This window comes from Bufo bufo, chromosome 4 (assembly GCF_905171765.1).
Source record: "Bufo bufo chromosome 4, aBufBuf1.1, whole genome shotgun sequence".
In the NCBI taxonomy this organism is placed as follows: Eukaryota; Metazoa; Chordata; class Amphibia; order Anura; family Bufonidae; genus Bufo; species Bufo bufo.
In genome coordinates, this window is record NC_053392.1 from 56,322,374 (window position 1) to 56,610,731 (window position 288,358).

Sequence of the window (288,358 nt, forward strand, 5' to 3'; positions counted from 1 at the left end):
TGACTTTAAATAACATAAAATACGTAAAACTAAAAATAATAATCTTGATCTAGGAGGACGAGGTCCATATGGAGTAGGAGGTTGAGGAGGCGGTGGATGTGGCTGTGTAGGTGGAAGTGGCGGTGGAGGAGGAGGAGGTAGCCTACACTGGTCTTTGGTTTTAAATTTATTTTTTTAAATTAGGGTACACCCCAAAACATTGGGAAATATAACCTGTGATAACCCCCTCCAGTCGTGCTAAACACACGTTCAGACAATACACTGGCTGCAGGGCAGGCCAGCAACTCCAAGGCGTAAAGGGAAAGCTCAGGCCATGTGCTCAATTTGGAGACCCAGAAGTTGCAGGGGGCAGAACCTTCAGTCAGTTCATGTAGGCGTGTGCAAACATACTGCCCCACCATGTCGCACGTCCCCATGATGTTTACGATCCAATTGGATATCTGCTCTATCAACTTTCGATGTTCTTTTATGCGCCTTCCATGGTGATGATGGGTAACGGGGAATCAGGGTTCCAGGCCAGAGAGGGAGACTGAGAAAGGGATACCACATCCATGGGAGGTCAATGGATGAAATCTGATCGGGTGGAAATGTGGGACAAGTTATTCAAGCGGAAACATGCAAGGAAGGCAGCAGGTGCACTGCAATTACCCACTACCGTCTCGGGGAGGTAGTGACGATAAATAACAATACAGGACTCTTAAGATGCCCTGTTATTGGAATGATTAATAAAAAATTACAGGGAATGTCACTGAGGTATTTTGGATTAAACGTTAGACAGGAGAGGCCCTGCTGCCGCTTTGTTGACTCTAGATAACTTCTTCCCGATCACACGTTCCTGTGACGTCGACCATCCATTTGGATATCTTCTCTATCAACTTTCGATGTTCTATTCTGAGCCTACCATGTTGATCACGGTTATCGGCGAATCAGGGTTCTACATCAGAGAGGGAACGTGAGAAAGGGAGACCTCATCCAAAGGAAGGTCAATGGCTGCAATGGGATGAAGTGGAAATGTGGGAGAAATTATTAAAGCAGAAGGATCGAAGGAAAGGGCCAATTAAAGACGAATTTTAGAAATTTATGTCCCTGTCACCTATGCAGAGCAGAGATCGCTAGAAATGGGTTAATGTCACCCACCAATGGAACAGATTATTTTTAAAAATTTTGGTCCCTGTCACCTATGCAGACCAGGGGTTTATTCACGTCAAAAACTGTAAAATGTCAACCCAAAAATGTAAAAGAAAAATTTGTGAAATTTATTAAGCTGTCAACTAGGTAGAGCAGGGGTGTATCACAGCCAAAAATTTGTTAATTTCACCCGAAAATGTAACAGACAAATTAGTATTTTTTTTTTTACCTGTCTACTAGGTATAGGAGTAGTATATCACACCTAAAATTTGTTCAATTTCACCCAAAAATATAACAGACAAATTCGTGAATTTTTTTAACCTGTCTACTAGGTAGTGCAGTGATATATCACACCCAAAAATTGCTGAATTTCACCCTAAAATGTAACAGACAAATTAGTGAATTTTTTAAACCTGTCTACTAGGTATAGCAGTGGTATATCACACCCAAAAATTTGTGAATTTCACCCGAAAATGTAACAGACCAATTAGTGAAAGGACATAAGATAAAATAAAATACGTACAAATATTTTAAAAAACTTGATTTATGAGGTGGAGTTCCATATGGAGTAGGAGTTTGAGGAGGCGGTGTAGGTGGAAGTGGAGGTGGAGGAGGACAAGCTAGCAAACACTGGTTTTTGGTTTAATATTATTTTTTTTTATTAGGGTACACCCCAAAAGAGTGGGGAATATCAAAAATACAACAATGAGCAATTGCGCTGTAGTATAACAATAGCTGGGTAAGGCTGTTATACATGTCTATTCTGCACAAGGTACGGACAAGTCCTGTGGGATCCATGCCTGGTTCATTTTAATGAACGTGAGCTTGTCCACATTGGCTGTGGACAGAAGGCTGCGCCTGCCATGCTAAACACACGTTCAGATAATACACTGGCTGCAGGGCAGGCCAGCACCTCCAAGTCCCAGAAGTTGAAGGGGGCAGACCCGTCATTCAGTACGTGTAGGCGTGTGCACACCTACTGCTCCACCATGTTGCTGACAGTAATGGCCAGTTCGCAGTGTTCGCCAGTGAACACATGCGATCTGCCATCTTAACTGACAAGTCCGGGGAGGCACAGGTAAGTCCTTATCTGTGCCTGTGCGTGAGCCGGTCTGAAATGAAATGCGGTCTCCGGGAGCAGGCAGTTCCGAGAACGGCCCCAGGAGGCTGTTCTCGGAACTGCCTGCTCCCGGAGACCGCATTTCATTTCAGACCGGCTCGGGCATAGGCACAGGTAAGGACTTACCTGTGCCTCTCCGGACTTGTCAGTTAAGATGGCTGGCAGATCGCCTGTGTTCGCTGGCGAACACTGCGAACTGGCCATCACTGGTTGCTGAAATGCTGCCTCCTGCTAAGATGTTCCATATCAGCCAGTTTTGCTAGTTGTTGTGGCGTGCTGACAAAGCTTTTCCACATTTCAGCCATGCTAACCCTGCCTTCTGAGGTGTTGGCGGTGCCCCAGCTGCATTGGCAACCTCTTCCTCCTCTACCTTCACCTTGTGCTTCCACTGTGCACCCGCTGTCAGGTGGGAATGCCACCAGCAGCGCGTCTACCAGCGTGCGCTTGTACTCGCGCATCTTACGATCACACTCCAGTGAGTGAATTAAGGAAGGTACGTTGTCCTTGTAACAGGGATCCAGCAGCCTGGCCACCCAGTAATCAGCACAAGTTAGAATGTAAGCAACTCGGAGGTTGTTGTGGAGACACTGCAGCATGTAATCGCTCATGTGTGCCAAGCTGCCCAGAGGCAACAAAAAGCTGTCCTCTGTGGGAGGTGTATCATCTGTGTCCTCTGTATCCCCCCAGCCACGCACCAGTGATGGCCATGAGCTGGTCTGGGTGCCACCCTGCTGTGAACATGGTTCCTCCTCCTCCATCATCTCATCCTCCACCTCGTCATCCTCCAGAACTGTGCCCTGGCTGGACAATTGTGTACCTGGCGTTTGTGGGTGCAGAAACTCACCCTCGGAGCCACTTGTGAATAACTGTCCAGAAACCCTATGAAATGATCCCTCTTCCTCCTCCTCCTCCTCCTCCTGTGCCACACCCTGTTCTATCATCGCCAACAGCGTTTTTTCAAGGAGGCATAGAAGTGGGATAGTAATGCTGAGAACGGCGTTATCGCCACTGGCCATGTTGGTGGAGTACTCAAAACAGCGCAACAAGGAACACAGGTCTCGCATGGAGGCCCAGTCATTGGTGGTGAAGTGGTGCTGTTCCGCAGAGCGACTCACCCGTGTGTGCTGCAGCTGAAACTCCACTATCGCCTGCTGCTGCTCGCACAGTCTGGCCAGCATGTGCAAGGTGGAGTTCCACCTTGTGGGCACGTCGCATATGAGGCGGTGAGCGGGAAGGCCGAAGTTACGCTGCATCGCTGACAGGCGAGCAGCAGCAGAAAGCAGCAGCTGCAGCAGCTCTGACATATCGGGGTAATTTTAAAGAAATCTCTGCACCACCAAATTCAGCACATGCGCCAGGCAAGGGATGTGCGTCAAACAGGCTAGTCCCAGAGCTGCTACGAGATTTCGCCCATTATTGCACACCACCAGGCTGGACTTGAGGCTCATTGGCACCAACCACTCATCGGTCTGTTGTTCAAGGCCCATCCACAGCTCCTGCGTGGTGTGGGGTTTGTCCCCCAAACAGATAAGTTTTAAAACTGCCTGCTGTCGTTAACCCCTGGCTGTGCTGAAATTGGTGGTGAAGGTGTTATGCTGATGGGATAAGGAGCCGGTAGAGGATGAGGAAGCGGAGTAGGAGGAGGAAGCAGCAGGAGGCAAACTGAAGCGCCCTGCAATCCTTGGTGGTGGAAGGACATGCTGCAAACTGCTATCCGCCTCAGGCCCAGCCGCCACTGCATTTACCCAGTGTGCTGTTATGGAGATATAACGTCCCTGACCGTGCTTATTGGTCCACGTATCCGTAGTGAGGTACACCTTGCCACAGATGGCGTTGTGCAATGCACACCTGATTTTGTCCCCCCACTTGGTTGTGCAGGGAAGGCATGGCACGCCTGTAAAAATAGTGGCGGCCTGGCACGACATACTGTGGGACAGCCACCGCCATAAGGCTTTTAAAACTCCATCTCCACCAGACGGAATGACAGCATTTCAAAGGACAGTAATTTTTAAATGCTGGCATTCAGGGCCAGGGATCGCGGGTGGGTAGGGGGTACTTCCTCTTCCGCTCCAGTGTTTGGGAGATGGAGAGCTGAACGCTTCCATGGGACATTGTGGAGATGTTTGGTGACCCAGATGATGGTGTTGCTGGCATATCCTCTGTTTGCGGGGTGGCAGGAGGCACTGTCACTCCAGAGGTGGATGAAGAAGCCAAGACTGCAGCAGAAGAGGAAGCAGGAGGAGCCAGAGACCTTTCTTGGTTTTTGAGGTGTCTACTCCACTGCAGCTCGTGCTTTGCACTTAGATGCCTGGTCATGCAGGTTGTGCTCAGGTTGAGAACGTTTATGCCTCGCTTCAGGCTCTGATTGCACAGCGTGCAAACCACTCGTGTCTTGTCGTCAGCACATTGTCTGAAGTACTGCCACGTCAGGGAACTCCTTGCAGCTGGCTTTGGTGTGCTCGGTCCCTTGCTGCGGTGGGCAGTAGCAGGCATACTGTCTAGGGGACGGCCGCTCCGCTTTTGCACCCTGATCCCTCTTCTGCTGTGCTGGTGGATCTGTGCGACCACCGCCTCTTCCTCCGAACTACACAGGTCACTCGCATGACCTTGATTCTATGTGGGGTCGAGGACCTCATCTTCCACCCAGTCTTCACCCCTGCCCTCCTTGTCAGTCTGCACACTTTCGAAAGCCACAGTAGTTGGCACCTGTGTTTTGTCATCGTCCGAGACGTGCTTCGATGGTCCTTCCATGTATTCAACTTGAAACATAAGTCGTTGGGCATCGGTGCACTCAATCTCTTTCACTTCTGGGGCAGGGTTAGGTGGATGGTCCTGGGAAACCCTGCTAACAGTCATCCAAAAGCAGAAGAGACTGCTGCATGACTTGGGGCTCAGACTGCTTGGCTAATGGACATCGGCTGCAGGTGCCAACTCTGATCTTTCAGCAGGAGACTGGGTGGGAGACAATGTGAAGGAACTGGAGGCACTGTCAGCAACCCAATCTACTATCGCCTGTACTTCTTCTGGCCTCACCATTCGTAGAGCCGCATTAGGCCCGACCAAATACCGCTGCAGGTTCTGTCGCCTACTAGCACCTGAGGAAGCTGTTTCACTTGTGCATGTAGCTGGCACAGATTGACCACATCCTCTCCCTGCAACAGGAGCCCCACCAGCAGCACCACGACTGGGGCCACTTCCCTTATTTGACGCTCTCCTCATATTTCTCAAATTTAGGATCTTGCCCTAAATGGGTGTTTTTCTGATAGCAGAATAGAACCACAGTATCTAAAGGGTCTATCTCACAATGACATATGCAGACTAGGCCACAATTAAAGATTTTTGCGCAAAATGGGTGTTTTTCTAATAGCAGAATAGAGCCAAAGTATATAAAGGGTGTATCTCACACGTACAGATGAAGACTAGGCAGCAATTAAAGATTTTTGCCCAAAATGGGTGTTTTATTAATAGCAGAATAGAACCACAGTATCTAAAGGGTGTATCTCACAATGACATATGCAGCAAAGGCTGCAAAATTAAGTTTTTTGCCCAAAATGGGTGTTTAAATTTAAATTTTAATTCCCCCCCCATTTATTTCCATTATATAAGAAACATATACAAATTCAAATCATCAGAAAGTTCCTAATACATTAAACAGCAATACAATAGCATTTTTCCCCAAATACCCACCCACCACCCTTTGGAGAAAGAGAGAGAGAGAGAGAAAAAAAAAACACATCCGGCACTAGTACAGCCATTTTTTCCATATTTTATCAGTTTTTCCTAGTATCTCACTATATCTCTCAGACACCCGTTCCAGTTTGATCATATTAGTAACTGCTTCTTGCCACTGTCCCACTGTGGGGGGATCTCCATTTACCCACTTCCGAAGTATAAGGAGTCTGGCTTGAAATAATACTTGACCTAAAACCAATCGTATCTCTTTATTAAATTTAAGATGTTCTGTAGCTACTAATATACAAACTATTGGGTCTCCAAAAACTTGAACATCAAAAAATACTAATATAATTTCTGCGATCTCTTTCCAATACCTAAAATGTTTAGGGCATCTCCAAAAACAGTGTATTAGATCCGCCTTCTCTCCCTTACATTTTGGGCAGTTATCAGAAGTTCTTACCCCCATTTTCTTTAGGACCCGAGGGGATCGATGTAACCTATGAACTATAAAAAACTGAGAGATTTTATGAGGCCCTCTCCAACACCATAATATAGCTTCTAAGGGCATCCTTCCATTTTTCTTCTGTAAGAGATGGGAGCTCTTTTTCCCATTTTCCTCCTGCAAGTATTGTGATCCGTTTTGTTTTTTCCTCCATCAAAATCCCATATCTTTTTGCTGTTGTTCCTCTTTTTTCTCCTACATTAGTAAATGTATCTATTCTATCTGAATGTTCCTTTCTATATTTATCTAAATACATCGGTATCTTGATAGCATTTTTGAGCTGAAAATATTTATAAATATCCTGTTGGGGGATCCCAAACTCCCTTACCAAGGTGCCAAAATCCTTCAGTTTATCTTCCTCGAATACTTGACCTAGATATTTCACCCCCTTTTTTATCCCAGTCTATATAAGACCTAATCCTTTGCACTTCCTTTAAATTGGTATTTTTCCAAATAGGTGTATACGGCAAATAACCTTTAATATCTAATATTTTTTTAACTTCCACCCATATATATTCCATTGAATTCAATATTCTATTTACTGTGATATTTTTACCTAATGTTCCTGACTCCAAAACCTCTAAGTGATTCCTTTCCCCACTCCACCCGATTTTAATTAATTCCTCCCTCCCCACTAAGCCATTTAAACTTCCTTTTATCTGACTATATTGTGTTATAAAATAATTAAAAAAAAACAATTAGGAACTGCTAATCCACCCTCTCTTACTGGGAGCTGAAGCACTTCTCTCTTTAACCTAGGAATGGCCCCTTTCCAGATAAAATCCCCCATTAACCCATCTAGTAACCTAAATATTTTCTTCGGCAACCTCATTGGGGCATTTTGTAAAACATACAGTATTTTTGGGAGAAAAATCTTTTTTATTAAATTCACCCGACCCTGAATTGACAACAATAATCTCTTCCAGATATGTATTTTTGTTCTGAGTTCTTTTATTAAGGGGAGTACATTCTATTTTTAATATTCTTCTATATTTCTATAAATTTGTATCCCTAGATATTTAAAACTCTCGTGTTGCTCAAGCACATGCACCCTTGAGCCATTCTGTAATTGCCCATTCCCTAATAACATCATATGGGATTTCTCCCAATTAATATTTAAACCAGAAAAAAAAAAAATATCTATTATATCTATTACTCTATTAAACTCATCTCTAGTGTTGTCGTTTTCTTCTCCATATTGAAAACCTTTAATCTCGCTATCATTTCTTATCATACATGCCAGGGGTTCTATTGTGATAGCAAATAATAATGGGGACAGAGGGCATCCCTGTCTAGTGCCCCTATCGAGGGCAAAAGGCAGGGACAAGCTCGCATCCACCATCACTCTAGACCTCAGGTTGGAATATATAAGTTGTATCCATCTTATAAATCCCTCCCCTATACCAACCTTTTTCAAGACTGCCCATAACTTAAGTACTTCCACTCAATACAATCAAATGCCTTTTGGGCATCCAATGAAAGTATGGCTTTTTCACCAATTTCTGTTTTGTTAGCTTCAATATTAAGGTACAACCTTCTTATATTTGAATATATCGTTCTTCCTGGTATAAAACCTGTCTGATCTTCGTGAATTATACCTTTAATCACCTTAGAAAGCCTACCTGCCAAAACCTTTGCCAGAATTTTAACGTCCGTATTTAACAAAGATATTGGTCTATATGAGCTAGGGTCTAGTTGTTCTTTACCCTTTTTTGGAATCAATGTAATAATTGCTTCTTTCATTGAATCTGGTAAATCACCTATTTTTTGAGCCTCATAGAGTGTCGCTCTTAATTCTGGTATTAGCACCTGCGCGAAGGTCTTATATATTTCAAAAGGAAGTCCATCGCACCCTGGTGCTTTTAATGGTTTCACCGTACCCAAAACCTCTTCTATTTCTAAGACAGATATTTCTTTTTCCAGATATTCCTTTTGGGCTTTAGATATCTCAGTCAAGACAATCTGATCTAGGTATTGGTCCAAGTCTTTTTTTGTGTATTGTACCCTTGACTTATAAAATTCCTAAAAGTAATCCACGAAAACTTTTTTGATTCCTTCAGGTAAACTAACTATTTCCTCCCTGTTGTCTCTAATCGCCCCTATCCATGATTTCCCTCTCTGATTTTTTACTATACCTGCTAAGATTTTCCCCACCTTTTCTCCCTCTGAGGCTAACCGAAACCCTTGAAAGAACAATTCTTTCCTAGTTTTCTCCATATAATACATTTTTAACTTTTCATGTTCCTCCTCCCATTTCTGCTTGTTATTTCCAGTGGGATTCGTTATACATACTAATCTTGCTTCTTCTGAATTTTTTTCCAATAGATTCACCCTTTTAAACAAAGATCCTCTTAAATATGCCTTGGCGGTATCCCAAACTATCAATCTATTGGCAGAGTTGTTATTCTCCTGGAAGAAATTTTTTAACTCCAACAATATACTTTCTTTATCTGGAATTAACGATAACCAGTGAGGGTTGAACTTAAACATTAACAAATTTTGCGTTCTGTTCAAATACAATTCCATTACCACAGCATTATGATCGGATAGGGCCATAGGCAAGTACTTTATCTTAATCCTATTTTGGATCATTAAGTTTTTATTTCCCAAAACCATATCAATTCTTGACCACGTTTGATGTGATTTCGAATAACAGGAATACATGGTTTCTTCCGGGTTCAAATAACGCCAGACATCGATCCAATTAAACTCCAAGGCCAGTTTAAACAAATCTACATTTTGTGTTCTTCCCCCTCTACTAGATATTCTATCCCTGAGTGGATCCATTACAGCATTATAATCCTATCGCAATCATTATACATTCCTGTCTATTCAACATAAATCTATGCAACGCATACAACACATCTGGCTTATATGGTGTCGGAATATATATATTTGCGATTACCATTTTAACCCCTTCTATATTACATTGTAAGAAGAGGTACCTACCACAGTCGTCCGCCTCATATGTAACACACTCAAATTGAATCTTATCATGTACCAGTAGTATATACCGAGTGATACCCATCCACTATCCATCCCTTGTCCAACCACCTTAAGGATTCTTTATCTAAGTGTGTCTCTTGGAGGCAGACGATGGCTCGCAAAAACCGCTTCATCCACTCAAAGATAGCATATCTCTTTGTCCTCTCCCACAAACCTCTCACATTTAACTAGAGAATCTTAAACATCTAACAGAGGGAGAAGAAGAAAAAAAAAAAAAAATGAACAACCGCTCTCTCTCCCTCTCTCTCCTCCCCATAACACCACCCTCCCCTCCCTTTCCGAATAGCTCCCCCTCTGCTGGTCAGCAGTCGAGGCAGCTCCATTACTAGCATAGAGGCTCCCTATCCCCCCTCATGCCCCACCCCCTCATAAGCCCATCCTCTCCGCCCATTCGTTAGCTTCCATAGGAGTCTGAAAAATCTCAATCCTTCCTTTATATTCCACCCTTAACTTAGCAGGAAAAAGCAAGCTATAGTTCAGGCCTGCTTCCCTTAATCTCTTTTTTACACTTATAAACTCCTTCCTACGTGCATTCGTATCTGCTGAGTAATCTGGAAAAAGTCTTATCTTTACACCTTGTATCTGATATTTTTCAGAGGTTCTAGCATCAGACAATATTATATCTCGATCCTTAGAAAGTAAACATTTCACCAACATATGTCTAGGATAGTCCCTGGAACTCTCTTTTTTGTGGGGACCCTATGTGCTCTTTCAATAGCGAACAGAGTTACAGTTCTCCTTTAGGGCTCTTTCACACCTGTGTTCTTTTCTTCCGGCATAGAGTTCCGTCGTCGGGGCTCTATGCCGGAAGAATCCTGATCAGTTTTATCCTAATGCATTCTGAATGGAGAGAAATCCGTTCAGGATGCATCAGGATGTCTTCAGTTCCGGAACGGAACGTTTTTTGGCCGGAGAAAATACTGCAGCATGCTGCGCTTTTTGCTCCGGCCAAAAATCCTGAACACTTGCCGCAAGGCCGGATCCAGAATTAATGCCCATTGAAAGGCATTAATCCGGATCCGGCCTTGAGCTAAACGTCGTTTCGGCGCATTGCCGGATCCGACGTTTAGCTTTTTCTGAATGGTTACCATGGCTGCCAGGACGCTAAAGTCCTGGTTGCCATGGTAAAGTGTAGTGGGGAGCTGGGGAGCAGTATACTTGCCATCCGTGCGGCTCCCCGGGCGCTTCAGAGTGATGTCAGGGCGCCCCACGTGCATGGATGACGTGTCGCATGGATCACGTCATCCATGCGCATGGGGCGCTCTGACGTCATTCTGGAGCGCCCCGGGAGCCGCACGGACTGTAAGTATACTGCTCCCCACTACTACTACGGCAACCAGGACTTTAATAGCGTCCTGGCTGCCATAGTAACACTGAACGCATTTCGAAGACGGATCCGTCTTCAAATGCTTTCAGTTCACTTGCGTTTTTCCGGATCCGGCGGGCACCTCCGGCAAATGGAGTACACGCAGGATCCGGACAACGCAAGTGTGAAAGAGCCCTTATCCATCGCTCCATAAATTCTGTACAATTGTCCCCTTCTTCCTGTTCTGGAATCCCTACACATCTTATATTTGTTCTTCTCGATCTATCTTCTTGACTTATTATTTTTTGTTCCATCTTATTATTTATCTGTTTTAGAGATGCAACCTCCTTCTCTAATTTTTCAACAGAGTGCTCCAAAGACGGAATCCTTTTTTCCATCTCATGTAATCGCTGTCTTATTTTCTCCATCTCATCACGTATTACGCTAACGTCAGTTTGCACTGCCCCAATCTGTGTCACTATACTCCCCATTACATTTTCCATCCTAGAGACGGTATGAAATATGTCTTTCATCATCTTTGCATCCATTCCTGTGGCCTCCACAGGGGCTCCCTGTTCTCCCGCGGTACCCGCAGTCCTGCTCTCCTGTGTCAAAACATGTGTCTCAATATCCATAATTTTTTCTTTCTGTGAAGGACTGGAGACTGGGGAACTGGGAATCAGAAATTTATTTAGACTGTGCTGTTTCTGCCCACTCTCTAACCCCGTTACTGATCTCCTAGCGCTAGCACATGTAGGCCCACTCTGTTCCTCTTTTTTCTTTGGAGGCATTTTTATACTTTGCTTTTCCTTCCCTTTTCTTTTTCCTCCCCCCTTTCCGCTCTCTCTCCTTCCCTTCCCCTCTCCTCCTTTTTCTCCGCTTTCAGCTATCCCAACACTTACACAACACTAATCTCAAAGCAATAGTTATCTTAATCACAAACATTAAACCAGATATCTTCATATACTATTTGCAGTATGTTAATATATTGCCAGCAGATAATCAAGTTGAGCAGGGCCATGAACTACGCCCTAGTACTAATATGGTTGTTGTTAGAAGGGAGAAAAAATAAATAAAAATCTAGTGTGTATCTCAGACGTACAGATGCAGACTAGGCCACAATTAAAGATTTTTGCCCAAAATGGGTGTTTTTATTAATAGCAGAATAGAACCACAGTATGTAAAGTGTGTATCTCACTCATACATATGAAGACTAGGCAGCAATTAAAGATTTTTTCCCAAAATGGGTGTTTTTTTTAATAACAGAATAGAACAACAGTATGTAAAGGGTGTATCTCACAATGACGTATGCAGAAAAGGCTGCAAAATTAAGTTTTTTGACCAAAATGGGTGTTTTTTTAATAGCAGAATAGAACAACAGTATCTAAAGGGTGTATCTCACACGTACAGATGCAGACTTGGCAGCAATTAAAGTTTTTTGCCCAAAATGGGTGTTTTTTTAATAACAGAATAGAACCACAGTATCTAAAGGGTGTATCTCACAATGACATATGCAGCAAAGGCTGCAAAATTACGTTTTTTGCCCAAAATGGGTGTTTTATTAATAGCAGAATAGAAACACAGTATCTAAAGTGTGTCTCAGATGTACAGATGCAGACTAGGCCGCAATTAAAGATTTTTGCCCAAAATGGGTGTTTTTATTAATAGCAGAATAGAACCACAGTATGTAAAGGGTGTATCTCACACATACAGATGAAGACTAGGCAGCAATTAAAGATTTTTGCCAAAAATGGGTGTTTTATTAATAGCAGAATAGAACCACAGTATCTAAAGGGTGTATCTCACAATGATATATGCAGCAAAGGCTACAAAATATTTTTTTTTGCCCAAAATGGGTGTTTTTTTAAATAGCAGAATAGAACCACAGCATCTAAAGTGTGTATCTCACACGTACAGATGCAGCAAAGGCTGCAAAAAATTAGTTTTTTTGCCCAAAATTGGTGTTTTTCTAATAGCAGAATAGAACCACAGTATCTAAAGGGTGTATATCACAATGACATATGCAGCAAAGGCTGCAAAATAATTTTTTTTGCGCAAAATGGGTGTTTTTTTTACTAACAGAATATGACAGCAGTATATATTGCTTGAATTTCACACGTGCAGATGCAGCAAGGGCTGTAAAATTGTGTATTTTGCCCAAAATGGGTGTTTTTTTTTAACCCAGAAAATTATAGCTGTATTTCTAGCTTAAATTGCACACTGACTAATGCAGCAGAGGCCCAAGATGAAGGTTATTGCCAAAAATGGGTGTTTTTTCAAAGGCAGAAAATTATTGAAGTATTTCAAGTGTGTTTTTCACAATCACAGATGCAGCAAGGGCTGCAATATTAAGTATTTTGCCCAAAAAGGGTGTTTTTTTACTAACAGAATATGACAGGTGTATATAACGCTTGAATTTCATACGTGCAGATACAGCAACAGCGCCAGAGGCCCAAGATGAAGGTTATTGCTAAAAATTTGTGGTTTTTCAAAGCCAGAAAATTATTGAAGTAATCTTGCTCCACACAAGATTTCGGCCCAGATCTTTAAGCAAGATGGCAGCGGCCGGCCCGTAGCGAGCAAATGGAGGTGGTAAATTTGATTACATTTTTTTGTTTATTGTTAATTTTACACTCAGATGCCGCGATCAGGTATGAACGCAGCATCTGAGGGGTACAATGACAGGGAGCTGCGATAGCGCCGCCAGCGTCATTGCACCCCTCAGATGCCGCTACTTTCAAATAAATGTGCTTCATGGTGAATTTTTTGGTGAAATTCGTCGAATTAGCCAGATCGAACTTTTAAGAAATTTGATCATCTCCACTTATATCTGTTCTATATTATACTTTATATTTCTTTTTACAGAGCTGTGTTATGGCTTGACTTTTGTAAGATGAGCTCTAGTTTTTATTGTTACCATCCTGAGGTGTAGGGTTGTCCCGATACCACTTTTTTAGGACCGAGTACAAGTACCGATACTTTTTTTCAAGTAGTCACCGATACCGAATACCGATACTTTTTTTAAATGTCATGTGACCGTTTTGGGGGATCTGTGGATCTGTGGATGACGCACTGTCATGTGGGGGATCTGTGGATGGCACTGTTATGGGGGACCTGTGGATGGCACTGTTATGGGGGATCTGTGGATGGCACTGTTATGGGGGATCTGTGGATGGCACTGTTATGGGGATCTGTGGATGGCACTGTTATGGGGGATCTGTGGATGGCACTGTTATGGGGGATCTGTGGATGGCACTGTTATGGGGGATCTGTGGATGGCGCTGTTATGGGGATCTGTGGATGGTGCTGTTATGGGGGATCTGTGGATGGCACTGTTATGGGGATCTGTGGATGGCACTGTTATGGGGGATCTGTGGATGGCACTGTTATGGGGGATCTGTGGATGGCACTATGGGGATCTGTGGATGGTACTGCTATGGGGTGGGATATCTGTGGATGGCATTGTTATGGGGTGGGGGGATCTGAGGATGGCATTGTTATTTGGTGGGGGATCTGTGGATGGTGCTGTTATAGGGGATCTGTGGATGGAACTGTTATGGGGAGGATCTGTGGATGACACTGCTATATGTCATCCACAGATCCCCCTCATAACAGTGTCCCCCAATACACCGGGCCCCGCCGCTCACCGAAGTATTTATAAACGTGAATCCTTATCCTGTTATTAAGTTGAACTAACGCTGCCCTCTCCCATGTTCCCCTGTATCCCCCTGTATCCCCACAGCACTTACTTAAGCTTCCATAGCAGGCAGAGCAGACGGCACCAGTAACGTCACTCACTGACGTCGCGCGTCTGCTCCGCCTGCTTCACTCATAAAGTGGGCGGAGCAGGCGCTCTACGTCAGTGAGTGACGTTACTGCTGCCGTCTGCTCTGCCTGCTATGGAAGCTTAAGTAAGTGCTGTGGGGATACAGGGGGATACAGGGGAACATGGGAGAGGGCAGCGTTAGTTCAACTTAATAACAGGATAAGGATTCACGTTTATAAATACTTTGGTGAGCGGCGGGGCCCGGTGTAAGAGTACAGTGACTGCACTGGGCCCCGCCCATAGTTACGCCCATAGTATTCTATTTATGTATCGGGGCGGGGTATCGGCGGCTGAGTACCGCCGAGAAAACTCGGAATCGGTCCCGATACCGATACTAGTATCGGTATCGGGACAACCCTACTGAGGTACTAATGACTTTTTATGCAATTTGTGCAGAAAATAGTCAATTTGGTTAATATGATTTCTTTTTCTGTAATGGTAGTCAGAACACGGGATAAATACATTTATATTTTTATTGTTTGGACATTTTCAGACGTGTCCATACCAAGTATATTTATTTATATATATATTTTATATATGTAAAAAAAAAAAATTTTTGAATTTAAAGAAAATATTTTAATTTTTTTACGTTTTTTCAATTTTGCTCACCCAGTGAACTTTTTCCCCCCATTCCTCAAATGCCACAGTTGCAATTGACTGCAGCAACTGAGACATGATATTCACAGGATAGGGGATAAGTGTCTGATTGGTGGGCTCCAACAGCTGGGGGCCCTGCCGTTCACAAATCTGTGCTAATCCCTTTTAATGAAGTAGCAGATACACATTCAACTATAAGATATTGCCAGAGATAACCGAGTACAAGAGCTCAGTTATATATGGCAAATTCATGCATTTAGGTTTTTAATTTTGAAACACAAAATATATTTTTATTAATGTTTTGATACCTTTGCACAAATAAATTAACATTTTTGTTTTATATAAACATTTAATAGTTTTCTATTGAAAATTCAGTCACCATTGGTAAGCCACCTCTTCCCGTAGCAACCATAAGCACACTGAAATTGCGTTGTTTACTGGGGCCATTACTTTGACAATTGTCCTCCCCAACTGGAATTTTAGTTATTTCCAATGCTGACCATTGCAGCAGAAGACCAACTATGTACAGTCAGGTCCATAAATATTGGGACATCAACACAATTCTAACATTTTGGGCTCTATACACCACCACAATGGATTTGAAATGAAATTAACATTGAGATGTGCTTTAACGGCAGATTGTCAGCTTTAATTTGAGAGTATTTACATCCAAATCAGGTGAACGGTGTAGGAATTACAACAGTTTGCATATGTGCCTCCCACTTGTTAAGGTACCAAAAGTAATGGGACAATTGGCTTTCTAGCTGTTCCATGGCCAGGTATGTGTTATTCCCTCATTAGCCCAATTACAATAAGCAGATAAAAGGTTCAGAGTTCATTTCAAGTGTGCTATTTGCATTTGGAATCTGTCAACTCGCAATATGATATCCAAAGAGCTCTCACCATCAGTGAAGCAAGCCATCATTAGGCAGAAAAAACAAAATAAACCCATCAGAGAGATAGCAAAAACATTAGGCGTGGCTGGAACATTCTTAAAAAGAAGGAAGGCACTGGTGAGCTCAGCAACACCAAAAGACCCGGAAGACCACAAAAAACAACTGTGGTGCATGACTGAAGAATTCTTTCCCTGGTGAAGAAAACACTCTTCACAACAGTTGTCCAGATCAAGAACACTCTCCAGGAGGTAGGTGTATGTGTGTCAAAGTCAACAATCAAGAGAAGACTTCACCAGGGTGAATACAGAGGGTACACCACAAGATGTAAACCATTGGTGAGCCTAAAAAACAGGAAGGCCAGATTAGAGTTTGCCAAACGACATCTAAAAAAGCCTTCACAGTTCTGGAACAACATCCTATGGACAGATGAGACCAAGATCAACTTGTACCAGAGTGATGGAAAGAGAAGAGTATGGAGAAGGAAAGGAACTGCTCATGATCCTAAGCATACCACCTCATCAGTGAAGCATGGTGGTGGTAATGTCATGGCGTGGGCATGTATGGCTGCCAATGGAACTGGTTCTCTTGTATTTATTGATGATGTGACTGCTGACAAAAGCAGCAGGATGAATTCTGAAGTGTTTCGGGCAAGATTATCTGCTCATATTCAGCTAAATGCTTCAGAACTCATTGGACGGCGCTTCACAGTGCAGATGGACAATGACCCAAAGCATACTGCAAAAGCAACCAAAGAGTTTTTTAAGGGAAAGAAGTGGAATGTTATGCAATGGCCAAGTCAATCACCTGACCTGAATCCGATTGAGCATGCATTTCATTTGCTGAATACAAAACTGAAGGGAAAATGCCCCAAGAACAAGCAGGAACTGAAGACAGTTGCAGTAGAGGCCTGGCAGAGCATCACCAGGGATAAAACCCAGCGTCTGGTGATGTCTATGCGTTCCAGACTTCAGGCTGTAATTGACTGCAAAGGATTTGCAACAAAGTATTAGAAAGTGAAAGTTTTATTTATGATTATTATTCTGTCCCATTACTTTTGGTCCCTTAACAAGTGGGAGGCACATATGCAAACTGTTGTAATTCCTTCACCGTTCACCTGATTTGGATGTAAATATCCTCAAATTAAAGCTGACAGTCTGCAGTTAAAGCACATTTTGTTCGATTCATTTCAAATCCATTGTGGTGGTGTATAGAGCCAAAAATTTTAGAATTGTGTTGATGTCCCAATATTTATGGACCTGACTGTATATCAGGCAGCGATTACTGCAGTGGAGCAGACATAGCTAGTATGCCCCTGCCATCCCATGGATGCAACTATATGTATATTTGTGGGAACACCCCACACCTTTTTAAGGGTTTTTGTCTGGTATTACAGCTCAGCTCCAATGAAGTGTTGTGCATTTTCATACTTATACAATATTATCTAATGACATTATAATAAAAATGAATGCTCATCTCATTGCCTTTAAGAATAAGATCAGCCTGAACCAAAGTTATATTATATGGCTGAGGAAGCCAAGATGAGTTCATGGCAAGTTCAGTCTATATAAAAAAAAAAAAAAATTGCGGACATAAACGGACATTGTATTTAAAAGTTATTACTAAAGATATGAGACCATCTGTTAAGGAGTAAGTCAACTCCCTAAAACATGTCTGTCTGGAGAGAACAAGGTTACTTGATAAGGACTCATGTCCGTATCACACACCTGCTGCATGAGATTCAATTTATATATTCATAATTATATTATATATATCTCTGTATAATATATTTAGTTTATAACATATGTTAATCAATAATTCATATAATGTGTTATCTGTGTGTAACAATGTATCCATTTATATATATGTTATACCATGTATTTATCATTTAGAAGGTACAAAAACAAGTAAGTTTAGGTTAATTGGATTTCAAAATAATAGTTATTCATGGACGTAGATAAGTGAAATGTACAAGTTCCGATGCCAAGCATCAAAGCCGCTATATAAAACTTTCACCAAGTCAACCTATATTTCAAAAAGATAGGAGAAGACAGTCAACTCCAACAAGTCCAGGATATAGGTAATTAAAAGTGTCAGGAAAAGACCTTCCTCAATGATTTATAGTGAGAAAGGTCAACAAGGTCCTGTAAACATATTATTAGGTATTTAATTTTAATGCTTAAAAGTTGGGATGTTCACCTACAGTACCGCAGTGCCATCTGGAGGCAGATGGGCAACATTATATTATTTCAATATTTGCTCTATACCATATTAGGAGTTGAGAAAACGTCATGAGGTTATTAGCATGCGAATACACCCACCCTACCTGATTGGGAATCCATAATCTAAAGGGGATGATTCTTAGATAAGGGGGGGAATAATTACTCGTGTGCGGGGTAGCATGAAAAGTTAGGAAAGGAAAAAAAAAGAGCTAGAGAAAAAGATCCATATATCCATTGATCCATCCATTCATTCAATCAAAAAGGAAAACTTTACCAGAAGAAACTTGGATTATTCTTTTTGGATTACTAGGAAAGTTCTTCAGAACTGGTCCCATCTGAACTCTGTCTACCTTTGACCCGGTAACGTATATTTTGTCTACTACTCGTGATTTTAATAAGATATTTCTCTCGGTATATAGCCAAGAGTTCCCATATTGTGGGAATATATAGTGTTAGGTGCCTCCATAATGCTGATTATTCTGTTAGCAAAGATGCATATTGTTAATGGAAGATCTGACATTATTTGAAAAAGAGGACTAAAACCTTGGAAAGTTATTTTCCCTAGTCTGATTGCCGAGTTGAATATTTTATCATATTAATATCATATATTTTTTGATTGGTCATAGGAAAACAGAGTCAAGGGATAACAGTTAATTTTCCTGTAAATCCGTGTTTTATTGTTATAGCCTGTTTGATAACAGAAGATCCTAAGTTTCTCTTGGTATATGAGTCCGTTTGTTAAAAGTATGACACTGGTTGTCATGAATCAATAAATCATACTGTGCTGATCAGATAGGGGTGTATTAACACCACCGTGTGGTACATTTTGGATGTTATGTTATAACTTCATCATTTGTTTTGCAGTTGTATTGTTTTTATATTCTTTGTTTTTATAATAAACGATTATATATTTTTGCATACAATTGTTCCTTTGTTTCACTGCTTGCACAAATCAAATTAAGATACTTAATAAAAAGAACTTAAAGGCTTTTTTTATGTCCGCCTGAAGGATAAAATATTTTTATATTTTTTTATCCTCTCTTTTATATGAAGATTCTTTTCCATATAGAAGATATATGACAGAAGAGAATAAATATGTGTACACTGCAATGTACAAATAATCCAGTGTCGCCTCATTTCACCTCTGTGGACATTTTACTCTCTCAATCTCTTTTTATTTGTCTTGTCAGCATGTACAAAACACATAAAACATATTGCTCTATTTCAGGAGCAATTATGAACTTTTTGAGGAAATTATACCTATATTAGATAATTCAATGTCCAAAGATTTGAAGCTTCAGAAGATTTTTTTTTCTCATAATGTTTTTTCAATGGCTGTGTTATCTAAATGGATTTTCCACCATATACATTTATGGCATGTGAGTCGTAGATATAAGCGGCTCTCGATCTGTAATCTCCACAAGCTGTCAAAACATGTTGGTAGTTATAATTTAGCCATGACTGGAGAGCCAAAGGTTGTAGACCACTAGTATATGTATGTGATTGGTGGGGGGCAGAAGCACAACAAAGGGGCTAAACTCTACTTATCAATGCCACAAAGTATGTAGTGGAGAAATTCTTTGATTGTCCATATTGGATACTCTTTTTCTAGAATCATCCCTTAACTGTTTACAGTGTCATATTAATAGAGGAAATTTATCTACAGCACACCTACAGGGGAAATAAAGCATTACAATTGATATTAACATGGGGTCTTCCAGTGCAAGAAACCCTCTTTGTAGCTAATCTCCGCTTTCATTCTTACACGAGATTGCCCTCTATCAAATCTTATTTCCATAATCAAGATTTCCACATGTTTACAGAAACTGATATTGTAGACTCCATTTGCCACCGTTTGTCCAATGTAAAACCCGTTTGAAAAATAATTTACTATATGATTAAAAATACAAACTTCATACTGCAAAACAGCAAATACCATGATTTTGACAGATTCCAATGATTACGTGTCAGTAATATCTGACCACCGATCATGTACTGATCCTGTTTGGAAGTTGACTGAACCTTCACCTCTGCAATGTTTATGGGCTGAGTATGTGGCAGGATTAAAGGTCTCTAGTTACGTTTTCGGTGTTACGCAATGTGAATCACCATTGCTAAATGAAGCAGAAGAGCTGCACCCATCCTAGTGTACCTTAAGAATCTAAACATTATCGAGGACTAAGAAGAAACCCTTACTGTTACTACTGCAAGATTTAAGGTAAGAAACAATCAACCTCCAAATTAGAGGGGCAAAGGTTTTAAAGTAATATCAGGAAGCATTACTTTACTGAGAGAGTAGTGGATGCATGGAATAGCCTTCCTGCAGAAGTGGTAGCTGCAAATACAGTGAAGGAGTTTAAGCATGCATGGGATAGGCATAAGGCCATCCTTCATATAAGATAGGGGCAGGGGCTATCCATAGTATTTAGTATATTGGGCAGACTAGATGGGCCACATGGTTCTTATCTGCCGACACATTCTATGTTTCTATGATGTGAGAGGACAATATAAGGATGGTCCTGGAAATAAATCCTGATTGTGGATCCCTTCATAAATAGCTCAAGAACTCTGCAGCCTCCCGTGTAGCATATATTAGTGATTCTGTTACACCTGTGTGAATAGTTGCTCACACACTAGGGCTTTTCTCAAGCAAAGTGTTACATATGGTACATAGATAGATAGATAGATAGATAGATAGATAGATAGATAGATAGATAGATAGATAGATGTATAGATAGCTACAGAGCCTTGCAATATTATTTACCCCCTTGGTATGTTCCCTGTTGTGTTGCATTATAGCAACACAACAAGGTTGTACCATTTGATTTATACAACATGTCTACCTTTGAAGGTGCTACATATTTTTTACTGTGATACAAACAGTAATTAGGACAAATTATGTACGTTTAAGGTGTATAAGTATTCATCCCCTGAAAGCCAATACTTGTTGAGCCGTGGAGCCACTCTTCCATCAATTACAGATTCTAGTATCTTGGGGTACAGTATGTCTCCATTAGTTTAGTTCATCTAGACACTGAGATTTTTACCCATTCTTCCAGGCAAAACTGCTCCAACTTGTAGTGGTCTAGGTGCCCAGCAATCTTCAGGTCATGTCACAGATTCTCCATTTTTTTATGTCTGGGCTTTGAGTAGGTTATTCCAAGACATTTACATGTTTCCACTTACACCTCTCCAGTGTATGCTTTAGCAGTATGTTTAGGGTCATTGTCCTGCTGGAAGGTGAACCACTGAACCAGTCTCAAAACTCTGGAAGACTTAAAGGGCTTCTGTCACCCCACTAAACTCATTTTTTTTTTTTGTGTGTACTTATAATCCCTATCCTGCGATATATCTATACATTATGTTATTAATCATTTTCGTTCAGTAGATATGTCAAAAAACGTACTTTTATAATATGCTAATTACCTGTCTACCAGCAAGTAGGGCGTCTACTTGCTGGTAGCAGCCGCAAAAAACCGCCCCCTCCTCCTGTTGATTGACAGGGCCAGCCGCGATCTCCTCCTCCGACTGGCCCTGTCAGCATTTCAAAAATCGCGCGCCTGTGTTGATTCGGCGCAGGCGCTCTGAGAGAAGGAGGCTCGCCTCCTCAGCACTCCCTCAGTGCGCCTGCGCCGATGACATCACCGAAAGAAAAGACGTCATCGGCGCAGGCACACTGAGGGAGTGCTGAGTATGCGAGCCTCCTTCTCTCAGAGCGCCTGCGCCGAATCAACACAGGCGCGCGATTTTTGAAATGCCGACAGGGCCAGTCGGAGGAGGAGATCTCGGCTGGCCCTGTCAATCAACAGGAGGAGGGGGCGGTTATTTGCGGCTGCTACCAGCAAGTAGACGCCCTACTTGCTGGTAGACAGGTAATTAGCATGTTATAAAAGTACGTTTTTTGACATATCTACTGAACGAAAATGATTAATAACATAATGTATAGATATATCGCAGGATAGGGATTATAAGTACACAAAAAAAAATAATGAGCTTAGTGGGGTGACAGAAGCCCTTTAAATAGGTTTCTTCAAAATTGTTCTATATTCATTGCCCTCCATCTTTTACTCAAATTTGACCAGTTTTGCAGACCTTAACGATGAAAAGCATTCCAACAGTGCAATGCTGCCACCACCTCCCTGTGGGAAAAGGTGTTCTTGGAGTGATGGAAAGTGTTGAGTTGCACCATATATAATAACATTTCCCTTGATGGTCTCATCTGACCGGAGAACTTTCTTCCATGTGTTTGTTCAACATGTTATTTGGTGAACTCCAAATGTGTTTCTGATGCTTGTCTTTAAGCATTGTCTTTTTCTGACCATTCTTCCTTAAAGCCCCACTCTGTAGAGTGAACAGCTAATAGATGATCTATGGACAGATACTCCCATCTCCATGGTAGATCTTTGTTGAATATCTGATTAATACCCTCCTAATACCCGCCTATTCTATGAGTTTTGGTGTGTGGCTTTATCTTGTCAGATTTGTAGTTATGCCATATTCTTCCTATTTTGTTACAACAGATTTTATGGTCCTCTATCAGATGTTCAAAGTTTGGTATAATTTTTAAAACCTGATCTTTACTTCCCCACATCTCTGTTCTGAGCTGTTTGAAGGTTCCTTGGTATTCATGTTTCTTGCCTAGTAGTGTTACAGATGCAGGGTTCGATCACAACAGGTGAATTTATACTCAAATTATGTGACAGGTCATGTTTAGAGATCAGCAAATTGAATAAGAGTAAGTGGAATTCGATCCGAATTTCAGGAAAAATTCGATTCGCAACGAATGAGAATTTCCTTGCGCTTCATGGTAACGAATCACAATTTTTCCTAAAATGGCGGCTACACGTGTGAGGATTGAGGACATGGGGCAAGGAACTCTGGGAAGACGGGATCACCCAGATTGACATGCCTGCATGCAGCCAATCAGCAGCCAGCCAGCCCTGTGATGTCACAGCCCTATAAATATGGCAGCCATCTTAGAATCAGACATTTTTCAGCATTCTGAGTGCAGGGACAGACGTGGGAAGGCGCTAGGAACAGCAATAGGAAAAACCTCATTGTGTAAAAAAAAACTGAAAAATGTTAGAATTGTGTTGATGTCCCAATATTTATGGACCTGACTGTATATCAGGCAGCGATTACTGCAGTGGAGCAGACATAGCTAGTATGCCCCTGCCATCCCATGGATGCAACTATATGTATATTTGTGGGAACACCCCACACCTTTCTAAGGGTTTTTGTCTGGTATTACAGCTCAGCTCCAATGAAGAGAATAAATATGTGTACACTGCAATGTACAAATAATCCAGTGTCGCCTCATTTCACCTCTGTGGACATTTTACTCTCTCAATCTCTTTTTATTTGTCTTGTCAGCATGTACAAAACACATAAAACATATTGCTTTATTTCAGGAGCAATTATGAACTTTTTGAGGAAATTATACCTATATTAGATAATTCAATGCCCCAAGATTTGAAGCTTCAGAAGATTTTTTTTTTCTCATAATGTTTTTTCAATGGCTGTGTTATCTAAATGGATTTTCCAACATATACATTTATGGCATGTGAGTCGTAGATATAAGCGGCTCTCGATCTGTAATCTCCACAAACTGTCAAAACATGTTGGTAGTTATAATTTAGCCATGACTGGAGAGCCAAAGGTTGTAGACCACTAGTATATGTATGTGATTGGTGGGGGGCAGAAGCACAACAAAGGGGCTAAACTCTACTTATCAATGCCACAAAGTATGTAGTGGAGAAATTCTTTGATTGTCCATATTGGATACTCTTTTTCTAGAATCATCCCTTAACTGTTTACAGTGTCCTATTAATAGAGGAAATTTATCTACAGCACACCTACAGGGGAAATAAAGCATTACAATTGATATTAACATGGGGTCTTCCAGTGCAAGAAACCCTCTTTGTAGCTAATCTCCGCTTTAGTTCTTACACGAGATTGCCCTCTATCAAATCTTATTTCCATAATCAAGATTTCCATATTTTTACAGAAACTGATATTGTAGACTCCATTTGCCACCGTTTGTCCAATGTAAAACCTGTTTGAAAAATAATTTACTATATGATTAAAAATACAAACTTCATACTGCAAAACAGCAAATACCATGATTTTGACCGATTCCAATGATTACGTATCAGAAATTTCTGACCACCGATCATGTATTGATCCTGTTTGGAAGTTGACTGAACCCTCACCTCTGCAGTGTTTATGGGCTGAGTATGTAGCAGGATTAAAGGTCTCTAGTTACGTTTTCGGTGTTACGCAATGTGAATCAGCATTGCTAAATGAAGCAGAAGAGCTGCACCCAGCCTAGTGTACCTTAAGAATCTAAACATTATCGAGGACTAAGAAGAAACCCTTACTGTTACTACTGCAAGATTTAAGGTAAGATACAATCAACCTCCAAATTAGAGGGGCAAAGGTTTTAAAGTAATATCAGGAAGCATTACTTTACTGAGAGAGTAGTGGATGCATAGAATAGCCTTTCTGCAGAAGTGGTAGCTGCAAATACAGTGAATGAGTTTAAGCATGCATGGGATAGGCATAAGGCCATCCTTCATATAAGATAGGGCCAGGGGCTATCCATAGTACTCAGTATATTGGGCAGACTAGATGGGCCAAATGGTTCTTATCTGCCGACACATTCTATGTTTCTATGATGTGAGAGGACAATATCAGGTTGGCCATGGAAATAAATCCTGATTGTGGATCCCTTTATAAATAGCTCAAGAACTCTGCAGCCTCCCGTGTAGCATATATTAGTGATTCTGTTACACCTGTGTGAATAGTTGCTCACACACTAGGGCTTTTCTCAAGCAAAGTGTTACATATGGTACATAGATAGATAGATAGATAGATAGATAGATAGATAGATAGATAGATAGATAGATAGATAGATAGACAGGCAGAAAGATATATACAGTGGGATGCGAAAGTTTGGGCAACCTTGTTAATCATCATGATTTTCCTGTATAAATCGTTGGTTGTTACGATAAAAAATGTCAGTTAAATATATCATATAGGAGACACACACAGTGATATTTGAGAAGTGAAATGAACTTTATTGGATTTACAGAAAGTGTGCTATAATTGTTTAAACAAAATTAGGCAGGTGCATAAATGTGGGCACCACAAAAAAGAAATTAAATCAATATTTAGTAGATCCTCCTTTTGCAGAAATTACAGCCTCTAAACGCTTCCTGTAGGTTCCAATGAGAGTCTGGATTCTGGTTGAAGGTATTTTGGACCATTCCTCTTTACAAAACATCTTTAGTTCATTCAGGTTTAATGGCTTCCGAGCATGGACAGCTCTCTTTAAGTCACACCACAGATTTTCTATTATATTTAGGTCTGGGGACTGAGATGGCCATTCCAGAACGTTGTACTTGTTCCTCTGCATAAATGCCTTAGTGGATTTTGAGCAGTGTTTAGGGTCGTTGTCTTGTTGAAAGATCCGGCCCTGGCGCAGCTTCAGTTTTGTCACTGATTCCTGGACATTGGTCTCCAGAATCTGCTAATACTGAGTGGAATCCATGAGTCCCTCAACTTTGACAAGATTCCCAGTCCCTGCACTGGCCACACAGCCCCACAGCATGATGGAACCACCACCATATTTTACTGTAGGTAGCAGGTTTTTTTCTTGGAATGCTGTGTTCTTTTTCCTCCATGCATAAAGCCCCTTGTTATGGCCAAATAACTAAATTTTAGTTTCATCAGTCCACAGCACCTTATTCCAAAATGAAGCTGGCTTGTCCAAATGTGCTTTAGCCCACCTCAAGCGGAGAAAAGGCTTCCTCTGCATCACTCTCGCATACAGCATCTCCTTGTGTAAAGTGCGCCGAATGGTTGAACGATGCACAGTGACTCCATCTGCAGCAAGATGATGTTGTAGGTCTTTGGCGCTGGTCTGTGGGTTGACTCTGACTGTTCTCACCATTTGTCGCTTCTGTCTATCCGAGATTTTTCTTGGTCGGCCACTTCGAGCCTTAACTTGAACTGAGCCTGTGGTCTTCCATTTCCTCAATATATTCCTAACTGTGGAAACAGACAGCTGAAATCTCTGAGACAGCTTTCTGTATCCTTCCCCTAAACCATGATGGTGAACAATCCTTGTCTTCAGGTCATTTTGAGAGTTGTTTTGAGACCCCCATGTTGCTACTCTTCAGAGGAGGGAAACTTACAATTGACCCCCTTAAATACTCCTTCTCATAATTGGATTCACCTGTGTATGTAGGTCAGGGGTCACTGAGCTTACCAAGCCAATTTGAGTTCCAATAATTAGTTCTAAAGGTTTTGGAATCAATAAAATGACAACAGTGCCCAAATTTATGCACCTGCCTAATTTTGTTTAAACAATTATAGCACACTTTCTGTAAATCCAATAAAGTTCATTTCACTTCTCAAATATCACTGTGTGTGTCTCCTATATGATATATTTAACTGACATTTTTTATCGTAACAACCAACGATTTATACAGGAAAATCATGACGATTAACAAGGTTGCCCAAACTTTCGCATCCCACTGTAGATAGCTACAGAGCCTTGCAATATTATTTACCCTCTTGGTATGTTCCCTGTTGTGTTGCATTATAGCCTGAATTAAACATTGTTTTTGTTTTCTTTGGGGGGGGGGGGGGTTGTACCATTTGATTTTTACAACATGTCTACCTTTGAAGGTGCTTCATATTTTTTACTGTGATACAAACAGTAATTAGGACAAATTATGTACGTTTAAGGTGTATAAGCATTCACCCACTGAAAGCCAATACTTGTTGAGCCGTGGAGCCACCTTTCCATCAATTACAGATTCTAGTATCTTGGGGTACAGTATGTCTCCATTAGTTTAGTTCATCTAGACACTGGCATTTTTACCCATTCTTCCAGGCAAAACTGCTCCAACTTGTAGTGGTCTAGGTGCCCAGCCGTCTTCAGGTCATGTCACAGATTCTCCATGGGCTTTGAGTAGGTTATTCCAAGACATTTACATGTTTCCACTTACACCTCTCCAGTGTATGCTTTAGCAGTATGTTTAAGGTCATTGTCCTGCTGGAAGGTGAACCACTGAACCAGTCACAAAACTCTGGAAGACTTAAAGGGCTTCTGTCACCCCACTAAACTTTTTTTTTTTTATGTGTACTTATAATCCCTATCCTGCGATATATCTATACATTATGTTATTAATCATTTTCGTTCAGTAGATATGTCAAAAAACGTACTTTTATAATATGCTAATTACCTGTTACCATCTCCTCCTCCAACTGGCCCTGTCAGCATTTCAAAAATCGTGTGCCTGTGTTGATTCAGCGCAGGCTCTCTGGGAGAAGGAGGCGCAGGCGCACTGAGGGAGAGCTGAGGAGGCGAGCCTCCTTCTCTCAGAGCGCCTGCGCCGAATCAACACAGGCGCACGATTTTTGAAATGCTGACAGGGCCAGTCGGAGGAGGAGATCGCGGCTGGCCCTGTCAACAGGAGGAGGGGGCGGTTTTTTGCGGCTGCTACCAGCAAGTAGACGTCCTACTTGCTGGTAGACAGGTAATTAGCATATTATAAAAGTACGTTTTTTGACATATCTACTGAACGAAAATGATTAATAACATAATGTATAGATATATCGCAGGATAGGGATTCTAAGTACACAAAAAAAAAAGAGTTTAGTGGGGTGACAGAAGCCCTTTAAATAGGTTTCTTCAAAATTGTCCTATATTCATTGCCCTCCATCTTTTACTCAAACTTGACCAGTTTTGCAGACCTTAACGATGAAAAGCATTCCAACAGTGTGATGCTGCCACCACCTCCCTGTGGGAAAAGGTGTTCTTGGAGTGATGGAAAGTGTTGAGTTGCACCATATATAATAACATTTCCCTTGATGATGTCATCTGACCAGAGAACTTTCTTCCATGTGTTTGTTCAACATGTTATTTGGTGAACTCCAAATGTGTTTCTGATGCTTGTCTTTAAGCATTGTCTTTTTCTGACCATTCTTCCTTAAAGCCCCACTCTGTAGAATGAACAGCTAATAGATGATCTATGGACAGATACTCCCATCTCCATGGTAGATCTTTGTTGAATATCTGATTAATACCCTCCTAATACCCGCCTATTCTATGAGTTTTGGTGTGTGGCTTTATCTTGTCAGATTTGTAGTTATGCCATATTTTTCCTATTTTGTTACAACAGATTTTATGGTCCTCTATCAGATGTTCAAAGTTTGGTATAATTTTTAAAACCTGATCTTTACTTCCCCACATCTCTGTTCTGAGCTGTTTGAAGGTTCCTTGGTATTCATGTTTCTTGCCTAGTAGTGTTACAGATGCAGGGGTCGATCACAACAGGTAAATTTATACTCAAATTATGTGACAGGTCATGTTTAGAGATCAGCAAATTGAATAAGAGTAAGTGGAATTCGATCCGAATTTCAGGAAAAATTTGATTCGCAACAAATGGGAATTTCCTTGAGCTTCATGGTAACGAATCACAATTTTTCCTAAAATGGCGGCTACACGTGTGAGGACTGAGGACATGGGGCAAGGAACTCTGGGAAGACGGGATCACCCAGATTGACATGCCTGCATGCAGCCAATCAGCAGCCAGCCAGCCCTGTGATGTCACAGCCCTACAAATATGGCAGCCATCTTAGAATCAGAAATTTTTCAGCATTCTGAGTGCAGGGACAGATATGGGAAGGCGCTAGGGACAGCAATAGGAAAAACCTCATTGTGTAAAAAAAAACTGAAAAAAACATTTATAAGTGCAGGGAAAGGATAGGGAGGAATTATTTCACAGCATCTTAGTGCAGGGAGAGATGTCAGAAGGCGCTAGGGACAGTGCTAGAAATGCAATTTGCAAGTGAAGGGAAAGATTATAGCCATTATACAGCTCTGTCATTCCAGCAATTTGTTCTTGGGGTGCAAGTGCTACGTTGAAAAGCCTTTAGTGGCTTATATCTGTGGAAAAATATATATATACGCAGTTCACTTCTGCACTTAAATGTGGTGAAAGTGTCTAGTGGTGTATTTCAGTACAAAAAAAATATATATGCGCAGTTCACTGTTGCAGTTATTTTCTGTGAAAGCGTTTAGTGACGTATTTCAGTACTAAAAGAAAAATATATACACAGTTCACTGTTGCAGTTATTTGTGGTAAAAGCGTTTAGTGATGTATTTCCGTACTAAAAGAAAAATATATATGCACTTCACTTCACTACAAAAAGAAAAATATATTCTCAGTTCACTTCTGCAGTTATATGTGTTGAAAGCGTATAGTGGCCTATTTCAGTACAAAAAGAAAAATATATACGCACTTCACTGTTGCAGTTATTCGTGGTAAAAGCATTTAGTGGCCTATGTCAGTACAGAAAGAAAAATATATACGCACCTCACTGTTGCAGTTATTTGTGGCGAAAGCGTTTAGTGACCTATTTCTGTACAGAAAGAAAAATATATTCTCAGTTCACTTCTGCAGTTATATGTGTTGAAAGCGTTTAGTGGCCTATTTCAGTACAGAAAGAAAAATATATACGCACCTTACTGTTGCAGTTATTTGTGGAGAAAGCGTTTAGTGGCCTATTTCAGTACAGAAAAAAATATATGTTCTCAGTTCACTTCTGCAGTTATATGTGTTGAAAGCGTTTACTGGCCTATTTCAGTACAGAAAGAAAAATATATACGCACCTCACTGTTCCAGTTATTTGTGGCAAAAGCGTTTAGTGGCCTGTTTCAATACAGAAAGAAAAATATATTCTCAGTTCAATTCTGAAGTTATATATGTTGAAAGCGTTTAGTGGCCTATGTCAGTACAGAAATAAAAATATTTACGGACTTCACTGTTGCAGTTATTTGTGGCAAAAGCGTTTAGTGGCCTATTTCAGTACAAAAAGAAAAATATATTCCTAGTTCACTTCTGCAGTTATATGTGTTGAAAGCATTTAGTGGCCTATTTCAGTACAAAAAGAAAAATATATACGCACTTCACTGTTGCAGTTATTTGTGGTAAAAGCATTTAGTGGCCTATTTCAGTACAAAAAGAAAAATATATTCTTAGTTCACTTCTGCAGTTATATGTGTTGAAAGCATTTAGTGGCCTATTTCAGTACAGAAAAAAAAAATATATTCTCAGTTCACTTCTGCAATTATTTGTGTTGAAAGCGTTTAGTGGCCTACTTCAGTACAAAAATAAAAATATATACGCACTTCACTGTTGCAGTTATTTGTAGTAAAAGTGTTTAGTTGCCTATTTGAGTAAAAAAAGAAAAATATATTCTCAGTTCACTTCTGCAGTTATATGTGTTGAAAGCATATAGTGGCCTATTTCAGTACAAAAAGAAAAATATATACGCACTTCACTGTTGCAGTTATTTGTGGTAAAATCATTTAGTGGCCTATTTCAGTACAAAAATAAAAATTTATACGCACCACACTGTTTCAGTTATTTGTGGCCAAACCGTTTAGTGCCCTATTTCAGTACAGAAATAAAAATATATGTGCACTTCACTGGTGCAGTTATTTGTGGTAAAAGCGTTTAGTGGCCTATTTCAGTACAAAAAGAAAAATATATTCTCAGTTCACTTCTGCAGTTATATGTGTTGAAAGCGTTTAGTGGCCTATTTCAGTACAAAAAGAAAAATATATACGCACTTCACTGTTGCAGTTATTTGTGGTAAAAGCATTTAGTGGCCTATTTCAGTACAAAAAGAAAAATATATTCTCAGTTTAATTCTGAAGTTATATATGTTGAAAGCGTTTAGTGGCCTATGTCAGTACAGAAATAAAAATATTTACGGACTTCACTGTTGCAGTTATTTGTGATAAAAGCATTTAGTGGCCTATTTGAGCACAAAAAGAAAAATATATTCTCAGTTCACTTCTGCAATTATATGTGTTGAAAGCGTTTAGTGGCCTACCTAGGTACAAAAAGAAAAATATATACGCACTTCACTGTTGCAGTTATTTGTGGTAAAAGCATTTAGTGGCCTATTTCAGTACAAAAAGAAAAATATATTCATAGTTCACTTCTGCAATTAAATGTGTTGAAAGCATTTAGTGGCCTATTTCAGTACAGAAAAAAAATATATATTCTCAGTTCACTTCTGCAATTATTTGTGTTGAAAGCGTTTAGTGGCCTACTTCAGTACAAAAATAAAAATATATACGCACTTCACTGTTGCAGTTATTTGTAGTAAAAGTGTTTAGTTGCCTATTTGAGTAAAAAAAGAAAAATATATTCTCAGTTCACTTCTGCAGTTATATGTGTTTAAAGCGTATAGTGGCCTATTTCAGTACAAAAAGGAAAATATATACGCACTTCACTGTTGCAGTTATTTGTGGAAAAAGCATTTAATAGCCTATTTCAGTACAAAAATAAAAATTTATACGCACCACACTGTATCAGTTATTTGTGGCCAAACCGTTTAGTGGCCTAGTTCAGTACAGAAAGAAAAATTTAGACGTACTTCACTGTTGCAGTTATTTGTGGCGAAAACTTTTAGTGCCCTATTTCAGTACAGAAATAAAAAATATATGTGCATTTCACTGGTGCAGTTATTTGTGGTAAAAGCATTTAGTGGCCTACTTCAGTACAAAAAGAAAAATTTATACGCACCACACTGTTTCAGTTATTTGTGGCCAAACCGTTTAGTGGCCTATTTCAGTACAGAATGAAAAATTTAGACGTACTTCCCTGTTGCAGTTATTTGTGGCGAAAGCTTTTAGTGCCCTATTTCAGTACAGAAATAAAAATATATGTGCATTTCACTGGTGCAGTTATTTGTGGTAAAAGCATTTATTGGCCTATTTCAGTACAAAAAGAAAAATATATTCTTAGTTCACTTCTGCAGTTATATGTGTTGAAAGCATTTAGTGGCCTATTTCAGTACAGAAAAAAATATATATTCTCAGTTCACTTCTGCAATCATATGTGTTGAAAGCGTTTAGTGGCCTACTTCAGTACAAAAATAAAAATATATACGTACTTCACTGTTGCAGTTATTTGTAGTAAAAGTGTTTAGCTGCCTATTTGAGTAAAAAAAGAAAAATATATTCTCAGTTCACTTCTGCAGTTATATGTGTTGAAAGCATATAGTGGCCTATTTCAGTACAAAAAGAAAAATATATACGCACTTCACTGTTGCAGTTATTTGTGGTAAAAGCATTTAGTAGCCTATTTCAGTACAAAAATAAAAATTTATACGCACCACACTGTTTCAGTTATTTGTGGCCAAACCGTTTAGTGGCCTATTTCAGTACAGAAAGAAAAATTTAGACGTACTTCACTGTTGCAGTTATTTGTGGCGAAAGCTTTTAGTGCCCTATTTGAGTACAGAAATAAAAATATATGTGCACTTCACTGGTGCAGCTATTTGTGGTAAAAGCGTTTAGTGGCCTATTTCAGTACAAAAAGAAAAATATATTCTCAGTTCACTTCTGCAGTTATGAAAGCGTTTAGTGGCCTATTCCAGTACAAAAATAAAAATATATACGCACCTCACTGTTGCAGTTATTTGTGGTAAAAGCATTTAGTGGCCTATTTCAGTACAAAAAGAAAAATATATTCTCAGTTCACTTCTGCAATTATATGTGTTAAAAGCGTTTACTGGCCTATTTCAGTACAGAACGGAAAAAAAAATTCGCACCTCACTGTTCCAGTTATTTGTGGCAGAAGCGTTTAGTGGCCTGTTTCAATACAGAAAGAAAAATATATTCTCAGTTTAATTCTGAAGTTATATATGTTGAAAGCGTTTAGTGGCCTATGTCAGTACAGAAATAAAAATATTTACGGACTTCACTGTTGCAGTTATTTGTGATAAAAGCATTTAGTGGCCTATTTCAATACAAAAAGAAAAATATATTCTCAGTTCACTTCTGCAATTATATGTGTTGAAAGCGTTTAGTGGCCTACTTCAGTACAAAAATAAAAATATATGCGCACTTCACTGTTGCAGTTATTTGTGGTAAAAGCAATTAGTGGCCTATTTCAGTACAAAAAGAAAAATATATTCTTAGTTCACTTCTGCAGTTATATGTGTTGAAAGCATTTAGTGGCCTATTTCAGTACAGAAAAAAAAATATATTCTCAGTTCACTTCTGCAATTATTTGTGTTGAAAGCGTTTAGTGGCCTACTTCAGTACAAAAATAAAAATATATACGCACTTCATTGTTGCAGTTATTTGTAGTAAAAGTTTTTAGTTGCCTATTTGAGCAAAAAAAGAAAAATATATTCTCAGTTCACTTCTGCAGTTATATGTGTTGAAAGCGTATAGTGGCCTATTTTAGTACAAAAAGAAAAATATATAAGCACTTCACTGTTGCAGTTATTTGTGGTAAAAGCATTTAGTAGCCTATTTCAGTACAAAAATAAAAATTTATACGCACCACACTGTTTCAGTTATTTGTGGCCAAACCGTTTAGTGGCCTATTTCAGTACAGAAAGAAAAATTTAGACGTACTTCAATGTTGCAGTTATTTGTGGCGAAAGCTTTTAGTGCCCTATTTCAGTACAGAAATAAAAATATATGTGCACTTCACTGGTGCAGTTATTTGTGGTAAAAGCGTTTAGTGGCCTACTTCAGTACAAAAAGAAAAATTTATACGCATTACACTGTTTCAGTTATTTGTGGCCAAACCGTTTAGTGGCCTATTTCAGTACAGAAAGAAAAATTTAGACGTACTTCACTGTTGCAGTTATTTGTGGTAAAAGCTTTTAGTGCCCTATTTTAGTACAGAAATAAAAATATATGTGCATTTCACTGGTGCAGTTATTTGTGGTAAAAGCATTTAGTGGCCTATTTCAATACAAAAAGAAAAATATATTCTTAGTGCACTTCTGCAGTTATATGTGTTGAAAGCAATTAGTGGCCTATTTCAGTACAGAAAAAAATATATATTCTCAGTTCACTTCTGCAATTATATGTGTTGAAAGCGTTTAGTGGCCTACTTCAGTACAAAAATAAAAATATATACGTACTTCACTGTTGTAGTTATTTGTAGTAAAAGTGTTTAGTTGCCTATTTGAGTAAAACAAGAAAAAAATATTCTCAGTTCACTTCTGCAGTTATATGTGTTGAAAGCGTTTAGTGACCTATTTCAGTACAAAAAGAAAAATATATACGCACTTCACTGTTGCAGTTATTTGTGGTAAAAGCATTTAGTAGCCTATTTCAGTACAAAAATAAAAATTTATACGCACCACACTGTTTCAGTTATTTGTGGCCAAACCGTTTAGTGGCCTATTTCAGTACAGAAAGAAAAATTTAGACGTACTTCACTGTTGCAGTTATTTGTGGCGAAAGCTTTTAGTGCCCTATTTGAGTACAGAAATAAAAATATATGTGCACTTCACTGGTGCAGTTATTTGTGGTAAAAGCGTTTAGTGGCCTATTTCAGTACAAAACGAAAAATATATTCTCAGTTCACTTCTGCATTTATATGTGTTGAAAGCGTTTAGTGGCCTATTTCAGTACAAAAAGAAAAATATATTCTCAGTTCACTTCTGCAGTTATATGTGTTGAAAGCATATAGCGGCCTATTTCAGTACAAAAAGAATAATATATTCTCAGTTTAATTCTGCAGTTATATGTGTTGAAAGCGTTTAGTGGCCTATTTTAGAAAAATATATTCGGCGCTTTTAGGGGTGTTTTTCTAAAAGTATTTCCGACAGAGAAGTGCCAGGCCATGCACAGAGGAGTGGCAGAGGCCTAACTGTTTCTGGTGCAGGCAGAGGTTGCAGCAGAGTAAGGGGGCATGGCAGAAGGATTCGTAGCGAGAGGCCTGAGCTCCCGGTGTCATCTAGTGGTCGTGTCTTAACCAGCAACCCAGCAATTCTTGATTGGCTAACTCTGTCATCCACTTCATCCCAAGTGACATCAGACACCCCCAGCCAACAGTCGGTGGGTGCGTCAAACACAACCCTTATTTCCCATGGCCCGGGAGCAGGACCTGTGCCCTCACCTGTTCTCAACCTGCCTCTGTCCTTTTCTGTTCCCTAACCGCGAGAGGTATTATATGGTATAGGCTCAGCTCCACTTTTCAGCGAGGAAGAGCTGCTAGAGGGCGGTCAGCAGCTACTGCCTGGCCAAGATCTGGAGGAGACATCCGCCGCTTCCTCCACTAGACGGGCAAGTAGTGATGAGGATAGTGGCATGGGAGCTGGTGTTGCGACTGGTCAAGCCCCTGACCCAGAGACCGCTGAGGAGGACATCAATGATGTGCAGACAGTATTCGATGATGATGAAGCCGATCGCATTTGAGAGCTGGGTTAACAAGGGGCTTCGTCATCATCAGGAGAAGAGGGTGGCAGCTTGCCCGTGAGACAGCGCTGAGCCAGCAAGTCGCTAGTGTGGCCAGGAGTCAGCAGTGGGAGGTCTTGAGACAAAACAGGCAATGCTGGCACCACGGCCCTGCGTCAACATATGCAGCATCACCATAAAGTTGCCTGGGAGAACTGTGGCTCCGATGTGGTAGTCCAGCCTGCCACAGTAACCGCTGCATCACCCAGTGGAATGCCACACCCGATTTCAGGCAGTCAAGGCTCCACCACCTCAGCCGAAGGGAGCTGTCTGTCATTCCCATCGTCTGCTGTTCCTGATGCTCCTGCTCCCCCTACTCCTCATCAGTCATTCTATCAGCAATCGATCACCGAAGCAATTGCCAAGAGACAACAGTATGCATGCACGCATCCAACAGCGCAGAAGCTGAACATGCTCCTGTCCAAGTTGCTGTTGCTGCAGTCCCTCCATTTCCAAGTGGTGGACTCTGCACCTTTTAGAGAACTGATGACTTGTTCCGAGTCGAGGTGGAGAGTCCCAAGCTGACATTTCTTTGCCAAAAAGGCAGTACCAGCCCTGCACACACACATGTAGAATTGAAGGCGGGCCAGTCCTTGAGCCTGTTGGTGTCTACCAAAGTTCACGGCAGCTCCGAAGTGTGGAGCTGTAACTACGGTCAGGGACAATACATGTCCTTTACGGCCCACTGGGTTAATGTGGTTCCTGCACAGCCACACCAGCAACTTGGCCAGGTGACGCCGCTTTCACCTCCACGTTCTTACGTCGTTGTTCCAGTGAGAATGTCCGCCTCTGTCCCCTCATCCTCCACCATGTCCTCAGCCTCCACTGCAGGGAGAAGTCACAGTGCCCCTCCAGCATACCACATGTGCAGGGCACGGCGGTGTCACGCTGTTCTGCACCTCATTTGCCTGGGCGAACGGAGTCACACAGGGTAGGAACTGCTCCATGTCCTTCAGCAAGAAATCGAATCCTAGCATTCTCCGCGACAACTGAAAATCGGAACCATGGTGACAAACAACGGGAAGAACATTGTGTCAGCGCTGCATCAAGGAGGGCTGAGCCATGCGTATGTCAAGCGGATCCTGAAGTCTTCTACCCATCTGGAAGACATCCTTAAAATGGCCAGGAAACTTTGCATGCACTTCAGCCACTCGTACACCGCAAAGCCCACACCCCTTGAGCTGCAGCGGCAGAACGGCATCCTCCAACATAGGCTGATATGCAACGTTTCCACCCGTTGGAATTCCACCCTCCATATGTTGGACCGACTATACGAACAGAGAAAGGCCATCAATGATTTCTTGATGATGCAAGCTGATAGGAGTACTCGCCTGTGGCAGCTCATGCGTGACACCTGACGTTTGCTCAGGCCCTTTGAGGACGCCACGTTATTTATCATTCGCCAGGACTACAGGATGAACGACGTCATTCCATTGCCTTATGTCCTGGAACAGATGTTGGTAACAATAAAAAAAGAGACCTGTCTCTTCTGGCTACCTGCCTCAGCTATTACTCTAATGCTGCCACCCTCCTGATGCCACACATCTGATGCTAAGTGCTCCTTCTTTCACCCACCTTCATCAGCGGGTACTGGTATTGCCACCCACTGCCCTACTCTGACGCCGGATCACTTTGTAGTCTCCTGATACTGCTGTTCCCACCTCCACACTATGTAACTTTCACACTCTGTGGTCTCCTGATGCTGCCATCTCCACACTATGTCACTTTGCCACTCTGTGGTATCCTGATGCTGCTACTGCTGCTGCCATCTCCACACTATGTCACTTTGCCACTCTGTGGCATCCTCCTGATGCTGCTGCTGCCGCCACATCCACACTCTGTCATTGGGCCACTCTGTGGTCTCCTCATATTTCCGCCACCTCCAGACTCTGTCATTGTGCCACTCGGTGGCCTCCTCATGCTGCCGCCACCTCCAGACTCTGTCATTGTGTCATTCGGTGGCCTCCTCATACTGCTTCCACCTCCAGACTCTGTCATTGTGCCACTCGATGGCCTCCTCATACTGCTTCCACCTCCAGACCCTGTTATTGGGCCACTCTGTGGTCTCCTCTTGCTGCTTCCACCTCACCGCTATGTCATAGGTCCACTCTGTGGACTTCTCATGCTGTTCCCACCCTCCCCATTTCATGACTGGTCCACTGTTTTGGCTTTCGGCCTGGCTGACATCATCATTTATTTGACCTTTCTTCTGATCTGTTAGAAGGAAGGAAAAATGAGACGCACAACAGATCCTGTCTGTGTAGCAGCTGTAAGACCTGTATGATCCCATCAGAATTGGCTTAGGATTTGGTAGCCAAAATCAGGAGTGGGTACAAAACACAGAAGACATGCAAATATTCCATTCCATGATGCATGGAATAGCCTTCCTGCAGAAGTGGTAGCTGCAAATACAGTGAAGGAGTTTAAGAATGCATGGGATAGGCATAAGGCTATCCTTCATATAAGATAGGGCCAGGGACTATTAATAGGATTCAGATATATTGGGCAGACTAGATGGGCCAAATGGTTCTTATCTGCCGACACATTCTATGTTTCTATGTTTCTATGTTTCATCTCTGTTTTGGATCCACTCCTGTTTTATTTGGTATTAGCAATACTAATGGATTATTGAGCAAATGCTGACTAAGTGAAGGCATATGCTCCACAGACAGGATCCGTTTTTTGTGCTTTATTGTTCTGATGGATCAGAGGAAGGGCAAATTAATCGGTGACGTCAACACAGACTTACTGCTGACACCCTCTCCACTCTGTCAGGTGGACTCTACTTGTATAAGCGTTTAATAGAACAGGTTCTGTAGACATCTATGTGAAATCAGCTGACGAGGGTGTAAAAGGACCGCGCTTCTTCTTGACTCTAACATTGACCTGTAAGGCTGAGTTCACACTTGAGTTATTTGCTCAGTTTTGGCCCGGTGACTGCCCAAATAAGTAAAGTTTGCAGTGATTCTAAGAGCGACCCCTGTCATCTGCATATCATACGGACTCACAGTATTTTTTCACTACCAAAGCAGACTCCCTATGCGTGTTACTGCAAGGCACAGTGTTTTACAACCCTATAAAGGTGTCACGGATGGTGTACAGGAAACAAGATCATACAATACAAACAATGACTCACTGGACCCACAACTAAGGAACAAAAGGGGAACCCCTGCAATCGACCTGCAGCTCTCCCTTATTGCTCAGCCTATGCGACCACCCCAAAGGTGGATGGGCGCATATCCACGTACCTCGGCTATCTTAGACCTGAAGGCCCTACAATAGTGAGGGGACACGACCACCGGCTCCCTACACAGACACGGAGGGAGTCAGGGTCACCTGGATCCAGAAAACAGAAAATCATAAATACATAAACAGAACTTATCTTGCAGACGACTGTGGACAGGGAACTGGGAACTGGGAACTGGGACAGCATGCACACACACTCCAGGAAGTTGTATCAGCCGCACACTACTGCCTTATGGGGAGGAATTTAAAGGGAAGTAATCAGTCCGACTGCATGACAGCTGAGATAGACTAACGAGGTGAGGAACAGAAACCAAAACAAAGAAACTCAAGGAGGAGGATCTGGACGGCTCCTGTCAGAGCTTCTCAGCTGTCTGGTTGTGACAGTACCCCTCCCTCTAGGAGTGGACTCCGGACACTCAGGGCCCACCTTCTCAGGATGGGACCTATGGAAAGCCCTGATGAGACGAGAGGCCTTAATGTCCGTCACTGGGACCCACATCCTCTCCTCAGGACCATAACCCTCCCAATGAACGAGGTACTGGAGGGAACCGCGGACAAGACGAGAATCCACAATCCTAGAGACCTGAAATTCAAGATTTCCATCAACAATAATCGGAGGAGGAGGCAAAGGCGAGGGTACAATAGGTTGAACATAAGGTTTCAATAAGGACTTATGGAAAACATTATGGATCTTCCAAGTCTGAGGAAGATCAAGACGGTAGGCAACAGGATTGATGACAGACAGGATCTTGTAAGGCCCAATAAACCTAGGACCCAACTTCCAGGAGGGAACCTTCAATTTGATATTCTTGGTAGACAGCCACACCAAATCACCAACATTCAGGTCCGGACCAGGCACACGTCTCCTATCCGCCACACGCTTATATCTCTCACTCATGTTCTTTAGATTATCCTGAATCTTTTGCCAAATAGATGACAAAGACGAGGAGAATCTGTCCTCATCAGGCAAACCAGAAGAGCCCTCTCCAGAGAAAGTCCCAAACTGCGGATGAAACCCATATGCACCAAAAAATGGTGACTTATCAGAGGACTCCTGACGACGGTTATTTAAAGCAAACTCAGCAAGGGACAAAAAAGAACACCAATCCTCCTGATTCTCCGCCACAAAACAGCGCAGATATGTCTCCAGATTCTGATTGACACGCTCTGTCTGGCCATTCGACTGCGGATGGAAAGCAGAAGAGAATGACAAGCGAACCCCCAAGCGAGAACAGAAGGCCTTCCAGAATCTGGAAACAAACTGCGTGCCCCTATCAGAGACTATGTCTGAAGGAATCCCATGCAATTTGACAATGTGGTCAACAAATGCCTGCGCCAGCGTCTTAGCATTGGGCAAACCAGGAAAAGGGATAAAATGCACCATTTTGCTAAAACGGTCCACCACCACCAGAATCACAGACTTCCCCGAGGAACGAGGCAAGTCCGTTATGAAGTCCATGGACAGATGTGTCCAAGGACGGGAAGGAATGGGCAAAGGGAGGAGAGGACCTGATGGCCGTGAATGAGGGACCTTGGCACGAGCGCAAGTCTCGCAAGCTGCCACAAAACCCTCAACCGACTTACGAAGCGCAGGCCACCAGAATCTCCGGGCAATGAGATCCAGTGTGGCTCTTGTCCCCGGGTGCCCAGCAAGGACCGTATCGTGGTGTTCTTTAAAAATCTTGTGTCTCAAAGCGAGAGGCACAAACAACCTCCCAGGAGGACAAAGATCAGGAGCTTCTGACTGGGCTGCCTGCACCTCTGCCTCCAATTCAGGAAAAATAGCAGAGACCACCACACCTTCAGTCAAAATGGGACCCGGGTCTTCAAAATTCCCATCTCCCGGGAAACAACGTGATAGGGCATCTGCCTTCACATTCTTAACCCCAGGGCGGAACGTAACAACAAAATTAAACCTTGAAAAGAACAAAGACCATCTGGCCTGTCTCGGGTTCAGACGCTTGGCTGACTCCAAGTAGGCCAGATTTTTATGGTCAGTAAACACGGTAATAGGGTGTCTGGCTCCCTCTAGCCAATGGCGCCATTCCTCAAAAGCCAACTTGATGGCCAACAATTCCCTATTTCCCACATCATAATTTCTCTCTGCGGAGGAGAGCTTCTTTGAGAAAAAGGCACATGGTTGCCATTTGGCAGGAGAGGAACCCTGAGACAAGACCGCACCCACCCCTACCTCAGAAGCATCAACCTCAACTATGAAGGGTAACGAAACATCAGGTTGTACTAGGATGGGAGCGGAAGCAAAACTCTCCTTGATATTAGAAAAGGCCTTACGCGCCTCTACCGACCAGGAAGAAAAATCTACCCCCTTTCTGGTCATATCAGTGAGTGGTTTAACAACAGAGGAATAATTAAAAATAAATTTCCTGTAATAATTAGCAAAGCCCAAAAAACGCATCAGCGCCTTCTGATTCTCAGGAAGCTCCCACTCAAGCACAGCGCGAACCTTCTCGGAGTCCATGCGAAAACCAGAAGCGGAGACAAGAAACCCCAGAAATTGGATCTCTGGAACCGCAAACACACATTTTTCCAGTTTCGCGTATAATTTATTCTCCCGCAGGATGAGTAAGACCTGACATAAGTGTTCCTTATGAGTCTTGAAATCAGGAGAAAAAATCAAAATGTCATCCAAATACACTAATACAAATTTTCCCATTAAATGATAAAAAATGCTGTTGACGAAATGCTGAAAAACGGCTGGGGCATTCATCAAACCAAAAGGCATAACTAAATTCTCAAAATGGCCCTCAGGGGTATTGAAAGCCGTCTTCCATTCGTCTCCTTCTCTGACCCTAAGCAGGTTGTATGCCCCTCTTAGGTCTAATTTGGAAAAGACTTTCGCCCCAACAACCTGGTTAAACAAGTCCGGGATCAGAGGAAGCGGATAAGGATCACGAATAGTGATACTGTTCAGCTCCCTGAAATCCAGACAAGGTCTTAAGGAACCATCTTTTTTCTTAACAAAGAAAAAACCAGCGGCAACAGGTGACTTCGAGGGTCGTATGTGTCCTTTTCTCAGACTCTCAGAGATATAAGCACGCATAGCGACCCTCTCAGGTTGGGAAAGATTGTATAAACGAGATTTAGGCAGCTTGGCGCCTGGGATGAGATCAATAGGGCAATCATACTCCCTGTGCGGAGGTAAACCCTGAACTCCACTCTCAGAGAAGACATCCAAAAATTCAGAGAGGAAAGGTGGTACAGTTTTAGTAGAAACCTCAGAAATAGATGTTATGAGGCAATTCTCTCTGCAAAAGTTACTCCAACCATTTATTTGCCTCGCTTGCCAATCAATGGTGGGGTTATGTTTAGTGAGCCAGGGTAGCCCCAACACTAGAGGAGTAGGCAAACCGCTAAGGACGAAACATGACACATCCTCAACATGAGCATCACTCACAATTAAACGGATATTGTGAACTATGCCCTTTAATGATTTCTGAGAAAGTGGAGCTGAATCAATAGCAAAAACAGGAATATCTTTTCCCAAAGTGCATACCTGGAAACCATGAGTTATTGCAAATTGATTATCAATGAGGTTGACAGCTGCTCCACTATCCACAAAAATCTCACAAAAAATGCTCTTGCTCTCTAGCGCCACCCTAGCAGGCAGGACAAAACGGGAACTACAAGCAAAAGGAAAACCTTCAATTTCCGCCTCAACCCTGCCAATAGTAACAGACGGAACACTCTTAAAAGATTTCTTCCTTTTTGTCTCTTTATTACTCCCAGAAAACTGCCTGAATCTCCTAGAGGGACAAACATTTGCCAGATGATTTATACCTCCACAACAAAAGCAAACCCTCCCCTGCGGGCTGAATCTTCTATTGTCAGAGGCAATCAACCCCAGCTGCATGGGCTCCTGCTCAGAAGGGGCTGACAGCGACTGAGACCCCTGTGCACAGAATGAGACCGCTGCACTGTCCCGGGACTGAGTATGACAGGAAGGAGAGATCTCTCCTCTCTCTCTAAGACGCCTGTCAATACGAACAGCCTGAGACATAGCAGAATTCAAGGAGGTAGGTCTTTCATGAAAGGCAAATGCATCTCTCAATCCCTCTGAAAGACCATAGCAAAATTGACTTCAGAGTGCAGCATCATTCCAACCCGTATCTGCTGCCCATCTCCGAAATTCTGAGCAGTAAATCTCTGCGGATTGTTTACCCTGGCATAACAGACGTAGTTTAGACTCAGCCAGAGCAATACGATCCGGATCATCATATATCTGACCCAGAGCTAAAAAGAATTCATCCACTGAACAGAGGGGCCGTGCCCCCTCCGGCAGCGAAAGGGCCCAGGACTGAGCGTTACCCCTGAGCAGCGATATAATGATACCCACTCTTCGTTCTTCATCACCAGAAGAATGGGGAAGAAGGCGAAAATGGAGTTTGCAAGCCTCTCTAAAACGTACAAAATTCTCACTACCCCCGGAAAACGTATCCGGGAGCGAAATCTTAGGCTCAGCACAAACTCCATGAACGCAAGCTGAACCGGTCACTTGAAACTGAGAAAAAGTCTTACGGAGATCAGCTACCTCCAAAGCAAGACCCTGAAAGCGTTCAGCCAAAAGTGTAACCGGATCCATGCTTGAGACGGTTTTGGCGGCTGATAATGTCACGGATGGTGTACAGGAAACAAGATCATACAATACAAACAATGACTCACTGGACCCACAACTAAGGAACAAAAGGGGAACCCCTGCAATCGACCTGCCGCTCTCCCTTATTGCTCAGCCTATGCGACCACCCCAAAGGTGGATGGGCGCATATCCACGTACCTCGGCTATCTTAGACCTGAAGGCCCTACAATAGTGAGGGGACACGACCACCGGCTCCCTACACAGACACGGAGGGAGTCAGGGTCACCTGGATCCAGAAAACAGAAAATCATAAATACATAAACAGAACTTATCTTGCAGACGACTGTGGACAGGGAACTGGGAACTGGGAACTGGGACAGCATGCACACACACTCCAGGAAGTTGTATCAACCGCACACTACTGCCTTATGGGGAGGAATTTAAAGGGAAGTAATCAGTCCGACTGCATGACAGCTGAGATAGACTAACGAGGTGAGGAACAGAAACCAAAACAAAGAAACTCAAGGAGGAGGATCTGGACGGCTCCTGTCAGAGCTTCTCAGCTGTCTGGTTGTGACAAAAGGCTCTCTGCAGCCAGGAAATACATTTTTTTAACGTAATTTGCTGCAAATTTATTCAGATTGAAGCAAATAAAAATAAAAAATTTTGGCGAACTGGTGATTACATTTTTTTTTTATTTGCTCATCTATAGTCATGTGACATTTTGATTGCACTTGGGGGGGAGATTATTCAATGAATTATGTGACTTCTGTAGTTAATTGGTTGTACCAGACCTAATTTAGGGTTTCATTGCAAATAAAAAAAACATTGAAATTCGTGTCAGATTTGGCAACTTTTTTTTTTTTTATTTGATTTGGGCGCTTGTGTTATGCTTTTTGTGATGCATGATTTATGCTTTTTCATATTAGAAGGCTTCCAAAAAATTGCCCCTTCTCAGGTTAATATGTACTTAGATTAAAAATCCACACTTTCTATACTAATAAAATATATTTATTACACACTACAGGGTGGTCTTTTCCATTCAATTAATTAGAGATGAGCGAATTTTAAAAAAATTTGATTCGGTCGGTTTGCCGAATTTTCTGAAAAAGATTCGATCCAAATTTATTACTGGCAAATTGCATTAAAAATTAGCTATTTCCTGGCTGCAGAGAGCCTGTAAAGTGGTGTAGAACACTGTGCCTTGCAGTAACATGCCTAGGGAGTCTACTGTGGTAGTGAAACAATACTGTGAGTCAGTATAACACGCAGATGACAGGCGTCACTCTTAGAATCTCTTCACACTTCACTTATTTGGTCAATTATGGGGCCAAAACTGACCAAATAACTCAAGTGTGAACTCAGCCTTACAGGTTAATGTTAGTTCCAGGTATAAAAAACCATGCAGAGACCCAAGATCCTACTATAGAGTAAAAGAGCGCACTCCTTTTACACCGTCGTCAGCTGATTTCACATAGATGTCTACAGAACCTGTTCTATTAAACGCTTATACAAGTAGAACCCCCCTGACAGAGTGGAGAGGGTGTCAGCAGTAAGTTTGTGTTGACTTCACTGATTATTTTGCCTTTCCTCTGATCCATCAGAACAATACCCTCCAAAAAACGGATCCTGTCTATTGAGCATCCGCCTTCACTCAGTCAGCATTTGGTTAGTAATTGATCAGTATTGATAAAGCCCAAAAAAACGGAGTGGATCTAAAACAGAGATGACACATGAATGGAATATTTGGATGTCTTCTGTGTTTTGTACCCACTTCTGATTTTGGCTACCAAATCATAAGCCAATTCTGATGCAAAATAGGGACCATGTCATACAGGCCTTACAGCTGCTACATAGACAGTATCTGTTGTGCGTTTCATTTTTTTCTTCCTTCTGACAGATCAGAAAAAGGGTCAAATAAGTGATGATGTCAACCAGGCCAAAAAGGCAAAATATTGGCCCAGTCATGGAGTGGGGAGGGTGGGAACAGCATGAAAAATCCACAGAGTGGTCCAGTAACAGAGTGGTGAGGTATCAGCAGCATAAGGAGACCACAGAGTGGCCCTGTGACATAGTATTGAGGTGGCAGCAGCATGAGGAGACCATAGAGTGGACCAGTGACATAGTGTTGAGGTAGCAACAGCATGGGGAGACCACATGCCACTGCCCAGTGACATAGTGGTGAGGTGGCAGCAGCATGAGGAGACCACAGAGTGGCCCAGTGACATAGTGGGGAGGTGGGGGGGGGCAATAACAGTACCTGCTGAAGATGGTGAGTGGCTGTAGGAGCACCTGGTAGCAGGTGTGGCATCAGGCGGGTGGCAGCATCAGAATAGTATCTGAAGCAGGTAGGCAGAAGAAACAGGTCTCTTTTATCAAACTGTAGGTGTGGCACCATAGATGACCTAGTCTGATGCATCAGGCACTGGTGTTTGAAAATCCTGGCTGATCCACGCCTGACTTATCCTCACAAAGATTAGTGATGAGCGGCAGGTGCCATATTCGATTTCGACGAAATTCGCGAATATTCGATAGAATATTCGTTTTATATTCGTTGAAATCGAATATTCGTCATTATTCTTGTTATCGCGATTAATATGTGATTTAAATAATCGCGTATTGCGATTTTAACTTAAAGGCTACTCTCCTATTGAAATAGCAATGCGATTAATTCAAGTTATAATAATCGAATTTCGATTTTAACTTAGCACTGCTATATTCCATATTCGTTAATTCTAGCTTAATATGGAATATAGCAGTGCTAAGTTAAAATCGAAATTCGAATATTATAACTTGAATTTATTTTTTTTATTTTTTTATTGTTATATTTTTTTCTTTCCCACTTCCCTAAAGTTGTTCTTACCTGTCCTTTGGATTCCTGGCTGTTCCAGTCAGTGCCCGTTGCCGCTTCTGCCGACTTCCGTGCTCATGGAGCGTCCCCATCACCATGGGAACGTCTCCATATACTAGAATGTACTGTCGGATTTGAGAATTACGTGAAAAATCGCAATTCGATTATTTCAAGTTATAATAATCGAATTTAGATTTTAACTTAGCACTGCTATATTTAATTCTAGCCTAATAAGGAATATAGCAGTGCTAAGTTAAAATAGAAATTCGATTATTATAACTTGAATTAATCGAATTGCGATTTCAACTTGGACCTGGTTTACTATGGTTGGCTTGGTAGAATTAGCGAATATGACGAATGTATTCGTCATATTCCACAAAACTAATATAACGAATGTATTCGTCATATTCCACAAAACGAAGATAACGAAGTATTCTGCATCTTCGTTTTAGCTACCTATTCATCAACTTCGCTAATTCTAGCAATCATATAGGAAAGTTTACTATAGAGACAGCTAAGTTTAATTCGCTATGCGATTATATTACTTTGCTTTTTTTTATAAATAGAATAATTATAATAATTATCAGGTATTATAATTATTCTATTTATTTAAAAAAAAAAAGCAGTCATATAATCGCATAGCGAATTAAACTTAGTTGTCTCTATAGTAAACTTTCCTATATGATTGCTAGAATTAGCGTAGTTGACAAATAGGTAGCTAAAACGAAGATGCAGAATACTTCGTTATCTTCGTTTTGTGGAATATGACGAATACAATCGTTATATTCGTTTTGTGGAATATGACGAATACATTCGTCATATTCGCTAATTCTACCAAGCCAACCATAGTAAACCAGGTCCAAGTTGAAATCGCAATTCGATTAATTCAAGTTATAATAATCGAATTTCGATTTTAACTTAGCACTGCTATATTCCATATTAGGCTAGAATTAAATATAGCAGTGCTAAGTTAAAACCGAAATTCGATTATTATAACTTGAAATAATCGAATTGCGATTTTTCACGTAATTCTCAAATCCGACAGTACATTCTAGTATATGGAGACGTTCCCATGGTGATGGGGACGCTCCATGAGCACGGAAGTCGGCAGAAGCGGCAACGGGCACTGACTGGAGCAGCCAGGAAGCCAGGAATCCAAAGGACAGATAAGAACAACTTTAGGGAAGTGGGAAAGAAAAAAATATAACAATAAAAAAAAAAAATATTAAAGTTATAATAATCGAATTTCGATTTTAACTTAGCACTGCTATATTCCATATTAGGCTTGAATTAAATATAGCAGTGCTAAGTTAAAACCGAAATTCGATTATTATAACTTGAAATAATCGAATTGCGATTTTTCACGTAATTCTCAAATCCGACAGTACATTCTAGTATATGGAGACGTTCCCATGGTGATGGGGACGCTCCATGAGCACAGAAGTCGGCAGAAGCGGCAACGGGCACTGACTGGAGCAGCCAGGAAGCCAGAAATCCAAAGGACAGGTAAGAACAACTTTAGGGAAGTGGGAAAGAAAAAAAAAAAACAATAAAAATTAAAAAAAAAAACAAATATTAGAAATATCGAATTTATATCACTATATTTGAAATATTCGCGAATTAGCGAAGTGCCGATATTCGAGAAAAAAATTTGATATTCGAATATTCGCGCTCAACACTAACAAAGATCAGTTTCTCCACATTTTGGGTGGACAGGCGAGTTATCCTTGGGGTAACTATAGCCCCCGCTGCAGTAAACACCCGCTCTGATGCCACACTGTTGGCCGGGCAGGAAAGCTTGTCCAGGGCAAACTCGGCCAGTTGCAGCCACAAATCGAGTTTGGCTGCCCAATGGTCCAAGGGATCTTCGATGTGGGGCGGCAGGGTGCACTCCAAGTATGCCACAACCTGCTGGTTCAGGTTCTGCTCTATGTCTAGCTGCTGCTGGTGGTGAGTAGTTTCTTCAGTAGGCGAGTGAAAAAAAATGCTCATCATCGACTAGATTTAAGTTGCTGCTGATGGAGCTTGTAATGCTCCTCCCCCCCAACACCCCCCAGCAGCAATGGCAGTGGAACGTGAACACAGAGGGCCCCCCCGGTCAGACCTGTTTGAGGATGGGCGATGGCGCACATAGGCAGCTACCAACTGACTACATAGGATGTCTCCATAGTAGTTAAGGTTTTTCCCTCTCAGTGGGTGTGAAAAAAGGCCAACATTTTGGAAAGGTAGTGAGGGTCTAACATGGTGGAAAGCCAGTAGTCATCCCTCTGCTGCATGGGGACAATTCGGCTGTCACTACACAAGCAACTGAGCATGCATCGGGCCATTTGTGCAAGTGACTTGGAGGGAATCCCTGCCTCCATCTCTACTGCATACTGCCACGGTGTGTTTGGGTCATCTGCATCGCCCTATAGCTCCTCCGACTGCTTCTGCTCCTCCTCTCCTATCACCAGGACATGAATTAGTGGAATGACGTTGCTCATCCGTAGTCCTGGCAAATGACAAATAAAGTGGCCTCCTCAAAGGGCCCAAGCAAACAACAGGTGTCACGCATGAGCTGCCACTGGCTAACATCTAAGTTACACAGGGGAGTACCTCTGTCCACCTGTATCATCAAGAAATCGTTTATGGCCTTTCTGTGTTCATATAATAAGTCCAACATATGGAGGGTGGAAATGTTGCATATCAGCCTATGTGGGGGGATGCCATTTTGCTGCTGCAGCTCAATTAGGGTGTGCTTTGTGGGTTACAAGTGGCTAAAGTGCATGTAAAGTTTCCTGGCCATTTTTAGGATGTCTTGCAGATGGGGTAAAGACTTCAGGAACCACTTTACAACCATATTAAACACGGGCACCATGCAGGGCGCATGGCTCAGCCCTCCTTGATGCATATCCGACACCATGTTCTTCCCGTTGTCGGTCACCATCGTTACGATTTTGAGTTGTCGAGTAGAAATCCAGGATTCGATTCGCCCAGGCAAACTAGGTGCAGAACAGCGTGACACCGCCGTGCCCTGCACATGTGGTATGCTGGTTGGGCACTGTGAATTGTCCCTGCAGTGGAGGCTGAGGACATGGTGGAGCATGAGGAGGCAGAGGCGGACATTGTCGCAGGACCAATGCAGTGAGAACGTGGAGGTGGTAGCAGCGTCACCTGGACAACTTGCTGGTGTGGCTGTGCAGGAACCACATTTACCCAGTGGGCCGTAAAGGACATATATTGCCCTTGACCATAGTTACAGCTCCACACGTCGGTGCTGCCGTGCACTTTGGTAGACACCGACAGGCCCAAGGACTGGCCCACCTTCTGTTTTACATAGGTGTGCAGGGCTGGTACTGCCTTTTTGGCAAAGAAATGATGGCTTGGGATTCTGCTCCTTGGCTCGGCACAAACTATGAGTTCTCTGAAAGGTGCAGAGTCCACCACTTGGAAAGGGAGGGACTGCAGCACCAGCAACTTGGCCAGGAGCAAGTTCAGCTTTTGCGCCGTTGGATGAGTGTACGCATACTGTTGTCTCTTGGCAATTGCTTATGTGATTGATTACTGACGGTATGACTGACGAGTAGTGTTAAGCGAACTTGTGTTTTAAGTTCGGCGTCTAAAGTTCGGGTTCGGGTTAACCCCAACCCGAACTTTAGACGCCAAACTTAAAACACAAGTTCGCTCAACACTACTGACGAGGAGTAGGAGGAGGAGGAGCAGGAGCATCAGGACCAGCAGATGATGGGAAGGACAGACAGCTCCCTTCGGCTGAGGTGGTGGAGCCTTAACTGCATGAAATTGGGTGCGTGCCACTGGGTGATTAATGAACTCCTCCCCCCCAAAAAATTATCACAATTCACCGCAGAAGGTCAATTAAGACGTCTTCTTTTTTCTATAGCTACACCCAAAAATAGAAATATAACAACCACAATTCACAGCAGAACGGCTAACTGGACTTACGTATATTTCCTTTATATACACCACATAAATGGCTGTAGTACAATGGTACTTCACTGCTGAACGGCAATTAAGACATATATATTTTTTTTCTGATTAATTAACTCCCCTACCCCAAAAAAATACACCTAGAAGGTCAATTAAGACGTATTCTTTTTCCCATAACTACACCCCAAAAAAAGAAATATAACAATCACAATTCACCACAGATGGGATGCAAGTATATTTCCTTTATATACACCACGTAAATAGCTGTAGTACAATGTAACTTCACTGCTGAACGGCAATTAAGAGATGAGCGAATTTCCTGAAAATTCGATTCGGCTGCTTCGCCAAACTTTATAAAAAAATTTGCTTTCTGACGAATTGCTTCATCACGAAGCGCATTTTTTTGTGAGTAGCAGGTGCAATGACAGGGAGCTGCAATAGCGCCGCCCCCATCATTGTACCCGTCAGATGCCGCATTCATACATGATCGCGGCATCTGAGTGTAAAATTAAGAATAAAGAAAACATTAATTCAAACTTACCGCCTACATTTGCTCGCGATGGGCCGGCCGCCGCCATCTTGCTTGAACATCTCGGCCAAAATCCCGTTCGGTGCGAGATTCCATCATCACGCCAGTCAGCGTGATGTGGAATCTTGCGCCGCTCGGGATTTCGGCCGAGATCTTCAAGCAAGATGAAGGCTGCCAGGCCGTCGCGAGCAAATGGAGGCGGCAAGTTTGAATTTTTTTGATTTTTATGCAGGTTAAATCGATTCGCTGACATGAAGCACGAGGAAATTCGGCTTCTGGGCGAATCAAATTTATCCTGAAATTCGGATCGAATTCTACTTCAGGGGAATCGATTCGCTCATCTCTAATTAAGACATATATTTTTTTTTTTGGCAAATAATAAACCCCCCTCCACTTCAGCGCTGAACAGTAATTAAAACATTTTTTTTTTTTTCTAATTATGTATTCTTTTTCCTATTACTACACCCCAAACAAAGAAATATAACTATCACAATTCACCGTAGAACGGCTAATGGGACGTACAAATTTTTCCTTTTAATACACCCCTAAATGGCTGTAGTACAATGTAATTTCACAGCTGAAAGGCCATTATGACATATATTTTTCCCTTTTTTTTTTTTCTATTAATACACCCCTCCCCAAAAAAAAAAATATATATGTATAATCAATGCAGAACGGGTAATGGGACGTACGTATTTTTTCTATTAATACACCCGTAAATGGCTGTATCACACAGAACTTGCACCCCAATCACAAGCAAGGTTTGCTGGAATTAGTGATGTATCATATAGTGCAAACAACCTAAAAGCAGCAGTATAACACCAATTTGGATCCCCAATTATGCAGCAAGGTGTATTAGAATCACTCCTATTACCCAGGCTATACACTCTCCTATTGGACCCTGTTCTCCTTATATAGTGTAGATAATGCCTCCCTATCCTTTCCCTACACCTTGAATAATCTTTCCCTGAACTTGTAAATCTTTTTTTTCTGCATAATGTAGTCTTTCCTAGCACTGTCCCTAGCGCCTGCTGAAGTCTCTCCCTGCACTAAGCACACTGGAAAATGGCAGAATTTAAAATGGCTGAGGCTATTTATAGGGATGTGACATCACATGGGCTGGCTGGCTGCTGATTGGCTGCATGCATGGCATTGTGGGTGAGAGTTCTTTGCTTCATGTCCTAACACATGCAGCAGCCCTTTTAGGAAAAATGGGATTCTTTACCACGAAGCGGGAGGAAATTCGGAATCATATCCTGAGGTATGGTATATATATATATATATATATATGAGTACTGCTGTCTACACGCTACAAAACACTATAACCCACACCCTCTAAATATCACTCTATACAAATATCTAAACACACACACAGCAGCGGCCCCTCCCCCACCTAGCACTAACTGTCCCTACTGTTAAAGGGGGAAAACAGGGGTTTGGGCCACACAAGGTGCAGAGAATGGATAAATAGGAAATTTAGGAGCAATGCAGGGGTTGATGCTCCTGATATAGGGGTGAGGGAAGGGTTACATGGTAAGGTAAAATGGGTTTAGTAGGGTAAAGGTAAGATATTCTCTGCTTGTGATAGAGAGCTGGAGGATTGGTGATGTGGCTTCAGAGATGGTCTTCCAGTGAGCTCTGCAGTGTCTTGTCATTCTTCTGTTTGTGGTGATGAGCTTCCCTTCTAGTCCCAAATGCTGGACTATTTCTCTATCATAGGTAGGGGGAAGGTGTTGGGCTATGGGGCAGGAGTGGACATATCTCATGGTACAACAAACAGGTTTGGCACATCTCCAAGTATAACCAACATCTTGTTTGGGGTCTACACAAAAGGGGACTAGATACTGATCAGCTTAACAATGCAAGCCATGGTATTGGCCTCCTGTAGGCTATCAACACCAGTATTTCTGGACCCATGCACCTGTCTTAACCAGTAAAATAAAGAGTTGATATCACTTTATATTAAAAGGTGTAGGGAATTGAAACTAGGGACATTTATAGAATATTTCTTACACTTCCCATTAGAAGCTGCTACTGCCTGACCTTAAAATAATGTATGCTTCCTGTTGAGGAGAGAACAAAACGGAGATGCCCCAATGAACTCAGCAAAAAAGAGGCTGGCGTCTCCCGTGAGCTGTTGTAAGATGGTGCCTGAAGAAACTATGCTACATAGCAGCCACGAGGGAAGAGTCACATGATGAAGGCTTCCTACCTGTTTCTCATTTCTTTTTCACAAAAGCCCTGAAAAAGTGCATTCTCTAGTTATAAGAGACTTAGCAGATATCACGTCTTATGTAAAACACACTGGGCATAGGGTGGTGGCTCTGGAGGAAACCCAATCTGGCCTTATGCAACAAGGTTAAGCTATACAAAATGAGTTTCTCTCCTATCAGTATCATCTGAACAACGCCTTGCTGCATTTGGAGGATCAGGAGAATAGAAGCCAAAATAATAAGTTTCAGCTCTCATTATCATTTATTTTATGCTATTATGTGCTGTACACGAAGGACCATAAAAGCAGAGAGATTACATCAGAGGAGATACCCATTAAGTCTCTGTTGAGTGCTGCTAGGCAGATCATAAGCTTAACCTCCTTATAATAACAATCAATGGGTGTGGAACCACTGCATCAACCAAGTGGTTCGACTGTGGGCATGTTATCCTGGAAGTCCCCTGGTCTTCAACCTTTAACCCCTATAGAGTAGGCCGCTACCTCTTGGAGTAGTCCTGGGGTGGTTGACAGTGGTGCAAAGCACCTTGGAATCAGGCAAAACTCATAGTCAGCAACAGGCTGACCCAGGAAAGGAGTTCATGGAAATCCAATAATCAGTCCAAAGGTCAACTAAGCTCAGGGTCAGTAGGGTGTTCAGACATAGGTCAGGAAGCAGACAGTCAGGATCTGAGAAGCAGGCAGAGGTCGGTACACAGGAAGACAAGCAGATTATAGCACCTTAGTAGTTTTTAGCAACCTAGGGAAACCTATTGTCCAGGCAAAGGATGAAACAAACAGCATATACAGGTATAGCATAGCTGATTAGCAAAGTAACCATGCAACTGCACACAGAGCAAAAGGAGGGTTAACCCTTGCAGTACTGCAGGATGAGGTAAGTTTCAATAAATAATTTCTCTAAAAGTCACACAGGATATTGGTGACTGGGTCCACTGCTGGAAGACTGGATCTACTACAGACATAGAATCAGTGAAGCAGCTCCGGTGCCCATCTGGTATCGGAGCAGTTGGCATGAACCTGCAATGTAATAGTGGCTCAGAGGTTTGCTAGAAGAAATTATTAATGATTTGCTTGACTCCTAGTACCCTGGAAAAACGCTGCATGCTCAAGCCCCTCACGGAGGAGCTTAAAGCATACAAACTCCCTAACCACTGGCTATTTATTTTTAGGTTAGCGACTACCAAAGATGGCTGCCAGATAATAATAAGATCTCAGAATGATTTATCTAAAGTTTGGGAGGACTTAGGAATTCACCTATGGACAATTCCTTCCTGGTTATTGGTGACACCAGACGTGATTCTCCCTTGCCTTTCTAAGATCCTATCATGGCAAGTAGTGCAAAAGGTGAAGTCTCCTACCCCGGGACTCTTTGTTGTTTATTTTTTTTTTTTTTTTTTATAGAGGATATAGTTTCCCTCCAGGCTAATAATGGCTGCTCTTACCTTCCACACACACCAACATTCTTTTCATTCTTTTTGTCCCATCTTCTGTATCTATGTGAAGTTCCCCTCCAAGGATTCCATGGGGTAAATCCTTTCTCCCTGGTCTAGATGCTGGGATGATGAACGTTTACATGAACCTAATAACTCTGTTGCACGAGTTCACAAGAACATACACATTGGTGGCCTAAATGCAAACAATGGGGATACTCCATAATATGTATAAATCCAAATAACATGTACAAGATTTCACCTCTCTTGAGCAAAAGATAACAAAAAACCTGTTTAATATCAGGACTGTGAAATCCCTTCAGATGATAACGTATAAATATTACGCCCATGGTGATAAGGGTTCTAAAGAAAGTTTCAAAGAACTGGACTCTACTCGGAAAGTTATTAGCTCAATAACAGCTCCAAATGTTATTTTTTTATGGACCTTTGAAGCCTACTATGGTATCAGAGCCTGGGCCCACCAGGGGATCCTCTGGCACTCTGTTGGGCCATTCCAATGCCACACACCACTGACAGTGAAGGAATTTTATTAATTATATCCAGCTCTCTACAATCAAGATGATCACCCACAAAAGAAGGTTGTGACCTCTAGGTTATATTTAATAACATCATTCCTTCAGTCCATCCATGTCCTTGTCTTAGTCATGGAGAACAAGAATCCTTCCTATCCCATTTCACAATAGCTGAACTTGAAAAAGGTTTTAAACTCAATCCCTACAGGTAAAATCCTTGGCCCCTAATGGTCTACCTATCATTTATAACAAAAATGAGAGAGAATATGGCTGCACATTCTCTAAGGAGGAGATCACACACTTACTATCACATGCATGTGTAACACCCCAGAGTTGTGGCCCGAAACTCTTCTACCCCGCTACTACTGTATCTCCTAAGAGCCTCTACCTTGTCATCTAATATGGTTTTACATTATGTCATTCACAAATGTGCATAAACCATGTTAACCGCTTTACGTCCGCCCATAGGATATAAACGTCCTATGGGTGGACGTCTATTTCTGAACGGACGTTCCAGAACGTCCGTTCAGAAAGTGCAGCTGCACGCTAATCGTGCAGCTGCTGATCGGGTTGCCCGCTGTCAGTGACAGCAGGGCAACCCTAAGACAAGGCAGGGACAGTTCCCAGGTGTCCCTGCCTTCCGGATCGCTGCATACACAGCGCTCGGTGAGCGCTGTGTATGCAGAGAAGGAAGCATTATGCGCTTCCTGTTCCAGCCCGGCGGTCATGTGACCGCTGTGACCGGAGTGTGCAGGGGCTGTGTGAGGTCTCTCAGAGACCTCGATCAGCCCTGCTCTGAGGCTGTACAGCGCTGGATTGCTGCTGTACAGCCTCTCTAGGGGTGCATTTGTCCTGTAACTGGGGCTACTATGTCAGCCCCAGTTACAGGAGAAATCAACAGTGAAAAAAAAAAAAAAAAGTGAAGTAAATGTCCCCCAGAGTACTTGTATGACCTTATGGGGGACGAAAAGTGTAAAATAAAAAAAATAAAAATAAAAGGTTGAAAATAAAAAAATAAAAAAATAAAAAAAAGTTTCACATGTAAAAAAAAAAAGTCCCCAAGTAAGGAATGAAAAAAAAAAGTTCAAAATAGAAAAAATAAAAAAAGTATACATATTAGGTATTGCCGCGTCCGTAAAAACCAGCTCTATAAAAATATCACATGACCTAACCCCTCAGGTGAACACCGTAAAAAAAAAAAAAAAAACTGTGTCAAAACAAGCAATTTTTGTCACCTTGCATCACAAAAGGTGCAACACCAAGTGCTCAAAAACGCGTATGTCCTACAAAATAGTACCAATAAAACCGTCACCTCATCCTGCAAAAAATGAGCCCCTACATAAGAAAATCTCTCAAAAAATAAAAAAACTATAGCTCTTAGAACATGGAGACACTAAAACATCATTTTTTTGGTTTAAAAAATGCTATTATTGTGTTAAAGCGAAACAAATAAAAAAAAGTTTACATATTAGGTATTGCCGCGTCCGTAAAAACCAGCTCTATAAAAATATCACATGACCTAACCCCTCGGGTGAACACCGTAAAAAAAAAAAAAAAACTGTGTCAAAACAAGCAATTTTTGTCACCTTGCATCACAAAAGGTGCAACACCAAGTGCTCAAAAACGCGTATGTCCTACAAAATAGTACCAATAAAACCGTCACCTCATCCTGCAAAAAATGAGCCCCTACATAAGAAAATCTCTCAAAAAATAAAAAAACTATAGCTCTTAGAACATGGAGACACTAAAACATCATTTTTTTGGTTTAAAAATGCTATTATTGTGTAAAACTTTAATAAATGAGAAAAAGTATACATATTAGGTATCGCCACGTCCGTAACAATCTGCTCTATAAAAATGTCACTTGACTGAACCCCTCAGGTGAACGCTGTAAAAATAAATAAATAGAAACTGTGCTAAAACAACCAATTTTTGGTCACCTTGCCCCATAAAGTGTTATAATGAATGATCAAAAAATCATATGCACCCAAAAATAGTACTAATAAAACTGGCACCTTATCCCCTAGTTTCCAAAATGGGGTCACTTCTTGGGAGTTTCTACTGTAAGGGTGCATCAGGGGGCTTCAAATGGGACATGGCATCTAAAAACCATGTGGAGTTCCTTTTCTTCTGCGCCCTGCCGTGTGCCCATACAGCAGTTTATGACCACATGTGGGGTGTTTCTGTAAACCGCAGAATCTGGGTAATAAATATTGAGTTTTGTTTGGCTGTTAACCATCGATGTGTTAAAGAAAAAAATTGATTAAAATGGAAAATCTGCCAAAAAAGTGAAATTTGAAAATTTGATCTCCATTTTCCTTTAATTCTTGTGGAACGCCTAAAGGGTTAACAAAGTTTGTAAAATCGGTTTTGAATACCTTGAGGGGTGTAGTTTCTACAATGGGGTCATTTATGGGGGTATCCACTATGTAGGCCCCACAAAGTGACTTCAGACCTGAACTGGTCCTTAAAAAGTGGGTTTTGGCAATTTTCGTAAAAAATTTGAAGAATTGCTTCTAAACTTCTAAGCCTTCTAACGTCCTAAAAAAATAAAATGACATTTCCAAAATGATTCCAACATAAAGTAGACATATGGGGAATGTTAAATAATAAATATTTTATGAGGTATCACTTTCTGTTTTAAAAGTAGAGAAATTGAAATTTAGAAAATTGCAAATTTTTCAAATTTTTGGGTAAATTTGGGATTTTTTCATAAATAAAGGTGAAATATTTTGACTCAAATTTATGACTATCATGAAGTACAATGTGTCACGAGAAAACAATCTCTGAATGACTTGGATAAATAAAGGCGTTCCAAAGTTATTACCACATAAAGTGAGATATGTCAGTTTTGCAAAATTTGGCCTGGTCAGGAAGGGGGCAAATGGCCCAGATGGCAGGTGGTTAAATGTAAATTAATGTTATAATTTTCCATGTTCACCAGCAGGTGGCAGCAATGGCTTGGTAGGGACTTAGTTTCAGTTTAGTATTTATAAGCTGGAATAGTTCATTCCAGCTTAGCTCCCCCTCTGTGGAGATGTGGACTATTCCCACAGCCTACACCCTGGGTGGAAAAGGAAGTTAGTGAGGAGTGTAGCCCACCCCCTTCTAGGGGTAGGGTGTGTGTGTTAGGAGCTCCCGATATAGGGAACAAAGCCAGGACCAAGTCTCATGCAGAGACATTGATCAAATCCCCAGTCTGAGCCCTGCAGCCTCAGCTGGATCAAGCAAGCAGACAACCTCCAGTTCCAGGAAGAAAGCATTCCCTGAGAATACAACTGTGAGTAAAGTCCAGAGACCTTGGAGAAGCCATATTCCTCCTCAGCTAGTCAGTCCCCATAAAGCAGAAGATAGAAAGAAGTGCAGAAGCCAAATTCCTGCCACAGTAAAGAGCTAACAAGCAGATGTTCTTTCCTGCAAGCTCCAGGTTTATAGAGCAGAAGATAAATTCCTGCCAACCATTGCCAAAGCCTGCTGGGACCTAAGACTAAAGATGTACCTTGCTTGGATACAAGTTACCCTCAGTAAAGTCGAGTTTAAACTTTACCAAAGGTCTGGACATCAGTTTCTGCTGCAAAATCCCTCTATTACTCCTCCTATCACTACACTCAATTTATTGCAAGTGAGCCAGGAGCCAGGAGTCCAGCCGTATCCAGGTAGGAGCAGGGCCGGATTAACGTAGGGGCTGATGGAGCTGCAGCTCCAGGCCCCTACCATAAAATAGGCCCATCTGCCAGCCAAAAGGCCGTCGGGAGGGTTAAAAGTCCTCTGTTGTACACAGCGCAGCGTCACATAGCACACAGACACTGCAGAGACGCTCACCTCACGCTGGCAGCAGGGAGCCTGAGGGAGGGACTGGGGAGGAGCGTAATCTGATCCTAGAGTGGAAGCTGCTTCTGCCAGCCCCTCCCCTCCCCGCCCACCAACCAATCAGAGCTGAGGCAAGGCAAGCACTAGCAGCTCTGAGTCGTCTGAGTAGTACAGGGAGTCTTCACAGGTCCTGTAAGGGAACTGCACAGTGTAAAGTGTAGTTCCCAGGTTAGAACAGTGCATCTGCCAGGACCTGTGATGACATCATCTTCAACATCACAGGTCCTGCAGAATCTAGCAAAGGAACTGCACCAAAAATGGTGTAGTTCCTAGGTTTGAAAGGTACATCTGCCAGGACCTGTGATGACATCATCACAGGTCCTTCAACCCCTAACAGCAAGTATTAGAAGTTCACAATCAGCTCTGCATTGATCCATACAGACTGGAATGGAGTGGTAAGAGGAGGTCCTCCACTTTTCATCATTTACCCCCCCCCCCCCCCCCCCATGCCCTGTTTTTACTCATTGCTCACTCATGTATAATACTTCAGACAGGTAGTGACCACATCCTCATGTACTTCACACACACAGTGACCATAATGCATAACTGACCACATATTTCTATAAACACTGCATCTACAGTATTATACCTTGTATGCCTCACATCTATATATACACACTGCATATATTAAACAGTATTATAGATGCAATATGTACAGATATATAATATATATTGCAGTGTACTGATATGTGAGGTACAAGGTATAATAGATGCAGTGTGTATAGATATATTGTATATACAGCAGTGTACTGATATGTTAGGTACGAGGTATAATAGATGGTGTGTACAGGTATATTGTATATACAGTATTGGATTGATATGTGAGGTACGAGCTGTAATTTATACCTCATATATCAGTACACTGCTGTATATACTATATACCTGAACACACTGCATATATTATACCACGTTCCTCACATATCAGTACACTGCTATATACACTATACATCTGTACACACTGTATCTATTATTCCTCTTTTGTGTGCCAGGCCTGTTTTGTAATCCCAATCCGGCCCTGATGGCATAAATTATAAAACAGCAACGAACATACTTCATGGAACAAAGAGAGAGGCCTGGAATGGGTAGTGGGAGGGGCTATAAAAGGGGAATGGGGGCCCAATTTAGATTCTTGCTATGGGGCCCAGTGATTTCTATGTACGCCTTTGACAGGAGCAGAGAGATAAGAGAAGTGACAGATGACACAGAGTTTAGATTAGGGTACTTTCACACTTGCGTTGTTTGATTCCGGCAGGCAGTTCCGTTGCCTGAACTGACTGCCTGATCAGGCAAACTGTATGCAAACGGATGTAATTTTTTCTGACTGATCAGGCATTTTTCAGACTGATCAGGATCCTGATCAGTCAGAAAAATGCCTGATCAGTCAGAAAAATGCATTGCAATACCGGATCCGTTTTTTTTTTTTTTTTTCATTTTTAAAGGTCTGCGCATGCGCAGACCGGAAGGACGGATCCGGCACTAATACATTCCTATGGAAAAAAATGCCGGATCCGGCATTTAGGCAAGTCTTCAGTTTTTTTCGCCGGAGATAAAACCGTAGCATGCTACGGTTTTCTCTTTTGCCTGATCAGTCAAAACGACTGAACTGAAGACATCCTGATGCAAACTGAACGGATTACTCTCCATTCAGAGTGCATGGGGATATGCCTGATCAGTTATTTTCCGGTATAGAGCCCCTGTGACGGAACTCTATGCCGGAAAAGAAAAACGCAAGTGTGAAAGTAGCCTTACAGGTTGAATTAACCCTTTAGGATCAAATTGGCTTCTTAGGAGATATATATGTTAAAGGCATCTCATTCAGTAGCTATATAACTAAGGGTGGGTTCACATCTCCTTTATGGATTCCGTTAAGTGGGGACTATTTTATTATCAGCCAGTGACTGTGTTACTGTACTACTGTTATCAATTCAGCACATAGTTTTCCCTGTGCGTGCATTCACATTTCACTTCACTTGGTTGGTTGTACTACTGTCAGTGTCAGACTGTTGTCACTGTGGGTAACAATGCACAACAGACAACAATGCACACCACAGTGACAGCTTCTGACTCCTCCTGTCCGGCGTCAGCCTCAGCTTCCCTTCACTATCACTATAATCAATCACTCTTCCTGATCCTGACTTACTCATTAGAGAGCTGAAGAGCCGACTGAGTCAGCAGCAGCAAGTGAATCGAATGGATAGCATCTGCGCATGCGCACCGGCACCTAGAGTCTTCGGTTCACTTACGAGTCAGCTCAGCAGTCAGTGACTCAGCAAGTGAACCAAAGATCCGATTCATGAATCGGTTCATTTGAATGAGCTGATTCAAATGAACCGATTCATCTGAAAGATCCGAACTTCCTATCACCAGCCTTCCTATCCCAGCACCAGCTGCTCTGACGTCCTGCGCCTGATATACGTCACAGGATAACCGGCGGCAGGACGTCAGAGCAGCTGGTGCGGTTCCTGTAATGCCGGCCCGCCGGATATGACCTCAGTGCGCCCGCGGTTATCCCTCCTGCACGCTGCGCTGTGTACAACTTGCTCAGCAGTTTCGACCAGCACACGGCCCACAGCGCTCAGCCACACCAGCCCGTGAGACAGCAGGAGCTTCTGGAGCAGGGCAGGTATCAGATAAACTCATCCAGTTGGAAGGGAGGGCAATCATAGTGCTGTTATGATTTATGGACACAACTCTCAGCATGCTTAGCCAGCCTTCTATCTGGCTGTTTCTGAGCCTGTGGACTGTGACTCTCAAGAAGCACAGCCAGATAGAAGGCTGGCTAAGCATGCTGAGAGCTGGGTCCATAGATCATAACAGCACTATGAAAATTACTGACTGGCTAAGCATGCTGAGAGCTCAGTCTCTATAACATAACACATTAAAGAAATTACTGTTTCTAGCTGCTAGTCCACAGCAGCTAGAAACAGTAATTTCTTTAAAGGGATTCTGTCACCAGGTTTGACCCCTGTCAGCTAAAAATATGCTGATGTTCAGGGCGTCTTCACGATTCCTAATGTGGGCTTATAAATGTCATCTGTGGGCTTATTTAGCTAAAAAACAGCTATTACTAACCTGTCAGTCAAACAAATAAGGTGCCCAAGGGGATGTTAATGGGTGCAAGATGCCCGCCGCACCCACCGCCGTTCGTGCCCAGCGTCGCCTTTCCGGACTTCTGCACCGCCTCCTAATCCTCTGTGCCGCCTCTCGCTCTCCCACCGTCCCCCCTCCTTCTGCTGTAAGATCTAGCGCTTGCGCACAGGGCTCTGCCTGATGCGCCCGTGCAGACTTCTACATTTGGCTTCTTACAGCGAAGTGCGCATGCGCCGGCACTTCGCTCAACCCCTGTATGCGCGAGATCTTACAGCAGAAGGATGGGGGAGGGAGGGAGAGTGAGAGGCGGCTCAGAGGATTTGGAGGCGGCGCAGAAGTCCGGAAAGGCGGCGCTGGGCCCGAACGGCGGCGGGTGGTGCGGCCGACACCTTGCATCCATTAACATCCCCTTGGGCACCTTATTTGTTTGACTGACAGGTTAGTAAAAGCTATTTTTTAGCTAAATAAGCCCACAGATGACATTTATAAGCCCACATTAGGAATCGTGAAGACACCCTGAACATCAGCATATTTTTAGCTGACAGGGGTGAAACCTGGTGAAAGAATCCCTTTAATGTGTTATGTTATTTAGACACAGCTCTCAGCATGCTTAGCCAGCCTTCTATCCGACTGGCTAAGCATGCTGAGTGCTGTGTCCATAAATCATAACACAGCTCTATGAAAATTACTGTTTCTAGCTGCTGTTGTCCACAGTCCACAGTCCACAGTCCACAGCAGCTAGAAAACAGTAATTTTAATAGTCATGTTAAATGATCACTATAGTGTCAGGAAAACAAAGCGGTTTTCCTGACACTATAGTGCCCTGAGGGTGCCCCCAACCTCAGGGTCCCCCTCCCGTGGTCCCCCTCCATGTTGCCAAGATAGACGCCAAATGAAGGGGTAGTTGCAGGAACAAAATACTTTAATGGTATCGATAAAATATATATGTAATTAAGACACTGAGTGCAGTTCCATAAAAAGGCCCAGCAAAATCCTCAGCACCAGGCCCATGATGCTCTTAATCCGGCCCTGGGTAGGAGACACCGTTGACACAATTATCACCACCTATAGAGACATTATAAGCCATTACACCACTCTGGCATTCCTGATCTGGGGCGTGAGTTATAACACCTTTGAAGGGCCCTGTGATAGTACACTGCGCACGCTGCAATTGGCGTCACGACAAATACAGAACATTAAACTACCCATTTCCTGACCCACTGCATAAGTGGCGTCAGTGTACCCATTCCTGGTCACTGCAGATGTGGCTACTCACATTGTACACGCTTACAGAAGAACTCCTTTAAAACTATTTCAAGATGTTAAAAAACTCCAGATTTCCTCTATAGGATTGAATTATTTCCCACTGATGAATGCTGATGATGTGGGGGAAAGAACAGGCCCAGACTAGTAATCTGCCCTACTGGGCATATTATGCATGGGCTGGTCTCTGCAGTCTGACATAATTAAACAGAAACTGCACAAATGCAGTTCAGAGCCTACGAAAGTTCAAGGACCAGTGATGACATAATCACCACAGATCCTCAGTCTCCAGGACCTATACTGATAGTCAATGCAATTCAGAGTTAAGGAGGGGACAGGACCTTTGATGGCATCATCAAAGGTCCTAGGTCCTTGACCATCTAATAGTATGAAGGGGACCTGCAGAAAAAGGATTTCCCTATAACTCCAGCCTCACTACTGATGTCCTGTCCTGCCAGTCTGCAAGACAGGTAAGAAATGGGGACAATGTTACTGCCAGTATGTGTGGCTATGGTTGTGCTGTCATTTGGTACTGTTGGAGAGGTATGTTGTGCTGCACGTGGTATTTATTTGGTGTTGCTGGAGAGGTATTTTGTGCTTCACTGTGGTATTTGGTGCCGTTGGAGAGATATTTTGTTCTGCACTGTGGTATTTATTTGTCACTAGTGATGAGTGTCAGGGGTTATATTTGAATTTGCGATATTTCGCAAATATTTTGTAAAATATTCATCGAATATTTGCGAATTCGAATATTCGTCATATTCAACTTTTTTTTTACTCGAAAAATCGGCAATGTAATGATTGCCTAATATGCGAATATTACGCGATCAATACAGGTGTGGGTCAAAAAAGGAATATATAGCACTATAGAATATATAGTGCTATACGGTATATTCATTTTTTAGAATATTCGTCATTTTTTTCCATCTGAAATTATGATTCCTCCCTGCTTAAGTTGCTTGACACTATTTGGCACTGCTGGAAGGTATTATATTCTGTGTGGTGGCATCAGATGATAGATAGATAGATAGATAGATAGATAGATAGATAGATAGATAGATAGATAGATAGATAGATAGATAGATAGATATATGATAGATAGATAGATATATGATAGATAGATAGATAGATAGATAGATAGATAGATAGATAGATAGATAGATGATAGATAGATAATAGATAGATAGATAGATAATAGATAATAGATAGATAGATAGATAGATAGATAGATAGATAGATAGATAGATAGATAGATAGATAGATAGATATGAGATAGATAGATATATGATAGATAGATAGATAGATAATAGATAGATAATAGATAGATAGATAGATAGATAGATAGATAGATAGATAGATAGATAGATAGATATGAGATAGACAGATAGCTAATAGATAGATAGATAGATAGATAGATAGATAGATAGATAGATAATAGATAGATAGATAGATAGATAGCAGATAGATGATAGATAATAGATAGATACATCAATCAATTCAGTTGCTTGGACAGTAGAAGATGCAACACATTTAATAAGAGATGTGCACCTCTTAATAAATTGGTCAGATCTGCCTCCAGTGCGGTTTTACTAAGACAGTTGTGTGACTGTTCATCGTTAGTAAATGACCCCGAGTGTAGTTTATCTACAGTCCTATGTAGAACCAAAATAACACATCACATTTTCATTGATTTTAGCTAATGACAAACTCTGCTACAGAAATCAAATGCTGTCCGTTACCGTCCTGTATGCAATCATGGTTATATTTGTCTTTCCATAGAAACCACCATGAATGCCTCTGATCCCATCACGCTGGTTCTGTCTATTATTTTGTGCCTTTTTCTTGCCCTGTTTTTCTATGGACGGAAAAGAAACGGTCATTATAATCTGCCCCCTGGACCCAGACCGTTACCAATCATTGGAAACCTGCACATTCTAGACCTGAAGAAACCGTATCTGACACTTCATCAGGTAAAATTCAGTCTATATGATTATTTCCTTCCTGGTTCTGGTTCTGTCACCTGAAATGCATGAGAATAACAAGCTATATGCAGTATACCGCAAGCCCAGGAGAAGTGGAGACGAGGATGAGAGTGGTAGTGGCTCTGGCTGCAATAATTATTCATAGTGGCAATCTTCACACCAATGCTCCCTGGGGCCAGGGCAGTGATAGGAGGTGCATTCTTTCTCCCCCCGGTGCACATCCTGATGTTGGGGCTCCTGCCTGATTGTCGTTAGGGTACCCTTAGTGGTATGAGTTTGGTATGGGTGCAAGGCAGGAGACATATGGGCTATGCCAATTAACAGTAATTTCAAAACTATTAGACCACAGCACTCTGTCTAAAACAAAAATGTGTGCACACCCGGATTGTGTTCTTTAGCTCCACCTCAAGAACTGTAGATATCACAAAAAAAAAAAAATGTATCACCAATTATTTTTTTTATTTTTTTTATGACAGCACTATGCCAATTAACAGTTCTGGAGTCAGTAACCAGACCAGTCAGAAAATAAGCAAGTCTTTCTTTATTAAAGTGCAGAAGTAGAGTTGTAATACATCCAACAGTATCAAGTACAATTCCAAATAATTCACAATGCAAATCTTCCCAGATAGAAATCTATGGATATTAGCAAGTGCGGGGGTAGTAGTGCTCCTTCCCTCTATCTTTCCTGAATCTCTATCTCTGCAGAATCTAAGGCTGGTAATGATATTCTTCTAAGCATGACTGTAATTCCCAGCTGAAATATACGGTTGGCCAGGACGATATCAAAGTGTAGAAGGGTGTTTCAGCAATTTACAGCGAATACCTTACTGACTGAATCCAATGCTCAGCCATGCGGATTCTGGACCTTCTTGCTCTTCTTTTCTCTCTCTTATTCTGGAGTACAGTAAAGTAGAGATGGCTTTTTTGATCCAAATATCTCAGAGAAAGTGATTCTCTGGAATGTAGGCCTAGCCCTTTGATGAGTAAGCACATGTAGCTCCTCTCACTTCCTTAGCTAATACTAGAATTCTCTCCCACAAGACTGAACTAGGGGAGGATCTAACCCCATCGCCTAGCCTTCTAGAAGGTGCTAAGTCAAGGTTTTTAAAGGGGTTGTCTCACTTTAGAAAATTGCATTTATCATGTAGATAACAGTGTTATTCAAGCACCAAAGTGCTCGGGTGCTCGAGTAGAACACTCCGGGATGCTTGGGTGCTCTACCGAGCACCCGAGCACAATGGAAGTCAATGGGAGAACCCGAGCATTAAACCAGGCACCCTCTGCTCTGAAGAGGGGAGGTTGTCTGGTTCATAGGAAAAGGTCAGAAATTGATGGAAACACCACTGAAATGGTTTGGGAACAGCATGGGGAGGATGTCTGGATGCATCTTGGACTCCCAGGTCGCTGCTGGGAACGATGTTGTCCAAGTAGTATGCCACTTTTACAGACTGACAATAATACGCACCAAACCGAAGATAAAATCGATTTTAGGGGAAAAAATGTTAGGAAATATTCTTTCCTGTATATTTACTTGTATATAAAGTGCAAGTGCTGCCAAAAATTACAAGGAAAAGGCACTCCGATACAACCTGTATATCACACAAAGGAGGGCCTTTTTCACATTGTGGTACAATTGTTCAGGTAGTGGGACTCTGACACTCATAAAGTCTATGCAATAAGGGAAAGAGCTGCCAAAAATTACAAAGAACTTGCACTTCAATACACCCTTTATCACACATAAAGGAGGGCATCATACACACCCTTGAAAAATGATGTTTGATTGCCTGCTGGTGACCCTCTAAAACATTAGGGGCGAGGGCCTGCTGCTGATCTGACCATCTAAAACATTAGGGGTGAGAACCTGCTGCCGAGCTGACCATCTAAAAAAAATTGTGGGCGAGGGCCTGCTGCCGAGCTGACCATCTAAAAAATTTTGAAGGCGAGGGCCTACTGCTGAGCTGACCATCTAAAACATTATGGGTGAGGGCCTGCTGCCGAGCTGACCATCTAAAAATTTAGGGGTAAGGGCCTGCTGGTGACCATCAAAAACATTATGGTTGAGGGCCTGCTGGTGACCCTCTAAAACATTATGGGTGAGGGCCCGCTGCTGAGCTGACCCTCTAAAACATTAGTAGTGGGGGCAGCCTAATAAGCATGTTGATATGTTGGAGGAGGAGGACGAGAAAGGGAGATTGAACCATATACCCTTTTTTGTGGTGGAAGGGGTGCATGGGAATACAGTGTATTCAATACACCACAAAAGCCACCTTTAGAGTGCCTTTATGTTCAGCCGTTTACCTCTGGTGGAGTAGAGAAGTCATTGACAATCCAGGCCTTGTTCATTTTTTTTAAGAGTCAACCGGTCAGCATTTTCAGTTGATGCACTTATTAGTTATTATGCCCCCAGCAGCACTAAATACACGCTCTGACAAAACGCTGGCGGCGAGGCAGACCAGCACCTCCAAGGCATAGAGCGCTAGTTCGTGCCACGTGTCCAGCTTGGACACCCAATAGTTGTAAGGCACACAGGGATCACTGAGGATGCTGACACGGTCTACTATGTACTCCTTCACCATCTTCCAAAACATTTCCCTCCTTGTGACACTAGGCCGTGCATCAGGTTGAGGGTGCTGGCGGGGTGTCATAAAACTGTCCCAGGCCTTTTCCCTACATCTTTTGGAACTGCTGTGTGTTCCCCTCGTCTCCCCTCCTCGGTTGGCCAAGGAACTACGTACTCTGAAGCAAGCGTTGTCAGGTGAAAAATTTTTGAGCAATTTTTCCTCAAGGACCTTCTGGTATTGCACCATTTTGCTTGTCCTCTCCACCACAGGAATTAAAAATGAGAAGTTCTCTTTGTAGCTAGGGTCGAGAAGAGTGAACAACCAGTCGTGAGCGCTGCTGCAGCGCTGCCAGGCCGGCGGAAGCTGTCGATGACTTGCGGAAATGGACACACACGCGGTGCACCTTCACCAGTAGCTCAGGCAAATTGGGGTAGGTTTTGAGAAAACGCTGAGCCACTAGGTTGAACACGTAGGCTAGGCATTGTATGTGTGTGAGCTTGTTGAGCTCCAAAGCCGCCACCAAGTTACGGCCATTATCAGACACAACCATGCCTGGTTGTAGGTTGAGTGGCGAGAGCCACAGCTCAATCTGATCCCTTATCCCCTGCCACAGCTCGGCGGCGGTGTGCTGTTTGTCACCTAAACAGATCAGTTTAAGCACGGCCTGTTGCCGCTTCCCCACTGCAGTGCTACACTGCTTCTAGCTACTGACTGATGGCTGACTGGTGCTGCAAGGTGATAATTCAGAGGTGGAAGTGCAGGAGGAGGCGGAGGAGGAGAAGGAGAAGGGCAGTTGCAGCCACTAACGTAGGTGGCGGCGGAAACCCTGATGGAAGTAGGGCCCGCAATCCTTGGCGTCAGCAGCACCTGTGCCATCCCAGGGTACGACTTGCTCCCGGCCTCCACAACGTTCACCCAGTGTGCCGTCAGGCAAATGTAGTGTCCCTGGCCAAAAGCACTTGTCCATGTGTCAGTCGTTAAGTGGACCTTCCCAATAACTGTGTTGGTCAGGGCACGGGTGATGTTACGGGACACATGCTGGTGTAAGGCTGGGACTGCACACTGTGAAAAATATTGGTGGCTGGGGACAGAGTACATCAGGCTGCGGAAAGCCTCAGTGTCCACAAGCCTAAATGGCAACATTTCCAGGGCCAGTAATGTGGAAAGGTGCACATTTAGTGCAATGGTCTGTGGGTGGGTGGCTGGGTATTTGCGCTTTAATTCAAATTTATCATCCGCACTTTCCTCAAAAAAGCTGCGGAACATCTGCGGAACATCTACCCCAGACTGCGGAACATCTAGCAAGGGAGATTGCTGCAAGGGGGTGCTCCGGGCAACAGTTGCGGGCCTGTTTGGTGTGGCCCACCTTCTCCCTTTTGCCACCCCACTGCCTCTTCCAGCGTGTTGCGGTGCTGCAGATCCCTTCCCCTCTGTACTGCTGTCCTCTCTCGGCTTCCCAGGTTGGGTCAGTAACTTCATCGTCCAGCACCTCCTCTTCCAATTCCTCACTCTGGTCATCCTCCTGACTTGTTTACCTAACAACAACCTCAGTTATTGACAACTGTGTCTCATCCTCATCATGAACCTCTTGAGACGCTAATTGCAGTTTACTTATTGGCAGCTGTGTCTCATCATCATCATCCACCTTGTGAAACACTAATTGCCATTCCCCACCGTCATCTTCTTCTGAATGTGGATTCTCCAGAGTTTGTGAATCAGGGCACAAGATCTTCTCATGTCCCTGTTCAAGCGGGCTTGGCGAGAGGCCCAAATTAAGGAATGGCAATGAAAATAGTTCCTTGGAATATCCGAGTGTGGGATCACTTGTTTGACAAGACTCTCCATGGTGGGTGGAAGGAGTATCGGTGTGAGGATTCTGTTGAACAGACTCTTGGCTACTGACACTGGACTTTGTGAAAGACAGGGTGGTGCTTAACTAGCTAGTTGCATTATCTGCTGCAATCCAACCAACCACCTGGTCGCACTGGTCTGACTTCGAGAGTTTATAGCCCTCCGCAGCCCTGCAAACTGGGACATGAAGCTAGGTATCGTGGATGAGTGTGTTTCTTGTGCTATGGCAGCAGGCACAGTTTCACCGCTCCCAGGGCCACGGCCTCTGCGTGCACCATCAGCAGTACGGCCACTTCCCCGTCCCTTACTGCTCACCTTTGGCATATTAAATGGTATATATGCTTGCAAGTATGTCACACGTACAGTAGCACAGGTTTTGTAAGTGTATGCGCAAATAAAGTACACAGAATATCACAGATATTTTTAGGATGCGCACACGTTAAACAAGAGGTATAGTGTAAGTAATGTCGCTGTCACCACCGCCTAATAAAAAATTACACTTAATGAATGTCACTGATATTTAGGATGCGCACACGTTAAACAGGAGGTATAGCTCAAGTAATGTCACTGTCACCAGCCAACAAACGTGCGGGGAGGAAACTTGAGCATCACGCTCGAGCACACGCTGTATTCGGCCTAACACCGCGATGTGCCGAGCATCGTGATGCTCGAGTAAAATTAGTGTTCGGCCGAGCATGCTCGCTCAACACTAGCAGATAAAGTTAATACAAGGCATTGACTAATTATTATGATTGTCCATATTGCCTCTTTGCTGGCTTCATAAATTTTTCTTCACATTACAATCATGGGGTTACAACCATGGCTGAAATCAAGCAGCAGTGGCTGCTGCACACTACAGGAAAAGGTTCTGGCCTCTCTGGTGGCTGGGACTGCAGAAGTGTGCATAGGCCAGCACTTTTTCCAATAGTGGGCAAGCCCGGCCACCTGGACTGCTGGATTGCAGGGTGGTCTTAAATGAACAGTGTTAGAAATCCCTTTTTAAAGTGGTGAGTTGATCACAGTGATCAGTTGCAATCTTTAATGGATGATGGCAGCAAGTGTTTTATTTTCCTGGAGCACCACCACAGGGGAAATGAAGTATCACAAAGTATACATTGAAATCAATGAGTTGTCCATTTAATAGACATGTTGCCTCATCTAGAGCGAGATACTCTTTATAGCTACTCTTTATTCTGGATAATAGATGAGGTTCTTGAATAGGGGACCCTCTCTATTTCCTTATCTAATAGAGTACTTGACAATGGGTTTTCTAAATCTGACAACCCCTTTAATTTCATGGATTTCAGTGTCTACACACAATGCAAGTCTACAATGCACAGGGCCTTCTCGAATCTTAAAACACTTAAATGGTTATACCTACATGTATATAATTGGGCAAGTATTGTATACATACAAGTATTAAAACTCCATGGCTGGAGGAACTATTCCAGAGGACTTACTGAATCAGGTAGGTAAATCAAGGTGAACACCTGGAGGGCGTTGTGTCCTGGAAGAAGACCAAGGAACATGCCCTAAGAGGAAAAGTAATAGAGGGAAGCTGTTGGCAGCCTGAGAACAGTGTTTTAATTACTACACGGAGTAAAGCTATAAGGGCTCTCTTTCACACAAGCAGATTCCGTGCGGGTAATCTGCTGCGTGACAGCGTGACAAGCCCCGCTCTGGACAGCAGAGACACGGAGCATTAACATGATTGATAATTCTCTGTGCCTTTCTGTGACCTTTTTACTACAAAATCACAGTGACAACTTTATCTCACTGTGATTTTGTAAATACAAACCCAAAAAACTGTGTTTTTATTTTTTAATTTCACCCCATTTAGAATTTTTTTTCCTGTTCCCCACCACACTGCATGCAACCATAAATAGTGCCATTAGAAAGGGCAGAAAAAACAAGCCATCATACAGCTTTGTGAACAGAAAAATAAAAAAGTTATGGCTTTGGGAGGGCTGGGAATACACTTAGGCCTCTTTCACACGGGCGTTGCGGGAAAATGTGCGGGTGCGTTCTGGGAACACCCGCAATTTTTCCGCGAGAGTGCAAAACATTGTAATGCGTTTTGCACTCGCGTGAGAAAATTCGCGCATGTTTGGTACCCAAACCCGAACTTCTTCACAGAAGTTCGGGCTTGGGATCGGTGTTCTGTAGATTGTATTATTTTCCCTTATAACATGGTTATAAGGGAAAATAATAGCATTCTGAATACAGAATGCATAGTAAAACATCGCTGGAGGGGTTAAAAAAATAAAAATAAAATTTAACTCACCTTAGTCCACTTGATCGCGTAGCCCGGCATCTGCTTCTGTCTCCTTTGTTGAATAGGACCTGTGGTGAGCATTCATTATAGGTCAAGGACCTTTGATGACGTCACTGCGGTCATCACATGGTACGTCACATGATCTTTTATGATGGTGATTCACCATGGTAAAAGATCATGTGACGTACCATGTGATGACCGGAGTGACGTCATCAAAGGTCCTTGACCTATAATAAATGCTCACCACAGGTCCTATTCAACAAAGGAGACAGAAGCAGATGCCGGGCTACGCGATCAAGTGGACTAAGGTGAGTTAAATTATTATTTATTTATTTTTAACCCCTCCAGCGATGTTTTATTATGCATTCTGTATTCAGAATGCTATTATTTTCCCTTATAACCATGTTATAAGGGAAAATAATAATGATCGGGTCTCCATCCAGATCGTTTCCTAGCAACCATGCGTGAAAATCGCACCGCATCCGCACTTGCTTGCGGATGCTTGCGATTGTCACGCAACCCCATTCATTTTTATGGGGCCTGCGATACGTGAAAAACGCACAAAGAGGAGCATGCTGCGATTTTCACGCAACGCACAAGTGATGCGTGAAAATCACCGCTCATGTGAACAGCCCCATAGAAATGAATGGGTCAGGATTCCGTGCGGATGCTGTGCGTTCACCTCCCGCAACGCATCCGCGCGGAAAACTCGCTCGTGTGAAAGGGGCCTTACAGCCAATGCTTTACAATACAGAAGTATTGTAAAGCATTGTGAAGGGGATCAGACCCCCAAAAGTCGCAGTCCCAGAGTGGGGGGAAAAAAAGTAAAACATTTTTTAAATATAGTTTCAAGTAAAAAAAAAAAAAAGTGTCCTTTTCCCAAAATAAAGTAGAAAAAAATTGAAAAAAAAAAGAAAAGTAGACATATTAGATATTGCTGCATCCGTATCGACCGGATCTATAAAAAATATCACATGACCTAACCCCTCAAATGAACACCTTCAAAAAATAAAATAAAAACTGTGCTAAAACAACACATTTGTTTGTCACCTTACATCACTAAAAGTGCAACACCAAGCAATCAAAAAGGCGTATGCCCCCAAAATAGTGCGAATCTAACCATCACCTCATCCCTCAAAAAATGAGCCCCTAACTAAGACAATCGCCCAAAAAATATAAAAACTATGGTTCTCAGAATCTGGAGACACTAAAACATCATTTTCTTGGGTTTAAAAAATGCTGTTATTGTCACCCTATATCACAAAAAGTGTAATAGCAAGCGATCAAAAAGTCATATGCACCCCAAAACAGTGCCAATCAAACCGTCATCTCATTCCGCAAAATGATATCCTACATAAGACAATCGCCCAAAAACTGAAAAAACAATGGCTCTCAGAATATGGAGACACTAAAACATCTTTTTTTTTTTTAATGCTGTTATTGTGTAAAACTTAAGTAAACAAAAAAAAAGTATACATATTAGGTATTGCCGCGTCCGTAACGACCTGCTCTAAAAAAATATCACTTGACCTAACCCCTCAGGTGAACAAACAATTTTTTGTCACCTTACACCACAAAAAGTATAATAGCAAGCGATCAAAAAGTCATATGCACCCCAAAATAGTAGCATTCTAACGTCACCTCATTCCGCAAAAATTATACCCTACCTAAGGCAATCGCCCAAAACATAAAAAAACTATGGCTCTCAGAATATGAAGACGCTAAAACTTGTTGTTTTTTTTTGGTTCAAAAATGATATTATTGTGTAAAACTTAAATAAATAAAAAAGTATACATATTAGCTATTGCCATGACCGTAACGACCGGCTATATAAAAATATCACATTACCTAACCCCTCAGGTGAAGACCGTCAAAAAAATAAAATAAAAACTGTGCTAAAACAAAAAAAAATTTGTCCCATTACATCACTAAAAGTGCAAAACCAAGCGATCAAAAAGGCATATACCCCCCCCCAAAATAGTACCAATCTAGCCATCACCTCATCCTGCAAAAAATTTGATATATATATATATATATATATATAAAAAAAATAATATGGCTTTCAGAATGTGGAGACACTAAAACATCATTTTTTTTGGTTGCAAAAATGCTGTTATTGTGTAAAACTTGAGTAAATAAAAAAAGTATACATATTAGGTATTTACGTGTCCGTAACAACCTGCTCTATGAAAATACCACATGACCTAACCCCTAAGGTGAACAACGTGAAAAAAAAAAAAATGGTGTCAAAAAAGCTATTTTTTTGTCACCTTACATCACAAAAAGTGTAATAGCAAGCTATCAAAAAGTCATATGCACCCCAAAATAGTACCAATCAAACTGTCATCTCATCCCACAAAAATTATACCCTACCTAGGACAATCGCCCAAAAACTCTCAGACAATGGAGACACTAAAACATGATTTTATTTTATTTTTTAAATTATATCATTGTCTAAAACTTACATAAATAAAAAAAAGTAGACATATTAGGTATAGCCACATCTGTAAGAACCTGCTCTACAGAAATATCACATGACCTAATCCCTAGGTGAACACTGTAAAAAAAAAAAAATGAAAACGGTGTCAAAAAAGCCATTTTTTTGTCAGCTTACATCACAAAAAGTGTAATAACAAGCAATCAAAAAGTCATATGCACCCCAAAATAGTACCAATCAAACCGTCATCTCATCCCACAAAAATGATACCCTACCTAGGACAATCGCCCAAAAACTCTCAGACAATGGAGACACTAAAACATTTTTTTTTTTTTGTTTCAAAAATTATATCATTGTCTAGAACTTACATAAATAAAAAAAGTAGACATATTAGGCATAGCCACATCTGTAAGAACTTGCTCTACAGAAATATCACATGACCTAATCCCTAGGTGAACACTGTAATAAAAAAATTATGAAAACGGTGTCAAAAAAGCAATTTTTTGTCAGCTTACATCACAAAAAGTGTAATAACAAGCAATCAAAAAGTCAAATGCAAAATAGAACTAATCAAACCATCATCTCATATCGAAAAAAATGAGCCCCTACACAAGACAGTCGCCAAAAAAATAAAAAAAAATACGGCTTTCAGAATGTGGAGACACTAAAAAATATTTATTTTTCAAAAATGCTTTATTATGTAAAACTAAAGTAGTCATATTTGGTATTGTCGTGTCCATAACAACCTTCTCTATAAAAATATCACATGATATAACCTGTCAGATGAACGTTGTAAATAACAAAAAATAAAAACAGTGCCAAAACAACTATTTTTTGTTACCTTGCCTCACAAAAAGTGTAATATAGAGCAACCAAAAGTCATATGTATCCTATGTATGCCCAAAAAGTGAAATTCTGAAATTGAATCTCCATTTTCCATTTTATTCTTGTGGAACACCTAAAGGGTTAACAAAGTTTCTTTCTAACTCAGCTAGACGTTGTCGACACCTTTCAATATCTGGGCATGACGATATCCCCCAAGGTTGAAAACCTTGTAGAACTTAATCTGATTCCATTGATAATTAAAACCAGGGCAAAAGTAGGGATCTGGTTGAGACTCCCTTTATCTAGAGCTGATCGAGTCTCGCTGGTTAATGATGGTAATTCTACCTCAATTTCTCTATGTTCTTAGAAACATACCCATTTGGATAGAGGACAAATATTTTAAACTTTTGGAAAGAATAATTAATGACTTAGTCTGGGGAAGTGTTAAAGGGGATATTAATTATTGATATTTATGCAAATCTCAATAATTAATATTCATAAATAGGCGTAAGTCGTCTAGTGATGACTCCGCCTATTTATACCTAAATAAACAACAAACACTACTGATTACCTCTGATTGCATATACACTAAACTGAACTACACTACGTGCGGCGACTACTAAAAACCCCATACACTGTATTATGAACAATAAGGAATATTTATTACACAATACAATTATACAAGTCAAGCAATACGCTATATCTATATATATTCATGGATCAATGGATATGAATATATGTACATATAGACGTACACACCGCAGTACAGAAACAGTACTACAATAAACACAATACAAGCCTAACTACACTACACAGCACAATCCCAAATTCCACCCCACACACTATCTATACACATATAATACATTCGCATACTCACAAATATCGGTAACCCACCCGCCTGGCTACTCACTGTCCCTACAGGGTACAAGGGGTTAACAATGGCACTGCAGGTGTGTCTGCAGGCCACAGAGTAGATCAGGGAAGGGTTAACAGTGGGTATAGCAATACAGGGGTTGCTCAGGGGAATAGGGGTTTGGTTATTCAGGGGTTATCAGGGCTGTACAGAAATGCAAGGGTTAATACCCTGCAAGTGTACAGTGAGGGGTGTGTGGCAGGGGTTTGGATATGCAGGGGTTGCCACCAGGGGTGGATCAGGGGTCTCAGGGCAGATTTAGGGGAACAGGGCACTGAAGGGGTTAACAGGGGACTGGCAGTGAGGGGGTTACTGAAGAGGTCTGCCAGGGTCTCATGCTGAGGCAGGGCAGCATATCAGGGATTCTGTGCTGAGGGCAGCAGGACAGGGGTTAACCAGGAAGTGATACTTAGCCAGCCGCTCCGTCCTTCTGCTCTCCTCATCTGGGCTGCTCTGGGTTCAACTACTCAGGCTAGCCTTCTCCACTTCTCTTCAGAGCGCTGCCAGCCTTTCAGGTATGTGCAGGCTGTATGGGGTTAGGGCAGCTCCTTCGCTGGCTGCGCTCTCTCCTCTTAGTGGGGGGATCTTCACTCCGGCATGCAGGGGGTACTCCTGAGCGCAGAGCACAGCGCTCTGCTGGGCGGCAGGAAGGCAGGGGTTCTCTATCCCAGCGCCGGGTGCGCTCACCTTCAGGGGGGGGGACCCGAACTGTCTGAGCGCAGTGCTGCTGGGGTATTTAAACCCTGCAGCGCTCGCGCCCGTTTTACCGCCCTGCGCCAGCCCGCGTTCCCAGGCAGGGGGATCCCTTGATCCTCCCGCCTGTGGAGATATCGCACATCTCTGGCGCTGTAATTACAGCGCCGGAGGTGAGCGGCACACAGGGGCATGGGAACTCTGTTCCCATGTCCCTGTTAGGCATACCATCTCCAGCGCTGCCGGAGATGGTGACAAAGGGCAGAGGATCTTTATTGATCATTTGTCCTTTGAAGAGGCCGAAACTGTCCAGTTGTCGGACAGTTTAACTGTATATATACACTTATAGATGCTTGGGGCACATCCATAAGTATATATATATATATACATATATATCTCAATGGGCAGCAATAAGCCCACCAATACATATATTATATACATAGAGATGTATGCTGACAAAGGGGCATACATACATCTCTATGTATACACCTACTACCTGGACGGGCCCATGCAAAAGGGCCAATATATATATGCATATATGTAAGGGCATATATACATATATATTTAAATCCAACACTCCCCTCAACAGGAAGAAAACGAGTAAGACTCAAACTAGAATATCTATATAAGCCTCTGGAGTGTGGGGGCCTAAATCTCCCATACTTCAAAGGCTACTTTATGGCAGCTCAGTTATGGACGTGCAATAAATGGTCAAATAGTACATCTCTGAGCAGCCTAGTAAGAGCCTCCACGCACAACAATATATTTACGTTGTTAGAATCCGGGCTAATGATTAATAAAGAGTTGGGCTATAAAGAGACTATAAAATCACTTCTGAAAATGTGGGCTATCACTAGAGGATGGTTGGGGGTAAAGGGATCACTTATATTCACGCCTCTTTGGCACAATAAGCACTTACAGACCTTAGATGGCATAGCAACCGATCAATTCTGGCAAAATAATGGGATTTTGTATGTGGCACAGGTTGTTAAGAATAAAGAAATTAAGACGTTTGCGGAACTATCACATAGTGTACAGAACCTCTCATGGTTTAGGTACTTCCAGCTTCGGTCGGCACTTTCTAGATTGGATGACCATTAAATTAATGGTTAGGGAAGATATCACTAGGAAGGAAGATTTCAAATATATATAAACTACTAATTAAGTCACGTTTTTCCGAGACACAATCACCAGGACAAAGGGCCTGGGAGATGGACTGTCCAACTATAAAGCTGGTGGGGTGGGGGGTATCTTTACTAATCCAGATGTACTTTCTCATCATTTTAATTACGTTTTAACACAGTTTAATATTTATCATAGACTTTATGTTACTCCCACTTGGTTAAACAAATGTGGATTAAGAGATACCTCCAAGTGCCCTCGCTGTGATAATGTAGGAGCGGACTATATGCACATGATATGGCTTTGCCCAGGTCTTGTAGCATATTGGAATGGTATTAAAAATCTCCTTACCCACAGGTTAAAAATACGTATATCTCTTGACCCACAATTGTTTTTACTGAATGATCTGTCCACATTAACTATCCATAAATACCAAAAGATTCTACTAGGTAGAATACTACTACTGGCCAGATTACTGATCAGTCGAAATTGGTTTGCACGCCATACTCCAGAAGTAAATAACTGGATAAATCTGGTTAATAAGATCAAAAACTATGAACGGATTCTGTATAGGCATAGAGGTGGATCAGAAAAATGGAATAAGATATGGGAAGGTTGGAAGCTCTGATAGGCTCTTATAATGAATTTAACAATGTGCTACCTTTTTTTTTTTTCTCTCTCTCTTTTTGTTCCTCCTACTCTTCTCTCTTCCCTTCCCCCTACTCTGTTTGAGGGGGGAGGGAGGACAGTGGACGCATCGCAGGTGGGGGCGGGGGGGTGTCGGGTAAAAATGGGATTGGGGGAGAAAATGGAGTAAGCTAACTATACTAAATGCTAATTTTGATTTGTATATTTTTACTCTTTTGTATACTAATAAAGTTGTTAAATAAATAAAAAATGTTACCTGCAAAAATTTTTTTTTTTTAAAAACAATCAGTTTTATATACCTTGAGGGCTGTAGTTTTAAAAATGGGGTAACTTTTTTGGAGCTTCTACTCTAGGGGTGCATCAGGGGGGCTTCAAATGGGACATGGTGTCAATAAACCAGTCCAGCAAAATCTGCTTTCCAAAAACCATATGGCAATCCTTTCCTTCTGCGCCCTGCCGTGTGCCCGTACAGCAGTTTACGACCACATATGGGGTTTTTCTGTAAACTACAGAATCAGGGTGATAAATATTGAGTTTTGTTTGGCTGCTAACCCTTGCCTTGTAACTGGCAAAAATGGATAAAAAATTGAAAATCTGCCAAAAAATTGAAATTCAGAAATGTTATCTCCATTTTCCATGAATTCTTGTGGAACACCTAAAGGGTTAACAAAGTTTTTAAAATCAGTTTTGAATACCTTGAGGGGTGTAGTTTGTTAAATGGGGTGGTTTCTATTATGTAAGCCTTGCAAAGTGACTTCAGACCTTAACTGGTCCTTAAAAAGTGGGTTTTGGAAATTTTCTGAAAAATGTCAAAATTTGCTTCTAAACTTCTAAGCCTTCTAACGTCCCCAAAAAATAAAATGGCATTCACAAAATGATCCAAACATGAATTAAACATATGGGAAATGTAAAGTAATAACTATTTTTGGAGGTATTACTATCTATTATAAAAGTAGAGAAATTGAAATTTGGAAATTTGCTAATTTTTCCAAATATTTGTTAAATTGTTTATTTTTTTATAAATAAAAATGAAATTTTTTTACTTAATTTTACCACTGTCAGAATGGCCTGGATAAGTAAAAGCATTTTAAAGTTATCGCCACATAAAGGGACACATGTCAGATTTGCAAAAAATGGCCTGGTCCTTAAGGTGAAATATGGCAGGGTCCTGAAGGGGTTAATACAAAAAAAAAATTAAACACGCGAACGCTCACAAACTCGCGTTATTTGTCTGCTTGTATAAAGGCAGCTCTCAAACCAGCCTGCTTTTTTTCCTCTGGATTCCACGTGGAACAGATGTATGGTGGTCACAGATAAAGCTGCAGAGACAGGTACCAGACAGAGGCCTAGACCCCATGCGGAACAGATGCATGGTGGTCCCAGACAGAGCTGCACAAGCATGAGATAGGCAGATTCCTGGACTCCCCTTTTGGAACGGATGCATGGTGGTCACAGACAGAGCTGCTTACATAGACTAAGCTAAGACAAGGATACCAAAACAACCAGAACATTGACAGAGTGACAAAGCACAAACATAACAAGGCCAAGGTAACATAGCTACCAGGTGACCAAATAGAAAAGGCAGATAACAAAACCCCAGGTAAGGAGCAAACATCCTGCACCCAACGAAGCTGAGACAGACTCCTCAGGCCCACAGCTCACATGTATAAATAGCAGGGAACTGAGAGTACCTGACCACCTGTTAAAACGCACCCAGACCAGGAACCATTAACCTCATGTGAACCAAGAAGAAACAAGTAACATAGTACAGTACATAGAAATCACAGGAGATAGTTCACACAAAGTCACAAAACACTGCAGCCAGCACGCCCAAGACAAACAACCAGTATACATGAAAGACACCCGCAAACAGTATGAGAGTACAAGCAGCCAGCCTACACAGCAACAAAGCATGACAATGAACCGCACTATGCCACAAAACACAGAGAGCATCCATATACATAGGCCCACATTCACACTCCTAAGGCCGCAGCCAGCACATGTCACAGAAACCAGCATACATAGGAACCGCCAACAGCCAGCCTGCACAGCACAAGTGTCAGGAACTACACAGTGATATGAACACATTCACAGGCCCACGTTCACACACAGAAGGCTGCAGCCAGCATGCAGCACCCAGGCAACTAACCTACCCGGGGAGCAACCCGCATTCAGTATGCAAAAGCGCCTGCAGCCAGCCTGCACAGCCCAAAAATAAGGGCGCTTTAGAGATGTCTATCTATAAATTGTTACGGATCATGCGTACAGACAATGCTTGTGGAACCACCGTACAATGTACACAATGTTACTATCAGTGCTGATTGGTGATATAGTGGGAGAGAAAATGTATTAAAAACACCTATGGGAATATCTATAAATAGAATCAGATCAATGGATACCAGTATGGATGAGCAAATCAACTTCGGATGAAACATCCGAAGTCGATTCGCATAAAAACATTTTTTAATACTGTACGGAGTGAGCGCTCCGTACAGTATTAGAATGTATTGGCTCCGATGAGCCGAAGTTATTACTTCGTGAAGTCTTACAGGACTTCGCATAATAACTTCAGAAATTGAATTATACTTAGAGATGGCCTTGCGGTTCACCCGGCGGTCGTTTCGCGGCGAACTTTGCTCATTCGCTGTTTGCCGAACGGGCGAACATATGGCGATATTCGCGCACGCCATATTCTTTTACATTGTGAATAACTTTGACCCATGACACATCCATCAGGTGGTACAGGACAGCCAATTGAGACGTTTCAGCACATGGACATACCCCCTACCTTATAAATAAACCTGATCTGGCCGCCATTTTTCATTCAGTCTTTTGCCAGTGTAGGGAAAGGTTGCTGTGTGGAGCAGGGACAGACTGTTAAGGACACAAAACGCTAGCTAATAGGGCCACAAAAGTCCTTTTAAGGACAGGTATAGGTGTGCTATCGATAGGTGTGACTTGTCTGAGGGGTGTAATATACTTATAACAGACTTTCTAACATAGAAAGTACACTCACCTAAAGAATTATTAGGAACACCATACTAATACGGTGTTGGACCCCCTTTTGCCTTCAGAACTGCCTTAATTCTACGTGGCATTGATTCAACAAGGTGCTGATAGCATTCTTTAGAAATGTTGGCCCATATTGATAGGATAGCATCTTGCAGTTGATGGAGATTTGAGGGATGCACATCCAGGGCACGAAGCTCCCGTTCCACCACATCCCAAAGATGCTCTATTGGGTTGAGATCTGGTGACTGTGGGGGCTATTTTAGTACAGTGAACTCATTGTCATGTTCAAAAAACCAATTTGAAATGATTCGAGCTTTGTGACATGGTGCATTATCCTGCTGGAAGTAGCCATCAGAGGATGGATACATGTTCTCATTCTGTTTACGCCAAATTCGGACTCTACCATTTGAATGTCTTAACAGAAATCGAGACTCATCAGACCAGGCAACATTTTTCCAGTCTTCAACAGTCCAATTTTGGTGAGCTCGTGCAAATTGTAGCCTCTTTTTTCTATTTGTAGTGGAGATGAGTGGTACCCGGTGGGGTCTTCTGCTGTTGTAGCCCATCCGCCTCAAGGTTGTGTGTGTTATGGCTTCACAAATGCTTTGCTGCATACCTCGGTTGTAACGAGTGGTTATTTCAGTAAACGTAGCTCTTCTATCTGCTTGAATCGGTCGGCCCATTCTCCTCTGACCTCTAGCATCCATAAGGCATTTTTGCCCACAGGACTGCCGCATACTGGATGTTTTTCCCTTTTCACACCATTCTTTGTAAACCCTAGAAATGGTTGTGCGTGAAAATCCCAGTAACTTAGCAGATTGTGAAATACTCAGACCGGCCCGTCTGGCACCAACAACCATGCCACGCTCAAAATTGCTTAAATCACCTTTCTTTCCCATTCTGACATTCAGTTTGGAGTTCAGGAGATTGTCTTGACCAGGACCACCCCCCTAAATGCATTGAAGCAACTGCCATGTGATTGGTTGTCTAGATAATTGCATTAATGAGAAATAGAACAGGTGTTCCTAATAATTCTTTAGGTGAGTGTATATTATAGTGCAATTGAATTGTGCAGCAGTTGTGTGCGGTTCTGCTGAGATACTGCAGCCACACTGCAGTGAGTGACAAACGCTATTGGAACAAATAATATCTACTGGTGTGATTAACCAGTTGCCCCCTCCCAAAAACTTTTGTCACAGGGTCATTTTGAAAATGACAGGCAGAGGAAGAGGCAGGCCGTTCTGCAGGGGGGGTAGGGGTCAGGCAGGTGCACCAGGCCGGAGCATAAGTGGGAAGTTGCAGACGGTGCGTGCGATTACGTCAAACTTGGTTGCGTGGCTCACTCAGCCTTCCGCTTCTGTACCCTCCTCATCCTCTCTATCTGTACCCTCTTCACTCTCTGCTGTGTGCACCCCCAAAGACACCACCACCATATCCCCTCCGCTCGAATCAGAGGAATTATTTTCCCATCCATTACAAGACCTTACTGATGCGCAGCCATTCTTGGCATCGGATCAGGAAGAGGAAGTATCAACGGTCGACACCCAGCAGTCTGACGACAGTACTCAGATCAGCCCGAGGAGGGTGGTCCCTGCTGTTGCTGCCTACTCCGAGATATCTAATGTCAGTGGTGGTGAAGGTGACAAATTTGATGATGAAGTGTCGATGGACGTCACGTGGGTGCCCACAAGAGAGGAAGAGGAGGAGAGTTCAGAGGGAGAGACAGAGCAGAAGTAGGGTGGAGAAGGAAAAGAATCAGGCAGAACTTAGTGCACAGGAGGCAAAAAGCAGACTGCTAATGTATCTGTAGCGAGCCATCCACCATGCACGGTCACATCTTGCGCTCCCAGGACGCCGGCACATGGATCCGCAGTGTGGGCTTTTTTTAACTTGTCAGCTGCTGATAATAGTGTTGACATCTGCAGCCTGTGCTGTCAACGCATAAGTCACGGTAAGCCCAAAACTCACCTAGGGATGACAGCCTTAAGAAGGCACCTGGTCTCCCATCACCGAGCCCAGTGGGAGCAACACCATCAGAACCCACAAAGCCACACTCTTGGTGCTCCACGTCCTGCCTCTTCTCCTTCTCCTTTCATTTGTCCTCCACTCCACCTTTCACCGTGCCGTCGTCTCGTTCATCTGACAAAAGGCAGGCTTTCTTGCCCCAAATGTTAAAGCGAAAAAAGATGATGACGCCGGATAACCCTCTTGCCCAAAGGCTGACTGCTGGCTCGTCAGAACTGCTAGCCCGCCAACTACTGCCATATAAACTGGTGGAGGCCTTTAGAAAATTTGTGGCCATTGGCACACCGCAGTGGAAGGTCACCTGAAGGGAAATATTTCTCCCAGAAGGGCATCCCAGAGCTATATGGCCACGTTCAGCAGCAAGTGAATGTATCTCTGGCACACAGTGTCGGTGCCAAGATACATCTGACCACAGACAGTCTAGCAAACACGGGCAGGGAAGGTACATAACTTTTATTGCCCACTGGGTGAACCTTCTGACGACTGTCAAGCATACAACCCGTGGCACCCGTGTAGATTTGGTGTTACTGCCACGGATTGCATGCAGGCCTGCCTCTTCTTCTCCTCCTCCTACTTCATCCTCCCTCTTCTCCTCGGCTGACTCCTATTTTTCCGCTGTTACCGTCTCTTCCGCTGCGCCCCCTAAGCTCCCCAGAAACTATTTGACGTGCCAGGTGAGACGTTGCCATGCTGTGCTGCGTCTGTTGTGCCTGGAAGCCAAGAGCCACACCGATCCCGCACTCCTTTCAGCTTTGCGGTCACAGGCCGATCAATTTGGAAGTTGGTAAAGTGGTGTGCGACAACAGTGCCAATCTGCTGAGAACGCTGAAACAGGGCAAAATTACACACGTGCCGTGCATGGCACATGGCCTGAACTTAGTCGTGCAGCGATTCGTTGCCAAATACCCCAGGGTCCAGGACATCTTGCGGCATGCCAGGAAAATCTCTGGCCATTTTAGAAGATCTTACACCGCCATGGCTTGCCTTGCTGACATTCAGCAACGACACCACCTGCCCATCAGACGTCTGATTTGAGACTGCCCGACGCAATGGAACTCCACCTTGTATATGCTTGATAGGCTGCTCCAGCAGAAACATGCAGTTAACGACTACCTGTACGAACTCTGCGGCAGGACAGGTTCTGGGAGCTTGGTTTCTTTTCACCGTGCCAGTGGCTGCTGATGCGCGACGCATGCAGACTTCTGCGGCCATTTGATGAGATCACTAAACTGGTCAGTCGCAGCTAGGGCACCATCAGTGACATCGTACCTTATGCCTTCTTTATGGAGCGTGCATTTCGTCGTGTCATTGATCAAGCCATCGAGGAGCAGGAAGATGAGAAAGTCGCAATGCTGGATGAATTCCAAGGGGGGCTACTCCATCTGAGACAAGTCAACAACAGGAGTCTGAAGAGGAATCAGAGGAGGATGGTGTCGGGGCGGAGGAGGAGCATGAAGAGCATGCTTTAAACTTTTCTGGGATCCCTGGTGTTGTCCTTGGCTGGGGGGAGGAGAACGAGGACGACATTATCCTGGATGATGAGCAGGAGCCAGGCTGCTCCACCGCTTCCAGTTTAGTGCAAATGGGGGCCTTCATGCTTCAGTGCTTGAAGAGCATAAAGGGCAAGGACCAGTACTGGGTGCCAACGTACTTAGACCCCCGGTACAAACACAAAATGCCGGAAATGTTACCACCATCACAGAGGGCTGTCAAAATGCAGCACTTCCAGTCCTTGCTTCGAGAAATGCTGCATTCTGCTTTTGTGGGGGCTGGCAGAGGAATTTCCACTCACTGAGAAACAGTTGCGGGTACCAATTCAACAGCAAGAAGAGGGCGGTTTGAAGATGTGTTGGTCACTTCGGATATGAGATCATTCTTGCAGCCAACCTATCGACAGCCGGGAATTCCTAGACTGACAGGTCTCCGACTACATCGGGTTAACGGGTGGATGCTCTTAGAAGCGATTAACCCCTGGACTACTGGGTGTGCAGGCTTGACCTGTGGCCAGAGCTGACACAATTTGCCATGGAACTGTTGGCTTGCCCCTCGTCCAGTTTCCTGTCCAAAAGGAAGCTCAGGGCAGCAGGGGGGATCGTGACCGAAAAGCGAACTCGCCTAGCTCACAACAGTGTGGACTACCTCACATTTCTAAAAATGAATGAGGCATGGATTTTGGAAGAATTCAACACATGTGACGAGTCGATCATGTTTGATTGAATTTCCTCGTGACTGCCCACAAATATCCGTCACCACCCAGAACAAATTATGGTCCCTATCTTAGGTAAATACAGCGGCATAAAAGGCCTTTTATATCCGTTGAATGCCTAATTTTTGTGGCCTGTACTGGCCGACAGTTACATTTTTATCCTGTGACCTCATAATGTCCCTCCAGGCACGGAATCCTACAAAGTTGTGTGCTGTCAGGTGAATGCCTATTGGCTAATTTTTGGGGCCTGTACTGGCCGACATTTACCTTTTTATCCTGTGAACGCCTAATGTACCACCAGCCACAGAATCCAAAGTCCTTTGCTGTCAGGAAATTGCCTATTGCTTACTTTTTGGGGCCTGTACTGGCCGACAGTTACATATTTATCCTGTGAACGCCTAATGTACCTCCAGCCACAGAATCCAAAGTTCTTTGCTGTCAGGTGAATGCCTATTGGCTAATTTTTGGGGCCTGTACTGGCCGACAGCTACATATTTATCCTGTGACCGCCTAATGTACCTCCAGCCACAGAATCCAAAGTTCTTTGCTGTCAGGTAATGCCTATTGCCTAATTTTTGGGGCCTGTACTGGCCGACAGTTAAATTTTTTATCTTTAGCCACATAATCACACCCTTGTCTCACTCCTCTGCCTCTCATTTTGGTGGCGTATGAACCACATTCACCATAAGGACCTTCTAATGTCACAGGGTCATGTGACTGTGCCCCCCACCCTGTACTGTGCCCCTCACCCCGTACTGGGCCCCCTTATACCCTGCATTGTACTCTCTTACCACACCCTGTGCAGTGCCCCTAGTCATTCCCTGTACTGTGCCCTCTTATACCCTTTTTATCCGGTCACGGTATGGCAGTGTTATCCGGTCACTGTGCAGAGGTGTTATCCAGTCAATGTATGGCATTGGTATCCAATATCTGGATGGCCATAAGTGTATCCCTTTCCCTGCCCACCCCATCCTTTTTAGACCTTTTTTGAGCGGAAAAAATATGCAGATTGCTTTGCTAAGGACCTTTGTGCCACAATCTGTGTCAGAAATACGCCTAACATAGACCTATTTCTATATAATAAATGACCACCTAATTGTATTATTATTCGGAGGTAGGGCTAATATCTTTATATTATATAGATTCTAGTGTATTATACTGTGCCCTCTATTTCCCAGTAGAAAATGATCCTTGGGAAACACAGTCCTCATCCCTGACCACCAGGACCAGGTAGCGCTCTGTCAGTACATGGCGGCCTCCCCTCTCCGCCACGCTGCTCCGCTGTGTATTGGTGCTTATTCTGACACTAGGGCTGGGTTCACATCCTATTTTTGCCATCCATTTAATGCATACCAAAAATGTATACGTTTACAGATGCCTCAGACTGATGCTGTACAGTGGTGTCCATTCACCATACAGTTCCAAGGTAGAATTTTTTTTTACGAGTGCTGCACATTTGTATACATCAAATCGATAGGTAATAAAAAATTTCTAGGCTCCAGCAGGGCACATTTTTGAGAGTTTCCCTTTAAGACGCATAAAAATGGCCCCTGATTAAAATACATATTATTTGTGGGAACTTCTAGCAAGTGTTTTCTGGCTGCAAATATGACCTGAAGGTTTATCAGGTTCGCCTGCCATTAAAGTGAATGGGGCCCGCCGTGAACTTGCGGTTCGCGAACATTTGATCGCGTTCGCGCGATCGCGTTCGCGAACCGTCCCGGCCGATGTTCGCCCATCACTATTTATACTGTAAAAAAGCATTTCCTGAACTCGAGTTCTAAGGTACCACTTTCATCCAAAGTCGATTCGCTCATCCCTAGATACCAGCCTAGAAATCTAAAAAGCACCAGATTACTGGTGCATCTCAGTAAATATTTGCCTCTCTGCCCCTCTGGTTATTTTATGGGTTCCTCAAACAGGGTTTCTTCCAGCTAAATCTAGCCTACCCATACACATGATTTCTGCCGCCAAGCTTCTTGTCCAGATTTTGTTGAGACAAGAAAATCCATCCACAAGATCTGTCTAATGGATGAGTTGCCTGGTTGAGACAATACAAAAAGAGAGCATTTTTTTTAAAGTTTGGAAACTTTGGATGAATTGTAATGCCACCAATACTTAATCTGCCTTTCTCCCTTTCCATTTTATTTTCCTTTAAGATACCTCCCTTGCTTCTTTTTTTCTTTTTACAGACTTTGTTTGCTAGATATACCTTTTCTGAGGGTCAATCTGTAGAAGGGACTTTCCGGTCTTAGTTTTGCTCCTTTTTTGGTTCCTGGGTTCTGTCTCTCTCCACATTTGAAGATATATTACTTACACTTGGTAATTTACAGGTTACTCATGAGCCAGAGACAACGTCAGAAGCGTCTTACCTAGGCTAAGGAGAAAATGGATCGGACTGTTGCTCAGTGGGCCAAAGTCCTTTTTTCAGAATAAATACAATTTTGCATTTTCTTTGGAAATCAAGGTCCCAGAGTCTGGAGATAGAGTGTAGAGGCACATAACCCAAGTTGGTTGAGTTCCAGTGTGAAGTTTCCACAGTCAATGATGGTTTGTGGAGCCATGTAATTTGCTGGTGTTGGTACACTGCGTTATATCAAGTCCAAAGTTGGTGCAGCCATCTGCCAGAAAATTTTAGAGCACTTCATGCTTCCCTGTACTGACAAGCTTCATGGAGGTGCTGATTTCATTTTCCTGCAGACCTTGGCACCTGTCCACACTGAAAAATGTACCAATTCCTGGTTTAATAACCATGGTATCACTATGCTTGATTGGCCAGCAAACTCGTATGATCTAAACCCCAGAGAGAATCCTTGGGGTGTTGTCAAGAGGAAGATGAGAGACACCAGACCCAACAATGTAGACAAGTTGAAGGCAGCTATCAAAGCAACCTGGCCTTCCATAACATCTCTGCAGTGCCACAGGCCGATGGCATCCGTGCCACGCCACATTGATGCAGTAATTCATGCAAAAGGAGCCCCAACCAAGTATTGATTGCATATACTGTACAGACTTTTCAGTAGTCCAACATTTCTGTATTAAAAATCTTTTTGAAATTGGTCTTATATGATATATTCAAATTTTCTGAGATCCTGACTTTTGGGTTTTCTTATATAAATTTACTTATATAAATTAACTTTTTGACTATATTCTAATTTATTAAGATGCACCTATAGTTCTGCCATAGGTTTATTGATAGTAGTTTCCACAACTAAGACTAAAGGCTAAAAACAAGCCCTTGTGTTCAAATCTTTTTATGTAGGCAATGGGAAATTGACATTATTGCAATTACAAAGTGAAGCAGGGAGTCATCTGCTCCCTGCTTCACTGTTCAGCTGAGCCCCTGCACTCCCCAGCAGTCCACGCATCGTGCTGCTGGCTGTGTGGGAGTAGTGGTGAAAGTCCTGGAAGCAGCGTCCTGCACAGCCAGCAGCGCCATGTGTGTGTGACCACGTCGTGCTGCTACTTCAGGGGAACTCCGGATGTGATCAGATCATCAGGGAAACAGGTGAGCATTCAGTGTTTTTTTGTTTTTATATGAGCTGGAGGGGACACTAGGGGCCAACGGTGGGTATTACTGCTGTGAGGGGTGCACAAGGTGGACATAACTACAGTGAGGGGCCACAAGGAAGACGACTACAGTGGGGGGGAACAAAGGTGGGCATTATTACTGTAAGGGGTCAAAAGGGGGACATAACTATAGAACTACAGTGAGGGGGCACAAGGAAAACATAACTACTGTGAAGGGGCCACAAGAAGGACATGACTACTGTTATGGAGCCACAATGAGGACATGACTACTGTAAAGGGGCCACAAGGAGCGCAAAAGTACTGTGAAGAGGCATAATGTGGGCAAAAGTACATTGAGGGGGTCCATAAAATTGGCATTTCTGCAGTGAAGGAGGTACAATGTGGGCATTTATGCTGTGAAGGAGGCACAATGTGGGCATTAGTACTGTGAAAGGAACACAATGTGGGCATTTATACAGTGAGGGGGCACAATGTGAGCATAACTACTGTGAAGGAAGCACAATGTGGGCATTTCTGTTCTGATGGGGCACAAGGTGGGCATTAGTACTGTGTGGTATCACTAAGTGGAAAGCAATGCCCTAGATTACCGTGTTATACATTGGGATGGATCGGTCTAACAGGGCAAGCACAGCACCCCCTGCTGGAGTTTAACAGGGACAGTTAGCATCCGTTGTTTATGTGGTTATTATTTTTGCTCTATAACCACAGTGACGTTGGTCTGGTTCCAGTGGACATCACTCTGACACACCAGCAAAACCCTAGATGTGGTAAGACCAGTTGTTGTTTTCATTTATCGCAAGGTGTACTGGTACCGCTGTGCACCCGATTATTTTATCAGGTTGACTGGGTGAGTACAGTTATGCATTGTTTAATGTTCGGAGTTAGAGCAGTGGCCTAGTGTAAAAAATATTTGCTGCTGAAGTTTTCCCTCTTAATGAAACATGAGTGGCATGGTGGGGTAGTGCAATGCTGAATCCTTGTCCCTGGTGCTTGAAAGCCTAGTTACACCTCTGTGTTCTGGATAACATCCTAAAATTACAGACAGCCGACATTATTTATGGACACATTGGAAAACCATAATGAATGATGAATATTATAAGTAGTAGATTTGAAACGTCATTTGAATGCTGTACGGAGACCTGTCTCCATACAGCATTCAAATATATGGGCTTCGTGGAGGGGAAATTCGTTAAGTCCAAAGTCTCATGTGACTTCAGTGAGAACTTCGGCATTCAATTCTACAACTTTAAAAACTCTTTAAAAATGCAATCCAAAGTCAGCTTTGGTACCGAGGTACCAGTTGGTACCAATGTCAACTTCGGATCCCAGTTTTAAAATGATTTTCAAGTTGAAGTCCGAAGATTTTCAAGGAAGTCTTGCGAGACTTCGGACATAACAAATATCACCTCCACGAAGCCCATTTTTAGTGTAGTTGGAGCTTTAAAGCACCAGATAATATATACTTACAGCAATCCAAATGTAAACCCTCTACTTTTAATCTGGAATTAGTCATGAGCGAACCATTTAAGATTCTGTTCATTTCAGGTTCACCAACTTTTACAAAATATTTGGTTATCAATCAATTCTACAAGAGAACGAGAGAGCCTAGTTTGCTATGCTGGGTTTCTTGGCAATATATATGGGTTGTATGGGGGTAGTCTTATGGAGAGCACCTAGTATGCATAGTATGTGTGCAGAGGATTGTAAACCAATTAATGTCCTTTTCTGGGAAAGATATTCAAATGAGCTTTCCTAAGCCTATCTGATGCTAGCATGTAAGATGTGCTATTGTTTAGATATTGTTCACAGAAACCCAAAGTAACATTGTCCAGCCTACAATTGTCATCACATATGGTATATTAACTGGTCTCTATAAAAGGAATAATTTCCACTAAGTTTTTGGTGGTAGCCTCAAACTCTTGATAATAAGATTTACATGTATTGCAATGCTAGCATCTCCACATAATGCTTTACTGGAAAATAAACATGCAAGCTAGCCTCCTCTCCAAAGGGAAAACTGTCTCATACTAGGAAATAAGGAAAGAAACTCGGTTGCGGTATTATTTAAGAGTTTTTTTGGGAAAAATATACGAAAATTAGCACATCTTGCATCTGCAGGCATCAGGCTTAGAAAAACTAATTTTAATATCTTTCCTAAAAACCCAGAGGGGAATCGCCTGGCCTACAATACTCTGCACACATACTATATATATATAAATATATATATATATATATATATATATATATATAATAGAGAAAGCAGGACTGCACTCCAAGTTGTGATGAAAATCAAAGCAGTTTTATTCACACACATGGGTGAATAAAACTGCTTTGATTTTCATCACAACTTGGAGTGCAGTCCTGCTTTCTCTATTATACTATTGGGGATTGCCGTTGCCCCCTCTTGGACATTGCACCCACTTTTTAGGCTGGTGCTCCCGTTGGACTTTCTTTTTCCATATACATATATATGTATATATATACTAGGCGCTCTACATGATGAGAAAGAGTACTCCTGAGACAACACATATATATTGCCAAGAACCGCAGAGAAGCTATTTCATATGTTTGTTTTTATATCTATGTAATTGATATAATAAAGTGAATTGCTTGATCTATATGTGCTTTGACTTCACAGTTTCTGGTGGTTAGGATTGCATAAGTTATAAAGAAGAGGGTTTGAATCAGAAATACTACTAGATTTTCTTTGAATAAAGTTACAAGCTCATTGCTAATTAAAGAAGCCTCTCTCAGTGACTAGCTGATCATGGAGGTCCCACAATTAGGACCACCCCAATATCAATTGTTTTTGGCAGCAAAAGAGTACTCACAAGTTATACAGTAGGCCCCAAAAGCAAAACTCAGAATGGGCCCCACTATTAAACGCTCTGTCAAATTTACTAAAGTTTATGTCCACCATTCTTGCCAAAATAAGATCCAAACTTCTGCACTGATTAATATCATAATATACCTGTAAAGGGAAGTTCTGTGTTGCTAGACTGAAAAATTAGATCATTCTGGCTGTACACAGCTGCCACTAGTACATATGAATTACTGTTGGACCACCTTTAGCTTTGATTACGGCACATATTCGCTGTGGCATTGTTTCGATAATCTTCTGCAATGTCACAAGATTTATTTGCATCCAGTGTTGCATTAATTTTTCACCAAGATCTTGCATTGATGATGGTAGAGTCTGACTGCTGCGCAAAGTCTTCTCCAGCACATCCCAAAGATTCTCAATGGGGTCAAGGTCTGGACTCTGTGGTGGCCAATCCATGTGTGAAGATGATGTCTCATGCTCCCTAAACCACTCTTTCACAATTTGAGCCCGATGAATCCTGGCATTGTCATCTTGGAATATGTCCGTGCCATAAGGGAAGAACAAATCCATTGATGGAATAACCTGGTCATTCAGTATGTTCAGGTAGTCGCTGACCTCATTCTTGTCGCACTTACTGTTGCTGAACCTAGACCTGACCAACTGCAGCAACCCCAGATCATAGCACTGCCCCCACAGGCTTGTACAGTAGGCACTAGGCATGATGGGTGCATCACTTCAGCTGCCTCTCTTCTTACCCTGATGCGCCTATTACTCTGGAACAGGGTAAATCTGGACTCATCAGACCACATGACCTTCTTCCATTGCTCCAGAGTCCAATCTTTCTGCTCCCTAGCATATTGAAGCCTTTTTTTCTGGTTTGCCTCACTGATTAGTGTTTCTTACGGCTACACAGCTGTTCAGTCCCAATCCCTTGAGTTTCCTTCGCATTGTGCGTGTGGAAATGCTCTTACTTTCCCTATTAAACATGGCCCTGAGTTCTACTGTTGTTTTTCTTCGATTTGATTTCACCAAACGTTTAAGAGATCACCGATCAAGATCATTCAGGATTTTTTTCCCGCCACATTTCTTCCTCGAATACGATGGGTCCCCACTATCCTTCCAATTTTTTATAATGCGTTGGACAGTTCTTAACCCAATTTTAGTAGTTTCTGCAATCTCCTTAGATGCTTTCTCTGCTTGATGCATGCCAATGATTTGACCCTTCTCAAACAGACTAACATCTTTTCCACGACCACGAGATGTGTCTTTCGACATGGTTCTTTAAGAAATGAGAAGCAACTCATTGCACCAGTCTCATTGCACCAGTTGGGGTTACATAACTTATTGCCAGCTGAAAGATAATCGCCCATGCAGTAATTATCCAATAGAAAGCTCATAACTATTTGCTTAGTTGAATCCAGGTGGCGACTTTCTCTTTTTGGACAGGCAGCCAGTTCCCTCTAGTGAAGGCTGCAGATAGCCACTATAAAAGCCAGTTCACATGGAGTTTTTGTTGCTGATTTTGGAGCATTTCTGCCTCAAAATCAGCTCTGAAAATACTCCTCAAAACAGCCACCTGTTCAATAGAAAGCAGTACTTGCTTTTTTTTGTTTATACATGTAAAAAAGGCTACTTTCACACTCCCGTTTGGTGCGGATCCGTCAAGGATCTGCACAGACGGATCCGTTCAGATAATACAACCGCATGCATCCTTTCAGAACGGATCAGTTTGTATTATCTTTAACATAGCCAAGACGGATCCGTCTTGAACACCATTGAAAGTCAATGGAGGACGGATCAGTTTTTTATTGTGTCATAGAAAACGGATCCGTCCCCATTGACTTACATTGTGTGTCAGAACGGATCCGTTTGGCTCAGTTTCGTCAGACGGACACCAAAACGCTGCAAAGCGGAATGGAGATGGAACGGAGGCAAACTGATGCATTCTGAGCGTATCCTTTTTCATTCAGAATGCATTAGGGCAAAACTGATCAGTTTTGGACCAAATGTGAGAGCCCTGAATGGATCTCACAAACGGAAAGCCAAAACGCCAGTGCGAAAGTAGCCAAAGAAGCGTGGAAAAAAGGAGCATGCCCTATCTTTGGCCGGAATCAGCGCTGAATCTCCTTTTGCAATGAATAGGAAGCTGAATAAAATTGCTCCATATAAGTCTGTACATTTTTTGTGCGTTTTCTGTACGTTTTTTGGTGCAGACCTGCTTCAAAAACCTTGAGCTGAAAATTCTGCTTTATATTGAAGTGAACATCCATTGGTTAGAAAAAAAAGTGTCAAAAACTGCACAAAAAACTTGCGGATTCTGCTCAGATTTTTTAAGAGTGTTTTTCAAATTCCATCGAGTGAACTGGCCCTAAACGTGTGAAATGGAACAGGTGAAGCAGGTCACTGTAATTTGTGACACTCTCTCACCACTGGCTTCATAGCAGTTGAAGGCCTTCAATTTCCAAACTTAAATGTATTTTATTGAGATTTTATGTAATAGACCAACACAAATTATCATGTATGTGTGACGTGAAAAGAAAATGATACATGGTTTTCAAAAATTTTTATAAATAAAAATCTGAAATGGTATAAATAGTGAAGTTCCACCAGATAATATCGCAAACAGCAGGTTTTATTCTACTTACAAAAGATCATAAAATCTCAGTCATAAAAACAAATTGCTTTTCATCAAGAGTCTTGATGAAAAGCAATTTGTTTTTATGACTGAGATTTTATGATCTTTTGTAAGGGAATGAGCAACTAGGAAAGGAATAGGAGTAATATTGGGAGGAAAGGTGGTGATAAGGGATGATTAAGGGCGCCAATGGAACACCTAGGTGAGGCAATCAGAGATCAAGGAGATGTTGAGGTGATAGCCTGCAACCCACAGAACAAAAAAAAAGGCACGGACTCACCAAGAGTGGCGGACCATATATCTGAACAGTAAAAACAACAAGGGTGTGGGGCGCGCCACAATGTATTTTCCGAGTGAATAGGATAAAAGGCATAATTAGTATAAAGGAGAGCAATCTTATCTCTTAACCCATAGACGGTGTACACAATGATTAAAATTGTAACTGTAAAACATACGTTATAAAAATAGGCCAGTTGGGTCAAATATTTCACTTACTTCACTAGGGAGAGGGGTGTACAAGATAAACTCAAGACACTTGACACCCTATTCTCCCTTGCCGTGATCGCCTGTAGAATGTTAAAAACACCACATCCACAGAGATGATGACCCGGAGGACTTCAAGACATAACGTCCTTTATTAGAAGAAATCTCAACGCGTTTTGTGGTATGTATATAGAGTTCCCTTCTTCAGGAGAATAGACATTCAGCAGGGACAGGGAAGCTGGTCAGAGTTGATGGGAAGATGAATGGAGCTAATTACAGGGCAAGGAAAACTTGGTAGAGGCTGCAAAAGACTTGAGACTGGTGCAGAGGTTCACTTTCCAGCAGGACAACAACCATAAACATTCAGCCAGAGCTACAATGGAACGGTTTAGATCAAAGCATATTCATGTGTTAGAATGACCCAGTGAAAGTCCAGACCTAAATCCCATTGAGAATCTGTGGCTAAATTTGACAATTTAGTAACTGATATGAGACGCACAGGAGTGAGTGGAACCACAGAAGGAGGTGCTCACAGTAAAATAGGGTTCGCCCCTCCTTTACAAATGAACAATATAAAGCAATATACTGGGCACTCGCACTATAAGTGGAACCATAAGATAAAAGCGATAATATGGTAACAAATCAATTTATTAGTGTACCTTGACGTTAATAATGATAAAATACAATAGACTATGCTATCTAAAAGTCAAATGGAATACATTGGTATAAATAGAATAGAATATACAATAGACTGAAATTACCTAAAAGTGAATAAAATATATGACTCAATTAATAGACAATATTAATAGACAATAACAAGGAATTAATAATATAGCTAAAATGTTAAATAGCATGTAGTAGCATTTCATAAATAATGTCTCGTTCCAAACCAATGGAATAAGGATTAAGTGCTGGGAAAAAGTCTCCGAATATTCCAAAGGGCCAATGAAGCAATGAAAGGCAGTGTTCTGTTAGGACCCTTTTTTTTCAAAAATGCATTAATTTTTAGTCGTCTTTTTGGTTATTTAGAATTGAATATTTTTGTTAATTTTGATACTTTTGATCATTTCTTATTAATTTTGATATTCACTTATGTTACTTTTTGCCAACAGTGATAATGTGGGACTCGTTAGTCTGTGGCTTCAGAGCCACAGACTAACGAGTCCCACATTATCACTGTTGGCAAAAAGTAACATAAGTGAATATCAAAATTAATAAGAAAAAAAAGGGTCTTAAACAATTTTATATAATAATTTTATTGAGTTTTTATTACTAGGAATAACAGATTTTTCAAACTGCTAAGTTTGGTAGTTTTACTTTGTTTTAGTCTATACAATAGAAATTATTATTATGGATAATAAGGATATTAATGAAAATATTTTCTAAATATTTTTCTGACTACTCTCGTATATATATTTTTTTAGTATCGTCTAATACCTTTTAACATCATTAGGAACAATTGGTTACCAGATATACGGCCATTATGAATATTGCAAAAACCCAATCTAGTGATACCTATATAATACTGGGCGAAATATAGAGACATTAAAATTGCCTAGCTAATATAGAAGTAGAGGATGCATCGATTTATCTATTTATTTATATAGATGCTATATGCATATATTTATGGAGATAGTGACTATTATTCCCTGGGTGTTTATGTTCAGGCATGTCCCTCATCTATGCATTAATACACTTTGTCGTATAAATAAATAAGCGGCTTATATACAGAATTGGAATGCAAATTGAGAAATGTGACTGGTAAAAAGGTAGATCTCGATAGAGTAACAAAGACTTTTAAATCCGCATCACAATGATTGGCATCACAATGTGAAAAATAGGAGGAGTAACATCAAATTGGATAATTGGATTCAGCATTACATTTGGCATAAAAAGGTCTTTTGTAAGGGGGATTGTTCATCACTGAGGAAGGGGCAACGTGAAGCCCCGAAACGCGTTTGATCCAAGACCCCCAGCTCACCTTTACACGAACTCTTGTTGTACCTAGTGCTGAAGTTATTCTAGGTTGGCGCTAAAAATCCGGAACATCTTGTAAGCAAAGAGGACCTGGCACGCTGACTCATGAGGAGCTTGAATTTCTCAAAACCAGAGAACAAGCCCTTTTTTTCGTGACCGCAGAGTTATACCAGCGTGGAAGCAGGCAAATAGAGGCTTGGAGGATATCGGCTCTTCAATTGTACGGAGCGGTGCCCAGAGCCATATAGACCGGTGGCGGAGACAACCAGAGAACGAGCAGTTGGTGATACAGAGAACCGGAATCCCAGCAGTGAAATCAACACCAGCAATCACTGAACAGTGAGTAGAAGCGGGACGCCGCAACAAACACTCACTGTAACAGAACACTGCCTTTCGTTGCTTCATTGGCCCTTTGGAATATTCGGAGACTTTTTCCCAGCACTTAATCCTTATTCCATTGGTTTGGAACGAGACATTATTTATGAAATGCTACTACATGCTATTTAACATTTTAGCTATATTATTAATTCCTTGTTATTGTCTATTAATATTGTCTATTAATTGAGTCATATATTTTATTCACTTTTAGGTAATTTCAGTCTATTGTATATTCTATTCTATTTATACCAATGTATTCCATTTGACTTTTAGATAGCATAGTCTATTGTATTTTATCATTATTAACGTCAAGGTACACTAATAAATTGATTTGTTACCATATTATCGCTTTTATCTTATGGTTCCACTTATAGTGCGAGTGCCCAGTATATTGCTTTATAAATTTGACAATCATTGATATACAGTTCCTTAAAAAAGTATTCATACCCCTTCAACCTTTCCACATTTTTTCATGTTACACCCACAATCTTAAATGCATTTTATTGGCATTTTATGTGATAGACCAACACAAAGTACGTAGCAAGTATATTTAATAAATAAAAATCTGGAAAGTGTGGCGTGCCTTTGTATTCAGCCCCCTTAGTCAATACTTTGCAAGACCACCTTTTACTGCAATTACAACTGCAAGTCTTTTGGGGTATGTCTCTACCAGCTTTGCACACCTAGAGGCTAACATTTTTGCCCATTCTTTTTGGCAAAATAGCTCAAGCTCAATTAGATTGGATGGAGAGCTTCTGTGAACAGCAATTGTCCAACACATGGGCGCTACCAGCAATTCTTTTGGATGGGAGCTGCTTTATGCAGTGGGTCTCTGCTCTGCTCAGGTTGGACAAAGATCTGGTAGAGGATCAGATGCCAAAAATAAATGTCAGACTATCAGAATTTCTGAATTATTCATGGAATAAAGTATGTTCTCCATAGAAGGCAGGAAGAATATCAGTAATATATACGTTTAACTGACAGCATCGCCCCACTTTACTTTGCAGCTGTCCAAGAAGTATGGACCGATATACACCATAAAATTAGGAGAAGAGAAAGTCGTTGTACTGTGTGGATATGATGCAGTGAAAGACGCCCTTGTCAATCATGCAGATGAATTTTCAGGAAGACCAAAAGTGCCTCTTTTTGATGAAATAATAAAAGGACACGGTAAGGTCATATTATGAACTATTCTTTGCATATTTCAGTTTAGAAGGGCATCTGTCGGCAGATTTGCACCTATGACACTGGCTGACCTGTTAAACGTGTGCTCTTGGCAGCTGAAGGCATCTGTGTTGGTCCCATGTTCATATGTGCCCGCATTGCTGAGAATTTTTTTTTTTTATATATATGCGAATGAGTCTCTAGGAGCAACGGGGGCGTTACCATTACACCTAGAGGCTCCCCTTTCTCTGCAACTGCCGCATCCTCTCCACTTTGATTCACAGGGCCAGGCAGTGTAAAGGTGATCACGCCTGCCCATGACTTCTCTTAAAGTCCGCCGCTGCACTGTGTGCTTCAGTATCCAGCCCAGGCACAGTACAGGAAAAGGTTTACAGTACAGAAAAGAACTGCTCATGAGCCTCTTTCCTATACTGCACCTTCAGAAGCGCATGAAGCAGCGCAAGATTGAACATTGGATCAACACAGATGCCTCCAGCTGCCAACTTGCAACAGGTCAGCCAGTTTCATAGGTACAAATCTCCTGATAAGTGCCCTTTAAAAGATTTGGAAAACCTCAGTTCCAGTTGGGGGGTCCCCCAAAGACAAGCTGATTATAGGAGGCTCCAGTTTGGGCTCCTCCAAAAATAGCTTGTATTGCTAAAGAACCTACAATATAACCGCTTCCTCTATTTCTGACTTCACAACCCCTCCACCTTCTCTATATGTTCTACCTGCCTACCTGCCTTCTCTATATACTCATCCTACCTTTACCCTACCAAAAACCTCATTTAACCCTTTTCCACCTACCCTATGCAAGTTAAAAGGGTATTCAAGCACATTAAATACTTCCAAATGGTCTAAAGTTTTGAAGCTACCCAGGTCTCTGTTGCACTCCCCTTCCTGCTTCTGTTCTTGACACAGTAGGAAATGGCTCAGGAGGATACAGTTCGGCCAAACACTGGATATGGCCTCATGCACACAGCCGTTGTTTTGGTCCGCATCCAATCCGCAGTTTTTGCGGCTTGGATGTGGACCTATTCACTTCAATGGGGCTGCAAAAGATGCGGACAGTACTCAGCGTGCTGTCCGCATCCGTTGCTCAGTTCCGTGATCCACAAAAAAAATATAACCTGTCCTATTCTTGTCCGTTTTGCAGACAAGAATAGGCAGTTATATCAATGGCTGTCCCTGCCGTTCCGCAAATTGCGGAACGCACACAGACGCCATCCGTGTTTTGCAGATCCGATATTTGCGAACCGCAAAACACACAACGGTCGTGTGAATGAGGCCTAAAGCAGGTCATCGCTGCAGCTAGAGAATGTGATTGGCTGAGTATTCCTAGCCAATTCCTCCTTAGAAAAGGGGCAGGCAGTGGAGTGCAGCGGGCACCTGGGCATGACTGAAGAGGATCAACAAGGTGAGTTTGGTTTATTTTTTTAACCATTTGCAGGTTATGGGTTGTTGTTTTTTATTGAAAGGTTAATGGCATGGCCCATGTTCCAAAAAGTTTGTTAATGTACAGTGGGGGAAATAATTATTTGACCCCTCACTGATTTTGTAAGTTTGTCCAATGACAAAGAAATGAAAAGTCTCAGAACAGTATCATTTCAATGGTAGGTTTATTGTAACAGTGGCAGATAGCACATCAAAAGGAAAATCGAAAAAATAACTTTAAATAAAAGATAGCAACTGATTTGCATTTCATTGAGTGAAATAAGTATTTGAACCCCTACCAACCATTAAGAGTTCTGGCTCCCACAGAGTGGTTAGACACTTCTACTCAATTAGTCACCCTCATTAAGGACACCTGTCTTAACTAGTCACCTGTATAAAAGACACCTGTCCACAGAATCAATCAATCAAGCAGACTCCAAACTCTCCAACATGGGAAAGACCAAAGAGCTGTCCAAGGATGTCAGAGACAAAATTGTAGACCTGCACAAGGCTGGAATGGGCTACAAAACCATTAGCAAGAAGCTGGGAGAGAAGGTGACAACTGTTGGTGCGATTGTTCGAAAATGGAAGGAGCACAAAATGACCATCAATCGACCTCGCTCTGGGGCTCCACGCAAGATCTCACCTCGTGGGGTGTCAATGGTTCTGAGAAAGGTGAAAAAGCATCCTAGAACTACACGGGAGGAGTTAGTTAATGACCTCAAATTAGCAGGGACCACAGTCACCAAGAAAACCATTGGAAACACATTACACCGCAATGGATTAAAATCCTGCAGGGCTCGCAAGGTCCCCCTGCTCAGGAAGGCACATGTGCAGGCCCGTCTGAAGTTTGCCAATGAACACCTGAATGATTCAGAGAGTGACTGGGAGAAGGTGCTGTGGTCTGATGAGACCAAAATAGAGCTCTTTGGCATTAACTCAACTCGCTGTGTTTGGAGGAAGAAAAATGCTGCCTATGACCCCCAAAACACCGTCCCCACCGTCAAGCATGGGGGTGGAAACATTTTGCTTTGGGGGTGTTTTTCTGCTAAGGGCACAGGACAACTTATTCGCATAAACGGGAAAATGGACGGAGCCATGTATCGTGAAATCCTGAGCGACAACCTCCTTCCCTCTGCCAGGAAACTGAAAATGGGTCGTGGATGGGTGTTCCAGCACGACAATGACCCAAAACATACAGCAAAGGCAACAAAGGAGTGGCTCAAGAAGAAGCACATTAAGGTCATGGAGTGGCCTAGTCAGTCTCCGGACCTTAATCCAATCGAAAACCTATGGAGGGAGCTCAAGCTCAGAGTTGCACAGAGACAGCCTCGAAACCTTAGGGATTTAGAGATGATCTGCAAAGAGGAGTGGACCAACATTCCTCCTAAAATGTGCGCAAACTTGGTCATCAATTACAAGAAACGTTTGACCTCTGTGCTTGCAAACCAGGGTTTTTCCACCAAGTATTAAGTCTTTTTTTGTTAGAGGGTTCAAATACTTATTTCACTCAATGAAATGCAAATCAGTTGCTATCTTTTATTTAAAGTTATTTTTTCGATTTTCCTTTTGATGTGCTATCTGCCACTGTTACAATAAACCTACCATTGAAATGATACTGTTCTGAGACTTTTCATTTCTTTGTCATTGGACAAACTTACAAAATCAGTGAGGGGTCAAATAATTATTTCCCCCACTGTATATGCTCTCTTTGATAGCACCATGCGCTCCTGCATACAGTGCGGTGCCTCCGGTGGGATTGGGCTGGCACATAATGCTTTATTGTGACAGAAAACTGAAAGTATCATTAAAACACCTAAACAATGCCTTTATATTAGGCACTGTATTCCTGAATGCAGAAGCCAGCTAGTGAATCCTGTAACATCTTTAAAGCAGCACTCCTTCTGTAGTCCAGCATGGCCTATTATTAAGGAATAATGTAGAGAATTTTGTGCATGCTGAAAGTGTATCTGTTTTTGGGTTGCCCACCATGTTCCTTCTTTTTTGCACTCTGATATGGTTCCCCTAATATAGGCTTCATGGTTTTTGTTCGCTTGTCACAGAAGGGATGGAATCCAATCTAAGAGGAACAAATAATAGGTCAGTAATAGAAGGGAAGGGAAAGTAGTGTTAATCAGCATCTGCATTTAGGATACACTGGAGTTTCTGCACACAGTACACACAGATAATATACACTGCCTGTCCAAAAAAAAAGTTGCCACCTGGATTTAACTAAGCAAATAGTTATGAGCCTCCTATTAGTGGATAATTACTGTGTCGAAGGACACATCTCGTGGTCGTGGAAAATATGTTAGTCTTTTCCACGACAGAGAAAACATCTAAGGAGATTGCAGAAACTACTAAAATTGGGTTAAGAACTGTCCAACGCATTATTAAAAACTGGAAGCATAGTGGGGACCCATCGTTTTCGAGGAAGTAATGTGGCGGGAAAAAAATCCTGAATGATCGTGATCGGCGATCACTTAAACGTTTGGTGAAATCAAATCAAAGAAAAACAACAGTAGCACTCAGGGCTATGTTTAATAGGGAAAGTAAGAGCATTTCCAAATGCACAATGCGAAGGGAACTCAGGGGATTGGGACTGAACAGCTGTGTAGCCGTAAGAAAACCACTAATCAGTGACGCAAACTATAAAAAAAGGCTTCAATTTGCTAGGGAGCATAAAGATTGGACTCTGGAGCAAAGGAAGAAGGTGTTGTGGTCTGATGAGTCCAGATTTACCCTGTTCCAGAGTGATGGGTGCATATGGGTAAGAAGAGAGGCATATGAAGTAATTCACCCATCATGCCTAGTGCCTACTGCCTGTGGGGGCAGTGCTATGATCTGGGGTTGCTGCAGTTGGTCAGGTCTAGGTTCAGCAACAGTATGTGCTCAAAGAATGAGGTCAGCGACTACCTGAACATACTGAAAGACCAGGTTATTCCATCAATGGATTTTTTCTTCCCTGATGGCACGGGCATATTCCAAGATGACAATGCCAGGATTCATCGAGCTCAAATTGTGAAAGAGTGGTTCAGGGAGCATGAGACATCATTTTCACACATGGATTGGCCACCCACCAATGTGTGCCGTAATCAAAGCTAAAGGCGGTCCAACGAAATATTAGAATGTGTGACCTTTTTTTTTCTGGTGGTGACTTTTTTTGGACAGGCAGTGTAGTTACATATATAGTAACATAGTTAATACGGTTGAAAAATTTTAAAAAAGACATAAGTCTATCAAGTTCAACCAAGACAGTAGACAGTATGAATCACAGGAATATTTTAACTCTGTGGCCAATCATTGTATTGACTGACCTGTTGTATCACTGCGTTCCTGATCTCTTAGATAAGGCAAAAAATTATATCTTTATATGCACTGTCAGTGGTGGACAGAGCTTGGTGGGGAGGGGGGAGGTCTGAGATCTTAATCCTGTAATGCAGAGAACACAGGAGGGAGTTTTAGCCACACAGGAGGGAGTTGTGCCTAAAATAGTATGTACTCCAAGAAGAACCAGCCATGCCCCCATATGATCAGAACCCTTGCCCACCAAAAAAATAATCCTTACTCTAAACAAAGTGATGTCCAAGATTTTGATATTGATGGCGTATACTCAGGATAGGCCATCAAAATCATATTGGTGGAGGTACAACACCCAGCACACAAGGATCACATGACACAGTTGCCCATAATGAAAGGGTTCAAAAGGTATGAATATAACTAGTATAACTAAACCCAGATAAATTACATTAGACTTCTAGAATATTGCTGGTGAGTTATATATGTGTCAAAAATATTGCAGAAGTGCTCTGTTAATTATATGACAGAGAATCTCTCAGGGAAATAATAAAATAATAAAAGGACATGTGTGTCTTCTCTGCATGTCTCTGTGTACAGATTCCTGCACTGGTAATGGTGATCTAAGGGCTGAAACCAGTAATCTGTACCAAACACAATGCAACAGCACTCTGCAAATAGTGAATACAGTATATCAACTAATCGTACATTCAATAAATATGATTTTGGAAATATATTTGTCAAGGTGACTTCTTTTAGATGGGACCCTACTCCTAAATGACTCCTCTTCTTGTGCCAACAGACATCAGATGAATTCAGGGAAAGTAGGCCCAAGGCTATGTACTGACTAATGAAAAACAGCCTGTGGAAAAGATGGGTTTGTTACAAGTGCAGGACAAAGATTGAGGTGACCACCCTTTCACACTGCAATACACAAAGTTAGTCAGCACATCCTGTAAAATAAAATAAGTGCACAGGTGCTTGTCACCATAGCTGAAAATACAAAACCAAACACAACGCAACAGCACCTTGTGCCATGGTAGACGGGCACAAATTATTTTGATCAAAATATATTTGCTAAGTACATCAGATTTGTTTATATAGTGAATATAATAGTTCATATACAGTATTCTTTGTGTATAAAAAAATAAATAACAAATGCACAGGTTCACATCGGCATGGCTGAAAATAAAACTAAACACAATGCAACAGTACTCATAGCAAGGTGACCTCTTTTAGATGGGACCCAACTCTATAAAGACTCCTCTCCTTATGCTAACTGGCCACATCTAACTGCTGTTTCATTGTGTTTGGTTCATATTTCCAACCATGATGCATCTGCATGCTTAATATATTTAACAGGATTTGCTGACTAACTTTGTTTCACTTTTGCCGCTTCCATTTGGCTCTCTCATCTTGGTCTTGCACTTATAATAAACCCATCTTTCCCCAGGCTCTTATAATTAGTGCAGTATATGGAAGAACCCTTATCTCTGTAAATTCATTTGAGACTTGTTGGCATTTGGAGAGGATTCATAATAGAGTAGGATCCCATCAAAAAGAGGTCACCTTGTCGTGGTGGATGGGCACAAATGATTTTGATCAAAATATATTTAGCTCATATACATATACAGTGGGGATAAGAAGTATTTGATACACTGGCAATTTTGCAAGTTTTCCCACCTACAAAGAATGGAGAGGTCTGTAATTTTTATCGTAGATACACTTCAGTTGTGAGAGACAGAATAAAATAAAAAAAATCCAGGAAATCACATTGTAAGATTTTTAAATAATTAATTTGCATTTTATTGCATGAAATAAGTATTTGATCCCCTACCAAACAGAAAGAATTCTGGCTGTCACAGACCTGTTACTTTTTCTTTAACCCCTTCAGGACCCTGCCATTTCCCCCTTCCTGACAGAGCCATTTTTTGCAAATCTGACATGTGTCACTTTATGTGGTAATATCTTTAAAACGCTTCTACTTATCCAGGCCATTCTGAGATTATTTTCTTGTCACATATTGTACTTCATGACAATGGTAAAATTGAGTCAAAAAATTCATTTTTAATTATATGAGGTGAGATGAGGTGATGGTTAGATTGGTACTACTTTGGGGGCATACGTCTTTTTCATCGCTTGGTGTTGCACTTTTAGTGATGTAAGGTGACAAAAAAAGTGTTTTTTTTAGCACAGTTTTTATTTAAAAGAATTGACGGTGTTCACCTGAGGGGTTATGTCATGTGATATTTTTATAGAGCCGGTCGTTATGGACGTGGCGATACCTAATATGTATACTTTCTTTTATTTATTTAAGTTTTACATAATATCATTTTTGAAGCAAAAAAAAAATCATGTTTTAGTGTCTCCATAGTCTGAGAGTCATAGTTTTTTTTTTGGTAGATTGTTTTAGGTAGGGTATAATTTTTTGCGGGATGAGATGACAGTTTGATTGGCACACTATTTTGGGGTGCATATGACTTTTTGATCACTTGCAATTACACTTTTTGTGTTGTAAGGTGACAAAAAATGGCTTTTTTGTGGCACTGTTTCCATAACAAAAAAAATTACGGCATTCACCTGAGGGGTTGGGTGATATTTTTATAGAACTGGTTGTTACGGACGTGGCGATACCTAATATGTCAACTTTTTTTATTTATTTCACTTTAACAGAATAATAGTATTTTTGAAACAAAAAATGATGTTTTAGTGTCTCCATGTTCTGAGAGCTATACTGTAGTTTTTTTTTATTTTTTGAGCGATTTTCTTATTTAGGGACTCATTTTTTGCGGAATGAGGTTTTATTGGTACCATTTTGTGGGATATACGACTTTTTGATCACTTGGTGTTGCACTTTTTTTTATGTCAGTTGACAAAAATGGCTTTTTTTGACACAGTTTTTATTTTTTATGGTGTTTATCGGACAGGGTGGATCATGTGATTTATTTATTTGAGCCAGCCGTCACAGACGCGGTAATACCAAATATGTCTATTTTATTTATTTTTTCCTATTTTTAATATTTTTTTTAATTACTTAATTGGGGGATGTTTTTTTTACATGTGAACCCTTTTTTACTTTTTTTTTATAAAACACTTTATTTTTTTATTTTTTTATTTTACACTTTGTGTCCCCTATAAGGTCATGCAAGACCTCAGGGGGACATTTGACTTCATTATATATATTTTTTTACTATTGATTTCTCCTGTAACTGGGGCTGACATAGTAGCCCCAGTTACAGGGGAAATACACCCCCCAGAGAGGCTGTACAGCAGAATATAGTGCTGTACAGCCTGAGTGCAGGGCTGATCAAGGTCTGTGAAAGACCCGACAGCTCCTGTATTCTCCTGGCCCCAGTGGTCACATGACCACCTGGTCGGGACAGGAAGTGCATAGTGCTTCCTGATCTGTATACACAGCACTCACTGAGCGCTGTGTATACAGCGTTCTAGAAGGCAGGGACACCTGGGAACTGTCCCTGCCTTCTCTCTGGGGTGCCCTGCTGTCACTGACAGCGGGCAACCCACTCTGCAGCTGCACGATTAGCGTGCAGCTGCCATCTCTGAATGGACATTCCAGAACGTCCCTTCAGAGTTAAACATCCACCCATGGGACGTTTATATCCTATGGGCTGATGTGAAGTGGTTAATAAGCTCTCCTGCTTTGCACTCATTACCTGCATTAATTGCACCTGTTTGAACTAATTACCTGTATAAAAGACACCTGTCCACACACTCAATCAATCACACTCCAACCTGTTCACCATGGCCAAGAGCAAAGAGCTGTCTAAGCTACAAAATTTTAGACCTGCACAAGGCTGGGAGCGGCTACAGGACAATAGGCAAGCAGCTTGGTGAGAAGGCAACAACTGTTGGCGCAATTATTAGAAAATGGAAGAAACACAAGATGACTGTCAATCTTCCTCGGTCTGGGACTCCATGCAAGAACTCGCCTCGTAGGGTAAGGATAATACTGAGAAAGGTCAGGAATCAGCCCAGAACTACATGGGAGGACCTAGTCAATAACCTGAAGAGAGCTGGGACCACAGTCTCAAAGGTTACCGTTAGCAACACACTGCGCCTTCATGGACACAAGATCTCCCTGCTCAAGCCAGCACATGTCCAGGCCAGTTTGAAGTTCACCAATGACCATCTGGATCATCCAGAGGAGGCATGGGAGAAGGTCATGTGGTCAGATGAGACAAAAGTAGAACTTTTTGGTATCAACTCCACTCGCCGTGTTTGGAGGAAGAAGAATCATGGGGTGGAAACATCATACTTGCTTTTCTGCAAAGGGGACTGGATGACTGCACCATTTTGAAGGGAGGATGGATGGGGCCATGTATCGCAAGATTTTGGCCAACAACCTTCTTCCGTCAGTAAAAGCATTAAAGATGGGTCATGGCTGGGTCTTCCAGCATGACAATTACCCGAAACACACAGCCAGGGCAACTAAGGAGTGGCTCCGTAAGAAGCATTTCAAGGTCCTGGAGTGGCCTAGCCAGTCTCCAGACCTGAACCCAATCGAAAATCTTTTGAGGGAGCTGAAACTCAATGTAGTCCAGCGACAGCACCGAAACCTGAAAGTTCTGGAGAAGACCGGTATGGAGGAGTGGGCCAAAATCTCTGCTGCAGTGTGTACAAACTTGGTCAAGAACTACAGGAAACGTTTGGCCTCTGCAATTGCAAACAACATTTTCTGTACCAAATATTGTTCTGTTTTTCTATTCTATTAAATACTTATTTCATGAAATAAAATGCTAATTAATTATTTAAAAATAATACAATGTGATTTTTTTTTAGATTCTGTCTCTCAGATGAAGTGTACCTACAATTAAAATTACAGACCTCTCTGTTCTTTGTAGGTGGGAAAACTTGCAAAATCGCTGATGTATCAAATACTTTTTTTCCCTCACTGTATATAGTTAAAGGGGTTGTCCGGGATTGAGGACATTGTTGTAAGGGTACAACAAGCACATAAATATTACATACATTCCTGTCCTACCTTTGCCAGAGTTTTCTGATGCCCTGTATTTATTTCATAAATTCTCTGCCGGAAGTTCAGATTTTCAAAGATTCAGTGACGTACCGGACTCCTTACTGGTGTGCTAAGCCTCTTCTTCCGCTTAGCAAGGAGCCTGGTGACGTCACCAGCACACAGGATCGTTCTGCAGCTAGCAAGGAGGCTGTCAGTAGGAGGTAAATGTCAGCCAAACCACGCCCCTCTGTGACATCACCGGGCACAGAGGGCGTTAGTCTGGGAAGAAGGAGGCACTATTTGGGCGAGGGGAACTCGCCTCACTAAGGAACGTCCCCCTCTGACGATGACGTCACCCGCCATAGAGGAGTGTTATTAGGAGTAGAAGGAGGTTCCATTGGAGGCAGCAAACTATGCTATTTAGTACAGTGAACGTCTCCCATGGTCATTTACAATGAATGGGATGTGCACAGTATGGGTGCTAACCACGCCCGACATGCCAGTCAGATCGCTTTCTGCCACTATTGTCTTTTATGCGATGCTAGCAGAGAGCAGATACATGGAAGCAGGGAGGGATTCAGTTTGTAAACTTAGAAAAAGGTGGTTTTAGGGGAGGAATACTGATTAGTATGAGTGGCAGGAGGCGGAATACTGATTAGGGGGAGTGGAAAGGCTTGTGAGATCCAGCTGCAGAGTCACGCAGCCTTGTGGGACCCATAAGGCAGTGTGGCCGGAAATGACATAGCGCAAGAGCTGCTATGTAAACAATACTGACAGCAGTATTAGGGACTCATAGGAGCAATGGGGATGAAAAAAAAAATACACAGAGCATCAGAATGACTTTACTGCATGATGTCAAGGTGATTATTAACGTTTTTAAAAATTACTTTGATCCCGGACAACCCCTTTAACCACCTCAGCCCCCAGTGCTTAAACACCCTGAAAGACCAGGCCACTTTTTACACTTCTGACCTACACTACTTTCCCCGTTTATTGCTCGGTCATGCAACTTACCACCCAAATGAATTTTACCTCCTTTTCTTCTCACTAATAGAGCTTTCATTTGGTGGTATTTCATTGCTGCTGACATTTTTACTTTTTTTGTTATTAATCGAAATTTAACGATTTTTTTGCAAAAAAATGACATTTTTCACTTTCAGTTGTAAAATTTTGCAAAAAAAAACGACATCCATATATAAATTTTGCTCTAAATTTATTGTTCTACATGTCTTTGATAAAAAAAAAATGTTTGGGTAAAAAAAAAATGGTTTGGGTAAAAGTTATAGCGTTTACAAACTATGGTACAAAAATGTGAATTTCCGCTTTTTGAAGCAGCTCTGACTTTCTGAGCACCTGTCATGTTTCCTGAGGTTCTACAATGCCCAGACAGTACAAACACCCCACAAATGACCCCATTTCGGAAAGTACACACCCTAAGGTATTCGCTGATGGGCATAGTGAGTTCATAGAACTTTTTATTTTTTGTCACAAGTTAGCGGAAAATGATGATTTTTTTTTTTTTTTTTTTTCTTTTCTTACAAAGTCTCATATTCCACTAACTTGTGACAAAAAATAAAAACTTCTATGAACTCACTATGCCCATCACGAAATACCTTGGGGTCTCTTCTTTCCAAAATGGGGTCACTTGTGGGGTGGTTATACTGCCCTGGCATTCTAGGGGCCCAAATGTGTGGTAAGGAGTTTGAAATCAAATTCTGTAAAAAATGACCTGTGAAATCCGAAAGGTGCTCTTTGGAATATGGGCCCCTTTGCCCACCTAGGCTGCAAAAAAGTGTCACACATCTGGTATCTCCGTACTCAGGAGAAGGTGGGGAATGTGTTTTGGGGTGTCATTTTATATATACCCATGCTGGGTGAGAGAAATATCTTGGTCAAATGCCAACTTTGTATAAAAAAATGGGAAAAGTTGTCTTTTGCCAAGATATTTCTCTCACCCAGCATGGGTATATGTAAAATGACACCCCAAAACACATTCCCCAACTTCTCCTGAGTACGGAGATACCAGATGTGTGACACTTTTTTGCAGCCTAGGTGGGCAAAGGGGCCCATATTCCAAAGAGCACCTTTCGGATTTCACAGGTCATTTTTTACAGAATTTGATTTCAAACTCCTTACCACACATTTGGGCCCCTAGAATGCCAGGGCAGTATAACTACCCCACAAGTGACCCCATTTTGGAAAGAAGACACCCCAAGGTATTCCGTGAGGGGCATGGCAAGTTCCTAGAATTTTTTATTTTTTGTCACAAGTTAGTGGAAAATGATGATTTTTTTTTTATTTATTTTTTTCATACAAAGTCTCATATTCCACTAACTTGTGACAAAAAATAAAAACTTCCATGAACTCACTATGCCCATCAGCGAATACCTTGGGGTCTCTTCTTTCCAAAATGGGGTCACTTGTGGGGTAGTTATACTGCCCTGGCATTCTAGGGGCCCAAATGTGTGGTAAGGAGTTTGAAATCAAATTCTCTAAAAAATGACCTGTGAAATCCGAAAGGTGCTCTTTGGAATATGGGCCCCTTTGCCCACCTAGGCTGCAAAAAAGTGTCACACATCTGGTATCTCCGTACTCAGGAGAAGTTGAGGAATGTGTTTTGGGGTGTCTTTTTACATATACCCATGCTGGGTGAGATAAATATCTTGGTCAAATGCCAACTTTGTATAAAAAAATGGGAAAAGTTGTCTTTTGCCAAGATATTTCTCTCACCCAGCATGGGTATATGTAAAATGACACCCCAAAACACATTCCCCAACTTCTCCTGAGTACGGAGATACCAGATGTGTGACACTTTTTTGCAGCCTAGGTGGGCAAAGGGGCCCATATTCCAAAGAGCACCTTTCGGATTTCACAGGTCATTTTTTACAGAATTTGATTTCAAACTCCTTACCACACATTTGGGCCCCTAGAATGCCAGGGCAGTATAACTACCCCACAAGTGACCTCATTTTGGAAAGAAGACACCCCAAGGTATTCCGTGAGGGGCATGGCAAGTTCCTAGAATTTTTTATTTTTTGTCACAAGTTAGTGGAAAATGATGATTTTTTTTTTATTTATTTTTTTCATACAAAGTCTCATATTCCACTAACTTGTGACAAAAAATAAAAACTTCCATGAACTCACTATGCCCATCAGCGAATACCTTGGGGTCTCTTCTTTCCAAAATGGGGTCACTTGTGGGGTAGTTATACTGCCCTGGCATTCTAGGGGCCCAAATGTGTGGTAAGGAGTTTGAAATCAAATTCTCTAAAAAATAACCTGTGAAATCCGAAAGGTGCTCTTTGGAATATGGGCCCCTTTGCCCACCTAGGCTGCAAAAAAGTGTCACACATCTGGTATCTCCGTACTCAGGAGAAGTTGAGGAATGTGTTTTGGGGTGTCTTTTTACATATACCCATGCTGGGTGAGATAAATATCTTGGTCAAATGCCAACTTTGTATAAAAAAATGGGAAAAGTTGTCTTTTGCCAAGATATTTCTCTCACCCAGCATGGGTATATGTAAAATGACACCCCAAAACACATTCCCCAACTTCTCCTGAGTACAGAGATACCAGATGTGTGACACTTTTTTGCAGCCTAGGTGGGCAAAGGGGCCCATATTCCAAAGAGCACCTTTCGGATTTCACAGGTCATTTTTTACAGAATTTGATTTCAAACTCCTTACCACACATTTGGGCCCCTAGAATGCCAGGGCAGTATAACTACCCCACAAGTGACCCCATTTTGGAAAGAAGAGACCCCAAGGTATTCGCTGATGGGCATAGTGAGTTTATGGAAGTTTTTATTTTTTGTCACAAGTTAGTGGAATATGAGACTTTGTATAAAAAAAAATAAAAAATCAGCATTTTCCACTAACTTGTGACAAAAAATAAAAAATTCTAGGAACTCGCCATGCCCCTCACGGAATACCTTGGGGTGTCTTCTTTCCAAAATGGGGTCACTTGTGGGGTAGTTATACTGCCCTGGCATTTTCCAGGGGCCCTAATGTGTGGTAAGTAGGTAAATGACCTGTGAAATCCTAAAGGTGCTCTTTGGAATATGGGCCCCTTTGCCCACCTAGGCTGCAAAAAAGTGTCACACATGTGGTATCGCCGTATTCAGGAGAAGTTGGGGAATGTGTTTTGGGGTGTCATTTTACATATACCCTTGCTGGGTGAGAGAAATATCTTGACAAAAGACAACTTTTCCCATTTTTTTATACAAAGTTGGCATTTGACCAAGATATTTCTCTCACCCAGCATGGGTATATGTAAAATGACACCCCAAAACACATTCCCCAACTTCTCCTGAGTACGGCGATACCAGATGTGTGACACTTTTCTGCAGCCTAGATGCGCAAAGGTGCCCAAATTCCTTTTAGGAGGGCATTTTTAGACATTTGGATACCAGACTTCTTCTCACGCTTTGGGGCCCCTAGAATGCCAGGGCAGTATAAATACCCCACATGTGACCCCATTTTGGAAAGAAGACACCCCAAGGTATTCAATGAGGGGCATGGCGAGTTCATAGAAATTTTTTTTTTTTGGCACAAGTTAGCGGAAATTGATATTTTTAATTTTTTTCTCACAAAGTCTCCCGTTCCGCTAACTTGGGACAAAAATTTCAATCTTTCATGGACTCAATATGCCCCTCACGGAATACCTGGGGGTGTCTTCTTTCCGAAATGGGGTCACATGTGGGGTATTTATACTGCCCTGGCATTCTAGGGGCCCTAAAGCGTGAGAAGAAGTCTGGAATATAAATGTCTAAAAAATTTTACGCATTTGGATTCCGTGAGGGGTATGGTGAGTTCATGTGAGATTTTATTTTTTGACACAAGTTAGTGGAATATGAGACTTTGTAAGAAAAAAAAAAAATAATTCCGCTAACTTGGGCCAAAAAAATGTCTGAATGGAGCCTTACAGAGGGGTGATCAATGACAGGGGGGGTGATCAATGACAGGGGGGGTGATCAATGACAGGGGGGTGATCAATGACAGGGGGGTGATCAATGACAGGGGGGTGATCAGGGAGTCTATATGGGGTGATAACCACAGTCATTGATCATGCCCCTGTAAGGCTTCATTCAGACGTCCGGATGCGTTTTGCGGATCCGATCCATCTATCAGTGCATCCGTAAAAATCATGCGGACATCTGAATGGAGCTTTACAGGGGGGTGATCAATGACAGGGGTGTAATCAATGACAGGGGGGTAATCAATGACAGGGGGGTGATCAGGGAGTCTATATGGGGTGATCACCACAGTCATTGATCATGCCCCTGTAAGGCTTTATTCAGACGTCCGGATGCGTTTTGCGGATTCGATCCATCTATCAGTGCATCCGTAAAAATCATGCGGACATCTGAATGGAGCTTTACAGGGGGGAGATCAGGGAGTCTATATGGGGTGATCACCACAGTCATTGATCATGCCCCTGTAAGGCTTCATTCAGACGTCCGGATGCGTTTTGCGGATCCGATCCATCTATCAGTGGATCCGTAAAAATCATGCGGACGTCTGAATGGAGCTTTACAGGGGGGTGATCAATGACAGGGGGGTAATCAATGACAGGGGGGTGATCAGGGAGTCTATATGGGGTGATCACCACAGTCATTGATCACGCCCCTGTAAGGCTTCATTCAGACGTCCGGATGCGTTTTGCGGATCCGATCCATCTATCAGTGGATCCGTAAAAATCATGCGGACGTCTGAATGGAGCTTTACAGGGGGGTGATCGATGACAGGGGGGTGATCAATGACAGGGGGGTAATCAATGACAGGGGGGTGATCAGGGAGTCTATATGGGGTGATCAGGGGTGATCAGGGGCTAATAAGGGGTTAATAAGTGACGGGGGGGTGTAGTGTAGTGTAGTGGTGCTTGGTGCTACTTTACTGAGCTACCTGTGTCCTCTGGTGGTCGATCCAAACAAAGGGGACCACCAGAGGACCAGGTAGCAGGTATATTAGACGCTGTTATCAAAACAGCGTCTAATATACCTGTTAGGGGTTAAAAAAAACACATCTCCAGCCTGCCAGCGAACGATCGCCGCTGGCAGGCTGGAGATCAACTCTCTTACCTTCCGTTCCTGTGAGCGCGCGCGCCTGTGTGCGCGCGTTCACAGGAAATCTAGCGTCTCGCGAGAGGACGCGCCGGCGCGTCCAGGAGGAATGAATCAACCACCTCCAGGACGCGTCTGTGCGTACAGCGGTCCGGAGGTGGTTAAAGGAGATGTCCAGGTTCAGAGCTGAACCCAGACATAACCCATTCTTCATCCCTCCGGCCTTCTGAGTTGAGCATCGAAGCATTTTATGGATATATTTTTACACTGCTAGGCGGAGGCTTCCGCCTAGCAATTATCCCGACTAATGGCCGGTCTTTAGCGCTGCACTAGGATGTTTTACAGACTAAGGAAGCACAAAAGACCAGCCATTAGTGCTGGCGACGTCACCGGGCTCACTGCTAGATGGAAGCCTCCACCTGGCAGATAAAGCTCTTGTCTTCACTATGCAACGCAGGGCAAGGGAGAGCATCAGAGCAAGAAATTCTCAACTCAGAGGGGCTTCCTGGGTGAAGAACGGGTTATGTCCAGGTTCAGCTCTGAACCCAGACAACCCCTTTAATATAGCATTAGATCATATACACAATGTTTGCAAAGTGCTGTTGCATTGTGTTTGGTTTTGTATTTTTACAATACAATAGGAGACTGCACCGCCCATGAGGGATAAAATTTGGAGATTCCCACACCCCAAGTAACTCCAGTGTGACTTTCTTAACTGATTACAGTCCAGCTCTCTATAGCCCACTCCACTATATACGTTATAAATGTTGGGTCCCCCACTGTGAAAGATTGTCAAGCACCCAGGAGAGAAGACTGAAGCCGTATGGAGTACAGATTGCAAATAAATACATAAAAAAAAAAAAAAAATTCATTATTGTAAAATATAACAAAATTAAAATATTAAATAATAAAAAAGAGATAAAAAAAGCTAATATTAAACATCCTGCATGTAACAAATGTGTCACGAGGGTATCGAGAACCACGCCTGATTCCGTTATACCCGGGGTCAGGAAGTCGCAGCGGTTGGCTGCACGCTCTATTTAAGATAGGGCTGTTTTCCTTATGGTAGCTTTCTGGGTTTGCTTTGCAAACCCTTTTGGCTCACTCAGGGATCCGTAGCTCCTTCTCCTCAGCTGTTCCTTGTCCAGCACTCCCAGACCTCCTTATATTCCTCTCTCACACTTCTCTGGTTGCCAGAGATAGAGCTTCCTGCCTGGACATCTATTCTGACCTTCTGGAGCTGTGTTGCTACGTTCTCTGGTAGTTGGTCCAGAACGTTACCCTCCGGATCCCTGTTGGACCTTTTTGGTTTATTGTGGTCGCCCACCTGGGTGTATGTGTTTGTCTGTTTTGTCTGTCCTCTCCCTGGTGTTTCCCTCTTAGTGTCAGTGGTGCGGACTAGTGATCCCACCGGCCCGTTCACTATCTAGGGCTCATATTAGGGAAAGCCAGGGTTTAGGCAGGTGATCGCCGCACGGGTGAGGAACCCGTCTAGGGACGTCAGGGCAGTCAGGTGCCAGCCGCAAGGTGAGTTAGGGGTCACCACCTTTCCCTCTCCCTTGGGCAGGGCTTTCCCTGTTTTCCTCCCTGTGCGTGACGTCGGTCATTACAAAATGTTTTGTTTTTGCATGGGCTTCAGCTATTCCTATTCTGTACATGTTCCTAAGTTAAAGAATGGATATTACAACAATCATACAATAACTTCCCCTGACACAAATTTTTTGCCTGTTCTACCATGAACCTACCTGCCTCACTACCTTCACTGAAGAGTTTTGTTTGCGGGTGGTTAGTCTGCTGCTGCGTTTAAGGGAGATTCACTTAAAATCGAAATACGGCTTTTGTTCTCAACGTCAGCAGCTTCATAAAATACACAATGTACATATTTTTGCATCACTACACAAAGGAGAATTCAAAGATCAAAGGGGTATTCCCACCTGGGACCTTCATTGCATATTGACAGATTTTGCCATAAATTCCCAATAGGAGGGGGCCCCACTTATGAAACCCGCTCCTACATCAAAGATTGGGCTCCAAAGTGAATAAACAGCAAGCCACATATGAGCAGCCACCCCTCCATTCACCACTATGGGTCTTATAAAAATTGCCACTGGCCATAGCGGTGGCTGCGCATGCGCACTTTGCTCTCTATCCATAGCATTGAATGAAGAGGACACCACACATGCTGTCCATTCTTGAGATAAGACTACAGGGAGTGCAGAATTATTAGGCAAGTTGTATTTTTGAGGATTAATTTTATTATTGAACAACAACCATGTTCTCAATGAAGCCAAAAAACTCATTAATATCAAAGCTGAATATTTTTGGAAGTAGTTTTTAGTTTGTTTTTAGTTTTAGCTATTTTAGGGGGATATCTGTGTGCGCAGGTGACTATTACTGTGCATAATTATTAGGCAACTTAACAAAAAACAAATATATACCCATTTCAATTATTTATTTTTACCAGTGAAACCAAAATAACATCTCAACATTCCCAAATATACATTTCTGACATTCAAAAACAAAACAAAAACAAATCAGTGACCAATATAGCCACCTTTCTTTGCAAGGACACTCAAAAGCCTGCTATCCATGGATTCTGTCAGTGTTTTGATCTGTTCACCATCAACATTGCGTGCAGCAGCAACCACAGCCTCCCAGACACTGTTCAGAGAGGTGTACTGTTTTCCCTCCTTGTAAATCTCACATTTGATGATGGACCACAGGTTCTCAATAGGGTTCAGATCAGGTGAACAAGGAGGCCATGTCATTAGATTTTCTTCTTTTATACCCTTTCTTGCCAGCCACGCTGTGGAGTACTTGGACGCGTGTGATGGAGCATTGTCCTGCATGAAAATCATGTTTTTCTTGAAGGATGCAGACTTCTTCCTGTACCACTGCTTGAAGAAGGTGTCTTCAAGAAACTGGCAGTAGGACTGGGAGTTGAGCTTGACTCCATCCTCAACCCGAAAAGGCCCCACAAGCTCATCTTTGATGATACCAGCCCAAACCAGTACTCCACCTCCACCTTGCTGGCGTCTGAGTCGGACTGGAGCTCTCTGCCCTTTACCAATCCAGCCACGGGCCCATCCATCTGGCCCATCAAGACTCACTCTCATTTCATCAGTCCATAAAACCTTAGAAAAATCAGTCTTGAGATATTTCTTGGCCCAGTCTTGACGTTTCAGCTTGTGTGTCTTGTTCAGTGGTGGTCGTCTTTCAGCCTTTCTTACCTTGGCCATGTCTCTGAGTATTGCACACCTTGTGCTTTTGGGCACTCCAGTGATGTTGCAGCTCTGAAATATGGCCAAACTGGTGGCAAGTGGCATCTTGGCAGCTGCACGCTTGACTTTTCTCAGTTCATGGGCAGTTATTTTGCGCCTTGGTTTTTCCACACGCTTCTTGCGACCCTGTTGACTATTTTGAATGAAACGCTTGATTGTTTGATGATCACGCTTCAGAAGCTTTGCAATTTTAAGAGTGCTGCATCCCTCTGCAAGATATCTCACTATTTTTGACTTTTCTGAGCCTGTCAAGTCCTTCTTTTGACCCATTTTGCCAAAGGAAAGGAAGTTGCCTAATAATTATGCACACCTGATATAGGGTGTTGATGTCATTAGACCACACCCCTTATCATTACAGAGATGCACATCACCTAATATGCTTAATTGGTAGTAGGCTTTCGAGCCTATACAGCTTGGAGTAAGACAACATGCATAAAGAGGATGATGTGGTCAAAATACTCATTTGCCTAATAATTCTGCACTCCCTGTATATCCCAGAGGTGGAACCTAAATCTATTAGACACTAATGGTATATTCTAGATGGGAATACCCTTTTAAATTATGGAGTAAATATAATTCAGTGAGCAGACTTGCCTAAAACATTTTCACATAAATAAAATCTGCAAAAATTAATTTATATCCAGTTTTAGTCCCACACAGAGTGTAGTCCAACAGAGAAAGAAATTAAAAAATGTATACAATTTATTTTATAAATTACATTTATTAAATTTATAAAAATAAAAAAATAGGTGTAGACTTAAAAAAGGGGGGAAAATGCTTTTAGAATTCAGTATTCCAAAAGGAAACATTTTGTTGTGGACCTGAAGACGCAACATACCCCTACTGCCTGAAGTGGTTAAAAGAATGGTAAAATGAACAAAATCAAACAACAATGTTACTAACAATACTAACAATATTTCCCCTGATGTCCCTACAGACCAGAGATTAAAAAAAATAAAAATAAATGCAAATACAGGAAAACACTTTTAGTCTCCTTCTATATTTTCCCTGAAGGTGCACATCTCCCTTTGCTTCACCCCTGTCCAGAGCTTAGAAAATATAACTGCAATTGACACCAAGCAAAATGAAGCTACAACTGTTAAGTCACACCTATTTTGGCATAGACACGCAGACAACATGTAAAAGGACCTCTAATTCTCTGGCAGATTTCTCCAAAAATATTTTCTCCAGGACATTATGAAAAAAAAAACATGCGGGTTGACCAAGTAGAATGTGTAAACTCTCTTCGCACACATTTCTAGGTTTATTGTTCCTTTGAGTGCATATTGCCAATTACTGATTAAAATTACATTGAATCATACCCTCCTTATGGTACCCAACTTGTTCAAAAACTCATATCCTTAGATGTGTCAGAATTGTTTGTAAAATTGGAAAACTATTATCTTACAAGAAGACTGCACTGCCCATGAGGGATAAAATTTGGAGATTCCCACACCCCAAGTAACTCCAGTGTGACTTTCTTAACTGATTACAGTCCAGCTCTCTATAGCCCACTCCACTGTATATGTTATAAATGTTGGGTCCCCCACCGTGAAAGATTGTCGAGCACCCAGGAGAGAAGACTGAAGCCGTATGGAGTACAGATAGTCACCCAATGGTCCTTTCAGGCCATACACATTAGTGGCCATACACATTAGTCTAAAGATGATCAGACTAGACCATTTCAACCAAAACGAATGTTTGACAGTTGAAATTTAACAACGAACGATCATTTTGGTCAATCCATGATAGACCGCTTTAATATTTTCGGCCAATAGTGGGACAAATTTTTTTTCATAATTCAAAGAAAGATAATTTATGAATGAAAGATCTTTCTTTGAGAGAATATTCCCAGATAGAGCTTTCGTCCATTGCAAAGTTTCATTGAACATGTATGGGTAGTTTTGACCAACCGAAACGGCCAATACGGATTGAAATGTATATGGCTGTGTCTGCAAAATGAATGTTCACGAGATGATCCGTCTTGTATCTTTTTTCACATTTTTACCGGTCTGCGCAGGCCAGAAGGACGGATCCGGCATTCTGGTATTTTGAATGCCGGATCCGGCACTAATACATTCCTATGGGGAAAAATGCCTGATCCGGCATTCAGGCAAGTCTTCAGTTTTTTTCGCCGGAGATAAAACCGTAGCATGCTACAGTTTTATCTTTTGCCTGATCAGTCAAAACAACTGAACTGAAGACATCCTGATGCATCCTGAACGGATTACTCTCCATTCAGAATGCATGGGGATATGCCTGATCAGTTCATTTCCGGTATAGAGCCCCTGTGACGGAACTCTATGCCGGAAAAGAAAAACGCTAGTGTGAAAGTACCCTTAAACGGTACTTAAGCTGTAGGGTTCTCGGAATTAACCACTGAGCGGGACATTTTTTCCATCAACTTGTATTTTTCACTCATTATGTCCTCCATGCCCTCAGGTGTTATTTTTGCTGAGAATGAGAACTGGAAAGTGATGAGACGATTCACTCTGTCAACACTTCGAGATTTTGGAATGGGAAAGGAAGCTATTGAAAACAAGATTTCTGAAGAGGCTGATTTTTTGGTAAAGAGGTTCAGATCTTACAAAGGTCAGTGCATGGATCCAACTTTTTGTTGTGTTTCTTCTTGAGATGAAATTACAGTTACTAACATAATACTTATTAGTATCTACTGTAATGCTGGACTTGGGTAACATGGGCCCACCAGAGGAGATGATTCTAAAGGTTCAGCCTGGGACCGTATTTACAGCTAATGCTGCCCTTGGCACTAAGCCTGAATACACTCTAATTAAAGGGCCATTTACACTTGTCAACAGTGATGGTCAGTTCGCAGTGTTCGCCAGTGAACACATGCGGGCCTGCCATCTTTAGTAAGGTAGACTCACCCGTCCGGCGATGCACAGGTAAGCCCTTACCTGTGCCGGGAGCCGGTCTGAAATTGAATGCAGTCACCGGCAGCAGGAAGTTCCGAGAACAGCCGCCGGGGGCCTTCATCAGGCTGTTCTCGGAACTGCCTGCTCCCGGTGACTGCATTTGATTTAAGACCGACTCCCAGCACAGGCACAGGTAAGGGCTTACCTGTGCATCGCCGGACGGGTGAGTCTACCTTACTAAAATGGCAGCCCGCTTGTGTTCGCTGGTGAACACTGCGAAGTGACCATAACTGCTTGTCAATTGTCCATATGATTTATTTAATTCTGAGCAAACATATCATAAAGTGTGGTACCATAAAAAAAAACATGTGGAACCAGTTAAATGTAAATGCTGCTTATAGAAACATTTACACTTGCTACTGCTGCCTATTGCCTAGCCAGGTCCTGGTGATAAATGGCATGTACTATGTTCCCCAAGACTCGTGTACAGGGCATGCCATGTTGTACCAGAATCTGGAATCTGCATATATAAATTAGCCCTACCCTGATATAATATTAAGCAATTAAATATACTACCACCTAAGGATGAGAGAACCAATTTGGACCGAACCAAGTTCAGTCCAAACTTAGTAATTTTTCGGACAGCAGACAAACCCAAATCTTTCTGGGTTCGTTTCAGACAAATGCACTAAAACATTACAAACATCACACCTCAATAGTCCATTTACATATTTTCAGTTTCCACACGGTCCAATTAAATTTTTTTTTTTTAGGGTGCTTTGAATTTAATTAAGCAGCATATATACACGATTACTGCAGCAATAGCCAAGGTGCGACAGCAATCTACCTGTGTGTGTTAAAGGGTTTCTACCACCACATTTTGACCTAATTAGCTGTCAGACACTAGCGATCTGCTAGTGTCTGCTGTACCTAACCATGCTATTGTAATTCCTTTCTCTGCAGCGGTTACCCTAAAAAACATAGTTTTATTGGTATGCAAATGAGCCTCTAGGTGCTATGGGGGTGTCTTTTCAGCACCTAGAGGCTCTGTCCACTCACTATTTCTGCCGCCCAGCGCGCTCCAGCCCGCCCCTCTACTCTAGATTGACAGCCTACTTCTCTCCATCTCGGCCGAATTCTCGCGCCTGCGCCGCGTGCTTCTGTATTCGGCGCAGGCACAGTGACTGTCTCCCTGCGCCAGCATCTTCACTGTGCCTGCGCCGATTACGGCGCAGGGAGCAGTCCAACAGTCACTGCGCCTGCGCCGAATACAGAAGCACACGGCGCAGGCGCGAGTAGGCTGTCAATCTAGAGGAGAGGGGTGGGCTGGAGCGCGCTGGGCGGCAGAAATGGTGAGTGGACGGAGCCTCTAGGTGCTGAAAAGACGCCCCCATAGCACCTAGAGGCTCATTTGCATACCAATAAAACTAAGTTTTTTAGGGTAACCGCTGCAGAGAAAGGAATTACAATAGCATGGTTAGGTACAGCAGACACTAGCAGATCGCTAGTGTCTGACAGCTAATTAGGTCAAAATGTGGTGGTAGAAACCCTTTAAGTTGAAATTGAGCATTAGGCCTCAATCTTTCATTCTCCATTGACATATTATCAGTTTCCAAACAGTCGCAATTTTTTATTTTTTTTTGGGGGGGGGGTGCTTTCAATTTAATTAAGCAACTTACTGCAGCAATACCCACAGTGTGGCAGCAATCTACCTATGTGTGTTAAGTTTAAATTGAGCGTCACATCTTAATCGTTCATTTATGTCCTTTCAGTTTTCATATGGTCGTAATTTAATTCTCTTTTGAGGATGCTGTCAATTTAATAAAGTAGCATATATATATATATATAATTACTGCAGCAATTAGTGATGAGTAAAGTATTGAAAAATTTGAATCAGCTGCTTCACCCAATTTCTTTTTTCAATTTGGTTTGTGCAAATGACGCATTTCTTTGTAAGTAGTGGGTGCAATAACAGGGAACAGCGATTGCGCCGCTCACCGTTATTGTACCCATCAGATACCATGTTCATAGCTGATCACGGCATCTGACATTAATATTACAATGTAAAATTTTAAAAATTAATAAAATCATACCTACCTCATCCATTTGATCGCGAAGAACTAGTGGCCCTGATCTTGATTAATAATTTGGTGTGAAATCTTGCACTGCCCGTGATGACATCACGTCGGCCAGCGTGGTGACGTCATATGTCACCGCACCCGGGATTTCGAGTGGGATCTTCATCAAGATGGCAGAGGCCAACTCTTCACGCTCAAACTGATGAGGTAAGTATAATTTGTTTTCATTTCTACCGCTATTCAGGGAAAATTAATTCGTTACCACGAAGCACAAAGAAATTTGGCTTTGCAGCGAATCCAATTTTACCTGAAAATCTACCTGTGTGTTAAGTTGAAATTGAGCATCAAGCCTTAATTGTCCATTCTCCATTGAGGCAGTCCGGGAAGAGCAGAGGAGGGTGGCCAAATCATGATATCTCACATTCTGATAGAAGTGACTAGGAGTTTGAGGACTCCAATGACGATTGTGTTCTGGCCAGGACCTGGGGGACGGATCAGGGTGCTGAGGAGGAGACAATATCAGAGGAGGAGGGTGGTAGCAGAAGCAATAAAGAGCAGAAGTCACGTAGGCAAATACAAAGCTCTATTGAACCATATGAAGCCGCATCATCCCATCCAGTGGGCAAACAGAGGTGGCAGCCAGCCACCACAGCAGTTCCCTCTGTAACACCCCAGAGTTGTGTTACTACACGCCTCTACCCTGCTGCTATCTCCTAAGAGCCTTTATACTGTCATCAGATGTCATTTATATTATGTTCTCCACAAATGTGCATATAAATTTATGTTAAATGTAATTGTTCGTGTAGTTTGCCTGGTTACCAGTAGGTGGCAGCAACACATTGGCAGAGACAGTTTAGTATATCTGAGCTGGAATGGATTATTCCAGCTTAGCTCCCCCTCTGTGGAGAGAGTGGGCTGGTCCCACTTCCTGCAGCATGGGTGGAGAAGGAAGTTTAGTCAGTGTTCCAGCCACCCCTGCCAAGGGAAGGCGGTGTGATAGTGTCCAGGAGCTCCCCTGCATAGGGAAGACAGCAAGGACCTAGTCTCGGCTGAGACTTGGTCACATTCCTAGTCTGAGCACCATCAGCTCAGCTGGATGAGAAAATCAGAAACTACAGACAACCTCCAGAGTTCCAGGAATAAAGCATCCCCTGAGAATTTATCTGTGAAATAAGTCCAGAGTCCTAGGAGAAGCCAATTCCTCCTCAGCTAGTCTGTCCCCACACAGAAGAAGGTACCAGATAAGTGCTGAAGCTAATCCTGCCACAGTTACAGTGCTACCAAGCTGACGTTTTATCCTGCAAGTGAGCCAGGAGCCAGGAATCTGGCCGTACCCAGGTAGGAGACACTGTGACACAACTCCCACAAAACTATAGAGACATTATAGGCCATTACACCACTCTGGAATTCCTAATCTGGGATGTGCATTATAACACCTTGGAAGGGCCCTGGGATAGTACCCTGCGCACGCTGCAATTAGCGTCACAACAAATACAATATATTATATACCTGACCCTGCCACTGCATTAAAGTGGTGTAAACGTACCCGTTCCTGGTCACTGCACCTCCTTCTTCTGGTCCCCTTTGCAGCAGTTAGGCCGCATCCACAAGCAGTATGGTGTATTTCACATCATCATCATCATCCCTTTCCGCTTCTCCTGCTCAGACTCTTCCTTGTCCGCTCCATCATCAGCAGATTGGTAAAAGAATGCGTGGCCAGGAAACAACTCTATGTGCACAGCAATCGGACTGTGTGCAAGCTTAAGTCCTACTCGGCCAAGTTGCTGATAGTGTAGTAGCTGCCGTACCATTTAATCTGCTGCCTTTAGGGAGCTAATGGTGTGCGCTCAGCCTCGCTGGAAGATTCCTAGTCAGCATTATTTCTTCCAAAAAGCCATCCCTGCCTTGTACTTTCATGTACCGGACAACGTGGGCCACTCCCTGCAATTATCGCTTTGCGTCAAGGTTCACACCATGGTGGACACCTGGAGCACTTCTTATGGGCGGGCAGTACATGTATTTCACGGCCCACTGGGTCAATGATTTTTCCGGCAGAGACAAGGCAGTACACTGGCAACGAGGCCAGGTCCTTTTGACCCCCCATGATTGTGTCGGCCTGGATTCCACACCAGGCACTTATCCGCCTCCTCCATGGACACGTTCCCATTCCCAACAGCAGATGGGCACAGGGTCGCTCGTACTACCCCTTCTTCTTATCATGTGTCAGGTCAAGCATTGCCACGCCACGTTGGAGCTGATCAGCCTGGAAGAGAGTAGCCACACCAGTGAGCGGTTGCTCAAGTACATCAAGCAGCAAACATCCCGAATGACTCCAACTAGGCAAGGTGGTCGGCGACAATGGGTGCAACATCGTGGCCGCCCTGAACCTGGGTGAATAACAGATGCTCCCTGCATGGTGCACATCATCAACCTTTCTAAATAAGAACACTGGCTTGCGCAAAGTCCAGGAGACTGTCCAACAGGGGCATTGCTAGGTTAAAACATTCGGGGCCTGGGCCCCTGATGATTTGTCCCAGGCCTCAAATGTTCTGCCTGCTAGGTAGATAAAACTGTATTGTCCTCCTCAGGACAGCAATACAATTGAGTCTAATGCAGTGAAAGATCTGAAGGACCTGTGATGACATCACAGGTCATGTGACCAGTAAAACAGTCAGTGGTTAAGAAGGACCTGTGATGATGTCACCATCATGTGACCAGTGCAGGAGAGGGTGACAGTGAAGAGGAGAAGACCTGGGGGGAGAAGCTGTGGTGATGTCTCCTACATGAGGAGAGGTAAGTGAAGGGAGAGGCAGAACAGTGCTGGGAGTTGTGGTTATTTAACTGGGACTGTATGTTAGGGTTGAAGGGAGGGATGTTATTTACATGGAACTGTGTGTTGTAGGTGGCTGGGGAGGGGTTCATGTTATTTACATGGGACTGTATGCTGATGGTGGCTGAAGGAGGGAGTGATATTATTTACATGGGACTGTATGTTGGAGGGGCAGAGGGAGGGAGTGATGTTATTTACATGGGACTGTATGTTGATGGCGGCTGTGGGGGAGGGAGTGATGTTGCTTACATGAGACTGAATGTTGGATGGGGCTGTGGCAGGGTGATGTTATTTACATGGGGCTGTATGTTGAAGGCGGCTGTTGGAGGGGATTGTGTTATTTACATGGGACTGTATGTTGGAGGTGGCTATGGGAGGGAGTGATGTTATTTACATGGGACTGTATGTTGGAGGGGGCTGGAGGAGGCAGTGATGTTATTTAAATGGGACTCTATGTTGATGGCAGCTGTGGGAGTGAGTGATGGTATTTACATAGGATTGAATGTTACAGGGGTCTGAGGGAGGGAGTGATGTTATTTACGTGGGACTGTATGTTGAAGTTGGCTGGTGGGGGGGATGATCTTATTTAAATGGGACTCTATGTTGATGGCGGCTGTGGGAGAGAGTGATGGTAGTTACATGGGACTGAATGTTCAGGGGTGATGTTTACATGGGATTGAATGTTGGAGGCGGCTGGGGAGGGGGTGATATTATTTACTTGGGACTGTATGTTGAAGGCGGCTGGGGAAGAGGTGATGTTATTTATATGGGACTGTATTTTGGAGGGGGCTGTAAATAGAGAGGGATGTTATTTAAATTGACTGTATATTGGAGGGGGCTGGGGAGATGGGGAGGAGGTGAGGTTATTTACATGGGACTCTATGGCAGAGGGAGAGAAATAGTGTTATTTACATGGGACTGTATGTTGGAGGGGCTGAAGGGAGGGGAGTGATGTTATTTACATAGGACTGTATTTTGGAGGGTGCAGGAGAGATAGTGTGATGTTATTTACATGGGACTGTATGGTGGAGGGAGGAATATAACTACAGGGGGCACTGCAAATCCAGGGGACATTATAGGCATTCTTATTACTACTGGGGGCTCTATAGGCGGGACTTATAGATCCACCTTATTTCTACTAAGAGCACTATTACTACTGAGGGGTCTGTAGATAGCTTTATTACCACTGGGGGAACAATAGGGGGCCTTATTTTTACTGGGGGCTCTGTGAGGGTATTATTAATACTGGAGAGCTCTTCTACTAATGGGGGCACTCTTGGGGAGCGTTATCACTGTTGGAGGAACTGTAGGGGGCAGTATTACTAATGGGGCTTTCTGGAAGGGAATTACTATTGGTGGAACTTTAAGGAGCACTATTACTATGGGGGACACTCATATTTCTTCAGGATAGTATTTGGGGGTATTGGGGAGCACAGCGAGCAGCAGGATAACACTGTGGGGACTCCAGGTGTGGAGATGATGATAGAAATGTGAGAAAGCTAAGATATCTGTGTGTCACACTCTGCATAGACGAGGCGCGGTTGAAAGTAGTTGTTCAGACCAAATGGAGAAGATGATGACAGAGAAGATCTACTGTACATCAGAGGAGACGTCACCTGGAGGCACTGGATGTGAGAGGTATGTGCTGCTGTATAGCAAGTACAATAAAATGCTGTGTGTGGGGGGGGGGCGACTTAGAGAACTGGGCCATATTCATTGGGGCTTGCAACCCCCCTAGCAACCCCCCTGATGTCCAAGCACTTCAGCGACTCTTACGTGGTGAGGAACGCTCTCATGGGCATGCAGCGACATAACAACCTGCTGTTACACTGCTTAATCCGCAACGATAACACTGTGTGTGTTTAAACATCATCTGCCCCCGATGAGGGACATGCTGGCGTGGTGTTTTTTTTAAAAATATTGCAAGTAAATGGACATTTCACAGTGTTAACAAACAGCTATGTATGTCAGTGTCACTCAGACATCATTTACTGTTGCTGTCATTGCGTGCCAGATCTTGGGGAAGGGGAGAGGGGGAAAAAAAATCCTAAAAATGATGATTCCTAGTAGGCTAGAGGGGGTTATATACCAACTTTCAGGTCAACTGGAGCAACTTTGGTTCAGCCCAAACCGATTCGGGTCAGAACTGAACTTTTTTTAAATTTCAGCGAACCGGACCCGAAATTAATCTCTACTGGTTCTCTCCTCTACTGCCAATATACTGTGACTCAATAATACCACTATAACGTGGCAGAATTACACCACCATACCATGACTGAATAACACCATCAAACCATGATTAAATTTGCCACCGTACTGTGACGGGATAACACCACCATTCCATGACTAAACAACATCATCATACAGTGATTGAATTGTGACTGAATTATACCACCATGCTGTGACAGAATAACATCACCCTACCATGACTGTATTATACCACCGTACTATGACTATACAACATCGCCATTCTGTGACTTAAATATACCACTATACTGTGACTGGACAGCACCACCATACCAAGACTGAATCGTACCACCATACAGTGACTAGACAACACTGCCATAGAGTAACTGAATTACACCACCATGCGCTGACAATTATGCCACCATTATGTGACTGCATTATACCATCGCCTTGCAGCCTCTGCCCTCCTGCTTGCATTGCAGCCTGTGCAACCTCAAACCTCTGTCCATCCAGAGTATTTTGCTGTGCGATCTGGACCTTCACCAGTTCCCTGTGAGTATATTGCACTGGATTGTGCAACATCCAACCCCTCATCGCCCCAGGCTTTTCAGTTTAAATATTCAACAATCCCCCCACCCACCCACCCATCATCAAGCATGTACTGTGCATTGCAGCGCCTGCAACACTCTCCCAGCTCCAACCTAAGGATAGCGCATTTTGGCCAACTGCTACCCTAGGCACTGGACCCCCAGTGCTTAGGGACAAGGACAGACTTGGTCCGACTTTCATCTAGGGTGCATTTTTTTATTTTAACTGCAGTCATACAGTTTTATATATATATAAAGGATTATTTTTTAATAATCCCAAAAAGTAAAACCCCAGCAGCACATAATCTGCTCTATGGTTATGTTCGGACGGGGTTGTCTTCAGCTGGTCTCCGGGCTGGTTCTCTGGTACTCAAGTCCAACCTAGTTATTTTTTACATTTCTATAATGAGGAAATACTTCTTAACATGTATGGATCTATCAATGTTATAAAGACCACATACTTTAGTCGTTCACGTTGTAGCACTAGTGTTGAGCGAATTGAAGTCCACAAAGTGCACTTCGATCTGAATTTCAGGATAAATTCGAATCGCCACAAAGCCGAATTTCCTCGTGCTTCATGGTAGCAAATCGATTTAACCTGAAATAGTGAAAACAACAAAAAAATCTAAATCAAACTTACCTGATCAATTTACTCGCGACAGACCAACTTCCGCCATCTTGCTTGAAGATTTCGGCCGAAATCCCATGCATGGTGACGTATGATCTTCAAGCAAGATGGTGGCTGGCCCGTCGCGAGCAAATGGATCAGGTAAGTATGATTTTTTTTGTCTTTTTTTAATTTGACACACTTATTTTATATGAGATGCCGCGATCATGTATGAACGCGGCATCTGAGGGGAAGCCGGACTGCGCCGACGATACGCGTTGGGCATCTCTCATTTATTTAGATCCACATCACCAGCTGCTCATACAGGTTTTGGCTCTCACTACTTGACCTTATTATTCTCTGCTTCTATTTATCAGTGGCCTCGTCTTACTCAACATATTGTCTTTATGCTATTTATAGGTTGATATTATGTATAGCTGGTATATATTGTATGTCCTGATCTGTGTACGTTCAGTGGACTCTGCTTGTGTCGGTTTTATCCTGTTACCGACACGTTGTTCACATTGTATACAATTTTTTAATGTGTCTGTTTATTGTTGTTGTCTAATAAACTTTATATAAATTTTTATCCATGGATATTGTTGGATGTGCATTTATAGGGTGGTTCTTTTGACTCTTTCTTGGGTCTGTCTTGTTCTGTACCATTTTAAACCACCCCCTTGCACTCCTTGGATTATTTGTATTTATTGGTGTGCCCCCTCCTCCCACATTATGCATCTGAGGGGGGTGGCGAAATTCGCCACTACCTGTCATTGCACCCACTACTTACAAAGAAATGCGCTTCGTGATGAAGTAATTAGTTACAAAGCAAGTTTTTTTGTTAAATTCGGCAAAGCAGCTGAATCAAACTTTTCAATAATTCACTCATCACTAGTTAGTACTTTTGCCTTGTAGTGCTCAGATGTCCGGATTGAAGCTTAACATTGCGATCTCTGTATGAAGTTTGTAGGCTATATGGTGTGGTTGAGGGGTATAAAAAAAAAAATTCCACAGAAAGAAGAGCTGCACAACTCCATGGGCGGTGTTTGGTTTTGTAGTTGAAACCAATTCATTTCAATGAGGATGAGATGCAATACCTGATGTGAAGCTGGCGCCTTCTGGAGGCAAAGCTAAAACATCACAGGACCTGGTGCAGTTCAGTTCTATATGACTCCATCAGTAAAAACAAAAATGGCTGTTCCATGACATGCTGTATTCAGAGGTAATCAAGGGAAAATATCTTTGTAAAACAATACCATACATACCAGAGATTAGAAGGTCTGCTGTTCTAAAGTGTCATTTTTTCACTGCTATTTTAGAAAAAAAATTGAGACCCAATTTTTTTTAAACCCCATTCCAGGCCCCTAAATTAATCTAGACCTTACACCAGACCCCCAAATTAAAGCAGTCCCAAAACAAGACCTCCTAAGCTAATATATATCCCAAACCAGACCCCAAAACTAATTGAGACCCCAAACCAGACTCCTAAATTAATTCAGACCCCTAAAATGTAATTCAGACCCCAGACCAGAGTCTTAAATAACAACCACACAAAATGTCCTGACGCTGGACAGCTTCATGACCTAGTGTGGCAGCAGTGAGCATGACCTGAAGAGAACACAACCAGAGAGTGAGGAGGTTATTGAACTGGAAGAGATACTGTAATAACTGGGGTCCTTGTAGTCCCACATAAGAGAAACTACTTAGGCCCCAGTTAATACAGTAGATGTACCAGACATCTACTGTATTAACAAGGGGAGACTAGTTCCCTCCTGGCTTCAGGGCCCTGTCACAACTGTGACCACTACTACAACCCCTATACCTACTCCACTGCTTTGTTGTAATTCTGAACAACCCCTTTAAGTTAAAACTGGGTGCCTTACCCACCATAGATATGTTTAGGTCACATCTATGAAATATATGAGAGAGCAAAGACAGTGAGGCCTGCATGGGACTTACATAAGACACTGATAGCATATCTGATGTTGGCTTCAATGTTCAATCAGTGAAGATGTGACCACTGTGATCCCCGCATAACTTGGAGTTCCTGGGCCCCAATGCAAAATCTGAAACAGTGCACCCACCTACGATGTACAATTAATAACAGAAGTGTCTTCATATTTAGTAGAGGGCCATTTGGGCCCATTCCGGGCACCAGGACTTGGAGGCGACTGCTACATCTTTCATCCATCTAGCTGCAACCATGATGATTGATGAATCAGCAGTGTTAGAAAAATGCCATGATCTGTTGACCAGTAGCAAACTCTGTCCAGTTTTTCAGAATGTCTTTACAATATCATTTTACATGATGTATTATGGTGCTAGTGTAATGTATGACCCTTGTCTTCTCATTGTATTTCCAGGAGAGCCCTTTGATAACATCATGATTATAAATGCAGCTGTAGCCAACATTATAGTCTCCATCTTGCTGAGTGATCGATTTGATTACAAAGATCCTACACTTCTTAGGCTGTTAAAGATTACTAATGAAAATATACGATTGATTGGAACCCCAATGGCTCTGGTGAGCAGTTCAACTCCACATTATATAGGAGTCTTAAAAGCAAATAACATAAACAAATGATCCTTAGGATACACCAGCGCAATGACCGAGAACTGAGATCATTCTGATCCTGATCATTTAACCCCTCAGATGCCAAGGTCAATAGCAACCATGGTATCAGAGAGGATAGGCAGAGGGCACTCCCTCTGACCTCGATCATCACCCCTGTGGTGAAATCACAGTCTGCCAACAGTATTCTTAATATAACAAAGACAGGTGCACTCTGCAGTCTTACTAAGTCCTCAAACTGGTGTTAAAATTGAGAGATTAGCCAACATGTCCTACGTGAGGACATGTCTGAGCCCGAGCACCGCGCCAAGGTTTCTCAAGTAGCTCGGGACCTAACGCTAAACCTACCTGGGCCGTATGGGCAATACCAGGAGCCAGTGGGCGAATTACAGGAGCGCAAGGTCCGACTCAAAGCAATCTCCCAGTAACCTCCAGCATGTGACCATGCATACAATGGGAGGAGGCAGAGAGCTCTGAGCCCCACCCAAGACTGGCTGATATAGCCCGGGCCTCACATGTGCACCAGAATGCTGCCTGTGGATGGAAATGAAGGCACATTCAGACTAGGAGTTTCTACACCTCCAAAAATAGTATTCTTGACAAGCCAGTGACATAACAGTAGAATAAGTGGATCAGCACCCTTTGATGCTAATAAATCTCAACTTTATTGCCATAAGCAGAATATAGGCAGATGTGACACGTTTCGGCTAAACAGCCTTTTTCAAACAAGCAAGTGGAGACTTATTGGCATCAAAAAGTGAGTGATGATCCACTTCTACTTGAATGTATTGGCCTGCAACCAAGGATACAAGTGCCACCTCATTCCAGAGTGCTGACTGATGATTTCTACAAAGTTAGTGAATAGTTGGATCCCACTCTGAATAGAGAAGTTGTGTGGGTGTCAGGAGACGGTTCCCAGGCCGAGTTGCAATGTAGAGAAAGATTCCTGAATTCCACTTGTTTGCTTTAAGTGCAGTATTTTATTGCATAGGCGGTTTTCCAGTTTACATATTAAACGTTTTTCGGCATATAGCCTTCCTCAGATCACTGGAATAGTTTACAAGATAAGGCAATAATTAGTGACAATAATTACAATGAACGTAGTGATGTATTTACAGTACATGATTTAAATTAGTGGATAGACATCATAGTCAAGTGAAGCCTCCCGGGTGGTCATAAGTGTTCGTGGGACGATGTCCTCAGGTGGATCCAGATGGTGGTAGAATGTACATTAGGACCATATGTTAAGGAAATGGCATTACACATCTAGACAGAAGTAAACTGGTATACTGGAAATAATCAAGCGTTTCATAATGGATTGCTATGACAGCATAGAGAGCTTACATTGGTACATAACATAATTCATATATCTATATACACATAGAGCACGGAGCATAGGCATGTTAGGTAGAATATTATAGCGGAGAGAAAGTTTTGATCGACAGAATGCAGACTTTGCTGGCATAATAGTAACTTGAAGGATGTCGGTGTTCTTACCTGGATGAGCCGCTTGTGGGCTAATATTTCAGTATGGACTGCTAGGGTCCGTTGTATGGGGGCTCTGTGGCCAGTGGGCGCTTGTAGAATGTAGGTTATTGCCCTGTTTTCTCAGGCGCCATGATTGTGCTTAAAAGGTGCTTAAAAGGGTGCTTGATGGGCGTGTGTGCCGAAGTAGGGGGGCGGGGCCTGGGCGGGGGGATGTGATGGCTTGTATACCACTCCTTATGGTGCAGTGAGGAGACCATGGGGCGGGAGGCGGTGCCGGGGGCAGGGCAAGGCGGCAATGTAGGTAGGGGGGAGTAGGAGAGAGTCCGGGCCGGAACCAGAAGTGGCGATGCTGCGCTGTTACTGTGCATGCGTCGGGGTTTAATACGTTTAATATGTAAACTGGAAAACCGCCTATGCAATAAAATACTGCACTTAAAGCAACCAAGTGGAATTCAGGTGTCTTTCTCTACAGATTTCTACAAAGTGACATAACAGTGCCCCCATAACAGTGACATCCACAGTGCTCCATAACGGTGACATCCCCAGTGCCCCCATAACAGTGACATCCCCAGTGCCCCTATAACAGTGACATCCACAGTGCTCCCATAACAGTGACATCGCCCAGTGCCCCCATAACAGTGACATCCACAGTGTCCCCATAACAGTGACATCCACAGCGCCCCCATAACAGTGACATCCCCAGTGCCCCCATAACAGTGACATCCACAGTGCTCCCATAACAGTGACATCGCCCAGTGCCCCCATAACAGTGACATCCACAGTGTCCCCATAACAGTGACATCCACAGCGCCCCCATAACAGTGACATCGCCCAGTGCCCCCATAACAGTGACATCCACAGTGCTCCATAACAGTGACATCCCCAGTGCCCCCATAACAGTGACATCCACAGTGCCCCCATAACAGTGACATCCACAGTGCCCCCATAACAGTGACATCCACAGTGCCCCCATAACAGTGACATCCACAGTTCTCCCATAACAGTGACATCGCCCAGTACCCCTATAACAGTGACATCCACAGTGTCCCCATAACAGTGACATCCACAACGCCCCCATAACAGTGACATCCCCAGTGCCCCCATAACAGTGACATCCACAGTGCTCCCATAACAGTGACATCGCCCAGTTCCCCCATAACAGTGACATCCACAGTGCCCCCATAACAGTGACATCCACAGTGCTCCATAACAGTGACATCCCCAGTACCCCCATAACAGTGACATCCACAGTGCTCCCATAACAGTGACATCCCCAGTGCCCCCATAACAGTGACATCCCCAGTGCAACCATAACAGTGACATCCACAGTGCCCCCATAACAGTGACATCCACAGTGCAACCATAACAGTGACATCCACAGTGCCCCCATAACAGTGACATCCACAGTGCTCCATAACAGTGACATCCCCAGTACCCCCATAACAGTGACATCCACAGTGCTCCCATAACAGTGACATCCCCAGTGCCCCCATAACAGTGACATCCCCAGTGCCCCCATAACAGTGACATCCACAGTGCTCCCATAACAGTGACATCCACAGTGCCCCCATAACAGTGACATCCACAGTGTCCCCATAACAGTGACATCGCCCAGTGTCCCATAACAGTGACATCCACAGTGCCCCCATAACAGTGACATCCACAGTGCCCCCATAACAGTGACATCCACAGTGTCCCCATAACAGTGCCATCCACAGTGCCCCCATAACAGTGACATCCACAGTCCCCCCATAACAGTGACATCGCCCAGTGTCCCATAACAGTGACATCCACAGCGCCCCCATAACAGTGACATCCACAGCGCCCCCATAACAGTGACATCCACAGTGCCCCCATAACAGTGACATCCACAGTCCCCCCATAACAGTGACATCCACAGCGCCCCCATAACAGTGACATCCCTCAGTGCCCCCATAACAGTGACATCCCTAGTGCCCCCATAACTGTGACATCCACAGTGCTCCCATAACAGTGACATCGCCCAGTGCCCCCATAACAGTGACATCCACAGTGTCCCCATAACAGTGACATCCACAGTGTCCCCGATAACAGTGACATCCACAGTGCCCCCATAACAGTGACATCCCCAGTGCCCCCATAACAGTGACATCCCCAGTGCCCCCATAACTGTGACATTCACAGTGTCCCCATAACAGTGACATCCACAGTGTCCCCGATAACAGTGACATCCACAGTGCCTCCCATAACAGTGACATCCACAGCGCCCCCATAACAGTGACATCCACAGCGCCCCCATAACAGTGAAATCCACAATGCTCCATACCATTGTAGAAAAATGGCTGAGTTGTTATGGAAACCTGGTGTAAAACTGTATGTCGATTAGTAAGAGTAAGAATGAAGGATCTGCGAGTTTATAATATGGGTCATGTGATGGTGCTATACTTGATTTTTTTGTGAATATCTGAAGAACAGTAAATCCTAGAGAGCTGATACCTGATCTAAAATCTTCCAAAGGACCACTTTACTTATGTGTCAAACTTGGTGGCATTTGATCCAGTCAAGTGGCCGTGAAAAAAAGACAGAAATAAATTTTAAATGTATAAAGAAAGATAATGATTAACAATAAGCCGTTCTTGGTCATCAAGTGAAACACAAAGTATATTACATCGTTGCAGGACTTTCATGACTTTTTTTCACTGCAGCTGTATAATGCGTATCCATCTGTGATGACCTGGTGTTCTACAGTCCAAAACACAGTGGCCAAGAATGTGGATGAAATGCATAATTTTATTCGAGAAACCTTCACCAAGCAGAAAAAAATACTGGATGTAAATGATCAGAGGAATCTCATCGACTCATTCCTGGTGAAACAAAAAGAGGTACTGAAACACTGATACAGATGTAGACAAGTTGAGGTTTTATCTGGCAAAACTATAGTTATAGAGAATATAGAGATAACAGTCCTATCCTGAAACCTGAGGGGACCCAATTATTCCTGTAATAATTACTGTATCAGTAAATGTCATGTAATCGGCATTAGGATTGAAAGAAATAAAGTGGTCAATCCCTTTTCTTTTTTAGGTTCTGTTAATGTAAAGCCCTAGAGTGGCATTACCACTTCTTTGCCCCGCTACTGTCTTTAATGGGCTACTATAATGTAATCTATGCATATTATTCCAGGACCACTATACTGTGCATTTCCAATGTTTGTAACTGTTATGTTCAAATGTAATGTGCCTGGTTCACCAGCAGGTGGCAGCAAACACGGCAGAGCTACAGTTAGGTAGAATGAAGCTTTCCATTCCATTCTAACCCCCGCAGGGGAACTCCAATCAAGGTGTAGAAACATCTCAAAGATGATCAAGAGAAATGAGAGGCCTCCAGAGTACAGTGTTCATTTTAGGACATAGTCAGATATCATTGTCAAGTATTAGAATAATGCCAGTGTGACACCTGACCCTGACACCATAAAATGACCACTCTACCAGAGCTAACTGTCAAGTGTCATAGCAAAGGGCCTGAATACTTATTTCTATTTGAAATTTTTGTTTTTGCTGTTTACCGAATTTGCAAAAAATTCTAATATTCGGTTTTCACTTTCTCATTATGGGATATTGAGTGCAGGTTTTTTTTTCTTTATTTAAGCACAAAACTACAACATAACAAAATGAGAAAAAAGTGAAAGGGTCTAAAGACTTTCTGAATGCATGACTGATAGATAGATAGATAGATAGATAGATAGATAGATAGATAGATAGATAGATAGAAGTAAGGGCCCCATAGCAATGACCAGACCAGGTTCCCCACACAGGACAGAAGGGTTTCTGTCTAAACCTTTTTCAATGACCCTTGGGCCATTTTTTTACTGCCCCGTTTGCTAAAAGTTGTTCCTTTAGAGGGTAGAGTCCTGACCAAGTTTTAACCTCCAGCAGAAGAGGAGATAATACCAACTAAGACTGTGCCCCTCTTGTCCTGGGCCCCATAGCAGTCCCATGGTCTTCCTCTATGGTAGTTACGCCCCTGTATCCAGTGATGATTCCATTTTTCTTTCAATAGAAAGCTTTCCTAGCACCATGCACATCTCTGATCCCATCACACTGGTTCTGTCCACCATTTTATGCCTTTTTCTTGCCCTATTGTTTTTATGGATGGCAGATACAACAGACAGATATGATACAGTACATTTTATATTTTAGGAAAAACCAAATCCTGAATTATACTTCACCAATGAAAACCTAACAATGCTCGTAACAGACCTCTTTGGTGCTGGAATGGAAACAACCTCAACTACTCTGAGATGGGGTCTTCTGCTGATGATGAAATATCCAGAAATCCAAAGTAAGAGAGCTGGTTTGTTACCATACAGTATACGTATTCTGCATCACACAGTAATGTGCCGTTATGTCCCAAAGATGTTTGTCCAACAATGAGGTGATCATGATGGGTCTGACTTATCTAATCTAATGTCACTTCTGGTTATAGATCTCTCCTACTGAGGAAATGTAGCATTACATGCTTGACAGTAGTTTGACTGACTGAACAACTAATGAATGAAAGGAACCAGGTCTGCCACAACAAGGGCAGCACTTATGTAGCAGCACCTCTAGTCCTTATGTCCTAATAGGGTTTATGGACAGGAGTTTTCATTTGAGAAGTCAAATTTCAATGCATTTTTTTATACGCTTAGGTTTTATTCTTTGGGCATTCTTGGGTCTACCAACCTCAATGGTCACATAAAAATCCTGTTTGAGAAGAATGAAATAGGAAATGTACCATAGTTTTTACATGTGCCAAGAAGTGCACTTGTTTACTGTAAAATGGTAGAAGGTTACCATGATAGTCAACCTCAAGTCTCCCCTACAGGAAAAATAATTGTGATCAAGCTTTTCGACTGTAAGGAAGTTGCATGATGTGACCATGTGGCCAGAAATAGAGAGGAACTCAAATGTGACTAAATGTGAACTAATTTTATTAAGGTATTTTCTTTTTTTTTGGCGGGGGGGAGGGCTTGGTTTCAGCCTGGTTTTAAGTTTTTGTGTTGTTCAATAGGAAAGGTCCAAAGTGAGATTGAGAAAGTTATTGGGTCAGCTGAGCCCCAAGTGAGTCATCGTAAAGCCATGCCCTATACTGACGCCGTCATCCATGAGATTCAACGTTTTGGAAACATTGTTCCAGCCAACCTGCCACACGCTACTACTCAAGATGTCAACTTTCGGGGATATCTCCTGCCAAAAGTAAGTACAAAGAAATATTAAGGCTTATCAGTCAAATTAGTTGTAATAATCTGGTTCCTATGATACTCAAAGAATGAACCAACAAGGTGGCACATTTTCATTAATAGTATACCCTTTTCCTAAGGGTCAGGTACTCATCTGGCCCCAAGACGATGATGTTACAAGCCAGCTTGGTGGTGGTATCTCTAGATAACGAAGGCAGATGGTAAATTTGGAGATGTAGCCACAATAAGGAAACCAAAAATACTCATGTTCTAACGGATAAGAAATTGTGATATAGCAGAAAAGGATATGAGGTACAGTTCTGGGGTCAGGAGGACAGTCAAACAATCCAAAGTTTGGTAATAGTGATGTACAGTAGCAGAGTTGTGTATGCATCATGGAAATGACAGACAGAGCAGTCCATAAACAGGTACTGTATATGGTTTAATGTGCTTCACCTATTCTATCTTCCATCGATCACCAGAGCAAGAGCTTGAGTCCACATGATCACGTTGAAGGGTATTTTGAATGAAGCAGCAGTAAAGTACACACCTTTCTGCTTCATTCAATATCTGTGGTGATAACAAAGTGTGGTGAGGTATATCGGGGAACTTGAGACCCCTGTGATCAGTAGAAGTCCCAAAAATGGCCTTCCCAGAAAATGTTCATTATCTGATATCTTGTGGATAGGTGCTAAATATACTTTGTGACATGATCAATTTAATGAGATTTCAATGCATAGCCAGATGTGATGCAGGATGGCTACCACTGAGATACAAGGATTTTACCGATTCTGTCTTTCTGACAAGAAAAAAAGTGCTGTGTGCAGGCTATTCATATAACCAATGACTCTAATGAATGAATCGAATTAAGTTCCATTGTAAATATGACTTCTACAAATGTTGAACCCTCCAGGGGACATACGTGATACCGCTACTGACCTCTGTACTCTACGACAAGGATCATTTCGCAAAAGCTGATGAGTTTTACCCAGATCACTTTCTGGATTCCAGTGGAAATTTTGTTAGAAAAGAAGCATTCATGCCCTTCTCAGCTGGTGAGTAGTCCTCTCAGATGTCTTCTGGTGAAATAATGAGTAGAGCTGAGAGTAGAGCTGAGAAAATGTTTCCACTGACAATCAATCAAATTGAGAGCAATAAAATCTTGTCAATATCTGAATATATTTTGGTTGCAGATATAGTGCAGTTGCGCTTTTTTTTACTGTTGATAAGTGTACAATAAGCATACAGTATTTTCCAGCATCACTGGCCGAGTATAATTTTGCCACAGATTGTGTCCAATTGTTGTTTTTTTCCAATATCACTGTGTGTGCATAAAAATGGGCAGGCAGCTGCCCCAAATAAGGGACAATTTTTTGGAATGTATTTTAAATTTTAAAAAGCATAATACATCTGACAGTGTAGTGTGTTATTAAACAAGCTTTTTTTTAACACCATCAACCGCATTTTTTACCCATAGCCATATGTATCAGTGTCACTCTGACATTACTAATGCTGTCTTTGCATTAAAGAGCTTGAAAGAGGAGAGACACAGAGATTTATTAACAAAAAAAAAACACATTAAAAGAGAGGGAAAAAAAGGGTCCTAGGAGAGCTCAGAGTCCTACACAAATTTTAAGGCTAATTGGAACAATTTCGATTGGGGGTGGATTTATTCAAGTTGTTAGAATCAGACTTGAAACTAATTTCAAGAAATTCGCTCATCTTTACTCTACTTTATAATTATGTCATACTCGCCTTAACAATCTCCAGTGCTCCTGGTCTGACACTTCCAGCTCTCCTGTCAGTCTCTGCTTCTTGGTCTCTATTAACACATGGGAAATGATTGTGCACCCAATCACTGACCACAGTGGGTACCCACCTTAGCTATGTGATTAACTGTGTGTTAAAAGAGACCTGGCAGAGATATGGGAAGATTGTGACGCATCAGAACAGAACTGAAAGGGTATCAGTATGGTGAGTATGACTTTATTATTCTGAGCCTTTTCTAACAAAAAAATAAAAATAATAATGCATCAAATAACCCCTTTTAATAATTCAAAGTATGTAATGATTGTAGGGGACAAGTGGAGCAAGTTCCCCTATCAGATACCTTAACTATTAGGCAAAAGGTGCAGAAGATTCCCAGTCCAGCCCATGAGTATTTGAAGCAAGATGGGGGTTGCCTGAGATAGGCATAATTAGGGATCATCTAAGGAAGCATATGGGCACATCTACTCTGGATCTGGCACTCTGAAGGGCATCTCTGGCAGGCACCGTAGGGGGCATCTGAGCAAGGAAAGGGTGTTTGTGCCCCTTTCCCATTTTTAATGGGGCTATGAAAATATTCATAATGGACTGGCCTGCTCATGTTGTAGCACAGGGTCCATCAATGTGTGAAAACAGCCTGAGATAGAAGTACTGTAGACAGTAGCCCACATCCACTAAGGGCATATAGACTTTGATGTAAACTGTACCAAAAGTTGCCACATTTTGGTGCATTTCTTTGTCTTTCTTGTGCAGCTACTTTTCCAAGGGACGTGGCCTAAGATGTAACTTTTCCCACCAAAATTGCACCACAATTCTGCTGTGTAACCAACCAATAGTTGGCATGAAGTTCAACAAAAGTGGATAGCCATGGCCCAAATTTCTAATCCAGTCTGAGCCACTGTGATAAATCTGATGCATGTCTGAGGTTACACCATCTACAGGATCTGCCCCAGTATCTTCTGATTTTCCTGTTAAAGAATACCGACTTGCTATTTTTTTTTTTTTATCTCATTGCTATAGGTAAAAGAAGTTGTGCTGGAGAGAGTTTGGCCAAAATGGAGTTGTTCCTGTTCTTTACAAGACTACTGCAGAACTTCACATTCCAGGCTCCTCCTGGGGCTGCACTAGACCTCACTGCTGCAGTTGGATTTACAGCTGGACCACTGCCTCATAAGATATGTGCTATACCCCGTGTATAACCTATGAGTGTCACTTGCATTGAATATTCAAATAATTGTCTACTGAGGTTTGTGATCAACATTTGCAAAGGTGACAGACTGTAGCCCACTATTTCTCCTACTTGTATCCTGAATAAATATTCATATGTATGTCTACAATCCACTAATTGTCCTTGTTTTTATGCATTTATATCCTCTTGAGAAGTCCTACATATGTTCTTCCTCCCATAACAACGGCAAAACGTATACTTACTTGTTGGTCAAGTTGGTCAAGAAGCATTTGAGGTGCACTTGCATGAATCTAGGATATGTCTATGTCCTCTGTGTCAATTTATTCCAATACAATGTCCCCCAAGCCAACATCCTCCACCTGAACAATCCAGATTATATTATAAAGGACTCCAATCAAAATCAACAGGATTTTTATTTGCAATTTTAAAACTACCACATTGCTAAGCTTAGAATACACAATGGTTCAAACAAAACTTGTAAGGTATGCTTTCGAAACCAGTGTCCTCCAAGGTAACTTCTTCAAAGCCCACGTCTTTCAAGCCAACATCATCCAGTTGAGCAATCCAGAGAGGAACATTGCAAGATCAATAAAATTGTGATTATAATATACTTTGTATAAAATGAACAACAAAAAAATGCAAAATGATGTACCTATAGGTCATTTGTGTGTAAAGGATATTTCAAGTGGGCTCAAAAGCTAAGCCTACTCATACGTGGCAGGTACCACCTGTGTAATACAGCTTATTCCCGGCTGCAATGACCAAGAGCTGAGATGACTCTGATCCTAATCATTTACCCCTCAGATGCCTTGGTTGCTCTGGTCAGAGCCCCCCAAGTAAAACTGCCGGGTTCCAATCAGTTACTATGGCAGCCTGGTCTTCGAGTCCTGTTAAAGAAAACTGTATGTTAAGCCATATGGCAGAGCTTTAAATCCTCATGGATTGCAATAGTAAAGTATTGCATTTTATGATATGAAGCAGACTAAAAATGACATTAAAAATACTCAAAAAAACTGAAAAAAAACTTAAATCCCTTTTCCCAAATTTACATATACAAATAAACAGACAATAAAAAGTAAACGTAATTAGTAATGCCATGTCTGAAAATTTCTAAACTATTAAAATGTAAACATACTTATCTTGATGATCAAAGTAATGGGAAAAAAAGGTAATTTGCTGGGTTTTCTTTCATCACTGTATAAAGTATGGAAAACCAGACAGCAACTAGGCATGGATGCCAGGATCAGGGAGCAGGTCCCTAATCCTCGCCCTAACTCCTAACTGTATGAGCGGACCTGGATGGTAGGACGGCTCATACCCAGGAAATCTAGGACTCTGAGTCGCCCTGATAATCCCTCAAATAGAGAAGGGGACTGAGACAACCTGTTCGTCCCAGACATGGATGAACAGGAGTCTCACTGGCCTAGCTGCCAGAGAAGGGACAGACAGTGCACCGCTACTAAATCGGCAGGAAAGAGCCAACAGACAACATTCACTTACCTGCCGCAACAATGTCAACCGGACCCCCATGCAAACAGGATGCATAGCGGCCCCCGGCAGAGCTGCACACTGACTAGTGGTTCCCCCTCTGGGGAAACCCTGAGACCCCCTTCCAGAGGTACACAACACAGGGGACATGTCTAGCAAACATGCTGGACTACAGACACCAACAGACCAGACATGTAACAACCCCACAAACAATCATGGAGGTCCACTCGGTGGTGAAGTGGTGCTATTCCACAGAGCGACTCACCAGTGCGTGCTGCAGCTGAAACTCCACTATTGCCTGCTGCTGCTCGCACAGTCTCTCCAGCATGTGCAAGGTGGAGTTCCACCTTGTGGGTATGTTGCATATAAGGCAGTGAGCAGGAAGGCTGAAGTTACGCTGCGGCGCAGATAGGTGAGCAGCAGCAGGGTGAGAACGCCGAAAGCGCGCACAGAAGGCCCGCACTCTCTGCAGCAGCTCTGACATATCGGGGTAATTTTTCAGGAACCTCTGCACCACCAAATTCAGCACATGCGCCAGGCAAGGGATGTACATCAAACCGGCTAGCCCCAGAGCTGCTACAAGATTTTGCCCGTTATCGCACACCACCAGGCCATGCTTGAGGCTCAGCAGCACCAACCACTTATCAGTCTGTTGTTTCATGCCCGTCCACAGCTCCTGCGCGGTGTGTTTTTTTCCCCCCAAACAGATGAGTTTCGAAACAGCCCACTGTCGTTTTCCCCTGGCTGTGCTGAAGTTGGTGGTGAAGGTGTTACGCTGACCGGATGAGGAGGCAGTAGAAGAGGAGGCAACAGGAGGCAACGAGAAATGTCCTGCAATCCTCGGTGGCGGTAGGAGATGCACCAAACTGCTATCTGCCTCAGGCCCAGCCGCCACTGCATTTACCCAGTGTGCAGTTAGGGAGATATAACATCCCTGCCCGTGCTTACTGGTCCACGTATTAGTAGTTATGTGCTCCTTGTCACAGATGTCGTTGCGCAGTGCACACCTGATTTTGTCCGCCACTTGGTTGTGCAGGGAAGGGATGGCTCGCCTGGAAAAGTAGTGGTGGCTGGGAACCACGTACTGTCGGACAGCCACCGCCATAAGGTTTTTAAAAGTCCCTGTCTCCACCAGACAGAATGACAGCATTTCAAGGGCCAGTTTTGAAATGCTGGCATTCGGGGCCAGGGATCGGTGGGGGGTGGGGTAGGGGGGGGAAACTTTCTCTTTCTCTCAAGTGTTTTGGGGATGGACAGCTGAACGCTTCCATGGGACAGTGTGGACATGCTGGGTGACGGTGTTGGAGGTTGTGGTGTTGCTGCCACATCCTCTGTTTGGCGTGCCACTGTCACTCCAGAGAAGGGAGGAAGAGGCTGAGACCGCAGAAGAAGAAGGAGCAAGAGGAGCCTGAGAACTTTTGTTGTTTTTAAGGTGTGTAAGCAAGAGGAGCCTGAGAACTTTTGTTGTTTTTAAGGTGTGTAATCCACTGCAGCTCGTGCTTTGCATTTAGATGCCTGGTCATGCAGGTGGTGCTCAGGTTTAGAAAATGTATGCCTCGCTTCAGGCTCTGATTGCACAGCGTGCAAACCACTTGTGTCTTGTCATCAGCACATTGTCTGAAGAACTGCCACGCCAGGGAACTCCTTGGAGCTGGCTTTGGTGTGCTCAGTCCCTGGCTGGGGTGGGCAGTAGCAGGCATACTAGCTAGGGGACGGCCACTCTGCTTTTGCACCCTGCTCCCTCTTTTCCTGTGTGGCTGGCGCTGTGTGACCACCACCTCTTCCTCCGAACCGAACTCTTCACTCGCATAACCTTGATTCATCATCATCCTCCACATCATCTTCCACCCACTCTTCACCCCTGCCCTCCTTGCCGGTCTGCACATGGCAGAAAGCCACAGCATTTGGCACCTGTGTTTCGTCATCATCATCAGAGACTTGCTGCGGTGGTCCTCCCATGTCCACATCCTGAAACATAAGTGATTGGGCATCAGTGCACTCAATCTCTTCCACTTCTGGGGCAGGGCTAGGTGGATGGCCCACACAAACACCGCCAGCAGCGTCATCAAAAAGCATAAGAGACTGCTGGATGACTTGGGGCTCAGACTGCTTGGCTGATATGCAAGGTGGTGAGGTGAAAGACAGATACCCATGGGCTGCAGGTGCCAACTCTGCGGTTCCAGCAGGGGACCGGGTGGGAGACAATGTGAAGGAACTGGAAGCACTGTCAGCTATCCAATCTGTTACCGCCTCTACTTGTTCTGGCCTCACCATTCGTACACCGGTATTCGGGCCTACAAAATGATGCTGAACGATCTGTCGCCTACGTGCACCTAAGGAAGGTTTTTCATTTGGGGGTGTAGCTGGCACAGATCGACCACGTCCTCTCCCTGCAACAGGAGCTCCACCAGCACCAGCAGCACCACGACCAGGGCCACATCCCATATTTGATGCTCTCCTCATTCTTTGAGGTCACCCACCGAACTAATAGATAGATTAACTATATTAATTTCCCTGTCACATATGCAGTGCACATGTATCTCACACCAAAAATGGGGATATGTTACCTGCCAAACTAACAGTCAGATTAACTATATCAATTTCCCTGTCACATATGCAGTGCACGTGTGTCTCACACCAAAAATGGGTACATGTCACCGGCCGAACTAACAGTCAGATTAACTATATTAATTTCCCTGTCACGTATAAAGTGCACGTGTATCTCACACCAAAAATGGGTATATGTCACCCACCGAATTTACAGACAGATTAACTATATTAATTTCCCTGTCATGTATGCAGTGCAGATGTACCTCACACCAAAAATGGGAATATGTCACCCACCGAACTAACACACGGATTAACTATATTAATTTCCCTATTACATATGCAGTGCTCGTGTTTCTCACACCAAAAATGGGTATATGTCACCGGCCGAACTAACAGTCAGATTAACTATATTAATTTCCCTGTCACGTATAAAGTGCATGTGTATTTCACACCAAAAATGGGAATATGTCACAAACTGAACTAACAGACGGATTAACTATATTAATTTCCCTGTCACGTATGCAGTGCATGTGTATCTCACACCAAAAATGGGTACCGTATTTTTTGCTTTATAAGACACACTTTTTTCCCCGAAAAGTGGGGGGGAGGGTTGTCCGTGCGTGTTATAAAACGAATACTAGTGAGCACTTCCATTATGGAATCGCTCACTAGTATGTATTAGGAACGGGGAGCGAAGCGCCGCAAGCGCAGGTAATACTTACCCTCACTGGTTTGCGTCGCGGCTCCTCTTCAGCTGTCGCGCTCCCATCTTCCCGGCCTGTGCTGCACAGTCCTGAACCTGTACAGCGTCAGGCCGTAGTGCGTGTACTATGACCTGACGCTGCACGCAGTCATGTGACAGTGCAGCACAGGCCAGGAAGATGGGAGCACGACAGCTGAAGAGGAGCTGCGGCCCAGGACAGGTAAGATGATTTTTTATTTTAGTCTGATGGGGGTACTGATGGGCTGATCTGAGGTCTGGGGGTACTGATGGGCTAATCTGAGGTCTGGGGGTACTGATGGGCTAATCTGAGGTCTGGGGGTACTGATGAGCTAATATGAGGTCTGATTGGGGGTACTGATGGGCTAATCTGGGGTCTTATGGGCTAATCTGAGGTCTGATGGGGGTCTGATGGGCTAATCTGAGGTCTGATGGAGTCTGATGGGCTAATCTGAGGCCTGATGGGGGTCTGATGGGCTAATCTGAGGTCTGATAAGGGTCTGATAGGCTAATCTGCGGTCTGATAAGGCTCTGAGTGGGCTGATATGAGGTCTGATGAAAAATATTATTTTCTTACTTTCCTACTCTAAAATCTGGGGTGCATCTTATCATCGGGTGCGTCTTATAAAGCGAAAAATACGGTATATGTCGCCAGCCGATGTCAGAACTATGGCATCCTGCCTTACGAATTTTGATAAACATATTTTCTTTTTTCTTAGCGTGATTAATCACTGATAAACTGGACTACTTTTGATTGAAAAATCTTCGATGACATAGAGAGGATTCGATTTATTTAATATCGATATATTCGATTAGGAAAAAATTTCCATGTTATAATGACTTTTTGTTTAATGAGGGGGAGGAACTTTCCTGATGACGTCAGTTCCTTTGTGTTTCATTTATGTATAAAAAGCCTGAAAGTAAGATGTTTATTTGCAGTCTGATGAAAGCACACTAGTGCTGAAACGCGTCACTATGCCATTATAATATGTGACCAATAAATCACCTTGATTTACATCTCTGCGAAGTGCCGGTCTTCTCTATTACTACGTTTGTTTGGACGCCATTCCACGGACACGTGCACCGCTAATTTCTTCAGGTAGTGCCGCCCTGCTTCTCACCAGAATTTATACGGCCTTCAGGAACGAGCACACCAGCATCATTCGAACATCAGATGAGTACCTTTGCTTATACAGAGGATGAGGCACGAGACATAGTGTCGAAAATTATTGCTCCCTCTGGTTTTTTGAAAATCCCTCCTACTGAGTTAAAGAGCAGGAGCCTGATTAAGGAGGCGGGACACCTTGTTTCACTTGAATTACATGCGGCAACATTGGCCGAATATCACCGCACTCAAAAGATACCACGGGGTCTGCGAGTCAATTTAAGACCAACTCTCTTTTGTGATAAAGTGGACTATTGCACCCGTTTTGCAAATATTCTTAACAAGTGTTCACTGGATCTCATAGTTCTAACACTTGAACATTTATCCATTTCTATCACTGAATGTAATGCTAATATTGCAGCCATAAAAGAACAGCTGAGAGATAATTTAAAGTCTGACGAATATACCACTCTACAAGAAAATTTGGAGAAACAATGTACCGAATTAAGGAGCAAGAACGAACAGACCAAGAGATCAAAATACCTGCGAGACACAGACGATTATACATCACATCGGGTCTACAGATGGCAGGAGGCTTCTGGTACTGCAACTCCTACGTCACGTCCAAGATTTCGTCAAACCGGTTCTATATCATCGGGGTCCGGCAGCGAAACTTCAGGTGGCTCTCGGGGGCCTTTTTTAGGCCAACGCCGTACAAGAAGACCAAAGTTAATACGCGGCGAGCCGGCCGTCATCATCGGCGAGGCGGACGCACTGAGGAAAACGCGGTCACAGATACGGGACAAAACTTAGTGTTAAATTTATCATCTAAGAGCCTCAGTCCTGCCCAGATGAACTTATTGAAAAAGGGCTTATCCTTCAGCCCGACCGGAAACTTTGAAACGTTCCCCTTGGATACGGACTTACATCTTTTTTTTCGTAATTTGCGTTTAAAAGCTCAATTTGGTGGCAATGCAGTTGATGTTCAATATAATGTGGAACAGGTGGATGATAGTTCTCTTACTAGTATGTTAACGGTTAAACAGTTTAACCTGAGAGTAAAAAGTAATTATACACCACCGAGAACTTATCATCCAGTTGAGACTTTTGTAAATTTTGTGAAAAATGATGTGGATAAATTGTTGCAACAGTGTAAATCGGGACAGCTGTATGTTCATCATAATTTTCATCATAATTTACCTGTGGAGGAGAAACATGCCCTTGATTATTTATTAAAGGAGAAATCCTTAATAATTAAACCTGCCGATAAGGGAAGGGGGGGGCATCGTTATCCTGGATAAAGAATATTATGTCAATGAAATTTTACAACAGCTACAGGATACTAGTACGTATAAAATACTAGACAATGATCCAGTTTACCGTATTAAAGAAATTTTACAGAGAGTGGTAGATAATGCTAAAGAGAATGGAGTAGTGGACGCCAAGTTGGGGGACTTTCTTATAAATCAACATCCGATTACCCCAGTATTTTATACCTTACCTAAAGTGCATAAGTCACTTGTTCATCCTCCAGGTCGCCCGATTGTGGCGTCCACAGACTCCATACTCTCAAATCCAGCTATTTTTCTTGAAAGGTTAATAACTCCTTTAACTAAACAAGCACCATCCTATATTCGTGATACTGGCCACTTTCTGTCCGAAATCAGCTCTCTCCAGGTGGATGAAGGCTGCATACTTGTCACTCTTGACGTATGCAGCCTCTATACATCTATTATACATGAAAAAGGAATCAATGCAGTCGCGGGTCTCCTAGGCACAAGTACATACAAAGAGTCAGAAAAAGAGTTTTTTCTAGAAGAAGATAGTTCTTGAGCAAAATTATTTTTTGTTTCAAGATTCCTTTAATCAGCAGTGCCGTGGGACCGCGATGGGGTCGAACGTCGCACCGCCATACGCAAATACGTATATGGCTTTTTTTGAGTGTCAATTTGTTTACTCAAGTCCTTTATATCATCAACATTGTCTATTTTGGCGTCGATTTAGCGACGATATTTTTTGCGTATGGCGAGGCGACGTTCGATCCCTTACGGAATTCACTGTGTATTTAAATTCCATCTGGGATGAGCTGAAATTCACCGAGCTGAATTTTGATAAAATTTCCTTTTTGGATACCTGGGTGATTAAGGACAAAGATGGTAGCATACAAACAGATTTATTTGTCAAACCAACCGATAGGAATAGTTTGCTGTCCTTCTCAAGTAGTCACCCAGTAACCATGAAGGAATCTATCCCATATTCACAATTTCAGAGAGTTAGACGGATTGTTAGTGACAAGGACACGTGTGAAATAAGATTAGATGATATGACTAATAAATTCAGAGAGCAAGGCTACCCGACCAAATTGCTGAAAAAACAGCGCAATAAAATTGAGAATATACAGTCAGATAAGATTAAGAAAGATACAAGGATCCCTCTAGTGATTAAATATCATCCCTGGTCCCAACGCTTGAGGGCCATTGTCAATCAACATTGGCATATATTGTCCAAATCTTATCCTCAGATAGGTGAGTTTCAGAGGCCACCTATGATATGTTACAAACGGGCAGAAAATATCAGGGACAGAATAGTCCGGGCAGATGTGGGAAGTAATAAAATAGAAAGAGGATAGAGCACTTTATCCTCACCTAGAAGGGGCACCTTTCCTTGTCTTAACTGCATAAATTGCTCTAGTGTTATCAAGGGTCCATGTTTCTCCCACCCACATTCAGGTGAAAGTATTCCAATAAGGGGCACGTTCACTTGCGATAGTAGATTTGTGGTTTACATTCTCAAATGTCCATGTGGATTACTATACGTGGGGGAAACCTCGATGAGAATGAAGGATCGACTAAGTAAGCACAAATCTACTATCCGCAAAGAGAATCTATTGCTTCCAATACCTTTTCATTTTCATGAAAAAAAACATAATATTTCGCAGCTAAGGTATCAGATTATTGAGGGGGTATCGCTACCTCGTCGAGGAGGTGACAGGAATAAATTATTATTAAAAAGAGAGGCTTACTGGATCCACCGTTTACAAACGATGGAACCCAGGGGTCTCAATCGTGATTATAATGTGTCTAGCTTCCTATAAGGCATATTTTCTTTTTTCTTAGCGTAATTAGTCACTGATAAACTGGACTACTTTCGATTGAAAAATCTTCGATGACATAGAGAGGATTCGATTTATTTAATATCGATATATTCGATTAGGAAAAAATTTCGATGTTATAATGACTTTTTGTTTAATGAGGGGGAGGAACTTTCCTGATGACGTCAGTTCCTTTGTGTTTCATTTATGTATAAAAAGCCTGAAAGTAAGATGTTTATTTGCAGTCTGATTAAAGCACACTAGTGCTGAAACGCGTCGCTATGCCATTATAATATGTGACCAATAAATCACCTTGATTTACATCTCTGCGAAGTGCTGGTCTTCTCTTGCACCGCTAATTTCTTCAGGTAGTGCCGCCCTGCTTCTCACCAGAGTCCCCTCGTCACAGTCACAGTCCTGGGGATAAATAGATGATGTGAGAGATCTCTGTACTCTCCCCTGATATATTTATACATAGTATTTAGATCTCCCCTCAGTCTTTTTTCTAAAGTGAATAACCCTAATGTTGATAATCTTTCAGGGTACTGTAGTTGCCCCATTCCAGTTATTACTTTAGTTGCCCTCCTCTGAACCGTCTCCAGCTCTGCTATGTCTGCCTTGTTCACAGGAGCCCAGTACTGTACACAATACTCCATGTGTGGTCGCGATATTTTGCGAATAATCGATTGAATATTCGTCTTATATTCATTGAAATCGAATATTCGTCATTATTCTATTTATCACGAATAATATGCGATTTAATTATTCGCGTATTGCGATTTTCTTTTAACTGTATAAGGCAACTTTCCTATTGGTTGGCTATTTAGAATATTTGTCTTTTTTTTCCCAATCTGTACAGTTGTTCGCATACTCCTCCCCGACAAGCGTCCCCGTCACCATGGGAACGCCTGTGGATTAGAAAATACCATCGGATCTGAGTTTTCCCTGAGATAGTGAAAACTCAGATCCGATGGTATATTCTAACCCACAGGCGTTTCCATGGTGACGGGAACGCTTGTTCGGGAGGAGTATGCGAACGACCGTACAGATTGAAAAAAAAAAAAGACGAATATTCTAAATAACGAATATTCGCTATATTGCTATATATTTGTTTTTTTTATTTTCGTCATATTCGTCATATTCTAAAACACGAAGTTATAGCAATATAGGGAATATTCGTGAAATACACATATAGACTGCAATTTAGCTAATATAGTGCTATAGTATTTTTTTTTAATAGTGTACATTTTTTGCAAATCTGAACTTCAGAAGAGACAAAAAAAAATTGACTATAAAAAAATACTATAGCACTATATGAGCTAAATTACAGTCTATATGTGTATTTTACCAATATTCGCTATATTGCTATATATTCTTGTTTTAGAATATTATGAATATTCTAAAAAACTAAGTTATAGCAATATAGCGAATATTGGTAAATTACACATATAAACTGTAATTTAGCTAATATAGTGCTATAGTATTTTTTTATAGTCAAATTTTTATAGTCTAATTTGCCCTATGCAAAGTTATAAACTTACTTTATTTCACTTGAAAGGGTTAACTTGCACTGTTTAATACTGTGTAACAGAATTTTATATGTTGTGATATATATCCTGTTTATTTGCACTGTATTTGTGAGGCTCAGTGGAAAGGGTTAATGAATACTGAGAGACTTGTGGGACTTTGAATGAGAAGCTGTTAATTTCCCACAGCTACCATAGGGTTTACAGAAGAGCATGTTTTGGAGGGGAAAAAGAACAGATTTGTTTACCACCAAAACTAGACAGACTGATTTTTTGAATGCCTGGTTTTAGCTCTGTTGTTATGTCTGGAAACTTGTTTTTGTCTGGAAAAACTGTTGTGTCATTGCCATTGACAATTATTGAAGCTCTATTGTAAGTCTATGCCAGACAGGAGTGGTAACTTTGTAATTGTTGTCTATCTAGAAATGGTATATAAGGAGAGCAGTCAGAAACGCTAGTGTTCTACAGTTAGGGAACAGTGCTCTGAAGAAAGGACCTACCCCACTACTGAGTAACAAGAAGAAGCCGCTGATACAGGGATACACTGCCAGAGACCCTGGATCACCAGCATTTGACCAGGGTACCAGCCTTCTGAAGAGAAGGAGAGGGACAGCTATCTCAGACCTTTCCTCAGCATCAAATTCTTCTTCTGCCAGGAAGGAGACTGTAGAAGCCAGCCCTATGCCTTGCCTGTTTTGTTTTGCACCTGAATTCCTCCAGCAAAGAAGCACACTGGTTACTGCAGACCCTGACTCTCTGGACTTATTTCCCATTGTGGTGCACCACACCTTATCAACCCTTCCGGAGAGCAGCAACATGTGGTGGCACCTCAACGGTGTTGGGGCCACTCCAAACCCGGCCGCTGAAGTTGTTCGAGGAGATAATTGTGGAACAAAAGATTTCTGCCACACCCTTCAGTACTGGAATTAGGGACTCCAAAGACTGGTTACTTAGCTTGTCCCAAGCCTCAGAACAGATCCTAGAGTCAGGGAAAAGTAAATAAGGTATTAGGCATGCTGGTAACATAGGGTAGGGCTTGGAGATTAAGGACAACTCAGCGTTGAGGGTATGAAAGCACAAAACAGTTCCTTTAGTAAGGCGGTTCGTAATACCACCTGCTGGCATTAAACTCCACAGGCCAACTGTGCTGTGTGTAAAGAGCGTAGCGTACCCAATATGTAATATAACAGGCCACATAATTAGCCCAGATCTCCAAGTCCACTTTCAATAGTGAAATGGGGCAATAGCTCCTCCATCGTTCTAAATCCTTACCCTCCTTGAGCAAAATAGTTATAACAGCTTCCAGGGCTTGCTTAGGTTGGGTGTGCCCTGGAAGTGCGTAGGGTGGGGGGCACAAAATTTTACGGGGCGCCAGCAGGGCTGCAACCCCAATTAGGCAAAGTGAGACGATTGACCCAGGCGGCGAGGCCCTGCTCACAAGTGGGGGGTGGCGCAGGGCACAGGGAGATGAGCACTTCCATTGAGGAAGCACTCATCCCCATAGTCATCTGTATCGCCGTTCCTCAGGACAGCGATACAGATGGCTGTGTTGCACAGGGGTGGGAGAGGCGTCTCCCTTCCCCGTTCCTCTGATAGGCTGCAGGCGGCGTGATGACGTAATTGCGCCGCCTAAGCCGTACAGCGCGGGACACAGGCCAGAAGAGGCGTGCATCGCATCACATCACTGCCATGGAGGTAAGTATCAGTGTTTATTTTTTATATGGTACAATACTGGCTACTGGCACACGATTGGGTGGGCCATCTATGGGCGGCACTTGTTACTGGCACACGATTGGGGGTCACTTGTTACTGGCACATGATTGGGGGGCCATCTATGGGGGCACTTCTCACTGGCACATGATTGGGGGCCCTTCTTACTGGCACATGATTGGGGGGACATCCATGGGAGGCACTTCTCACTGGCACATGATTGGGGGGCATCTAAGGGGCACATCTTACTGGCACATTATTGGGGTGCACTGTGAGGGCATCTATGGAGGTACATCTTACTGGCACATTATTAGGGGGCAGTGTGGGGGCATCTATGGGGGTACTTCTTACTGGCACACTATTGGGGGCACTTTTTACTGGCACATTGTTGGGTGGCACTATGGGGGCACTTCTTACTGGCACATTATTGGTGGAATCTACTGAGGCCACAAAGAAGGAGTATTTTATATGGGGGGCTCTGTATAGGGGCATTTTATACTGGGGCACATTATGGTGGGTACTATGGAGAAGGGGAGAGAGGAATACTATGGGTTCATCCATGGGGACACTAAAAAGGGGTATTTTATACTTGCAAGTTATGGGGGAAACTGAGGGCATCTACTGGGGCACTATATATGGGGCATTTTATACTGGTAAATTATAGGGGGCACAAGGAGGAAGGGGGAGATGAGCACTATAGGGGAATTTACTGGGGGCAATATATAGGGGTATTTTATACTGGCACATTATGGGGGCACTATGGGAACATTAGCTCAACTGGGGGCATTAAAAGGGGGTATTTTTTGTACTGTCACATCATAAGGATAATTATTACTACTGGGGGCATTATGGTGGGCTTTATTACTACTGGGGTCTAGGGGGAACATGATTACTAGTATGGGCACTATGGGAGAATTATTACTTTTAGGGCACAGTGGGGACATGTTAGGGGCACTGTAGGAGCACTATTACTACCATGTGTGCTCTAGCAGAGAATTATTCCTATTGGTGGGACTTTTGGGAACACTATTACTGTGGGGGCACCTTGGCACAGTATCAGCTTACCACAATTATTTTTGGGGGATGTTATGTTTACACTATTAATGTCAGGGGCACTATTTGCTGGGCGCAGTTATTTTAGGGCACTGTGTGCCAATAATTATTAAAGGGCACTATCTGCATGGTACTACTATTATCAAGGTGTTTATCTGATTCTGCAGTATAGTATTGGGGAGCACAGCGGCACAGTATTGGGGGTGGTATGATGATTTGTCCAGAAGATGGGAGGATGATGGAAAAGTAGTAAACTAAGATTTTTTTTGTCAAACTGCAGAGACGAGAAATGGGTGAAAAATGGTGGTCTGGTCTGAAGGTCTGAAATGAGAAGATGAGGAAAGAGGGAAGGAACATCTACATCAAAGAGACGTCACTGGATGTAAGAGGTATGGGGCGCTGTATTATGCTGTATGTTCTGTAGTGATGGGAGGGTGGATATAGAATTTGGCCCACACTGTAGCAGCCTGGCTCCAGACTTCAGGTCACACTGTGTGTGTTCTGAAATCTGGGGACTTATGCCCATCTACTACATTATCTGTACTCAGAGTGCTATCACTGTGTTATCTGTGGTGTTACATAGGACTGCAGGTGATATCTACTACATTATCTGTAACAAGGGGCGTGGCCACAGGTTGGGGGGGCACAATACTTGGCTTGCCCCGGGTGCTGGCAACCCACACTACGCCACTTTCTGGAACAGTGCCATACACCAGTTTGTTAGATGTGGGAACTATATCGGCATGAATTACTCAATATCCCAATGCTTATCTAGCACCACACCCTGAGTACCATTATCCAAGTTGTATAATATAAAATAAAATTCCCAAAAAGCTTTGTCAATATCTTTGGCAATGGAGATCATGTTCCCCTTAGATATTTTGATGTATTTAACATACAACGTTTCCCTTCTTTTTTTAATGAGATAAGACACCATGAGATTGCCCTTATTACCATGTGTATAATATCTGAATTTGGCGTATTTGGCATGTTGGGTGTTGAAATGGTCCTTAAGTTGCTGTTGCAATTTAAAAAAGTCATCATACATTAGCCAAGACTTAGACTGTTTATGAATTCTTTCCTAATGATATAAATTCTCCCCTCACCACCGCCTTATGGGCTTCCCAAATCATAGTGGGCGATAGATATGGGGTATTATTCTCCTTAAAGAAAAGGTACTATTTATTCTGCATAGCTTTAAAATCAGATTCTCTGTCCAGCAGTGTCTCTTTCATCCTCCAAACCAAATTCTTCTCCAGCAAATTAGAAAAAAGGAGCACTGCTGAAACATCAGAGTGATCTGAAACTGTAACGGGGCCAATATCGGTCTTCTCAACCATTTCTACATGATGATCTGAGATAAACACATAATCTATTCGATGGAATGAGTTATGTACTGAAGAGAAGTAGGAATAGTCTTTCGAGGATGGATTTAGCAATCGCCATGTGTCTACCAAATGTGATTCCCGAAGGGCCCTTTAAAGGCAACTCAGAGACCTCTGTGATTGCACTGATATTCCAGTGGAGGAGTCTAAAGCCGGCTGCAGTGCCACAGCGCCAGGGGACCTGTCTTTTATTTGGTGCATATAGGCTAGCAAGAGTTATTTTCACCACGCCCACAAAACCCCTAACAAAAATGAAACGCCCCTCTGGGTCAATACAGGACACTCCAGTTTTGTCTGATTTGTCTAAAGGACATTCTCCAAGAAGCTTTGTGGCTTGTCAATATGCATTTTGGCAAATTCCGGTTTCGTTTTTTTATTTTTTGCTTTTAACAGTGGTTTCATCCTTGGTCATCTCCACTCTAGCTTAGACAACGATGGATGGTGTGATCTGACACTGATGTACCTTGACATTGGGGTTCACCTCTATTCTCTTTGAAAGTCGTTCTGGGCTCTTTGGTTACCTTTCATATTATCCGTCTCTTCAATTTGTCATCAATTTTCCTCTTGTGGCCACGTCTAGGGAGGTGGGCTAAAGTCACGTAGACTTTAAAATTCAAAATAATATGTGCAACTGTAGTAACAGGAACATCAAGCTGTTTGGGCATGGCCTTATAGCCTTTACCATGTTTGTCTTTCTAATCTCCCGAGGCAATTCTCTCCTTAGCTTTCTTTGCTACATGTTCAGTGTGGTACCCACCATGATAGAAAAAAGCACAGTGACTACTTTTCATCCTTTAAATAGGCAGACAGACTGATCACAAGTTTGAAGATACCTGTGATGTTAATTACAAGACAAACCATATCATTTTTGTCCAGGCCAGTTTCATTAGTTTGTTTTTTTTAATTATTGTGTTGAACCACAATTCAAAAATGATGATGATTTCCAGTAACTGTTTTATTTATTATTACTTTTGTCAGTTTCAAATTATTTCAGTGACCACAATGGGTTTTTCTTTCTTTAATGGAAGGGTACCAACAATTTTGTCCACGTGTACGATCTCTGACTAAGGATTCAACAGTTTAGTATTTTTTTGCCTGTCAGTTTATATGTACGTACAATTGAATGGAGTTTTTAAGTTCATCACAATATGCCAGACTTTAACCCCTTAAGGACTCAGCCCTATTTCACCTTAAGGACTTGGCCATTTTTTGCAAATCTAAACCAGTGTCACTTTAAGTGCTGATAACTTTAAAACGCTTTGCCTTATCCAGCCCATTCTGAGAATGTTTTTTCGTCACATATTGTACTTCATGACACTGGTAAAATGAAGTAAAAAATAATTTTTATTTATAAAAAAAAAAAAAATTTACCAAAAATTTTTAAAAAATTGCAAATTTCCAAGTTTCAATTTCTCTACTTCTATAATACATAGTAATACCTCCAAAAATAGTTATTACTTTACATTCCCCATATGTCTACTTCATGTTAGGATCATTTTGGGAATGATATTTTATTTTTTGGGGATGTTACAAGGCTTAGAAGTTTAGAAGCAAATCTTGAAATTTTTCTGAAATTTTCAAAAACCCAATTTTTAGGGACCAGTTCAGGTCTGAAGTCACTTTTCGAGGCTTACATAATAGAAACCACCCAAAAATGACCCCATTCTATAAACTACACCCCTCAAGGTATTCAAAACTTATTTTACAAACTTTGTTCACCCTTTAGGTGTTCCACATGAATTAATGGAAAATAGAGATACAATTTCAAAATTTCACTTTTTTGGCAGATTTTTCCATTTTAAGGGCACAGAAGGAAAGGAATGCCATACCGTTTTTGGAAGGCAGGTTTTGCTGGACTGTTTTTTTTAACACCATGTCCCATTTGAAGCCCCCCTGATGCACCCCTAGAGTAGAAACTCTATAAAAGTGACCCCATCTAAGAAACTACACCCCTCAAGGTATTCAAAACTGATTTTACAAACATCGTTAACCCTTTAGGTGTTCCACAAGAATTAATGGAAAATAGAGATACAATTTAAAAATTTCACTTTTTTGGCAGATTTTCCATTTTAATAATTTTTTTCCAGTTACAAATCAAGGGTTAACAGCCAAATCTAACTCAATATTTATGGCCCTAATTGAGTAGTTTACAGAAACACCCCATATGTGGTCGTAAACCGCTGTACGGGCACACGGCAGGGCGCAAAAGGAAAGGAATGCCATACGGTTTTTTGAAGTGTAACGGTCGCGTACACACACACACACAGGGGGGAGGGAAGTAACCACTGCGCTCCACCCTTACCCCTGGCCCTGCCTACTTGCCTCGCGAGTCCTAATGGCAGGGGACAACTGGACGGCAATCCCTAGCTTGGACTAAGTGCAGGGAAGACAGACAGACAAACAACAGAATGTGAACGGACCGAGTCAATACCAGGAAAGCTACAAAGTACAAATGGAGCAAGCAGAGAATTGTCAGGAGAAGCCGGGGTCATAAATACCAGGAGAGTCGTGTAGTACCAAAGGAGTCAGCAGAGGATCGTCAGGAGGAGGCCGGGGTCAGAATACCATGAGAGCAGCAAAGTACACAAGGAGCAGGCAGAGGATCGTCAGGAATTCAGCAGGAGGTAAGTACGCCAGGAAAGACAAAACCACAGGTGGAACCTAAATTAACAGGCAACCTGTGGCCAGCAGGCTGCCTGTATTTATAGTGGGGAGTGAGGGTCATGTGACGTAGCCAGCGTCACATGACCGACAGACCAACCAGTCGAGCACCGAGTGATCAGCTCGGCGCTCAAGGCAGACTTAGAAACAGGGAGCCACCCAGCTAGTAAAGCCGCCCTGGGAACGAGGTCAAACACAGATCCTCGCTCCCGAAGCTAAGCAGCAGGTCTGCGGCTAATGGGGGACCGAGTGCACCTTCGGAACCCCGTTACAGGAAGGCAGGTTTTGCTGGACTGGTTTTTTTGACACCATGTCCCATTTGAAGCCCCCCTGATGCACCCCTAGAGTAGAAACTCCAAAAAAGTTACCCCATTTTAGAAACTTCGGGATAGGGTGGCAGTATTGTTGGTACTAGTTTAGGGTACATATGATTTTTGGTTGCTCTATATTACACTTTTTGTGAGGCAAGGTAACAAGAAATAGCTGTTTTGGCACCGTTTTTATTTTTTGTTATTTACAACATTTATCTGACAGGTTAGATCATGTGATATTTTTATAGACCAGGTTGTCACTGATGCGGCGATACCTAATATGTATACTTTTTTTTTATTTATGTAAGTTTTACACAATGATTTCTTTTTTTAGTCTGAGAGCCATAATTTTTTCAGTTTTTGGGCGATTACCTTGGGTAGGGTATGATTTTTGCGGGATGAGATGACGGTTGTATTGGCACTATTTTGGGGTGCATATGACTTTTTGATCGCTTGCTATTACACTTTTTGTGATGTAAGGTGCCAAAAAATGGTTTATTTAGCACAGTTTTTTTTTTTTTTTTTACGGTGTTTATCTGAGGGGTTAGGTCATGTGATATTTTTATAGAGCCGGTCGATACCGACGCAGCGATACCTAATATGTATACTCTTTTTTATTTATGTAAGTTTTACGCAATAATATCATTTTTGAAACAAAAAAAATTATGTTTTAGTGTCTCCATATTCTGAGCCATATTTTTTTTTATTTTTTGGGCGATTGTCTTAGGTAGGGGCTCATTTTTTGCGGGATGAGGTTAGATTTTTATTATTTTGGTGGGCAAACGCCTTTTTGTTCGCTTGCTGTTGTACTTTTTGTGATGTAAGGTGACAAAAAAATGGTTTATTTAGCACAGTTTTTATTTTTTATTTTTTACGGTGTTCATCTGAGGGGTTAGGTCATGTTTATAGAGCCGGTCGATACGGACGCGGCGATACCTAATATGTAAACTTCCATGCCATCGGGTCCTTCCTACAGCCGCATGGGGACTCGATGGCACCGCCGATCGCCTCCGCCGCATAAGGTAAAAGCCGCAAACCGCAGGTCTGAATTGACCTGCGGTTTGCGGCGATCGCCGACACGGGGGGGTCACGGGACAATGATTTCAGCGGACATCCTGTTCCGATCACCGCCCGCAGTGGCGCAATCTAGTTAAACTTAGGACGTACCGGTACGCCCTGGGTCCTTAAGGACTCGTCAAACATGGCGTACCGGTACGTCCTAAGTCCTTAAGGGGTTAATAAAATGACTTACTGTTGGCATTAGGAACTAATATCTGATCACTGTATTGTTATTTTCAGCAGAACAGATTATTCCAGGCTAGATGTTTTCATACAGAGTAGAACAGTGACAATTCCTATACACTGACAACCACTTTACTAATGATTTTCAGGGTTTAGGCTACTTTTACATCGGCCTTTTAGTTTCTGGTTTTGACATCTCAAAACCGGACCAAAATGGTTCCATTGCATTTGATGCATCAGAATGCATCTGTTCTGTTCACATGCAGTCAGTTAAGGCCGAACTAAACAAACCGGATCCATCACTAAAAACTTTGTAAGTCAATGGGTGATGGATCTATTTTTTTCCGGATGATAATTGGCTTACATTGTTTTTGTGACAGATCCGGTTTGTTTCGATGACCGGACACAAAACCGCTGCTGGCTACAAGTTTATGTCCGGACACAAAATGGAATGCTACTGGAACAGAATGCATACTGATGCATCCTGAATGGAACATACCCTATTCACAATAAATTGTCCCTAAATTGAACCGTTTTGGCCATGTTTTGAGATCCTCAAAACCGGAAACCCAAAACGCTGTTGTGAAAGTAGCCTAACGCTGACAACTTAACTGACTTCTTTTCACATTCAGTCTCTGTACAACATGTATTCAAAGCTAGATTTAGTGATGAAGAGCAGATCTGTGGTAATTTCTGTATCCTGGCATCATCCATTACCACCAATGAGCACAGTGCTCAAACAGGAACAAGCAGATACACAGAGACAGTGTACATGAGAGAAGGGGGGCATGAGAGGACACAGAGACAGCGTACATAAGAGAAAGGGGGCATAAGAGGACAAAGAGACAGCGTACATGAGAGTAGGGGGCATGAGAGAAGTGGGGCATGAGAGGACACAGACACAATGTACATGAGAGAAGGGGGGCATGAAAGGACACATAGACAATGTACATGAGAGAAGGGGGCATGAGAGTACACAAAGATAGCATACATAAGAAAAAGGGGGCATGAGAGGACACAGAGACAATGTTCATGACAGAAAGGGGGCATGAGAGGACACAGACCATGTACATGAGAGTAGGGGGGCATGAGTGGACAAAGAGACAGTGTACATGAGAGTTTGAGGCATGAGTGGACAAAGAGACAGTGTACATGAGAGTTTGAGGCATGAGAGGACAAAGAGACAGTGTACATAAGAGTAGGGGGTATGAGAGGACAAAGAGACAATGTACATGAGAGAAGGGGGGCATGAAAGAACACAGAGACAATGCACATGAGAGAAAGGGGTATGAGAGTACACAAAGATAGCATACATAAGAAAAAGGGGGCATGAGAGGACACAGAGACAATGTTCATGACAGAAAGGGGGCATGAGAGGACACAGACCATGTACATGAGAGTAGGGGGGCATGAGTGGACAAAGAGACAGTGTACATGAGAGTTTGAGGCATGAGAGGACAAAGAGACAGTGTACATAAGAGTAGGGGGTATGAGAGGACCAAGAGACAATGTACATGAGAGAAGGGGGGCATGAAAGGACACATAGACAATGTACATGAGAGAAGGGGGCATGAGAGTACACAAAGATAGCATACATAAGAAAAGGTAGGGATTTCTACAACTGTAGGAGCAAGGGTGCGGTATATATATGCCAGTGCCCTTGCCCTATGGACTACATAGGCAAAACCATTCGAGAGGTCAGGCGTCGTATCTGTGAACATGTGAACGACGTGGTGAAGAAAAAGATCACACCCGTCGCGTCACATGTAATTGATGTTCATGGCGGTGACCCCAGATGTTTACGTTTTTCGGTCCTGGAAACCATCCCATTGTCACCAAGGGGTGGAGACTGGGACCGCAAAATCCTCCAAAAAGAGTGTGTGTGGATTCACCGCTTTAGATCCCAGGCACCACTAGGGATCAATGAGAGACTCACTTTTTCTTGTTTCCTGTGATCTATTCGGGGGGGGGGTATGGGGGGGTGGGCTTGTATATGTACGTCTCTCCTTTCTCTCTGTCTAAAAATAACGCCACGTCGGTAATTGTATCAATGGCCAAGATAAAAGTAATAGGATACATTCTGTATCCAGACTGCACATTAGCCATCCAATGTGCCTCAGGTATCACCTTTATCATAGGGTATACACCATAGTGAAAATATGATAGTGAACTACTAGCATCACTCACACTCCATTTCTCGTCCCCTATCATCGATATGCCACAATATACACTACCATGCCAGATGAGGCTGGCCTGATCTATATATTTTTTTTGCGTCGCCTCTCCTGTTGAGCTGCCTCCTTTGACATAGGATTTCTATGTATTGTAAAACGATGCGGTCCAGAAGACCAGATGTGACGCGACTCTGCGTTTCACAGAACAGGATGTGGCCGCTCTATGCGTTCCACCTGGGACAGGCATCGTACAGACCGGAAGTGACGCGACTCTGCGTTCCATGCGACCGGATGTGATCGCGGAGTGCGTTTCACTTGATCCAGACCGGTTCCCGGAGGTACGCACCTGGCCGTAGGAGTGATGATTTGTTACACATGCATGCGGCTCGTAGACCGGAAGCGACGCCGGCTGGGGTGCCTCATTGTTTGGCATAAGCTGATTCAGCATGCCAATTAGCGCTAACTTTGCACAGCGGGTAAGTGGGTACTTAAGGGAACGAGAGTGAATGTGAATGAGAGGAGGAACAGGACGCTACCAGGACGCAGCTTAAATGTAAGTAAGGACCATTTACTGAGAGCTGATATCATCTTAGCATATAACGTGCTTCATACCACATATGATTCTTTGCTCACAGCTGCCTGGGTGAAGTACTGGCCCTTATATTGTGGGTCCTTTAGCCTTCTGACTGCACAGGATATTCAGATTTAAAAGGAGATACAGGGGAGATGTATACTATATCCAATACCTGAATTGAGAATATGTTTATCTCTTACAGGTGGGACATATCAAACGGGTCCCTTGGTCCTATGCTTAATATCATCTGCGTCTCTGGTCCTGTTGCCTCAACTATATCCTAAGTATCTTTGATTTATCACTTTTGATGGTTGTATCTTTGATCATGAATGCCCCCTGATGAACCTAGTAATAGGGGAAACGCGTAGGGGCTTTTGTGGAACTAGCCTGGGAACGCACCGTGTTGATGCCCCGGTGCTTGGTTCCTTATGTTTAGAGGTGATACATATCTAATTCACCAATACATTGAACTGGTCTTTATCTACTAGTGTCCCTGAGAGTATTCCTTTACCAGGGACACACCATTACACCCGTCAGCTTCCTGGGGAGCACATTTTTGTTATTTTTGGAGAGGAGGGTAAACGCAGGGCAGTCAGCCCAGGAACGAGGACAGGGAGTCTCCACCATCAGGGGACGTCCCTGGGCTGAGGTTTTAGCCAGGGAGAGCATAGGGAGAGTATAGATTTGCCCATTACTCCCCTCAGCTGCCTTGTGTTCACTCACCCCTCTATAGGTGTATCCATGACCAGCTCCCAGGAATACATCGCATCTTTGATTATTGTTGTTTGTTCTATCACTATTCACTGGTGAACCACTACGGTGGTATTATTTTATAAATTGTATAGTAAAAGTTATGTTTTAAAGGGATCATTACTGCTGGACATTATATTTTGACTTTGTGATCCTTCTTTATTGATTTATATCGATTTAGCTGGACAACTGTACATGAGAGAAGGGGGCATGAGAGGACAAAGAGACATGAGAGAAGGGGGGCATGAGAGGGCAAAAAGACAGCGTACATGAGAGAAGGGGGGCATGTGTCACGCTTTGGTGTGGGAGGGAAACACCACAAGGAGCATAGGAGGGAAGGGGGAACAGGGAATCACGCCTGAGAACTAGGGAAAGAAAATAGACACCTCCTAGTGAAAACCCTAACCAAAATCCTGACTGACTACCAGTATGAAAAGACCCCAAAGGTAGGCGAGTTCATACGCAGGAATATCTAGAGTCCTATCAAGCCCTATAGGGCCTTGGTGCTAATGGCATGACGAGACTACCTGTTCCTCCAAAAGGAGGCACGAACAGGAGTCTCCCTTAGGCCTAATACCAACAATAGTGAAATACAACACACAGAACCCAAACAAAATACAAAAAGGAAAGGAAAGACTCAACTTCAAAGGAGCAATGGAAGCACCAGGAACTCAGCCGATATCCAACCACAATCTATCCAAAGGTCCAAACAGAAATATAATGTCCCAGAGTGCCATTACAAATCCTTCTACACCTTGGTACCACTTTCCATGTGCTAATTTATATCACCTAATGTATTTCCTATAATGTGCATATGTATTGCTATGTATTTCCTATAATTATTATGTTCAAGTGTAAAAACCTGGTTTACCACAAGGTGGAAGTAAACATTTGGCAGATCATTAGTGAGAGTCTGGAACTTTCCTTCCAGACCCTATTCCTCACTTAGAGAGAGGAGGAGATTAGCTAATTAGAGGCAGTTGAGAGCAGCCCCTGTATGGGGAAGGAGCAGGCTCTCGTCCCTCCTGGACGAGCCTGCAAGAAGTCAGTTCAAGCCTACCCCTCCTGGTGTGTGAGGAGTCTTGTCTGACTTAACCCCTGCTAGGGGAAGGCAGCAGGCATGGTCCTGTCAGTCCTACACCAGCCATATCACTGGAAGTTGTGCACATCCAAGCTAAAGCTAGAGCTTAAGGTACTCATAGCCAGGATAAGAAGTTCCTAGGATTATCTACAGTAATAAACTGACTACTGAAATAGCTGAGCTGAGAGAGCTACAGAGAGGATACAGCAGAGAGGAGTTTGTTGCAGAGAGAAGTATTTGCCTGCCATTTGCCTGCTGAAACCAATTGATGACCAAGATATCGTCTGGAAACTGTATGGAATACCATTTATGCCAAGTAAAAGCAACTGTTCAACTGTTTACCAAGTCTGGACTCAACTTTGTTCTACACCATCCAAGTTCACCTACCCCTTTTTGCACTGCTTTGGTCCACACCACGTCTGGGATCCACTGATATCCAGGTAGGAACACCATGACACGTGTATATAACATCTACAGAGACTGTAGGACACCCTGCACCACTCTGGCAATCCTACCCTGGGTACCAACATTACCATCTATAAAGGGAGCCTTGAGCTTCTGCTGCTCAACCGCAGCTGGCGTCACATTTACTTGCTTTATAAAAGGAACATATTTCGTAGAAACCTCCTAAGGGACAAGGGATACCCCAGGCGCGGCCTAGTGGGACGCTGCAGAAGCTATAAACTGCACAGTATAGTGGGAGAAGCAACTATAAATAGAGAAGGTTAAATTACCCTAAAAGCCACACCTGGGGAAAGAATGTGTGACAAGCACCAGAAACAACACAGACGTCATTTGATCCAAACAGAAAACATGTCAGATCAAACCACGTGTTGCCAGTCTCACCGATGTCCTTCCACCTGTCGAGGGAATGTCCGTGACAGCATGAGAGGACACAAAGGAAAAGGGGGGTATGAGAAGACACAGTGTACAAAAGAGAAGGGGGGTATGAGAGTACAAAGAGAGACAGCGTAAATAAGAGAAGGGGCACATAAGAAGACACAGAGACAGTGTACAGTAGAGAAGGGAAGCATGAGAGGACATAGAGACAGTGTACAGTAGAGAAGGGGCACCTACTGTAATAAGACACAGAGAGAATGTCCATAGGAGAAGGGAAGCATGAGCAATGCACATGAGAGAAGGTAGGCATGAGAAGACACAGAGAAAGCATACAGGAGAGAACATCGTACATGAGAGAAGGGGGGCATGTGAGGAAGACAGAGACAAAGGGGGAGATTTATCAAACTGGTGTGAAGTAGAACTGGCTTAGTTGCCCATAGTAACCAATAGGATTCCACCTTTCATTTCCCAAAGGAGCTGTGAAAAATGAAAGGTGGAATCTGATTGGTTGCTATGGGCAACTGATCCAGTTCTACTTTACACCAGTTTGATAAATCTCCCCCAATGTACCTGAGAGAAGGGGGGCATGAGAGGACACAGAGACAATTTGCATAAGAGAAGGAGGACATGAGAAGACTGTACAAAAAAGAAGGGGGATATGAGAGGACACAGAGACAGTGTACATGACAGAAGGGAGAAATGAGAGGACACAGACACCGCACATGAGAGGACACAAAGAGAATCTACATAAGAAAAGGGAGATATGAGAGGATATAGTGTACAAAACAGAAGGGGAATATGAGAGTACATAGATGCAGCATACAGAAAAGAAGGGGGACATGAAAGAACACAGAGAGAAAGTGTACATGAGAGAAGGGGGGGATGAGAGGATACAGATATTGGGTACATAAGAGAAGGAGACATGAGAGGACACAGAGACAGCAGAGACAGTATAAATTAGAGAAATATAATTACAGAAAAACAGCATACATAAGAAAAGGGGGACACGAGTGGAAATAGAGACATGTTGATGACATATTAGCGTGTTTTTGTAATATGCAAGGTTCAGTTACCATTGTGTGGGGTGCCGTTAGCTGTTGACCCCCCTCGTAATACTCTTAGTCTATTAAAGTCAAGGAATCATGGAGCTCTCTGAGCTGCTTCCCTGAGAAGTCTCCTGCTGCAGGAGGGAAAATCACTCCCTCACTGCACCATGTTGTCTGTTCTCTTTCTAAGTCTAACTCCAACTAACTACTTCATCAGTACCCCTCCATTGGTGGGAAACAGGACTGGCCAATTCCTGCCCAAAGGGGGGAAAAGAATGGAATGGTTAGTTTTATTATTGTCTAAGGCTCTGCCAGAGCATATGCCACCTGCATAAAAACCAGGCAAATGACATGTCACAACAGTTGCATAAACACATCACCAAGGCACAGTATGAGAGAACCTGGAAAAGAATACAAAGATGACATTCTCTGCTAGACATTAGAGACAGTAGCTACGTAGGTGTTGAAATCGTAGTGTCCTACTCCAGGATATATATATATATATATATATATATATATAGTTGGTATTGGGGACGGACGGACCATTTTTTGGGAATATCTCAGGAATGGTAAGTCCTAGAGAGCTGACTTTCCCGGACACCTGATGCACCTGTGTGCCAAATTTGGTAAAGATCCGTCCAGTCGTTTGGTCGCACATAAAGAACGTCCACACAGACGTCTAGACAGACAGACAGAAACTCATTTTTATATATATATAAGAGATATATATATATGTTAGCTGAGCTCATAATACATGAATGACCATTGGTTGACTGATTGGTTATACTACAGATCAAGGAGTGGGTATACAGATCTTGCACAGGGTCGCTGTGATACGTTGTCCAAGATTGCTTTAATGAGATACTAGTGGAATGTCCAACAGTTCTGACTTACGGTACTTTAAAGGAAAAGTAATTGTAGGAGACCTCGTGAGCGTGTGTAAAGTATATACTGTGACATTAAGGGGCACATTTTTGAAGACCGGCGTTTTATACACCTGTCTTAAAAAAGGCCCATAGCTGGCGGTGGATCTGCCGGAGTTATGAAGAGGCCTCTACATAATGTCGGTGCATCCAGCGCCAGTCTAAATGTAAGCCAGCTTCCAAGCTATCTTACATTCAGACCATTTTCTACACCTAAAACAGACATAAAAAATGGGAATTGAGACGGGCCTGCCGACCCGTTCAATTCCCCGCCCATGCCATGCCCACAATTTAAGACCTGGCTTGAGCAGGGAAAAGTCACAGATAGTAGCGCAACTAACCGTTGCACCACCATCTGCGCCAGAAATACACCTAATTTATACGTATTTCTGTTTCATAAATTACCTCCTAAGTCTTTGTGACAAAGAAGACGCAAAAGGGAAAATCTAGGCAGTGGCACATTTTCAAATGCCAGTACAGACAAGGATAAGTATTTTGATAGTATGCGCCTAATTTATTTTTTAATTTTACCATTTTCCTGACATGAAAAAGGTGCAAACTGCATGTTTTAAACTTTTAAAATTTTTGAGCAAGTGGCGTTCCTTCACTGGCATCCTTGATCCCAATCCAACCCAAACTTGCTATCAGCAACATGCAGAGTCTTCCTTTCATGGTCAATTTTAGAAGGAGCAAAAAGGCAATCACTGGGAGACGGGCTCATCAAGCTTGTTTTGCAGGAATTTGTAAACTGTTTGTACAACTATGACATTTCTAGTATTTATGTCTCCCGCATCCTGTTGACCTATCGTCACTACTTTAATAGCAGATGATGCATTGGCCCTTATTTTCCTTTTGGAGGTACACCACAGCTTTTTCTTCTTAGCAGACCCGATCTCACTATTGTATTGGTCCACATAATAGTCATGAGACTACTACTCTCACTATTTGGTTATGGAGTGACTATGTTTGTAATACTTAGTATTGCCAATATACACTCACCTAAAGAATTATTAGGAACACCATACTAATACGGTGTTGGACCCCCTTTTGCCTTCAGAACTGCCTTAATTCTACGTGGCATTGATTCAACAAGGTGCTGATAGCATTCTTTAGAAATGTTGGCCCATATTGATAGGATAGCATCTTGCAGTTGATGGAGATTTGAGGGATGCACATCCAGGGCATGAAGCTCCCGTTCCACCACATCCCAAAGATGCTCTATTGGGTTGAGATCTGGTGACTGTGGGGGCCATTTTAGTACAGTGAACTCATTGTCATGTTCAAGAAACCAATTTGAAATGATTCGAGCTTTGTGACATGGTGCATTATCCTGCTGGAAGTAGCCATCAGAGGATGGATACATGTTCTCATTCTGTTTACGCCAAATTCGGACTCTACCATTCGAATGTCTCAACAGAAATCGAGACTCATCAGACCAGGCAACATTTTTCCAGTCTTCAACAGTCCAATTTTGGTGAGCTCGTGCAAATTGTAGCCTCTTTTTCCTATTTGTAGTGGAGATGAGTGGTACCCGGTGGGGTCTTCTGCTGTTGTAGCCCATCCGCCTCAAGGTTGTGCGTGTTGTGGCTTCACAAATGCTTTGCTGCATACCTCGGTTGTAACGAGTGGTTATTTCAGTCAACGTTGCTCTTCTATCAGCTTGAATCAGTCGGCCCATTCTCCTCTGACCTCTAGCATCCACAAGGCATTTTTGCCCACAGGACTGCCGCATACTGGATGTTTTTCGCTTTTCACACCATTCTTTGTAAACCCTAGAAATGGTTGTGCGTGAAAATCCCAGTAACTGAGCAGATTGTGAAATACTCAGACCGGCCCGTCTGGCACCAACAACCATGCCACGCTCAAAATTGCTTAAATCACCTTTCTTTCCCATTCTGACATTCAGTTTGGAGTTCAGGAGATTGTCTTGACCAGGATCACCCCCCTAAATGCATTGAAGCAACTGCCATGTGATTGGTTGACTAGATAATTGCATTAATGAGAAATAGAACAGGTGTTCCTAATAATTCTTTAGGTGAGTGTATACTTCACATATTGTACCAGCCTAAAACGTTGCCCTAATTTTGCAGCTTTTTAAATGCAGAATTCTGGCTCTTCATCTCCAGTGATGGTCAGCTGCAATAGGTGGTCACCATCAGGGATGGTGTGAATGTCAGTTGTTTAATTCCTGAGATGCTGCAATCAGTAGTGGCTTTCACTAACACCCCATCAACACATCTGTGACAATCTGCAGTGGCAGTAAGGGATCTAACATGGCTTATCATATCTGTGAGTATTGCCTCTGTGTAATAAAAAAGTATGGTTCTCAGAAAACGGTTGTGTAAAAACAGAGGAAAATATTTGAGTCCTGATGGTCCAAAATAGGCTGCATCCTTAAAGTGATTGCACCACTACTTTTTTCACTAGTACAACCTGTACAGTTTGTTAGGGTTAGAGCAGACGTGTCTCTCCTGCTGTTGTGAGACAGCACATACACGTCCTCTATCTCCCCAGCCTTTTGCTGGCTCGCAGGAAGTATTTAAAGGCGCTTCCTGCCCCAGAAAGGCGCCTGAGTCATATTGGCCACTAGCTTGTCTAGTTCCTTGTGTTAAGATGTTTGGAAGTTTATGCTTTTCTGTGAACCAGACCCTGCTTCTCGATTTAACAGATTTTGCTTGATTTCCGCCTGCCTCTGACCTTGGACTTCAATTATGGACTTTGCTTGATCGCTGCCTGCCCTGACTCCGGACTTCCTGACCACAACTTTCCCCTCATCGGTAACTGTGACCCCCTGTTCATCTGTCACTGACCCGGGCACTGCTCTGGAGTGGTACCTGGTAATTACCGTAACAGCCCAAGCCTATCCTCACCTTCTAGTGAAGACCAGGTAGTTGCTTAGCCATGCCCCTTTGGTGTATAACCGGTCAATGGTGCAGTGGGTCCACACCCACTTGCATAACACCCACTCAACTAATTGCAATGCTATAAAGAGGTAGGTTAAACAAATTTGCTAAGAAAAAGGGAGGAATCGAAATAGGGCTTGAAATGTCCTATGACTTAGGATTCCTATATTCAGGGTATGACTACAGCCCTGTCCCTCTTTCTACAGATAGAATCCAGGTGCTATGGACACTACCAGCTAGAGCAGATATGAAAATATTGATTGAGCATTACAAATTAGAAAATTTCTTGATGTTCCTTTTGGGTCTGCTTCAAACAAATTGGTTGAATAGGGCCGTGATTAGGATTCGTAGGGTTCGAAACGCATAGTCAGGCATGCGATATTGTGCTACATTGTGTTATTTTACCTTTTGACTAAAGCCTGTGGATTTTATCAAGAAGCAATAGTGCTGGATCACTATATCTTGCATGTGCACCTGCTCCGTTTTGAAGCAGTCTGGATGAAGCAACAGAGGTGGGTTTTGCGTACACCCAGCTGTCTGGGTGAAACAACATAGGTGAGATGAACTTTTATTTGGGGCACATTCTATTTCTGTATGAATGAATTTTACCCGTAATTACAGTGCTTGGATATCCCTGAAAAGCATGACACCTTCCGGAGGGCGCACCGTGCATGCGCGGCCGCCATCTATTCATTTATATGGGAGTACAGAAATAAGCTGAACACTGGCTCGGTTGTTTCCGTAAGCCCCCTAGAAGTGAATGGAGCGGTGGACCTGAAGCAAACAGTTCATGGGAGGAAACTCACCAACATAACAGAGGTGAAGATGTTTTGTATGGGGGAATTGGCTAAAATTCCTGCAAGCTGATGTGCAGGACTAGTCAACAATTATGTTTAGTTGCAATTATTGCTGCACAAAGGGGTCCCACCAAATACTGGAAGCAAAGGCTCACATACTTTGCCACTCACAGACATGTGATATTGAATCATTTCTTCAATAAATAAACGTCCACGTCTAATATTTTTGACTCATCTGTCACATTGATTGTGTTGTCTTTATTTTTAGGACGTATGAAAAATCAAATGTACTTTTAGGTCAAATTCATGGAGAAATATAAAATATTCTGAAGGGTTCACAAACTTTCAAGCACCACTGTTTAAGATGTAGCATGGTTAGCACTCAAGCTCTTAACTCAAATTTCTTAACTCATCGCATTATCTTGAGAGAAAAGCTATTGAAAAGCAATTTAAGGTGTTTGCTTAACACATTTAGTTTAGATAACACGTCTCATAAATCATGAGTGTTAACTCTACTATATCCGTGTATATATATATATATATATATATATATATATATATATATATATTCTCCTCCAATTCCACCAGGAAAGCTTTTTTTTCTACAAAAGCTGTAAAAAAAAAACTCTCTCTTTTTTTGGGAGCTGCAACTGAACAGTATGGCACCTGACAGACAAGGCAGGAGATGTATGGCTATGTAGGGGCAGTAGTAGTGGCTGCAGGGGTAGTGGTAGCTGCAGCATTACATTATAGAACTTGACGGCAGGAGATGTTTTGCTGTGTAGGTGAAGTAATAGTGGCAGCAGGGGCAGTAATAGCTATAGCATTACAGTATGGATCCTGACAGACAAGGCAGGAGATGTGTGGCTGTGTAGGTGATCATAATAGGGCCAGTAGGGGCATTAGTAGCTGCAGCATTACAGTATAGATCCTGACAAACAAGGCAGGAGATGTGTGGCTGTGTAGGGGAAGTAGTAGTGGCAGCTGGGGCAGTGGTACAGTAGCTGTAGCATTACAGTATAGAACCTGACAGACAAAGCAGGAGATGTGTGTCTGTGTAGGGGAAGTAGTAGTGACAGCTGGGGAAGTAGTAGCTACAGCATTACAGTATGGATCCTGACGGACAAGGCAGGAGATATGTGGCTATGTATGTGAAGTAATAGGGCCAGCAAAGGCATTAATAGCTGCAGCATTACAGTATAGATACTGACGGACAAGGCAGGAGATGTATGGCTGTGTAGGGGAAGTAGTAGTGGCAGCTGGGGAAGTAGTAGCTGCAGCATTACAGTATGGAACATGACGGACAAGGCAGGAGATGTATGGCTGTGTAGGGGAAGTAGTAGCAGCAGCTGGGGAAGTAGTAGCTGCAGCATTACAGTATGGAACCTGACAGACAAGGCAGGAGATGTGTGGCTGTGTAGGGGAAGTAGTAGTGGCAGCTGGGGAAGTAGTAGCTGCAGCATTACAGTATGGAACATGACGGACAAGGCAGAAGATGTGTGGCTGTGTAGGGGAAGTAGTAGCAGCAGCTGGGGAAGTAGTAGCTGCAGCATTACAGTATGGAACCTGACAGACAAGGCAGGAGATGTGCGGCTGTGTAGGGGAAGTAGTAGTGGCAGCAGAGGCATTAATAGCTGCAGCATTACAGTATGGAACATGACGGACAAAGCAGGAGGTGTGTGGCTGTGTAGGGGAAGTAGTAGCAGCAGCTGGGGAAGTAGTAGCTGCAGCATTACAGTATGGATACTGACGGACAAGGCAGGAGATGTGTGGCTGTGTAGGGGAAGTAGTAGCAGCAGCTGGGGAAGTAGTAGCTGCAGCATTACAGTATGGAACATGACGGACAAGGCAGGAGATGTACGGCTGTGTAGGGGAAGTAGTAGCAGCAGCTGGGGAAGTAGTAGCTGCAGCATTACAGTATGGAACCTGACAGACAAGGCAGGAGATGTGCGGCTGTGTAGGGGAAGTAGTAGTGGCAGCAGAGGCATTAATAGCTGCAGCATTACAGTATGGAACATGACGGACAAAGCAGGAGATGTGTGGCTGTGTAGGGGAAGTAGTAGCAGCAGCTGGGGAAGTAGTAGCTGCAGCATTACAGTATGGATACTGACGGACAAGGCAGGAGATGTGTGGCTGTGTAGGGGAAGTAGTAGCAGCAGCTGGGGAAGTAGTAGCTGCAGCATTACAGTATGGAACCTGACAGACAAGGCAGGAGATGTACGGCTGTGTAGGGGAAGTAGTAGCAGCAGCTGGGGAAGTAGTAGCTGCAGCATTACAGTATGGAACCTGACAGACAAGGCAGGAGATGTGCGGCTGTGTAGGGGAAGTAGTAGTGGCAGCAGAGGCATTAATAGCTGCAGCATTACAGTATGGAACATGACGGACAAAGCAGGAGATGTGTGGCTGTGTAGGGGAAGTAGTAGCAGCAGCTGGGGAAGTAGTAGCTGCAGCATTACAGTATGGATACTGACGGACAAGGCAGGAGATGTGTGGCTGTGTAGGGGAAGTAGTAGCAGCAGCTGGGGAAGTAGTAGCTGCAGCATTACAGTATGGAACATGACGGACAAGGCAGGAGATGTACGGCTGTGTAGGGGAAGTAGTAGCAGCAGCTGGGGAAGTAGTAGCTGCAGCATTACAGTATGGAACCTGACAGACAAGGCAGGAGATGTGCGGCTGTGTAGGGGAAGTAGTAGTGGCAGCAGAGGCATTAATAGCTGCAGCATTACAGTATGGAACATGACGGACAAAGCAGGAGATGTGTGGCTGTGTAGGGGAAGTAGTAGCAGCAGCTGGGGAAGTAGTAGCTGCAGCATTACAGTATGGATACTGACGGACAAGGCAGGAGATGTGTGGCTGTGTAGGGGAAGTAGTAGCAGCAGCTGGGGAAGTAGTAGCTGCAGCATTACAGTATGGAACCTGACAGACAAGGCAGGAGATGTGCGGCTGTGTAGGGGAAGTAGTAGTGTCAGCAGAGGCATTAATAGCTGCAGCATTACAGTATGGAACATGACGGACAAAGCAGGAGATGTGTGGCTGTGTAGGGGAAGTAGTAGCAGCAGCTGGGGAAGTAGTAGCTGCAGCATTACAGTATGGATACTGACGGACAAGGCAGGAGATGTGTGGCTGTGTAGGGGAAGTAGTAGCAGCAGCTGGGGAAGTAGTAGCTGCAGCATTACAGTATGGAACATGACGGACAAGGCAGGAGATGTACGGCTGTGTAGGGGAAGTAGTAGCAGCAGCTGGGGAAGTAGTAGCTGCAGCATTACAGTATGGAACCTGACAGACAAGGCAGGAGATGTGCGGCTGTGTAGGGGAAGTAGTAGTGGCAGCAGAGGCATTAATAGCTGCAGCATTACAGTATGGAACATGACGGACAAAGCAGGAGATGTGTGGCTGTGTAGGGGAAGTAGTAGCAGCAGCTGGGGAAGTAGTAGCTGCAGCATTACAGTATGGATACTGACGGACAAGGCAGGAGATGTGTGGCTGTGTAGGGGAAGTAGTAGCAGCAGCTGGGGAAGTAGTAGCTGCAGCATTACAGTATGGAACCTGACAGACAAGGCAGGAGATGTGCGGCTGTGTAGGGGAAGTAGCAGCAGCAGCAGGGGCAGTAGTAGCTGCAGCATTACAGTATGGAACTTGACGGACAAGGCAGGAGATTTGCAGCTGTGTAGGGTTGGTAGCAGTGGCAGCAAATAGACAGAGTCCACTCCAGGACACGGTGACTGTGAGACAGAAAAATAAGTCAGGTCATGTACACTAGCCTGTGAGTTTTTTTTTTTTTAAGAAACGTTGCAATATGGTTTAAAAAAAGTTAACTGGACAGAGACATAGAACTTCAACTCTTTAGAAAAATATGTCAGCTGGTACACTAACAGTACCAAGATTAATAAAGTAGAAGATTTCAACTTTAAAGGGACTGTGTCACCCAAAAGCTTTTATGCCAGTTACAAACAGACAAACACATATTTTTTTCCTAATGTGTTTATTTTCTGATTACAGATTTCTTTATTCTATTTCTTGAACATGATTTTGGAGGCAGACATCTTGCATGAGCTGTTGTTAACGGCAGTTAGAGACATGCTTTACAGCAGCCACCATGGGCCATAGTCACAATGGTCTGGAAGGGGCCTCATTGATTTCTATGTGAGAGTTTTCCAGGCATACTCCATGACCTGTGGAGGGAGCTGATAAGCCTTTACAATCAATGGTGAAACCTGTGTTTTCTATATAGAGGTGATATCTGTCATTCTAATCCCGCCTGTCATGATAAGCAGATAACTGCAGTAAAGTAATCTGTAGAGACCAAGAAACTGCAGGGTTTTATGGGGGGGGGGGGGTTTGTTTTGTTTTTTAAGAGATATCGCAATGGCATATGCAAAGTAACATCACCAAAAATTCTTTAAATATATGTTTAACTTAAAAACACAAATTAGACAATAGGACATTTTCTGATAACACATTCCATTTTAGCATTATTTCGTTAATTTCTATTCAGCATTGGCACATGATGAGAAATGTTGGGCAATTGGAGTATATAACTCTACTTAACCTAAGCGTCAGTTCACTGAAAGTTGCCAGTTTATTTCAATACTGCATTTTTGGTCTTGTTCCAGTTATGCAACAGGAACTCTGGGCGTGGTTTTAAATTAGACACAGGGCTGCTCCGGACAATTTGTCGCTGCTTCTTTACACTAAATCCTTAAGGCATAAAAATATCCGTTTCAAGAAGCGATTTTAAGCTGAAGGACTGGAGAACCTGAGGATCCTTTTACATGTGATTGTGGTAGACCAGGAGATGGAACCTGGCCTGGTCCCCAAGAAGGCCTCATTCTAATCGTATGGAGCAAAAACATTAATGGTGAGCTGGAATGTGTTTGTTTCTCTGTCTTTTAGTTTAGCAAGCCATATGATCTGCTGTGTCAGGATATGCAGTATTACTTCAAGACTTAAAAGGGTTTTGCAGGGGTTTCATATTGATGACATTTCCTGAGATAGGTCATCAATATCTTATCTTCTGGGGTCTAACACCCAGCACCTCCACTGGTCAGCTGTTTGAAGAGGATGCGTCGCTCCATGCAAGAGCTGCTTCCTCTTCATTACACTACCCCTGAATGTAGTGAATGTAATCACAAGTATTGTTTACAAATGGTCGGTAAGAACAGAAGAGCCTTCTATTACATGTGCCTATTAATAGTGATAAACGAACATCGTCCGGGACGATTCGCAAACGCGATCAAATGTTCGTGAACCGCAAGTTCGCGGCAGGCCCCATTCACTTTAATGGCAGGTGAACCTGAAAAACTTTCAGGTCATATTTGCAGCCACCAAATACTTACAAGAAGTACACAAATCGTCCCACAACATGGACAGTGACATACCAGAGGGGGGATCAATGGCAAAAATTCCATCAAAATATATGTATTTTAATCAGGGGCTATTTTTATGCGTCTTATAGGGAAATTCTCAGAAATGTGCCCTGTTGGAGCTTAGAAATTTTTTATTTTAGGCCATGGGAGTACAGGCCCCAAAAATTAGGCATTCACCTGACAGAAAACATCAAGTGATTATGTGGCTGGAGGTATATTAGCCGGTCATTGGATATCAATTTTACTTTAGGCCAGTACAAATAGATGTCAAATACATATGGCCACTTAAGGACCACAGGTTTATACCCCCCTAGTGACCAGGCCCTTTTTTACAAATCGGCACTTCACAACTTTAACGGTTTATTGCTCGGTCATGCAACTTGGCACCCAAATGAATTTTACCTCCTTTTCTTCTCACAAATACAGCTTTCTTTTAGTGGTATTTGATTGCTGCTGAGATTTTTCGTTTTTCTGATATTAATCAAAATAGACCGCAATTTTCTCAAAAAAAGTGTATTTTTAAATTTTTCTGGTAAAATTGTTCAAATATAATTACATTTCTATACAAGTTTGTGTCAGAATTTATTGTGCTACATGTCTTTGATAAAAAAAAAATGCAATAAGTGTATATTTATTGGTTTGCGCAAAAGTTATAGCGTTTACAAACTATGGTACAAAAATTTGAATTTCCGCATTTTGAAGCAGCTCTGACTTTCTGAGCACCTGTCATGTTTCTTGAGGTGCTAGAATGCCAGGATAGTATAAATACCCCCCAAATGACCCCATTTTAGAAAGAAGACACCCCAAAGTATTCGCGGAGGGGCATTGTGAGTTCATGTATGATTTAATTTTTTTTCACAAGTTAGCGGAAAATGACACTTTCTGAGGAAAAAAAATATATAATAAAGTTTCCATTTCTGCTAACTTCTGGCAAAAAAAATAAAAATCTCCCACGGACTAACTATGCCCCTCAGTGAATACCTTGGGGTGTCTACTTTCCGAAATGGGGTCATTTGTGGGGTGTGTTTACTGTTCTGGCATTTTGGGTGGGGCTAAATTGTGAGCAACCCTGTAAAGCCTAAAGGTACTCGTTGGACTTTCGGCCCCTTTACGCACCTAGGCTGCAAAAAAGTGTCACACATGTGGTATCGCCGTACTCAGAAGAAGTAGGGCAATGTGTTTTGGGGTGTATTTTTACATACACCCATGCTGGGTGAGAGAAATATCTCTGTAAATTGACAACTTTGTATAAAAAAAAAAGTAAAAAGTTGTCATTTACAGAGATATTTCTCACACACAGTATGGGTATATGTAAAAATACACCCCAAAACACATTGCCCTACTTCTCCTGAGTACGGCGATACCACATGTGTGACACTTTTTTGCAGCCTAGGTGCACAAAGGGGCCCAAATTCCAATGAGTACCTTTAGGATTTCACAGGGCATTTTTACGCATTTGGATTCCAAAAAACTTCTCACGCTTTAGGGCCCCTAAAATGCCAGGGCAGTATAAATACCCCACAAGTGACCCCATTTTGGAAAGAACACACCCCAAGGTATTCTGTGAGGGGCATGGGGAATTCATAGAAGATTTATTTTTTTGCCACAAGTTAGCAGAAATTGATTCTTTTTTTTTTTTTCTTACAAAGTCTCATATTCCACTAACTTGTGACAAAAAATAAAATTTTACATGAACTCACCATACCCCTCACTGAATACCTTGGGGTGTCTTCTTTTTAAAATGGGGTCACTTGTGGGGTATTTATGCTGCCCTGGCATTTTAGGGTCCCTAAAGCGTGAGAAATAGTTTGGAATCCAAATGCGTAAAAATACCCTGTGAAATCCTAAAAGTACTCATTGGAATTTGGGCCCCTTTGCGCATCTTGGCTGCAAAAAAGTGTCACACATGTGGTATCACCGTACTCAGAAGAAGTAGGGCAATGTGTTTTGGGGTGTATTTTTACATATACCCATACTGTGTGTGAGAAATATCTCTGTAAATGACAACTTTGTATAAAAAAATGGAAAAAGTTGTCATTTACAGAGATATTTCTCACACACAGTATGGGTATATGCAAAAATACACCCCAAAACACATTGCGATACCAAATGTGTGACACTTTTTTGCAGCCTAGGTGCGCAGAGGGGCCTAAATTCCAATGAGTACTTTTAGGATTTCACAGGGCACTTTAGGGCCCCTAAAATGCCAGGGCAGTATAAATACCCCATATGTGACCCCATTTTGGAAAGAAGACACCCCAAGGTATTCCGTGAGGGGCATGGCGAGTTCACAGAAGATTTTTTTTTTGGCGCAAGTTAGCGGAAATTGATTTTTATATTTTTTTTCTCACAAAGTCTCCCTTTCCGCTAACTTGTTACAAAAAGTTCAATCTTTCATGGACTCAATATGCCCCTCAGCGAATACCTTGTGGTGTCTTCTTTCCAAAATGGGGTCATTTGTGGGGTGTTTGTACTGCCCTGGCATTTGAGGGTCTCCTCAATCATTACATGTATGGCCAGCATTAGGAGTTTCTGCTATTATCCTTATATTGAGCATACGGGTAATGTGATTTTTTTTTTTCCGTTCAGCCTCTGGGCTGAAAGAAAAAATGAACAGCACAGATTTCTTCATTCGCATCGATCAATGTGGATGAAAAAATCTCTGCCAAAAAATGTGCAAAAAAAAAAAAAGAGGGGAAAGGACATAGGAGTGCTTGCGAAGTAAAGCTGCGATCGCTAATAAAGATCCAAAAAGCTCAAAAGTGATCTTTATAGCACCGCAGCGATTTTACTGTGTTTTTGCAGTGATCAGAAAAAAATTAATTCTGTCACTGCGGTGGGGCGGACTGAACGCAAGTGTGCGCACAAGATTAGGCCTTATCGGGCGAACACTGCGTTCTTTTTAGAGCCTAAGGTGACCCTAATGTACTGATATAGATCTGATTGTGATCAGTCTTGATCACTTACAGATACTATATAGTACTAGTGCTGATTAGCGACAGCGATGACGCTAATCAGCGAGTAATCAGTGACTGCAGTGCAGTTGGCGCTAACTACCTAACAAGTAGCTAACTGGCGGTGATAAGGGACCCTTAGGCCCCATTCACACGTCCGCAATTCTGTTCCGCATTTTGCGGAATGGAATTGCGGACCCAATAATTTCTATGGGGACAGACTTTGTCCCGCTCGGATCCGGAATTGCGGATCTGCACATCCGGGTCCGCAAAAATATAGAACATGTCCTATTCTTGTCTGCAATTGTGGACAAGAAAAGGCATTTTCTATATAGTTCTGGCAATGTATGGATCCGCAAAACACATACGGACGTCTTAATGGAGCCTTACAGGGGGGTGATCAATGACAGGGGGGTGATCAGGGAGTCTATATGGGGTGATCAGGGGTTAATAAGGGGTTAATAAGTGAAGGGGGGTGTAGTGTAGTGTGGTGCTTGGTGCTACTTACAGAGCTGCCTGTGTCCTCTGGTGGTCGATCCAAGCAAAAGGGACCACCAGAGGACCAGGTAGCAGGTACAGTACAGACCAAAAGTTTGGACACACCTTCTCATTCAAAGAGTTTTCTTTATTTTCATGACTATGAAAATTGTAGATTCACACTGAAGGCATCAAAACTATGAATTAACACATGTGGAATTATATACATAACAAACAAGTGTGAAACAACTGAAAATATGTCATATTCTAGGTTCTTCAAAGTAGCCACCTTTTGCTTTGATTACTGCTTTGCACACTCTTGGCGTTCTCTTGATGAGCTTCAAGAGGTAGTCCCCTGAAATGGTTTTCAATTCACAGGTGTGCCCTGTCAGGTTTAATAAGTGGGATTTCTTGCCTTATAAATGGGGTTGGGACCATCAGTTGCGTTGAGGAGAAGTCAGGTGGATACACAGCTGATAGTCCTACTGTGTTAGAATTGGTATTATGGCAAGAAAAAAGCAGCTAAGTAAAGAAAAACGAGTGGCCATCATAATTTTAAGAAATGAAGGTCAGTCAGTCAGCCGAAAAATTGGGAAAACTTTGAAAGTAAGGGCTATTTGACCATGAAGGAGAGTGATGGGGTGCTGCTCCAGATGACCTGGCCTCCACAGTCACCAGACCTTAACCCAATCAAGATGGTTTGGGGTGAGCTGGACCGCAGAGTGAAGGCAAAAGGGCCAACAAGTGCTAAGCATCTCTGGGAACTCCTTCAAGACTGTTGGAAGACCATTTCAGGGGACTACCTCTTGAAGCTCATCAAGAGAATGCCAAGAGTGTGCAAAGCAGTAATCCAAGCAAAAGGTGGCTACTTTGAAGAATCTAGAATATGACATATTTTCAGTTGTTTTACACTTGTTTGTTATGTATATAATTCCACATGTGTTAATTCATAGTTTTGATGCCTTCATAGTCATGAAAATAAAGAAAACTCTTTGAATGAGAAGGTGTGTCCAAACTTTTGGTCTGTACTGTATATCAGACACTGTTAACAAAACAGCGTCTAATATACCTTTCTGATGCAATTTTTTAAACATCTACAGCCTGCCAGCGAATGATCAGCGCTGGCAGGCTGTAGATTAACTTCAAAACTCTGCGCCGCCGTGAACGTGCACGCATGCGCGCGCGTTCACACGAAATCTTGGGTCTCACGAGATGACGCCAATAGGCGTCGCTGAGACCTGAGAGTGCTGCCGCCCGGACGCTTAGCGGCGTTACAGTGGCGGCAAGCGGTTAAAAGAACAAAAATAATAAAATTAAATTAAAAACATGGCTAACTAAATCCCCCCTCTTGAAAAAACAAACAAATGATAATAGTTGAAATTCGATAACACGTGGTCGTCAACAGGTGTTGAATTCCTCCGAGGTCCCAAACATTAGGCATTCACCGGACAGAAAAGAACAAATAATTATGTGGCTGGAGGTATATTACAAGGTCATTCAATATCAATTTTACTGCAGGCCAGTGTAGTACAAACATTAGGCATTCACCGGACAGAAAAGAACAATTGATAATGTGGATTGAGGTACATTAGGCAGTCACCTTATAACAATTTTACTGTTGGCCAGTTAGATTACAGGCCCCAAAAATTATGCATTCAACATACATATATGATCAAGTGATTATGTGGCTGGAGGTATATTAGACGGTCAATGGATATCAATTTTACAGCAGGCCAGTGGACTACAGGCCCCAAAAATTATTCATTCACCGTACAGAAAAGCACAATTGATAATGTGGCTGCAGGTAAATTAGGCGGTCACCGTATAACAATTTTACTGTTGGCCAGTTAGATTGCAGGTTCCAAAAATTATGCATTCATCGTACATAAATGATCAAGTGATTATGTGGCTGGAGGTATATTAGACGGCCATTCAATATCAATTTTACTGCAGGCCAGTGAAGTACAGGACCCAAACATTAGGCATTCACCGGAGAGAAAAGAACAAGTAATTATGTGGCAGTAGTTAGCGGGCTAGCAGTTCCGACAAGCCAGTGGTCAGCCGTTGCGCAAGAGGATTATCCGGTGTCATCATTTTTTAACGCTCGGACATTTGGGCCACAGAAGCCTGCCTTGTGCCAGATAACCGCGACAACGGCACAGTGGAAGGTGGAGTGGAGAACAAATGGAAGGAGAAGGAGAAGAGGCAGGATGTGGAGCACCAGGAGTGTGGTTTTGTGGGTTCTGATGGTGTTGCTCCCACTGTGCTCGGTGATGGGAGACCAGGTGCCTTTTTAAGGCGGTCATCCCTAGGTGAGTTTTGGGCTTACCGCGACTTATGTGTTGACAGCACAGGCTACAGATGGCAACACTAATATCAGCAGCTGACAAGTTAAAAAAAGCCCACACTGCGGATCCATGTGTCGGCATCCTGGGAGCGCAAGATGTGACCTTGCATGGTGGATGGCTCGCTGCAGATACATTTGCAGTCTGCTTTTTGCCTCCTGTGAACTGTGAGTTCGGCCTGTTTCTCCTCCTTCTCCTCCCTATCTGCTGCTCCATCTCTCCCTTTGAACTCCCCTCCTCTTCCTCTCTTGTGGGCACCCACGTGACGTCCATCGACACATCATCATCGTCACCTTTACCACTACTGACATTAGAGATCTCAGAGTAGGCAGCAACAGCGGGGACCACCCTCCTTGGGCTGATCTGGGTACTGCCGTCAGACCGCTGGGTGGCGGCCGTTGCTACCTCCTCTTCCTCATCTGATGCCAAGAATGGCTGCGCATCGGTGAAGTCTGGGAATGGATGGGAAAATAATTCCTCTGACTCGAGTGGAGGGGCTATGGTAGTGGTGGTGGTGTCTTTGGGGTGCACACAGCAGAGAGTGAGGAGGGTGCAGATACAGAGGATGAGGAGGGTGCAGAAGCGGAAGGCTGAGTGAGCCACTCAACCAACTCTGGTGCGTCCTTTGACGTAATCGCACGCACCTTCTCCAACTTCCCACTTAGGCTCCGGCCTGTTGCACCTGCACGACCCCTACCACCCCTGCAGAATGGCCTGCCTCTTCCTCTGCCTGTCATTTTCAAAATGACCCTGTGACAAATTCCCTATTGAAGAGCAGTATTTGTGGAAGCAGGTATATAGAACCCCTTAATCAGTTTTTTTGGGGGGCAACTGGTATATCACACCAGTTGCAATTAGTTGTTCCAATAGCGTTTGTCCCTCTGTATAGCTGCGGTATCTCAGCAGAACCGCAGACAAATGCTGCACAATACAAATGCACTATATAGAAATTATATAATAGGTATATCGCACCCCTGCCTCAATCATATTTTTTGGGGGGCAACTGTTATATCACACTAGTTGCATTTAGTTGTTCCAATGACATTTGTCCCTCTGTATAGCTATGGTATCTCAGCAGAACCGCACACAAATGCTGCACAATACAAATGCACTATATAGAAATTATATTATAGGTATATCGCACCCCTGCCTCAATCAGATTTTTTAGGGGGCAACTGTTATATCACACCAGTTGCAATTAGTTGTTCCAATGACATTTGTCCCTCTGTATAGCTATGGTATCTCAACAGAACCGCACACAAATGCTGCACAATACAAATGCACTATATAGAAAGTATATTATAGGTATATCACATCCCTGCCTGTCATGCCCTGCTCAGACTATGTGCGGAGGTCTGCCAGATTAGCAGCACGCGTCTAGTCTTGTGTTTTGTTTTGGAGTTGTGCTAGATCCGCCTCCCTTCAGGTGCACTGGGTGGGGTCGTTGGTTTAAATTACTCCTTCTCCCAGTGTTCCGTGCGGGTTATAGCTTCTGTCAGGCTGTGGAAGCAAGGAGTGAAGGATTGGCATTATCCTGCTCTGATAAGATAAGTTGGTTTCTTATTTCTTTGGTTTGCTGTCTAGGCTGTTTGAGTGCCGTCTGTTCCCTCCTGGTGCTGAGGGAGCAGGCTGCCCCTTTTCCCCTTTCACCATCTCAGGGATTCTAGGGTATTCTCAGCCCAGGCACGAGGACACATTATTCCCACCTTCAGGGTCTAAATGTGGGCTTAGCAGAATAGGGAGAGCTGTAGGGATTGCTAGGAGGTGACATTATCCCCAGCTTCTCGCCGAGAAACTTGTTTGTTTTGTTATCTGTGTATATGATATCCTGTCCGCCGTGACATTATAACCCGCCATACTGTGACTGCTTTTGCTCTGAGGAAGAGGCAAGTAGCCTCGAAATGCGTCTAGTCCCCAGCTAACTGCGGCGTCTCTACCCTGCATAACCGATCCGGACCGAAAAACTACATTGTGCGCACAGAAGAAGTTTTTAAAGAAGGAAGAGAGCATATTACATTATATATTGCCATCGCATAGGACCTGTGAAAACACATAGTGTTTGCCTATATCCGTATAGGACCTGCGGATCACCTGATCAGACACCTGACCTAGACGTCATGACCATCTGACATCTAAAGACACGCCCACTGGATGACGTAGCGGAACGTCTCTAACCACGTGATCACAGCGTTTACACGTGTCTTCAGCGTCCCTGCAAACTACCGGCATCTCGCACCTCCTGGATTGTGTCTGGACATACATGTGAGTAGGCATGGATCACCTTTAAGTGTGACGCATTTATCACCAAACAAACTGCGTATTTATCCTCATCCATATATATTCATCTTCATCCAAATACATTGGACATTTACATTGCCATTTTCTATATTGCTGCTATTTTATCCTTATATTGGATATCTCTATTGCTGCTATATTGTTTTGCTGGTTGTGAAATTTCCTGTATACTATTGCTGCTATTTTATTGATTTTATTATATATACCAGATTTTATTATACATGTTCATTGTCTTTTTGCTGAATTGTGCCTGTTCTTTTTCTTACTTATCTTTATAACCCAGGTAATGTTAAACAGATTCTGGTAAAGCTCGAGGAATACTTTACATTGAATAACGACCTGTCTACAGTATGTCGCCTAGTGTTATTTGGGAAGCCCATAAAGAAGTTGCACGGGGACCCTTTATATCTTTAGGCTCCTCCCTCAAGAGGAAGAGAGAGACCAAGATTCTAGATCTGTACAATAAGCATTCGAGGCACTACATAAGCGCCTGATTACACCTGACATTCTACAGAATCTAGATCTATTATGATCTGAACTCAAAAATGTCCTTAATAGCAGGTCAGCCAAGTTATATTTGTTGGCTAAGTTCCGGTACTACGCCCATGGGGACAAAGCGTAATCTTATATCCATAGTATCCAATCAACCTCAGCTCAATCCCTACTCCATACTAAGCAGATAGCAGCCAGGTTTGCTGAATATAATACTCAACTTTATAATATTAAGCCCCCGACATCCCAAGCTGGTATAAATGATAGGATACTATAGACAACTGTTAATTCATTGGCACTGCCGTCTGTTACAACAGATCAGACAAACTAATTTTGCCCTTCACAATTAAGGAGCTCACTAGAGCTTCAAAAACCACCCCATTACATAAGAGCCCTGGCCCAGTTGGACTGCCCACAAAATATTATGACACCTTTAAGGAGCTTCTTACTGTGTGCAACTTCGTCTGGTCCGGGCAGATTCTCCACCTGCATATGCTAGCGGCCCAGATTGCTATTATCCCCAAGGAGGGAAAAGACCCGACACTTTGTGCTAGCTACCGCCCAATATCCTTGTTCAATAGTGATCTAAAACTGCTTGCTAAACTGCTATCTCTGAGGATTCAACCTTTGCTGCCTCAGTTGATTAACATGGAGCAAGTGGGGAATTGTGACCGGCCTTGAGGGCCGTATGGCTACTTGCCAACTCTTAAATATCATTCATTACGCACACCAATCTGCTGCACCTCTGGTCCTTCTTGGCACAGATGCTGAGAAGGCTTTTGAGAGGGTGGATTGGGTGTTCACGCTTTTCACCTTCCAGTGAAACTCATAGACACCCTCATGGCAATGTATAGGAACCCTAGAGTGAGAGTGTTTGTAAACGGTGCCCTGTCCCCCTCTTTTGATATCAGTAATGGGACTAGACAAGGGTGCCCTCTGTCCTCTTTGCTGTTCGTACTCACCATTGAACCTCTCTTGCAGGCATTCTAGAGAGATACCAGTTTGAAGGGCATGGAGATCCAAAGTATTACCTCAGGCTGTGTTTGCAGATGATTTATTGCTAATCATAACAAACCCCACTGAGACCTTCCTAGCTGTGCACACCATATTAGATCATTTCAACAAATCTCAGGTATTAAATGTGACTTTATACCCTGACACCTAAATTATTTTGGAAAGTTGCTGTCACGGGGTTCCGAAGGTGCACTCGGTCCCCCATTGCCCGCAGAACTGTTGCTTAGCTTTTGGAATGAGGTTCTGTGTTTGACCTCATTCCCAGGGCGGCTTTACTAGCTGGGTGGCTCCTTGCTCCTAAGTCTGCCTTGAGCGCCGAGCTGATCACTCGGTGCTCGACTGGTTGGTCTGTCGGTCATGTGACGCTGGCCACGTCACATGACCCTCACTCCCCACTATAAATACAGGCAGCCTGCTGGCTACAGGTTGCCTGTTAATTTCTAGGTTCCTGGTATTTGTTGGACTGCTGAATACTTACCTGATCCTGTTCCTTGACCATCCTTTTGCCTGATCCTCCTGTACTGCGCATCCGTCCTGGTATTGTGACCTCGGCTCCCACCTGACTACTCTCTTAGGACTCCTCTTGTACTTCTCTGCTCTCCTGGTATTTATTACCCCGGCTTCTCCTGACAATTCTCTGCTTGCTCCATTTGTACTTTGCAGCTTTCCTGGTATTGACTCGGTCCGTTCACGTCCTGTTGTTTGTCTGTCTGTCATCCCTGCACTTACTCCAAGTTAGGGATTGCCGTCCAGTTGTCCCCTGTCATTAGGACTCGCGAGGCAAGTAGGCAGAGCCAGGGGTAAGGGTGGAGCGCAGTGGTCACTTCCCTCCCCCCTGTGTGTGTGTGTACGCGACCGTTACGGATTAACAGGCCCAATAACCACTGTATTATGAATCCTCTGGTGACCCTGACTGACTATGTCTCTAATCTGACGCAGATGGTGCAGGAGTTAGGGGAAAAACTCAGCTCTTTTGAGTTAGGGCAAGTCTCTTCCACTCCTCAGGCCTCCAGTCCGCATTTTGAGCCCCAGATTAAGCTCCCAGAAACCTTTTCTGGAGACCGGAAGAAGTTTCTCTCTTTTAAGGAGAGTTGTAAACTTTACTTCCGTTTGCGCCCCGTGTCCTCTGGCCCCGAGAGTCAACGCGTGGGCATTATCATTTCCCGATTACAGGGTGATCCCCAGGACTGGGCGTTCTCTTTACCTGCTGGCGCCAGTTGTTTATATTCTGTGGAGGGGTTCTTTCAGGCCCTAGGTACCCTCTATGATGAACCAGACAGGGCTCTAGTAGCCGAGACGGCTCTAAAGGCACTGGTTCAGGGCAATTTACCAGCGGAGGATTATTGCACCCAATTCAGAAGGTGGTGTGTCCCCTCAGGATGGAACGAACCAGCCCTGAAGAGTCAGTTCAGGTCAGGTCTGTCTGATAAATTAAAGGATCTTCTGGTCAGTTATCAACTTCCAGAGACCTTAGAGGAGATGATGACCCTTGTTGTCCGACTTGACCGACGGGTTAGAGAGAGACGACAGGAACAACAGTTCTCTTCCCAGATGGTGGTCCAGCCAGAGGCCTATCCCAGAGACAATGCTGAGGTCTCCACCGAGGAACCCATGCAGGTTGGCATGACCCAAGGGAATCTTCGCCGCAGACGTGGAGAATGCTTTTACTGTGGAGATTCTGACCATTGGATCAACCAGTGTCCTAAGAAGGTCCTCTCTGTCAAGTCTCCTAAGGCAAGGCAACCTAAAGACCAGGTACACCCTGAATTTTCTAAATGTAAGCTTTCGGTACCCATTACGATTTCTCTGGGAGTAGATAAATGGGCGGGTAAGGCCTTCATTGATTCTGGCTCAGCGGCTAGCTTTATTGACTCTGAGTATGCTGTTAGATTGGGTATTCCTATGTTTGCCTTACCAACTCCTATCCATGTCATGGCTATTGATGCTACTCCTCTTATTGGTGGTACGGTGAGCTTATGTACCTCAGAGATTTCTCTAACCGTGGGTGTGTGCCACTCAGAGAGATGTTCGCTTCTAGTCCTGGAGAACCTACCTGCTGAGGTGGTACTAGGGTTGCCTTGGCTCCGACTACATAACCCCACTATAGATTGGTCCAATGGGGAGTTGGTGAGATGGGGGCCTAAGTGTGACTCGTGCCTGTCCGTGGTACAGGCTGGGGTCTCAGTAAAGTCTGATACTTTACCCTCTGTTGTTAGAGAATATTCTGATGTATTCTCATCACCAACCCCAGAGGTTCTACCCCCCCATAGACCTTATGATTGTACCATAGAGCTAGTAGAGGGGGCCAAGTTTCCTAAAGGACGAATTTATAATCTTTCTATGCCCGAACGGGACAGGGGTGTGCAGTTTGTGTCCAAATTCTGGAGGGCCTTCTGTCAAAGATGTAAAATTTTGTTGTCTTTTTCTTCCGCCTACCATCCTGAGAGTAATGGGCAGACTGAACGCCTTAATCAGTCTGTGGAACAATTCCTGAGGTTGTATGTTGCTGATGACCAGCAATTATGGGTCAAATTCCTTCCGTTGGCTGAATTTGCTCTGAATAACCGTGTCAATTCTTCTGCTGGGGACTCCCCTTTCTTTTGTAACCATGGTTTTCATCCCCGTTTTCATTCTGGGTCGTCCGTCTCCTCCTCTAACCCTGAAGCTGATAAACTCTCCTCCGAACTGTGCACAGTTTGGGCCCGGGTTCAATCGAACCTAGAAAAGGCTCAATGTTCTCAAAAACTCAAGGCCGATAGGAGACGTTCAAGGGGGGTAAACTTTCAGGTTGGGGATAAAGTATGGTTGTCCTCCAAGAATCTATCTCTCAAGGTAACTTCTAAAAAATTTGCTCCTCGTTTTATTGGACCATATAAGATCACGGAAGTGATTAACCCGGTATCTTTTAGGTTGGAGCTGCCTGAGTCATTCCACATTCATAATGTGTTCCATAAATCTCTGCTTAAAAAATATTTTGAACCGGTAGTACCATCAAAAGCCTCGCCTCCGCCAGTTCTTGTTAATGATGCTGTCGAGTATGTGGTGTCTAAAATAGTGGATGTCAGGAAAGTGCGTAATTCCTTGCAGTACCTGATTCACTGGAAGGGGTATGGACCTGAAGAGAGATCTTGGGTACCTGCCAGGGAGGTTCATGCTCCTAGACTTGTTCGTAAATTTCATTTAGAACACCCTGAAAAGCCATCGCCTGAAGTCTTGGGTCCGGTGGCCCCTCGTAAAAGGGGGGGTACTGTCACGGGGTTCCGAAGGTGCACTCGGTCCCCCATTGCCCGCAGAACTGTTGCTTAGCTTTTGGAATGAGGTTCTGTGTTTGACCTCATTCCCAGGGCGGCTTTACTAGCTGGGTGGCTCCTTGCTCCTAAGTCTGCCTTGAGCGCCGAGCTGATCACTCGGTGCTCGACTGGTTGGTCTGTCGGTCATGTGACGCTGGCCACGTCACATGACCCTCACTCCCCACTATAAATACAGGCAGCCTGCTGGCTACAGGTTGCCTGTTAATTTCTAGGTTCCTGGTATTTGTTGGACTGCTGAATACTTACCTGATCCTGTTCCTTGACCATCCTTTTGCCTGATTCTCCTGTACTGCGCATCCGTCCTGGTATTGTGACCTCGGCTCCCACCTGACTACTCTCTTAGGACTCCTCTTGTACTTCTCTGCTCTCCTGGTATTTATGACCCCGGCTTCTCCTGACAATTCTCTGCTTGCTCCATTTGTACTTTGCAGCTTTCCTGGTATTGACTCGGTCCGTTCACGTCCTGTTGTTTGTCTGTCTGTCATCCCTGCACTTACTCCAAGTTAGGGATTGCCGTCCAGTTGTCCCCTGTCATTAGGACTCGCGAGGCAAGTAGGCAGGGCCAGGGGTAAGGGTGGAGCGCAGTGGTCACTTCCCTCCCCCCTGTGTGTGTGTGTGTGTACGCGACCGTTACAGTTGCATCCCCTTTGTCTGGACTACCAGACATATCACTTTCTTAGGTATAAAGTTCCCTGCCCACTCCTCTTCCCTCTTTTCGGCTAACTATAAAGATCCACCAGATAAAATTACCTCCACGCTACATACGTGAGACATTCCGTTCACCTCCTGGTTTAGATGCAGGTCCCTGCTTAAGACAGTTATCCCTCCGAAAATATTATATTATTTACAGGTTCTTCCCATTTATCTTCCCCGTTTCTTATTTCTTGCAATTTGAGAGGATATTTTCCCTACTTCTGTGGCATAACTCACGTCCTAGACTATCCCTCTCCTGATTTACTCAAGCTCCTAGTCGAGGGGGTATGAGTGTCCCAGATATTTTCTCCTACTATAGAGTCATACAAGGCTTAAAAGCACTGGAGTGGCTAAGAGATGCCCTGGATAGGTTGGACATATCTGCTGAATAACCTATGTCCAGACTGCCTTTGCGCTCCCTGCTATTGTTCAAAACACACTCGATGAACATCTCACAATGCACCACCAATCCTATGACTGGTCAGAGTTTTTGGCACAATGCATTGATAAGACCGTGCTTACTCCTCACTTATCACCCCTTCTGTAAATAAGAGATGTTTTGTGGGATTCCGCTGTGGCATTCCAGTCATCTCTGTCAGCCCTTGGCAAACTAAATGTTACGCCACTTAAAGAGTTCTTCAGAGAAGGCAAATGTACTCTGTCAACAGATTAATACTGTCTGACGCGTCATTCGCTCTCATACTTCCAAGTATCACATATTTTGCATTATGTCAAAGATCTACAATTGACACACCTACCCCCCCCCCCTTCCTCCCTCTATTTTCGAAAAAACAAGGTGCTCTCTGTTAAGGAACCAACCAAGAAAATATCTACTTGTGTCAGACTACCCTCAACACCATCCTTTATTAAGCAGTGGGAAGCAGACTTAAAAGTGCATTTACAAAACAAGAAGTGCAATATTTGCTGTCCCAGACCCCAAAAGTTTGTAGATGTGTCAGGCTACAAGAAAACTATTATAAGCTACTAATAAGGTGGTGCTACACCCCAGTTTGCTTACAGAAGATGTACCCTTCCACTTCCTCACTTTGTTGGAGATGTGGCACAGAGATGGGCACTTTTTTACACATATGGTGGACGTGCCCCCTACTTTTGCAATATTGGAAAGATGTATGTTCCACTATGTCACTTCTATATGACAAGAAAGTAGCCCCCACACCCCAATTCGGCCTCTTAGGTATACCTACACCTTCGTATAATATGCAATATGAGATGCGGTTATATCACCACCTGCTTGCATACAGATGATGCTTTCATCCCTTAATCTTTACAAATTCTGTGCCGATTTTTTTAAATAAAATGTTTTAAAGATAAATATAGTGCCCATAGGAAGGGCCCTTGCAGGGGTTTCACCACTATCAGATGTCACCACAGGTGGGTCACTGCCAGAAGCTTACATGGTCATTGCCGTATCCTGCTGACTACACCAAATTGAAAGAGCCCCCCTCCCCAGAGACTTGGGTGTCTAAGGTGCTGTGATATTGCAACATGCCGGTGCCAGGGTCTGGGGGATCCCTTGCCACTTAGGAGGTTTCTACGAAATATGCCCTTCTCATAGAGCAAGTAAACGTGACGCCAGTTGCAGTTAAGCAAAGAGGACTTGGAGTCCCCTTTGTAGATTGTATTGGTGGAACCAGGGCAGGAATGCCAGAGTGGTGTAGAGTGGCCTACAATGTCTCTGTAGATGTTGTATGCACATGTCACGGTGCTCCTACCTGGATATTGGTGGATCCCAGACATGGTGTAGTCCGAAGCACTGCAAAAAGAGGGTAGTTGAACTTGGATGGTGTAGAAGGTGGAATAAATGGAGTCCAGACTTTGTAGTAACTTTGAACACAGCTTTACTTGATATAAACAGTAATCCAAACAGTTTCCAAACGGTTTCTTGGTCATCAGCAGGTATTGCCTTTACTTTGGCAGGCAAACATTCTGCAACAATTTCAGCTCTGCTATGTGGTAGCTCTCTCAGCTCTGCTATGCTATTCTGGTTTAAATAGGAACTTTCTCTTCTGCTGGAACTTAAATTAGCTGTAGTCTGTCTCTTACTTTATAATCCTAGGTACTTTTTGTCCTGGCTTGAGTACCTCAAGCTCTAACTTCAGCTTGGATGGAGGCAATGCCAGCCCAGGAGGGGATGGGCAACCATGTAGACTTCAGAGCCTAGGCCTCTGGGCCTAGCAGAGCAGGCAGTGCTCTGCTAGCCAACACACAACCTCTCCCTAAGGAGGGTGGACTAGACTCTGACTCACTGACTAACTAACTAAACTCCTCCTCTTCAGAGAGGGTTGGAATGGAACTAGATGGTTCCTCTCCAGGAAACTAGCTCTGCCACGTTTGCTACCACCTGCTGGTGAACCAGGCAATTACATTACTTGAGCATTAAACAGTTACAGGAATAAATATGCACAGTGTGAAGGACATGATAGAAATGCAATTGATGACATGGATTAGCGCATAGGAGACTGTAGCAAGGTGTCGAAAGGAGTGCTAATGGCACTCCGGGACATTACATTTTGGCTCGACCATGGAGTTCCCAAAATAACTCAACTTTTATTTGGATACAAGGAACAATACAGAATTAAGGTTAGTGAAATACAATGAATGAAACAGTAGTAAATGATACTAACAGTTAAGGCCCCCTAAGTGTGTGTGCACACCGACACAGTTACTGTTTGGTTCACTCACGGTTTGGATACCCCTTTTTAAGTATAACTTCTTCCACGTGATCACCCTGGGAGCGCTCTGTGATGTCATCACGCTCAGCGCAGGTCCTTCAGCAGGTCGTTTTCAATCAAAAGAGGAGCGGACTGCCTATGTGCGAGCAAATGGTGAACGGTTTTATAGGGCTGTGACATCACTGGGGCTGGCCTAGCTGCTGATTGGCTGTCTGCATGACATTACGGGTGCCCTCGCTTTCCCGGGCTTCTTACATTCACTTTGTAACATGTGTAGACACCATTTTAGGAAAAAAATCAGTTTGTTACCACGAAGCGCTAGGAAATTCGGATTCGGTGCGAATCAAATTTTCCCTAAGCTTCAGATCGAATTCCATTTTGTCAACTTCAATTTGCTTAACACTAGTTATGAATCAGAGGCAGTGTTTGTATGTGTTTTGTTCAGTTTTAGTGTTGGACTAAATAAACTACACAACTATGGAATTATTTCATATTTAATCAATGTATGGTGCTAATATTTGCTCCTGTATAGTGTTATAATTTAATAATTACTATACATACATGACATGTTGCGGATTTCCAAATCTGCACGGTAGGTCAATTTGCACAAGGAACAAAGAAGCAAAATGCACTTTGTCTAATCTCATACACCTTGCTGGTGCTGTATTGGGCTGACGAATGCGTGTGGAAAAACCTTGCATAATCGGCAATGTGTGCGGGTAGGCTATGTGTGACTGTGTTGTTTGTGCAATATTTCATTTGGGGCCCCACTTCAAATTTTGACCAGGTCCTCGGTTTGTCTAAAACCAGCCCAACCAGAGATAGATAGATAAAAAATTTTTTAAAAAGCAGCACACAAATCAGCGGGTGCAATCCCTCCAAAAAAACGGCGACCAAGGTCCCCTTGAATATATTAAAGAAAAGAAGGCAGCACGCCAAAAATTTTGTGAAAAAAAGTGGATGGTTTATTAACCCATCTAGCAGCAACGTTTCAGCTCTACTCAATGGAGCCTTTGTTTTCCTAGATAGATAGATAGATAGATAGATAGATAATAGATAGATAGATATGAAATACAGTAGATAGATATGTGATGCAGTAGATAGATAGATATGAGATACGATAGATAGATAGATAGATAGATAGATAGATAGATAGATAGATAGATAGATAGATAGATATACAGTAGATATTAGTGCCTGCCACAGACTTAGGCCTCTTTCACACTTGCGTTGTCCGGATCCGTCGTGCACTCCATTTGCCGGAGGTGCCCGCCGGATCCGGAAAAACGCAAGTGAACTGAAAGCATTTGAAGACGGATCCGTCTTCAAAATGTGTTCAGTGTTACTATGGTAGCCAGGACGCTATTAAAGTCCTGGCTGCCATAGTAGTAGTGGGGAGCGGGGAAGCAGTATACTTACCGTCCGTGCGGCTCCTGGGGCGCTCCAGAATTACGTCAGAGCGCCCCATGCGCATGGATCACATGATCCATGCGATCACGTCATCCATGCGTGTGGGGCGCCCTGACGTCACTCTGGAGCGCCCGGGGAGCCGCACGGACGGTAAGTATACTGCTCCCCCGCTCCCCACTACACTTTACCATGGCTGCCAGGACTTTAGCGTCTTGGCAGCCATGGTAACCATTCAGAAAAAGCTAAACGTCAGATCCGGCAATGCACCGAAACGACGTTTAGCTTAAGGCCGGATCCGGATTAATGCCTTTCAATGGGCATTAATTCCGGATCCGGCCTTGCGGCAAGTGTTCAGGATTTTTGGCCGGAGCAAAAAGCGCAGCATGCTGCGGTATTTTCTCCGGCCAAAAAACTTTCCGGTCCAGAACTGAAGACATCCTGATGCATCCTGAACTGATTTCTCTCCATTCAGAATGCATTGAGATAATCCTGATCAGGATTCTTCCGGCATAGAGCCCCGACGACGGAACTCTATGCCGGAAGAAAAGAACGCAGGTGTGAAAGAGCCCTGAGACGAGCGTGATATGCCATGGACTCCTATACACCGACCCCGGTTGTGTCCCCATTCCACAACCCCCTATTTCCCACATACTTTGGCAATACTAATGTATAATTTTAGACCTGCCAATAAACCTTTATTGATTGGTTGGTTGATTAATAGACAGATATGAGATAGATAGATAGATAGATAGATAGTGATTTCACTTATAAGGAGCCACAGATGTGGAAAACAGACGTAGTGTTCTTCACTGAGAAGCCGTCTGCCTGGCACACAGTCTTCTGCAGATATTATATTAACGTATCAAAGTGCGGCATCAACAGGGGCCGACAGATCAGGATAAAGGAAACAGGGGATGAGGAAGAAACTGTACTCACCATAAATCTATACAACACCGGCACCATTATGATACAAGGCAATGAGGACAACTTAACACAGTTTGAAAGAACCTTTCTTCATATCAAAAACCTGGCCCAAAAATACAAGTCAGAGGAAAAAGCAGAGACAACCCCCAAAGGCTTTAGGTCAGGATGCTTCCCACCCAACACCCGGCATTCTCAGAGACTGTTTATCTCAATTAGAAAGAGACTTCGTTCAATTCAAGGAAGAACTTCAAAGAAACCGAAGTGACAAAACTGCAAATGACAAAGCACTTAATGAAATTAAAAAAAATCAAATGTGAATTTTCAGCAGCTCTGGGAGAAATGCAATGTAAACTGCATGCACTACAACAAGAAAATAGAAAGCTAGAACAAGAGATAACAGAGCTAAAGACGCAGATACAGAATCAGGAAGGGGGGTCAGGGAAGAGCACAGACACAATGACAACCAGCATCCAGAACTTTATACCAAAGATCTATAACACATTAACAACACCAGAAATTAATGTAACCACACCAACCAATAGCGGATTGCTACACGTGGAGACAGAGCCAACAATTATTAGAACCCCAAGCACAAACCAACATGAAGACCCAGTAACAGGACCAAACAGAACCCAGGAAACCATCACCAAACAGCAAGCGGCCCGTAAGCCCCAATGTCCGGATACAGTACTAATCATAGACTTCAATGGGAAATACCTGAACATGAGGTGGCTTTTCCCAAAAGAAAGGGTTAAAAAAATGAATTGTGCAACAATCGAACAAGTCACAGCAGTTATCAACGATCCACACTTCACCAATCCAAACAATATCATCATACATACGGGTACAAACAACCTTCAAGACCATCAGCAGCAGATCGCAGAACAGCTGACCCAGCTGGCAAAAACTGCACAACAGAAGTTCCCGGCCAGTAAAATAATAGTGTCATCCCTGCTTCCCGGAAAGGATGTGCCCAACGATACCATCCAAACCATTAACACTGAACTAGCAGCTAAGATCAGCTCTGTGCCAAACGTCACCCTGGCACAACACCCCGCCATCAACCGCCTTTATCTATATGACAGCAAATACCTCAATAAGCAAGGAGTCAGCCTCCTGGCCAAACAAATGAAGGACATTGTACTAAACAGAACCCCCCGGTCTAGACCCTACACAGGCCTATTTGGAGACAACAGGGAAAGTCCACCGACAACACAAAGACTTCAAGTATCAAACGCCACACCACAGACAGGAAACAAGGCCCTGTACCCCAACGTGGGCCACCAGAGGCAAAAACCATGGAGGAAACCACCCGCCTCACACAGAGAAATACAGAGCAGAGACCTAGACGAGATAAAAAAAACCTGCTCAGAACTTTATGTAGAACATTCAAGTGACTGGACAACACAAGCCTTATCTATTATAACAGAACCAGTCAGACCCCCAGCTCATCCTATGAAACCCGCTCATTACAAGGTATAAGGACCCGCTATAACATCCTTTATAATCAGCAGCTGGAACATCCAAGGTCTAAACGCGTCAGCCTTTAGATGTAAAGTAAATGATCCAGACTTCACCCAGATTTTGAGAAACATTGATATTCAAATCCTTCTAGAAATGGACTAAGGCAGAGAGGGAGTCCCTGGCACCCACTGGATACAGGGAAATCTGTCCCAGCCCTGAAAAAGAAAACCACCAACTTGACCGCTGTTCGGGAGGAATACTAATGTGGTATAAAGTGGAGCTCCATGAGCAGATCAGACCAGTGAAATGGGGAAACAGTCATATCTGGATCAGAATAGACCGCTCCATCCTCACCTCCCAGTCCGACATCTACCTCTGTGTGGCCTACATACCACCACCTTACTACAACCCAGAATGCTTTGAGATCCTGCAAAGGGAAGCCGCCCACTATCAAACCCTGGGCAAAGTCCTTATCATGGGAGACCTCAGTGCCAGAACAGGCAGGGAAAGAGACTACCTGACCACAGATGGAAACATCTATATATATACAGTACAGACCAAAAGTTTGGACACACCTTCTCATTCAAAGAGTTTTCTTTATTTTCATCACTATGAAAATTGTAGATTCACACTGAAGGCATCAAAACTATGAATTAACACATGTGGAATTATATACATAACAAACAAGTGTGAAACAACTGAAAATATGTCATATTCTAGGTTCTTCAAAGTAGCCACCTTTTGCTTTGATTACTGCTTTGCACACTCTTGGCATTCTCTTGATGAGCTTCAAGAGGTAATCCCCTGAAATGGTTTTCACTTCACAGGTGTGCCCTGTCAGGTTTAATAAGTGGGATTTCTTGCCTTATAAATGGGGTTGGGACCATCAGTTGCGTTGAGGAGAAGTCAGGTGGATACACAGCTGATAGTCCTACTGAATAGACTGTTAGAATTTGTATTATGGCAAGAAAAAAGCAGCTAAGTAAAGAAAAACGAGTGGCCATCATTACTTTAAGAAATGAAGGTCAGTCAGTCAGCCGAAAAATTGGGAAAACTTTGAAAGTAAGGGCTATTTGACCATGAAGGAGAGTGATGGGGTGCTGCGCCAGATGACCTGGCCTCCACAGTCACCGGACCTGAACCCAATCGAGATGGTTTGAAGTGAGCTGGACTGCAGAGTGAAGGCAAAAGGGCCAACAAGTGCTAAGCATCTCTGGGAACTCCTTCAAGACTGTTGGAAGACCATTTCAGGTGACTACCTCTTGAAGCTCATCAGGAGAATGCCAAGAGTGTGCAAAGCAGTAATCAAAGCAAAAGGTGGCTACTTTGAAGAACCTAGAATATGACATATTCTCAGTTCTTTCACACTTGTTTGTTATGTATATAATTCCACATGTGTTAATTCATAGTTTTGATGCCTTCATAGTCATGAAAATAAAGAAAACTCTTTGAATGAGAAGGTGTGTCCAAACTTTTGGTCTGTACTGTACATAAATAATACATAATAAACAGATATATAGAAATACAGCCCGCCAGGTATCCAGGCCGCATTAGTAAAACTCTACAATGTTGTGCTGAGTGACGACTACTTCCCCCTGGGAAAACTCCTCAGCAGTATCCTGAATAAGAGGATCCTCAGCTTCCTCACCCAGCACAACATCCTCAGCAGAAGCCAAGCAGGCTTCATACCAAACCACCGCACCACGGACCACATCTACACCCTGCAGAGCCTCATAAAGAGCCATGTCCACAATACAAAGCATGGAAAGATCTATGCCTGCTTTGTGGACTTTAAGAAGGCCTTTGACTCTGTGTGGCATCCGGGCCTATTCCTGAAACTTCTTGAAAGTGGAATAGGAGGAAAAACATATGATGTCATCAGAAGTTCCTACACTGAGAACAGATGCAGTGTGAAAGTAAATGGGAGGAGAATGGCTTATTTCCGGCAGAGCCGAGGAGTCAGATAGGGCTGCAGCCTCAGTCCAACTCTGTTTAACATCTACATCAATGAGCTGGCTGCGTCTCTGGAGTCCTCCACAGCACCTAGTCTCACCCTCCATGACACCGAGGTGAAAATTCTCCTTTATGCAGATGATCTTCTGCTACTATTGCCAACTGAGAAAGGTCTCAAAGATAACCTGAAAATCCTGGAGAAGTTCAGTAACACGTGGGCACTGGCCATTAATCCAAAGAAAACCAACATCATGGTGTTCCAGAAAAGAAACCGAAAAGCAGCCGGGCGTCCTCCCTTCCTGCTAAACAACTGTCCAATTTCAGAAACCGACAGCTACACCTACCTGGGCCTAGAAATCAGCCAATCAGGGAGTTTTAAGAAAGCCATGGAAACACTGAAAGACAAGGCGAGCAAAACCTTCTATGCCATCAGAAGGCGTCTGTTTCACCTTAAAGCACCAGTGACCGTCTGGCTTAAAATCCTTGACACCATCTTCGCCACAATCCTCCTGTATGGCAGCGAAGTCTGGGGCCCAGACATATACCGTATTTTTCGCCCCATAAGACGCACTTTTTCCTCCGCAAAAATGGCGAGGGGGGGGGCTCGGGGCACACGGAATCTGTAGATGGCACAGTTAAGGGGTGGGGGTCTGTGGATGGCACTGTTATGGGCTGGGGGGGCACTGTGGATGGCACTGTTATGGGGTGGGGGGGTCTGTGGATGGCACATATATAACAGTGCCATCCACAGATCCCCCACCCCATAACAGTGCCATCCACAGTGCCCCCCCCAGCCCATAACAGTGCCATCCACAGACCCCCACCCCTTAACTGTGCCATCCACAGATCCCCCCCCGTAACAGTGCCAGCCACAGATCCCCCCCTGTAACAGTGTCCGTCATCCACAGATCCCCCCATAAGTGTCCGTCATCCACAGATCCCCCCATAAGTGTCCGTCATCCACAGATCCCCCCATAAGTGTCCGTCATCCACAGATCCCCCCCATAAGTGTCCGTCATCCACAGATCCCCCCATAAGTGTCCGTCATCCACAGATCCCCCCATAACAGTGTCCGTCATCCACAGATCCCCCCATAACAGTGTCCGTCATCCACAGATCCCCCCATAACAGTGTCCGTCATCCACAGATCCCCCCCATAACAGTGTCTGTCATCCACAGACCACCATTAGTTCCAAACCCACCAAAAGCACACCTTTTGGTTAAAAAATTTTTTTTTCTTATTTTCCTCCCCAAAAACCTAGGTGCGTCTTATAGGGCGAAAAATACGGTACCCAGACTGGGCAAAGTGGGACTCTGGGCCAACAGAACTATTCCACCTAGAACTCTGCAAACACTTTCTCCAGGTCCACAGGAGCACCTCGAACAGCGCCTGTCGAGCAGAACTGGGCAGATTCCCACTCTACTTTGCTGTACAAAAGAGGGCGCCCATCTTCATAGCAGCAGTCCCAGCTCCTACCATCATAAAGCCTTGCTACACCAAGAAGCCCCAGAAAAACAAAGCACCCTGCAACAAGTCACCCAATCCCAGCCTGCCCAAGCCACCAACCAACATAGCCTGACAAAGGGCAACATAGAGAGGACGATACACAAGTACAAAGAGGAGTATATTAGCGTCTGGAGGAACGACATAAGAACATCCCAGAAGCTGACAGTATACCAGAGCCTGCAGAGGGAGTACAAACTGGCCCCATATCTGGAGAAACTCCCTAATCCAAAAGACCGACAGATCCTGAGCCGGTACAGACTGAGCGCCCACAGCCTGCTCATTGAATCCGGGCGTCACTGACAGAGGTACATGCCCAGGGAGAGCAGACTGTGCCAGCAGTGCGACCAGGAGGCCGTGGAGGATGAGGCTCATTTCCTGCTGCGGTGCCCCAAATACTCAGCAGTGAGGGAGATTTACTTCAGGAGACTGTCTGATCTCTGCCCAGACTTCAGATCCATGGAGGAGGAAGAAAGACTCTCCATACTGCTGGGGGAGGAGGAGAACACAGCGGCCACAGCAGCACAATATATTACTGCCTGCCATAGACTGAGAGGAGCCTGATATACCATGGACTCCTATACCCCCACCCTGTATATGTCCCCATCCCCCAACCCTACCCAATTATTTCCCACTTGCTTTGGCAATGCTAAAATGTGTTTAGTCCTGCCAATAAAGCTTATTTGATTTTATTTGATTTTATTTGATTTGAGATAGATAGATAGATAGATAGATAGGTATTAAGGCCGATTAATTGGCCTGTATTTGTGGGAGGGGCGCCCTGCCCTATATCTGGCACGCACCTTTCTCCAGAGGGGACAGACGGCAGCAGTGTTCCTGTTACAGCCGGTGGCTTCAGCATCTCCTAGGCGACAGGGCGTCACTTCCGGTCGGCGCTTCCTCCTCCTCGTGCGGCGCGTAAGTAGCTGCTGCCTCAGCGCAGTATCGGCTCCTTAGTCCGGTCGGTGAGGTCGGTCCCTCTAAGGTATGAGAGGGACATCCCCACACCGGAACGGCAGTCTGGCAGCACGCCCCGCTCCCACGTGACTTGCACGCAGGTAGCAGGAGTCAGCGGGACTCCGTTCGTATATTTGCTGGGGCTACTCACATTAGGCTCTATCTTTCTGCATTGGGGGAGGCTTGTAAGGGAGTAAGGACGGGGGGAGGGGGGGGAATGTCAATGAGAAGGCTAGTCTTTGAGGGCGGAGTTTCAATCTGCCTGATTAATCACAGCCTAGCTGTTTTTAACTTTTCTGTCAAGACGAATTTTGTATAATCACCATGACTGTTATATGGGGGGCAAAGTCTGGCACGGGCCGCCGTGCTGTCAGTTAGGTAGGGGGTTAATGCCATACAGCGTGATGGTGATGAGTTGTTGGGGGTAGTACCCCCAGTAACAGGCGCCCCTAGACGTAGGCCAGCAGGGGCACGCCAGACCCTTCACATTGTATGGCATTTTATTTCATTGTTCTGTTTCAGATGGGCAGGTTTCTCATTTGCCTGTCTTCATACACTTGTCGCAATTTGCTTGCTACATAGATAGCTGTGTTTTATTTTTGCATATGCACGTCAGCCGTTCAGCCAACTCCGTGAGAACCCCGGCAATCTGACAATCGTGTCTCGTCACCCAGCTTCGGGTCACTTGAACGCAGACGCAAGCGTTGTTTAAAAAAAAAAAAAAAAAAGAAAATACCTATTCTGCTTAATTCGTGCGGACAGGTCTATTTCCACGGTTGGTTCCTTGTGTTCTCATATCAGCATCGTGTCCTGTTTCCGGTAAGGTCCTCCTTCTTTGTCTCCAATTTATTTTCCACTGTCACACGTCTCCTCTTTCTCCGTACCTCAGCTGTCAGGTGGTCACCAGGGTCAGTTACCTTTGCATGATGGTTTCTGCAGTGGCGGTGGTGGTGTCAAGGCACGGGTGGTAGTCAAATTGTTGCTAAACAGTGGTAGTGACGGTCCGTCTTTTTGCTTGTTTTACAGTCACAGAGAGCATGTCAGCTAGGTTGCCGGAAGACAAGTTGGTTAGGGTCCGCGCAGTCATTCACAGTTTCGTCACTGGTAGGGTCACCACCAAGGTGGAACTGCAGTCGTTGTTAGGCATGTAAATTTTGCGATGCGCGTCATTTCTCAGGGTAGGTTTTCGTAGCCAGATTGTTACCACTCCTCTCAGCAGCCCCCTGTCAGGATAGTCCAGTGTTCCTGGTCAGTCAAGCGCAAGCGGATTTGAGCATGTGGGACCACTTCTTGAGTCATTGGAATGGCGTGTCCATGTTTGTCCCGGCGGTCTCGCACAGCTCCCCCGTCATATTCTCCAACAGCGGGGTCAGCACTGGTTTCGCTGCTATTTTTGGCCCCCATTGGCTGAATGGGGCGTGGCCGGAGGAGATTTGCGAGGCCACGGGAATTTCCAGTCAACGGAGGCTAGGGACCTGTATCCCGTGGTGGCAGCAGCACATGTTTGGGGTAACCATTGGACAGGCCGTACTGTGGTCTAAATGACCAAGACCTCCCAGTCAGGTCCCCCTACCCAGGTCAAATTCTTCCCCCACGTCTCACAAATGGGGTCCGGTCCACGTCCTGCAGGAATTGTCAGGGGCACTGGCCGGTCGCGGCACTAACACCCCACTGTTACCCTTCGGGACAGCAGCGTTGTCCACCTCCCAATTCATAGCGCATGCGCGTATACTGGCGGTCAATCTAGGTTTTGACCCCCTCACGGTGTCAGGGCATTCGTTCAGGATTGGAGCAGCCTCGGCCGCTTCAGGAATCAGGTGCCAGCACACATTATCCGTAAGTTGGGCCGGTGGCGCTCGTCTGTGGCGCTCGCCGTTATGTTCCGAACCCCGTTAGCGAGATTTCTTGTGCCTTTCAGAATTTGGTGTTGTAATACGTCAATGAACACGCTTTGTATTTTCATGCTGGGTTTTTGGCCTCTTTCAGGTGTACTCTCGACGGAAGCGGTTATGGCACAACTCAAGCCGCTAGTTCTGTTGGGGCGTACATTAGGGGGTAGGTTCTTTCACACATAGCCCCGACCACAAGTATTAAGGCCGATTAATTGGCCTGTATTTGTGGGAGGGGCGCCCTGCCCTATATCTGGCACGCACCTTTCTCCAGAGGGGACAGACGGCAGCAGTGTTCCCCTCCCAGCCCGCCCTTTTCCTTTCACTCTCCTACAGGGTATGCCCTCTTTCAGGTGTACTCTCGACGGAAGCGGTTATGGCACAACTCAAGCCGCTAGTTCTGTTGGGGCGTACATTAGGGGGTAGGTTCTTTCACACATAGCCCCGACCACAAATAGATAGATATGTCCAAAGAACAAGGCAGCACTCCAAATTCTCACCCCCTCACGAGAATTTGGAGTGCTGCCTTGTTCTTTGGATGTATTTACAGTGGAGGAGAAGCCTGCCTTCCCTGAGGAGTTACACCTTATTCACACAGTCTGACTGTGCTGCTGCTCTATCTGATTTGTGATAGATAGATAGATAGATAGATAGATAGATAGATAGATAGATAGATAGATAGATAGATAGATAGATAGATAGATCAATAGTAGAGACAGGAGAACTGGCCATAGACTCTAAAGGGAAATGTTCCAGGGGGCCAATGACCAAGGGATTCCCTGAAGCCTCCTCATGGCCATTGACCAGGTACGTAATGATGTGAGGCTCTCAGTGTTGGTTAAGGTTTGTATGCTTTCCTTCTGAATTCAATTGTATCATCATCCTCTGGATGTGGCAGCTGGCGCTGATGATAAAAGAGGGCAGCTTCTGGGGTGGTATTTTGTGCTGCACTATGGTGTTGCTGACCCCACCTGCTTCTGTTGTCCCTGTCTACTTGTGTTAGCCCCATGTACTTGTGTTGCCCCGCCATCTGTCAACGTTGACCTGCCTACAACATAGGGCTACTTTTATGTTTTTTTTTTCAAGGGACACTTTAACTTCCCAGTCCACCCTTGAGTAGAGATGAGTGAAATTTTGAAATAAATTTCAGGTCCGATTAACACATGCTTACATTGTGGATTATACCTAATGACAAACACAACCCTGAAACATGAATCTAATGCTGTCTGTTACACACCAGGTCATGATTCTATTTGTCTTTCCATAGAAACCTTTCCCGGCATCATGAACATCTCTGATCCCATCACACTGGTTCTGTCCATCCTTTTATGCCTTTTTCTTGCCCTATTTTTCTATGGACGGAAAAGAAACGCTCATTATAATCTGCCCCCTGGGCCCAGACCATTACCAATCATTGGAAACCTGCACATTCTAGACCTGAAGAAACCGTATCTGACACTTCATCAGGTAAAATTCAGACTATATGATTATTCCATCCTGGTTCTGGTTCTGTCTCCTGGAAGCCATGAGAATATGATAAACTGCATACAGTATAGAAAGTCAGTATTTAAAACGAACCTGTTATGTTGACCATGGTACCTGATCTGCAGTCAGCCTGTTATATAACGAGGAGCTAAGCAGATGGATATATAGTTTTGTGGGAAAAGATTGAATATAACTAGTATTTTATTTATTTAAATCCCTCTTTATTCTGGGTTAGAAGTCAAGTATGCGGTCCTAATCTGTGACTGAGCTCTACATATATGCTCACTCTGCCCACTGGACACCAAAGCCCACAATGAGGGGGGATTTCAATCAATAAGTAACCAGTTATACTGAATCTTTTTGCACAATGCAATATATCAATCTGCTCAGCTCCTTCTGCTGAATAACATGATGCTGGTAGATTATACAGCATTTTCATGGTGACAGGTTCCCTTTAAAGAGACTGTACTTGGTGTAATTATTTTTGTTGAAGGTTCAGCAATAATTTTGTATGGATTCTGGCAGCATTTATTTGAAGGGGTATCCCCATCTGGGACATATCACTAGGATATTCCATCAGTGTTAGATAGGTGTGGGCCCAACCTCTGTGACCTGCTCCTTTCTCCAGAATGAGGTCCCACGAACTGATGAGAGAGCCCACCAAACAAGTGTGGCCACCCTGCATACACCGCTATAGAGTTCCAAAATTAGTTGAGTGCTAAACAGCTTATCCCCCCCAAAAAAATAAGCCTCATATGGCTTTATGAATGGAAAATGTAAAAAGTTATGGCTATTGGAACAATGGGAGGAAAAAACAAAAATGCAAAACAAAACATGGGTCCCCTATTATAAGCTCAAAAATGGACTGGGAAAAAATATAAAAATGTACACATTAAAATTGTAAATGGCTCTGTTCAGTCAAATGGAAAACTACTGAAAGAACAGAAATATTTTTGTAACACTATAGACATGAATCCCTTTAAAAAAAATATACAACTATATTAAACTATACAAATATATACTATGAACCGGCTGATATTTCACTGCTACTGTTAATACCAGATGGGTCAAACATGGTGGATAGATCAAACAAGGCTGTTGGATTATTGCCATAAGGGACAGGAGCCTGAAAACTATTAGCTGCTGTATAATATGTTAACCAAACAGGGGTTGTTGCAGGCATGGGGTTTGGCTGGTTAGATGTGGGACACAATATGGCAATTATTGGTCTTATGGCCTGCAATCTCCTGAAAATACCCCTTTTGTATGATAATTACATAAAGGGACAACATGGAACCAGTAGTTGACCACTATACACATTTACCTAATAAAGTTAGACTTACCTTTAACCCTTGCATCCTGAAACTACATATCAAGAGTACCTCGTGGTGCAGCAGGTGACCGGCAGTTGGATCCAACGAAATAATCAAAGAGGAGTCAAAAACTGTCATGGCGCATCCCTAGAGTGAGAGAAGAAGAAAGCCTCCCTCTCCCAGTTGCAAACCCACTTCTCCAACCCCAACATAGAAACTGCAAAGGATGATTTGGAAGAAGTGAAGCCAGCAAAAGATGAGGATGGTTATCATTATGATCTGGCCCCCCTGCAAAATTAAAAGCTCTCTGCAACACTGTCCCTAGTGCATAAGCGCTTTTCACGTCTCTCCCTATGCTCAGCTCACAGGTGAAATGGCGGAGACTGTGCGGCATGAGGCTTTTATAGGGCTGTGACATCACAGGGGATGGCTCTCGGCTGATTGGCTAGCTGCACGGCATTATGAGTCATATCGCGTTCCTGGGCTTCTTACTTTCACTTTGTACCACTTGCAGCAGCCATTTTAGAAAAAATCCAATTCATTACCACAAAGCACAAGGAAATTCGGCATTGTGATGAAGAGATTTTTTTTCCTAAACTTCGGATCGAATCCACTCCTGATGCTTCAATTCGATCAATACTAGCCATCAGTGTCTGATCAGTGGCGGTCCAAAACCCGGGACTTCACCGCCTTCACACAGCTCACCAAGCCCAGCGCCGTACATTATATTACAGCTGTGCCTTGTATTGCACTCAGTCCTATTCACCTAGGCCACATGAACGATGAACGTGTCGTTACTGGCCTAGAAAAAGCAGCAAGAAGGCTAGGGCGCTCATAGGAGCGCTGCAGCCTCCTCAAACAGCTGATCAGTGGGGTTCCTGGTTGTCGGACCGCCACCGATCAGATACTGATGAACTATTCGGAGGACAGTTCACCAGTATAAAAATCCTGAAAAAACCTGTTTAAACCAAGTGGAGTAGGAATGCTGACCACCAAAACAGGAGGTTGTTCTGTTAGGCTGGTTTCACACGGGCATTGCGGGAAAAGGTGCGGGTGCGTTGCGGAAACATGAGGCGCGAGTGCAAAACATTGTAATGCGTTTTGCACGCGCGTGAGAAAAATCGGCATGATTGGTACCCAAACCCGAACTTCTTCACAGAAGTTCGGGCTTGGGTTAGGTATTCTGTAGATTGTATTATTTTCCCTTATAACATGGTTATAAGGGAAAATAATAGCATTCTGAATACAGAATACACAGTACAATAGCGCTGGAGGGGTTAAATTTTTTTTTTAACTCACCTTAATCCACTTGCCCGGCTTCTCTTCTGTCTTCTTCTTTGCTGTGTGCAGCAAAAGGACCTGTGGTGACGTCACTCCGGTCGTCACATGGTCCGTCACATGATCTTTTGCCATGGTGATGGATCATGTGATGACCGCAGTGATGTCACCACAGGTCCTTTTCCTGCACACAGCAAAGAAGAAGACAGAAGAGATGAAAATTGCTTCTAAAATTCTAATAAGCCTTCTAACGTCCGAAAAAAATTAAATGACATTTACAAAATGATGCCAACATAAAGTAGACATATGGGGAATGTTAAGTAATAAATATTGTATGGTATCACTATCTGTTTTAAAAGCAGAGAAATTGAAATTCTGAAAATTTGGGATTTTTTCATAAATAAAGGTGAAATATATTGACTCAAATTTATGACAATCATGAAGTACAATGTGTCACGAGAAAACAGTCTCTGAATGGCTTGGATAAGTAAAAGCGTTCCAAAGCTATTACCACATAAAGTGACACATGTCAGATTTGCAAAATTAGGCCTGGTCAGGAAGGGGGTAAATGGCCCGGTCTGGAAGTAGTTAAGGGATTACATACCGTAATAATCCTCATGTAGTAATTTGAGCTGCAGATAAAGGCGGTTCAATTGTGGTCACAGATAAAAGCCTGTAGGTGCAGGAAATTCTAAAACTATTGGCAGATAATTAGGTGTAATGCAGATGAGATGAAAATGTAATGTTCAGGAACCAACTTGTGGCGCTGCTACAGGAGGGAATGACAATTGGCATACTTGGGCCTCATGCACACGACTGTTCCGTTTTTTGCAGTCCGCAAACCGTGGATCCGCCCATTGTAGAAATGCCTATTCTTGTCCACAAAATGGACAAGAATAGGACATGCTATATTTTTTTGGCGGGGCCTCGGAACGGAGCAACGGATGCGGACAGCACATGGAGTGATGTCCGCATCTTTTGCAGTCCCATTGAAGTGAATGGGTCCACACCCGAGCTGCAAAAACTGCGGCTCGGATGCGGACCCGAAAAACGGTCGTGTGCATGAGGCCTTACAGAACAACAACTTTAGCATCTCAACATTGAATCCTCTATATGTCCAATATGCAATACTTTGCTGAAATTACAAAAAAAAATTCTCAGCATGAAGACCCAAATTTTCGTCCATAGGATCAATGAGAGACTCTGTGAGGGGTTAGACAGATATCTACAACCACTTGTGCGAAGAAGTCCTGACATTCAAGGAGTATGTCAAGAACAATATTTTTGGATCACCATTAGAGTTGAGCAAACACCTGGATGTTCGGGTTCGAAAAATTCGGCCGAACTTCCCGGAAATGTTAGGGTTCGGGATCCGAACCCGACCCGAACTTCGTCCCGAACCCGAACCCCATTGAAGTCAATGGGGACCCGAACTTTTGGGCACTAAAAAGGCTGTAAAACAGCCCAGGAAAGAGGACTGCAAAAGGCAGCAACATGTAGGTAAATCCCCTGCAAACAAATGTGGATAGGGAAATGAATTAAAATAAAAAAAAAAAAAATAAAAATTAACCAATATCAATTGGACAGAGGTCCCATAGCAGAGAATCTGGCTTCATGTCAGCAGAGAATCAGTCTCTTCATGCCATAGCAGAGAATCTGGCTTCATGTCAGCGCAGAATCAGTCTTCATGTCATAGCAGAGAATCAGGCTTCACGTCACCCAACACTGGAACAGGCCACTGTCACACATTTAGGCCCAGGCACCCAGACAGAGGAGAGAGGTCCCGTAACAGAGAATCAGGCCTTATGTCAGCACAGAATCTGTCTTCATGTCATAGCAGAGAATCAGGCTTCACGTCACCCACCACTGGAACAGGCCACTGTCACACATTTAGGCCCAGGCACCCAGGCAGAGGAGAGAGGTCCCGTAACAGAGAATCAGGCCTTATGTCAGCCCAGAATCTGTCTTCATGTCATAGCAGAGAATCAGGCATCACGTCACCCACCACTGGAACAGGCCACTGTCACACATTTAGGCCCAGGCACCCAGACAGAGGAGAGAGGTCCCGTAACAGAGAATCAGGCCTTATGTCAGCACAGAATCTGTCTTCATGTCACAGCAGAGAATCAGGCATCACGTCACCCACCACTGGAACAGGCCACTGTCACACATTTAGGCCCAGGCACCCAGGCAGAGGAGAGAGGTCCCGTAACAGAGAATCAGGCCTTATGTCTGCGCAGAATCTGTCTCCATGTCATAGCAGAGAATCAGGCTTCACGTCACCCACCACTGGAACAGGCCACTGTCACATATTTAGGCCCAGGCACCCAGGCAGAGGAGAGAGGTCCCGTAACAGAGAATCAGGCCTTATGTCAGCGCAGAATCTGTCTTCATGTCATAGCAGAGAATCAGGCTTCACGTCACCCACCACTGGAACAGGCCACTGTCACATATTTAGGCCCAGGCACCCAGGCAGAGGAGAAAGGTCCCGTAACAGAGAATCTGGCCTTATGTCAGCACAGAATCAATCTTCATGTCATAGCAGAGAATCAGGCTTCATGTCACCCACCACTGGAACAGGCCACTGTCACATATTTAGGCCCAGGCACCCAGGCAGAGGAGAGATGTCCCGTAACAGAGAATCTGGCCTTATGTCAGCGCAGAATCAGTCTTCATGTCATAGCAGAGAATCAGGCTTCACGTCACCCACCACTGGAACAGGCCACTGTCACATATTTAGGCCCAGGAACCCAGGCAGAGGAGAGAGGTCCCGTAACAGAGAATCTGGCCTTATGTCAGCGCAGAATCAGTCTTCATGTCATAGCAGAGAATCAGGCTTCACGTCACCCACCACTGGAACAGGCCACTGTCACATATTTAGGCCCAGGCACCCAGGCAGAGGAGAGAGGTCCCGTAGCAGAAATTCAGGCCTTATGTCAGCACAGAATCTGTCTTCATGTCATAGCAGAGAATCAGGCATCACGTCACCCACCACTGGAACAGGCCACTGTCACATATTTAGGCCCAGGCACCCAGGCAGAGGAGAGAGGTCCCGTAACAGAGAATCAGGCCTTATGTCAGCACAGAATCTGTCTTCATGTCATAGCAGAGAATCAGGCTTCACGTCACCCACCACTGAAACAGGCCACTGTCACACATTTAGGCCCAGGCACCCAGGCAGAGGAGAGAGGTCCCGTAACAGAGAATCTGGCCTTATGTCAGCGCAGAATCAGTCTTCATGTCATAGCAGAGAATCAGGCTTCACGTCACCCACCACTGGAACAGGCCACTGTCACATATTTAGGCCCAGGCACCCAGGCAGAGGAGAGAGGTCCCGTAACAGAGAATCTGGCCTTATGTCAGCGCAGAATCAGTCTTCATGTCATAGCAGAGAATCAGGCTTCACGTCACCCACCACTGGAACAGGCCACTGTCACACATTTAGGCCCAGGCACCCAGACAGAGGAGAGAGGTCCCGTAACAGAGAATCAGGCCTTATGTCAGCACAGAATCTGTCTTCATGTCATAGCAGAGAATCAGGCATTACGTCACCCACCACTGGAACAGGCCACTGTCACACATTTAGGCCCAGGCACCCAGGCAGAGGAGAGAGGTCCCGCAACAGAGAATCAGGCCATATGTCAGCACAGAATCTGTCTTCATGTCATAGCAGAGAATCAGGCTTCACGTCACCCACCACTGGAACAGGCCACTGTCACACATTTAGGCCCAGGCACCCAGGCAGAGGAGAGAGGTCCCGTAACAGAGAATCAGGCCTTATGTCAGCGCAGAATCTGTCTTCATGTCATAGCAGAGAATCAGGCATCACGTCACCCACCACTGGAACAGGCCACTGTCACATATTTAGGCCCAGGCACCCAGGCAGAGGAGAGAGGTCCCGTAACAGAGAATCAGGCCTTATGTCAGCGCAGAATCTGTCTTCATGTCATAGCAGAGAATCAGGCTTCACGTCACCCACCACTGGAACAGGCCACTGTCACATATTTAGGCCCAGGCACCCAGGCAGAGAGGTCCCGTAACAGAGAATCTGGCCTTATGTCAGCACAGAATCAGTCTTCATGTCATAGCAGAGAATCAGGCTTCACGTCACCCACCACTGGAACAGGCCACTGTCACACATTTAGGCCCAGGCACCCAGGCAGAGGAGAGAGGTCCCGTAACAGAGAATCTGGCCTTATGTCAGCGCAGAATCAGTCTTCATGTCATAGCAGAGAATCAGGCTTCACGTCACCCACCACTGGAACAGGCCACTGTCACATATTTAGGCCCAGGCACCCAGGCAGAGGAGAGAGGTCCCGTAACAGAGAATCAGGCCTTATGTCAGCACAGAATCAGTCTTCATGTCATAGCAGAGAATCAGGCATCACGTCACCCACCACTGGAACAGGCCACTGTCGCACATTTAGGCCCAGGCACCCAGGCAGAGGAGAGAGGTCCCGTAACAGAGAATCAGGCCTTATGTCAGCACAGAATCTGTCTTCATGCCATAGCAGAGAATCAGGCTTCACGTCACCCACCACTGGAACAGGCCACTGTCACACATTTAGGCCCAGGCACCCAGGCAGAGGAGAGAGGTCCCGTAACAAAGAATATGGCCTTATGTCATCGCAGAATCAGTCTTCATGTCATAGCAAAGAATCAGGCTTCACGTCACCCACCACTGGAACAGGCCACTGTCACACATTTAGGCCCAGGCACCCAGACAGAGGAGAGAGGTCCCGTAACAGAGAATCAGGCCTTATGTCAGCACAGAATCTGTCTTCATGTCATAGCAGAGAATCAGGCATCACGTCACCCACCACTGGAACAGGCCACTGTCACACATTTAGGCCCAGGCACCCAGGCAGAGGAGAGAGGTCCCGTAACAGAGAATCAGGCCATATGTCAGCACAGAATCTGTCTTCATGTCATAGCAGAGAATCAGGCTTCACGTCACCCACCACTGGAACAGGCCACTGTCACACATTTAGACCCAGGCACCCAGGCAGAGGAGAGAGGTCCCGTAACAGAGAATCTGGCCTTATGTCAGCACAGAATCAGTCTTCATGTCATAGCAGAGAATCAGGCTTCACGTCACCCACCACTGGAACAGGCCACTGTCACACATTTAGGCCCAGGCACCCAGACAGAGGAGAGAGGTCCCGTAACAGAGAATCAGGCCTTATGTCAGCACAGAATCTGTCTTCGTGACATAGCAGAGAATCAGGCATCACGTCACCCACCACTGGAACAGGCCACTGTCACACATTTAGGCCCAGGCACCCAGGCAGAGGAGAGAGGTCCCGTAACAGAGAATCAGGCCTTATGTCAGCGCAGAATCTGTCTTCATGTCATAGCAGAGAATCAGGCTTCACGTCACCCACCACTGGAACAGGCCACTGTCACATATTTAGGCCCAGGCACCCAGGCAGAGGAGAGAGGTCCCGTAACAGAGAATCAGGCCTTATGTCAGCGCAGAATCTGTCTTCATGTCATAGCAGAGAATCAGGCTTCACGTCACCCACCACTGGAACAGGCCACTGTCACATATTTAGGCCCAGGCACCCAGGCAGAGGAGAGAGGTCCCGTAACAGAGAATCAGGCCTTATGTCAGCGCAGAATCAGTCTTTATGTCATAGCAGAGAATCAGGCTTCACGTAACCCACCACTGGAACAGGCCACTGTCACATATTTAGGCCCAGGCACCCAGGCAGAGAGGTCCTGTAACAGAGAATCTGGCCTTATGTCAGCACAGAATCAGTCTTCATGTCATAGCAGAGAATCAGGCTTCACGTCACCCACCACTGGAACAGGCCACAGTCACATATTTAGGCCCAGGCACCCAGGCAGAGGAGAGAGGTCCCGTAAAAGAGAATCTGGCCTTATGTCAGTGCAGAATCAGTCTTCATGTCATAGCAGAGAATTAGGCTTCACGTCACCCACCACTGGAACAGGCCACTGTCACATATTTAGGCCCAGGCACCCAGGCAGAGGAGAGAGGTCCTGCAACAGAGAATCTGGCCTTATGTCAGCGCAGAATCAGTCTTCATGTCATAGCAGAGAATCAGGCTTCACGTCACCCACCACTGGAACAGGCCACTGTCACATATTTAGGCCCAGGCACCCAGGCAGAGGAGAGAGGTCCCGTAACAGAGAATCAGGCCTTATGTCAGCGCAGAATCTGTCTTCATGTCATAGCAGAGAATCAGGCTTCACGTCACCCACCACTGGAACAGGACACTGTCACACATTTAGGCCCAGGCACCCAGACAGAGGAGAGAGGTCCCGTAACAGAGAATCAGGCATTATGTCAGCACAGAATCTGTCTTCATGTCATAGCAGAGAATCAGGCATCACGTCACCCACCACTGGAACAGGCCACTGTCACACATTTAGGCCCAGGCACCCAGGCAGAGGAGAGAGGTCCCGTAACAGAGAATCAGGCCTTATATCAGCACAGAATCTGTCTTCATGTCATAGCAGAGAATCAGGCTTCACGTCACCCACCACTGGAACAGGCCATTGTCACACATTTAGGCCCAGGCACCCAGGCAGAGGAGAGAGGTCCCGTAACAGAGAATCTGGCCTTATGTCAGCGCAGAATCAGTCTTCATGTCTTAGCACAGAATCAGGCTTCACGTCACCCACCACTGGAACAGGCCACTGTCACATATTTAGGCCCAGGCACCCAGGCAGAGGAGAGAGATCCCGTAGCAGAAATTCAGGCCTTATGTCAGCACAGAATCTGTCTTCATGTCATAGCAGAGAATCAGGCATCACGTCACCCACCACTGGAACAGGCCACTGTCGCACATTTAGGCCCAGGCACCCAGGCAGAGGAGAGAGGTCCCGTAACAGAGAATCAGGCCTTATGTCAGCACAGAATCTGTCTTCATGTCATAGCAGAGAATCAGGCTTCACGTCACCCACCACTGGAACAGGCCACTGTCACACATTTAGGCCCAGGCACCCAGGCAGAGGAGAGAGGTCCCGTTACAGAGAATCTGGCCTTATGTCAGCGCAGAATCAGTCTTCATGTCATAGCAGAGAATCAGGCTTCACGTCACCCACCACTGGAACAGGCCACTGTCACATATTTAGGCACAGGCACCCAGGCAGAGGAGAGAGGTCCCGTAACAGAGAATCAGGCCTTATGTCAGCACAGAATCTGTCTTCATGTCATAGCAGAGAATCAGGCATCACGTCACCCACCACTGGAACAGGCCACTGTCGCACATTTAGGCCCAGGCACCCAGGCAGAGGAGAGAGGTCCCGTAACAGAGATTCAGGCCTTATGTCAGCACAGAATCTGTCTTCATGTCATAGCAGAGAATCAGGCTTCACGTCACCCACCACTGGAACAGGCCACTGTCACACATTTAGGCCCAGGCACCCAGGCAGAGGAGAGAGGTCCCGTAACAGAGAATCAGGCCTTATGTCAGCGCAGAATCAGTCTTCATGTCATAGCAGAGAATCAGGCTTCACGTTACCCACCACTGGAACAGGCCACTGTCACATATTTAGGCCCAGGCACCCAGGCAGAGAGGTCCCGTAACAGAGAATCAGGCCTTATGTCAGCACAGAATCAGTCTTCATGTCATAGCAGAGAATCAGGCTTCACGTCACCCACCACTGGAACAGTCCACTGTCACACATTTAGGCCCAGGCACCCAGGCAGAGGAGAGAGGTCCCGTAACAGAGAATCTGGCCTTATGTCAGCGCAGAATCAGTCTTCATGTCATAGCAGAGAATCAGGCTTCACGTCACCCACCACTGGAACAGGCCACTGTCACATATTTAGGCCCAGGCACCCAGGCAGAGGAGAGAGGTCCCGTAACAGAGAATCAGGCATTATGTCAGCACGGAATCTGTCTTCATGTCATAGCAGAGAATCTGGCCTTATGTCAGCGCAGAATCAGTCTTCATGTCATAGCAGAGAATCAGGCTTCACGTCACCCACCACTGGAACAGGCCACTGTCACATATTTAGGCCCAGGCACCCAGGCAGAGGAGAGAGGTCCCGTAACAGAGAATCAGGCCTTATGTCAGCACAGAATCTGTCTTCATGTCATAGCAGAGAATCAGGCTTCACGTTATCCACCACTGGAACAGGCCACTGTCACACATTTAGGCCCAGGCACCCAGGCAGAGGAGAGAGGTCCCGTAACAGAGAATCTGGCCGTATGTCAGCGCAGAATCAGTCTTCATGTCATAGCAGAGAATCAGGCTTCACGTTACCCACCACTGGAACAGGCCACTGTCACACATTTAGGCCCAGGCACCCAGACAGAGGAGAGAGGTCCCGTAACAGAGAATCAGGCATTATGTCAGCACAGAATCTGTCTTCATGTCATAGCAGAGAATCAGGCTTCACGTCACCCACCACTGGAACAGGCCACTGTCACACATTTAGGACCAGGCACCCAGGCAGAGGAGAGAGGTCCCGTAACAGAGAATCAGGCCATATGTCAGCACAGAATCTGTCTTCATGTCATAGCAGAGAATCAGGCTTCACGTCACCCACCACTGGAACAGGCCACTGTCAAACATTTAGGCCCAGGCACCCAGGCAGAGGAGAGACGTCCCGTAACAGAGAATCGGCCTTATGTCAGCGCAGAATCAGTCTTCATGTCATAGCAGAGAATCAGGCTTCACGTCACCCACCACTGGAACAGGCCACTGTCACACATTTAGGCCCAGGCACCCAGACAGAGGAGAGAGGTCCCGTAACAGAGAATCAGGCCTTTGGTCAGCACAGAATCTGTCTTCGTGTCATAGCAGAGAATCAGGCATCACGTCACCCACCACTGGAACAGGCCACTGTCACACATTTAGGCCCAGGCACCCAGGCAGAGGAGAGAGGTCCCGTAACAGAGAATCTGGCCTTATGTCAGCGCAGAATCTGTCTTCATGTCATAGCAGAGAATCAGGCTTCACGTCACCCACCACTGGAACAGGCCACTGTCACACATTTAGGCCCAGGCACCCAGGCAGAGGAGAGAGGTCCCGTAACAGAGAATCTGGCCTTATGTCAGCGCAGAATCTGTCTTCATGTCATAGCAGAGAATCAGGCTTCACGTCACCCACCACTGGAACAGGCCACTGTCACACATTTAGGCCCAGGCACCCAGGCAGAGGAGAGAGGTCCCGTAACAGAGAATCAGGCCTTATGTCAGCGCAGAATCTGTCTTCATGTCATAGCAGAGAATCAGGCTTCACGTCACCCACCACTGGAACAGGCCACTGTCACATATTTAGGCCCAGGCACCCAGGCAGAGAGAGGTCCCGTAACAGAGAATCTGGCCTTATGTCAGCGCAGAATCTGTCTTCATGTCATAGCAGAGAATCAGGCTTCACGTCACCCACCACTGGAACAGGCCACTGTCACATATTTAGGCCCAGGCACTCAGGCAGAGGAGAGAGGTCCCGTAACAGAGAATCTGGCCTTATGTCAGCGCAGAATCTGTCTTCATGTCATAGCAGAGAATCAGGCTTCACGTCACCCACCACTGGAACAGGCCACTGTCACATATTTAGGCCCAGGCACCCAGGCAGAGGAGAGAGGTCCCGTAACAGAGAATCTGGCCTTATGTCAGCGCAGAATCAGTATTCATGTCATAGCAGAGAATCAGGCTTCACGTCACCCACCACTGGAACAGGCCACTGTCACATATTTAGGCCCAGGCACCCAGGCAGAGGAGAGAGGTCCCGTAACAGAGAATCTGGCCTTATGTCAGCGCAGAATCTGTCTTCATGTCATAGCAGAGAATCAGGCTTCACGTCACCCACCACTGGAACAGGCCACTGTCACACATTTAGGCCCAGGCACCCAGACAGAGGAGAGAGGTCCTGTAACAGAGAATCTGGCCTTATGTCAGCACAGAATCTGTCTTCATGTCATAGCAGAGAATCAGGCATCACGTCACCCACCACTGGAACAGGCCACTGTCACACATTTAGGCCCAGGCACCCAGGCAGAGGAGAGAGGTCCCGTAACAGAGAATCTGGCCTTATGTCAGCACAGAATCTGTCTTCATGTCATAGCAGAGAATCAGGCTTCACGTCACCCACCACTGGAACAGGCCACTGTCACACATTTAGGCCCAGGCACCCAGGCAGAGGAGAGAGGTCCCGTAACAGAGAATCTGGCCTTATGTCAGCGCAGAATCAGTCTTCATGTCATAGCAGAGAATCAGGCTTCACGTCACCCACCACTGGAACAGGCCACTGTCACACATTTAGGCCCAGGCACCCAGACAGAGGAGAGAGGTCCCGTAACAGAGAATCTGGCCTTATGTCAGCACAGAATCTGTCTTCATGTCATAGCAGAGAATCAGGCTTCACGTCACCCACCACTGGAACAGGCCACTGTCACACATTTAGGCCCAGGCACCCAGGCAGAGGAGAGAGGTCCCGTAACAGAGAATCTGGCCTTATGTCAGCGCAGAATCAGTCTTCATGTCATAGCAGAGAATCAGGCTTCACGTCACCCACCACTGGAACAGGCCACTGTCACACATTTAGGCCCAGGCACCCAGGCAGAGGAGAGAGGTCCCGTAACAGAGAATCAGGCCTTATGTCAGCACAGAATCTGTCTTCATGTCATAGCAGAGAATCAGGCTTCACGTCACCCACCACTGGAACAGGCCACTGTCACACATTTAGGCCCAGGCAGAGGAGAGAGGTCCCGTAACAGAGAATCTGGCCTTATGTCAGCGCAGAATCAGTCTTCATGTCATAGCAGAGAATCAGGCTTCACGTCACCCACCACTGGAACAGGCCACTGTCACACATTTAGGCCCAGGCACCCAGACAGAGGAGAGAGGTCCCGTAACAGAGAATCTGGCCTTATGTCAGCACAGAATCTGTATTCATGTCATAGCAGAGAATCAGGCTTCACGTCACCCACCACTGGAACAGGCCACTGTCACACATTTAGGCCCAGGCACCCAGGCAGAGGAGAGAGGTCCCGTAACAGAGAATCTGGCCTTATGTCAGCGCAGAATCTGTCTTCATGTCATAGCAGAGAATCAGGCTTCACGTCACCCACCACTGGAACAGGCCACTGTCACATATTTAGGCCCAGGCACCCATGCAGAGGAGAGAGGTCCCGTAACAGAGAATCAGGCCTTATGTCAGCGCAGAATCTGTCTTCATGTCATAGCAGAGAATCAGGCTTCACGTCACCCACCACTGGAACAGGCCACTGTCACATATTTAGGCCCAGGCACCCAGGCAGAGGAGAGAGGTCCCGTAACAGAGAATCTGGCCTTATGTCAGCGCAGAATCAGTCTTCATGTCATAGCAGAGAATCAGGCTTCACGTCACCCACCACTGGAACAGGCCACTGTCACACATTTAGGCCCAGGCACCCAGGCAGAGGAGAGAGGTCCCGTAACAGAGAATCTGGCCTTATGTCAGCGCAGAATCTGTCTTCATGTCATAGCAGAGAATCAGGCTTCACGTCACCCACCACTGGAACAGGCCACTGTCACACATTTAGGCCCAGGCACCCAGGCAGAGGAGAGAGGTCCCGTAACAGAGAATCTGGCCTTATGTCAGCGCAGAATCTGTCTTCATGTCATAGCAGAGAATCAGGCTTCACGTCACCCACCACTGGAACAGGCCACTGTCACACATTTAGGCCCAGGCACCCAGGCAGAGGAGAGAGGTCCCGTAACAGAGAATCTGGCCTTATGTCAGCGCAGAATCTGTCTTCATGTCATAGCAGAGAATCAGGCTTCACGTCACCCACCACTGGAACAGGCCACTGTCACACATTTAGGCCCAGGCACCCAGGCAGAGGAGAGAGGTCCCGTAACAGAGAATCTGGCCTTATGTCAGCGCAGAATCAGTCTTCATGTCATAGCAGAGAATCAGGCTTCACGTCACCCACCACTGGAACAGGCCACTGTCACACATTTAGGCCCAGGCACCCAGGCAGAGGAGAGAGGTCCCGTAACAGAGAATCTGGCCTTATGTCAGCGCAGAATCAGTCTTCATGTCATAGCAGAGAATCAGGCTTCACGTCACCCACCACTGGAACAGGCCACTGTCACACATTTAGGCCCAGGCACCCAGGCAGAGGAGAGAGGTCCCGTAACAGAGAATCTGGCCTTATGTCAGCGCAGAATCTGTCTTCATGTCATAGCAGAGAATCAGGCTTCACGTCACCCACCACTGGAACAGGCCACTGTCACACATTTAGGCCCAGGCACCCAGACAGAGGAGAGAGGTCCCGTAACAGAGAATCTGGCCTTATGTCAGCGCAGAATCTGTCTTCATGTCATAGCAGAGAATCAGGCTTCACGTCACCCACCACTGGAACAGGCCACTGTCACACATTTAGGCCCAGGCACCCAGGCAGAGGAGAGAGGTCCCGTAACAGAGAATCTGGCCTTATGTCAGCGCAGAATCTGTCTTCATGTCATAGCAGAGAATCAGGCTTCACGTCACCCACCCCTGGAACAGGCCACTGTCACACATTTAGGCCCAGGCACCCAGGCAGAGGAGAGAGGTCCCGTAACAGAGAATCTGGCCTTATGTCAGCGCAGAATCTGTCTTCATGTCATAGCAGAGAATCAGGCTTCACGTCACCCACCACTGGAACAGGCCACTGTCACACATTTAGGCCCAGGCACCCAGGCAGAGGAGAGAGGTCCCGTAACAGAGAATCTGGCCTTATGTCAGCGCAGAATCTGTCTTCATGTCATAGCAGAGAATCAGGCTTCACGTCACCCACCACTGGAACAGGCCACTGTCACATATTTAGGCCCAGGCACCCAGGCAGAGGAGAGAGGTCCCGTAACAGAGAATCTGGCCTTATGTCAGCGCAGAATCTGTCTTCATGTCATAGCAGAGAATCAGGCTTCACGTCACCCACCACTGGAACAGGCCACTGTCACACATTTAGGCCCAGGCACCCAGGCAGAGGAGAGAGGTCCCGTAACAGAGAATCTGGCCTTATGTCAGCGCAGAATCTGTCTTCATGTCATAGCAGAGAATCAGGCTTCACGTCACCCACCACTGGAACAGGCCACTGTCACACATTTAGGCCCAGGCACCCAGGCAGAGGAGAGAGGTCCCGTAACAGAGAATCTGGCCTTATGTCAGCGCAGAATCTGTCTTCATGTCATAGCAGAGAATCAGGCTTCACGTCACCCACCACTGGAACAGGCCACTGTCACACATTTAGGCCCAGGCACCCAGACAGAGGAGAGAGGTCCCGTAACAGAGAATCTGGCCTTATGTCAGCACAGAATCTGTCTTCATGTCATAGCAGAGAATCAGGCTTCACGTCACCCACCACTGGAACAGGCCACTGTCACACATTTAGGCCCAGGCACCCAGGCAGAGGAGAGAGGTCCCGTAACAGAGAATCTGGCCTTATGTCAGCGCAGAATCTGTCTTCATGTCATAGCAGAGAATCAGGCTTCACGTCACCCACCACTGGAACAGGCCACTGTCACACATTTAGGCCCAGGCACCCAGGCAGAGGAGAGAGGTCCCGTAACAGAGAATCTGGCCTTATGTCAGCGCAGAATCTGTCTTCATGTCATAGCAGAGAATCAGGCTTCACGTCACCCACCACTGGAACAGGCCACTGTCACACATTTAGGCCCAGGCACCCAGGCAGAGGAGAGAGGTCCCGTAACAGAGAATCTGGCCTTATGTCAGCGCAGAATCAGTCTTCATGTCATAGCAGAGAATCAGGCTTCACGTCACCCACCACTGGAACAGGCCACTGTCACACATTTAGGCCCAGGCACCCAGGCAGAGGAGAGAGGTCCCGTAACAGAGAATCTGGCCTTATGTCAGCACAGAATCTGTCTTCATGTCATAGCAGAGAATCAGGCTTCACGTCACCCACCACTGGAACAGGCCACTGTCACACATTTAGGCCCAGGCACCCAGGCAGAGGAGAGAGGTCCCGTAACAGAGAATCTGGCCTTATGTCAGCGCAGAATCTGTCTTCATGTCATAGCAGAGAATCAGGCTTCACGTCACTTACCACTGGAACAGGCCACTGTCACACATTTAGGCCCAGGCACCCAGGCAGAGGAGAGAGGTCCCGTAACAGAGAATCTGGCCTTATGTCAGCGCAGAATCAGTCTTCATGTCATAGCAGAGAATCAGGCTTCACGTCACCCACCACTGGAACAGGCCACTGTCACACATTTAGGCCCAGGCACCCAGGCAGAGGAGAGGTCCCGTAACAGAGAATCTGGCCTTATGTCAGCACAGAATCAGTCTTCATGTCATAGCAGAGAATCAGGCTTCACGTCACCCACCACTGGAACAGTCCACTGTCACACATTTAGGCCCAGGCACCCAGGCAGAGGAGAGAGGTCCCGTAACAGAGAATCTGGCCTTATGTCAGCGCAGAATCAGTCTTCATGTCATAGCAGAGAATCAGGCTTCACGTCACCCACCACTGGAACAGGCCACTGTCACATATTTAGGCCCAGGCACCCAGGCAGAGGAGAGAGGTCCCGTAACAGAGAATCAGGCCTTATGTCAGCACGGAATCTGACTTCATGTCATAGCAGAGAATCTGGCCTTATGTCAGCGCAGAATCAGTCTTCATGTCATAGCAGAGAATCAGGCTTCACGTCACCCACCACTGGAACAGGCCACTGTCACATATTTAGGCCCAGGCACCCAGGCAGAGGAGAGAGGTCCCGTAACAGAGAATCAGGCCTTATGTCAGCACAGAATCTGTCTTCATGTCATAGCAGAGAATCAGGCTTCACGTCACCCACCACTGGAACAGGCCACTGTCACACATTTAGGCCCAGGCACCCAGGCAGAGGAGAGAGGTCCCGTAACAGAGAATCTGGCCTTATGTCAGCGCAGAATCTGTCTTCATGTCATAGCAGAGAATCAGGCTTCACGTCACCCACCACTGGAACAGGCCACTGTCACACATTTAGGCCCAGGCACCCAGACAGAGGAGAGAGGTCCCGTAACAGAGAATCTGGCCTTATGTCAGCACAGAATCTGTCTTCATGTCATAGCAGAGAATCAGGCTTCACGTCACCCACCACTGGAACAGGCCACTGTCACACATTTAGGCCCAGGCACCCAGGCAGAGGAGAGAGGTCCCGTAACAGAGAATCTGGCCTTATGTCAGCACAGAATCTGTCTTCATGTCATAGCAGAGAATCAGGCTTCACGTCACCCACCACTGGAACAGGCCACTGTCACACATTTAGGCCCAGGCACCCAGGCAGAGGAGAGAGGTCCCGTAACAGAGAATCTGGCCTTATGTCAGCACAGAATCTGTCTTCATGTCATAGCAGAGAATCAGGCTTCACGTCACCCACCACTGGAACAGGCCACTGTCACACATTTAGGCCCAGGCACCCAGGCAGAGGAGAGAGGTCCCGTAACAGAGAATCTGGCCTTATGTCAGCGCAGAATCTGTCTTCATGTCATAGCAGAGAATCAGGCTTCACGTCACCCACCACTGGAACAGGCCACTGTCACACATTTAGGCCCAGGCACCCAGGCAGAGGAGAGAGGTCCCGTAACAGAGAATCTGGCCTTATGTCAGCGCAGAATCTGTCTTCATGTCATAGCAGAGAATCAGGCTTCACGTCACCCACCACTGGAACAGGCCACTGTCACACATTTAGGCCCAGGCACCCAGGCAGAGGAGAGAGGTCCCGTAACAGAGAATCAGGCCTTATGTCAGCGCAGAATCTGTCTTCATGTCATAGCAGAGAATCAGGCTTCACGTCACCCACCACTGGAACAGGCCACTGTCACACATTTAGGCCCAGGCACCCAGGCAGAGGAGAGAGGTCCCGTAACAGAGAATCTGGCCTTATGTCAGCGCAGAATCTGTCTTCATGTCATAGCAGAGAATCAGGCTTCACGTCACCCACCACTGGAACAGGCCACTGTCACACATTTAGGCCCAGGCACCCAGGCAGAGGAGAGAGGTCCCGTAACAGAGAATCTGGCCTTATGTCAGCGCAGAATCTGTCTTCATGTCATACAGAGAATCAGGCTTCACGTCACCCACCACTGGAACAGGCCACTGTCACACATTTAGGCCCAGGCACCCAGGCAGAGGAGAGCGGTCCCGTAACAGAGAATCTGGCCTTATGTCAGCGCAGAATCTGTCTTCATGTCATAGCAGAGAATCAGGCTTCACGTCACCCACCACTGGAACAGGCCACTGTCACACATTTAGGCCCAGGCACCCAGGCAGAGGAGAGAGGTCCCGTAACAGAGAATCTGGCCTTATGTCAGCGCAGAATCTGTCTTCATGTCATAGCAGAGAATCAGGCTTCACGTCACCCACCACTGGAACAGGCCACTGTCACACATTTAGGCCCAGGCACCCAGGCAGAGGAGAGAGGTCCCGTAACAGAGAATCTGGCCTTATGTCAGCGCAGAATCTGTCTTCATGTCATAGCAGAGAATCAGGCTTCACGTCACCCACCACTGGAACAGGCCACTGTCACACATTTAGGCCCAGGCACCCAGGCAGAGGAGAGAGGTCCCGTAACAGAGAATCTGGCCTTATGTCAGCGCAGAATCTGTCTTCATGTCATAGCAGAGAATCAGGCTTCACGTCACCCACCACTGGAACAGGCCACTGTCACACATTTAGGCCCAGGCACCCAGGCAGAGGAGAGAGGTCCCGTAACAGAGAATCTGGCCTTATGTCAGCACAGAATCTGTCTTCATGTCATAGCAGAGAATCAGGCTTCACGTCACCCACCACTGGAACAGGCCACTGTCACACATTTAGGCCCAGGCACCCAGGCAGAGGAGAGAGGTCCCGTAACAGAGAATCTGGCCTTATGTCAGCGCAGAATCTGTCTTCATGTCATAGCAGAGAATCAGGCTTCACGTCACCCACCACTGGAACAGGCCACTGTCACACATTTAGGCCCAGGCACCCAGGCAGAGGAGAGAGGTCCCGTAACAGAGAATCTGGCCTTATGTCAGCGCAGAATCTGTCTTCATGTCATAGCAGAGAATCAGGCTTCACGTCACCCACCACTGGAACAGGCCACTGTCACACATTTAGGCCCAGGCACCCAGGCAGAGGAGAGAGGTCCCGTAACAGAGAATCTGGCCTTATGTCAGCGCAGAATCTGTCTTCATGTCATAGCAGAGAATCAGGCTTCACGTCACCCACCACTGGAACAGGCCACTGTCACACATTTAGGCCCAGGCACCCAGGCAGAGGAGAGAGGTCCCGTAACAGAGAATCTGGCCTTATGTCAGCGCAGCATCTGTGTTCATCTCATAGCAGAGACTCAGGCCTCACGCCACCCACCACTGGAACAGGCCACGGTCACACATTTAGGCCCAGGCACCCAGGCAGAGGAGAGAGGTCCCGTAACAGAGAATCTGGCCTTATGTCAGCGCAGAATCTGTCTTCATGTCATAGCAGAGAATCAGGCTTCACGTCACCCACCACTGGAACAGGCCACTGTCACACATTTAGGCCCAGGCACCCAGGCAGAGGAGAGAGGTCCCGTAACAGAGAATCTGGCCTTATGTCAGCGCAGAATCTGTCTTCATGTCATAGCAGAGAATCAGGCTTCACGTCACCCACCACTGGAACAGGCCACTGTCACACATTTAGGCCCAGGCACCCAGGCAGAGGAGAGAGGTCCCGTAACAGAGAATCTGGCCTTATGTCAGCGCAGAATCTGTCTTCATGTCATAGCAGAGAATCAGGCTTCACGTCACCCACCACTGGAACAGGCCACTGTCACACATTTAGGCCCAGGCACCCAGGCAGAGGAGAGAGGTCCCGTAACAGAGAATCTGGCCTTATGTCAGCGCAGAATCTGTCTTCATGTCATAGCAGAGAATCAGGCTTCACGTCACCCACCACTGGAACAGGCCACTGTCACACATTTAGGCCCAGGCACCCAGGCAGAGGAGAGAGGTCCCGTAACAGAGAATCTGGCCTTATGTCAGCGCAGAATCTGTCTTCATGTCATAGCAGAGAATCAGGCTTCACGTCACCCACCACTGGAACAGGCCACTGTCACACATTTAGGCCCAGGCACCCAGGCAGAGGAGAGAGGTCCCGTAACAGAGAATCTGGCCTTATGTCAGCGCAGAATCTGTCTTCATGTCATAGCAGAGAATCAGGCTTCACGTCACCCACCACTGGAACAGGCCACTGTCACACATTTAGGCCCAGGCACCCAGGCAGAGGAGAGAGGTCCCGTAACAGAGAATCTGGCCTTATGTCAGCGCAGAATCTGTCTTCATGTCATAGCAGAGAATCAGGCTTCACGTCACCCACCACTGGAACAGGCCACTGTCACACATTTAGGCCCAGGCACCCAGGCAGAGGAGAGAGGTCCCGTAACAGAGAATCTGGCCTTATGTCAGCACAGAATCTGTCTTCATGTCATAGCAGAGAATCAGGCTTCACGTCACCCACCACTGGAACAGGCCACTGTCACATATTTAGGCCCAGGCACCCAGGCAGAGGAGAGAGGTCCCGTAACAGAGAATCTGGCCTTATGTCAGCGCAGAATCTGTCTTCATGTCATAGCAGAGAATCAGGCTTCACGTCACCCACCACTGGAACAGGCCACTGTCACACATTTAGGCCCAGGCACCCAGGCAGAGGAGAGAGGTCCCGTAACAGAGAATCTGGCCTTATGTCAGCGCAGAATCTGTCTTCATGTCATAGCAGAGAATCAGGCTTCACGTCACCCACCACTGGAACAGGCCACTGTCACACATTTAGGCCCCGGCACCCAGACAGAGGAGAGAGGTCCCGTAACAGAGAATCTGGCCTTATGTCAGCGCAGAATCTGTCTTCATGTCATAGCAGAGAATCAGGCTTCACGTCACCCACCACTGGAACAGGCCACTGTCACACATTTAGGCCCAGGCACCCAGGCAGAGGAGAGAGGTCCCGTAACAGAGAATCTGGCCTTATGTCAGCGCAGAATCTGTCTTCATGTCATAGCAGAGAATCAGGCTTCACGTCACCCACCACTGGAACAGGCCACTGTCACACATTTAGGCCCAGGCACCCAGGCAGAGGAGAGAGGTCCCGTAACAGAGAATCTGGCCTTATGTCAGCGCAGAATCTGTCTTCATGTCATAGCAGAGAATCAGGCTTCACGTCACCCACCACTGGAACAGGCCACTGTCACACATTTAGGCCCAGGCACCCAGGCAGAGGAGAGAGGTCCCGTAACAGAGAATCTGGCCTTATGTCAGCGCAGAATCTGTCTTCATGTCATAGCAGAGAATCAGGCTTCACGTCACCCACCACTGGAACAGGCCACTGTCACACATTTAGGCCCAGGCACCCAGGCAGAGGAGAGAGGTCCCGTAACAGAGAATCTGGCCTTATGTCAGCGCAGAATCTGTCTTCATGTCATAGCAGAGAATCAGGCTTCACGTCACCCACCACTGGAACAGGCCACTGTCACACATTTAGGCCCAGGCACCCAGGCAGAGGAGAGAGGTCCCGTAACAGAGAATCTGGCCTTATGTCAGCGCAGAATCTGTCTTCATGTCATAGCAGAGAATCAGGCTTCACGTCACCCACCACTGGAACAGGCCACTGTCACACATTTAGGCCCAGGCACCCAGGCAGAGGAGAGAGGTCCCGTAACAGAGAATCTGGCCTTATGTCAGCGCAGAATCTGTCTTCATGTCATAGCAGAGAATCAGGCTTCACGTCACCCACCACTGGAACAGGCCACTGTCACACATTTAGGCCCAGGCACCCAGGCAGAGGAGAGAGGTCCCGTAACAGAGAATCTGGCCTTATGTCAGCGCAGAATCTGTCTTCATGTCATAGCAGAGAATCAGGCTTCACGTCACCCACCACTGGAACAGGCCACTGTCACACATTTAGGCCCAGGCACCCAGGCAGAGGAGAGAGGTCCCGTAACAGAGAATCTGGCCTTATGTCAGCGCAGAATCTGTCTTCATGTCATAGCAGAGAATCAGGCTTCACGTCACCCACCACTGGAACAGGCCACTGTCACACATTTAGGCCCAGGCACCCAGGCAGAGGAGAGAGGTCCCGTAACAGAGAATCTGGCCTTATGTCAGCGCAGAATCTGTCTTCATGTCATAGCAGAGAATCAGGCTTCACGTCACCCACCACTGGAACAGGCCACTGTCACACATTTAGGCCCAGGCACCCAGGCAGAGGAGAGAGGTCCCGTAACAGAGAATCTGGCCTTATGTCAGCGCAGAATCTGTCTTCATGTCATAGCAGAGAATCAGGCTTCACGTCACCCACCACTGGAACAGGCCACTGTCACACATTTAGGCCCAGGCACCCAGGCAGAGGAGAGAGGTCCCGTAACAGAGAATCTGGCCTTATGTCAGCGCAGAATCTGTCTTCATGTCATAGCAGAGAATCAGGCTTCACGTCACCCACCACTGGAACAGGCCACTGTCACACATTTAGGCCCAGGCACCCAGGCAGAGGAGAGAGGTCCCGTAACAGAGAATCTGGCCTTATGTCAGCGCAGAATCTGTCTTCATGTCATAGCAGAGAATCAGGCTTCACGTCACCCACCACTGGAACAGGCCACTGTCACACATTTAGGCCCAGGCACCCAGGCAGAGGAGAGAGGTCCCGTAACAGAGAATCTGGCCTTATGTCAGCGCAGAATCTGTCTTCATGTCATAGCAGAGAATCAGGCTTCACGTCACCCACCACTGGAACAGGCCACTGTCACACATTTAGGCCCAGGCACCCAGGCAGAGGAGAGAGGTCCCGTAACAGAGAATCTGGCCTTATGTCAGCGCAGAATCTGTCTTCATGTCATAGCAGAGAATCAGGCTTCACGTCACCCACCACTGGAACAGGCCACTGTCACACATTTAGGCCCAGGCACCCAGACAGAGGAGAGCGGTCCCGTAACAGAGAATCTGGCCTTATGTCAGCGCAGAATCTGTCTTCATGTCATAGCAGAGAATCAGGCTTCACGTCACCCACCACTGGAACAGGCCACTGTCACACATTTAGGCCCAGGCACCCAGGCAGAGGAGAGAGGTCCCGTAACAGAGAATCTGGCCTTATGTCAGCACAGAATCTGTCTTCATGTCATAGCAGAGAATCAGGCTTCACGTCACCCACCACTGGAACAGGCCACTGTCACACATTTAGGCCCAGGCACCCAGGCAGAGGAGAGAGGTCCCGTAACAGAGAATCTGGCCTTATGTCAGCGCAGAATCTGTCTTCATGTCATAGCAGAGAATCAGGCTTCACGTCACCCACCACTGGAACAGGCCACTGTCACACATTTAGGCCCAGGCACCCAGGCAGAGGAGAGAGGTCCCGTAACAGAGAATCTGGCCTTATGTCAGCGCAGAATCTGTCTTCATGTCATAGCAGAGAATCAGGCTTCACGTCACCCACCACTGGAACAGGCCACTGTCACACATTTAGGCCCAGGCACCCAGGCAGAGGAGAGAGGTCCCGTAACAGAGAATCTGGCCTTATGTCAGCACAGAATCTGTCTTCATGTCATAGCAGAGAATCAGGCTTCACGTCACCCACCACTGGAACAGGCCACTGTCACATATTTAGGCCCAGGCACCCAGGCAGAGGAGAGAGGTCCCGTAACAGAGAATCTGGCCTTATGTCAGCGCAGAATCTGTCTTCATGTCATAGCAGAGAATCAGGCTTCACGTCACCCACCACTGGAACAGGCCACTGTCACATATTTAGGCCCAGGCACCCAGGCAGAGGAGAGAGGTCCCGTAACAGAGAATCTGGCCTTATGTCAGCGCAGAATCAGTCTTCATGTCATAGCAGAGAATCAGGCTTCACGTCACCCACCACTGGAACAGGCCACTGTCACATATTTAGGCCCAGGCACCCAGGCAGAGGAGAGAGGTCCCGTAACAGAGAATCTGGCCTTATGTCAGCACAGAATCAGTCTTCATGTCATAGCAGAGAATCAGGCTTCACGTCACCCACCACTGGAACAGGCCACTGTCACACATTTAGGCCCAGGCACCCAGGCAGAGGAGAGAGGTCCCGTAACAGAGAATCTGGCCTTATGTCAGCGCAGAATCTGTCTTCATGTCATAGCAGAGAATCAGGCTTCACGTCACCCACCACTGGAACAGGCCACTGTCACACATTTAGGCCCAGGCACCCAGGCAGAGGAGAGAGGTCCCGTAACAGAGAATCTGGCCTTATGTCAGCGCAGAATCTGTCTTCATGTCATAGCAGAGAATCAGGCTTCACGTCACCCACCACTGGAACAGGCCACTGTCACATATTTAGGCCCAGGCACCCAGGCAGAGGAGAGAGGTCCCGTAACAGAGAATCTGGCCTTATGTCAGCGCAGAATCTGTCTTCATGTCATAGCAGAGAATCAGGCTTCACGTCACCCACCACTGGAACAGGCCACTGTCACACATTTAGGCCCAGGCACCCAGACAGAGGAGAGAGGTCCCGTAACAGAGAATCAGGCCTTATGTCAGCACAGAATCTGTCTTCATGTCATAGCAGAGAATCAGGCTTCACGTCACCCACCACTGGAACAGGCCACTGTCACACATTTAGGCCCAGGCACCCAGGCAGAGGAGAGAGGTCCCGTAACAGAGAATCAGGCCTTATGTCAGCACAGAATCTGTCTTCATGTCATAGCAGAGAATCAGGCTTCACGTCACCCACCACTGGAACAGGCCACTGTCACACATTTAGGCCCAGGCACCCAGGCAGAGGAGAGAGGTCCCGTAACAGAGAATCTGGCCTTATGTCAGCGCAGAATCTGTCTTCATGTCATAGCAGAGAATCAGGCTTCACGTCACCCACCACTGGAACAGGCCACTGTCACACATTTAGGCCCAGGCACCCAGGCAGAGGAGAGAGGTCCCGTAACAGAGAATCTGGCCTTATGTCAGCGCAGAATCTGTCTTCATGTCATAGCAGAGAATCAGGCTTCACGTCACCCACCACTGGAACAGGCCACTGTCACACATTTAGGCCCAGGCACCCAGACAGAGGAGAGAGGTCCCGTAACAGAGAATCAGGCCTTATGTCAGCACAGAATCTGTCTTCATGTCATAGCAGAGAATCAGGCTTCACGTCACCCACCACTGGAACAGGCCACTGTCACACATTTAGGCCCAGGCACCCAGGCAGAGGAGAGAGGTCCCGTAACAGAGAATCTGGCCTTATGTCAGCACAGAATCTGTCTTCATGTCATAGCAGAGAATCAGGCTTCACGTCACCCACCACTGGAACAGGCCACTGTCACATATTTAGGCCCAGGCACCCAGGCAGAGGAGAGAGGTCCCGTAACAGAGAATCAGGCCTTATGTCAGCGCAGAATCTGTCTTCATGTCATAGCAGAGAATCAGGCTTCACGTCACCCACCACTGGAACAGGCCACTGTCACATATTTAGGCCCAGGCACCCAGGCAGAGGAGAGAGGTCCCGTAACAGAGAATCTGGCCTTATGTCAGCGCAGAATCAGTCTTCATGTCATAGCAGAGAATCAGGCTTCACGTCACCCACCACTGGAACAGGCCACTGTCACATATTTAGGCCCAGGCACCCAGGCAGAGGAGAGAGGTCCCGTAACAGAGAATCTGGCCTTATGTCAGCGCAGAATCAGTCTTCATGTCATAGCAGAGAATCAGGCTTCACGTCACCCACCACTGGAACAGGCCACTGTCACATATTTAGGCCCAGGCACCCAGGCAGAGGAGAGAGGTCCCGTAACAGAGAATCTGGCCTTATGTCAGCGCAGAATCTGTCTTCATGTCATAGCAGAGAATCAGGCTTCACGTCACCCACCACTGGAACAGGCCACTGTCACATATTTAGGCCCAGGCACCCAGGCAGAGGAGAGAGGTCCCGTAACAGAGAATCTGGCCTTATGTCAGCACAGAATCAGTCTTCATGTCATAGCAGAGAATCAGGCTTCACGTCACCCACCACTGGAACAGGCCACTGTCACATATTTAGGCCCAGGCACCCAGGCAGAGGAGAGGTCCCGTAACAGAGAATCTGGCCTTATGTCAGCACAGAATCAGTCTTCATGTCATAGCAGAGAATCAGGCTTCACGTCACCCACCACTGGAACAGGCCACTGTCACATATTTAGGCCCAGGCACCCAGGCAGAGGAGAGAGGTCCCGTAACAGAGAATCTGGCCTTATGTCAGCTGCAGAATCAGTCTTCATGTCATAGCAGAGAATCAGGCTTCACGTCACCCACCACTGGAACAGGCCACTGTCACATATTTAGGCCCAGGCACCCAGGCAGAGGAGAGAGGTCCCGTAACAGAGAATCTGGCCTTATGTCAGCGCAGAATCAGTCTTCATGTCATAGCAGAGAATCAGGCTTCACGTCACCCACCACTGGAACAGGCCACTGTCACATATTTAGGCCCAGGCACCCAGGCAGAGGAGAGAGGTCCCGTAACAGAGAATCTGGCCTTATGTCAGCGCAGAATCTGTCTTCATGTCATAGCAGAGAATCAGGCTTCACGTCACCCACCACTGGAACAGGCCACTGTCACACATTTAGGCCCAGGCACCCAGACAGAGGAGAGAGGTCCCGTAACAGAGAATCTGGCCTTATGTCAGCACAGAATCTGTCTTCATGTCATAGCAGAGAATCAGGCTTCACGTCACCCACCACTGGAACAGGCCACTGTCACACATTTAGGCCCAGGCACCCAGGCAGAGGAGAGAGGTCCCGTAACAGAGAATCTGGCCTTATGTCAGCACAGAATCTGTCTTCATGTCATAGCAGAGAATCAGGCTTCACGTCACCCACCACTGGAACAGGCCACTGTCACATATTTAGGCCCAGGCACCCAGGCAGAGGAGAGAGGTCCCGTAACAGAGAATCTGGCCTTATGTCAGCGCAGAATCTGTCTTCATGTCATAGCAGAGAATCAGGCTTCACGTCACCCACCACTGGAACAGGCCACTGTCACATATTTAGGCCCAGGCACCCAGGCAGAGGAGAGAGGTCCCGTAACAGAGAATCTGGCCTTATGTCAGCGCAGAATCTGTCTTCATGTCATAGCAGAGAATCAGGCTTCACGTCACCCACCACTGGAACAGGCCACTGTCACATATTTAGGCCCAGGCACCCAGGCAGAGGAGAGAGGTCCCGTAACAGAGAATCTGGCCTTATGTCAGCACAGAATCAGTCTTCATGTCATAGCAGAGAATCAGGCTTCACGTCACCCACCACTGGAACAGGCCACTGTCACATATTTAGGCCCAGGCACCCAGGCAGAGGAGAGAGGTCCCGTAACAGAGAATCTGGCCTTATGTCAGCGCAGAATCAGTCTTCATGTCATAGCAGAGAATCAGGCTTCACGTCACCCACCACTGGAACAGGCCACTGTCACATATTTAGGCCCAGGCACCCAGGCAGAGGAGAGAGGTCCCGTAACAGAGAATCTGGCCTTATGTCAGCACAGAATCAGTCTTCATGTCATAGCAGAGAATCAGGCTTCACGTCACCCACCACTGGAACAGGCCACTGTCACATATTTAGGCCCAGGCACCCAGGCAGAGGAGAGAGGTCCCGTAACAGAGAATCTGGCCTTATGTCAGCGCAGAATCAGTCTTCATGTCATAGCAGAGAATCAGGCTTCACGTCACCCACCACTGGAACAGGCCACTGTCACATATTTAGGCCCAGGCACCCAGGCAGAGGAGAGAGGTCCCGTAACAGAGAATCTGGCCTTATGTCAGCACAGAATCAGTCTTCATGTCATAGCAGAGAATCAGGCTTCACGTCACCCACCACTGGAACAGGCCACTGTCACATATTTAGGCCCAGGCACCCAGGCAGAGGAGAGAGGTCCCGTAACAGAGAATCTGGCCTTATGTCATCGCAGAATCAGTCTTCACTTCATAGCAGAGAATCAGGCTTCACGTCACCCACCACTGGAACAGGCCACTGTCACATATTTAGGCCCAGGCACCCAGGCAGAGGAGAGAGGTCCCGTAACAGAGAATCTGGCCTTATGTCAGCGCAGAATCAGTCTTCATGTCATAGCAGAGAATCAGGCTTCACATCACCCACCACTGGAACAGGCCACTGTCACATATTTAGGCCCAGGCACCCAGGCAGAGGAGAGAGGTCCCGTAACAGAGAATCTGGCCTTATGTCAGCGCAGAATCAGTCTTCATGTCATATCAGAGAATCAGGCTTCACGTCACCTACCACTGGAACAGGCCACTGTCACACATTTAGGCCCCGGCACCCAGACAGAGGAGAGGTTCATTCAACTTTGGGTTGCCCCGCAATATAATGGTAAAATGAAAATAAAAATAGTATTGAATGAGGAAGGGCCCTGGAGTAGAATAATATATTGTTAAGGGGAGGTAGTTAATATCTAATCTGCACAAGGGATGGACAGGTCCTGTGGGATCCATGCCTGGTTCATTTTTATGAACGTCAGCTTGTCCACATTGGCTGTAGACAGGCGGCTGCGTTTGTCTGTAATGACGCCCCCTGCCGTGCTGAATGCACGTTCAGACAAAACGCTGTCCGCCGGGCAGGCCAGCACCTCCAAGGCATAAAAGGCTAGCTCTGGCCACGTGGACAATTTGGAGACCCAGAAGTTAAATGGGGCCGTACCATCAGTCAGTACGTGGAGGGGTGTGCACAGGTACTGTTCCACCATGTTAGTGAAATGTTGCCTCCTGCTAACACGTTCCGTATCAGGTGGTGGTGCAGTTAGCTGTGGCGTGTTGACAAAACTTTTCCACATCTCTGCCATGCTAACCCTGCCCTCAGAAGAGCTGGCCGTGACACAGCTGCGTTGGCGACCTCTTGCTCCTCCTCTGCCTTCGCCTTGGGCTTCCACTGGTTCCCCTGTGACATTTGGGAATGCTCTCAGTAGCGCGTCTACCAACGTGCGCTTGTACTCGCGCATCTTCCTATCACGCTCCAGTGTAGGAAGTAAGGTGGGCACATTGTCTTTGTACCGGGGATCCAACAGGGTGGCAACCCAGTAGTCTGCACACGTTAAAATGTGGGCAACTCTGCTGTCGTTGCGCAGGCACTGCAGCATGTAGTCGCTCATGTGTGCCAGGCTGCCCAGAGGTAAGGACAAGCTGTCCTCTGTGGGAGGCGTATCATCATCGTCCTGTGTTTCCCCCCAGCCACGCACCAGTGATGGGCCCGAGCTGCGTTGGGTGCCAGCCCGCTGTGAACCTGCTTCATCCTCATCCTCCTTCACCTCTTCCTCATCCTCGTCCTCCTCGTCCTCCAGTAGTGGGCCCTGTCTGGCCACATTTGTACCTGGCCTCTGCTGTTGCAAAAAACCTCCCTCTGAGTCACTTCGAAGAGACTGGCCTGAAAGTGCTAAAAATGACCCCTCTTCCTCCTCTTCCTCCTCTTCCATCATCGCCCTAAGTGTTTTCTCAAGGAGACATAGAAGTGGTATTGTAACGCTGATAACGGCGCCATCGCCACTGGCCATGTTGGTGGAGTACTCGAAACAGCGCAACAGGGCACACAGGTCTCGCATGGAGGCCCAGTCATTGGTGGTGAAGTGGGTCTGATCCGCAGTGCGACTGACCCGTGCGTGCTGCAGCTGAAACTCCACTATGGCCTTCTGCTGCTCGCACAGTCTGTCCAGCATATGCAAGGTGGAGTTCCACCTGGTGGGCACGTCGCATATGAGGCGGTGAGCGGGAAGGCCGAAGTTACGCTGTAGCGCAGACAGGCGAGCAGCGTCAGGGTGTGAACGCCGGAAGCGCGAACAGACGGCCCGCACTTTATGCAGCAGCTCTGACATGTCGGGGTAGTTGCGAATGAACTTCTGCACCACCAAATTCAGCACATGCGCCAGGCAAGGGATGTGCGTCAAACCGGCTAGTCCCAGAGCTGCAACGAGATTTCGCCCATTATCGCACACCACCGGCAGCAACCACTCGTCGGTCTGTTGTTCTATACCCCCCACAACTCCTGTGCGGTGTGGGGCCTGTCCCCCAAACATATGAGTTTCAGAACTGCCTGCTGACGTTTACCCCGGGCTGTGCTGAAGTTGGTGGTGAAGGTGTGTGGCTGACTGGATGAGCAGGTGGAAGAAGAGGAGGAGGAAGCTGAGTAGGAGGAGACAGGAGGCAAAGAATGTTGCCCTGCGATCCTTGGTGGCGGAAGGACGTGCGCCAAACAGCTCTCCGCCTGGGGCCCAGCCGCCACTACATTTACCCAGTGTGCAGTTAGGGAGATATAGCGTCCCTGGCCGTGCTTACTGGTCCACGTATCTGTGGTTAGGTGGACCTTGCCACAGATGGCGTTGCGCAGTGCACACTTGATTTTATCGGACACTTGTTTGTGCAGGGAAGGCACGGCTCTCTTGGAGAAGTAGTGGCGGCTGGGAACAACATACTGTGGGACAGCAAGCGACATGAGCTGTTTGAAGCTGTGTGTGTCCACCAGCCTAAATGACAGCATTTCATAGGCCAGTAGTTTAGAAATGCTGGCATTCAGGGCCAGGGATCGAGGGTGGCTAGGTGGGAATTTACGCTTTCTCTCAAATGTTTGTGAGATGGAGAGCTGAACGCTGCCGTGTGACATGGTTGCGATGCTTGGTGACGCAGGTGGTGGTGTTGGTGGTACATCCCATGTTTGCTGGGCGGCAGGTGCCAACGTTCCTCCAGAGGCGGAGGAAGAGGCCGAGGCGGCGGCAACAGCAGCAGAAGAGGCCGAGGCGGCGGCAGCAGCAGAAGAGGCCGAGGCGGCAGCAGCAGAAGAGGTAGCAGGGGGAGCCTGAGTGACTTCCTTGTTTTTAAGGTGTTTACTCCACTGCAGTTCATGCTTTGCATGCAGGTGCCTGGTCATGCAGGTTGTGCTAAGGTTCAGAACGTTAATGTCTCGCTTCAGGCTCTGATGGCACAGCGTGCAAACCACTCGGGTCTTGTCGTCAGCACATTGTTTAAAGAAGTGCCATGCCAGGGAACTCCTTGAAGCTGCCTTTGGTGACCTGCAAAGAAACCATGGTGACCTGCAAAGAAACGCGTGTAGCCATTATTGCGTTGCATAAAAATGGCTTCACAGGCAAGGATATTGTGGCTACTAAGATTGCACCTCAATCAACAATTTCTAGGATCATCAAGAACTTCAAGGAAAGAGGTTTAATTCTTGTTAAGAAGGCTTCAGGGCGTCCAAGAAAGTCCAGCAAGCGCCAGGATCGTCTCCTAAAGCCTCATTATTCTCCATAATGAGGCATATGTACAGAGGGGGAGATTTATCAAACTGGCGTAAAGTAGGACTGGCTTAGTTTTCCATAGCAACCAATCAGATTTCACCTTTCATTTTTCACAGCTCCTTTGGAAAATGAAAGGTGGAATCTGATTGGTTGCTGTGGACCACTAAGCCAGTTCTACAGTACTTCACACCAGTTTGATAAATCTCCCCCAGAGTGTATACAAAGACCTGGAAGGCGATAAAACAAAGGCATACATAAGTATCATAGGAACCTATAGCACAGTTTAGTTTGGGCTCTCGTGAGATTTCTGATGAATTTACAAATTTTTAGATGTGGAGGAATATTTCAATTTAAAAAAGCCACTCTTATGCCCAATTTTCAGCACTTCTATGTCAACGAGGATCAGGTGCTGTATGAATATGGTGCTCAATGTGAACATCATATTTATCAATGTATTTACACCAGACTAGTTCCCCTCACACAGTTATTATAAAAGTGTGAGTCTGGAGCCACCAGATGCCTCAGTGCATAGAAATCTATACAGCTACCATTGCAAGTAATCTTTCTATATGGAACTCCCCTAGTGGTGGTTGTAGGGAAATGCACTGGATTTATCTCAGGAAGAAGAAGTTGTTTAGTGCTGGATCTCCTCTCACCACAGCTCTATGGTGGTGGCATGGGCTACCTCCATGATGAATACACCTTTGTGATCAGAATATCTTGCACATTGATGTCAAAAATAAGTGTCAGAGTATGAGAATTTCTGGATTATCGAAGGAATGTTATCCTTATATTAAAATCAAGTATGTTCTCCATAGAAACTAAGAGGAATATCAGTAAGATATACACCTAACTGACAGCATCCCCCTGCTTTACGTTGCAGCTCTCTAAGAAGTACGGACCGGTGTACACCATTCAATTAGGAGTGGAGAAAGCCGTTGTACTGTGCGGATACGAGGCGGTGAAAGACGCCCTTGTCAATCATGCAGATGAATTTTCAGGAAGATCGAATGTGCCGTTTTTTGAGGAAATATCAAAAGGACTTGGTAATGATAATATTATTAATGTTGATTGGTGAATTGGTTAATTTCCTCGTTGATTTCAGTTCTTAAAAGCTGTCCACTTTGGATAACCTCAGCTCTGTGGGGCCCAAAGACAACTGATCACAGGGGAACCCAGTTCAGATGCTCCATGAAAATCTTGCATTATAATTTATATTTCTGGTCCTGATTTGGGAACCTCCATCCCCTACTCTATAGGCACAACCAGCTCTTTAGAGTATATGACAAGGGTTTGTCCACAAAAATTCCTTTAACCCCATTCAACCCACTACACATAATTTAATTTGCATCCTCTCCTTGAAGGCACCATGCACTCCAGGCAGAATCAGGCTGTCACACAAGTAGTTACTTTGGCACGGAACTGAAAAAAAAATCTATTCCCTGTCACTAATGCACTGCACTCATGTCCAGTTGCAGAAGCTGCCATTTCTGAATTTAAGTGATTGCCAGTTGGAGTGATTTAGCAATCTGGGAGAGCAGAAAGGTAGCTCCGATAGTTCTCCGAATTACTCTCACACCAGTGAACCCTAATGATATAACAGGAATCCCCCGTGCAGTGGGGGCTAGGACAAATAGGAGCATAGCGTCTCTGCATGTCTGTCTATACAGATCACTGGTAACTATGATCTAATGGGATGATACTATTATTTCATCTGTTACCAGTGATCTGTATATACAGTGCCTTGCAAAAGTATTCACCCCCATTGACTTTTTTCGTGTTTTGGTGCCTCACAACCTGGAATTAACATGGATTGTTTGAGGATTTGCATCATTTAATTTACAGAACATGCCCACAACTGTGAAGATGTTTTTTTTATTTTTTTTATTGTGAAGCAAACAACAAATAGGACAAAATAACAGAAAAAGTCAATGTGCATAACTATTTACCCCCCTAAAGTCAATACTTTGTAGAGCCACCTTTTGCGGCAATCAACGCTCCAAGTCGCTTTGGATAAGTCTCTATGAGCTTGCCACATCTTACCACTGGGATTTTTGCCCATTCCTCCTTGCAAAACTGCTCCAGCTCCTTCATGTTGGATGGTTTGTGATTGTGAACAGCAATCTTTAAGTCTGACCACAGATTTTCTATTGGATTGAGATCTGGGCTGTGACTAGGCCATTCCAACACATTTACATGTTCCCCCTTAAACCAGTCAAGTGTTGCTTTAGCCGTGTGTTTGGGGTCATTGTCCTGCTGGAAGGTGAACCTCCGTCCTAGCCTCAAATCACGCACAGAGTGTACAGGTTTTGCTCAAGAATATCCCTGCATTTAGCACCATCCATCTTTCCCTGAACTCTGACCAGTTTCCCAGTCTCGGCTGCTGAAAAACATCCCCATAGCATGATGCTGCCACCACCAGGTCTTACTGTGGGGATGGTGTTCTTTGGGTGATGTGATGTGTTGGGTTTGCGCCAGGCATAGCGTTTTCTTTGATGGCCGAAAAGTTCAGTTTTAGTCTCATCAGACCAGAGCACCTTCCTCCACACAATTTGGGAGTCTCCCACATGCCTTTTTGCAAACTCACAATGTGCCTTTTTGTTTTTTGTTGAAAGTAATGGCTTTCTTCTGTCCACTCTGCCATAAAGCCCAACTCTATGGAGCGTACGGCTTATTGTCGTCCTATGTACAGATACTTCAGTCTCTGCTGTGGAACGCTGCAGCTTCTCCAGGGTCACCTTAGGTCTCTGTGCTGCCTCTCTGATTAATGCCCTCCTTGCCCGCCCTGTGAGTTTTGGTGGGCGGCCGTCTCTTGGCAAGTTTACCGTTGTGCCATGTTTTTTCCATCTGGTTATGATAGATTTGATGGTGCTCCTGGGGATCATCAAAGATTTGGATATTTTTTTATAACCTAACCCTGACTTGTACTTCTCAACAACATTGTCCCTTACTTGTTTGGAGAGTTCCTTGGTCTTCATGGCAGTGTTTGGTTAGTGATGCCTCTTGCTTAGGTGTTGCAGCCTCTGGGGCCTTTCAAAAAAGGTGTGTATATGTAATAACAGATCATGTGACACTTAGATTGCACACAGGTGGACATCATTTCACTAATTATGTAAATTCTAAAGGTAATTGGTTGCACTAGAGCTTTTTGTGGGCTTCCTAACAAAGGGGGTGAATACATACGCACATGGCAATTTTCTATTTATAAACAATAGTTATATTTATATATTTTTCTCATTTCACTTCACCAACTTAGACTATTGTGTTCTGATCCATCACATAAAATTCAGATTAGCAAAACATTGAACTTAAGGCTGCAATGTAACAAAATACGAAAAAAGTCAAGGAGGTGAATACTTTTGCAAGGCACTGTAGGTAAAGCACAAAAGAATTATTTTTTTTTAAATATAAAAATTCAAATAACCCTCCTTTCCCCATAAATAAAATAAAAATAAAAAAATATGAAAAAATATATCGTAGGTATTTCTGTATCCAGAAATGCTCATACTATTAAAATCACAGGGTCCTAAAGGGGTTAATGGCCCATAGAAAATATATTATATCAAATAAATTGCACGAGGCATGAAAAAAAAAACTGAAAATAATTATATATTCCCAAATTCAAAGCCCCCAAATCAATTAATGAAATAGTTTAGTAGTTAGTAGTAGTTTGGGAGAGGGGCGAGGAATCGTCAAGTTTATTAGTCTTAGAAACACTGCGTTTCAGGGATATTTTTATTTCTACCACAATGTGTTTGTCGTGAACACAGTTATTTTATATGGGCTTAGGCCCCTTTCACACGAGCGTGACGGATTAGGTCCGGATTCGTTCAGGGTGCGTTCAGTGAAACTCGCACCATTTTGCAAGCAAGTTCAGTCAGTTTTGTCTGAGATTGCGTTCAGTTGTTTAGTTTTTCCCGCTTAGGTGCAATGCGTTTTGATGCGTTTTTCACGCGCATGATAAAAAACGGAAGGTTTGCAAACAACATCTCTTAGCAAAGATCAGTGAAAAACGCATTGCACCCGCACTTGCTTCCGGATGCAATGCGTTTTTCACTAAATGCAGAATATAGAACATGCTGCGTTTTTCACGCAATGCAGAATTGATGCGTGAAAAAAAACGCTAATGTACACAGACGCATTGAAATGAATGGGTCACGATTCAGTGCGGGTGCTATGCGTTCACGTCTCGCATTGCACCCGTGCGGAAAACTCGCTCGTGTGAAAGGGGCCTTAGATTTTGTCGAGAGTATGTAAATGTTTTTCGTAAACAAATCTTTATTATTTTCCAATTAAAAAATCATTCTCCAAATAATCAAAACTCTTCAATTTAACTAAATATGTCAAATATGTAGCAAAAAATATTAGGGAACACTAAACTTCAGTTTTCTCCAAAAACATTCATACTTCCTCCAGCACTTTTTTGCGATTCCATATTAATTCGTTCAACAATGTTTTCGTTTTTTTTTGTTTTTTTTATATATTTCCAACCCATACTGGAGTGTTACCCAGCACATGCATCAGTTGTGGCAAAACCATTTTAATTAGTTAAATTATCTCTGCCATTGATAGCAGCATTTATTTATCCCAGAAAAAAAACACCTTCATCCTAAGTTTCAATTACAGAATCAATGGGGGGGGGGGAGAGATGGGTCATTTACTAAAAGCTTTACGCCACTATTATGGCGTAAACCTTTTTTTTTTAAATTATGGCACACAGCATATTTGCCCAGTAATTTGCTACTTTTTGAGCTTCTCGACCCTTTTCCAAACTGGCAAGAAAAAGGGGGCAGGGTTAGCGATAGAGGCGGGGCTTCTCGTAGACAGCTGAATATACTACACAAGAATTTACTCAATCCATCACTGGTTCTTATAACTTTTTAATGGCCTCCAAGTCCCTTCATGGCTTCAACAGGAACTATTTTCAGCTGGTGCTCTATGGATTTTCTATCCCCAACCAGGACCTAAAATGGAGTCCAGCAGAGCATTTAAGCAAAGACATGCTCAGAGGGAGAAGAGAGACAAAGAAAGAGGACATAATAATTCTCAGGTTGCTTGGGTCAGGACCAGGCCTTCTAATTGACTTCCATGCCCTCATTCAGGACGGCATCAGCAGTTGGCAGCCAATGACCTCTCTCCTCATTGCACGCAGCGTCTTTTGCTCAACAATGAACTCCCAGGCATGGACAGGGAACTTGTTACATGCTACATCACCATGTTACATGCTTCCTGCACTCATTCCTGTAAATGTTTAAAATTGTCTTACCCAGTCCATTGTTTAAATCTAGACTAGCCCCATCAACGTTTAGGAGCTTTTTGGCATTGTTTGTGCAATCTGTTATATGCTGTATATCTTAATGAACCTGATAAAGGAGTTTTTGCCTTGAAACGCATTGTCACCTAAAAATGATAAACTTGATGTTTCCTACATTCCAGGACTGTGTCGATTTTGACTACTGAAAAGTGTAGCGTAAGCCCAGTATATCGCCTATCAAACTGAAATGATGCCCATAGACACCACACACATTTCAATGCAACAGACGTGAAAGGCCCAGTGGTTCTCTGGCAGATTTCTACATACTTAGAAGACCTTAGTTAATTTATTGTGGCAGATTTCTTTTTCCCTATCTATGAAAATATTTTTTAATTATATGATATGTAGGGTGTTTTGAATGAACCATTGACTAGACATTCGTGATACACCGGCGCTTGCACTGAAATAGACTGACGCAGCGGTACCGCAACGGTATCGCCACCATTGGAAATCAAATGAATGATGTGTATAATATATGTATTAGGTACTGCGCGACATATACCCCCTATTGCTCTCCTAGCCAGTGTGGCACTATGAAGGTCCGCAGTAAATATGTCACTACCAGAGCTTTGGGACGTTCTCACAGCTCTGTTTCTCCACCCCTGTGATGATGTCACTACTAGAGCTGGGAGGAGTTCTCACTACTCTGTTTACTTTTGGTTTCTTTCACCACAGCTGTCCTTCATGTGTTTGATTTCCCTCTCTTTATATCACCCCTCCTCCTATGATAGGATGTGGATTATAGTTCTCACTTCAGTTGTAGCTCTTGCTTTAGTTTCTTCACTTGTAGCTATCAGTTCACTGGACCTGTATTCTGCTGCAGCTAGCACTCCGGATATTGCCAGCCTGTCCTTGGATCCGTCTTCTCTGCGGCTGCAACATCTTCAGCTAAGTGTGCAGACATTGTTGTGTTCCTGTTTATTTTCTGACTGGATCTGAGGTGGCCACGGTTCCCTCCATATACTGAGTAGGGCACTGGTGGCCGTGCCCCTTTCACTATTGTAGGGGTTACAGGGGTCATTAGTCTTAGGCACGTGGGCATGCCTCGTTCCGCCATTTGGATCCGGGCATGTGCTTTAGCAGAATAGGGAGAGCGTTGAGGGTCGGACAGGGGTCACCCTTTATCCTCCCTAGTTCTGGGTCCAGTCAGTAGCTCTGTACTGTGTATTACTATTGTTGCTCACATACACCCGTGACATTATAATCCACCAAAACCGTCCTTTTTTGACATGGATCCGCTTTCTGACCTGGTTGACGGCATGCAGGGTCTTTCTTTGGAAGTAGCGGATCTCCGTCAATCTATGACCCAGCTTCAAGCATTGGGCCCTGCTCCGGCTCATGGAGTCTGTTGCGAGCCAAAGGTCTCACTTCCGGAGACGTTCTCCGGGGGCAGTGAGAATTTTGTTCGTTTCAGAGAGGCATGCAAACTCCATTTTTGCTTGTGTCCTCACTCTTCTGGTAATCAAGAGCAGAGGGTGAGGATTGTCATCTCCCTGCTCAGGGGTAATGCTCAGACTTGGGCTTTTTCGCTGCCATCAGGGGATCCCTCCCTTCGATCCGTGGAGGGATTTTTTGTGGCCCTGGGGCAGATTTATGATGACCCGGATCGTGTTGCTCTGGCCGAATCTAACCTACGTGTTTTATGCCAGAACAAACGGTCTGCGGAGCTTTATTGTTCTGAATTTCAGAGATGGGCAGCTGATTCGGGTTGGAATGATGCTGCACTCCGGAGTCAGTTCTGTCATGGTCTCTCGGAGAGATTAAAAGATGCGTTTGCTTTCCATGAGAGACCAACGTCCTTAGAGTCTGCCTTGTCATTGGCGGTACGCCTTGACAGGCGTCTAAGAGAAAGAAACGAGACCTCTCTGTCCAGCCATTGTCAGTCTAGGGGCAGTGGTGCGGACTCATTCAGTGTGCAGGGGCCTCATCCTGTCTCGCTCCCCTCTGAGAAGGAGCCCATGCAGCTAGCTCGACTTGCCCCTGATAAAAGAGGATTTAGTCCTCAGAGTATGGTCTGTTTTTGTTGTGGGGGCATAGGTCATTTGGCAAATGTTTGTCCGTCTAGGAGATTCTTGAACCGTACTAAGAGCGATAATAAGAGAAAAATCTCAAAAGGTAAATCATCAAGTTCTGCTTCATCTGCTACTTTGGGCAAAGTTGATGTAGGATTTGATGCTTTTCCTCTGACCTGCAGTTCCCGTTTTCTCCTGTCTGCCAGGGTGGCGCTAGAGAGCAAAGTCATTTCTTGTGAGATTTTTGTCGATAGTGGAGCGGCCGTCAATCTTATTGACACTCAATTTGTAGCCATGCATGGTTTTCAGGTTTGCACATTAGATAAAGATATACCTGTTTTTGCTATTGACTCTGCTCCACTCTCACAGAGATCTCTGAAGGGCTTTGTTCACAATATCCGGCTAGCTGTAGGTGACACTCATGTGGAGGATATATCTTGTTTTGTCCTTAACGGATTGCCGTCTCCTCTAGTTTTGGGGTTACCCTGGCTCACTAGACATAACCCCACTATTGATTGGCAAGGAAGGCAAATAAATGAGTGGAGTGATTTTTGTAGAGAGAATTGTCTCACAGCGACTTTTGCAGAGGTGTCTACTAAAACGGTGCCATCATTTCTCTCTGATTTCTCGGACGTGTTTTCCGAGAGCGGTGTTCAGGAGCTACCTCCTCACCGGGAGTTTGACTGTCCCATTAACCTCATTCCCGGCGCCAAGCTGCCAAAAGCACGCCTCTACAATCTCTCACAACCGGAAAGAATCGCTATGCAAACTTACATCTCCGAGAGTCTCGAAAAGGGGCATATTCGCCCCTTAAAGTCACCTGTGGCCGCGGGTTTTTTTTTTGTTAAAAAGAAAGATGGCTCTCTGAGACCTTGCCTAGATTTTAGGGAGCTGAACCGTATCACGATTCGCGATCCCTATCCCCTTCCTCTGATCCCGGACCTCTTCAATCAAATTGTTGGGGCCAAGGTGTTTTCCAAATTGGATTTGAGAGGCGCGTACAACCTGGTCAGGGTCAGAGAGGGGGATGAATGGAAAACGGCCTTTAATACCCCTGACGGGCATTTCGAGAATCTCGTTATGCCTTTCGGCCTGATGAATGCTCCGGCCGTCTTTCAGTATTTTGTTAATAGTATTTTCTATCATTTAATGGGGAAATTTGTATTGGTGTATCTTGATGATATTTTGATTTTTTCCCCTGATGTTCAGACCCATCAGGATCATCTTTTTCAGGTTCTGCAGATTCTGCGGGAAAATAAATTGTACGCCAAGCTGGAGAAATGTCTTTTTATAGTATCGGAGATTCAATTTCTGGGTTTTCTCCTCTCTGCTTCTGGTTTTCGCATGGATCCGGAGAAGGTCCGTGCTGTACTTGAGTGGGAGCTTCCTGAGAATCAGAAGGCATTGATGCGCTTTCTGGGTTTTGCGAACTATTACAGAAAGTTCATTTTGAATTATTCCTCTGTTGTCAAACCCCTCACTGACATGACAAAAAAGGGGGCGGATTTTTCCTCTTGGTCGGAGGAGGCGCTTGCAGCCTTTTCTAAGATTAAAGAGAATTTTGCGTCTGCTCCCGTCTTGGTGCATCCCGATGTTTATTGTTGAGGTGGATGCTTCCGAGGTGGGTGTGGGTGCGGTTTTGTCCCAGGGCCCTTCCCCTGCCAAGTGGCGACCCTGTGCCTTTTTCTCTAAAAAAACTCTCCCCGGCAGAGAGAAACTATGATGTGGGAGATAGGGAGTTGTTGGCTTTCGAGGAATGGCGCCATTGGTTGGCCAGGCACCCTATCACCGTTTTTACCGACCATAAGAATCTGGCATACTTGGAGTCGGCCAGGCGTATGAATCCGAGACAGGCCAGATGGTCTCTGTTCTTCTCCAGATTCAATTTTGTTGTTACATTCCGACCTGGGATAAAAAATGTGAAGGCTGATGCTCTCTCTCGCTGTTTTCCGGGAGGAGGAAACTCCGAGGACCCGGGTCCCATTTTGGCGGAGGGGGTAGTTGTTTCTGCTCTATATTCCGATTTGGAGGCCGAGGTCCAGGCTGCCCAGACTGAGACACCTGCCCGTTGTCCTTCTGGGAAGTTGTTCGTGCCTCCTGAGCTACGTCACAAACTCTTTAAGGAGCATCATGATACGGTTCTTGCTGGTCACCCCGGGAGTAGAGCCACGGTGGATCTCATTGCTCGGAGATTTTGGTGGCCGGCTCTTCGTAAGTCGGTGGAGGGTTTTGTGGCTGCTTGTGAGACGTGCGCTCGCGCTAAGGTCCCTCGTTCACGGCCTTCAGGTTCCCTTCTCCCGTTACCCATTCCTTCCCGTACTTGGACACACCTGTCCATGGACTTTATCACGGATCTTCCTCGTTCCTCGGGGAAGTCGGTGATCCTGGTGGTGGTGGACCGTTTTAGCAAGATGGCTCATTTCGTACCTTTCCCTGGTTTACCCAATGCTAAAACGTTGGCGCAAGCTTTTGTCGACCATATTGTTAAATTGCACGGCATTCCCTCTGATATTGTTTCCGATAGAGGCACGCAGTTTGTGTCCAGGTTCTGGAAGGCTTTCTGTTCTCACCTGGGGGTTCGGCTGTCCTTCTCTTCTGCTTTTCATCCGCAGTCGAATGGTCAGACTGAGCGCCTCAATCAGAATCTGGAGACATATTTGCGCTGTTTTGTGGCAGAGAACGAGGAGGATTGGTGTTCATTTCTCCCTCTTGCTGAGTTTGCTCTGAACAACCGTCGTCAGGAATCTTCTGATAAGTCACCATTCTTTGGTGCATATGGGTTCCATCCGCAGTTTGGGACATTCTCGGGAGGGGCTCTTTCTGGTTTACCTGAGGAGGAGAGATTTTCCTCGTCTTTGTCTACCATTTGGCAAAAGATTCAGAGTAATCTTAAAAAGATGAGTGAGAGGTATAAGCGTGTGGCTGATAAGAGACGTGTGCCTGGTCCGGACCTGAATGTGGGTGATCTGGTGTGGTTGTCTACTAGAAACATTAAGTTGAAGGTTCCCTCCTGGAAATTGGGTCCCAAGTTTATTGGGCCTTATAAAATCTTGTCAGTCATCAATCCTGTTGCCTTCCGTCTTGATCTTCCACGGGTTTGGAAGATACATAATGTATTTCACAGATCTCTCTTAAAACCATATGTCCAGCCCACGGTACCCTCCTCTTTGCCTACTCCTCCGATTTTGGTTGATGGCAATCTGGAGTTTGAGGTTTCCAGAATTGTGGACTCTCGCATGGTCCGCGGTTCTCTTCAGTACCTCGTTCATTGGAAGGGTTATGGTCCTGAGGAGAGGATGTGGGTTCCGGTGTCGGACATTAAAGCCACTCGCCTCATCAGGGCATTTCATAGGGCTCATCCTGAGAAGGTGGGTCCTGGGTGTCCGGAGTCCACCCGTAGAGGGGGGGGGTACTGTCACTACCAGAGCTTTGGGACGTTCTCACAGCTCTGTTTCTCCACCCCTGTGATGATGTCACTACTAGAGCTGGGAGGAGTTCTCACTACTCTGTTTACTTTTGGTTTCTTTCACCACAGCTGTCCTTCATGTGTTTGATTTCCCTCTCTTTATATCACCCCTCCTCCTATGATAGGATGTGGATTATAGTTCTCACTTCAGTTGTAGCTGTTGCTTTAGTTTCTTCACTTGTAGCTATCAGTTCACTGGACCTGCGTTCTGCTGCAGCTAGCACTCCGGATATTGCCAGCCTGTCCTTGGATCCGTCTTCTCTGCGGCTGCAACATCTTCAGCTAAGTGTGCAGACATTGTTGTGTTCCTGTTTATTTTCTGACTGGATCTGAGGTGGCCACGGTTCCCTCCATATACTGAGTAGGGCACTGGTGGCCGTGCCCCTTCCGCTATTGTAGGGGTTACAGGGGTCATTAGTCTTAGGCACGTGGGCATGCCTCGTTCCGCCATTTGGATCCGGGCATGTGCTTTAGCAGAATAGGGAGAGCGTTGAGGGTCGGACAGGGGTCACCCTTTATCCTCCCTAGTTCTGGGTCCAGTCAGTAGCTCTGTACTGTGTATTACTATTGTTGCTCACATACACCCGTGACAAAATATTACAGAAACTTACAGATTGATTGGAATACCTTTATCCTGGATGTTCCTCTGCAAGGGCTGTTCTCCTGCGTCTTTCTAGTTTTTTCTTTTTTCTTTTTTTCTCTTTTTTCTTTTCTTTTAAGTGCCGTTCGGGATGAGGAAAGGTGTAGGGGGCTGAGCCCTAGTGGTAAAGAATGATTTTTCTAAAAATACAGAGCTTGCCCCCGCCGGTGGCACAGCTCGTGGTTAAAAAGAGCAGCTTGTCCGCTGCGTGACGTCACGGCAATAGCTACGGTGGACCAGGAGGACCAAAGTTTACTCCAACGCGTTTCGATTAGTTCGCTAATCTTCGTCAGGAATGATTCCTCTGGCTCCTGGTGCTACTTTTAAAGGTCTGTATCTCCTCCCTTCCTTAACTCCTACATCCCTGGCATTCTTGATTGATGTTTATTGGAAGGCAAATAATTATATCTCTGAGTTTAATCCCAAGGGTACCAGAGTATTTAAGTTAAATATCCAGCGGCTTTCTGATCTGGACATTTTCTTGATAAAGTCTCCTCCCCTTTTATCTTTTTTAACCATTTCGATACCACAGAAAGTGGTGCCGCTGTGGTTTCCTCCATGTTTATCCTTATAATGTCTAGAGAGTGGGTGGCCCTCATATTTCCTTCCTATGTTGTAGATGTGTTCCCCTATTCTTTTGCTTATGGTTCTCTTTGTGCGTCCTATATATGTTTTTTTACACGGACATGTTATAGCATATATTGCACCCTGGCTTCTGCAGGTTATATGATCCTTTATTTTGTATGTTTCTGTGTCCTCTGTCCATTCATTTTTTATTTCCATACTTATGTGCTGTTTTTTGTTTGTTTTTAATTTTTTACAGACACCGCAATGGCCACATGGGAAAAAACCTCCCTGGGTTTTTTTTCCAAGGATAGTGCTTATTGTTTGATTGTCATTTTTCTTGCTCAGACATTTGTTGGTGGGGGCTATTATGCTTCCCACATTTTTGGCTTTTCTATAGATGAATTTTGGATTTTTGGGAATCTGATCTCCTATTATTTTATCCTCCTTCAGGGTTTCCCAATGTTTTTTGATGATCCTTCTTAATGTACCTGCTTGGCTATTATACTGTGTGTCTTCTGTTTTTATCTTCTTTTTATTAATTAGCTCCTGTCTGTCTAGTTTTCCTACTAGTTCTTTCTGTATTAGTAGTTTTTCCTTGTTGTAGCCTCTCTCTTCGAATTTTTTCTGAATGTTGTCCGCCTCTGTTTGATATTCACTTTCCTTTGTACAGTTGCGTTTTAGTCTCATGAATTGTCCCTTTGGAATATTTTCCAACCACTGTGGGAGATGGCAGCTCTCGTGGGAGATGAAGCCATTGACGTCTGTAGGTTTATTATATGTCCTGGTTTGTATATTGCCATCCTCTATGTAGATGGTTAAGTCCAGGAAATTAATTTCACTCTGACTAAATATTGGTGTAAATTCCAGATGGTACTCATTGTTGTTAATTTCTTTAAAAAATGTGTTCAGTGCTTCTTTTTCTCCTGCCCAGATGAATATAATATCATCTATAAAGCGTTTCCATAGGACGAGATTCGACCGGAGCTCGCCGTGGGGATAGATGACTTGATGCTCCCACATATATGTTTGCGAACCCCGGTGCGAATCTCGTCCCCATCGCGGTGCCCCACTGCTGTATATAGAACTTGTCCTCAAATATTAAATAATTTCTTTTTAAAATGAACATGATACATGCACCAATGAAGTCTATTTGTTTCTCTGCAAGAATTCCCTGATTCTGTAGACACGTTTTTACTGCGTCGCACCCTTTCTCATTGTCAATGATGGTGTATAGGGATTTGACATCCAGGGTGCCTAGAATGTAATTTGGTTCCCATTTCACCTGATTTAGGATATTTAGGATGTGCTGGGGGTCTTTCAAGTGTGTTGGTAGCAGGTCTACACATGGTTGCAGGAAGCGGTCTATGTATTCGGATAGATTGCTTGTCAGGCATTCTACTCCTGATATTATTGGTCTTCCTGGGGGGTCTGTTGTACTTTTATGTATCTTTGGATTGTAGTAAAACGCGGCAATTCTGGGTTGTTTTGTTTCTATATATTCGGCCTCTTTTGTGTTGAGGATGGCTTCTGTTCTTCCCTTCTTGATCAGTTCACTTAGTTCCTTTTTGAATCCTTCTGTTGGGTCATTTTTTAGTATTTTGTATGTTTTCTTGTCTCCTAATAATTTGTATGCTTCCTGTAGGTATTTGTCTTTGTCCAATATTACAATTCCCCCGCCTTTGTCAGCAGGTCTTAGGATGATTTTTTCATTTTCCTGTATTTTGGTTAGTGCCTCCCGTTCCGCATGGGATATGTTCCCTAGGTGTTTTTTCCTATGTTTTTGTTTTTTTGGACTTCTGATTTTTCGTATATCCTTATTGACCATGTTCATGAAATTGTTGAGTGCCTGGGAATATTCCTGCACCGGATGGTATTTAGATTTTGCTTTTAAGTCGGTGTGTTTGTATCCCTTTTCTGCATGGTTGTCTTCTATTGTTTCTGCTTTGTTGGATCGATGAATTTTATTGGTGTCTTGCCTATTATTGTTGTTTTTTTGTTGTTTTTTTATGAAGTATTTCTTTAGGGCTAGTCTTCTCATGAATTTGCGGGCCCCTATGAACGCTTCAAATTTATTGAACAGTGTAGTAGGTGCAAATTTTAACCCTTTTTCCAGGATTTCTTGTTCTCCCTTTGTTAGTATGTATGTACTAAGGTTAAAAATCTTCTGTCCTGACTCTATTTTGATCTCCTTTTGTTTTAATTTCTTCTTTTGGGCGAGTTTCCCTCCTCTATTACCCCTCTTGCACTTTTTCTTCTCAGGAAAAAATCCTGTTTCACAGTTTTTTTTATTGTTGTTCTTTTTTCTCTCTGTTCATTGCGTCCTCTTTCCTGCTCTTGAGGTTTATTTCTATGTGTATTTCTTGTTGTCATCGTTTGGTTTGTTGTTCTTGGTCCTTCTTTCCTGGTGTCGTGGTTATTTGAAGTAACCTTCACATTACTACCTTCAGTATTGTGTTCTTTCTCTTCTATTTGAATGTCTTCTGACGGGTTTCGTTTGTCTTGTCTTTCTCTTTCTTGTGTTTTGTTCTGTTGACGGGAGGGGGCTATTTCTTCCTCGTCTGTCTCATAGTTCATCAGTACCTCATAGCGGTTATCCGTCTGTATTTCATTTCTATTGGTGGCTTCATTTTGTCTTCTAATAATGACTTCTGGGGTTATGGGTATCAGTTGTTCTATTTGCATGTCCCCCTCTTCTTGATAGTTATCCTCTTCATGTATCGTGAAGATGGATGTGTGTTCCTCAGCTTGGCTATATCTACCTTCGTCCAGTGTCTGGAAGGAGTTCTGGCTGCTATTTTCCGTGTGGTTTTTTGGTAATGCATCGCGGTTGAATTTTCTACTTTTCTTTTCTTTGATTTCCTCTTCTTTCTGGTGGATTCTTCTTTTTATATTTTCTACCAGTCACGCAGCGCTCCGAGCGAGCGCGAACAAGCGGCTCTTTTTAACCACGAGCTGTGCCACCGGCCGGGGCAAGCTCTGTATTTTTAGAAAAATCATTCATTACCACTAGGGCTCAGCCCCCTACACCTTTCCTCATCCCGAACGGCACTTAAAAGAAAAGAAAAAAGAGAAAAAAAGAAAAAAGAAAAAACTAGAAAGACGCAGGAGAACAGCCCTTGCAGAGGAACATCCAGGATAAAGGTATTCCAATCAATCTGTAAGTTTCTGTAATATTTACTGTGGACCTTCATAGTGCCACACTGGCTAGGAGAGCAATAGGGGGTATATGTCGCGCAGTACCTAATACATACATTGACTAGACATGTTGGTGGCCATCTTGTATGTCTGTTATTTTTTCCTTTTGTCCTCAGGAGTTCTTTTTTCTCATGATGAGAACTGGAGAGTGATGAGACGATTCGCTCTGTTAACCCTTAAAGATTTTGGAATGGGGAAAGAAGCCATTGAAAGCAAGATTTCTGAAGAAAGTGATTTTTTGGTAAAGAAGTTCAGAACTTACAAAGGTTGGTGCATTGTTCCATCATACTTTATCATGTGTTTTGCTTCTTGACTGGAAACTGCAATTATGAGAATTATTAGGAGTAATTAAAGGGAACCTGTCATGAGGAGCTGATCAGATTGATATATAATTTTATCGGAAAACCTTCATTAAAACTTTTATTTCATTCCTGTTTATTCTGGAATTTAAAGTTCAGGAGGTGGTCCTTTCAGTGATTGATAGTGATGAGCGGCAGGGATCATATTCGAATTCGTGATATTTCGAGAATTCGTTATATTCTAAGAATTTTTTTACTCGAAAAATCGGCAAGGTAATGATCGTGTAATATGCGAATTTTCGTCATGCGAATTTTTATTGCGATTTTTTTCAACTTCAATCACTAGTGTTGATCACGAATATTCAAATTTTATCGCAAATATACGTACTTATAGGAAAATTCGCGAATATTTCGAATATAGTGATATATATTCGTATTTTCGAATATTCGATTTTTTTTTAAATCAGTACACATGATCCCTCCCTGCTTCTAGCTTGTGGGCCAATGAGAAAGCTGCAGTATATTTGACTAGGAGTAGTGTTGTTTGCGAATTTTCGAATTTTTATTGCGATTTTTTTCAACTTACAACTATTAGACAAAGAAGAATATAGCACTATATTAGCTAAATTGCTCTATATTCGGGTTTTTTTTTTTGAATATTTGCTATATTGCTATAACTTCATTTTTTCAAATATTCGTAATATTCTAAAACAAGAATATATAGCAATATAGCAAATATTCGAAAAAAAACAACGAATTTAGAGCAATTTAGCTAATATAGTGCTATAATCTTTTTTTTTTTATAGTTGTAATTTTTTTCCAATCTGAACTTCAGATGAGAAAAAAATTCATACGGTACATGACAAAGGGACAATTGGGTTGGTGCCAGAGTTTATCTCATTACCCCCTCTAGCTATACGCCTTCCCTTGCTAGAGATTGATATATCAGCAGTGTCATGACCTTTGAGCTAGTGGTAATTTTTTTGGAGGCTTCATATAATGGCCACTTACTCCATACACTATTGCATGACTATTGCATGATATTATTGTTGAGATAATTCAAAAATCTTAATAATGTAATTTACAGTATATTTTTCGACCCTTGTTTTCTCATTGTATTTCTAGGTGAACCCTTTGATAACACCATGATTATAAATGCAGCTGTAGCCAACATTATAGTCTCCATCTTACTGAGTAATCGATTTGATTATGAGGATCCTACACTTCTGAAGCTGTTAAAGATCATTAGTGAAAGTATCCAATTACTTGGAAGCCCAATGGCTACGGTGAGCTAAACTCCATACTATATTTATAAATATTTTCTGGAAAATTGACGGACTGTCCACATGATAGTCCTTTAATATAAAATTGGTCAGGGGTTGGGCCTTAGACTCCCTAATAATATACAGAAGGGGCCACTGTGCTTGTGGAAGGATTTCATCCAGTTTAGGCCTCATTCACATGACCATGTCCATTCTGCAGACCACAAACCAAGCAAAACATGAACACTGGCCATGTGCACCCCACATCACAGACCCATTGACTTCAATGGGTTCACTATCCGCAAGATGTGGCCAAAGATAGGACATGTCCTATCTTTTGCAGCATGGCTACACGAACCCAGAAGCACACAGAAGATGGCCCCATCATAAAAGATAGGACATGTCCTATCTTTGGCCACATCTTGGGCATCACGGACCCATTTAAGTCAATGGGTTCACACTGCAATGCAGGGTGCACAAAGCCAATGTTCATGTTCCATGGTTGTGGTTGACAGCTGGTCTTCTGCTGCTACAGATCCCTTTTATCTTGTCCTTTTAACCACATAGATGTGGCAGTCCATAGAGACCATGGTGTCAAAGTGATCAAAAATGGACTCCATTTATCCTCACATCACCAGCCACCAGGCAAGGCAGATGTTGGGGTTGACAACTAAATATGACAGACAGATGTGTAAGGCCTCTTTCACACCTCTGTGTCTGTGTTGAGATCTGAGACAAGATGGTCAATGGTTCATTTTTGAAGATATCTGTGAAAGATCCATGTTGGGTCTGTGCATCCATTTTTTGCCCTCCATGTGTTATTCGTATTCCAGAGACACTGCTCAGCTGAAAATTAGTTTCCAGGGCATCTCCAACCAATGGTCCATAAAATCATTGCCAGAACATGGATGTCATCTTGTATCATTGCTTTTCATGGACCCATAGATTTCAACTGACATATTTGGTCTACATCACGGACCAAAATAGTGCATGCCTCTGTCGTTGTTAGACTGACCCACGGTCAGTGGAAAATCCCTGATGTGTGAAAAAACACATTAAAGTCACTAGGTATGTGTTCTGTCCATGAAGAACACAGACAGCCCCATGTGTATGATTCAGTATCATGTGAACAAGGCCTAAGAAAGGCTGACCTTGCCTTTTAGCCATGCCTTAGTCTATATGTGCCTGTACTTTTTCACTGACAGGCAACAATGGATTGGAATACAGATAAAAAAAATTCTCTTAGGCTTTGTTCACATCTTCGGGAGCAGATCCGCCAGGCTGTTCTGGCTGAGAGCAGCCTCTCCAGATTCTATAGGTCACTGATGGGTCTCCATTGCATGCAACGGTTTTTGCTCTGACAAACAGCCAGCATTTGTGCCAGATCAGGCAGCTGGATCAGCTTGCCGCAGATGCGAAAGTGGCCTAAGTTGGACAAAAAAGTTAAAGTGTAATACGGTATAATACATTCCTTTTTTGCATTAACAGCCCCCCCCCAAAAAAAAAAAATCACCAATGGTGCATTTAATGATATAACTTGTCACCAGTCTTCATGTATGTTAATTGAAATGTACAAATGAACACAGACAAAATGTAAAAAAATTCCCTGCATCCTCAAAATTGACTGCGTCCTTAAGGGGTTGATCCAAAGCGTTGAAAGCGGCATCTGAGAGATTAAATGACGAGGTCAGCATGTAATTGCGCCCACACCATACAATGGAAAGTGATTTGTTTCAAAGTAATTCATAACAAATCAAATTTCTTGTTGAAGTTCGGTGAAGCAGCCTAATCAAATTTTTCAAAACTTTGCTTATCTGTAGGACCCTCTCCTAGCTACAGAACAGAGCTCCCAAAGTGAAGGAGAGCACACCGCACATGTGCAGTATGTTCTCTATTCATTGCTGTGGGAGTTCCAAAGCATTTGTTTGGCTATTTTCGGAAGTTTCACAGCAGTGAATGCATATAGTGCCCATTGGAAAGGCGCTCATAGGGTGAATGAGTAAAATATATGGGTCTCTACAGAAATGTTGGTGTGCTCAACTGGTAAACGCATTAGAGAGGTAGAATCTGTCAGTAGAGCTAATCTGGTTGTTGCAGCCGATGCCAATGTGTTTTAGATAAACGCCTCTGGAAAAAGGTTTCCAACCAGCCAGAGGGATGCCACAGGAGTAGGAGTGTGAGTTGGAGAGGTATACATGTTGGGTTCCAGCCAACTCGACTAGTTAAGGCAAGCGCAGTAGACGACACTTGAATAGGAATGAACTTTATTGACAGGTAATATTTTTGAAACAGACAACACGCTTCGGGGTTCCAGGACCCCTTTTTCAAGACTTTTTGATAGACATGGTGGGGGCTAATGACACACTCAGCAATGTTTGCACTATTTCTTATTATAAGGTGGCCAGTGGTGTGGGCTTCTTGTGCAAGCTCCACTGCATGGTGGGTAGCAGTGCAGATGCAGGTTGATAGCGCTCATTCAAAAATATTACCTGTCAATAAAGTTCATTCCTATCCAAATGATCATCATCGTCTCCTGCACCTGCCTTAACTAGTCGAGTTGGCTGGAATCCAATGGGTATTCCTCCCTGACTCATACTCCTACAGCAGTGAATGTTCAGCTCACCACCCAAGTGCAGCTACCTCTCTATTCACCTCTGTTCACTTTGGGGGTCTCGTTCTGCCATTCATCATTTTTTTCCAATTGCAGCTGTATAATGCCTATCCATCACTGATACACTGGTGTTCAAGTATCCATACAGTAGTGATGAAGAATGTGAATGAACTGCATGAGTTTATTCGTGAAACCTTCACCAACCAGAAAAAAATTCTGGATGTCAATGACCAGAGGAACCTTATTGACGCCTTCCTGGTGAAACAACAAAAGGTACTGAAACACTGATACAGATTTTCTAAAGCTGAATTGCAGTTTAGCTCAACTCATGGTGACACAATGTGCTATTTGTTTTTTTACATAGGACTGCTGGTAAACGTACTAGATTTTCTTTTGGAAATGCAGAGGTAGTGGTGGCACCCAGGCCCAGATGACTGAGGGGAACCAGTGCTTCTTGGACATTAGCTTATTTTTTTTATTTTTTTTTTTGGGGTAGGGGTTGTGTTTGTTTTCTTGTTTTTGTTTTTTTGGGGGGAGCTTGTTACAGATTTACCATAGGGTCCTAGGAAATTCAAGGTGCTCTTCAGTAAGTGATCATAGAGATCATAGAGAAGACATCTGATATTTTTTTCTATTTCCTTTCAAATATCAAGTTGTGACTAAGGCCTTGTTCACGTTCACGTCTCCGTTTTGAGATCCGGCAGGCCTCTACTTCACCGCCGGATCCTCATTTACTGCAATGGGATCTGGCGGTGTTCCACACGATTTCTGGCATAAAAACCTTGGATCCAACATTATTTTGTCCGTCTGACAGCCGGCATCTGCACCTGATCCGGCAGGCGAATCACAGAATCGGAGATGTGAATGAGGCCTAACTTTCCTTATAGAAGACATAAAGCACATTTTGTTTTTGTTTTGTTTTTTAATTTCACTACACTCTGTTCACATCTGTGTTGGAAGCTCCTAGTGGTGCCTCCACAGATCATGCCATTTTTGATGGGGGAAAATAGCACCTCTTTGAGGTGAAATGAGGAAGTATAATTGTTATTAGAGGTTTCACATTGTTTTATGACACAAGGACATTCCATCTTGTTGTCAGAAAACCAATGCTGTGAACTTCTGCTTTACTTGTGATTAATTTACCTTCTAGGAAAAACCGAATCCTCACTTATACTTTACTAATGAAAACCTAACAGTGCTTGTGAGGGACCTCTTTGCCGCTGGCATGGAAACAACCTCAACTACTCTGAGATGGGGTCTTCTGCTGATGATGAAATATCCAGAAGTCCAAAGTAAGAGAGCTGGTTTTATGCATGTTACCATAGACATATGCTACATTGCACAGTACTGAGTGCCCTACTAAAGACAATGGGAGTCATTTACTACATCACTGGACACCAGAAACTGGAGTAAAAAATTTAAGTGCAAATGGTGTTTCTAGACCACCCTCACCCCTTTGAAAAAGCGTGTTGGTGGCGACTGGTGTAGACTGGGCCACCGACCCTGGCACATTTACCATCACAATGACAATTGAAATAAACTTCAGCTTCGACCTGGAGTAGATTTCAATCTAGGGACATGGACTGCCAGAGGATGTTCTTAATTTGTGATGGGGTGTGCATTTCGTCATCTCATCCTCCGGCAGTGCAGGGGATATCAAAGATGCTACGTTGGCGGCCTGTGTCCACCGCTCCACTGACCTTGTGTCTGTATGTCCTGTGTGTATGTGTGAATAGGAGCTTAGTTCATTGCTCCAGCACTGCAGAGGTTACACCCTTCTCTCCTTGCTGTGTGAGTGCTGCTGTCCAGTTGCTGACTAAAGAATTTATTGGGCCTCATTTATCAAAACTGTCTAGCAAGAAAACTAAGTTGCCCGAAAGCAACCAATCGGAGCTCCCCTTTCATTAAAGTTAACTGAAAAAATTTGCTCTCATTGGTTGCTATGGGCAACTTAGAGAGTTTTCCTGTTAGACGTTTTTGATAAATAAGGCCCATTAACTCCCTTAAATATGCTGGGCTCCTTGCTCCACTTGTTGCCTGATCTACAGGTCCAGTCTGGTTCTGCTAGTCTTTGCTATCTCATGTCTTGACTGCTGCTGGATTCCTGAACTTTGACTCTTGCTGCTTGCCGTGACCTCAGCCTGAATATAGACTACGAGTATTGCCTGATCCCCTTGGGCTTTGCATTGGAGTGTCAGATCCCTGAGGGTTAACAGCCGACCACACCTGGTAGTTGGCACAGAGGATCCACAGACGGCAACGAAAGACTAGCATGAGACCCCATTCTTTGATAAATGACCCCCAATCTCTTTTGAAATAGAACCTTGTAAGGGAGTGAACTGTGTCCATACAAATTTTACTTCATGTCTCCATTTCCTTCGTTACTTGATGAATTTCGTTCGTGGATGTCCTCAAGTTGAAGGAGGTGGCAGACAGAGTGGACTACTGTCCTATGCTGAACATTGCGGAGCTAAAAGCTAGGGGCCACTCTGAAGTGAAAAACAGGTAAGGAATTCATCTTGCATCAAAGGCCGTACTGGGAGGATTGCCATGCTGACCATACAAACACTGAACACTAGACCTGTCAGTGTAACTGAAAACTGACCCAAATCAAGTTTCCGCATCTGTGTCACATCCTAGAGCTGGGTTTGGGATGTAAGTCAGCTGCTCCCTATCATCATTGCCTGATATTGCGTTTGTTTTTGGATTATCTATGCTGATGCTGATTGTGCTTACATCTAATTTCTTGGTAACGACTCTGGCTAGTATCTGGATTTAAAAGCCATGTACACTTTTGGGGGCAATTTGTTTTTATTAGTGCATTGTACTCATAATTTTTTTCAATTGGTCTTTATTAAAAATATAGTCCTTTCTCTGTACAGAGCTGAGATGCTCAACTATCAGGATCAGAATTTTCTTCTGCCCCCTTTAGGGAGTGAGATGACGGGCTCCTTATCTCTGCTCTCAGACCTTATAAACACTCATCAAAGCTCAATCCTTATCTTACTGATAAGAATGTGGCTTAAATAAGTGTTTATGACCTCTTAGTAATTTAGAGATAAGGGTTATTAGATGACCTCACAAAGGGAAAATGAAAGTAGTATTATGCACACAGCAGTTAACCCTTTGTGACAGAATGGCTCAATATTTTTTAATGAAGACCAATAAAAAAATGAGTTTTAGCCCCAAATGATTAAAATGCAATCATAAAAAAAAAATGTCCCCAAAGGTGTATATAGTCTTTCACCTCTCATGTATTGCATTCTTAGTGTTTGTCTCAGCAGTTTTTTTTTTACCCTGCTTGTTGACTATTTATTTATCACCCTGGTCATTCTGAAAGGCCTGCTACCAGTGTGTCCACACCAGTATTTTGTTATTAGCTCCACCAACGTATCATGGGTCCCTAGTAAAAAAAAATCCATTTTGCCTTGCGGCGGGCTCTGATGAAAACCTAGGGTTAAACTTAGTTTCATATTACCCGGAGAAGGCTGGTAGCAGATTTTAGGATCAGTATGGAGAAGATTCATGGCCTTGTAAACCAAATGTAGGGCTTAAAATAGCTGTTCCAGGATATGGCTGAAAAACTTGTGCTTGGAAAAAATGCTACTGCAGGTACTACTCCAGTTACAGCTCAACCCAAAGTAAACCTTCCTGAACAATATTCTTGTGATCAGAATTTGTTTGTGACGTCTCATGAAAGTTGCAAGCTGTTTTTTCATTTGAGGCCTCATTCATCAGGAACTGACTGGGATTCATTACGTCTCTTCTACAGGAAGATTTACAAGTCTAGGCTTTCCCTCTAAATCCGAATGCACCTGAACTGTCATCTGCAGACGCTTTTTCTTCAGCTACATGATGAACCACAGGGCTGTGGCAGAAGTCAATCTCCTTTGTCTCTGTCAGGGTAATCGCAGTGTTGAAGATTACTGTTCTGAATGTAGGAGATGGTCAATTGTTTCCCAGTAGAATAGCCCAGTTCTTTGTTGTTATTTCCACCAAGGTTTATCTGAGCTTTTGAAGGATCTTTTTGTTAATTATTTACAACCCATGTCCTTAGAGGAAGCTATGACCCTGATAAGGAGTTCACTTCTTTGAAGTCTATTCCATTGAAATCCAAGATCCATTCCTTGTCTTCTAAGAAACCTATGCAGTAAGGATCTACCATCTCAGCACAGGGATGTATAAGTTTCCAGAGGAGACAGGCCTTTGTTTTTACTGTGGTGATGCTGGCCATATGATCAAGAATTGTCCCAAGTGCTCCAAGCTGGAAAACTACAATGCCTAGGTGGTTTTAGGGAAGACCATCTAGGTGGTCAGGTATTCCAGGTATTGTTGTGGGTAAAGATTTTGTAGATTATGAGTCAGCGGCTAATTTAGACTTTCAGGTTGCTAAAAAATTATCCATTCTGTGATTGCAATTTGCCACTCCAGTTAAGATAACCACAGTGCATAGTGTAATACCCCAGACTTGGGATATTACTATTGTGCATTTTAATTGCTGTAGTTCTAAGTTTTACATGCAGTTCTATGTAATGTCATGTATGTCACCCGTATGTCATTTTATCCAGATGGGGGAGGTATTGGTTGGCAAAGGCTGGCTGTAACAAGGCTTAAAGGGATTCTGTCATGAGATTTGAGCCCTATAAGCTAAACATATGGCCAGGTCCGTACTAATAACATGAATCATAAACTGCCCTTATTAAACCTGCTTGTGGCTCTATTAGCCCATAAAAATGGTTTTTATAAGCTGTCACTCACCTACCTAAGGTGCCCAAGGGGTTTTACATTAACCCAGGGTGCCCGCCCGCACCCCTCGCTGTCTGGTGCCCAGCGCCGCCTTCCTCACCTCAGCCCCGCCTCCGCAATCCTCCCGTCCCTCTGCTAGATCCGGCGCCTGCGCACTAGGCTCAGCCTGATGCGCCGCGGACTCCTGGCAGCGGCTTCATTGAGCGAAGGCTGAGCATCAGGCTGAGCCGGATCTAGCAGAGGGACGGGAGGATTGCGGAGGCGGGGCTGAGGTGAGGAAGGCGGCGCTGGGCACCAGACAGCGAGGGGTGCGGGCGGGCACCCTGGGTTAATGTAAAACCCCTTGGGCACCTTAGGTAGGTGAGTGACAGCTTATAAAAACCATTTTTATGGGCTAATAGAGCCACAAGCAGGTTTAATAAGGGCAGTTTATGATTCATGTTATTAGTACGGACCTGGCCATATGTTTAGCTTATAGGGCTCAAATCTCATGACAGAATCCCTTTAACCACCTTGTTCCACCCCTCCTGGTAGAGTAGACGCATATGCCTTCCTGCCAGGAGAGGGAAGTCTAGAGTCAGTTCAGTCTAAGTCGGAGTTAGGCGAAGAGGGGATGTCAGAGGACTTGTCCTGATAGTGGAGGCGAGTAGGGAAGCAGTTCATAGAGCACCACCTCTGAGGGACCACTTCTGAGTTAGGATCCATATACCCTCTCCTGCCAGAGAGTGAGGAAGCAGCTTCTAGAACACCCACTCCTGAGAGTGAACTGTGGCAGCATTTCTACACACACTGCTGTGATGTGAGGGAAAAAGAGCTAAAGACAGCCTCATCACCTAACTACCACTAGACCAGCAACATCTAAGTGCAGAACTTCAGCTATCTAACCTGCTACCATACCTCATTGTCTGGTGCCAGAGAAGAATTGCACTAAAGCCCACTGCTACTGTATGTGTTTTCAAGTTCTATGTTGCACTTAGTAAAAAGGACTTTGTTACATTCATCTCTGGCCTCATTCTTCAGTGCTACACCGTTGGACACCGTAACACAACTATACTACATCATTGCCACTTCTACTCCCATACTCTACACTAGCTTCCACGGGGCTCACTGCAATAGTACTCCTTTGTCTCAGGATCCTGTAAAATCGTATACCTCACCTTTAACCTTAGTTGTTTGATCTATGTATTCAGAGCTCTCTTTTTTTTTTCCCACCTTGATAATTTGTTCACCAAACTGATTATGGGGTTCTCCTGGCTACAGTCTAATAAGACTGTCATTGATTGGGAGAAAAGGGACCTCATCAATTGGATCTCCAGATATATTGAATCTTGTATGTCTGTCTCCAGTGTGTCTTGTGATTCACCCTTTCTAATGCGATTTTTTTCAGGATTTTGCCGATATATTTTCTGAATCTGATAGTGAGACACTTCCTTCCCATAGACCGAACGACTGTGCCATTGATTTTCTTACCGATGCTAAATTACCTAAGGGGCAGATTTATAATCTTCCCAGAAACACAGGCTATAAAAGATTATATTCAGGAAAGCCAGTGTGGGTGTGAGAAAAAAGATGGTGGTTTAAGGTCCTGTATTATCGCAAACTGAATAAGAGCACAGTAAATAATACCTTCTTCCACTTATCACTGACATATTTAAGAACTCCGTAGCCAACTGGTTCTCGAAACTGGATTTACATTATAATTACATTTAGAGATGAGCGAATCAGTTCGTAACTAACACGGTTCATTACGAACTTCCCTAAATATCATCTGCCAGACAAACCCAAGGCATTTCAGGTTCGCTAAAGATGAATCCAGTAAAGCAGCACAGCGTAATTTTACTGCACGCGTTGACCGAAAAAAGCACAAGGGAAAGGAGGATGCTCACATGACCGTGAGAGAAAGTTATGGGGGAGCTTTTGCCCTGATTGGCTCACAGGCCGGCAGACAGCCTGGATGAGCTAATGAGTGCCACAGCAGGCAGGGAGGGGCCCTTGCAGAACATCATTCTGTGTTAGGCTGTAAATGAGGGTGGATGGGTCTATTCAGTGTCTGACAGAAAACAATCTTAGGGATAGAGTACAGTCACACAATCAAGCTTCCATTCTAATGTGAGGGACAGTGAAGGGAAAGGCTAGAAAAATAATTGTGTAGAATAGGGAAAGGCAGGGAATTCTTTCAGCCAGGGAGTGAGAAGTGAGGAGCTCAGGCTGGGTGTGCATTAGCCATGGGTTCAAATCTGGCCAGGGACAACATCTGCATGGAATTTCCTCCCACACTCTAAAAATATACAAATAGGCACATTGGCTCCTACAAAATTGACTGTAGTGTGTGTTGTGGGTTGGGCTAGAGTACCTATATGGCTGCCACTGACTTCACAGGTAGTTACCCTAGCCACTTAATCCCTCTAAGAAAAGATCTTTACAAATGTTTGTCATTGTACTCGCATTTCAGCGATTCTTACACGGCGAGGAATGCCCCGACACCACTTAATCTGCAACGTTCTAACTCGCTGGAATTCAATATTAAACATGCTAGAGAGTCATTGTGAGCAGCGGAAAGCCATAAACGACTTTGTCATGCGCCAGACCACCTCAGCAGGAAACATGTGTTGTTTCCAGGTCAGGCAGTAGCAGTTTATCCAAGACACTTGTCAGGTGCTGAAGCCTTTCAAAGAGGCCACAAAGTTTGTCAGTAGGGACAAGTGCGGCATAAACAATTTCATAGCTCTCATATTTATGTTAGAACAGACATTGACTGTCATGCAGCAGGGGACGACAGTGGAATATGAACAGCTAGCAGATCTTGCTGTCCGCCCTGTAGCTGTTAGGGACCCACAAGAAGAAACCGCCATGGACAAGGATAAGGAGTGGCCACTGGAAGAGGATTAGGAATTGGAGGTGGAGGACCAAGAGGATGATGATGATGATGGCACCGGCCATGATAGCCAGTCGTCTATTGAGGGTTGGAGCCAGAAAGAACTGGCTCCTCGAGCACGCTGGCCAGAATGGCGACCTGTATGCTTGCTTGCTTACGCAGTCTGTTGATTACTGGATAGCGATGCTTTTAGACATTTGTTACCAAAGAAGTGTGAGAATGTTTTCCTCCCTCAGAAAAAGAAACCAAATTATGTTATTATCAGGAAACACTGTACGCAGCTTTCGGTGAGCAGATGCCGGCCACCAGCTTGTCTGAAAAGGAGGCTCTTTATGCCCACAGAGTCACCCACCACCACAAGCAGCAGAAGCCACAGCCAGTGGCGTAAACACAATCCATGGGGCCCCGGTGCGAAACTGATCCATAGGGCCCCCTCCCCCGTCGCATCGCCCCCCCAAAACCTGTATCCCCCCCCCCCCACTACCTCCCCTACCATTCACCCAACATGCCTCCCAACAGTTCCGCTTTGTGCGGGGCAGGCCGATTTTGGATGGCAATCCTGCTGTCCTGCCAAGCTCTACCTCTGCACAATTTGCCAGGTGCAAGAGTTGGGAGGTATGTACATGTACATAACCGCACACAGCGTATTCATGTAAAGCTTAAAGTGTAACTGCCATAAAATTTTTATTTTTTGCTAAAGTGTAGGGCAAGTGATAGGTAGCATTTTTGTAATATACTTTATTTAGCCAAAATGTTTCATTTTAGTAGTAAACTGGGGTTGAAATGGCCCTTAGCAGCGCCCTCAAAAATGAGCTTCTTAGGAGTTAAAATAATATGTCTATTCACCCTTTCTATAAAATCGAATGCTCCGGTACACTTACTAACCTGCCTTCCCTGCGATAATCACTCATGAAGCAGCCGCCGGAAGTAAGCGCTCACTGCGCACAGTGCTTCAACTTCTGGCGCCTGATTCATGAGTGATTATCGCAGGGAAGGCAGTGTTATACTGTATATTGAACGGCATGGTGCAGGGATTATAATGTATATTGTACAGCAAATGTTTGGAGGTTACACCATGCCGAACAATATAACCCCTGTGGGATAGATAGATAGATAGATAGATAGATATGAGATAGGTAGCTAGATAGATATGCCTATACCTATATACAGCCTATATCTATATACAGTCTACACCTATGTACTGCAATATATAGTTGTAGGCTGTACATAGGTATAGGCTGTACATATTTATAGGCTGTACATATTTATAGGCTGTACATATTTATAGGCTGTACATATTTATAGGCTGTACATATTTATAGGCTGTACATATTTATAGGCTGTACATATTTATAGGCTGTATATAAGTGCAGGGCATGCTACTGCAGAACACAGGAGGAAGTTTGGAAGAACTCATCAATAGTGTGGGCAAGTGTGTGGGCATTTTGCAAGGCGGGTGAGCGGGCGCGCTGAGCGGACATAGTAAACTTTTGAGTGGGGGCACAATAATTGCTGCACGGCCGCTCACCCGCGCAGCTTAGAGGGAACACTGCCCTAAATACAGTATAGTGTTATGGGCCACAGTGCAAACTATGGATTGGGCCCCTTCCCCCCCATTTTTACAAAGAAGCGGCAGATTTTCTTACTAAGGGCTCTTTCCGTGTGGCTAATCCTCTGCGTGAATGAGTGCCAAGCCCCATTCTGGACAGCAGAGACACGGAGCAGTAACATGATTGACTGTTATCTTTTTACTACAAAATCACGGTGACAACTTTATCTCACTGTGATTATGTAGTAAAAAGATCACAGAGAGGCACAGAGCATTATCAATCATGCTACTGCTCCGTGTCTCTGCTGTCCGGAATGGGGCTTGGCTGTCTTTCACGCAGTGGATTACCCGCACGGGATCCGCTCGTGTTAAAGAGCCCTAAGCCCAATGCATGGCTACACTCACCCAGTCCTAATAAAATCTGGTCCTACCTCATCCAGGGTGTCACTGGCGTCGGCGTGATGTCCACTGGATCCAGAACAAGGTCCCTGTGGTGAGAAAAAAAGAATAATCACATAAGGAAGGGATGGTGACTGCCCCTGTGAAATCACCAGCAGGGGCGCCTGCTGAGCCATGCCAATGTATAGCAGGGTAATCTAGGACATTTCTCCTAAGTGCAACCACACAGTACTAATGCCCACCTTGTGGCCCTCACAGTAGTTATGCCCACCTTTGTTCCTGTCACAGTAGTTATGCCCAGATATGTGCCCCCTCACAGTAGTTATGACAAATATGTGTCCCCTTACAGTAGTTATGCCCAGATATGTGCCTCCCTCACAGTAGTAATGCCAGATTATGTGCCCCCTCACAGTAGTAATGCCAAATATGTGCCCCCTTACAGTAGTAATGCCCAGATATGTGCCCCCTCACAGTAGTAATGTCAGATTATGTCCCCCCTCACAGTAGTAATGCCAAATATGTGTCCCCTCACAGTAGTAATGCCCAGATATGTGCCCCCTCACAGCATTAATGCCCAGATTATATGCCCCTCACAGTAGTAATGCCAGATTATGTGTTCCCTCACAGTAGTAATGCCAAATATGTGCCCCCTCACAGTAGTAATGCCCAGATATGTGCCCCCTCACAGTAGTAATGCCAGATTATGTGTCCCATCACAGTAGTAATGCCAGATTATGTGTCCCCTCACAGTAGTAATGTCCAGTTATGTGCCCCCTCACAGTAGTAATGCCCAGATATGTGCCCCCTCACAGTAGTAATGTCAGATTATGTCCCCCCTCACAGTAGTAATGCCAAATATGTGTCCCCTCACAGTAGTAATGCCCAGATATGTGCCCCCTCACAGCATTAATGCCCAGATTATATGCCCCTCACAGTAGTAATGCCAGATTATGTGTTCCCTCACAGTAGTAATGCCAAATATGTGCCCCCTCACAGTAGTAATGCCCAGATATGTGCCCCCTCACAGTAGTAATGCCAGATTATGTGTCCCATCACAGTAGTAATGCCAGATTATGTGTCCCCTCACAGCATTAATGCCATATTATGTGTCCACTCACAGTAGTTATGCAAAATGTTGTGTCCCCACAGTAGTAATGCCAGATTATGTGCCCCTCACAGTAGTAATGCCAGATTATATGCCCCTCACAGTAGTAATGCCAGATTATGTGCCCCTCACAGTAGTTATGCCAGATTATGTGCCCCTCACAGTAGTAATGCCAGATAATGTGCCCCTCACAGTAGTTATGCCAGATGATGTCCCCTTCACAGTAGATATGCCCACATATGTGCCTCTCACAGTGGTTATGCCAGATTACGTGCCCCCTCACAGTAGTTATGCCTTCATATGTGCCCCCTCATAGTTATGCCTTCATATGTGCCCCCCTCACAGTAGTTAGGCCAGATTAGGTGCCCCCTCAAATTAGTTATGGCAGATTAGGTGCCCCTTAGTAGAGATGCCCACTTTTGTGCCCCCTCACTCTAGTTGTGCCCATCAATTCCCCCCCCCCCCTTGCCCCCAGTCCGCAGCGTTAGAAAAAAAAAACACATACTTACCTTCTTCCCTGATGACAGGCTCCCACACTCATCGCGCTGCTGGCTGTGCTGAAGGCAGATTCCCGGGCTTTCAGCTTTCCTCCCACAGCCAGCAGCACAATGTGGGGCCAGCAGGAGGAGCTCCTGAGCTCTGAAGATCAGTGAAGCAGGGAGCAGAGAGGTTTCCTTGCTTCACTATCGAAACGAACTGCCTGGCTGGGTGTGTGTGAGTGAGTGCTCGCTCCCACCCTCTCCCCCCCCCCCATATTATACATGTAATGGAGGCATGGAGCGCTCTGATGGGGCCCAAAATTGCCACTGTACTTCATGCTGGGCCCCATCAGAGCACTCCATTACATGTGAGTACAGCGGAGCCCCCGTTTTTAACATGCTTTAGGGCGGTCTGGGGGGGTATAGAGGCGTCCAGGCCCCCTGGAGTGCCGGGCCCGGTCGCAACTGCAACCCCTGCGACCCCTGTATGTATGCCAGTGGCCAGAGCTATAGTAGAAGCAACAGCCATTTCAGTCTTCTTAACATGATGGAACAGTTTTTCCATGTGCTGCGCTAAGGTGAGGCCAGTCAGCAAGCTGATAGCTTCCGCCTCAAAGCCCAGGTTCAGGCCTACCTATAGTCTGGCCAGTCTCGGGCAAATACCCTGTTCCCTGACCCCATGGATTTCTGGGTAGGCAGACTGGAACAGTGGCCCGAACTGGTACAGCACAATCTCTTTCTTGCCCAGCCTCCAGTGTCATGTTTGAGAAGGTTTTCAGCAACACGATGGGAGCGTGGTGACATCAAACAGATGAAATTGTCCTCTGCCAGTGTCCAAAACATCACTTCTGTCAAGCCTGGATTCCGGAGGATTTTCACACTCCTCTGGCTGATTAGATCTGGCCTTGCTGACGGTGCAACATCTTGCCGCTGTTGCTGTCTGCCTGGCTACCGTCCTGCCTACCATTATGTTCCGTATGGCTGCTGCTGCCTATCTACCATCATGTTCTGTATGGCTGCTGCTGCCTCCATCATGCCACTGCCACCATGATGCTGCTGTCTGCCTGCCAACATGTACCATATGGCTGCTGCTGCCGCCGCCTCAGTTGCTAGTCCTCACTGCTAATCCCCTACTGCCACCACTACCAATACCACCACCGCCACTAGTACAACTGACACCCATAGACAGCCGATCTGCTGCCTTGTATGTTCCGTGCTATGCTGCCTCTGCTCTGCTACTATTGCAGCTATGTGCCTCTAATACCCTACCCTTTCCACAACCACACTGTACTGCTGCTGCTCCCAATTAAAAGGTAGAATTTTTCAAGGCTTGTTCAGAACCAGACACTTTTTCTTTTGACAATTAAAACGTGTGTGTGTTGTATGGGCAGGCATTCTGACCAGGTCAAGGCATAATATTTGGATGTTGGGTCCCCCAACAATCTATTTTAATTTATACCATAACACCGTCTGTGTTTACAAAATATGCTCCTGATAAGGGACAATTTTTGAAAAGTCTCTAATATGAAAAAAGCATAACACATATAACGACACAGTGTGTTTTTAAACACTATGTTCATTAACGCTACCAAGCATGCGTTTACCCGTTTCCTATAGTGTTTACATTATTACAATGCCCCTCTGTATTGGTAGTATATATAATTGACTACCACTATACTATATAAAATGGCCTACCTCTAAGTGTATATAATGGCCCTATCTGTAGTACATAAAATGCTCTCCTCCACCCCCACACTGTAGTGCCCGCCAGCATAAATACATAAAAAAAAAAAAATACTCACCTGTGTTCTGCTCTTCTTTGTCATCTGTGATGCATGCCACAGGCTCTTCTCATCTGTGGCCTGAGTAACCGTGTCCAGGAACAGGCAGTCACAACAACATTGCATTTCACGAACACCTGTATCTTGACATCATCACGGCATCCCATGAGACCCAGGACAGGATGTTATGGTGGTGTCATTGCCATCTTCTTTGCCATTCTACCACCTCATAGGCTTCAGGCCTATGAGGCTGAACAGCGAGGACAGGAGCCATAGGCTTCCGTGTCCCACTGTAAACTGTCGCCCCCCTCAGAGGCAGGTCAGCCCCCTATTGAGGCACAATACTGGCAGAAATGGGCCTGTGAGGATCATTTCAGTAAGATGTAAAACTGACAAATTCCAAAACCTTGTCCAGTTTATTTATTAAACATATTGCACATTTACATGGCATTTAAGGGCTAATGCCCACAAACGTGTGCCGGCCATTGCCGTATTGCGGTCTGCATCACAGATCGCGGACCCATTCACTTGAATGGATCCTCAATCCGGGAGATGTGGAACGGAGGCATGGATCGGAAGCCTACGGGAGCACTACAGAGTGCTTCCGTGGGTTTACTTTATGTGCCTCTGCACCGCAAAAAAGTTGTGCATGCACAAATCACTCCTCAAAAAGTATATTTCTCCTGTGAGTCCGCCTAAGGGTCTTCCTTCTTCTGTCCAAGGAAAGTGGGATCGAGAGTATGAAGTACAACGTATTATTGATTAGAAGTTCCCTTCAATACCTAGTACATTAGAAGGGTTATGGACCTGAAGAGCGTGACTGTGTACCATCTGTACATGTGAATCATCTGGTCAGATCTTTTCATAGAAAGTTTTCTCTTAAACCCATTCCTAATTCTAAGGGTCCAGTGACCCCTTTTAGAATGGCGGGTACTGTCAGGAGTTCAAATCACATCATGGGCTGAACTAGGAGGGTTGCCATGCCTTTCAGACAAGACCTATCCAATCCTAGAACTTGGTAAGGGATTTAAGACAGCTGTTCCCTATCATTATTGCCATGGCTCCCTAGTTATTGTTATTGAATGTGTCTTCCCCAAGTGACTTACAACAGATCCCTCTGGTTTTTGACTTCTGGCTTATTTTTTTGGATTATCCTTGTGGCTGCTGATTCTGCTTACATCTAATCTGGTAACGACTCTGGCTAGTATCTGGATTTAACCTCTTGTGTACTGCATTCATCACAATTGCCTCTCCTGTTTTTTTTCTTCCGACCCTGCTTGCTGAGTACTCTTTTACCGCCCTGGTCATTCGTCAAGGTCTGGTACTAGTTTAACTGCACCAGTATTCTGTTATCAAGCTCGGCAGACATATCCTGGGTCCTTAGCAGCCAAGTCCACCCTGTCTTGTGGCAGGCTCTGGTGGATACCTAGGGGTAGACATAATTTCATATTAACCAAGAGGTTAATAGGTTTGAAAGGCTGGTTGCAGATTTAGAGTTCACTGGCGGTGGTATGGATGGTGACTGTAGTTCTTCCTAACATTTGCAGTTGTCAGAAGTCAAGGGTGATTCCAGAAAAGGGTCGTGGCCTTGCAGTCACAGGGACTTCAGGACAAATCAGAGCATAGTTATACAAGTGGGTTGAATCTTTAAAAAACTGAAATACTGGTATTTTCTCCATCTACTATCCTTGATATCTCCATCTCAGTGTGTGGCACTACCATCACGCCTAAGCAGCATGCCCGCAATGTTTGACACTGATCTTTCCTTTACCACTTAGATTCAATCTCTCGCCCACTCATGCCACCTGCTCCTCAAAAACAACTCTAGAATCTGCCGATTTCTTACTGTGGAAACAACAAAAACTCTCATTGTTCCCCTGATCCATTCCCGTCTGAATTACTGTAACTCATTACTAATTGGCCTCCCCCTCACCAAACTCTTCTCTCTCCAATCCGTCTTGAATGGAGCAGCCAGGCTCATCTATCTGTCTAGCAGCTACTCCAATGCTTTGTCATTGCACTGATTGCCCATACAGTACAGGATTCAATTTAAACGTCTCACTCTCACCCATAAAGCTCTCCACAATGCTGCACCCCCCTACGTCTCCTCCCTCATTTCTGTCTACCATCCTACTCATGCTCTCCATTCAGCCAATGACTTGTGACATATCCACCATCATCTGAACCTCTCACTCCTGTCTCCAAGACTTCTCTTGAGCTGGAATGCCCTACCCCAAGAAATTAGGTTAATTCACATTAAAAGTTTTAGGCACTCCCTAAAAACACATCTTTTTAGGTTAACCTATCGCATCCCTGATATAACCCTTCTCCACCCCTCCACCCCCCCCCCCCCCCCCCACACACACACACACTCACACCTCCACCCTTTAGAATTATACCTCTGAACCTGATCTATCAGCATATACCCCACCCCATGCACTCAGAGGCAGTACAGATATTGGATGGTGACTAGCTCATTCAGCCTTATATCTACTCCCCTGTTGTGTTAAGATGGCTAGACCATTGTACAAAACAAGCACTTCTACTTTTTGTCTCACCCCCATCTCCTCACAGATTGTAAGCTCTTGCGAGCAGGGCCTTCATTTCTCTTGTTTTAATTGTTGACCTGTTTGCTGCTACATTTTTTATAACTCTGTTAGTACTTGAACCCCCTGATTGTAAAGCGCTGTGGAATATGTTGGCGCTATAAATAAAGATTATTATTTAATATTAGTAGAATTAGTATGCACCCAAGGGAGCAATTTGAAATGACAGGGAGTTTTGCAGTCACCCATGATTTTATCATGAACCTACATGACCAGAGTGGAACCCTAGACTAAATGTGAGCAAAACTGATAACTTTTTACTTATTCTTTTAAACCTTTTAAACCTATAATTTTATGTATTTGTGTTGGGAATAGGAAAAGTTCAAAGTGAGATTGAAAAAGTTATTGGGTCAGCTGTGCCCCAAGCGAGTCATCGTAAAGCCATGCCCTATACTGACGCCGTCATTCATGAGATTCAACGTTTTGGAAACATTGTTCCAACCAACCTGCCACACGCTACTACTCAAGATGTCAATTTCCGGGGATATCTCCTGCCCAAAGTAAGTCCAAAAAAATATTAAGACTTATAACTTAGTTGTAATGATCTAGTTCCTATGATAAGCTTAGAGAAACCAAGAAAGTGGCACAATTTCACGCATAGTAAACTTGATGATTTTGATAGGGGTCAGGGTACTTGCAAGTCTGGCCCCAAGACTTGCTAGCTACTGCTAGCCCAGTTGTTGATTCTTTTCATAACGTCAATGGGAAGGGAATTAGGATATTTCCAGAAGTCCTATGTCTACGAAAAGGATATGCAAATTCGCTTTCCTTCCAAAAAGAAGAAAATGCTAAGCCTCTGATACCACCAGATGCTATTCTATAAGTCGAGTCCTTTTGAAAGGAAAGCTCATTTATAAATCTTTTTCCAAGAGGAGTGTTGCCTGTCTTATAAGAATCCTCATGCCTACTAGAAGCTCTACATAAGGACAAATAGTACCCTCAAATCCTGACCAAGGCCTCTCACTTAGCTAAGTCAGTTCTCTGTGCTTTGCACTAATGAGGGGCAAGCACCCCAAAAAGCTGTTTGCAGAGAGATGCTGGCTTAGCTATTATCTATTATGCTTCAAGGCCTGTTTAAAAGCTTAAGTATTAACTTAAAGGATTGCTTTGCTTGGAAAGAAAGCACATTTACATATATTTTTCCCTGTTGAGCATTGGCTAGCCTATAAGACTCCCCATGCCTACTAAGCACTCTCTATAGGGGGACAGTGGCAGGGGATTGGTGAAGTTATTGTTTAAAGCATTCTGAGGCTTTATTTTAATTCTTTAGCTGGCCGTAAAATCCTTTTAAATAATGAGCCTAGAAATATGACTGTTCTTTACTTTATCATACTCAAGCTATCCATAGATTATTTTATTTATTTAACTCATATAGCACTTTACAGACATTATCACCACTTGCTCTCTCAATGGAGTTCACATTCTAAACTCCCAATCACTATGTGTATACAGTAAGTATATCTGGAGTGCGGGAGGAAGAACATACAAACTCCATACACATGTTGTCCTCAGTCGAATTTGACCCTAGCTTCCAGCTCTGCAAGTACCAGTACTAACCAGTACTAACCACTAAATCACCATGATACCCATATATTTTATTAATAGCTATGAGTGGTCTGGTGCAATATTATATTTCTGCTGTAGCAGCCACTGTAATGACAAATGCCACTCCAGCAAAATTCTGGTTATTGGGAAGACAAACTAGTCTAACAAGACTTACCTTAACAAGCTGTAGCTCTTGGTAGGTTTATACCTTTATTCTGACTGTTGCATTTTTCAGTAGTGACACTGAGGAGCTATATTGACTTGATGTCAGTATGTGGATCATGGAATGGTCTGCTGTATGACAGGCAGAGAAATCCTCTCTGCTAGGTGGCAATGTACATATTAGTCATATACTGGCTTCCCCTTTCTCCTCATCTGACTGCTCTGATGTCTCCTTATTACTTACTTTTGTTAACTGTAGAAACTTGCCAGGGCATTTAACCCATACACTTCCTGAAGGGATAAGGAGACATGAGAAGCAGCACAAGGGTGAAAATAAAGTGCTGCCCACTTCTTCCTGACACCCTAGGCCCATGCCCTTATGGTCCTTGTAAATGCTACCTTGTTGAGAACACAATTTTAGTGAATTTAAGATCCATTGTGAATATGATTTATGCAAATATTGAAACTTCCAGGGGATACATGTCATCCCGCTGCTGACCTCAGTACTCTATGACAAGGATCATTTTGCAAAAGCTGATGAGTTTTACCCGGAACACTTTCTGGATTCCAGTGGAAATTTTGTAAGGAAAGAAGCATTCATGCCCTTCTCAGCTGGTGAGTAGTCCTCTCAGATGTCTTCTGGTAGAGTAATAACTAGAGCTGAGAAAATGTCTCCATAAATAATCCAAACTGAGAGCAATAAAATATCAATTTATGAATCACAAGGGTAAGAATGACTTGAGATCATGCCCCCCTCAATATTATCTATTTATCATATGAGGACCGGTGACTATAGTGTAAGAATGACCAGGAGTCCTCCTCAGCAAGTGTCACAAAGTTTAATGGAGTTGTCTGGCAGATTAAAATGCATTTAAACAGGCTCAGGATGTAAAAAAAAAATAAAGTTAAATAACTCATACTCACCTTATCAATCCAAAATTCTCCTGTTCTAGATCTTTCTGGTCCCTCTCTGTCTCTGCTTCCTATCCCTCTAAACACAGGAAATCACTACTTAGCCAATCACTGGACAGAATAGCGACCCGCCTTAGCCAGTGATTGGCTGAGCATTCATTTGCTGTTTGTCTAGAGGGACCAGGAAGCATAAACTGGGGCGAAATGGGAACATCATTCTGAGTCTTTTCTAAAAATGTAATCCATTGATCAGCCACTTTAAAATATCAAAGTATATGGTAATTATAGGGGTATAGGTTTTATTATTATAATAAATGATTTTTGGCCCTGAAGGATTATAGCCTCATTGGAGCAATCCCTGATTTTTTATTATGCTCCCAAAGGTATCTCTGGCATTGAGAAATTCGATGAGTTTTCAAGTGCAAACCTTACTTATTAAGAATTGCCCATATTGACTTCTATAAGGCAGGAACCTGAAGGACATCTGTGCCATGTGGTCCAATTTCCATTTTTAAATGTTGGGGGTTATAAAAATGTTAAGAGTAGATTGGCCACTCATGATGTTGTAGCAATTTCCCACCAATGTGTTAAATCAGCAGAAGTTGGAAGTATATAGTATCTTGCATTTTCCATTGAAAGAATACCACATTTTTATCCGGTTTCTGATATTTCATTGCTTTAGGTAGAAGAAGTTGTGCTGGAGAGAGCTTGGCCAAAATGGAGCTGTTCCTGTTCTTCACAAGACTACTGCAGAACTTCACATTCCAGGCTCCTCCTGGGGCTACACTAGACCTCAACTCTGCAATAGGATTTACAGCTGGACCACTGCCCCATAAGATATGTGCTATACCCTATGTATAACCTATGAGTGTCACTTACACTGAAAATGTTAATTGTCTACACAGGTTTGCAGTCAAACATTTGAAAATGGAAACTGCCATAAAAAATATTTTACCTACATGTATCCTGAATTTATATATAATTCTACAATCCACCAATTGTCCTTGTTGGCTATGCATTTATAACCTCCTGAGATGACCTATACATGTTGTCCCCATAACAATTGGAAAATTTGTAGTTGGTCTGGTGTCACAACAGTTTTCAAGAAGTAGTTGAGGTGCACTTGCATGAATCTAGGACATTTATAATGGTCTGTTATGAAGTGTGAGAGTAACGAGGTAACTGTATGTATTATATTCATAATAATCTATATAACATGAATGACAATATATGTATAACTAGACTTTGATTTTGTTCTACTTGTATTCTGTGTAAACCTTATCATCTATTCCACTGTTACAGCATATCTTATCCTTAGAATACATTCTGAAGGTCATCTTTTTTACTTGTGCTGAGAAAGAAGTTTGTAAGGAAAGGGGGAGTATTTGACTTGATATAGAATACAATGGTGACAATTGCTTAAGATGGGGGATGACCTGATATATACCAGATGTTCTCGGGATTCTAGGAAATGTTTCTCTTCTTTCTTAAAATAAATAGAACCAGATAATTAGTATTATTATCCAATTTGGGTCCAGTTTCATTAAAATGAACTTTTACCTATTTCCAAACCATAAGATATTGCCAATATGCTATCACGTGTAATTATGTAATCTGCCACATCTGATTTTTGAGTATTGTAACCTCTTTGAAACACCCAGTTACTCTCATTAACCTAAGGGTATAATAATAAAGATTTTTTGGGTGGTCCTGCAGATCTCCCTAGATACAGTCCTGTGTCTGTGTCTCTGTGTCGGCGACTTAATTATTTAATTACTTTGTACCTGAAAATTGAACTACTCTGAAAGAAGATATAATGCTTTTGAAGCCAATGTCTTCTAGTCCAATGTCCTCCAAGTCAACTTCTTCTATTAAAACTCAAACCAAATTATCTGCTTCCAAGCCAATGTCTTAAGAGTAACCTTGCAAGGTCAATATAATAGTGATTATATTACAAAGGAATTTACTGAATCTATTCAAAATCAACCAGATTTTTTTCTTATCAAACTACTACACTGTTAATCTTAAGGCGCATTTAGAGGTAGCAAACATTCAGGCAATTATCAGGATGGGATCGTTCCCTGCCTATAACTGCCTGCTCGTCAGTGGAGGTGACGAGTTGCATTTACATGCAGCAATCACCTCCCAGTATGCCGTTGCCATCGCTTATCCTCATACAGATTCATTGTTCTTGGGACAATTTGCTGCCTGGAAGCAATGATTTAATGTGCTACATGAAAGATCATTTCCTCCATAATTAAGCGTTTTGCTTGTTCCTAGTAACGTTTGTTCCAGATAATCTGCCTGACAAGTGTGCAGTGTAAATCAGCCATTAGAAAGGACAATGTTTCAGACAACACCTTTAAGTTTCTGTTATGAAGAGATACCTTCAATTAAACAATCCAGAGAGGAATATTGCAAGGTCAATATAAGGGTGATTATATTATGAATAGAGATGAGCGAATCGAAGTTGACGAAGTGGAATTCGATCCGAATTTCAGGAAAAATTAGATTCACAACGAATCCGAATTTCCTCACGCTTTGTAGTAATGGATCACATTTTTTACTAAAATGGCTGTTGCATGTGTGAGGACATGGAGAAAGGAACTCTGGGAAGGCGGGATCACCCATAATGCCATGCATGCAGCCAATCATCAGCCAGCCAGCCCTGTGATGTCACAGCCCTATAAATAAGGTCAGCCATCTTGGATTCTGCCATTTTCCAGTGTACTACAGTGCAGGGAGAGACGTCAGCAGGCGCTAGGGACAGTGCTAGAAAAGACTTCATTGTGCTAAAAAAATGATTTACAAATTAAGGGAAAGATTATTCAAACTATAGGGAAAGGGTAGGGAGGAATCATTCCACAGCATTTATGTTGAACAGGGTTCAGTAGGGGAGGTGACAGCCTGGGTAATAGGAACAATCCTATTACACCTTGCTGCACTGACTGTGTACCCAAATTGCCATTACACAGCTCTGTAATTCCAGAAAACTGTTCTTGTTATTGGGGTGCAAGTGCTGTTTGATACAGTCATTGACAGGGTTTATTACAAAGAAATATTTCTATGTCTTATTTGCCCTTGTGCGGTGCAGTTATATGTTGTAAAACATTTTTTGGCTTGTATTAGTGGAAAAAAAGGGCTTATTATCCGTTGTGTGGTGAAGTGCGAAAATTACATCCCTTTTTGTCGTCTATTAGTGGCAAAAGAAAAAAATATTTGCCGTTCAGTGGTGCAGTTATCTGTAGAGATGGCCTTGTGGTTCGCCCGGCGGTTGTTTCGCGGCGAACTTTGCGCATTCGCGATTCGCCGAACATGCGAACATATGGTGATATTCGCATCTGCCATATGCTTTTGCATTGTGCCAAACTTTGACCCATGACCCATCCATCAGGTGGGATAGGACAGCCAATTTAGACATTTCAGCACATGGACATAACCCCTACCCTATAAAAAGAACCCGATCTGGCAGCCATTTTACATTCTGTCTTTTGCCAGTGTAGGGAGAGGTTGCTTTGTGGAGCAGGAACAGGCTGTTAGGGACACCAAACGCTAGCTAAAAGGGCCACAAAAGTCCTTTTAAGGACTGGTATAGGTGTGCTATCGATAGGTGTGCATTACTGAGGGGTGTGATATACTTATAATATACTTTCTAACATAGAAAGCATATTACAGTGCATTTGTATTGTGCAGCAGTTGTGTGCAGTTCTGCTGCGATACCGCAGCTACAGTTGTGTTCAAAATAATAGCAGTCAGACATCACTAACCTCATCAATCACTGTTTTTGGTAGAAATGATATTTCTACATGGCAAATAATTTACTAGCAGGTGTAGTAGAGTAATAGAAACCCAACAGACCCAACAGTTGTGACATGCATGCTGCTGATTCTCTGTAATTCAATCACTTATTGAAAGGGGCATGTTCAAAATAATAGCAGTGTGGAGTTCAATGAGTGAGGTCATTCATTCTTTGAATAACAGGTGGCAATTATTGCCCTTATTTAAGGAAGGATGTTGTACTGTACATGCTGGTTACAGTGCATTTCTCTCTGAAATTCTGAGGAAAATGGGTAGCTCCAGACATTGTTCAGAAGTACAGCGTACCTTGATTAAAAAGTTGATTGGAGAGGAGGAAACATATAAAGAAGTGCAGAAAATGATAGGCTGCTCAGCTAAAATGATCGCAAATGCTTTAAAATGGCAACCAAAACCTGAAAGACGTGGAAGAAAGCAAAAAACTACCATTCAAATGGATAGAAGAATAGCCAAAATGGCAAGGACTCAGCCAACAATCAGCTCCAGGAAGATCAAAGAAGGTGTAAAGTTACCTGTGAGTACTGTTACAGTTAGAAGACGCCTATGTGAAGCCAAGCTATCTGCAAGAAGCCCCCGCAAAGTCCCACCGTTGAAAAAATACATGTGCTGAAGAGGTTACAATTTGCCAAAGAGCACATTGACGGCATAAAGAGACATTTTGTGGACTGATGAAAGTAAGATTGTTCTTTTTGGGTCTAGTGGCCGGAGACAGTTTGTCACACGACCCCCAAACACTGAATTCAACCCACAGTGGACTGTGAAGACCGTGAAGCATGGTGGCGCAAGCATCATGATATGGGGATGTGTCTCATACTACAGTGTTGTTTATCGCATACCAGGGATCATGGATCAGTTTGAATACATCAGAATACTTGAAGAGGTCCTGCTGCCTTATGCTGAAGAGGAAATGCCCTTGAAATGGGTGTTCCAACAAGACAACGACCCCAAACACACCAGTAAACGTGCAACATCTCGGTTCCAGACCAACAAGATTGACGTTATGGAGTTGTCAGCCAAATCCCCGGATCTTAATCCAATAGAAATTTGAGGGGTGACATCAAAAATGCAGTTTCTGAGGCAAAACCAAGAAATAGAGAAGAACTGAGGAATGTAGTCCAATCATCCTGGGCTGGAATACCTGTTCACAGGGGCCAGAAGTTGGTTGACTCCATACAACACAGATGTCCAGCAGTTCTCAGAAACAGCGGTTATACAACTAAATATTAGTGAAGTGATTCAAGGGAAAGCTAAATCTTCAAGCATTTTTCAGTTTATATAGTGAATGTTTGAGTTTGTAAAGAAGAATACAAACACTGCTATTTTTTTGAACAGTCTAATCACTTTTCTTCAATTTTTGGAGGAACAACACAAATTTGATATATTTTTCTTCATGTTTTGATTTGGAATAGAATGTGTAGTGTTCCCAATGCATTTGTGTGTATGGAAATAAAAGCTATTTGAAGGATTTTGAGCTTTATTCACTTTTTTAAACACACTGCTATTATTTTGAAAACAACTGTATATAGAGGGACAAACGCTATTGGAATAACTAATTGCAACTGGTGTAATACACCTGTTGCCCCCAAAAAAACAATTGAGGGGTGTGATATACCTATAATATACTTTCTAAGATAGAAAGTATATTATAGTGTATTGGTATTGTGCAGTAGTTGTGTGCGATTCTGCTGCGATACCGCAGGTATATATAGGGACAAGCGGTACACCGGCTTCAATAAAATACTGATTTAGAGGTTCTATATACCTGATTTCACTAAACACTTATTGAGGGGTGCAATATACCTGCTTCTACAAAATACTGATTAAGGGCTTCTATATACCTGCTTTCACAAAATCCCGATTTTGGGGTGCGATATATCTGCTCACACCAAATATTGATTGAGGCCTGCGATACACCGGCTTCAACAAAATACTGATTTAAGGGTAAAAAGAAAACACCCAAAAATCCACACTACAAAATGTAAATAAATATAATATTTATTGAATTCCATATAATAAAAATTATAATGATACAATCACAGAGATACGGTTAAAAAACTGATCCCATATAGCAGCATGTGTCAAGTCACACAAAAAAGCATACAGCGATCTATGCGTATCAAAGAACACCTGTGAAAGTCCACTAATCAGAGGGGCCCATATCCATCAGTGCACTAATCCTGAAAGTCAGTATGATTTATATAGCTATGTAAAAAGTTCCCTAGCCAACCTACACAGCAGACAGGCCCAATGGCCATATCATATTGGTGCATGGTGGATAACCAACCCAACTGTATAAACCACAATATAAGATGAGATAGGTAAGGCACAAGGCTAGACTCAAAGGTAATAAGTGGAACAAACATAGAAACATGAAATGATACAGACCGCTGTGTATTGTGACCTCCACCATAAATATACCTGTTTCCACCAAAAATGGATTCAGGGGTTCTATATAAATTATTCCACTAAATGTTTATTGAGGGGTGCAATATACCTGCTATTACAAAATACTGATTAAGGGGTTTTATATACCTGCTTCCACAAAGTAGAGATTTAGGGGTGCGATATACCTGCTTACACCAAATATTGATTGAGGACTGCGATACACCGGCTTCAACAAATACTGCTCTTCTCTAGGGACTTTGGCACAGGGTCATTTTTAAAATGACAGGCAGAGGAAGAGGCAGGGCGTTCCGCAGGGGTGGTAGGGGTCGGGCAGGTGCACCAGGCCGGAGCCTAAGTGGGAAGTTGGAGAAATTGCGTGTGATTACGTCAAAGGACGCACCACAGTTGGCTGAGTGGCTCATTCAGCCTTCTGCTTCTGCACCCTCCTCATCCTCTGTATCTGCACCTGCCTAACTCCCTGCTGTGTACACCCCCAAGGACACCACCAGAACCATAGCCCCTCCACTCGAGTCAAAGGAATTATTTTCCCATACATTCCCAGACCTTACCGATGCACAGCCATTCTTGGCATTGGATGAGGAAGAGGAGGTAGCAACGGCCGCCACCCAGCGGTCTGACGACAGTACCCAGATCAGCCCATAGAGGATGGTCCCTGCTGTTGCTGCCTACTCCGAGATCTCTAATGCCAGTGGTGGTGAAGGTGACGATGATGACGTGTCGATGGACGTCACATGGGTGCCCACAAGGGAGAGGGAGAGACAGAGCAGCAGATAGGGAGGAGAAGCAGGCAGTGCACAGGAGGCAAAAAGCAGACTGCAAATGTATATGTAGCGAGCCATCCACCAGGCACGGTCACATCTTGCGCTCCCAGGACTCTGGCTTGTCGGAACTGCTAGCCTGCCAACTACTGCCATATAAACTGGTGGACTCGGAGGCCTTTAGAAAATTTTTGGCCATTGGCACACCGCAATGGAAGGTCACCAGAAGGAAATATTTCTCCCAGAAGGGCATCCCAGAGCTATATGGCCATGTTCAGCGGCAAGTGAATATATTTCTGGCACACAATGTCGGTGCCAAGATACATCTAACCACAGACACGTGGTCTAGCAAACATGGGAAGGGAAGGTACATACCTTTTACAGCCCACTGGGTGAACCTTCTGATGGCTGTCAAGCATTTAACCCGTGGCACGAGTGTGGATTTGGTGTTACCGCCACGGATTGCATGCAGGCCTGCCTCTTCTTCTCATCCTCCTACTCCATCCTCCATCTCCTCCTCGGCTGACTCCCCCTTTTCCACTGCTACCGCCTCTTCCGCTGCGCCCCCCAAGCTCCCCAGAACCTATTCGATGTGCCAGGTGAGACATTGCCATGCTGTGCCTGGAAGCCAAGAGCCACACCGGTCCTGCACTGCTTTCAGCTCTGCGGTCACAGGCCGATCAGTGGTTAACCCTGCTCAATTTGAGAGTTGGTAAAGTGGTGTGCGACAACGGTTCCAATCTGCTGAGCGCACTGAAACAGGGCAAAATGACACACGTGCTGTGCATGGCACACGTCCTGAACTTAGTCGTGCAGCAATTCATTGCCAAATACCCGGGGTCCAGGACGTCTTGCGGCAGGCCAGGAAAATCTCTGGCTATCTTAGATCTTGCTGACATTCAGCTGCGACACCACCTGACCGTCAGACGTCTGATTTGTGACAGCCCGACGCGCTGGAACTCCACCTTCTATATGCTTGATAGGCTGCTCCAGCAGCATCGTGCCATTAACGACTACCTGTACGAACTCTGCAGCAGGACAGGGTCTGGGGAGCTTGGTTTCTTTGAGAGTTTCCCTTTAAGACACATAAAAATGGCCCCTGATTAAATTACATATTTTTTATGGGAATTTTTGCCAATGATCACCCTCTGGTATGTCACTGTCCATGTTGTGGGACTATTTGCGCACTTCTAGTAAGTAATTGGTGGCTGCAAACATGACCTGAAGGTTTTTAAGGTTCGCCTGCCATTAAAGTGAATGGGGCCTGCCGCGAACGTGAGGTTCGCTAACATTTGATCGCGAACGTGCATTCGGTTTAGCGAAACGTCCCGCCCAATGTTTGTCCATCACTATTAGGCATTAACCTGACAGAAAATAACTATTGATTATGTGGCTGCAGGTACATTAGGTGGTCGCTGGATAAAAATTTTACTCTAGGCCACTGGAGTACAGGCCCCAAGACTTAGGCTTTCACCGGACAGAAAAGAACTTGTGATTATGTGGCTTGACGTACATTAGGCGGTCACTGGATAAAAAATTTACTGTAGGCCAGTACAAATACATGTCAAATACATATGTTTAAAAGAACTAAAAATATAAAATTGGATTAAAAACATGGGTAACGAAATCCCCCCTCTTGAATGAAACCCAAATGATAATAGGTGAAATTCGTAGTCGTCACAGGGTGTAAGCAGGTATATTGCACCCCTAAATCTGTACTTTGTGGAAGCAGGTATATAGAAGCCCTTAATCAGTATTTTGTAATAGCAGGTATATTGCACCCCTCAAAAAGTATTTAGTGGAATCAGGTATATAGAAACCCTGAATCAATATTTGGTGGAAGCAGGCATAATGCACCCTTAAATCAGTATTTTGTTGAAGCCGGTGTATCGTAGGCCTCAATCAATATTTTGTGTAAGCAGGTATATTGCACCCCTAAATCTGTACTTTGTGGAAGCAGGTATATAGAAGCCCTTAATCAGTATTTTGTAATAGCAGGTGCCATGATCAGTGTGAGGGGAAACTCCACACTGAACACAAGAGAGAAGGGGAACAGTAACTGGGCCTGGAAACTAGGGAAGAAACAGGTCACCTCCTAAACAACCCTAATCTCGACCCTAACTATCTAACAATATGAATAGACCTTGAAGGTAGGATTATTCATATGCAGGATAGCTAGGCCTTTATATCCCTATAAGGCCCTGGAAAAGGTTAGGACCAGAGACAACCCATTCCTCCCCAGATAGACGAATGGAAGTCTCTGTCTCAGGCCCAGATACAAACAACAGGGAATATAACAAACACAAACGCAACACTTAACTTCTGTAGAGACGGACGAGCAGGAACACCAGAGACAAACTCACACCAGCTCAGCCAATCCCAAATGAAGCTATCTACCGCATAGTCAGAAGGGTGGGGTCAGACTATAAAGGGTAGAAGTGATGACCACTGAGCAACAGCTGAGAAAAATGGAAGTGGTCATTAACCCTATCAACACTGAATCAAGAGAAATCAAGGAGCCTGTGAGATTCCTCCACGCTCAGCCAATCTCCTTGACACAGTGACAATTGCACTCCTCAATAAGAATTTAGTGGAATCAGGTATATAGAACCCCTGAATCAATATTTGGTGGAAGTGCAATGAGCAGGACACTGGGTCAGTGGGGATGCTATGCAGTGGGTCAGTTTATATGTGTAATAGTTTGTGACGCCAATTGCAGCTTGTGCAGGTACTGTAGCAGGGCCCTTTAAGATGGTATAGCTTACGTACCAGGTAAGGAATGCCAGAGGGGGAATAGTGTTTCTGTGTATCAGATATGGTAGTGTCAACGGTGTCTCCTACCTTGGTACGGCTGGACTCCTGTATCCTGGCTCACATGCAATAAATTGAGTGTGGTTAGCAGGAGTAATTGAGGAATAATTGAAATTCAAACAGGTAATAGGGTCCAACTTGTGTTTACTTAGTAGTTTTTGATCCATACAGTGTACAGCAATAGTCTAGGGTCCCAGCAGGTAGTGGCAATATGTGGCAGGAATTTATATATATTCTGCTTCTTATACATACGCCTATTAGAATCTGTCAGGTATCTATCTTCTGCTCTGTCTTTAGTCTGCTTGGTTTGGGCCTGACTAGCTGATGAGGTATTTAGCTTCTCTTTGTCTTTGGATCTGTACTTACAGGACTGCTCGCAGGGAATGGTGTTGTCTTCCTGGAGATCTATATGTCTGTATATGGCTGCTTTCTTTGTCCACAGCTGAGATAGGTGACTCAGGCTGGGAAGGGTGATCTTGGGCCTCAGCCGAGGCTTGGATTCAAGGTTAGGATCCCTGTTTCTGGGAGCTCTTACTAACACAGCCTACCCTAACAGGGGGGTGGCTCACACACAGACTAGAACTTACCTTCCTCCCCTGAAGTAGGATGTGGGAACATTCCACTCCTCCTCAGAAAGGGGGGAGCTAGCCTGGAATGGACTATTCCAGCCTAGAAGCTAACTCTGACCTGCTATATACTGCTGCCACCTGTTGGTGTACATTGGGAATTACAGCATAAATACAAAACAGGCATAAAAAATATACATTTTGGCAAATACAGTTAAATCACACAAGATGGTAATACACATTTACACTTAATATTATGAAGCAGGGTGGAAGAAGTGTAGTGACATACTTCAGGATGAAGTATAACCAGTGAACCTATAACTGCACAAAGCAAACATTACTGACTGACTTTGTATATCGTCCACCAATATCAAAGAAAGCATGGGGGTGTCTTTACTCCGTAATCCCACCATTGTGTAATGCAAAGCCCGCATAATAGAAGGGTGGCTTTATCCTGTATTCCCTTCCCTGCACCATAGCCTGAAGAAATTTGGCTTGTAGCACGATCACTATGATGTCTATGAGGAAGCTAAAATATATGGCTCTAAGGTTTGAGGTGCCTTACCTTAGGCAAACGCTCAGAAGGGGAGGTATGTATCGTCTCCGTGTCTTCTGGCTAGTCACAGGAGGAGGGTCTTTAATCCCGTGCGCTCCTGGAAATGAGACACCTCCGGATGGGAACAATCCGGAACATAAAACAAGCGGGAAGGAGCGGCCTAGGGCTTCTAACGATTCCCGAAGCAGCAGGGGTACCTGTGAAGTAACTGGATCTGTCTGGACTTACCACTTGGTCCTACCCTGGGTACCTATGGGTATATATCGCCGGGTGTAGGCCATTAGTATTCAACGTCTCTATGATGACAGTCCATATAAAGGGGGGAGAGAACAAGAGCTGTCAAAAGGCACACTTTAAGTAAATTGCGACATTTTGGTTAAGTGCAATTATTAAGTGCAATCATTCTGAACAGTGCATAATTTCTCATTGTGGCACCTAGAAGGTTAATACACACAATGGGCAGGTTACTTAAACGTTACATAACTGTAAACTGTTACAATAGTGCAAAAATTATCACAGTATGGAATCACAAAGAGCTCAGGTATCACGTTTGAGTCTTTTTTTTGGCACAAAGAGCTCAGGTATCACGTTTGAGTCTTTTCTTTGGGTGCAAGCTTTTATGTTGCTGTAAAACATATTATATAAAATAGTGCAAATTTATTAAGTGCAAGGATAGGCTCAACAATAACTTGAGTCCTTAATCCTGGAAGTGCTTAAAGTTGTAGAATCCTCTGGAAATTGATAAAAGTTCTTTGCAATCCACAGGGCAAAGGAGTTAATTGTAATCCAAAGGGTTAAAATGTTTAATAGCAGCAACAGGCTATCAAGTAACCTGAGAAAGGGGATAAAACTTTCAACTTGGACGTAAGGGGTTAAGTGCTGATGGGGGGGGAGTCCTAACTAGCATGACCATCTGGATGAGGACAAACACTGGCAACCGGTAACAAAACAGTTAAAACAGCACACAAATGCCAAACAGGTCCTCACCCGTCAGGTAGCAGTCCATGGCGTGGCTCCCAGAATGTCACTTTAGATTTTTCTTTAGTGGAGACACCTTACAAGTAGGTGTCCAGCTCCTCATCGCTACTGGAGCTGCTAAAGCGCATGAGAGGGTGTTCCAGCCTCTGTTGGTAGCTGAGGGTGGTGTTAGTAGTGGTGCGCCACTGCCCTCTACCGGTGGCTGTAGGAATTGGCTGTGCCGACAGCTTTAAGAATGCTGCAGTGGCCTGCTGCAACTCGGAATCCACAGCCGGTGCAGGAGTTGGCAGAATTTCTGTCTGCATGGGTGCAGGGAAAACTGGAACAGCTTGCTGGGGCTGCTTCCAAGGAAGCACGTAGGGCGGCATAAAACATGGCTGGACCTTGGGATTAAAGGTCAGGACGCTGTTATTTATCTGTCCTACTCTCAAGGTTGGTGGTGGCGACAGGTCTGGGATCAAAGGTGCAGGTTGGGACTTCTCCCTGAAGTGCATGCGACCATCCGGGGCCTCCTGTAGACAACGGGTCCTGCCCGCAGAGCTTGGATCCTCCTGCCAGGTCTCTGGGGTAATGGCAGGGGAAAGTGGCTTGTCCAGGAGCGTGACTCCGGTGGCAAAAAGTCCTTGCATGGACCGCATGGGGGTAAATTTAATTTGGTCACCTGAGTATAAATTATGCCGGGCCTGGGGCAAGTAGTGCCTCTTGACGGACCTTCGGCCCACAAACAGTTCCATGCCGGAGTGGCTATCCTGCACAAAACCCACCCCTCGTTCCACTGAGAACCACAATACGGTCCCAGTTCTTCTAATAAGCTTGGGGTCTGTTTGACCCATTCTTCAACCGCGGATTTATATTCCCATGCGGTCTGGGCAAATGCAGTTATCTCATGGGGTACCTCAGGATTAAGGATGCGGAGCTTCTCATAGCTGGGCGGCGGAGTGGAATCACCAGCCGCCTCCGCCGCACCAGTAGGTGGTTGAGGCGTTGCAGGTAGAGTTGAGCGAACACCTGGATGTTCGGGTTCGAGAAGTTCGGCCGAACTTCCCGGAAATGTTCGGGTTCGGGATCCGAACCCGATCCGAACTTCGTCCCGAACCCGAACCCCATTGAAGTCAATGGGGACCCGAACTTTTGGGCACTAAAAAGGCTGTAAAACAGCCCAGGAAAGAGCTAGAGGGCTGCAAAAGGCAGCAACATGTAGGTAAATCCCCTGCAAACAAATGTGGATAGGGAAATGAATTAAAATTAAAAAAATAAAAATGAACCAATATCAATTGGACAGAGGTCCCATAGCAGAGAATCTGGCTTCACGTCAGCAGAGAATCAGTCTCTTCATGCCATAGCAAAGAATCTAGCTTCATGTCAGCAGAGAATCAGTCTCTTCATGCCATAGCAGAGAATCTGGCTTCATGTCAGCGCAGAATCAGTCTTCATGTCATAGCAGAGAATCAGGCTTCACGTCACCCACCACTGGAACAGGCCACTGTCACACATTTAGGCCCCGGCACCCAGACAGAGGAGAGTGGTCCCGTAACAGAGAATCTGGCCTTATGTCAGCGCAGAATCTGTCTTCATGTCATAGCAGAGAATCAGGCTTCACGTCACCCACCACTGGAACAGGCCACTGTCACACATTTAGGCCCAGGCACCCAGGCAGAGGAGAGAGGTCCCGTAACAGAGAATCTGGCCTTATGTCAGCGCAGAATCTGTCTTCATGTCATAGCAGAGAATCAGGCTTCACGTCACCCACCACTGGAACAGGCCACTGTCACACATTTAGGCCCCGGCACCCAGACAGAGGAGAGTGGTCCCGTAACAGAGAATCTGGCCTTATGTCAGCGCAGAATCTGTCTTCATGTCATAGCAGAGAATCAGGCTTCACGTCACCCACCACTGGAACAGGCCACTGTCACAAATTTAGACCCAGGCACCCAGGCAGAGGAGAGAGGTCCCGTAACAGAGAATCTGGCCTTATGTCAGCGCAGAATCTGTATTCATGTCATAGCAGAGAATCAGGCTTCACGTCACCCACTACTGGAACAGGCCACTGTCACACATTTAGGCCCAGGCACCCAGGCAGAGGAGAGAGGTCCCGTAACAGAGAATCTGGCCTTATGTCAGCGCAGAATCTGTCTTCATGTCATAGCAGAGAATCAGGCTTCACGTCACCCACCACTGGAACAGGCCACTGTCACACATTTAGGCCCAGGCACCCAGGCAGAGGAGAGAGGTCCCGTAACAGAGAATCTGGCCTTATGTCAGCGCAGAATCTGTCTTCATGTCATAGCAGAGAATCAGGCTTCACGTCACCCACCACTGGAACAGGCCACTGTCACACATTTAGGCCCCGGGACCCAGACAGAGGAAAGCGGTCCCGTAACAGAGAATCTGGCCTTATGTCAGCGCAGAATCTGTCTTCATGTCATAGCAGAGAATCAGGCTTCACGTCACCCACCACTGGAACAGGCCACTGTCACACATTTAGGCCCAGGCACCCAGGCAGAGGAGAGAGGTCCCGTAACAGAGAATCTGGCCTTATGTCAGCGCAGAATCTGTCTTCATGTCATAGCAGAGAATCAGGCTTCACGTCACCCACCACTGGAACAGGCCACTGTCACACATTTAGGCCCAGGCACCCAGGCAGAGGAGAGAGGTCCCGTAACAGAGAATCTGGCCTTATGTCAGCGCAGAATCTGTCTTCATGTCATAGCAGAGAATCAGGCTTCACGTCACCCACCACTCGAACAGGCCACTGTCACACATTTAGGCCCAGGCACCCAGGCAGAGGAGAGAGGTCCCGTAACAGAGAATCTGGCCTTATGTCAGCGCAGAATCTGTCTTCATGTCATAGCAGAGAATCAGGCTTCACGTCACCCACCACTGGAACAGGCCACTGTCACACATTTAGGC

General features: G+C 44.2%; 2 protein-coding genes across 4 annotated transcripts; both read left to right on the forward strand.

Moving 5' to 3' along the window:
• Nucleotides 1-24,535: 24,535 nt before the first annotated feature.
• On the forward strand, nt 24,536-141,277 carry LOC120997260 (cytochrome P450 2K6-like). 2 transcript variants are annotated; one of them, XM_040427274.1, is made up of 11 exons: nt 24,549-24,677; nt 54,118-54,276; nt 64,914-65,104; nt 98,520-98,682; nt 120,167-120,316; nt 131,253-131,413; nt 135,634-135,810; nt 137,128-137,269; nt 137,981-138,165; nt 139,063-139,204; nt 140,937-141,277. In XM_040427274.1, the coding sequence occupies exons 3-11, from the start codon at nt 64,922-64,924 to the stop codon at nt 141,113-141,115; spliced, it is 1,482 nt and encodes a 493-aa protein (XP_040283208.1). In that variant the 5' UTR covers nt 24,549-24,677; nt 54,118-54,276; nt 64,914-64,921; the 3' UTR covers nt 141,116-141,277. The 2 variants fall into 2 exon arrangements, with proteins under 2 accessions (XP_040283207.1, XP_040283208.1); XM_040427273.1 differs by lacking the exon at nt 54,118-54,276 and having other exon boundaries at nt 24,536-24,677.
• Nucleotides 141,278-175,677: 34,400 nt separating this feature from the next.
• On the forward strand, nt 175,678-275,288 carry LOC120997261 (cytochrome P450 2C5-like). 2 transcript variants are annotated; one of them, XM_040427276.1, is made up of 11 exons: nt 175,678-175,894; nt 204,045-204,244; nt 236,916-237,078; nt 251,343-251,492; nt 252,651-252,811; nt 255,495-255,671; nt 256,549-256,690; nt 271,254-271,438; nt 273,119-273,260; nt 274,240-274,511; nt 274,584-275,288. In XM_040427276.1, the coding sequence occupies exons 2-10, from the start codon at nt 204,062-204,064 to the stop codon at nt 274,416-274,418; spliced, it is 1,482 nt and encodes a 493-aa protein (XP_040283210.1). In that variant the 5' UTR covers nt 175,678-175,894; nt 204,045-204,061; the 3' UTR covers nt 274,419-274,511; nt 274,584-275,288. The 2 variants fall into 2 exon arrangements, with proteins under 2 accessions (XP_040283210.1, XP_040283211.1); XM_040427277.1 differs by lacking the exon at nt 274,584-275,288 and adding an exon at nt 272,314-272,389 and having other exon boundaries at nt 274,240-274,421.
• Nucleotides 275,289-288,358: the final 13,070 nt, after the last annotated feature.

Bases quoted from the DNA above. Each gene is read 5' to 3' on its own strand.
- LOC120997261 (XM_040427276.1), top strand. From the start codon at position 204,062: ATGAACATCTCTGATCCCATCACACTGGTTCTGTCCATCCTTTTATGC. The intron at 251,493-252,650 runs GTTGGTGCATTG...TTGTATTTCTAG, and splicing joins GAAGTTCAGAACTTACAAAG to GTGAACCCTTTGATAACACC. The intron at 273,261-274,239 runs GTGAGTAGTCCT...TCATTGCTTTAG, and splicing joins ATTCATGCCCTTCTCAGCTG to GTAGAAGAAGTTGTGCTGGA.
- LOC120997260 (XM_040427273.1), top strand. From the start codon at position 64,922: ATGAATGCCTCTGATCCCATCACGCTGGTTCTGTCTATTATTTTGTGC. The intron at 135,811-137,127 runs GTACTGAAACAC...TTTATATTTTAG, and splicing joins TCCTGGTGAAACAAAAAGAG to GAAAAACCAAATCCTGAATT. The intron at 137,270-137,980 runs GTAAGAGAGCTG...GTTGTTCAATAG, and splicing joins GAAATATCCAGAAATCCAAA to GAAAGGTCCAAAGTGAGATT.